The sequence below is a fragment of the Notechis scutatus genome, chromosome 2, assembly GCF_049901735.1.
Source record: "Notechis scutatus isolate UNSWTSFEM ecotype Mainland chromosome 2, rNotScu1.2, whole genome shotgun sequence".
NCBI lineage: Eukaryota > Metazoa > Chordata > Lepidosauria > Squamata > Elapidae > Notechis > Notechis scutatus.
In genome coordinates, this window is record NC_142010.1 from 20,237,999 (window position 1) to 20,447,076 (window position 209,078).

A 209,078-nucleotide genomic window follows, 5' to 3' on the forward strand; every position below is an offset into this window, starting at 1 on the left:
AACAAGGGTATGACCCCTTATAAGTGCCTTGAATATGACAAATGCTTCACCAGTTGGTGGTCCCTCACTTCCCACAAAAGGCTCCACACTGGTGAGAAACCATATGAATGCCGCATGTGTGGAAAGAGCTTCAATGAAAAAAAATGAAAATCATTCAGGTCAAACATTAACTGGAGTTCCTTTATTTATTTCATTTATTTATTTAATTTGTCAAGCATGTATTAGATAACAGATATAAGTATAATCATGATTATTAATATATGAAATGGATATGAGTAAAAGAGAACATTAGGACAGGGACGGTAGGCATGTTAGTGCGCTTATGCACACCTCTTAAAGACCTCTTAGGAATGGGGTGAGGTCAACAGTAGACAACAGTACTATTAATAGTACTATTAACAGTAACAGTACTGTTGAACAGAGGTCAACAATAGAGTCCTTTGTTGTTGTTTTTTCTTGAAAACATTTTGCTTCTCACCTAAGGAGCTTGTGAAGAAATGGACATCCACAACTTCTGGAGTTGTTGGAGCATCCACAACTTCTGGAGGTAAGTTGTTCCACTGATTCATTGTTCTAATTGTCAGGACATTTCTCCTTAGTTCTAAGTTGCTTCTCTCCTTGATTAGTTTCCACCCATTGCTTCTTGTCCTGCCCTCAGGTGCTTTGGGAGAATAGCTTGACTACCTCTTCTTTGGGGCAGCCCCTGAGATATTGGAAGACTGCTATAATGTCTCACCTAGTCCTTCTTTTCATTAGACTAGACATAGCCAGTTCCTGCAACCGTTCTTCATATGTTTCAGCCTCCAGTCCTCTATTCATCACCTTCCTTGATTTACAGTAAGAGTTGCATGAGTAATTCTCCACTGGCTCCAGCACATGGGTTCACACAGACCTTAAGATTTCACACAGGTCATGCTAAGCCTCACAATTATTAGAATGCCTGTGTTTTCTTCATTGCCTTCATGCCAAGGGATTCTTTCCCCCTCTGGAAACTGGCCTTGAAATAAACAACAGACTCAGGGGCAACATATAGTAATATTTACCAGCAGTAAAGTTAGTGCATAAATATATCTCGTGCCACTGGCACAAGTGGCAAGCTGGACTGAGCTTCCCAGCCAGCAGGTGTTGTGTTACTGTATTGACTCTGGTTCTACCACTGGGAAATCCTTGCTGGATTTCATATGACTTAGATAACCCACTGAAATGCAATCCTGTTTCACAAGACTCTGTGCTTCTCTTAAGGTGATATAATCCCTCAGATCAGGAATGGTCTGGCTGCTTCTGCTTCTCGTGCTGCTCTTCCTGTTGCCACAGGCTACTTGCAGGATACTCAGTGCCAAATGCCTCTTGACTATCAGGAGGGATGCAGTAAACCCAATCAATTATTACAAGGCAGGAGACCATCTCATTACCGGGATCTTCTCTGCCACCAATCTTGCTCAAATTCGGCCATTTAGTTTTAATGCGAGTCCTTCTACAAAATTTGATGGGTAAGTCATCCCACAGGTGATGGCGCTACATCACGGTCTGTGCTTTTTATCTGACCTTGGCACAGTACTATTTTATGCATTTATCAAGCTCGTACTGTGTGAAATTGCTTTTCTTTTTAAATCTCAATTGTTTACTAAACAATGTGGAACAGCTTCCCTTCAGAAGTTGTGGGTGCTTCATCACTGGAGCTTTATAAGAAGAGATTGGACAGTCACTTGTCTGAAATAGTATAGGATCTCCTGCTTGAGCAGGAAGTTGGGCTAGAAGATGTCCAAGCTCGCTTCCAGCTCTATTTTGATTATTTGACTTATTGGTTTTATTAGATTTGAGCACCACCCAACTCCAAAACAGCTCTGGGCAGTTCATAATATCAACAGAGACAAAACTGATAAAAACAGAATGTAAAACAAGATTGATGGAATAGATAAGCAAGATGACATCCAGTCACTTCATAAAATTCATAGACAAATGTGCAAAAGTGCATCCCACAAGGGACACTGAGTACATGAGTATTCTCAGGAAATCAAAGCGTGGAAATGCAAAGAAACATAGAAAGAGACCACAACCATTCATTTGAAGGTATACAAGAGCTAGTAATTCACCACAATTCTTCACATAGTTTCCTTCTTCACATGGCTTTTCTCCTGATCTGTCTCATACACACACATTCCCACACAAGCCATTCATACGTTCAATTATAAATTGCAAAGTTCCCAAGGAGTGACTGGACTGTGAGAAAACTGTTTCATAAGACCCAGGAAGGTAGAGAGATGCCTGATCAGTACCAGGAAGCATTTTGGGGCCAAGATAGTCTTTGATTTACAATTGTCCAGGTTGCTTCAGTTCTAACAGAATAACAGAGTTGAAGGAATCTTTGAAGTCTTCTAGTCTTCTAGAATGCTGACACTACTATTATGTCATCCCTAGCCCTATTTTTTATTAAACTAGACATACCCATTTCCAGCAACTGTTCGTTGTATGTTTTAGCCTCCACTCCCTTAATCATCTTGGTTGCTCTTCTCTGCATTCTTCCTAGAATCTTAGAGTCTAGAGTTTTGTTTTAATTCAGCAATGCAGAGAAGTAGAATTAGGCAGGGATCCTTAATTCAGGAACCTTACATTTCCTCAATGCAGAATGATGACACAATGTGCATATATTTTCAGGGAAGGAGATGTGATGTATTGGAAAATTCTGTCCTTCCTTTTTGCCATTCAGGAGATAAACAAAGATTCCCACCTCTTATCAACATCACTCTGGGATACAGTGTCCAAGACAACTTTAAAAACAGACGAATGACTATGGATGGTCTGTTGGACCTGCTGTCAACTGGAGAGGCCAATGTTCCCAACTACCACTGTGGAAGGAAGAAAAACATACTGGTTTTCCTGGAAGAGGTTGATTCTGACATATCCATCCACATTGCTGCTATATTGGGGATATACAAAATAGCACAGGTATTTGAGTGGAAGGATAGTTTATTGTTTTCTTCATATGAGACTTTTACTCGGAAATGTCTACAAATGCTGCATATTTATGGACTCGTATTCCTAAACAAGACATACATATAACAAAAGAGTTGGAAGGGACCTTGGAGGTCTTCTAGTCTAGCCACCTGCTCGAGCAGAAGACCCTATACCATTTCAGATAAATGGTTGTCCAGTCTCTTTTTGAAAGCCTCTAGTGATGGAGCACCCACAATTTCTGAAGGCAAACTGTTCTATAGGTTAATTGTTTAGGTTGCTAGAATCTTAGTTGCTTCTCTCCTTGGTTAGTTTCCATCCGTTGTTTGATTTCAGTCCATGGTTTGATGTTCATTGATTGATGGGTGGATTGATTGATTGCATGACTTTAAGTTTTTGTTTTGTTTTGTTTTCTCCTAATGACCACACATCTAAATTTTCTCAATGGCAATCTATTCCTAACCTGATCTGTTAGGTCTTCCAACAGTGCACTCATTGATGCTGCAACTGAGACCTTCCACCTTGTTGTCTTCTTCTCTTTCTTTCCACTCATCTTTCCCAGCATTAGAGTCCTAAAGAGACTGGTGGGAAGAGATGTAATGTCTGAGGAGTGAGCTGAGAATCAGTGTTCCTCAAGAGCAATCAACCAATGGAACAACTTGCCTTCAGAAGTTGTGGCTGCTCCATCACTTTCAAAAGAGACTGGACAATTATTTATTTGAAATGATTCCTTTAAAACCAAGGTCCCTAGTTTCACAGTAACAACTACCATGTTGAACCTAATACTCAGGCTGCCCTAAAGGCTAAAACAGAACCGTATTTTTATTTTACACCCAGAAAACAATACCTCTCAGGCACATTGAATGAGCAAATATAATGCAATACTACAGAATTTATATTTGGGCAGATCTCAAATTATTCATCTTGACATTCACTGTCACTTCTCATAGAAGAGGAGGTGCCTGGCACAAGATACCAGGAAGCGAAGCTATTCAAAAGACTACAAGTTTATTCCATGCTAACTCTCTATAAGAATCTGAACTACTAACAGTCAAGGCGAGTTGGCGGTAGACAAAAATTCAATGGAATTCCAGGAGGGATGAATTTACTGTAGATTGCTTGGGGGCATAAAGTAACTCATGCTTGACTCCTCCCTTGGGCTCAACCTGGTCATCTCCTACAAAAGTCTTGGATTTCCTCTCAATTTTAGCCTTCGTAATGTCCATTGATGAAATGCTTTTTTTTAAAGCCTCAGTGTTAGAGCATGCACAACTTTTGAAGACAATTTGTTCCACTGGTTTATTGTTCTCACTGTCAGGAAATGTCTCCTTACTTCTAGGTTGCTTCTCTCCTTGATTAGTTTCCATACATTGCTTCTTGTCTTGCCTTCAGGTGTTGCACTGTCCCATTGTGTCCATCAAGTTATCCAGTCATTTTCTTTTTTCTTTATTCATATGTAAACATTTTGAATACAGTGTATTGTCAGGGCATATCATTTACAAAAGAAAAGAGAAGAAGAAGAAAAGAAATTGTAACATAAATGCTAATAACAATAGTAGTGGTACAACAGAATGATTTCAACCAAACTTGTCTTTATGTTAGCTCATTTATAATCCTGTTGATTATATTGGCATACTTATAGTTATAAACCATCTTTATGGTGAATTTAAAACTAGATAGGAACTACAAAACCAAGGGGTGGACTTAGCTTGGTGGCCACACTTTGCAAATACAATCAAGATATAAGAAAGATGTGAAAACATGGGGTTTTACAAAGAGCCAATAGCACTTGATAAGATGTTATTAGGAACAGATGAAAAACTGATTTAAAAGATATATAATTACTATATTACATTATAAAATGGAAGAGGAACAAGTTAAAGAAACAATGATAGTATGGACAAAAACTTTGAGTATATTATAGAATTAGACAAATGGCAAAAACTTTGGGATAGGAACTACAAACTGACAATGGCTACTGCATGAAGGAAAATCTCTATAAAATGTTTATAGGTGGCATTTGTCACCGGCAAGACTAACAAAAAATGTTTAGCAATATGTCCACCAAGTGCTTGAAGTGTAATCAGACCTCAGGTACTTATTATCATATGTGGTGGACATATATGAAAGCAAGAAAATATTGGATGAAAATACATACATGGTTGGAAAAGATGGTTAAGCAACATATAGATTTGAAACTAAGAAATATTTTTATTAGGCATAATACCAGAAAGCTATGATAAAGGGACTATATCCTTAATTTTACATGTATCGACAGCAGCGAGAATTGTATTTGCACAATATTGGAAAAATGAGAACGCTCCATCAGATGAAGATATAATTTGGAAAATTTTGGACTATCAGAGATGGATAGACTGACAATAAAAATAGAAGACAAAGGAGATACAGAATATTACTTAACATTGAATAGATTTTATGAGTGGTTAGCGATAACAGGTAGAAATTAGATGAAGAAAGATAATTGCTATGTATGAATTAAACATCCAGTCATTTTGTTATGACTACTTTTTCACTACCATATCACTAAGCATCGTTCTTCGGTTTTCTATTTCAGATCAGCTACACTTTTACTTCACCATCCATGAGTGATAAAACTCCGTTTCCTTTTTCTTCCAGACCGTCCCCAAAGAAGGGGCCCAATACTTGGGCATTATTAAACTGCTCCAATACTTTTCGGTGGACATTCACAGGCCTCTTTGCCGCTGACACTGATAATGGAGAACATTTCATTAGGACATTCACTCCTGTGCTGGCACAGAATGGCATCTGTGTTGTTTTCGCACAACCCTTTTTAATGAATACCAAGAATTTCAACTATCTGTTTTCTGTTTTCCACAAATGGAGGCAAATCAATGTATTTGTTTACTATGCAGAGTTTACATCTTTCTTAAATGGAATATTTATTACCGATTATATATTTCAACGCTTGAGAAAACGTATTCTAGAGAAAGTTTGGATCACAACAGCTTTATGGGACCTCACTAAAGAGATAAAATATAGTGGTTTCCCTTTCAGATATACCCACAGTATTTTTCTTTTCTCATCAGACAAAAAAATGGACCAGTTATGATGGTTTTAAATATTTCTACCATCTTATGAGGAAGCTCACTCATAAACATTTTCACTGTTCATATGCAAAGCCTGCCTTGTCTGTGAAAGGCGGGCAAGGTGTTCAGAGAAAGAGAACCTGGAGATTCTGCCTCAAGAGAAAATTGAGAGGATCTTCTCGCTAGACAATTCCTTAATTTACAATGCCATATGGACAGTGGCCCATGCCTTAAATGCAGCCTATTCCTCCCTATCCCTGAGGACAATAATGGCAAGAAAAGATCGTTGGAAGTTCAAAAGCTTCAGCCGTGGCAGGTATTCCCTCCCCTGCCTTGTACAAAAGGTTGAACCCAGGGGTGGGCTTCAAAAATTTTAGCAAAAGGTTCTCTGCCCAGTTGCTGGTGGGCATGGTCATGGGGCAGTGGTGGGATTCAAAATTTTACTACCGGTTCTGTGGGCGTGGCTTGGTGGGCGTGGCAGGGGAAAGATACAGAGGTGGATCAGAGGTGGTATTTGCCAGTTCTCCAAACTACTCAAAATGTCCGCTGCGGTTCTCCAGAACTGGTCAGAACCTGCTGAATATCACCGTCATTGGTGTGTGCGGCCTAGTTGGCCTCCAGCACCATGGTGAGGGAGTTTTGCCTGTGAAATTCCAGCCAATAAGCCTTGCCTCTCAACCAATGCACTGCCCTATAGATTGATTATATCTACCCCAAATTCTGAAACCAAACACAAACATTCAAAACAAAACCATCCCTTTTGTACACAAAATGATTTGTAGGCACCATTAGAGATGCAGAATTTGTTGTAACTCACTTTTTTCAGTGCCACTGTAACTTCGAATGGTCAGTAAATGAAATGTTGTAAGTCAGGGACCCTCTGTACTGTGTAGAAGTAGTTTTTCTTCTGAACTTCAAATACTTTTAAATGGAGGGATTAAATATTTCCTCCCTCAGACCTTTTAAATAGTTTTTAAACAATTTTTTTACCTCAGACTTTTTAAACCATTAAATCATTAAATATTTCCTAGCTCAGATGTTTTCTTCCGCTTCAAAATGGAAGCTTTAGTGGGACTCTCTTATGGGATAAATAAATGGTTCTGCATTTATTGGGGACAGTATCAGAAAAAAGCAGGAAAAAATTCCCCTTTTACCTTTATTCTCCTCTTTTGGGGTAAGAAACTTTGGACTGAATTGTGGTTGTCTAATACATCTCAAAGTTGCCTTGCTCTCAGATGGGCCCCATGGACCCTTCAGACACAGGTTGTCCTCCACTTACAACCGCCGTTCTGTGCAAAATTTCCATTGCTAAGTGAGGCATTTGGTAAGTGAATTTTTGTGCCATTTGAGGATATTTCTTGCTGGGGTTGTTGCGGGAATCACCACAGTTGTTAAGTTAGTAACACAGTTGTTCAGTAAATCTGACTCCCCCATTTCTTGTCCAAAGGCCGCAAAAGATGATCCCATGACCTGGGGACACTGCAACTGTCATAAATGCGAGTCGGTTGCCAAGCGGCTGAATTTTGACCACGTGACCATGGGGATGCTGCCACTGGCCGCCTTGAGTGGGGAAAACCATCCTAAATCACTTTTTTCTGTGCCTTTGAACTAAACGGGCGGTTCTGAGTCCAGGACTGCTTGCAAAGGAGCAATGGAGTATTTGTTATTAAGGGAGAATCCTGATTGTCCATAGTTCTATGGAAATACGTTGTAAGTTAAGGACTCCCCTGTCAGAATAAGTGCATGCAGACAGACAATTGATCCGGACAACAGGAGGAGTTTTGAAGGAGGAGATGGGACAACCCTTTGCCTGTGATGGGTTTTCAGCCTGAGAAGGGGGTTGGACTAGAAGACCTCCCAGGCCCCTCCCAGCCCTGTTATTCTGTAATTCCCTCTTAACTTTGCTGCTCTGCATCCCCTTCCCTCCCCTCCTCCCGTCCCTCGGCGTCGTACCCTCCCTCTCCCCCTCTTTCTCTGACCGCCTCGGGAGAAGCAGCCCTGGACTCCCTGCCCGGCTGACCTTCCCAATGGGGACCGATTCCCCGGGCAGATGGAGGGGGGGCAGACAAAGGGAAGTCCCAAGTGGGCGGCGCCTTCGGCCCTTTCAAGAATGGAAGGAGCTGGACAGGGAGGGGAGGAAGTGTAAACATTTCCTGCTTGGGCTCTGCGAAGCCCTGGCTGGGGCCGCCCCGAGAAGGGGGATCCACGGGCGGGGGCGGGGAGGGACTTAGCGTGGCCGGCGGGGCTGCGAGGAAAGCGGATCGTGGATCTGTTCCTGCGCGCATCTCTTCGGGAGCGGAGTCCGTGAGAGGAACAGAGCCAACTGTTTCCTTTTGAGCGCCAGGTAAGAACCTCCCTCCTCCCTCCCCTTTTCCCACCTGGGTAAATGCCTGGACAGGTGAGCCTTCAAGGCAGCTTCTTGGGGCGCTGCTAAGATCGCTCCTGCCGTCCCCACTTTCTCCTGGGGGAGATGATTCTGCCGGCCCTTCCCGATGGTTTCCCGGCACTTTCTCTTTCCCCTCTGGGGCTGTTTCAGGTCCGGAAGGCTCGGGGTTGAATGGCTGCTAAAGCGGCCGGAGGGAAAGGGGGCGATCCCTCCCAGGAGCTGCTGTTTGGAGGGGGGGTTGCTCTGGAGGAGCCCCCTCCGGAGAGAGCATCGGGCAAAGGCTCCTTCTGACGCCTTTTAATCCTCAGGATGGACTTTGCCGGAGTTTCTTTCGTCCCTGAATTCCTTTTCACTGTTTCATTTCACTGTGTTTTTAAAGCCCTGTCTGCATTTAAAAAGGGGTCGCCCTTTTCCTGTGGGCCATTGTTTCTCAACCGTGGCAACTTTATGCCATGTGGACTTCCACTCCCAGAGTTCCTGAGCCAGCTGTGTCAGGAATTCTGGGAGTTGAAGTCCACCAGTCCTAAAAGGGGCCATACTTCCTCACTTCTGCTCTAGGCTATTCCAAAGGGAAAGTCCCAGCTGGGAAAAAAGAGTTTTTTGTCATCTTCCCTGATTATCTGATAAGGGAGGGTGGACATCTAGATTCTTCCACTGAAATGGCTGAAAGAAAGGAAATCTGTTCTGAGTGAAGGGAAGGGTGACAGAGGAACCACAACAGGCTTGCTAAAAGTACTTATTGGTGCAGGATGTTGGCATGGCTATTTTGGTACTTTCCTTAGTGTATCTCCTGTCAACCAACCAGCTGTATTTCCTGCTTAAATTACCCTCAAAACGATGCTACAGAGCACTGCGCAACAGAAGAACTAGACACAAGGACCGTTTTTTCCCAAACGCCATCACCCTGCTAAACAAACAATTCCCTCAACACTGTCCAACTATTTACTAATTTGCACGACTATTACTATTAATCTTGTCATCCTTCCTTTCACCCTTCTCCTCCCACTTATGAATGTATGAATGTAACTTCATTGCTTGCAACCTCACAATGTTCTGTTGAAAGGTGGCAAAATGCCTTTCCTTCGAGGATTCGATTTTCCCGCTGGGAGAGCTCCGGCGCAAGGATACGGACAACTGCTTGAAAGCTGGATCTTTTTATTTTTTCAGGAAGGCGGAGAACAGCAAGAAGTCTGCGTGCCTGGGCTAGCTGGCTTCATATGGTAAGTCCCTGGTTCTTTATACCCTGTTCTCCTTTTGTGTGTGAATGTTTGTATTTGTGTTTAATGTTTCAAATCCTGTCGGAATTTGTCTTTATTCCCACCGGAGGGCAAACTCCGTGGGGTGTGGGAGACAAACTCTGCGGGGTGGTTTGATTGAATTATTGGTTTTTCCTAATCTCTTTTAGCTTTACAGTGGTTTCTTATATTTGTTTTGTGGCAATCTCCTGTCTGTCTCTTTTGTAATTTATATATTTTTTGTGTCTTTTGTCTGTTAGTTTTGCTTATTTGGCATGTCCTGTGTTTGTAAGGGTTTCCTTTTCTTATTTGTGTAGTTTTCTTAATTACTTGGGCTTTTGTCTAAAAGGCTTCTAATACCTTTTATTTGATTCCTTTTCCTATGTAAGTTTGTTTTATGGCTGGCCTGATGTTCCCCTTGGGCTTTTCCTGCTTGAGTGACACCACTGTCTTCATGAAGTTCCCTTTCCACAGTTCATTGACTGTTTACTAGTATGATTTGATAGTCCCTAGCTTATTATTATGTTTCCTAGTATGATGTCATTGCTCATTTGTACCCTATGACTACTGCTAAGTATACTTATGATTCTTTTTTTTAAAAAAAAAAATTATTGGTTTTTTAAAAACAAACATAAACAAACAAAACATAAAAACATCAAGCTATCTTCCTTAAGTGTACATGCAGTGTGCCGGTTGGTTTACAAATTGTTTTGTGCTTCCATTTCGTAGTCTTGACATGTGTCTTTTCTTTTTATGAACACAGAGAGCATATGCACCAAAACAAATTCCTTTTAAGCCCAACCACACTTGACCAATAAAGAATTCTATTCTATTCTAAATTCTATTCTATTCTTTTTTTTTTTGAACAAACTTTATTAGTTTTTTTTAAGTACAATACATAAACAAACAGAACATAGGATGTAGTAACATAAAATATCTTTTCTAAAAGAAACGAATAAACCATCTTATTTAAAAAGAAGATAATCCCAAATTATCACATTTCTATAATTTAATATATATATTTATCTTATCTAATCAACTTCATATCTTTTCCAAACTTCTCTTTATTACTCCCTTATTTAATTATATTTCTTTTGCCTTAAAGTATATATACTCATTGAATATAATTTCATTAGTTCTCTTCCACATCCTGTCAAACTTAAACAAACATTACACAAAACATAAATACATAAAACTTCTTTTTGGAAAGCGGCTTACCCCGGGTTAACTCTTTTTATACAGACATCAATCAAAGTTCATACTCACTTAATATACTATCTCATATCTTATTTAACATTCTCTATTTTCCATATATTTTCTCTCTCCTACTCATTCTTTTAATTCTGTTTTATTTATTCCATCTCAGTTTAAATATTTATATTTGCATTTTGGTCCGTTTTCTTTCAATCACCTATTTATCCTTTCTATCTAATACAATATTTCTCCTGTAAACACTGATTGAAGTATGACAACTTTTTATCTTTCCCCTAAATAACACTTAAAATAATACATATTTTCCGTATTGATTCTGCTCCGTACATTCTAAGTATTACATTTCAAAATAATAAAACAAACAAATAATATTGAATTTAATAAGTAATAATAAAACTAAAAAAAATGAAAAGGAATATTAAATTTATAATATAATAAGAACAATGTTTCATAGGAAATTAGACTCTATTATTTCTTAATAAAAACAATATTTCATAAGAAATTAAACTCTATAATTAAATCATGGCTTCCCTTTAATACATTTTTAACTCATACGATATTTTAATTTTCTAACTCAGCTTCAAATACTAATATCTACAATACATTCTTATGTACTTTTGCAGAATTGTTTTTATAAAATTATCTTACCCCTTATCTCTGAAAAAAATTCATTTTTTAGCATCTTGTTTAAAGTCTTTATGACTTCTCTTTCCTTTTCCCCTTCCTTTCTTATCCATTCTAGCTTTTTGACCCCCACCATCTCTCAAATTTAACTCTCTTAGTCTTCCCTCTCTATTGTATTTCTCTTTTCTGTTGCTTTCTGACATCATATCGCTTTTTCATCTTATTTTTCTTTTTCTTGGTTGCTTTTTTAAGTTCTAAGTTCACCTTTTCCTTGCCCCCCTTTCGCTTTTCTTCCTCCACTAAGTGTATTTGTCCATTAAAGATGTCTTCTTCTCCTTCATCCCAGCCTTCCTGTCGTTGTCGTATTTCTTGATAGGTAGAGATTGCCATTTCTAAAAAGTGGAAAATAGATCCAGAAGAGCCCTTATCTTCTTCTTTCAGTCTTTGAAATTCCATTTGTAGTCCTTCAAAAGATAATGCCATTTTTCTTTCTTTCTTTTTTAAAACAACCCTGATGTCTTTAGTCCCTTTTAAAAAAAAAAAAAATTCACAGAAATCCCAAAGTCACAAAGCAAACCAAATCAGAGCAAACAGTTTCATTTAGCACTTTCTTCTTTCTATTCTTCTATTCTATTCTTAAGTAACTTAAATATAAAAGTGTGCTGAAATAATAATTAAGAGTCTTTCGTAGCCTTATGAAAGAACACAGTTTTCTCCAAATCTGAATATAGCTATAGTTGATTTACCAGCACACATAGGACCAAAATTTCTGATACTAAGCCAGGCAGTTGTTAAGTGAGTTTTGCCCCCTTTTACGACCTTACTTGCTCCAGTTGTTACGTGAACCTCTGCAGTTGTTGAGTTACTAACAGCTGTTGAGTTAATGATGGTGAAGGGAATCTGGCTTCTCTATTGACTTCGTTCGCCAGAAGGTGGCAACAGGTGACCACAGGATGCTGTGACCGTCATAAATAGGAATCAGTCGCCAACCACCTGAATTTTGATGGTGTGACTGTGGGGATTCTGCAACAGCTGTGTGAAAAGCAGTTATGTGTCCCTTTTTTCAGGATCTTTGTAACTTCAAATGGTCACTAAATGAAAGGTTGTAATTCGAGGACTACTAGTATATGTGTGACTCAGAGAGAATTGGACTCTGCCTCTTTTGTTGGTGCCAAGCCAGACCAAGTACTCCTGATTTACAACTCAGCACAACTCCCTGGATATGGGAAGAGGTCAAGATCTGTGGTCCTTTAATGCACACATTCACGGCTGAGATAATCTGCCTCTGAATCCAATCCCTGGTCCTTCCACACCTTTCAGTTTTCCTCTCACCCAGAATTAGCTTCTGTGTGTTGTTGCTGTGGCTGCAGAGGACTCACATAAAGGGGTTCCCTAGTTAGCCTAGAAATAGGCTAAAATCAGCCTTTTGCACTGGATGCTCAAGAATGTCCTGAGGATGTTTGATAGCCTATTATTCCTTTGCTGTTTGTTCCCCTCTCCTAGACCCCCTCGTGGCCATGGCTTCATCTCCCGGAACCCCAGTTCTTTGTAATGGAGGATCAACAGTGGCTGAGCTTCCAACCCAGGTAGGAGGATTCTCCCCTCCCCTCCCCAGATGTGCCAATCTCCCAATAACAGAATATCACAATTGGAAGGGATCTTGGATATCTTCTAGTCCCTCCCCCTGTTTCAAGCAGGAGACCCTATACCAGGGGTGGGCAAACTACGGCCCGCGGGCCACATCCGGCCCGTTGGTCTGTCCAATCCGGCCCGCCCCTGAAAAAAAATAGCTGGGCGTGGCGTATTGCCCTGCGCCGTGTGGCCCCCAAAGCTGCAAAACAGTGCGGAGCACTCTCAGGGTAGGAAAGAAAAGAAGAACTTTGCAAAGGCCTCGGCTGGGAGTTCGAAATTACCTTCGAGTGCGACCTCTCCGAAGGTGAGTCCCCGCTGATCCCTCCTTTTTTTCCGGGGCTTCCAGGCTTAAACTTTGCAAAGGCAAAGTCTGCAGGCGGGAGCGTCTTCCGGCCGAGGAGCGGGAAGGGTTCCGCCCGGCAGGCGGGCGGGCTGCTTGGAGCGGGCTGCTTGGAGCCATCTAAAGCTAGGCCGCTGCTGGTGGAGCCTTGCCCTGCCTTGGTGCCCCGTTTCCGGGCTCGGCGGTCCTGCTTGGGCGGCACTTTAAAAGCCTGCTCCCAGCACCCGAGCAACTTCCCAGCAACTTGCGGCTTCCTTTTTCCTCGCGGGCGTCGCCTGGCCCCGAGCCGCACGGCGGAGAAACCCGAACACCGCCGGTCGCCTCCTCCAAGCAGCCCGCCCGCCCGCCGGGCGGAACCCTTCCGCTCCTTGGCGGGAAGACGCTCCGCCTGCAAACTTTGCCTGTGCAAAGTTTAAGCCTGAAGCCCGGAAATCCGAGCAACTTCCCAGCAACTTTCGGCTTCCTTTTAACTCGCGGGCGCTCGCACCTGGCCCCGAGCCGCGCGGAGGGGAAGCCCAGTGGGCGGGCGGGCTGCTTGGAGGAGGCGACCTGGCGGTGCTCCGGCAGCAGCAACAGGCAGTTCCGCCCGGGCTCCGCTCAGGTGTCCGGCTGGGGCTGTCAGGAGTTGCTACCGCCGGCGCAGCTCGCGCGGCTCCAGTCCGCGTTGCCTTGGGAAGGAAAAGGCAAAACCAGGAGCCACTGAGCCTGAGCCTCCGGTGCCGCTGCTGCCGTTGCAAAGCACCGCCGCGGCTCTTCCTTTTTTCCTTTCCCTTCCCAAGGCAACGTGGGACTGGAGCCGCGCGAGCGGCGCCGGCGGTAGCAACTCCTGACTCAGGGGCCTCCGAGGGGGGGAAGGAGGAGAAAGGGGGGAAAGGGTGGGGGCGATTCCCAAAAAATCTTGTGCTGACCCGGCCCGTCTGTCAAATTTTAAAAGTCAATGCGGCCCCCGAGCCAAAAAGTTTGCCCACCCCTGCCCTATACCCTTTCAGACAAGTGGCTCTCTCCTTAAAAACCTAAGGTGAAAAGAAAAGTCCAATCTTGACTTTTGCACAGAAATGAAGTGTTGAACCCCACTTTCCTTGATTCGGCATGATTTATCGGGTCACTGCAGTGGGTAAAATTGGTGTTATTTACAAATTCCCTTTTATGGTCCTAGTTCCCAGGGGTTGTCTCTAGAGTAATTATCAATCTAGTTCATGGGATTACAAACATATACAGATAACAGATAATCAGAGTTGGAAGGGATCTTGTAGGTCATCTAGTCCAACCCCCCACCCAAGCAGGAGACCCTACACCATTTCTGACAAATGGCAGTCCAATCTCTTCTTGAAGGTCTCAAGTGATGGCGCTCCCACAACTTCCGAGGGCAAGCTGTTCCATTGGTTGATAGTTCTCACTGTCAGAAAGTTTCTCCTTATTCCCAGGTTAAATCTCTCCTTGTTCATTTTCCATCCGTTATTCCTTGTCTGGCCTACAGGCGCTTTAGAAAATAGCTTGACCCCTTCATCTCTGTTGGAGCCCCTCAAATATTGGAAGACTGCTATCATGTCTCCCCTGGTCCTTCTCTTTACTAGATTGGCCAAGCCCAGTTCCTGTAACTGTTCTTCATATGTTTTAGTCTCCAGTCCCCTAATCATCCTGGTTGCTCTTCTCTGTACTTTTTCTAGAGCCTCAACATCTTTTTTATAATGTGGTGAACAAAATTGGATGCAGTACTCTAGGTGTGGTCTTACTAAGGTTTTATAGAGTGGTATTATTACCTCACCTGATCTCGATTGTATCCCTCTGTTAATACAACTTAGGATTGCATTAGCTTTTTTGGCTGCTGCTGTGCACTGCTGGCTCCTATTTAGCTGGTTGTCCACTAAGACTCCAAGATCCCTCTCACACTTACTGCTATTGAGCCTGGTTTCACCCAGTCTGTATGTGTACTTTTGATTTTTCTTGCCTACGTGTAGGACTTTACTTTTCTCCACATTGAATTTCATTTTGTTGGATACCGCCCAGTGTTCTAGTCTGTCAAGATCCATTTGGATCTTGAGCCTATCTTCTTGGGTGTTAGCTATTACTGCCAGCTTAGTGTCCTCTGCAAATTTGCTAAGTGTCCCTTCTATTCCCTTATCTAAGTCATTAATGAAGATATTGAAGAGTACTGGGCCTAAGACAGAACCTTATGGCACCCCACAGCTTACTTCCCTCCATGTAAATTTAGACCCATTAAGGACTACTCGTTGAGTACGGTTTGTCAGCCAGTTGCAAGTCCATCTAGTGGTGGTGCTATCTATTCCACTTTTTTCTAGCTTACTAAGAAGTAGGTTGTGATCTACTTTGTCGAATGCCTTGCTGAAATCTAAATATATTATGTCCACAGTATTTTGCTGGTCTACTAATTTAGTCACTATGTTGAAGAATGAAATATGATTGGTTTGGCATGGTCTGTTTTTAACAAACCCGTGCTGACTGCTAGTTATTACTTTACTTGTTTCTAGATGTTGGCAGATCTGTTTTTTTATTATCTTTTCCAGTATCTTCCCAGTATTGATGTTAGGTTGATTGGTCTAGAGTTCCCTAGGTCTGTTTTTTTCCTTTTTTGAAGATGGGAACCACATCAGCTTTTTTCCAGTCTTCTGGTAGTTCCCAAGTGCTCCAAGAGTTTTGAAAGATATGGTGCAGTGGTTCTGTGCTGACCTCTGCTAGTCCCTTTAAAACTCTGGGATGTAATCCATCAGGTCCCAGTGGTTTGTGTTCATCAAGATCAGACAGGTGTTCTCTTACTATTTTTTTTGCTTATTTTAACTTTTTTTTTATTTCTGGTCTGTCTTTTACAGTTAAGTTTTTGGTGGGTTGAGCTATAGTTTCTTTTTGCGTGAAGACGGATGCAAAGAATGAGTTTCTTTCTGTTGCCTGTTACTTCCTTGCCGTCTTCTCTCTTTAGTGGACTGACTGTTTCCTTGATTTTTTTCTTCTTATCTATATGTTGGGAAAAAATTTTTTTATTATCTTTGACTTTTATTGCAAGTCTGATATTCTGCCTTAGTTGTATGTCCTTCTTCCCATTTTTTGTACTTGTCCTTTTTTTCTTTCAATCTGCCAGAAAGATCTTTGTGCAGCCATGCTGGTTTCTTCTTGGATTTCTTGTTTTTCTTTCAAAGTGGTATTGTGCTGGTCTGGGCTTCTATGATCATATAAGATACAATGTATTTTTTCACAGGGCAACATGTCTTTTTACAATTCTGTAAAAAAAAGAATACAACTCTGTTTCCCACATTAATACCAATATAGCACAATGTTTTGAACAAATGGGAGTTTGGAAGAAGTTTGATACTGTTCAAATAGAGCAATGGTGCTTGATCCCTTTTGCACTAAAATTTGTGTCAACTTTTTTTATTGTTGCAACCAGGTGACGGATGGGAGATGGAGGATTCGGGCCAAGAGGCAGCAGCACCTTTGCCAAAAGACAAAAAGGAAGTTGTAGGAAAGATGTATGGAAAGCAAAGTTTTGAGCAAAACCAGTTAACGGGGGAGCTGGAGAATTGCTCTGGTCTACCTTGTTCAGATATCAATGTCTTATTGGACCCAGATGATAGCCATGAAAAAGAAGTGTGTTCAAGGTGTGGGAAAATACTCCAAGATGAATCTGGATTATGTGACTGTTGCCAAAGCCCTGCTGGTGAGAAACAAGATGAAAGCAGGCAACACCCCAGAAGGGACCTTCCTCCTCCTTTACGTGAAAGAATAAAAAAAGGAGGGAAACCATACAAATGTACAGAGTGTGCAGAAAGCTTCGGTACAAGCCGCTCTCTTGCTTCACATAAAAAGATTCACAAAGCAGAGGAGCCACATAAATGTATGGATTGTGGAAGGACCTTCAGGCAGAAAAATCATCTTAATTCACATCAGAGGATGCACAAAGAGAAGAAGCAGCATCAAGGCATCCCCTGCGGAAAGACCATCAGAAGCAGCGCCTCCCTTACTTCCCATCAAAGCCTCCACAGACAGGAAAAGTTGCACCAACACAGGGAGGGTAGAACAAGGTTTACTCAGAGCAAGGAACCGAATTCCCAGAAAAAAAGCCCCACTGGGAAGAAATCATGTAAATGCCTGGAATGTGGGAAGAGCTTCAGCTCTGTAAGTGACCTCAGTTGCCATAATAGGACCCATACAGGGGAAAAGCCGTATCATTGTATGGTGTGTGGAAAAAGCTTTGCACAAAAGGGCAATTTCAATTTACATAAGAGGATCCACACTGGAGAGAAGCCATATAAATGCATAGAGTGTGGGAAATGCTTCAAAGCCTCCGGTGCCCTTACTCAGCATAAAAGGATCCACACAGGGGAGAAACCCTATAAATGCCTGGAGTGTGGGAAAAGCTTTAGCAGAAGCTGCACTCTAACCTTACATAATAAGATACATAAAGGGGAGAAACCTTATAAATGCCTGAACTGTGGAAAAAGCTTCAGTCAAAAAGTTCATCTTAAGTCACACGAGAGGATCCACACGGGGGAAAAACCCTTTCAATGCATGGAGTGTGGAAAGAGCTTTCATTTTTCAGCAAACCTTACTTCCCATCACAGAATCCACACGGGGGAAAAACCCTTTCAATGCATGGAGTGTGGAAAGAGCTTCCATTTTTCAGCAAACCTTAATGCCCATCACAGAATCCACACGGGGGAAAAACCATTTCAATGCATGGAGTGTGGAAAGAGCTTCCATTTTTCAGGAAACCTTACTGCCCATCACAGAATCCACACGGGGGAAAAACCCTTTCAATGCCTGCAGTGTGGAAAGCACTTTGCCAATTCTGGTAGCCTTCATGCCCACAAACGGACCCACACAGGGGAGAAACCGTACAAATGCCTGGAGTGTGGAAACAGCTTCCGTAAATCCAGTCACCTAACTTCCCATGGAAGAATCCACACTGGAGAGAAACCGTATCAATGCTCCGAATGTAAGAAGTGCTTCAGTAATCTACGTTATCTTACTGTCCATAAAAGGACCCACACGGGTGAAAAGCCTTATAAGTGCACTGAATGTGAAAAATGCTTCACTGATTCTGGAGCACTGAGGATCCATACAAGGATCCACACAGGGGAGAAACCCTTTAAGTGCATGGAGTGTGGCATGAGTTTCAGGACAAGTGGTTACCTTGGTAGCCACAAGAGAATCCACACTGGGGAGAAACCGTATACATGTCATGAGTGCGGAAAAAGCTTTAGTCAAAATCATTCACTCAGGAGCCATAGAAGGCTTCACTCAGGGGAGCAACCCTATAAATGCCTGGAGTGTGGAAAACGTTGTTGTGATAGTAGCGGTCTTACCTCCCACAATAGGATCCACACAGGGGAGAAACCGTTTAAATGCATCGACTGCGGAAAGAGTTTCAAAGACGGCGGGAATCTTAGGCGCCATAAAAGAATCCACACAGGGGAGAAACCCTATAAGTGCATGGAGTGTGGCAGGAGTTTCAGAAGAAGTAGTCACCTTGGCAGCCACAAGAGGATCCACACTGAGGAGAAAATGTATCAGTGTGTGGAGTGTGGAAAGAACTTCAGAACCAGAAGTGACTTTAATCAACATAAGAAGTTGCACAGCAGGAAAAGATGATGTGAATTGGTTTGTGTTGATTTGTTTTTGCAGGACATTCTGGAAAAATGCATGGAGTGTGGGAAGGGCTTCCAAAGCAGCAGAAATGTCTTGATCCATTACAAAGAAGAGTTCCTTTGTAGAACTAGGAGTTAAATTTTAGATATTAGATCTTTGTGCTAGAGTAGAATAGAATAAGATTAGAAACAATAAGAATAGAAATGGAAGAGAATATAGAAGTAGGAATGGGGGTGGGAAGGGAATTCTCTCATTGGCCAAGTGAGATTGGACATACAAGGCCTGTGTCTCCAATGTATACACTCTCATAACATGGAACAAATGGTCAGCTTTTTTCAATGCGAACAGCAAAGGGAGGGGGGATTTGGGAACTAACACATCCAGATGTCTATGAAGACTCTCAGTCATCCAGGCTGCGGTTTTCCCAAAAGCGCTTTTATCAAAAGTCAACTGGACTTTTTTATTTCCTTGGGGAGATTTCCCTTTCACATCCAAGAAGTTTCTTCAGTTCTGTTTTTTTTTTTTTTTTTTTTTTTTGAATGAGAAGCGAAATGTCTTCAAGGAAAAACAAAATCCAGTTGATTTTTGAAAAAAAAAACCACCTTTGGGATAACACCTTCAGGCAACATAAGGCTGCAGAAAGCTGTTTTAGAGTCTAGAGAAGATGCTGAAAGATTTCAAGAGGAAACATTGCAATCTAAGTGGTGAGGTCCAGACCTGGCGGTGTTGACTCCCAACATTTCCCTAAAATTGGAAGGAATCGAGCAGTGGATCTACTACACCCATGTGGAGAACGTCAGGCCAGAACAAAGAGAAGCAGGATCTCCAGTGAGCTCTTTACTGGGAAAAAGTGACGGAAGAGAATGAACTAATGAACCAATACGAGACTCGAGAGTTGTGTCAAAAGTAATAAATGGAGGGATGGCGCTGTGTGTCTGCACCACCTTTAACCTTGGTTGTGTTTAACTGATTTCTAGTCTGAGATACGATATTGATTGTGCTTCCTTTTTATGAATGCCCCAACTTATGCAGCAGCTTAAGGCTTAGATTTCACATCTCAAATACAGGCTCTTTTTGGAGGGTGAATTGGACAATTCAGGGAACCAGCTTCAGAAAATACAGGTGGCCCTTGACTTATGATCACAATTAAGCCCCAAATTTCCATGGCTAATCAAGACAGTTGTTAAGTGAGTTTTGTGCCATTTTACAAGTTTTGCTACAGTTTTTGGTTTCCCCATTGTCTTTCCTTGTCTGAAGGTCTGAAACGGTGATCCCATGACCCTGGGATACTCCAACTGTCAAAAATACAGGCCAGTTGCCAAGTGTCTCAATTTTTATCACATGACACAGGGATGCTGCAACGGTTGTGTGGAAAAATTCATAAATTATTTTTTTTAATGCCATTGTAACTTCACACGTTCACTGAAGAAATGACTGTAAGTTCAGGACTAATTGTAAAGCAGCAATTGATTATTTGTTACTAAGACAGTGAAGGAGTATATGAATCAAACTAATATAGGCTTTTTGCTTTTATTATGAATTGCTTATGCAATTCATAATAAATATATAATTGTTCCTGATTAAACCAATATTTATTTAATTTAATAAACAATTTATATAATTGTTCCTGATTATTATATAATTGTTCCTGATTAAACCAATATTTGATTTTGATACGATATACTTCTAGAAATCATTTGTTATGAATTGAGCTTTGTTATTGGCTCCTGCTAATATTATCGTATCCTGTCAGAAATTAATTGTTAGGAATTAATTCTAGTGTCAACTCAAAATATTTCTCTGGGTTTTTTCGAGTTGCCAGCAGAAAGGGAGTGGGGGAAGTAGTGCATTCCTAAAATGCTTTCATAGGTTAATGGCTAGGCCACCGAAGCTTCTGGCACGCAAGATTATTACCGGAGAGCATGATTGATGACTCTTGGCTATGGATGTGTCCCATTGGAGAATATACATCGGGGGGGGGGGAGACCAGGGTCAAGGGTCAAATGAATGATGTGTCTCAGACTCTGCTGCATCCAGGTAACACAGGCATCTTCACTCCTAATAAATCTTGGTGTGTTTTTTTCCCCTGAGAGATGCGACTAAAGACTCATGATTTGAATGGGGTGGATGCCAGAGCCCTGACATCTAGCTGAGTGAATTGTAGCCTTAATGAATGGTTAGCATTAGTACAAAGTTTCTTATCTTGTTTCTGTCTCTCACTTCTGTCCTTGGCTTCAAAGCTAGCCACATCCTTGAAAATATAGAAGAAACTGTTACCCAGGAATATCAGGAACCCGGATAAGGAGTTTCCTGCCTCATAGATTCTGAATCCTGAAACCATTTTCTGCTGAATAAACAACTTGGCCAGGGAGGGAAACCTCCCCTATAGGAACGCTCCATAGATAGGTGGGCAGAGACAGGGACGTGAACAAAGGACACTTTAAAGACCACATTGTCTCTCATTGGGTAAACTTTGATTCTGGGGTTATAATGTGCATAATACTCTGAGCCACCCTTGCAGGGTGTGGCTATTCCTTACATACATTTTGACTGTATTTTGTTTTGGATATAGTTTTGTCACACAGCTTTTGCTCTGGCCATAAATAAAAGCTGATATTTTTTGCAAACCTCGTCTCGAGTCTCACTCTCTTTGGCATCTCAGTGGCTCAGGGAAACATCTGGGACCTTACAGCATAATCATGAACATTAAGAAAGTTTTCTTTCAGTCTAACTGACCATTGTCAATTCATTGAAACCCACCTTGGAAAACATAAGGAGGGAATTTCTTCACATCAAATAGGTCAGGGCCTAGACCAGGGGGTCTCCAAACCTGGCGATTTAAAAGCTTGTGGACTTCAACTCCCAGAATTCCTCTGGCACATACGTTACCATACTGGTGGGGGAATTCTAGGAGTTGAAGTTAAAAGTTTCCAAGTTTGGAGACCCTTGGCCTAGACTTATAGAATTATGGTCTGTTGTTATTTATAGTGCCTTCCTGCTGTAAAGTATTTCAATGTCCAGCACATGGGAAATGGAGGAAAGAATTATGGTCCATATTTCCTTGCTTTTCCAAAAAAGGATTACAAGCATTACAAGACTCCTGAATCTTCTAAATAAAAACTTAAAAATTCAAAATGTACTATTGGAAAAGGCAAAAGGCCCAATTGGAGAGATTTGAACACCTTGAAAAAGAAGTAGGCTGTAAATTGGAAGAGTCAAGGAAAGCTATGCTATATTACTGCCAAAGCAACATTTACAAACGTGTTGGCGTTTCTCTGTGTACACATTAGGATATATTAAAAATAGCTTGGCTGAGCTATGTGTTACATAAATCGGTATGCAGGAAGGCTAAGATGTGAGTGTAAAACAGGCAGGAATTGCTGTAAAGGGAGATGAGAAAATTCCTTCTAACTCTGACTTGTAAACTGTGTGGCAAATGCCGTCTAAAGCCCTCCAGTGAGCATTGGTGGGGTACAAAGGCTTTGAGGGAGATTTCCTTGTGTTACTTTTTCTGCAGAATAAAGTTTTTGCTTCCAATCTTGTCTTCAACATCTTCAATTTGAGGCTGGGCACATCTGGCAAAGCACCTGGAGCAGGAAAGGTGAGGAAAACCAAAAGTGCCTTTGAGTTCAGAAGGATCTCTTCCCTTCTTTCAGTCACTCTAGAAATGCAATTCTTGAGGGGGAAATGGGGAATCCGCCAGGATCCTCTTCTCTGCAAACTGGAAGCAGCTTCATTAGGCTTGGAGCTGTTTTAACTGGGAGAAATATTTTGTAGAGGTAATTGACTTACAAGCACAATTGAAGCAACAACTTTTCTTGTTAAGTGAGACGTTTGGAAAAGTGAATTTTGCTCCATTTTGTGACCTTCCTTGCTACGTTTGTTAAGTGAATCTGGTTTCCCCATTGATGTTCCTTGTGGGAAGGTCGCAAGAGGACATCACGTGACTCCTGGACCCTACAAGGGTCATAAATGCGACTCAGTTCCCAGGTGCCTCAATTTGGATCACGTGACCAGGGGGATTTTGCAACAGTCTTTAGTGTGAGTGATGGACATAAGTCAATTGGGGGGGAGGCTGTTGCAGCTTCCAAGGGCCACTAAACGATGGTCATTAAGTCGAGGACTACTTGTGAGGCAGCTATTATTCGTTATTATGCCACAAATTGTGAATGTTCTTCATTTGAGGAGACCTGTTGTTAGTTGAGGACTGCCCTGTTAGTCTCAGTGGAGAAGACAGCCTCCTTTTCCTGCCTTTTCCACTTTCCTTTCAAAAGGGGGGATTCCTTCCTAGATGTGCTGCTCTCATCCTCTTCCCCTTCCCTCTTCCCGTCCCTGGGCTTCCTCCCCTCCCTCTCCCGCCTGTTTCTCCGATTGTCTGGGATGAAGAAGCAATGGACTCGCTGCCCAGCTCACCATCCCTCCCAGGACCTGGGAAGCGGGGAGCAAGCAGGGGGACCCCCGAGTGGGCGGCGCTCTCCGCCCTTTAGGAGAATGGGAGGAGCTGGACGGGAAGGGGAGGACCCATAAGTGCTTCCGGCTTGGCCTCTCCAAACTCCTGGCGGGACATCCACGTGCGTTGGCCTGGAAGGAAGGAAGCTTGGCCGGCGGGGCTGTCAGGAAAGCGGATCTTTTGCATCTCTTGGAAGGAGGAACAGGGCCGCCTTTCCTTGCGGGCGCCAGGTAAGAAGCTCCTCCCTCCCTCCCTCCTTCTTTCCTCCCTCCCCTTTTCCCACCTGGGGAAATGCCTGGACAGGTGAGCCTTCCAGGCAGCTTCTTGGGGCGCTGCTAAGATCGCGCCTGCAGTCCCCACTTTCTCTTGGGGGAGATGATTCTGCCGGCCCTTCCCGATCGTTTCCCGGCACTTTCTCTTTCCCCTCTGGGGCTGTTTCAGGTCCGGAAGGCTCGGGGTTGAATGGCTGCTAAAGCGGCCGGAGGGAAAGGGGGCGATCCCTTCCAGGAGCTGCTGTTTCGGGGAGTTGTTCTGGACGAGCCCCCTCCGGAGAGAGCATCGGGCAAAAGCTCCTTCCGATGCCCTTTCATCCTCAGGATGGACTTTGCCGGAGTTTCTTTCGCCCCTGAATTCCTTTTCACTGTTTCATTTCACTGTGTTTTTAAAGCCTTGTGTGCATTTAAGAAGCCTTGTGTGCATTTAAAAAGGGGTCGCCCTTTTCCTGTGGGCCATTGTTTCTCAACCGTGGCAACTTTATGCCATGTGGACTTCCACTCCCAGAGTTCCTGAGCCAGCTGTGTCAGGAATTCTGGGAGTTGAAATCCACCAGTCTTAAAAGGGGCCATACTTCCCCACTTCTGCTCTAGGCTATTCCAAAGGGAAAGTCCCAGCTGGGGAAAAAAGAGTTTTTGTCATCTTCCCTGATTATCTGATAAGGGAGGGTGGACATCTGGATTCTGATGACCAAGATTCTTCCATTGAAAGGGCTGAAAGAAAGGATATACTATGTCCTGAGTGAAGGGAAGGGTGACAGAGGAACCACAACAGGCTTGCTAAAAGTCCTTATTGCTACAGGATGTCAGCATGGCTATTTTGGTACTTTCCTTAGTGTATCTCCTGTCAACCAACCAACTGTATTTCCTGCTTAAATTACCCTCAAAACGATGCTACAGAGCACTGCGCAACAGAAGAACTAGACACAAGGACAGTTTTTTCCCAAACGCCATCACTCTGCTAAACAAACAATTCCCTCAACACTGTCCAACTATTTACTAATTTGCACGACTATTACTATTAATCTTGTCATCCTTCCTTTCACCCTTCTCCTCCCACTTATGAATGTATGAATGTAACTTCATTGCTTGCAACCTCACAATGTTCTGTTGAAAGGTGGCAAAATGCCTTTCCTTCGAGGATTCGATTTTCCCGCTGGGAGAGCTCCGGCACAAGGATACGGACAACTGCTTGAAAGCTGGATCTTTTTATTTTTTCAGGAAGGCGGAGAACAGCAAGAAGTCTGCGTGCCTGGGCTAGCTAGCTTCGTATGGTAAGTCCCTGGTTCTTTATACCCTTTTCTCCTTTTGTGTGTGAATGTTTGTATTTGTGTTTAATGTTTCAAATCCTGTCGGAATTTGTCTTTATTCCCGCCAGAGGGCAAACTCCGCGGGGTGCTGGAGGCAAACTCTGCGGGTGGTTTGATTGAATTATCGGTTTTTCCTAATCTCTTTTAGCTTTACAGTGGTTTCTTATATTTGTTTTGTGGCAATTTCCTGTCTGTCTCTTTTGTAATTTATATATTTTTTTGTGCCTTTTGTCTGTTTGTTTTGCTTATTTGACATGTCCTGTGTTTGTAAGGGTTTCCTTTTCTTATTTGTCTAGTTTTCTTAATTACTTGGGCTTTTGTCTAAAAGGCTTCTTTAATACCTTTTATTTGATTCCTTTTCCTATGTAAGTTTGTTTTATGGCTGGCCTGATGTTCCCCTTGGGCTTTTCCTGCTTGAGTGACACCACTGTCTTCATGAAGTTCCCTTTCCACAGTTCATTGACTGTTTACTAGTATGATTTGATAGTCCCTAGCTTATTATTATGTTTCCTAGTATGATGTCATTGCTCATTTGTACCCTATGACTACTGCTAAGTATACTTATGATTCTTTTTTAAAAAAAAAAAATTATTGGTTTTTTAAAAACAAACATAAACAAACAAAACATAAAAACATCAAGCTATCTTCCTTAAGTGTACATGCAGTGTGCCGGTTGGTTTACAAATTGTTTTGTGCTTCCATTTCGTAGTCTTGACATGTGTCTTTTCTTTTTATGAACACAGAGAGCATATGCACCAAAACAAATTCCTTTTAAGCCCAACCACACTTGACCAATAAAGAATTCTATTCTATTCTAAATTCTATTCTATTCTTTTTTTTTTTGAACAAACTTTATTAGTTTTTTTTAAGTACAATACATAAACAAACAGAACATAGGATGTAGTAACATAAAATATCTTTTCTAAAAGAAACGAATAAACCATCTTATTTAAAAAGAAGATAATCCCAAATTATCACATTTCTATAATTTAATATATATATTTATCTTATCTAATCAACTTCATATCTTTTCCAAACTTCTCTTTATTACTCCCTTATTTAATTATATTTCTTTTGCCTTAAAGTATATATACTCATTGAATATAATTTCATTAGTTCTCTTCCACATCCTGTCAAACTTAAACAAACATTACACAAAACATAAATACATAAAACTTCTTTTTGGAAAGCGGCTTACCCCGGGTTAACTCTTTTTATACAGACATCAATCAAAGTTCATACTCACTTAATATACTATCTCATATCTTATTTAACATTCTCTATTTTCCATATATTTTCTCTCTCCTACTCATTCTTTTAATTCTGTTTTATTTATTCCATCTCAGTTTAAATATTTATATTTGCATTTTGGTCCGTTTTCTTTCAATCACCTATTTATCCTTTCTATCTAATACAATATTTCTCCTGTAAACACTGATTGAAGTATGACAACTTTTTATCTTTCCCCTAAATAACACTTAAAATAATACATATTTTCCGTATTGATTCTGCTCCGTACATTCTAAGTATTACATTTCAAAATAATAAAACAAACAAATAATATTGAATTTAATAAGTAATAATAAAACTAAAAAAATGAAAAAGGAATATTAAATTTATAATATAATAAGAACAATGTTTCATAGGAAATTAGACTCTATTATTTCTTAATAAAAACAATATTTCATAAGAAATTAAACTCTATAATTAAATCATGGCTTCCCTTTAATACATTTTTAACTCATACGATATTTTAATTTTCTAACTCAGCTTCAAATACTAATATCTACAATACATTCTTATGTACTTTTGCAGAATCATTTTTATAAAATTATCTTACCCCTTATCTCTGAAAAAAATTCATTTTTTAGCATCTTGTTTAAAGTCTTTATGACTTCTCTTTCCTTTTCCCCTTCCTTTCTTATCCATTCTAGCTTTTTGACCCCACCCCCCCATCTCTCAAATTTAACTCTCTTAGTCTTCCCTCTCTGTTGTATTTCTCTTTTCTGTTGCTTTCTGACATCATATCGCTTTTTCATCTTATTTTTCTTTTTCTTGGTTGCTTTTTTAAGTTCTAAGTTCACCTTTTCCTTGCCCCCCTTTCGCTTTTCTTCCTCCACTAAGTGTATTTGTCCAGTAAAGATGGCTTCTTCTCCTTCATCCCAGCCTTCCTGTCGTTGTCGTATTTCTTGATAGGTAGAGATCGCCATTTCTAAAAAGTGGAAAATAGATCCAGAAGAGCCCTTATCTTCTTCTTTCAGTCTTTGAAATTCCATTTGTAGTCCTTCAAAAGATAATGCCATTTTTCTTTCTTTCTTTTTTAAAACAACCCTAATGTCTTTAGTCCCTTTTTTAAAAAAAATAATAATAATTCACAGAAATCCCAAAGTCACAAAGCAAACCAAATCAGAGCAAACAGTTTCATTTAGCACTTTCTTCTTTCTATTCTTCTATTCTATTCTTAAGTAACTTAAATATAAAAGTGTGCTGAAATAATAATTAAGAGTCTTTCGTAGCCTTATGAAAGAACACAGTTTTCTCCAAATCTGAATATAGCTATATAGTTGATTTACCAGCACACATAGGACCAAAATTTCTGATACTAAGCCAGGCAGTTGTTAAGTGAGTTTTGCCCCCTTTTACGACCTTACTTGCTCCAGTTGTTACGTGAACCTCTGCAGTTGTTGAGTTAGTAACATCTGTTGAGTTAGCGATGGTGAAGGGAATCTGGCTTCTCTATTGACTTCGTTCGTCAGAAGGTGGCAACAGGTGACCACAGGATGCTGTGACCGTCATAAATAGGAATCAGTTGCCAACCACCTGAATTTTGATGGTGTGACTGTGGGGACTCTGCAACAGCTGTGTGAAAAGCAGTCATGTGTCCCTTTTTTCAGGATCTTTGTAACTTCAAATGGTCACTAAATGAAAGGTTGTAATTCGAGGACTACTAGTATATGTGTGACTCAGAGAGAATTGGACTCTGCCTCTTTTGTTGGTGCCAAGCCAGACCAAGTACTCCTGATTTACAACTCAGCACAACTCCCTGGATATGGGAAGAGGTCAAGATCTGTGGTCCTTTAATGCAGTGATCCCCAACCTTTTTGACGCCACGGTCCTGTACCGGCATCAGCTGGGTGCCGCGGCCCGGTACCGGCATCAGCTGGGCGCCGCCATCTTTTTTTGATGAAAAAGTGCGTTTTCATCAAAAAAAGATGGCGGCGCCAGCGCTTCCGGTGAGCTTTTCCGCCATCTTTTTTGATGAAAACGTACTTCCGGTGAGCTTTCTACCGGAAAAGCTCACCGGAGCGCTGGCGCCGCCATCTTTTTTTGATGAAAACTTGCTTCCGGTGAGCTTTCTACCCGGAAAAGCTCACCGGAAGCACTTTTTCATGAAAAAAAGATGGCGGCGCCCAGCAAGCCGCGGCCCGTAGGAGTTGGGGACCCCTGCTTTAATGCACACATTCACATCTGAGATAATCTGCCTCTGAATCCAATCCCTGGTCCTTCCACACCTTTCAGTTTTCCTCTCACCCAGAATGAGCTTCTGTGTGTTGTTGCTGTGGCTCCAAAGGACTCACCTAAAGGGGTTCCCTAGTTAGCCTAGAAATAGGCTAAAATCAGCCTTTTGCACTGGATGCTCAAGAATATCCTGAGGATGTTTGATAGCCAATTATTCCTTTACTGTTTGTTCCCCTACTCCTAGACCCTCTCGTGGCCATGGCTTCATCTCCCGGAACCCCAGTTCTTTGTAATGGAGGATCAACAGCGGCTGAGCTTCCAACCCAGGTAGGAGGATTCTCCCCTCCCCTCCCCAGATGTGCCAATCTCCCAATAACAGAATATCACAATTGGAAGGGATCTTGGAGATCTTCTAGTCCCTCCCCCTGTTTCAAGCAGGAGACCCTATACCCTTTCAGACAAGTGGCTCTCTCCTTAAAAACCTAAGGTGAAAAGCCCAAGGTGAAAAGAAAAGTCCAATCTTGACTTTTGCACAGAAATGAAGTGTTGAAGACCACTTGTCTTGATTCGGCATGATTTATCGGGTCACAGCAGTGGATAAAATTGGTGTTATTTACAAATTTCCTTTTATGGTCCTAGTTCCCAGGGGTTGTCTCTAGAGTAATTATCAACCTAGTTCATGGGATTACAAACATATACAGATAACAGATAATCAGAGTTGGAAGGGATCTTGTAGGTCATCTAGTCCAACCCCCCACCCAAGCAGGAGACCCTACATCATTTCTGACAAATGGCAGTCCAATCTCTTCTTGAAGGTCTCAAGTGATGGCGCTCCCACAACTTCCGAGGGCAAGCTGTTCCATTGGTTGATAGTTCTCACTGTCAGAAAGTTTCTCCTTATTTCCAGGTTAAACCTCTCCTTGTTCAGTTTCCATCCATTATTCCTTGTCTGGCCTACAGACGCTTTAGAAAATAGCTTGACCCCTTCATCTCTGTTGGAGCCCCTCAAATATTGGAAGACTGCTATCATGTCTCCCCTGGTCCTTCTCTTTACTAGATTGGCCAAGCCCAGTTCCTGTAACTGTTCTTCATATGTTTTAGTCTCCAGTCCCCTAATCATCCTGGTTGCTCTTCTCTGTACTTTTTCTAGAGCCTCAACATCTTTTTTATAATGTGGTGAACAAAATTGGATGCAGTACTCTAGGTGTGGTCTTACTAAGGTTTTATAGAGTGGTATTATTACCTCACCTGATCTCGATTGTATCCCTCTGTTAATACAACTTAGGATTGCATTAGCTTTTTTGGCTGCTGCTGTGCACTGCTGGCTCCTATTTAGCTGGTTGTCCACTAAGACTCCAAGATCCCTCTCACAGTTACTGCTATTGAGCCTGGTTTCACCCAGTCTGTATGTGTACTATTGATTTTTCTTGCCTACGTGTAGGACTTTACTTTTCTCTACATTGAATTTCATTTTGTTAGATACCGCCCAGTGTTCTAGTCTGTCAAGATCCAGTTGGATCTTGAGCCTATCTTCTTGGGTGTTAGGTATTACTGCCAGCTTAGTCTTCTTCTTCTTCTTCTTTTTCTTCAGCGTTTATCTCGCGCTCTGGCGAGGTCCGCTAGTGTCCTTGAGTACTGCTTCCACGCTTCTCTGTCTGCCACGTATGTTGGGTCTGCCTTCGCGATCTCTAGATCGGCCTTGATCGTGTCCATCCAACGTTGCTTAGGTCTACCGCGCGGTCTCGCTCCTCCGGTAATCACCTTCATCGCGGATTTGATGATGGATTCTTCCTTGGCGCGACATGGCCAAACCATCGTAGCCGGGACTGCCTCATGACCGTGGGGATGGGCACGACGTTGAACCGTCTACGCACTTCTTCGTTTCTGACGCGATCGAGTAGGGTGACGCCTACCGACCATCGGAGCATTCGCATCTCCATTGTCTTAGTGTCATCTGCAAATTTGCTAAGTGTCCCTTCTATTCCCTTATCTAAGTCATTAATGAAGATATTGAAGAGTACTGGGCCTAAGACAGAACCTTGTGGCACCCCACAGCTTACTTCCCTCCATGTAGATTTAGACCCATTAAGGACTATTCATTGAGTACAGTTTGTCAGCCAGTTGCAAGTCCATCTAGTGGTGGTGCTATCTATTCCACTTTTTTCTAGCTTACTAAGAAGTAGGTTGTGATCTACTTTGTCGAATGCCTTGCTGAAATCTAAATATATTATGTCCACAGTATTTTGCTGGTCTACTAATTTAGTCACTATGTTGAAGAATGAAATATGATTGGTTTGGCATGGTCTGTTTTTAACAAAACTGTGCTGACTGCTAGTTATTACTTTACTTGTTTCTAGATGTTGGCAGATCTGTTTTTTTATTATCTTTTCCAGTATCTTCCCAGGTATTGATGTTAGGTTGATTGGTCTAGAGCAGTGATCCCCAACCTTTTTTTATGCCGCGGCCCGGTACCGACATCAGCTGGGCGCCGCGGCCCGGTACCGGGAAAAGCTCACCGGAAGCACTTTTTCATCAAAAAAAGATGGTGGCGCCCAGCAACTAGCGGCCCGGTAGGACTTGTTCCGCGGACAGGTACCGGTCCACGGACCGTTGGTTGGGGACCCCTGGTCTAGAGTTTCCTGGGTCTGTTTTTTTACTTTTTTGAAGATGGGAACCACATCAGCTCTTTTCCAGTCTTCTGGTAGTTCCCAAGTGCTCCAAGAGTTTTGAAAGATATGGTGCAGTGGTTCTGTGATGACATCTGCCAGCTCCTTTAAAACTCTGGGATGTAATCCATCAGGTCCCAGTGGTTTGTGTTCATCAAGATCAGACAGGTGTTCTCTTACTATTTTTTTTGCTTATTTTAACTTTTTTTTATTTCTGGTCTGTCTTTTACAGTTAAGTTTTTGGTGGGTTGAGCTATAGTTTCTTTTTGCGTGAAGACAGATGCAAAGAATGAGTTTCTTTCTGTTGCCTGTTACTTCCTTGCCGTCTTCTCTCTTTAGTGGACTGACTGTTTCCTTGATTTTTTTCTTCTTATCTATATGTTGGGGGAAATTTTTTTTTATTATCTTTGACTTTTGTTGCAAGTCTGATATTCTGCCTTAGTTGTATGTCCTTCTTCCCATTTTTTGTACTTGTCCGTTTTTTCTTTCAATCTGCCAGAAAGATCTTTGTGCAGCCATGCTGGTTTCTTCTTGGATTTCTTGTTTTTCTTTCAAAGTGGTATTGTGCTGGTCTGGGCTTCTATGATCATATAAGATACAATGTACTTTTTCACAGGGCAACATGTCTTTTTACAATTCTGTAAAAAAAAGAATACAACTCTGTTTCCCACATTAATACCAATATAGCACAATGTTTTGAACAAATGGGAGTTTGGAAGAAGTTTGATACTGTTCAAATAGAGCAATGGTGCTTGATCCCTTTTGCACTAAAATTTGTGTTAACTTTTCTTTTTTATTGTTGCAAGCAGGTGACGGATGGGAGATGGAGGATTCTGGCCAAGAGGCAGCAGCACCTTTGCCAAAAGACAAAAAGGAAGTTGTAGGAAAGATGTATGGAAAGCAAAGTTCTGAGCAAAACCAGTTAACGGGGGAGCTGGAGAATTGCTCTGGTCTACCTTGTTCAGATATCAATGTCTTATTGGACACAGATGATAGCCATGAAAAAGAAGTGTGTTCAAGGTGTGGGAAAATACTCCAAGATGAATCTGGATTATGTGACTGTTGCCACAGCCCTGCTGGTGAGAAACAAGATGAAAGCAGGCAACACCCCAGAAGGGACCTTCCTCCTCCTTTACGTGAAAGAATAAAAAAAGAAGGGAAACCATACAAATGTACAGAGTGTGCAGAAAGCTTCGGTACAAGCCGCTCTCTTGCTTCACATAAAAAGATTCACAAAGCAGAGGAGCCACATAAATGTATGGATTGTGGAAGGACCTTCAGGCAGAAAAACCATCTTAATTCACATCAGAGGATGCACAAAGAGAAGAAGCAGCATCAAGGCATCCCCTGTGGAAAGACCGTCGGAAGCAGCGCCTCCCTTACTTCCCATCAAAGCCTCCACAGACAGGAAAAGTTGCACCAACACAGGGAGGGTAGAACAAGGTTTACTCAGAGCAAGGAACCGAATTCCCGGAAGAAAAGCCCCACTGGGAAGAAATCATGTAAATGCCTGGAATGTGGGAAGAGCTTCAGCTCTGTAAGTGACCTCAGTTGCCATAATAGGATCCATACAGGGGAAAAGCCGTATCATTGCACAGTGTGTGGAAAAAGCTTTGCACAAAAGGGCAATTTCAATTTACATAAGAGGGTCCACACCGGAGAGAAGCCGTATAAATGCACAGAGTGTGGAAAATGCTTCGGTGCCTCAGGTACTCTTACTCAGCATAAAAGGATCCACACAGGGGAGAAACCCTATGAATGCCTGGAGTGTGGGAAAAGCTTTAGCAGAAGCTGCACTCTGACCTTACATAATAAGATGCATAAAGGGGAGAAACCTTATAAATGCCTGAACTGTGGAAAAAGCTTCAGTCAAAAAATTCATCTTAAGTCACACGAGAGGATCCACACGGGGGAAAAACCATTTCAATGCATGGAGTGTGGAAAGAGCTTCCATTTCTCAGCAAACCTTACTTCCCATAAAAGAATCCACACGGGGGAAAAACCCTTTCAATGCATGGAGTGTGGAAAGAGCTTCCATTTTTCAGCAAATCTTAATGCCCATCACAGAGTCCACACGCGGGAAAAACCCTTTCAATGCATGGAGTGTGGAAAGAGCTTCCATTATTCAGGAAACCTTACTGCCCATCACAGAATCCACACAGGGGAAAAACCCTTTCAATGCCTGCAGTGTGGAAAGCACTTTGCCAATCCTGGTAGCCTTCATGCCCACAACCGGACCCACACAGGGGAGAAACCGTACAAATGCCTGGAGTGTGGAAACAGCTTCCGTAAATCCAGTCACCTAACTTCCCATGGAAGAATCCACACTGGAGAGAAACCGTATCAATGCTCCGAATGTAAGAAGTGCTTCAGTAATCTACATTATCTTACTGTCCATAAAAGGACCCACACGGGTGAAAAGCCTTATAAGTGCACTGAATGTGAAAAATGCTTCACTGATTCTAGAGCACTGAGGATCCATAAAAGGATCCACACAGGGGAGAAACCCTATCAGTGCACGGAATGTGGCATGAGTTTCAGGACAAGTGGTTGCCTTGGTAGCCACAAGAGAATCCACACTGGGGAGAAACCGTATACATGTCATGAGTGCGGAAAAAGCTTTAGTCAAAATAATTCACTCAGGAGCCATAGAAGGCTTCACTCAGGGGAGCAACCCTATAAATGCCTGGAGTGTGGAAAACGTTGTTGTGATAGTAGCAGTCTTACCTCCCACAATAGGATCCACACAGGGGAGAAACCGTTTAAATGCATCGACTGCGGAAAGAGTTTCAAAGACAGCGGGAATCTTAGGCTCCATAAAAGAATCCACACAGGGGAGAAACCCTATAAGTGCATGGAGTGTGGCAGGAGTTTCAGAAGAAGTAGTCACCTTGGCAGCCACAAGAAGATCCACACTGAGGAGAAAATGTATCAGTGTGTGGAGTGTGGAAAGAACTTCAGAACCAGAAGTGACTTTAATCAACATAAGAAGTTGCACAGCAGGAAAAAATGATATGAATGTTGCTTCTCAAAATTTGCTTCATGCCCATAGACATTTTTGCAGGAGATTCTGGAGAAATGCATGGAGTGTGGGAAGGGCTTCCAAAGCAGCAGAAATGTCTTGATCCATTACAAAGAAGAGTTCCTTTGTAGAACTAGGAGTTAAATTTTAGATATTAGATCTTTGTGCTAGAGTAGAATAGAATAAGATTAGAAACGATAAGAATAGAAATGGAAGAGAATATAGAAGTAGGAATGGGGGTGGGAAGGGAATTCTCTCATTGGCCAAGTGAGATTGGACATACAAGGCCTGTGTCTCCAATGTATACACTCTCATAACATGCAACAAATGGTCAGCTTTTTTCAATGCGAACAGCAAAGGGAGGGGGGATTTGGGAACTAACACATCCAGATGTCTATGAAGACTCTCAGTCATCCAGGCTGCGGTTTTCCCAAAAGCGCTTTTATCAAAAGTCAACTGGACTTTTTTATTTCCTTGGGGAGATTTCCCTTTCACATCCAAGAAGTTTCTTCAGTTCTGTTTTTTCTTGAATGAGAAGCGAAATGTCTTCAAGGAAAAACAAAGTCCAGTTGATTTTTGAAAAAAACCACCTTTGGGATAACACCTTCAGGCAACATAAGGCTGCAGAAAGCTGTTTTAGAGTCTAGAGAAGATGCTGAAAGATTTCAAGAGCAAGCATTGCAATCTAAGTGGTGAGGTCCAGACCTGGCGGTGTTGACTCCCAACATTTCCCTAAAATTGGAAGGAATCGAGCAGTGGATCTACTACACCCATGTGGAGAACGTCAGGCCAGAACAAAGAGAAGCAGGATCTCCAGTGAGCTCTTTACTGGGAAAAAGTGACGGAAGAGAATGAAGTAATGAACCAATACGAGACTCGAGAGTTCTGTCAAAAGTTATAACTGGAGGGATGGCGCTGTGTCTGCACCACCTTTAACCTTGGTTGTGTTTAACTGATTTCTAGTCTGAGATACGATATTGATTGTGCTTCCTTTTTATGAATGCCCCAACTTATGCAGCAGCTTAAGGCTTAGATTTCACATCTCAAATACAGGCTCTTTTTGGAGGGTGAATTGGACAATTCAGGGAACCAGCTACAGAAAATACAGGTGGCCCTTGACTTATGACCACAATTAAGCCCCAAATTTCCATGGCTAATCAAGACAGTTGTTAAGTGAGTTTTGTGCCATTTTACAAGTTTTGCCACAGTTGTTGGTTTCCCCATTGTCTTTCCTTGTCTGAAGGTCTGAAACGGTGATCCCATGACCCTGGGATACTCCAACTGTCAAAAATACAGGCCAGTTGCCAAGTGTCTCAATTTTTATCACATGACACAGGGATGCTGCAACGGTTGTGTGGAAAAAATCATAAATTATTTTTTTTAGTGCCATTGTAACTTCACACGTTCACTGAAGAAATGACTGTAAGTTCAGGACTAATTGTAAAGCAGCAATTGATTATTTGTTACTAAGACAGTGAAGGAGTATATGAATCAAACTAATATAGGCTTTTTGCTTTTGTTATGAATTGCTTATGCAATTCATAATAAATATATAATTGTTCCTGATTAAACCAATATTTGCTTTTGATACGATATACTTCTAGAAATCATTTGTTATGAATTGAGCTTTGTTATTGGCTCCTGCTAATATTATCGTATCCTGTCAGAAATTAATTGTTAGGAATTAATTCTAGTGTCAACTCAAAATATTTCTCTGGGTTTTTTCGAGTTGCCAGCAGAAAGGGAGTGGGGGAAGTAGTGCATTCCTAAAATGCTTTCATAGGTTAATAGCTAGGCCACCGAAGCTTCTGGCACGCAAGATTATTACGGAGAGTATGATTGATGACTCTTGGCTATGGATGTGTCCCATGGAGAATATACATGGGGGGAGACCAGGGTCAAGGGTCAAATGAATGATGTGTCTCAGACTCTGCTGCATCCAGGTAACACAGGCATGTTCAATCCTAATAAATCTTGGTGTGTTTTTTTTCCCCTGAGAGATGTGACTAAAGACTCATGATTTGAATGGGGTGGATGCCAGAGCCCTGACATCTAGCTGAGTGAATTGTAGCCTTAATGAATGGTTAGCATTAGTACAAAGTTTCTTATCTTGTTTCTGTCTCTCACTTCTGTCCTTGGCTTCAAAGCTAGCCACATCCTTGAAAATATAGAAGAAACTGTTACCCAGGAATATCAGGAACCCGGATAAGGAGTTTCCTGCCTCATAGATTCTGAATCCTGAAACCATTTTCTGCTGAATAAACAACTTGGCCAGGGAGGGAAACCTCCCCTATAGGAACGCTCCATAGATAAGGTGGGCAGAGACAGGGACGTGAACAAAGGACGTTTTAAAGACCACATTGTCTCTCATTGGGTAAACTTTGATTCTAACGGGGTTATAATGTGCATAATACTCTGAGCCACCCTTGCAGGGTGTGGCTATTCCTTACATACATTTTGACTGTATTTTGTTTTGGATATAGTTTTGTCACCCAGCTTTTGCTTTGGCCATAAATAAAAGCTGATATTTTTTGCAAACCTCGTCTCGAGTCTTACTCTCTTTGGCATCTCAGTGGCTCTGGGAAACTTCTGGGACCTTACAGCAGAATTGTGAACGTTAAGAAAGTTTTGTTTCAGTCTAACTGACCATTGTCAATTAACTGAAACCCACCTTGGAAAACATAAGGAAGGAATTTCTACACATCAAATAGGTCAGGGCCTAGACTAGGGGGTCTTCCAAACCTGGCAATTTAAAAGCTTGTGGACTTCAACTCCCAGAATTCCTCTGGGACATATGTTACCATACTGGCTGGGGAATTCTAGGAGTTGAAATTAAAAGTTGCCAAGTTTGGAGACCCTTGGCTTAGACTTATAGAATTATGGCCTGTTGTTATTTATAGTTCCTTCCTGCTGTAAAGTATTTCAATGTCCAGCACATGGGAAATGGAGAAAAGAATTATGGTCCATATTTCCTTGCTTTTCCAAAAAAGGATTACAAGCATTATGAGACTCCTGAATCTTCTAAATAAAAACTTAAAAATTCAAAATGTACTATTGGAAAAGGCAACAGGCCCAAATAGGAGAGATTTGAACACCTTGAAAAAGAAGTAGGCTGTAAATTGGAAGAGTCAAGGAAAGCTATGCTATATTACTGCCAAAGCGACATTTACAAACGTGTTGGGGTTTCTCTGTGTACACATTAGGATATATTAAAAATAGCTTGGCTGAGCTCTGTGTTACATAAATCGATATGCAGGAAGGCTAAGATGTGAGTGTAAAACAGGCAGGAATTACTGTAAAGGGAGATGAGAAAATTCCTTCTAACTCTGACTTGTAAACTGTGTGGCAAATGCCGTCTAAAGCCCTCCAGTGAGCATTGGTGGGGTACAAAGGCTTTGAGGGAGATTTCCGTGTGTTACTTTTTCTGCAGAATAAAGTTTTTGCTTCCAATCTTGTCTTCAACATCTTCAATTTGAGGCTAGGCACATCTGGCAAAGCGCCTGGAGCAGGAAAGGTGAGGAAAACCAAAAGTGCCTTTGAGTTCAGAAGGATCTCTTCCCTTCTTTCAGTCACTCTAGAAATGCAATTCTTGAGGGGGAAATGGGGAATCCGCCAGGATCCTCTTCTCTGCAAACTGGAAGCAGCTTCATTAGGCTTGGAGCTGTTTTAACTGGGAGAAATATTTTGTAGAGGTAATTGACTTACAAGCACAATTGAAGCAACAACTTTTGTTGTTAAGTGAGACGTTTGGAAAAGTGGATTTTGCTCCATTTTGTGACCTTCCTTGCTAAGGTTGTTAAGTGAATCTGGTTTCCCCATCAACATTGCTTGTGGGAAGGTCGCAAGAGGACATCACGTGACTCCTGGACCCTACAAGGGTCATAAATGCGACTCAGTTCCCAGGTGCCTCAATTTGGATCACGTGACCAGGGGGATTTTGCAACACTTTAGTGTGAGTGATGGACATAAGTCAATTGGGGGGAGGCTGTTGCAGCTTCCAAGGGCCACTAAACGATGGTCATTAAGTTGAGGACTACTTGTGAGGCAGCCATTATTCATTATTATGCCACAAATTGTGAATGTTCTTCATTTGAGGAGACCTGTTGTTAGTTGAGGACTGCCCTGTTAGACTCAGTAGAGAAGGCAGCCTCCTTTTCCTGCCTACTCCACTTTCCTTCCAAAAGGGGGGATTCCTTCCTCGATGTGCTGCTCTCATCCTCTTCCCCTTCCCTCTTCCCGTCCCTGGGCTTCCTCCCCTCCCTCTCCCGCCTGTTTCTCCGACTGTCTGGGATGAAGAAGCAATGGACTCGCTGCCCAGCTCACCATCCCTCCCAGGACCTGGGAAGGGGGGAGCAGGCAGGGGGACCCCCTAGTTGGCGGCGCTCTCCGCCCTTTAGGAGAATGGGAGGAGCTGGACGGGAAGGGGAGGACCCATAAGTGCTTCCGGCTTGGGCTCTCCAAACTCCTGGCGGGACATCCACGTGCGTTGGCCGGGAAGGAAGGAAGCTTGGCCGGCGGGGCTGTCAGGAAAGCGGATCTTTTGCATCTCTTGGAAGGAGCAACAGAGCTGCCTTTCCTTGCGGGCGCCAGGTAAGAAGCTCCTCCCTCCCTCCCTTTTTCCTTCCTCACTCCCCTTTTCCCACCTGGGGAAATGCCTGGACAGGTGAGCCTTCCAGGCAGCTTCTTGGGGCGCTGCTAAGATCGCGCCTGCAGTCCCCACTTTCTCTTGGGGGAGATGATTCTGCCGGCCCTTCCCGATCGTTTCCCGGCACTTTCTCTTTCCCCTCTGGGGCTGTTTCAGGTCCGGAAGGCTCGGGGTTGAATGGCTGCTAAAGCGGCCGGAGGGAAAGGGGGCGATCCCTCCCAGGAGCTGCTGTTTGGGGTGGGGGGTTGCTCTGGAGGAGCCTCCTCCTCAGAGAGCATCGGGCAAAAGCTCCTTCCGATGCCCTTTCATCCTCAGGATGGACTTTGCCTGAGTTTCTTTCGTCCCTGAACTCCTTTTCACTGTTTCATTTAACTGTGTTTTTTAAGCCTTGTGTGCATTTAAAAAGGTGTTGCCCTTTGCCTGTAGACCAGCCTGTCCCAACCATGGCAACTATTAAGATATGTGGAGACTAACTACCAGAATTCCCCATGGGAGTTGAAGCCCAGATATCTTTGTGAGATTGCGATTCACACAAGACACGACACGGATCTTCAAACACGAGTTGATTTATTCGGTTCTGCAGAAGCGGGTTCGCATCCAAGGCAGCAGGATGGAAACTCGAGCATAGTTTGCTCAACATACTTATACCCTAGCCCCCGCCCCATCATATGATGGCTTGGTTCACAGATAGGAACACCCATTACTTATCAGTACTTTCCAGGCTACCAACTGACAGTAAGTGGTTTTGGCTATTTCCTCCGGAAAAGTACTGAAGCTTCCTTTTGAAACACACATACATATACAAAATGGATTCATATTGCTCTACTTCTTACATCTTCAAGCTGCCAAGGCTAAAGAAATATTGCTCTAGTCAAGGGGTGGGGAATGTGGGGCCTTTTTTTTCACTGCCTGACTTCCACTCCCAGAGATCCTGAGCCAGCTGTCTCAGGAGTCCTAAAAGGAGCCATACTTCCCACTTCTGCTCTAGGCTATTCCAAAGGGAAAGTCCCAGCTGGGAAAAAAGAGTTTTTGTCATCTTCCCTTATTCTCTGATAAGGGAGGGTGGACATCCGGATTCTTCCACTGAAATGGCTGAAAGAAAGGAAATCTGTCCTGAGTGTAGGGAAGGGTGACAGAGAAACCACAACAGGCTTGCTAAAAGTAAATATACAAATATTTGTTGGAGGTGCAAGAAAGAGGTTGGAACATATAAACATATGTGGTGGGATTGTGATAGTGTACACAAAATATGGGACATTGTGTTTAGAGCACTTTTGAATATAAATTTAGATATCTCACCGAGAATTGTATTACTGTTGGTGGAAAAACAGGATATAAATGAAACAAAAAAGGAATTGATTGTAAATTTGATAATGGCAGTTGGATTAGTGATGGCTAAATATTGGGGATGTAATTGGGATATTGAAAGAAATGGTATAATGAAATTTGGAGTATGGCCACAAATAATAACAACAGAAATTAAATTAAAAAGAGGGATGATTAAAGCAAACAATTATAATGAAATATGGGGTGATTTTTGTAAAAACAATGTTGGCAGAAGGCAAAGGGAATAAGCGTACTCGAGGTTATATGTTGTTTTGGGGGGGATAAGGGCACAATCGGAATATATTGTATATCTTTTAGTTATTATAGAAGAAGAAATATAAGGAAAAAAAATGCCTCTGTGGGTGGGGTTGCACTGTAATATTTGTATTCTTCATTTTACCTATCTGGCAAGGATGGAAGGCTGAGTCAACCTTGAGCCTGGTGGGATTTGAACTGCCAAATTGCAGGCAGCCTATTATCAGCAGAAGTGGCCTGCAGTACAGGACTCTAACCACTGCACCACAGAGGCTCTCCAGTTATGTGAATTTAGTAGCTGGAACAGTGGAGTTTGTAGGAGGAGTCAGAACACACATTACAGCCGATTGGTTGGAGGGAGCTTTCTCCTGCATGAGGCAATCTATGCTGTGATTGGTTAATGTGAGTGTAAAGGGGGAGTTTCCTTGTTTCCCGCCTTTTTTCCTCTGTGTTCTGTAATTTTACCTCAGGATGCTCAACTTAGCCCGATTATCTTGTTTATTGTAAATATTGATGTAAATATATCAATTTTACTGTAAACATTAATTTTACTGTAAATATATATATAGTGTGCATATACCATATATATATGTATTAATGTATAAAACATTGATTTATATAAAGTTTGTGTCAGTATCTCTGACTTCATTTGAGTACCTACTGAGCAGGTTTTTCCCCGTCTGAAATGGTGGTGGATGTGAGCAGCTCAGATAAAAGACTTAATTTGTTCGATGTATCAATAGGTAAAAGTGTCCTTCTCTACATTTCTACTCCTACTTAGTCTGATAAAATGGCCTAAAACCTCCACACTGCCTCCATGACTGTCTCCTATCCTAGCCTGTTTCTGATCCTGCCTCTCACACTTGTTTTTTAGAAGTTCCTTTCATTTTGTTGTTTTTTGGTCTATAATGATGACACTTAAGAGCCTGAGAAGAATCCACAGATTTATCAGAAGGATTTATATTCCTTGCAGTCATCTGAAATAAAACAGGACAAGACATCTGATGCATAGAAAACAATCTCATGTGCACCCTTTAGTTTATAATTTAGCTCATAGTATAGTTTCAGATAATAAGGCGGAGTTGGGAGGGCTTTTTAAGCGTGGTGTGCATTGTGCAGGGGGTATAAATGTATTAGTTTGAAAATAGGATTTTGTTCTCCTTGTGCTCAATCCACTTGGGAAGGGTCTTCGAGGCCGCGCTTGCAACCGCTTTCTTTTCTAAATGTTTGAAATTGTGAACCAGACAATTGTGAACCTTCATATTGTGTGTATAAATTTATCGGGGGTCTTACATCTCACACAGGCTTCTTAGAAACAAATAAAGTAATAACTAGCAGTCAGCACGGGTTTGTTAAAAACAGATCATGCCAAACCAATCTTATTTCATTCTTCAACATAGTGACAAAGTTAGTTGACCAGCGAAATACCATGGACATAATATATTTAGATTTCAGCAAGGCATTCAACAAAGTAGATCACAACCTACTTCTTAGTAAACTAGAAAAAAGTGGAATAGATAGCACCACCAGTAGATGGACTCGCAACTGGCTTACAAACCATACTCAACTAGTAGTCCTTAATGCAGAGGTGGGCAGCTATGGCCCCTTTATGACTTGTGGACTTCAACTCCCAAAATTCCTGAGCTAGCATGGCTTGCTCAGGAATTCTGGGAGTTGAAGTCCATAATTCATAAAAGGGCCATAGTTGCCCACCCCTGCCTTAATGGGTCTAAATCTACATGGAGGGAAGTAAGCTATGGGGTGCCACAAGGTTCTGTCTTAGGCCCAGTACTTTTCAATATCTTCATTAATGACTTAGATGAGGGAATAGAAGGGACACTTACCAAATTTGCAGATGATACTAAGCTGGCAGGAATAACTAATGCCCAAGAAGATAGGCTCAAGATCCAGATGGCTCTTGACAGACAAGAACACTGGGCGGTATCTAACAAAATGAAATTCAATGTAGAGAAAAGTAAAGTCCTACACGTAGGCAAGAAAAATCAAAAGTACACATACAGACTGGGTGAAACCAGGCTCAATAGCAGTAACTGTGAGAGGGATCTTGGAGTCTTAGTGGACAACCAGCTAAATAGGAGCCAGCAGTGTGCAGCAGCAGCCAAAAAAGCTAATGCAATCCTAAATTGTATTAACAGAGGGATACAATCAAGATCAAGGGAGGTAATACCACTCTATAAAGCCTTATTAAGACCACACCTAGAGTACTGCATCCAGTTTTGGTCACCACATTATAAAAAAAATGTTGAGGCTCTAGAAAAAGTGCAGAGAAGAGCAACCAGGATGATTAGGGGACAGGAGACTAAGGCATATGAAGAACGGTTGCAGGAACTGGGCTTGGCTAGTCTAGTGAAGAGAAGGACCAGGGGAGACATGATAGCAGTCTTCCAGTATTTGAGGGGCTGCCACAGAGCGGAAGGGGTCAAGCTATTTTCTAAAGCACCTGTAGGCCAGACAAGGAATAATGGATGGAAACTGAACAAGGAGAGATTTAACCTGGAAATAAGGGGAAACTTTCTAATAGATCAACCAATGGAACAGAAGTTGTCTTCGGAAGTTGTGGGAGCTCCATCAGTTGAGACTTTCAAGAAGAGATTGGACTGCCATTTGTCTGAAATGTTGTAGGGTCTCCCACTTGGGGGTGGGTTGGTTTAGATGACCTCTAAGGTCCCTCCGAACAATGTTATTCTGTTAAAGAGCTATTCCCTCCTAACTTTGGTGCTCCTCATCCCTTTCCTTCCCCTCCTCCCCTCCTTGGGCTCCGTCCCCTCCCTCTCTCCCGTTTCTCTGATTGCCTGGGGAGAAGCAGCCCTGGACTCCCTGCTCAACTGACTCTCCCACCCGTGACCGATTCCCCCGGGGCAGAAGGAAGGGGGCAGGCAGGGGGAGCCCCGAGTGGGCGGCGCTCCCCGCCCTGCGGAGAATGGGAGGAGCTATACGCGTTTCCGGCTTGGGCCCTGCAAATTTCTGGCTGGGGTCGTTCCGGGGAGGGGGATCCACTTGCGCGGCAGGGAAGGAAGGAAGCGTGTCCAGCGGTGATCGTGGATCCTTTCCTGCCCGCATCTCTAGGGGACCGGAGGCGAGGCGAGAAAGAGCCGCCTCATTCTTATCGAGAGCCAGGTAAAAAGCTTCTTCCTTCCCTCCTCCCTCCCTTTTCCTTCCTTCCTTCTGTTGTAGAGCGGCGGTTACAGAGAGAGACGGAGCCAGGCTAGGCTAACATACTTTATTCAATGAATAAAGGGTCGCCGCGGCTTCAAAGGCAATCTGACAGCCAGCTGGCGGCGACAGCTGATGCCGTTTGACAGCTCCCTTTTATAGCCCGCTCTCAAACGGCATCAGCCAATGGGAGCGATCGGCGCTCCCGCTCTGATGGCAGACCAGAAGGAGAACTGCTGGCAGGTTCTTAATACATAACACTCCTTCCCCCTGGCCGCGAGCATGCGTAGTCCTGCAGCCATAATGGCGGCCTTCGGTCGCGGTCTGATCTCCGCGGCTCTGGAGGCTTGGCGGCTGCTGCACAGTCCTTTTCCACTTCGGCGGTGCCAGGCGTCTGCGGAGGGTCGACGGCCATCCCAGACCTGCTATCTGGTGGCTGCTCGGGTGAGTCTTCATGCGGTGGACGGTTGGCTGGGAAGTCGGGCGGCTGGTAGACCGGGTAGTTCTGCGGCTGGTTGTCAGGGCCTTCAGCGGCAGGCGAGGTCCAGCGTCTCCTGAGTTGGTTTATATGCCTTCTCCAGATTCTCCCATCTTCCAGGAGGACTCTGTAAGATCTGGGTCCTGTAACAGAAACTATGTGCCCTGGCAGCCATAACGGGTGCCCTGCATAGTTCCTGGCATAAACCAGGTCTTGCAGGGCAAATTCCCTGGCATGGCTGTCAGATGCCAGGGGTGTGCTGGGGGTGTAGTGAGGGTGCAACCTGTCCAGGGTGGTCCTGAGTCGCCTGCCCATCAAAAGTTCAGCAGGTGACTTGTTGGTTGCGGGGCATGGCGTGGCATGTTGCGTGAGTAGGTAAGTGGACAGCTTGGAGTGCCAGTCTGCCTGGCCCAGCTTGGCCAAAACTTCCTTGACTGATCTAACAGCCCTCTCCGCCATCCCATTACTAGCGGGGTGAAAGGGGGCCGTGAGGGCGTGTCTGATGCCCAGGTTGGCAGTGAAGATGGCAAGTTCATTAGAGCTGAATTGGGGCCCGTTATCTGACACCAAGGTGTCTGGCAGTCCATGAGTAGCAAACAGTCTGGTTAAAACCCTTGTGATGGCTTGAGTTGTGGTGGAAGACAGCAAGGCCACTTCAGTCCATTTGGAAAATGAGTCTACAACCACCAAGAATGTCTTCCCCTGCATGGGGCCAGCTAGGTCAATATGTAGCCTGGCCCAGGGAGCCCCCGCATCCTCCCACCTGGTGGGTGGAGCTGTGGGTGGAGCTGCCCTTGTCGCCTGGCAGGCCTGGCATGCGTTGACCCAGCTGGCAATTTGGGCATCTAGTCCTGGCCACCAAACGTAGCTGCGGGCCAAGGCCTTCATCCTTACCATGCCCTGATGACCCTCATGCAGTGCCCTTAGGACTGGTTCTTGCAAGGTGGCAGGAATGACCACCCTAGTCCCCCATAACAGACAGCCCTGAATTGCAGACAACTCCTGCTTGCGGATCCTAAAGGGGATTAAATCCGGGGCAAATTGCATATCAGGCCACCCCCTTCCCACCCAGTCCAGGACCTGGGAAATCAATGGATCTTTTTTTGAGTGTGCAGCAACATCCCCGGCTGAAACCGGTAGGTCAAGTCCAGTGCACTCGAAGATTGCGTGGATGGGAGCTGGGTCCTCGACTGGTGTAGGCAGGGGGCACCTGCTGAGGGCATCTGCGTGGCTCAGATTTATTCCGGGGCGATGGATCAAGGTATATGAATAAGCGGCCAAAAAAAGAGTCCATCTGGTCATTCTCGGGGAAAGTACCTGTGGGGTTTGTTTGTCACCAGCTAACAGTCCTAAGAGAGGTTTGTGGTCTGTTACCAGTTCAAAAAAATGGCCATAGAGAAACTCATGGAACTTTTTTACAGCAGCAACAGCTGCCAAAGCCTCCTTATCCATCTGACTGTAATTCCTCTCAGCAGCAGGGAATGTCCTTGAAAAATAGGCAATGGGTGCCTCAGATCCATTTAAAAGTCTGTGGCTTAAAACTGCTCCTATCCCAAAAGGTGAGGCATCAGCGGCGAGTACTAGGGGCAAGTCCTTGTTAAATTGAACTAACACTGCGTTTGAAGTTAAAAGAGACTTCACTGCTTGGAAAGCGTTGGCTTCTTTTTGTCCCCAGTGCCAGGAGACCTTCTTGTCTAGGAGCCTATGTAGGGGCTCAGCTACAGAGGCTTTGTGGGGTAGGAAGGATGCATAAAAATTTAAGAGCCCTAAAAAGGCCTGTAATTCAGTTTTGTTAGAGGGAGTGGGTGCCTCGTGAATGGCTCTGACTTTACTTTCAATGGGGTGAATCCCAGAGGCATCAATTCGATAACCAAGGAAGTCTACTTGATTGGTAGCTATGGTGCATTTGTCTTTTTTCAATTTGAGCCCATTTAGTCTAAATCTGTCAAGAACAGACCTTACTCTGAGTAGCAGTTGTGCCTTGTTAGAGGCTGATACTAAAATGTCATCAAAGTATGGAACCACCCCGGGTAGGCCCTGGAGGATCCTTTCCATGAGTGATTAAAAAATGCCTGGGGCTACGCTGACCCCAAACTGTAAACGTTTACATCTGAAAGCGCCCCTGTGTGTTACTATGGTTTGAAGGTCAGCAGTGTGCTGATCCACAGGGAATTGTTGGTATGCCTGGGACATGTCCAATTTTGCAAAAATTATGCCTGGTTCAAATGAGTGAAGCAGGTGTTGAATAACAGGTACTGGGTATGCGCTAACTTGAAGGAAACGGTTGATGGGCGTCTTATAGTTCGCGCAAATTCTCACGCTACCATCCTTTTTTAAAGGGGTGACTATGGGTGTTTCCCACTTTGCAAAATCTACCTGTTCCAAAACTCCTTGATTAATGAGTTTGTCTAGTTCAGCATCTAATTTAGGCCTAATGGCGAAGGGAACCCTTCGAGGTTTCAAACGGATTGGGGTGGCTTGTGGACCCACATTGAAAGATATGGGAGTGCCCGAATAACAGCCCAGTTCACTGCTGAAGACATCAGCGTAGTCATTAAAAAGGGCATCAACTTCAGAGTTTGTAACAGAGTGAATCCCTGTAATGTTAAGACCTAGGGCAGGGAACCAATCTAGTCCTAGCAAGCTAGGCAGGGCACCATCAACAACTACCAATGGCAAGTAACCTCTAAAGTTTTGGAATTGAATAAGGAATCTTCCCTTACCCAGGACTGGGATGGTCTTCCCCTGGTAGTCCTGGAGATTCAGGTGGCAGGCGATCAGCTTCCTCCTTGAGAGCGAAGGCAGGATTTTCTTCAATGAGGACCACGCAATGATGGAGAGGGTGTCCACCTCCATGCGGTAGGGCTTACCTTCTATGAGAAGAGAAATGCTTATTTTGTTAGGGTTACTGGTGAAGCTGCCCTCGTGATAACAAGTGTAGCAGCTTTTTACTTGCCTTTGGGAGGAGGCAGAAACTTGAGATTTTTGAGAAGGGGCCTGCTCGGCTTGACATACTCTGGCCAAATGCCCTCTCCTCTGGCAGTTCAGGCAGATAAAGTTTCTGAACCTGCATGTGGTTCTAAGGTGGTTACCCCCGCAGCTCATACAAAAGGGTTGTTGTTTGGTGAACCGGCTGCCGTTTCTCCTTGGTGGGGCTAGAGATGCTCTGGGACGTGTGAGGCGGTTTATCTATAATGGTTCTTCTATGTCTTCCTGGGATACCTCATCATAGTGGACTGTAGCCTGCCCTTGTTTTGTGGTAGCTCCCTGAATCTCAGCTGCAGATACTTCTGATAGCTCAGCAGCCTGAGCTTCTTCAATGGCTAGGGATAAGGTTAGATCTTTCTTTGCTAATAGCCTTCTCTGAAGCTTCAAATCCCTAATTCCACCTACAATTTGGTCTAGTAGCATGTCCTCAAGGTAATCCCTGAACCCGCAGTGTATGGCAGCAGATCTTAGGGCTGTCATATATTGACTCACGGTTTCCCCTTCAGCTTGAACCCTTCTCCTAAAAGCTAGCCTCCTAGCTATCTGAGAGGGTTTGGGGGAATAGTGGTTGGACAAAATTTCTTTCAACTCTTCCCAGGGAATAGCCTTAATGGGTCGTGGGGACACTAGTGCTGAGGCAGTGTCGAAAACGGTAGCCCCACAGAAGCTTAAAAAATAAGACCTTTTCCTCAGGTCTGTAGCCCTGGACAAGTCTATGGCATTTAAAAAACATTCAAATCTGTTAATGTAAGATTCCCAAGTCTCTGTTCCCGGCTGGAAATGCGGGAAAGTCGGAGTAGATGCCATTGGAGTGGCAGAGTAGGTCTGCTAGGTGAGGAAAAATTAGAGGTCGCTTTTAGAAAAGCGTTTCTGGTAGCGCCTGTCAGCGGCGTTCGGCTCCTCAGCTGCGGAGCTTTGAAGTTCGCACTCTTTTGGAGAGCGCCGGCGGCGGTGATTTCAATCAGCCCTTAGTGGCTTCAGCTCTTTCTCGGTGTGACTTCGGCTCAATTGTTTCGCCTGGACGTCTTTACTGCATCCCGCCCTCGTCGCCAGTGTTGTAGAGTGGCGGTTACAGAGAGAGACGGAGCCAGGCTAGGCTAACATACTTTATTCAATGAATAAAGGGTCGCCGCGGCTTCAGAGGCAATCTGACAGCCAGCTGGCGGCGACAGCTGATGCCATTTGACAGCTCCCTTTTATAGCCGGCTGTCAAACGGCATCAGCCAATGGGAGCGATCAGCGCTCCTGCTCTGACGGCGCACCAGAAGGAGAACTGCTGGCAGGTTCTTAATACATAACACCCTCCAAATGCCGGGACAGGTGAGCCTTCCAGGCAGCTTCTTGGGGCGCTGCTAAGATCGCTGCTGCCGTCCCCACTTTCTCCTGGGGGAGATGATTCTTATTCTCCTTTCTTTTCTGCCGGCCCTTCCTGACCGTTTCCCGTCGCTTCCTTTGCTCTGGGGCCGTTTCACATCCAGGAGGCTCGGAGTTGAAGGGCTGCGAAACCGTCGGGGAGAAAAGGGGGCGATCCCTCCTGGAGCTGCTGTTTTGGGGAGCTGCTCAAGACGAGCCCCCTCCGGAGAGAGCATTGGCTCAAGGCTCCTCCGGACGCCCTTCCATCTCTTCGCCCGCCTTTCTTTCCTCGTTCCCATCGTTCAATTGAACTGCATTTTGGGTGCATTTAAAGAGGCGTCGCCCTTTTCCTGTGGGCCATTGTTTCTCAACCTGGGCAACCTTGTGATTTGTGGGCTTCCACTCCCAGAATTTCCCACGTGTGTTGAAGTCCACATATCTTAATAGCTCACAAGATTGAAAAACGTTGCTGTCATCCAGGGGTGAGGAAGTTATGGCTCTTTTATGACTGGTGGACTTCAAGTCCCAGAATTCCTCAGTCAGCTGGCTCAGGTATTCTGGGAGTTGAAGTCCAGCCGTCAACCCCCCCCCCCCAGTTCCCCCCTTCAAGTCCCAGCTGTAATAGAAGAGGTTTTTTTTAATTCTTCCTTGATTCATAAGGGAAGGTGAACATTATAGCAACATAGAATAACAGAGTTGGTGCTTTAATGCACACATTCATGGCTGAGATAATTTGCCTCTGAATCCAATTCCTGGTCCTTCTACACCTTTCAGTTTTCCTCTCACCCAGAATGAGCTTCTGTGTTTTGTTGCTGTGGCTGCAAAGGACTCCCGTGAAGGGGTTCCCTAGTTAGAAATAGGTTAAAATCAGCCTTTTGCACTGGATGTCAAGAATATCCTTAGAATGTTTGATAGCCAATTATTCCTTTGCTGTTTTTTTCCCACTTCTAGACCCTCTCGTGGCCATGGCTTCATCTCCTGGAACCTCAGTTCTTTGTATTGGAGGATCAACAGTGGCTGAGCTTCCAACGCAGGTAGGAGAATTCTCCCCTCCCCTCCCCTCATGTGCCAATCTCCCAATAACAGAATAACATAATTGGAAGGGATCTTGGAGATCTTCTAGTCCACCCCGTTTCAAGCAGGAGACCCTATACCCTTTCAGACAAGTGGGTGTCCAGTCTCTCCTTAAAAACCTCCAGCCCAAAACTTCTGAAAGCAAACCGTTTCATTAGTTCATTGTTCTCACTGTCATGAAGTTTCTCCTTAATTCCAGGTTGCCTTTCTCCTTGTTTAGTTTCCATCCATTGTTTCTTCTCTTGCCTTCTGGTGCTTTGGAAAATAAGTTGAGCCCCCTCTTGTTTGGGGCAGCCCCAGAAATACTGGAACTCTGCTATTGTGTCTCCCCTGGTCCTTCTTTTCTCTAGACTGGCCATATCCAGTTCCTGCAACTGTTTTTTGTGTCATTTACTCTCAAAGTCTTTAATCCTTGGTTGCTGTTTGCACTTTTCCCAAAGTCTCCACATTTCTTTTTGTGATGTGGTGACCAAAACTGAACTCTGTATTCCAGGTGTGGTTTATTTTTTTTTGTAAAAGTTTTATTTGGATTTTCACAAAACACAAAATATCTCTTTTGAGAGCAGCATGATTCCAGGTTATCACATCTCCATACAGACATACTCTCAATTACATATTCATCTTTATATTCTATTTCATATCTTGTCACTATTTTATCATTTTCTCAATAATTTTTCCCTTCCCTTACTTTCCTCAACCTTATTTCTGATTATCTCATTGCTTTCTCATTCAATTACATAGCTTTTTCTAAATTTCTATATCTTTCTAATGATTCTATTTCTACTTTTGTCTGTCCTGCTTATATTTTCATACATTCTTTTTCCATCATCATCCTGAAAGGGAAAAGACAACAAAACAATTCCCTCCCCTTCCAGGCATTAAAAAGCAAGGTTTCCCCTGTGATTACCAAATAGAGTGTATCACCTTTATATCTTATAGTTGTTATCCATTCAAATCTCATTTAACATTTAATTTATACATTATACAATTATAATTATATACTCTGGTTTTCTTTTAAAGCTGTGAGCATGAAAGCCCAAAGTAAAAAGTAAAGTCCAAGCTTGGCTTTTGTAGAGAGCACAGCAGCTGCCCAGATGAGGTTGGAGACACTGACAAAGATTTGTAGAGTTTTATATAAACATAAATATATTTAACATGGAAATTTACAGCAGTCTTTGCCACTATCCACAAAAGGAAGAACATAAGATAGTCAGAAAAACAGAGGAACATCATGAGGTAAATCTAAGCTTAGCATCATGCAGAACACAGAGAGGGAAAAACGGAGGGAAAAAGGGAAACGCCCCCTTTCTACTAACAAGCAACCAATCGTAGCATAGATTGCATCCTGCATGAGTCAGCACTCTAATGAATTACAATTGTGTTCTGGCCTATTGTAAACTTTACTCTTCCAGCTGCTAAATTCAATATCCTACATGCTCCTTTGCTTTATTTGGAAGCTGTGGAGGTTTTTCATTAAGAAGAAGAGGCACATGTAATTCATTGAAGTGTTCATAATTAATAATATTCATGGAATATTTTGTGTTTTTTCCCCGCTCTCTGTGTCAGGATTTGGTATCGTTTGAGGATGTAGCTGTGTTTTTCTCCGTGGAGGAGTGGGCTCTGCTGGATTCTGAGCAAAAAGCCTTATACCAAGAGGTCATGCTGGAAAACAAGAGGAACGTGGCCTCCTTAGGTAAGGGATTATGTTATGATACTGTAGTGCAATTATTATTCCTTTTTTGTTGCTGTATTCTTCTCTAAACTGCTGGTTTTCAAATTTTCAAACTATTTATCTGAGGTTTTCATGCTTTTCTATGAAGCCTGGCTTTTCTTCAGAAATGGACAGTAAGGAGAGTACTGGCCTTCACAATTCAGTCTCTCCCATTTGTTAAGAATCAGATTCAATCTTGCACATGCTATGCAGGAAGGGAACAAATAACCAAGTGGAACAGGTTAAACACAAAAACAGAGTATATAAACCACAGTTTAATACAGTACTGTAAATAAAAGACTGTCAAAGACTGTACACTATATTGCTGCTAGCAGCGACCATTGTTATGCTTTTGTCAAGGGAAAGAAATGGTCGACAGAGAAGGAAGACATATTATTGCCCTACAATGCTTCCTCCCTGAACCATAACATTGATCTTACTGAACAGCTCTGAGCCAGCCTCTCTCTCTCTCCAGGACAAGATACTGTCCTTTTCCATCAACTCTTTCTTATGCTAGAAGTGTCTTCTCACGGAAAGCAACCAAGCTCTACTCCGGCTCAACATGGAGGTAAGAAACAGGGGAAAAGTATCAAAATGAAAATAATTAAAGCCCATGAAGAGGGGAAGAAGGTAAAGACCATAGGAGAAGAAGGAGGACTGGCCTGGTCCACCATATGCACGATCCTTAAGGGTAAAGAAAAGATAAAAGAGGCGATTAAATCCGCTCCAGAAACTGATGCCATAATCACGAGAAATAGGACAGGCCTCCTTTCAAAAACAGAACAGCTTCTTGTGCTTTGGATTGACGATCAGATCCCCAAAAGAAGTCCCGTTAGTCTTAACCCGATTTAGGGAAGTGTTTTAATGCAGCGTTTTTGAAACGCTAAAGCGAGCAGCGGGTGAGGAGTACAATGACACCTTTGGAGCCAGTCGTGGCTGGTTTGCGCAATTCTGAAAATGATTTAATTACTGTAACTTACGAACAACAAGTAAAGCTGGGTGTGCTGATGAAGCTGCCCAACACTTTCCAGACCAACTGGATGAAATTTTACTGTAAATATATATTTACAGTGTCTGTGCATACATACATACATACATACATACATACATACATACATGTAACATTAATTTATATCAAGTTTGTGTCAGCATCTCTGATTTCATTTGGATACCTACTGAGCAATTCTCTGACAGATTTTCCCCCCCATGGTCTGAAGGGTTGTGGATGTGAGCAGCTCAGATAAAAGAATGTGTTTAATGTATGCAGTAGATAAGAATGTCCTTCTCAACATTTCTTCTCCTACTTAGTCTGATAAAATGGCCTTCAATTCCACAGTCTTCATGAAGTTTCCCATCCTAGTCTCTTTCCAATCTTGCCTGTCCCACTTTGTAGAGAGCTTTTTAGAAGTTGCTTTCATTTTGTTGTTTTTGGTCTATAATGATGACACTTGAGCCCGATAAGAATCCACAGGTTTATCAGAAGGATTTATACTCCTTGCAGTCACCTGGTCGGAAAGAATTCTTACGACCAAATGACTGCAAGGAATATCAATCCTTCCATCCTCCACCGTTCAATCAGAACTAAAGAAGCTTCTTGGATGAGAAGGGAGACATGTTCAAGGAAAAAAGAAAGTCCAGCTGCCTTTAGAAAAAGCCCCTTTAGGATAAAGAGGAATTAACACCCCAGAGTGAGAACCAATTTTTTTTTCCAAGGAAAAACCACTTCATGGAGATGAGGCTGAAGCTCATTTCCCAGGTCCAAGGACCTCAACTTTTCTACCTTCTCAGATTGAAATTAAACCAATAGGTTCTCCATCATCAAGTCTATTGTCTTTTACTTAGAACTGAGTATTTGTATTTGTACACTATTATTTATATTTATATTTTATTTTATTAAAAATATAATAAGGCATCAAGGGCAAGCTGGAGGCCAAAAAATTTAATAAATAAATGAACAAATGAATGAATGAAAGCCTATTTTAAGTGTCCCTTTTGCTTCCTTTGAGCTAAATCTGAAGCAGTAGAGCTAATGGTTGTCGCCCCATAAATTTTCAATGGTCATAGCGTTTTCATTTTGTACCACCGAGGACAAGAGAGAGCCAAAGGTAAAATCTTATATCAACTTAATCCCAAGCATAGTACCATGTGTCAGGGTTCGAAGTAACAGACCCAAAAGAATCAAAACTCTGAAGTTTGATGATTCCTCAAAGTATAGATTTATTAGGCAAGTCCTTTTGGCACAGCAAGTGAAAAGCCGACTCTGAAGGTACAGAAGTTTTTCCCCATCCAATTCAAAATTCAGAGTTTTCCCCCCAGTCCACTCATCCATCACATGGTCCAATCAGGTCACAGTTTGAGTCCAGCTGTTTTCCTCGTGCCTCACCAGGTGCTGATGAGAACGTCCTTGGTTCCCAGGGGAAAGAATTCTATTTTGGCTACACATGCCCAGCTATCTCTACTTTCCCCTCCCATTCCCACAGCTCTACCCAGCCTCGCTGTGCCAATCCTGAACACGATCCAAAATGGCTTTAGGATAAGTTCAAATACAGCAATGGTGCTTGATCCCTTTTGCACCTAAGTTTGTGTTAACTGTTCTTTTTTTATTGTTGCAAGCAGGTGACAGATGGGAGATGGAGGATTCTGGTCAAGAGGCAGGAGCACCTTTACCAAAAGACAAAAAGGAAGAAAAGATATATGGAAAGCAAAGTTTGGAGGAAAACCAGTTAACGGGGGAACTGGAGAATTGCTCTGGTTTACCTTGTCCAGATACCAATGTCTTATTGGACGCCGATGATTGCCATGAAAAAGAAGTGTGTTCAAGGTGTGGGAAAACACTCTGTGATGAATCTGGATTATGTGACTGTGGCGAAAGCCCTGCTGGCAAGAAACAAGATGAAAGCAGGCAACACACAAGAAGGAGCCTTCCTCCTCCTTTACATGAAAGAATACTAGAAGGGAAACCGTACAAATGTACAGAGTGTGCAGAAAGCTTCAGTACAAGCCGCTCTCTTGCTTCGCACAAAAAGATTCACAAAGCAAAGGAGCCACACAAATGTCTAGATTGTGGAAGGACCTTCAGGCAGAAAAATCATCTTAATTCACATAAGAAGGTCCATGAGGAGAGGAAGCAACATCTGTTCATTAATAGGGGAAACAGCTTTGGTAGCAGCCCCTCCCTTACTTCCCATCAAAGCCTCCACAGAGAGGAGAAGTTGCATAAACTCAGAGAGGATAGAACAAGGATTACTCAGAGCAAGGAACCAAATTCCCAGAAAAAAAGCCCCACTGGGAAGAAATATAAATGTCTGGAATGTGGGAAGAGCTTCCGCTATGCGAGTGAATTCACTTGCCATAATAGGATCCATACAGGGGAAAAGCCATATCATTGTATGGTGTGTGGAAAGAGCTTCGCACAAAAAAGCAATTTCAATTCACATAAGAGGATCCACACCAGAGAGAAGCCATATAAATGCACAGAGTGTGGAAAATGCTTTGGTGCCTCAGATAATCTTACTCAGCATAAAAGGATCCACACAGGGGAGAAACCCTATGAATGCCTGGAGTGTGGGAAAAGCTTTAGCAGAAGCTGTACTCTAACCTTACATAATAAGATGCATAAAGGGGAGAAACCTTATAAATGCCTGAACTGTGGAAAAAGCTTCAGTCAAAAAGTTCATCTTAAGTCACACGAGAGGATCCACACGGGGGAAAAACCATTTCAATGCATGGAGTGTGGAAAGAGCTTCCATTTCTCAGCAAACCTTACTTCCCATAACAGAATCCACACGGGGGAAAAACCCTTTCAATGCCTGCAGTGTGGAAAGCGCTTTGCCAGTTCTGGTAGCCTTCCTGCCCACAACCGGACCCACACAGGGGAGAAACCGTACAAATGCCTGGAGTGTGGAAACAGCTTCCGTAAATCCAGCCACCTAACTTCCCATGGAAGAATCCACACTGGAGAGAAACCGTATCAATGCTCCGAATGTAAGAAGTGCTTCAGTAATCTACGTAATCTTACTGTCCATAAAAGGACCCACACGGGTGAAAAGCCTTATAAGTGCACTGAATGTGAAAAATGCTTCACTGATTTGGGGGCCCTCACTCATCACAAAAGGCTCCACACTGGGGAGAAACCATTTGAATGCCACACGTGTGGAAAGAGCTTCAATGAAAAAAAAGGCTATATCATACATAGCAGGACCCACACTGGGGAGAAACCTTATCAATGCCAGGAGTGTAGAAAATGCTTCACTGATTCTGGAGCACTGAGGATCCATACAAGGATCCACACAGGGGAGAAACCCTTTAAGTGCATGGAGTGTGGCATGAGTTTCAGGACAAGTGGTTGCCTCGGTAAGCACAAGAGAATCCACACTGGGGAGAAACCGTATACATGTCATGAGTGCGGAAAAAGCTTTAGTCAAAATCATTCACTCAGGAGCCATAGAAGGCTTCACTCAGGGGAGCAACCCTATAAATGCCTGGAGTGTGGAAAACGTTATTGTGATAGTAGCGGTCTTACCTCCCACAATAGGATCCACACAGGGGAGAAACCGTTTAAATGCATTGACTGCGGAAAGAGTTTCAAAGACGGCAGGAATCTTAGGCTTCATAAAAGAATCCACACAGGGGAGAAGCCGTATCAGTGTGTGGAATGTGGAAAGAACTTCAGAACCAGAAGTGACTTTAATCGCCATAAGAAGACGCACAGCAGGAAAAAATGATATGAATACATTCATGTTGCTTCTCACAATTTGCTTCATGGCCATAGACGTTTTTGCAGGAGATTCTGGAGAAATGCATGGAGTGTGGGAAGGGCTTCCAAAGCAGCAGAAATGTCTTGATCCATTACAAAGAAGTGTTCCTTTGCAGAACTAGGAATTAACTTTTATATATTAGATCTTTGTGCTAGAGTAGAGTAGAATAAGATTAGAAACAATAAGAATAGAAATGGAAGAGAATATAGAAATAGAAAATGGGGATGGGAAGGGAATTGTCTCATTGGCCAAATGAGATTGGACATACAAGGCATGTGTCTCCAATGTATACACTCTCATAACATGGAACAAATGATCAGCTTTTGTCAATCCGAACAGCAAAGGGAGGGGGGGATTTGGGAACTAACACATCCAGATGTCTATGAAGATTCTCAGTCATCCAGGCTGCGGTTTTCCCAAAAGTGCTTTTATCAAAAGTCAACTGGACTTTTTTATTTCCTTGGGGAGATTTCCCTTTCACATCCAAGAAGTTTCTTCAGTTCTGTTTGTTTGTTTTTTGAATGAGAAGCGAAATGTCTTCAAGGAAAAACAAAGTCCAGTTGATTTTTGAAAAAAAACACCTTTGGGATAACACCTTCAGGCGACATAAGGCTGCAGAAAGCTGTTTTAGAGTCTAGAGAAGATGCTGAAAGATTTGAAGAGGAAACATTGCAATCTAAGTGGTGAGGTCCAGACCTGGCGGTGTTGACTCCCAACATTTCCCTAAAATTGGAAGGAATCGAGCAGTGGATCTACTACACCCATGTGGAGAACGTCAGGCCAGAACACAGAGAAGCAGGATCTCCAGTGAGCTCTTTACTGGGAAAAAGTGACGGAAGAGAATGAACTAATGAACCAATACGAGACTCGAGAGTTGTGTCAAAAGTAATAAATGGAGGGATGGCGCTGTGTGTCTGCACCACCTTTAACCTTGGTTGTGTTTAACTGATTTCTAGTCTGAGATACGATATTGATTGTGCTTCCTTTTTATGAATGCCCCAACTTATGCAGCAGCTTAAGGCTTAGATTTCACATCTCAAATACAGGCTCTTTTTGGAGGGTGAATTGGACAATTCAGGGAACCAGCTTCAGAAAATACAGGTGGCCCTTGACTTATGATCACAATTAAGCCCCAAATTTCCATGGCTAATCAAGACAGTTGTTAAGTGAGTTTTGTGCCATTTTACAAGTTTTGCCACAGTTGTTGGTTTCCCCATTGTCTTTCCTTGTCTGAAGGTCTGAAACGGTGATCCCATGACCCTGGGATACTCCAACTGTCAAAAATACAGGCCAGTTGCCAAGTGTCTCAATTTTTATCACATGACACAGGGATGCTGCAACGGTTGTGTGGAAAAAATCATAAATTATTTTTTTTAGTGCCATTGTAACTTCACACGTTCACTGAAGAAATGACTGTAAGTTCAGGACTAATTGTAAAGCAGCAATTGATTATTTGTTATTAAGACAGTGAAGGAGTATATGAATCAAACTAATATAGGCTTTTTGCTTTTATTATGAATTGCTTATGCAATTCATAATAAATATATAATAGTTCCTGATTAAACCAATATTTATTTAATTTAATAAACAATTTATATAATTGTTCCTGATTATAATATAATTGTTCCTGATTAAACCAATATTTGCTTCTGATACGATATACTTCTAGAAATCATTTGTTATGAATTGAGCTTTGTTATTGGCTCCTGCTAATATTATCGTATCCTGTCAGAAATTAATTGTTAGGAATTAATTCTAGTGTCAACTCAAAATATTTCTCTGGGTTTTTTAGAGTTGCCAGCAGAAAGGGAGTGGGGAAAGTAGTGCATTCCTAAAATGCTTTCATAGGTTAATAGCTAGGCCACCGAAGTTTCTGGCACGCAAGATTATTTCCGGAGAGCATGATTGATGACTCTTGGCTATGGATGTGTCCCATTGGAGAATATACATCTGGGGGGGGGGAGACCAGGGTCAAGGGTCAAATGAATGATGTGTCTCAGACTCTGCTGCATTCAGGTAACACAGGCATGTTCACTTCTAATAAATCTTGGTGTGTTTTTTTTCCCCTGAGAGATGCGACTAAAGACTCATGATCAGGCATGATATTTTTCCGATTAAAATCGGAATTCCGATTTTTTTCGGAATCGCCCGGGCGAGCGGTGGGCAGGGTGGTCGGGGCGGGTGGCGGCGCGTGGGTCGGGCGAGGGGCGGGCGCGGCGGCAGTCGGGCGAGCGGCGGGCGGGCGGGCGAGGCGGCGGGCGCCAGGCGGGCGGGCGATTTCTTGGCGCCCGATTTTTTTCTGAGGGGAATATCATGCCTGATGATTGGAATGGGGTGGATGCCAGAGCCCTGACATCTAGCTGAGTGAATTGTAGCCTTAATGAATGGTTAGCATTAGTACAAAGTTTATCTTGTTTCTCTCTCGCTTCTGTCCTTGGCTTCAAAGCTAGCCACATCCTTGAAAATAGAGAAGAAACTGTTTTTACCCAGGAATATCAGGAACCCAAATAGGGAGTTTCTGAATCCTGAAACCATTTTCTGCTGAATAAACAACTTGGCCAGGGAGGGAAACCTCCCCTATAGGAACGCTCCATAGATAAGGTGGGCAGAGACAGGGACATGAACAAAAGAAGCTTTAAAGACCACATTGCCTCTCATTGGGTAAACTCTGATTCTAATGGGGTTATAATGTGCATTTTGACTGTATGTTTTGGATATAGTTTTGTCACACAGCTTTTGCTTTAGCCATAAATAAAAGCTGATATTTTTTGCAAACCTCGTCTCGAGTCTTACTCTCTTTGGCATCTCAGTGGCTCTGGGAAACGTCTGGGACCTTACAGCAGAATTGTGAACGTTAAGAAAGTTTTGTTTCAGTCTAACTGACCATTGTCAATTCACTGAAACCCACCTTGGAAAACATAAGGAAGGAATTTCTTCACATCAAATAGGTCAGGGCCTAGACTAGGGGGTCTCCAAACCTGGCGATTTAAAAGCTTGTGGACTTCAACTCCCAGAATTCCTCTGGCACATACGTTACCATACTGGCGGGGGAATTCTAGGAGTTGAAGTTAAAAGTTTCCAAGTTTGGAGACCCTTGGCCTAGACTTATAGAATTATGGCCTGTTGTTATTTATAGTGCCTTCCTGCTGTAAAGTTTTTCAACGTCCAGCACATGGGAAATGGAGAAAAGAATTATGGTCCATCTTCAAGCTGCCAAGGCTAAAGAAATATTACTCTAGTCCAGGGGTGGGGAATGTGGGCCCTTTTTTATCACTGGCGGACTTCCACTCCCAGAGATCCTGAGCCAGCTGTCTCAGGAGTCCTAAAAGGAGCCATACTCCCCACTTCTGCTCTAGGCTATTCCAAAGGGAAAGTCCCAGCTGGGAAAAAAGAGTTTTTGTCATCTTCCCTGATTCTCTGATAAGGGAGGGTGGACATCCGGATTCTTCCACTGAAATGGCTGAAAGAAAGGAAATCTGTCCTGAGTGTAGGGAAGGGTGACAGAGAAACCACAACAGGCTTGCTAAAAGTAAGTATACAAATATTGGTTTTAGGTGCAAGAAAGAGGTTGGAACAAAAAAACATATGTGGGGGGATTGTGATAGTGCACAAAAAATATGGGACACTGTGTTTAGAGAAATTAGAGCATTTTTGAATATAAATTTAGATATCTCACCGAGAATTGTATTACTGTTGGTGGAAAAACAGGATATAAATGAAACAAAAAAGGAATTGATTGTAAATTTGATAATGGCAGTTGGATTAGTGATGGCTAAATATTGGGGATATAATTGGGATATTGAAAGAAATGGTATAATGAAATTTGGAGTATGGCCACAAATAATAACAACAGAAATTAAATTAAAAAGAGGGATGATTAAAGCAAACAATTATAATGAAATATGGGGTGATTTTTGTAAAAACAATGTTGGCAGACGGCAAAGGGAATAAGCGTACTCGAGGTTATATGTTGTTTTGGAGGGGATAAGGGCACAATTGGAATATATTGTATATCTTTTAGTTATTATAGAAGAAGAAATATAAGAAAAAAATGCCTCTGTGGGTGGGGTTGCACTGTAATATTTGTATTCTTCATTTTACCTATCTGGCAAGGATGGAAGGCTGAGTCAACCTTGAGCCTGGTGGGATTAGAAGTGCCAAATTGCAGGCAGCCTATTATCAGCAGAAGTGGCCTGCAGTACAGCACTCTAACCACTGCACCACAGAGGCTCTCAAGTTATGTGAATTTAGTAGCTGGAACAGTGGAGTTTGTAGGAGGAGTCAGAACACACATTACAGCCGATTGGTTGGAGGGAGCTTTCTCCTGCATGAGGCAATCTATGCTGTGATTGGTTAATGTGAGTGTAAAGGGGGAAGTTTCCTTGTTTCTCATTTTTTTTTCCTCTGTGTGTTCTGTAATTTTACCTCAGGATGCTCAACTTAGCCCGATTATCTTGTTTATTGTAAATATTGATGTAAACATATCAATTTTACTGTAAACATTAATTTTACTGTAAATATATATATAGTGTGCATACACCATATATATATATACATATATATTAATGTATAAAACATTGATTTATATAAAGTTTGTGTCAGTATCTCTGACTTCATTTGAGTACCTACTGAGCAGGTTTTTCCCCGTCTGAAATGGTGGTGGATGTGAGCAGCTCACATAAAAGACTTAATTTGTTCGATGTATCAATAGGTAAAAGTGTCCTTCTCTACATTTCTACTCCTACTTAGTCTGATAAAATGGCCTAAAACCTCCACACTGCCTCCATGACTGTCTCCCATCCTAGCCTGTTTCTGATCCTGCCTCTCACACTTGTTTTTTAGAAGTTCCTTTCATTTTGTTGTTTTTTGGTCTAGTCTATAATGATGACACTTAAGAGCCCGAGAAGAATCCACGGGTTTGTCAGAAGGATTTATATTCCTTGCAGTCATCTGAAATAAAACAAGACAAGACATCTGATGCATAGAAAACAATCTCATGTTCACCCTTTAGTTTATAGTTTAGCTCATAGTATAGTTTCAGATAATAAGGGGGAGTTGGGAGGGCTTTTTAAGCGTGGTGTGCATTGTGCAGGGGGTATAAATGTATTAGTTTGAAAATAGGATTTTGTTCTCCTTGTGCTCAATCCACTTGGGAAGGGTCTTCGAGGCCGCGCTTGCAACCGCTTTCTTTTCTAAATGTTTGAAATTGTAAACCAGACAATTGTGAACCTTCATATTGTGTGTATAAATTTATCGGGGGTCTTACAACTCACACAGGCTTCTTAGAAACAAATAAAGTAATAACTAGCAGTCAGCACGGGTTTGTTAAAAACAGATCATGCCAAACCAATCTTATTTCATTCTTCAACATAGTGACAAAGTTGACCAGCGAAATACCGTGGACATAATATATTTAGATTTCAGCAAGGCATTCAACAAAGTAGATCACAACCTACTTCTTAGTAAACTAGAAAAAAGTGGAATAGATAGCACCACCAGTAGATGTACTCGCAACTGGCTTACAAACCATACTCAACTAGTAGTCCTTAATGCAGAGGTGGGCAGCTATGGGCCCTTTATGACTTTTGGACTTCAACTCCCAGAATTCCTGAGCAAGTCAGGCATTCTGGGAGTTGAAGTCCATAATTCATAAAAGGGCCATAGTTGCCCACCCCTGCCTTAATGGGTCTAAATCTACATGGAGGGAAGTAAGCTGTGGGGTGCCACAAGGTTCTGTCTTAGGCCCAGTACTCTTCAATATCTTCATTAATGACTTAGATGAGGGAATAGAAGGGACACTTACCAAATTTGCAGATGATACTAAGCTGGCAGGAATAACTAATGCCCAAGAAGATAGGCTCAAGATCCAGATGGCTCTTGACAGACAAGAACACTGGGCGGTATCTAACAAAATGAAATTCAATGTAGAGAAAAGTAAAGTCCTACACGTAGGCAAGAAAAATCAAAAGTACACATACAGACTGGGTGAAACCAGGCTCAATAGCAGTAACTGTGAGAGGGATCTTGGAGTCTTAGTGGACAACCAGCTAAATAGGAGCCAGCAGTGTGCAGCAGCAGCCAAAAAAGCTAATGCAATCCTAAGTTGTATCAACAGAGGGATACAATCAAGATCAAGGGAGGTAATACCACTCTGTAAAGCCTTAGTAAGACCACACCTAGAGTACTGCATCCAGTTTTGGTCACCACATTATAAAAAAAATGTTGAGGCTCTAGAAAAAGTGCAGAGAAGAGCAACCAGGATGATTAGGGGACAGGAGACTAAGGCATATGAAGAACGGTTGCAGGAACTGGGCTTGGCTAGTCTAGTGAAGAGAAGGACCAGGGGAGACATGATAGCAGTCTTCCAGTATTTGAGGGGCTGCCACAGAGCGGAAGGGGTCAAGCTATTTTCTAAAGCACCTGTAGGCCAGACAAGGAATAATGGATGGAAACTGAACAAGGAGAGATTTAACCTGGAAATAAGGGGAAACTTTCTAATAGATCAACCAATGGAACAGAAGTTGTCTTCGGAAGTTGTGGGAGCTCCATCAGTTGAGACTTTCAAGAAGAGATTGGACTGCCATTTGTCTGAAATGTTGTAGGGTCTCCCACTTGGGGGTGGGTTGGATTAGATGACCTCTAAGGTCCCTCCGAACAATGCTATTCTGTTAAAGAGCTATTCCCTCCTAACTTTGGTGCTCCTCATCCCTTTCCTTCCCCTCCTGCCCTCCTTGGGCTCCGTCCCCTCCCTCTCTCCCGTTTCTCTGATTGCCTGGGGAGAAGCAGCCCTGGACTCCCTGCCCAACTGACTCTCCCACCCGGGACCGATTCCCCCGGGGCAGAAGGAAGGGGGCAGGCAGGGGGAGTCCCGAGTGGGCGGCGCTCCCCGCCCTGCGGAGAATGGGAGGAGCTATACGCGTTTCCGGCTTGGGCCCTGCAAATTTCTGGCTGGGGTCGTTCCGGGGAGGGGGATCCACTTGCGCGGCAGGGAAGCAAGGAAGCGTGGCCAGCGGCGATCGCGGATCCTTTCCTGCCCGCATCTCTAGGGGACCGGAGGCGAGGCGAGAAAGAGCCGCCTCATTCTTATCGAGAGCCAGGTAAAAAGCTTCTTCCTTCCCTCCTCCCTCCCTTTTCCTTCCTTCCTTCCAAATGCCGGGACAGGTGAGCCTTCCAGGCAGCTTCTTGGGGCGCTGCTAAGATCGCTGCTGCCGTCCCCACTTCCTCCTGGGGGAGATGATTCTTATTCTCCTTTCTTTTCTGCCGGCCCTTCCTGACCGTTTCCCGTCGCTTCCTTTGCTCTGGGGCCGTTTCACATCCAGGAGGCTCGGAGTTGAAGGGCTGCGAAACCGTCGGGGAGAAAAGGGGGAGATCCCTCCCAGGCGCTGCTGTTTCGGGGAGCTGCTCAAGACCAGCCCCCTCCGGAGAGAGCATCGGCTCAAGGTTCCTCCGGACGCCCTTCCATCTCTTCGCCCGCCTTTCTTTCCTCGTTCCCATCGTTCAATTGAACTGCATTTTGGGTGCATTTAAAGAGGCGTCGCCCTTTTCCTGTGGGGCATTGTTTCTCAACCTGGGCAACCTTGTGATTTGTGGGCTTCCACTCCCAGAATTTCCCACGTGTGTTGAAGTCCACATATCTTAATAGCTCACAAGATTGAAAAACGTTGCTGTCATCCAGGGGTGAGGAAGTTACGGCCCTTTTATGACTGGTGGACTTCAAGTCCCAGAATTCCTCAGTCAGTTGGCTCAGGTATTCTGGGAGTTGAAGTCCAGCCGTCAAACCCCCCACCCCCCCACCCTAGTTCCCCACTTCAAGTCCCAGCTGTAATAGAAGAGTTTTTTTTTTTATTCTTCCTTGATTCATAAGGGAAGGTGAACATTATAGCAACATAGAATAACAGAGTTGGTGCTTTAATGCACACATTCATGGCTGAGATAATTTGCCTCTGAATCCAATTCCTGGTCCTTCTACACCTTTCAGTTTTCCTCTCACCCAGAATGAGCTTTTGTGTTTTGTTGCTGTGGCTGCAAAGGACTCCCGTGAAGGGGTTCCCTAGTTAGAAATAGGTTAAAATCAGCCTTTTGCACTGGATGCTCAAGAATATCCTTAGAATGTTTGATAGCCAATTATTCCTTTGCTGTTTTTTCCCCACTTCTAGACCCTCTCGTGGCCATGGCTTCATCTCCTGGAACTTCAGTTCTTTGTATTGGAGGATCAACAGTGGCTGAGCTTCCAACGCAGGTAGGAGAATTCTCCCCTCCCCTCCCCTCATGTGCCAATCTCCCAATAACAGAATAACATAATTGGAAGGGATCTTGGAGATCTTCTAGTCCACCCCGTTTCAAGCAGGAGACCCTATACCCTTTCAGACAAGTGGGTGTCCAGTCTCTCCTTAAAAACCTCCAGCCCAAAACTTCTGAAAGCAAACCGTTTCATTAGTTAATTGTTCCCACTGTCATGAAGTTTCTCCTTATATTACAGGTTGCCTTTCTCCTTGTTTAGTTTCCATCCATTGTTTCTTCTCCTGCCTTCTGGTGCTTTGGAAAATAAGTTGAGCCCCCTCTTGTTTGGGGCAGCCCCAGAAATACTGGAACTCTGCTATTGTGTCTCCCCTGGTCCTTCTTTTCTCTAGACTGGCCATGTCCAGTTCCTGCAACTGTTTTTTGTGTCATTTAACCTCATAGCCTTTAATCCTTGGTTGGTCTTTACACTTTTCCCAAAGTTTCCACATTTCTTTTTGTAATGTGGTGACCAAAACTGAACTCTGTATTCCAGGTGTGGTCTTTACTCTGGGTTTTTTTTTTTTTTTTTTTTTTTGTAAAAGTTTTATTTGGATTTTCACAAAACACAAAATATCTCTTTTGAGAGCAGCATGATTCCAGGTTATCACATCTCCATACAGACATAATCTCAATTACATATTCATCTTTATATTCTATTTCATATCTTATCACTATTTTATCATTTTCTCAATAATTTTTCCCTTCCCTTACTTTCCTCAACCTTATTTCTGATTATCTCATTTGCTTTCTAATTCAATTACATAGCTTTTTCTAAATTTCTATATCTTTCTAATGATTCTATTTCTACTTTTGTCTGTCCTGCTTATAATTTCATACATTCTTTTTCCATCATCATCCTGAAAGGGAAAAGACAACAAAACAATTCCCTCCCCTTCCAGGCATTAAAAAGCAAGATTTCCCCTGTGATTACCAAATAGAGTGTATCACCTTTATATCTTATAGTTGTTATCCATTCAAATCTCATTTAACATTTAATTTATACATAATACAATTATAATTATATACTCTGGTTTTTTTTTAAAGCTGTGAGCATGAAAGCCCAAAGTAAAAAAGAAAAGTCCAAGCTTGGCTTTTGTAGAGAGCACAGCAGCTGCCCAGATGAGGTTGGAGACACTGACAAAGATTTGTAGAGTTTTATATAAACATAAATATATTTAACATGGAAATTTACAGCAGTCTTTGTCACTATCCACAAAAGGAAGAACATAAGATAGTCAGAAAAACAGAGGAACATCATGAGGTAAATCTAAGCTTAGCATCATGCAGAACACAGAGAGGGAAAAAAGGAGGGAAAAAGGGAAACGCCCCCTTTCTACTAACAAGCAACCAATCGTAGCATAGATTGCATCCTGCGTGAGTCAGCACTCTAATCAATTACAATTGTGTTCTGGCCTATTGTAAACTTTACTCTTCCAGCTGCTAAATTCAATATCCTACATGCTCCTCTGCTTTATTTGGAAGCTGTGGAGGTTTTTCATTAAGAAGAAGAGGCACATGTAATTCATTGAAGTGTTCATAATTAATAATATTCATGGAATATTTTGTGTTTTTTTCCCCGCTCTCTGTGTCAGGATTTGGTATCGTTTGAGGATGTAGCTGTGTTTTTCTCCATGGAGGAGTGGACTCTGCTGGATTCTGAGCAAAAAGCCTTATACCAAGAGGTCATGCTGGAAAACAAGAGGAACGTGGCCTCCTTAGGTAAGGGATTATGTTATGATACTGTAGTGCAATTATTATTCCTTTTTTGTTGCTGTATTCTTCTCTAAACTGCTGGTTTTCAAATTTTCAAACTATTTATTGGAGGTTTTCATGCTTTTCTATGAAGCCTGGCTTTTCTTCAGAAATGGACAGTAAGGAGAGTACTGGCCTTCACAATTCAGTCTCTCCCATTTGTTAAGAATCAGATTCAATCTTGCACATGCTATGCAGGAAGGGAACAAATAACCAAGTGGAACAGGTTAAACACAAAAACGGAGTATATAAACCACAGTTTAATACAGTACTGTAAATAAAAGACTGTCAAATACTGTACACTAAATTGCTGCTAGCAGCGACCATTGTTATGCTTTTGTCAAGGAAAAGAAATGGTCGACAGAGAAGGAAGACATATTATTGTCCTACAATGCTTCCTCCCTGAACCATAACATTGATCTTACTGAACAGCTCTGAGCCAGCCTCTCTCTCTCTCCAGGACAAGATACTGTCCTTTTCCATCAACTCTTTCTTATGCTAGAAGTGTCTTCTCAAGGAAAGCAACCAAGCTCTACTCCGGCTCAACATGGAGGTAAGAAACAGGGGAAAAGTATCAAAATGAAAATAATTAAAGCCCATGAAGAGGGGAAGAAGGTAAAGACCATAGGAGAAGAAGGAGGACTGGACTGGTCCACCATATGCATGATCCTTAAGGGTAAAGAAAATATAAAAGAGGCGATTAAATCCGCTCCAGAAACTGATGCCATAATCACGAGAAATAGGACAGGCCTCCTTTCAAAAACAGAACAGCTTCTTGTGCTTTGGATTGACGATCAGATCCCCAAAAGAAGTCCCGTTAGTCTTAACCCGATTTAGGGAAGTGTTTTAATGCAGCGTTTTTGAAACGCTAAAGCAAGCAGCGGGTGAGGAGTACAATGACACCTTTGGAGCCAGTCGTGGCTGGTTTGCGCAATTCCGAAAACGATTTAATTACTGTAACTTACGAACAACAAGTAAAGCTGGGTGTGCTGATGAAGCTGCCCAACACTTTCCAGACCAACTTGATGAAATTTTACTGTAAATATATATTTACAGTGTCTGTGCATACATACATACATACATACATACATACATACATACATACATGTAACATTAATTTATATCAAGTTTGTGTCAGCATCTCTGATTTCATTTGGATACCTACTGAGCAATTCTCTGACAGATTTTTCCCCCCCATGGTCTGAAAGGGTTGTGGATGTGAGCAGCTCAGATAAAAGAATGTGTTTGATGTATGCAGTAGATAAGAGTGTCCTTCTCAACATTTCTTCTCCTACTTAGTCTGATAAAATGGCCTTCAATTCCACAGTCTTCATGAAGTTTCCCATCCTAGTCTCTTTCCAATCTTGCCTGTCCCACTTTGTAGAGAGCTTTTTAGAAGTTGCTTTCGTTTTGTTGTTTTTGGTCTATAATGATGACACTTAAGAGCCCGATAAGAATCCACAGGTTTATCAGAAGGATTTATACTCCTTGCAGTCACCTGGTCGGAAAGAATTCTTACGACCAAATGACTGCAAGGAATATCAATCCTTCCATCCTCCACCGTCCAATCAGAACTGAAGAAGCTTCTTGGATGAGAAGGGAAACATGTTCAAGGAAAAAAGAAAGTCCAGCTGCCTTTAGAAAAAGCCCCTTTGGGATAAAGAGGAATGAACACCCCAGGGTAACTGAGAACCAGTTTTTTTTCAAGGAAAAACCACTTCATGGGGATGAGGCTGAAGCTCATTTCCCAGGTCCAAGGACCTCAACATTTCTACCTTCTCAGATTGAAATTAAACCAATAGGTTCTCCATCATCAATTCTATTGTCTTTTACTTAGAACTGAGTATTTGTATTTGTACACTATTGCTTATATAATTTTTATATTTTATTAAAAATATAATAAGGCATCAAGGGCAAGCTGGAGGCCAAAAAATTTAATAAATAAATGAACAAATGAATGAATGAAAGCCTATTTTAAGTGTCCCTTTTGCTTCCTTTGAGCTAAATCTGAAGCAGTAGAGCTGATGGTTCTCACCCCATAAAATTTAAATAACCTTAGCCAAGATTTTCACGTTTTCATTTTGTACCACCGAGGACAAGAGAGAGCCGAAGGTAAAATCTTATATCAACTTTATCCCAAGCATAGTACCATGTGTCAGGGTTCGAAGTAACAGACCCAAAAGAATCAAAACTCTGAAGTTTGATGATTCCTCAAAGTATAGATTTATTAGGCAAGTCCTTTTGGCACAGCTGGTGAAAAGCCGACTCTGAAGGTACAGAAGTTTTTCCCCATCCAATTCAAAATTCAGAGTTTTTCCCCCCAGTCCACTCATCCATCACATGGTCCAATCAGGTCACAGTTTGAGTCCAGCTGTTTTCCTCGTGCCTCACCAGGTGCTGATGAGAACGTCCTTGGTTCCCAGGGGAAAGAATTCTATTTTGGCTACACATGCCCAGCTATCTCTACTTTCCCCTCCCATTCCCACAGCTCTACCCAGCCTCGCTGTGCCAATCCTGAACACGATCCAAAATGGCTTTAGGATAAGTTCAAATACAGCAATGGTGCTTGATCCCTTTTGCACCTAACTTTGTGTTAACTGTTCTGTTTTTATTGTTGCAAGCAGGTGACAGATGGGAGATGGAGGATTCTGGTCAAGAGGCAGGAGCACCTTTACCAAAAGACAAAAAGGAAGAAAAGATATATGGAAAGCAAAGTTTGGAAGAAAACCAGTTAACGGGGGAACTGGAGAATTGCTCTGGTTTACCTTGTCCAGATACCAATGTCTTATTGGACGCCGATGATTGCCATGAAAAAGAAGTGTGTTCAAGGTGTGGGAAAACACTCTGTGATGAATCTGGATTATGTGACTGTGGCGAAAGCCCTGCTGGCAAGAAACAAGATGAAAGCAGGCAACACACAAGAAGGAGCCTTCCTCCTCCTTTACATGAAAGAATACTAGAAGGGAAACCGTACAAATGTACAGAGTGTGCAGAAAGCTTCAGTACAAGCCGCTCTCTTGCTTCGCACAAAAAGATTCACAAAGCAAAGGAGCCACACAAATGTCTAGATTGTGGAAGGACCTTCAGGCAGAAAAATCATCTTAATTCACATAAGAAGGTCCATGAGGAGAGGAAGCAACATCTGTTCATTAATAGGGGAAACAGCTTTGGTAGCAGCCCCTCCCTTACTTCCCATCAAAGCCTCCACAGAGAGGAGAAGTTGCATGAACTCAGAGAGGATAGAACAAGGATTACTCAGAGCAAGGAACCAAATTCCCAGAAAAAAAGCCCCACTGGGAAGAAATATAAATGTCTGGAATGTGGGAAGAGCTTCCGCTATGCGAGTGAATTCACTTGCCATAATAGGACCCATACAGGGGAAAAGCCGTATCATTGCATGGTGTGTAGAAAGAGCTTCACTCAAAAAGTTCATCTTAAGTCACACGAGAGGATCCACACGGGAGAAAAACCATTTCTATGCCTGGAGTGTGGAAACCGCTTCAGTCAAAAAGGTCAACTTAAGTCACATAAGAGGGTCCACACAGGGGAAAAACCATTTCAATGCATGGAGTGTGGAAAGAGCTTCCATTGCTCTTCAACCCTTACTTCCCATAACAGAATCCACACGGGCGAGAAACCCTTTCAATGCCTGCAGTGCGGAAAGAGCTTCAGTCAAAAAGCTGCTCTTAAGTCACATGAGAGGATCCACATGGGAGAAAAACCATTTCAATGCATGGAGTGTGGAAAAAGCTTCAATGCAAAAATTAGCTATATCGTACATAGCAGAATCCACACAGGAGAGAAACCCTTTCAATGTCTGCAGTGCGGAAAGAGCTTCACTCAAAAAGTTCATCTTAAGTCACACGAGAGGATCCACACGGGAGAAAAACCATTTCAATGCATGGAGTGTGGAAAGAGCTTTCATACAAAAAGTATCTACATCGTACATAGCAGAATCCACATGGAGGTGAAACCCTTTCAATGCCTGCAATGTGGAAAGCGCTTTTCCCGTTCTGATAGCTTTCATGTCCACAAACGGACCCACACAGGGGAGAAACCGTACAAATGCCTGGAGTGTGGAAAGAGCTTCTGTACATCCAGCATCTTAACTTCCCATCAAATTATGCACAGAGGAGGGAAACCAAACCAATGCACCGAGTGTGGGAAGTGCTTCAGTCAAAAAAGTCACCTTAATACCCATAAAAGAATCCACACAGGTGAAAAGCCCTATAAGTGCACCGAATGTGACAAATGCTTCACCAATTCATGGGGCCTCACTTGCCACAAAAGGCTCCATACTGGGGAGAAACCATATGAATGTTGCACGTGTGGAAAGAGCTTCAGTGCAAAACAAAGCTGTAACGTACATAGCAGAACCCACACTGGGGAGAAACCCTATGAATGCTTGGAGTGTGGAAAACCTTTCAGCAGACAAGGCGATTTAACCATACATAATAGGATCCATACAGGGGACAAGCCATATCATTGCACAGTGTGTGGAAAGAGCTTCGCACAAAAAGGACATTTCAGTTTACATAAGAGGATTCACACTGGAGAGAAGCCGTATAAATGCACACAGTGTGGGAAATGCTTCACGACATCCAATGCCCTTACTTCCCATAAGAGGATCCACACCGGGGAGAAACCCTATGAATGCTTGGAGTGTGGAAAAAGCTTTAGCAACACCTCTTCTCTAACCATACATAATAGGATGCATAAAGGGGAAAAACCTTATAAATGCCTGCACTGTGATAAGTGCTTCAGTGAAAAAGGTAATCTTAAATTACATGAGAGGATCCACACGGGAGAAAAACCATTTCAATGTATGGAGTGTGGAAAGAGCTTCTATAGCTCTTCATACCTTACTGCCCATCACAGAAGCCACACCGGGGAGAAGCCCTTTCAATGCCTGCAGTGTGGAAAGCGCTTTGCCAGTTCTGGTGGCTTTCATGCCCACAAACAGACCCACACAGGGGAGAAACCATACAAATGCCTGGAGTGTGGAAAGAGCTTCATTCAAAAAGTTCAGCTTAAGTCACACGAGAGGATCCACACGGGAGAAAAACCATTTCAATGCATGCAGTGTGGAAAGAGGTTCAGTGCAAAAAGTAGCTATATCGTACATAGCAGAATCCACACGGGGGAGAAACCATACAAATGCCTGCAGTGTGGAAAGAGCTTCAGTAAAAAAGGTCAACTTAAGTCACACGAAAGGATCCACACAGGAGAAAAACCATTTCAATGCATGGAGTGTGGAAAGAGGTTCAGTGCAAAAAGTAGCTATATCATACATAGCAGAATCCACACGGGGGAGAAACCCTTTCAATGTCTGCAGTGCGGAAAGAGCTTCAGTCAAAAAGCTCGTCTTAAGTCACACGAGAGAAACCACATGGAAGAAAAACCATTTCAATGCATGGAGTGTGGAAAGAGCTTCAGTGCAAAAAATAGCTATATCATACATGGCAGAATCCACATGGGGGAGAAACCCTTTCAATGCGTGCAGTGCGGAAAGAGCTTCAGTCAAAAAGGTCATCTTAAGTTACATGAGAGGATCCACACGGGAGAAAAACCATTTCAGTGCATGGAGTGTGGAAAGCGCTTTGCCCGTTCTGATAACTTTCGTGCCCACGCATGGACCCACACAGGGGACAAACCATACAAATGCCTGGAGTGTGGAAAGAGCTTTTGTACATCCAGCATCTTAACTTCCCATCAAAGTATCCACAGAGGAGGGAAACCTTATCAATGCACCGAGTGTGGGAAGTGCTTCAGTCAAAAAAGTCACCTTAATATCCATAAAAGAATCCACACAGGTGAAAAGCCCTATAAGTGTACCAAGTGTGACAAATGTTTCACCAATTCGTGGGGCCTCACTTGCCACAAAAGGCTCCATTCTAGGGAGAAACCTTATGAATGCCGCACATATGGAAAATGCAAAAAAAAGCTGTAACTTATATAGCAGAGTCCACACTGGGGAGAAACCCCATGAATGCTTGGAGTGTGGAAAAAGTTTCAGCAGAAGGGGCAGTTTAATCTTACATAATAGGATCCATACAGGGGGAAAGCCGTATCATTGCACAGTGTGCAGAAAGAGCTTCGCCCACAAAGGCAATTTCAGTTTACATGACAGGATCCACACCGGAGGGAAGCTATATAAATACCTAGAGTGTGGAAAATGTTACAGTGATAGTGGCAGTTTTACCTCCCAAAATATAATCCACACAGGGGAGAAACTATTTAAATGCATCGAGTGTGGAAAGAGTTTCAAAGATGGCATGAATCTTTTGCTGCATAAAAGAATCCACACAGGGGAGAAGCCCTATCGGTTTGTGGAGTGTGGAAAGAAATTCAGAACCGGGAGTAACTTTAATTGCCGTAAGAAGACGCACAGCAGGAAAAAAATAATGTGAATTGGTTCGTGTTGCTTCTCAAAATTTGCTTCATGCCCATAGACGGTTTTGCAGGAGATTCTGTAGAAATAAATGGAGTATGGGAAGGGCTTCCGAAGCAGCAGAAACGTCTTGATCCATTAAAAAGAAGAGTTCCTTTGTAGAACTAGGAGTTAACTTTTAGATATTAGATCTTTCTGATGGATTAGAGTAGAGTAGAATTAGATTAGAAACAATAAGAATAGAAATGGAATAGAATATAGAAATAGAAAGGGGGATGGGAAGGGAATTCTCTCATTGGCTAAGTGAGATTGGACATACAAGGCCTGTGTCTCCAATGCATACACTCTCATAACATGCAACAAATGATCAGCTTTTGTCAATTCGAACAGCAAAGGGAGGGAGGCAGTTGGGAACTAACACATCCAGATGTCTATGGAGATTCTCAGTCATGCAAGCTACAGTTCTCCCAAAGGTGCTTTTATCAAAAGGCAATTGGACTTTTGTTTCCCTTGAGGAGATTTCCCTTCTCATCCAAGAAATTTCGTCAGTTCTTCTTGAATGAGAAGTGAAATGTCTTCAAGGAGAAACAAAGTCCAGTTGACTTCTGGAAAAAACCACCTTTGGGATAACACCTTCAGGCAACATAAGGCTGAAGAAAGCTGTCTTTCACTCTAAAGATGCTGAAAGATTTCAAGAGGAAACATTGCAATCTAAGTGGTGAGATCCAGACCTGGTGTTGACTCCCCATATTTCCCTGATGTTGGAAGGAATCAAGCAATGGATCTACTAGACCCATATGGAGAAAGTGAGGCCAGAACAAAGAGAAGCAGGATCTCCAGTGAGCTCTTCACTGGGAGAAAGTGATGGAAGAGAATGAACTAATGAACCAATATAAGACTCGATAGTTTTGTCAAAAGTAATAACTGGAGGGATGGTGCTGTGTGTCTGCACCACCTTTAACCTTGTTCGTGTTTAATTGATTTCTAGTCTGAGATATGATATTGATTGTGCTAGATTTTTGAATGCCCTAAATTATGAAGCGGCTTAAGGCTTAGCTTTCGCATCTCAGATACAGGCTCTTTTTGGTGGGTAAATTGGACAATTCAGGGAACCAGCTTCAGAAAATACAGGTGGCCCTTGACTTATTACCACAATTAAGCCCCAAATTTCCATGGCCGAGCAAGACAGTTGTTAAGTAAGTTTTGTGCCATTTTACAAGTTTTGCCGCAGTAGTTTGGTTAGTAACATGGTTGTGAAGTGAATCTGGTTTCCCATTTGACTTTGCTTGTCTGAAGGTCTCAAACAGGGATCCCATAACCCTGGGATACTCCACCTATCAAAAATACAGACTAGTTGCCAACTGTCCGGATTTTGATCACATGACACAGGGATGCTGCAACGGTTGTGTGGAAAAATTCATAAATCATTTTTTTCAGTGCCGTTGAAACTTCGAATGGTGACTGAAGAAATGATTGTAAGCTAAGGACTAATTGTAAAGCAGCAATTGATTATTTGTTAGTAAGGTACAATCTTGAATGTTAAAAATGTGTTCAGTCTAACTGAAAATTGCCCATTCATTAAAACCGGTCTTGGAAAACATAGGAAAGGAATCTGGTAACATCAAAATCCATCAGCAACTTAGACTAGACATATTTTAAGACTTGTGGACATCACCTCCCAGAATTCCTCTGGCACACATTGTGCACAAACACACAAATAGGGAAGGATTTGCACCTGTACAATCCTAAAAAGCAGTATGTGGTTTGAAAAACAGGAAGTATCGTGGAAAGCTAAGCGACATTTATGGAAGTGTTGAGGTTTCCCTGTGATCATGTTAGGATAGCTTTAAATAGCTTGGCTGAGCTCTGTGTTACATATACCGGTATGCAATAAGACTAAGATGTGAGTGTAAAACAGGCAGGAATTGCTATAAAGGGAGATGAGAGAATATCTCATGACTCTGAAACGTGTAAACTGTGTGGCAAATGCAGTGTAAAGCCCTGCAGTGGGCGTTGGTGGTGTACAAAGGCCTTGAGGGAGATTTCCTTGTGTTACTTTTTCTGCGGAATAAAGTTTTTGCTTACAATCTTGTCTTCAGTGTGTTCAGTCTGAGACATTGGCATATCTGGCAAAGCGCCTGGAGCAGGAAAGGGGAGGAAAACCAAAAATGCCTTTGAGTTCAGAAGGATCTCTTCCCTTCTTTCAGCCATTTTGGAAGTGCAATTCTTGAGGGGGAAATGCACGAACCCCCTCTCGGCAAACTGGAAGCAGGCTTCATTAGGCTTAGAGCCGTTTGACTATAAGAGAAATATTTTGTAGAGGTAATAGACTTAAAAGCACAAGTCAGCCCCAAATTTTTGTTAAGTGAGACGTTAAGTCAATTTTGCTCCATTTTGTGACCTTTCTTGCCTCAGTTAAGTGAATCACCTGAGTTGTTAAATTAGGAACATGGTTATTAAGTGAATCTGGTTTTCCCTTTGGTGTTGCTTGTCGTAAGATCGCAAAAGGGGATCCCCTGACCCCGGGACACCACAATGGTGATAAATGTGAGTCAGTTGTCAAATGTCTGAATTTGGATCACATGACCATGGGGATGCTGCAACGGTCATAAGTGCAAAAAACAAACATTAAGTCTCTTTTTTCAATGCCGTTGTAACTTCGGTCACTAAACGAATGGTTGTAAGTCGAGGCTGCCTGTACGGTTTAGTAGTTTTTCGTCTGAGATTCATAGACTTTTAAATATTTCCAACCTCAGGCCTTTTAGATAGTTAAATATATTAAATATTTCTTGGCTCAGAGGTTTTCTTCAGCTTCAGAGGGAGAAAGTTAATGGGTCTCCCTTATGGATCATCAGGGGGTCCTTTGGTCCCGCATTTATTTTAGGATAATATTGGAAAAAAGCAGATTATGTGGGGATTTTTTCCCCTTTTCTCTTTATTCTCCTCTTTTGGGGCAAGGGAGTCATCTCTAAGTTGTGTCGCTCTTCGACATGCCCCATCGACCCTTCAAATACAGGCAATCCTCGACATGACTAGTTTAGTCTGTTGCTAAGTGAGACATTTGTGAAGTGAGTTTGGTCCCATTTTACGCTATTTCTTGCCGTGGTTGTTAAGCCAATCACTGTAGTTGTTACAGTCGTTGACCAAATCTGGCTCCCCCATTGACTTAGCTTGTCTGGAGCTTCCTGTGATCCTGGGACATGGCAAACGTCATAAATAGGAGTCAGGTGTCAAGTGGCTGGATTTGGATCACCTGACCATGGGGAGGCTGCACCAGTCTTGAAAGTCACTTTTTTCAGTGCCCATCCAGCCCAGGATGTGGGGAGGGAGAATTTGAAGGCAGGGAGACCCCTGAGTGGGCGGCGCTCTCCGCCCTGTAGAGAGTGGGAGGAGCTATAAGTGCTTCCGGCTTGGGCTTTGCAAACTCGTGGCGGTGGTCTTTGCGGGGAGGGGGTTCTACGTGTGTGTGGCCGGGAAGGAAGAAAGCAAGCATGGCCGGCCGAGGAAGAGAGCTGCCTCTTTCCTATTGAGTGCCAGGTAAAAACCGTCCTTCCTTCCTTCCAAATGCCAGGACAGGTGAGCCTTCAAGGCAGCTTCTTGGGGCGCTGCTAAGATCGCTGCTGCCGTCCCCACTTCTTTCTTTCTTTCTTTCCCCCCTTCCTTCCTTCCCTCCCGCCCTCCTTCCTGGGAAATGCCGGGACAGGTGAGCCTTCCATGCAGCTTCTTGGGGCGCTGCTAAGATCGCTGCTGCCGTCCCCACTTCTTTCTTTCTTTCTTTCCCCCTTCCTTCCTTCCTCCGCCCTCCTTCCTGGGAAATGCCGGGACAGGTGAGCCTTCCAGGCAGCTTCTTGGGGCGCTGCTAAGATCGCTGCTGCCGTCCCCACTTCCTCCTGGGGAGATGATTCTTATTCTCCTTTCTTTTCTGCCGGGCCTTCCTGGCCGTTTCCCGTCGCTTCCTTTGCTCTGGGGCCGTTTCACATCCAGGAGGCTCGGAGTTGAAGGGCTGCGAAACCGGCGGGGAGAAAGGGGGGGCGATCCCTCCCAGGCGCTGCTGTTTCGGGGAGCTGCTCAAGACGAGCCCCCTCCGGAGAGAGCATCGGCTCAAGGCTCCTCCGGACGCCCTTCCATCTCTTCGCCCGCCTTCCTTTCCTCGTTCCCATCGTTCAATTGAACTGCATTTACAAAGCCTTTTAGTGCATTTCAAAAGGCGTCGCTCTTTTCCTGTGGGCCATTGTTTCTCAACCTGGGCAACCTTGTGATTTGTGGGCTTCCACTCCCAGAATTTCCCACGTGTGTTCAAATCCACATATCTCAACAGCTGCCAAGTTTGAGAAACGTTGCTGTCATCCAGGGGTGAGGAAGTTATGGCCCTTTTATGACTGGTGGACTTCAAGTCCCAGAATTCTTCAGCCAGCTGGTTCACGTATTCTGGGAGTTGAAGTCCAGAGCTCATAAAAGGCTGGTAGTTCCCCACTTCAACTGCCAGCTGTGAAAAGAGTTTTTGTAGTCTTTTGTAGCTAAAATCAGCCTTTTGCACTGGATGTTCAAGAATATCCTTAGGATGTTTGATAGCCAATTATTCCTTTGCTGTTTGTTCCCCACTCCTAGACCCTCTCATGGCCATGGCTTCATCTCCTGGAACCCCAGTTCTTTGTAGTGGAGGATCAACAGTGGCTGACCTTCAAAGGCAGGTAAGAGGATTCTCCCCTCCTCTCCCCAGATGTGCCAATCTCCCAATAACAGAATATCACAATTGGAAGGGATCTTGGAGATCTTCTAGTCCATCCCTCTGTTTCAAGCAGGAGACCCTATAGCCTTTCAGACAAGTGGCTGTCCAGTCTCTCCTTAAAAACCTCCAGCCCAAAACTTCTGAAAGCAAACCGTTTCATTAGTTAATTGTTCTCACTGTCAGGAAGTTTCTCCTTAATTCCACCATTAGTGTCCATCCATTGTTTCTTCTCCTGCCTTCTGGTGCCTTGGAAAATAAGTTGAGCCCCTCTTGTTTGGGTCAGCCCCAGAAATACTAGAACACTGATATCACGTCTCCCCTGGTCCTTCTTTTCTCTGGACTGGCCATATCCAGTTCTTGCATAAGATAGTCAGGAACACAGGAACATCATGAGGTAAATCTAAAACATCTGTCAGTGTTCCAGAAAACCTCAACTCCAACAAATAACTCTCAGACAGACATCTTCTCAAAAGTTCCTTTTATTAGAGCAGTGATCCCCAACCTTTTTATGCCGTGGCCCGGTACTGGCATCAGCTGGGCGCCGCGGCACGGTGCCGGCATCAGCTGGGCGCCGCCATCTTTTTGATGAAAAAGTGCTCCGGTGAGCTTTCTACCGGAAAAGCTCACCGGAAGCACTTTTCATTAAAAAGATGGCAGCGCCCAGCAACCAGCGGCCCGGTAGGACTTGTTGGGGACCCCTGTATTAGAGTAGTAAAATGGTCCATCTGGGAAATCCCGAATGTGAAAATTCTGGGTTTCCCTGCAATAAGTAAAAAATTACAAATCTACCCCTTGTACCCCTCATGGCGTCAACATGCCCCAATCACCATCCATCCCAACTTCAGACATCCTCTCAATCACTCCTCAGCCAGATGCAGAAATAACATGACCTTGACTTAGAAGAAGAATGCTGTTGTGTCTAACCACATTCGCTCCAAGAAATTATCCCCTCCCATTTTCCCAGGCTCAAGAATGTGGCAGGGTGGAAGCGTCTGATGCTAATATGGCTTCCAAAGCTGACAGCATCATGCAGAACACAGAGAAGGGAACAAAGAGGGGAAAAGGGGGAAATGCCCCCTTTATACTTACAGCAACTAATCATAGTGTAGATTGCATCCAGCATGAGTCAGCACTCTAACTAATCAATTACAATTGTGTTCCGGCCTACTGTACACTTTACTTTTCCAGCTGCTAAATTCAATATCCTACATGCTCCTTTGCCCTACTTGGAAACTGTGGAGGATTTTCATTAAGAAGACGACTCGCATGTAATTCATTGAAGTGTTCATTGTTAGGAATATTCATGAAATACGTTGTGGTGTTGTTTTTTTTGCCCTCCCTATGTCAGAATTTGGTATCATTTGAGGATGTAGCTGTGTTTTTCTCCGTGGAGGAGTGGGCCCTGCTGGACTCTGAGCAAAAAGCCCTGTACCAAGAAGTCATGCTGGAAAACAAGAGGAACGTGGTCTCATTAGGTAAGGGATTCTGTTAAGGTATTTAAATTTAGTAGCCAAAGGTCAAATGTTCAAATATCATCTTAATAGCATGGATAGCATCATGTTTGGAACAAATGGGAGTTTGGAAGAAGTTTGATACCCTTCAAATACAGCATGGTGTTTGATTGCTTTCGCACTAAAGGTTGTGCTAACTTTTCTTTTTTTATTGTTGCAACCAGGGGACAGATGGGAGATGGAAGATTCTGGCCAAGAGGCAGCAACACCTTTGTCAAAAGACAAAAAGGAAGTTGCAGAAAAGAAGTATGGAAAGCAAAGTTCAGAGGAAAACCAGTTAACGAAGGAGCTGGAGAATTGCTCTGGTTTACCTTGTCCAGATATCAATGTCTTATTGGACACAGATGATAGCAATGAAAGAGAAGTGTGTTCAAGGTGTGGGAAAACACTCTGTGATGAATCTGGATTATGTGACTGTGGACAAAGCCCTGCTGGAGAGAAACAAGATGAAAGCAGGCAACACCCCAGAAGGAGCCTTCCTCCTCCTTTACATGAAAGAATAAAAGGAGGAGGGAAACTGTACAAATGTATGGAGTGTGCAGAAAGCTTCGGTACAAGCCACTCTCTTGCTTCACATAAAAAGATTCACAAAGCAGAGGATCCACACAAATGTCTTGATTGTGGAAGGACCTTCAGGCAGAAAAACCATCTTAATTCACATAAGAGGATCCATGAGAAGCAGCAGCATCAATGCATCCCTTGTGGAAAGACCTTCGGGAGCAGCCCCTCCCTTACTTCTCATCAAAGCCTCCACAGAGAGGAGAAGTTGGATCGATGCAGGGAGGGTAGAATGAGGTTTACTCAGAGCAAGGAACCGAATTCCCTGGAAAAAAGCCCCACTGGGAAGAAATCATATAAATGCCTAGAATGTGGGAAGAGCTTCCGCTATGCAAGTGACCTCGCTTACCATAATAGGACTCATACAGGGGAAAAGCCGTATCATTGCACAGTGTGTGGAAAGAGCTTCACCCGAAAAGGCAATTTAAATTTACATAAGAGGATCCACACTGGAGAGAAGCCGTATAAATGCACAGAGTGTGGAAAATACTTCAGTGCCCCTTGTACACTTTCTTCCCATAAGAGGATTCATACAGGGGAGAAACTTTTTCACTGCCTGCAGTGTGGAAAGCGCTTTGCCCGTTCTGGTGGCCTTCATGTCCACAAACAGATCCACACAGGGGAGAAACTGTACAAATGCCTGGAGTGTGGAAAGAGCTTCCATAACACCAGCCACCTAATTTCTCATAGAAGAATGCACACTGGAGAGAAACCGTATCAATGCACCGAGTGTGGGAAGCGTTTCAGTCAAGCAAGTAATCTTACTGTCCATAAAAGGACCCACACAGGTGAAAAGCCTTATAAATGTCCTGAATGTGACAAACGCTTCACTGATTTAGCAGCTCTCTCTCGTCACAAGAGGATCCACACTGGGGAGAAACCCTATAAGTGTCAGGAGTGTGGCATGAGTTTCAGTAGAAGTAGTGTCCTTGGCATCCATAAGAGGATTCACACAGGGGAGAAACCCTATAAGTGCATGGAGTGTGGCCTGAATTTCAGGACAAGTTATTATCTTGGTATCCACAAGAGGATCCACACAGGGGAGAAACTGTATACATGTCCCGAGTGCGGAAAAAGCTTTAAACATAATCATTCACTCAGGATCCATAGAAGGCTTCACTCAGGGGAGAAACCCTATAAATGCTTGGAGTGTGGAAAATGTTTTCCTGTGAGTGGCCAGCTTACCTCCCACAATAGGATCCACACAGGAGAGAAGCCGTTTAAATGCATCGAGTGTGGAAAGAGTTTTAAAGACGGCAAGAATCTTAGGGTCCATAAAAGAATCCACACAGGGGAGAAGCCGTATCAGTGTGTGGAGTGTGGAAAGAAATTCACAACCGGGGGTAACTTTAATTGCCATAAGAAGACACACAGCAGGAAAAAATGACCTAAGACGTAAAAATCAAGCTAGGGTGGGGAGGGGGTGGACCTGTCTCATGCACCCCTTACTCACTTATTTGTAGACTGCCACACTCAGACCTCCCATACCCCAACATCTGTTGCACTGCTGCCTTACTTTTAAAGCCGGTTGTGGCAGCTTGCATGCAAGATGCTGCGTGGCTCGTTGTGCCAGTGCCGCCACTCACAGCAGAACGCCATCTGATTCATCGCGCTAATGCCGCCACTCATGGCCAGACGCCATATTGCTCTGCACGCCTGTGCTGCCACTAACGGCAGAATGCCGCAAGGATCTTGTGCCGCTGCTGCTGCTCAAGCACACAATGGCACAATATACAATATAGAAGATGCTGAGTAGCAGCGTGATAGGTATTGGGGCGGAGGAGGCATGGCTGCAGTAGTCCTTAGGTAAGTGGGTAAGTCCTGGTGCAGAAAAGAATATAAGACTGGGTCTTATTTTTTGAGAAACATGGTATGTAAAACATTGATGTTATTACTGAACCAAAGGGTTAGGGTTAGGAAGCCATTGCCTTTTTTCTTTCCACATTTTCCCCTTTCTTTTCTCATAGAGATAGACATAGAGGTACAGAGAGAGGGGAGAGATTTCCTTGTGTTACTTTTGCTGCACAATAAAGTTTTTGCTTTCAACCTTCTCTTCCATGTGTTCCGTTTGAGTCCTTGGCATATCTGGTAACGGACTCAACGTTGGGGCAGGAAAGGTAACGAAAACCAAAAGGGCCTTTTTGTTCAGGACGATCTTTTTCCTTCTTTCAACCACGCTGGAAGTACAATTCTTGAGGAGGAAATGGCGAATATGCCAGAATCCCTGCAAAGGTGAAGCAGGATCTATATCAGGGGGGTGAAACTCATGGCGTCATGTGATGTAGTGGGACTTTCTTCCCCTCCGCTAAACCGGGGAGGGGCCGGTCTAGCACGCGATGTATCCAGCCTTCTCTTTATGGCTTGGAGTTAACTAGGAGAAATATTTTGTCCAGGTAGTCCTTGACTTACGACACAAGTGAGCCCCAAATCTTTGTTTTTGAGTGAGAGGTTTGTTAAGTAAAGTTTGCTCCATTTTGCAACCTCTCTTGCCACAGTTGTTCAGTGAATCCCCACAGTTGTTAAATAAGCAACACGGTTGTTAAGCGGATCTGGTTTTCCCATTGACGTTGCTTGTCAGAAGATTGCAAAAGGGGATCTCCTGACCCCAGGACATTGAAACTGTCATAAATGTGAGTCAGTTCAGAGGTGTGTCTGAATTTTGATCACGTGACTATGGGGATGCTTGAACGGTCGTAAGTGCGAAAACTGGTTGTAACTCACTTTTTTCAGTGCTGTTGTAACTTCGAACAGTCACTAAATGAAATGCTGTAAGTCAGGGACCATCTTTTTTGCGTAGAAGTAGTTTTTCTTCTGGTGTCCCTGGTTGGGCGCCATATGATGGGTTTCAAAGACCTGTCATTGTGCAGGGTGCCAAGATGTCTGACTGCCTGGGCAGCATTTATTCTTTTATGCCATTTTTACCAGCAAGGAAGAGTAACATAGATACAGCATTTGGATTAGAGAATAGATACCTTAATACATGGGTGAAACGTCCCAACCAATCCTTAATACTAGTGGTGATTTAGTTTACTTTATTGTCATCGCACCTCGTACAATGAAATCAAACACCATCTTCAGTGCACATCATGACCATGAAAATAAACACAAACACACATCCTTCACACTCCACACATTGAACCGGAAACCCCAGACGCTACACCAATGCTGCACTATACAACAGAATTCAAAAGAGCTACTGCCCTGGGATAGAAGCTGTTTTTCAGCCTATTTGTCCTTGTTTTTATTATTCTGTACCGTCTGCCAGATGGTAATAGTTCAAAAAAAGGATGCCCGGGATGAGATGGATCTTTGAGAATGTTTTGAACTTCCTTAAGGCAGCAGGAGCTATAAAGCTTTTCCAAAGAGGGGAGAGGGCAACCAAGGATCCTCTGGGCATGACATTAACCCTCTGGACTGCTGTCCTATCTGCCACTGTGCAATTGGCAAACCATACAGAGGTGCAGTATGTTAAAATGCTCTCTATGGTGCAGCGGTAGGTCACCAGCAGTTTTTCATTCAGTTGCTTTCTGAGAAGTCTCAGGTAGTATAATCTCTGCTGGGCCCTTTTGACCAGGGCTGCAAGGTGGCCACCCCAGGTCAGGTCCTCTTGTAGGGTAACACCCAGAAACTTAAAACTAACCACTTGCTCCACTTGGTCTCCATTGATAAGCAAGGGCTGGATGTCTATTCTGTTCCTTCTATAATCCACAGTAAGCTCCTTGGTGTTGAGGACCAAGTTATTGTCTCCACACCACGAAAGCAACCGGTCCACCTGAACTCAGTAGGCAGACTCATCCCCCCTCCCCTCCTGAGACAAGTCCCACTACTGTTGTATCTGCAAATTTCGCAATAGTATTACTAGCGTGAGTGGGAATGCAGTCATGCAATAAAGAGTATAGAGTAAGGGACTCAACATGCAACCCTGTGGTGCACCAGTGTTAAGAATAAGGGCTGAAGAGGTATGATTACCTAATCTGACCCTCTGTGAGTGGCCAGACAGGAAATTCATAATCCAAAGGCAGATTGAATTAGAAAGTCCAAGGTCCAGAAGTTTAGACACTAGTCTACGTGGAAGAATTGTGTTAAACGCAGAACTAAAATCCACAAAAAGCATCCTCACATAGCCCTCCTGCTGTTCTAGATGAGTCAGAGCAGTGTGAAGAGTGATGCCTATAGTGTCCTCTGTAGATCTATTTTTTCTGTATGCAAACTGGTGTTTATCAAATGTATGCGGAAGACCCGAAATGATGTGCCGGCAGACCACTTTCTCAAAGCACTTCATGATGATAGGAGTGAATGCCACTGGTCTGTAATCGTTGAGGTTATTGATAGGGAACTTCTTTGGCAGCGGAACAATGGTGGAAGCCTTCAAACAAGATGGAATAGTGGCCTGGGATAGAGACCGATTGAAGATCCTGGTAAAGACTCCGGCCAACTGATCAGCACAGTCTCTGAGCACCCGGCCAGAGATACCGTCAGGACCGGCAGCCTTTCTAGGGTCCACAGCCCTCAGAATGCTCCTCACCTCCTGTTCCTCCACAATGAGGTGGGGGCTACACTTGGCTGGTAGTTGTGTTTTATCTGTCTCTGATGTCTCCACTTCAAAGCGAGCAAAGAAATGATTCAGTTCCTCTGCCAATGAAACATCCCACTCAGCTGGGATGACATTGGTTGGTTGATGGTTTGTAATTTGTTGAATCCCTTGCCACACCTGCCTTATGTTATTGCTATAAAAATTATCCTCAATCTTCCTCTTATAATCAGTCCTGGCCTTCTGAATACCTTTCTTCAGATTAGCTCTGGCAGCACTGTATCTTGCCCCATCACCGGACCTAAAGGCCTTGGTCCTGTCATGCAAGAGGCGCTGGACTTCCTTGGTCATCCAAGGTTTCTGATTGGGATAGATCCTAATACGTTTTATCCACAGTGATAGTATCTGTGCAGTGTATCAACCTATAGCCATGTTTGATGTTGCTATATACAGTACTTTGTCCAATATGTTTGCTCCTCTAGTAGCACACTTAACATGCTATAGAATTTAGGGGACACTTCTTTTAAATCAGCTTGATTAAAGTTCCCCCACTATGATATGCACAGCATCAGGATACTTATTCTGCTGATTACTAACAATGTTATACAAGAATCCCAAAGCTATGGTAGTATTGGCATCAGGTGGGACATAGACTGCAGTAATCAAAACCACGCTGAATTCCCGCGGAAGATATATGGGTCTACATTTAAGAGTCATATACTCCAGATCCATGGAGCAGTGGCTGTCTACAGTCTTTGTACACCAGCTTTTGTTCACATAAAGGCTTAAACCCAGGGGTGGGATTCTACCGGTTCTGTCCGGTTCTTTAGAACTGGATGTTATGATTCTGTGCAGTTCGGAGAACCAGCAACTGGCACTCCTGGCTGGCCCCGCCCCTCCCCGTCGACCCTGCCCCTCCTTGCCCACACAAACAATTGACAGATGGCGGGGTGGGGAGCTAGTCCTGGAAGCCCAGATGCCGCCAGAATTGCTGCCATTGCGTTCCTTGGGCACCATTGCCGCCATTGCCCTCTCGCTGCTGCTTCATCCCGGCCCCCCAGGTATGGCAAGCCCTGGGACAGGGCTCAACAGCTTGCCTTTCCTCCCCCTGCTATGCTTCCCCCTTGGGGAAGCGAGGCTGGGAAGGCTGCTTGCAGCGAGGGAAATACGGGTGGGGGGAGCCGCGCTTCACAAATGTGGCGGCAACAGCGCTGAATCACCTCATTTGTAAAACGCGCGAAGTTTAAAGGTGCTGCGCAGCGCGAGCCCTGCTCACGGCAAGGAAAATATGGGGGGGAGGGGAACGCGCTGTGCAGCACCTTTAAACTTTGCACGCTTCACAAATGGCGCCTCCTCATTTGTGAAGCGCGCTAAATTTGGCGCTAAGTTTGGTGCTGCGTGAGGCTACTCAAGGCAAGATGTGTGTGTGTGGGGGGGGGTGGCGACTTTTCTCCCGAGACACTGCCTGACGCTGCTGCTCTTGCCATGGAGGAGAGAGATGAGAAACAGAGAGGGAGGGGGAGAAAGAAAGACAAAACGACCCTCCTGTAAGTATTGCAGAAGCAACATGCTCCCTTTCCAGTTTCCACAGCCCCAACCAACCAACCACGCAACAGGAGCAGAAATTTCATCCATGCAAAAAAGCTGCATGACAGGAACAGGAAATGAAGTCTTCAAGTTTCTAGCTGTCATTGAGCCTCAACAAACCAATCTTCTTCCCCTCGCCCCCCCCCCTTTGGGATAATTGTGTTATTCACCACATGCCTCACCTTCAAAGCATGCTATGAATCTTTTAAAGAGGGCATAAATAAAGGACATAACCAGGATTTTTAAAAGATAAAGAAAATCAAGAATTTTAAAAGGTAAAGAGCACACACCTCCCCAACTCTGTGTGTGTGTGTGTGTGTTTCTCTCTCTCTCTCTCTCTCTCTCTCCCTCCCTCCCTCCCTCCCTCCCTCCCTCAAATCCATGGCTGGGCCAAGCCAGCAAGCTCTCCTTCCTTGGTGCTCTTTGCTACTTCTTTCATTTCTTCGTTTTGGAATAACGATAGCCAGCCACAGCCGCCTGCCCCGCACCCGGTAGCCCCCGGTCACGAGAGAGGGAGGAGGAGGGTCCCTTGTAGGGATGCTTTCATGAACTTGCTGGCTTGGCCCAGTCGGCTTTGAGAGAGAGAGAAAAAGAGAGAGAGAGAGAGACAGAGAGTGGGGGGGGGGAAGATAGGGAGAGGGGCAGAGAGAGAGAGAGAGAGAGACAGAGACAGAGAGAGAGACAGAGAGAGAGACAGAGAGACAGAGACACACAGGGCAGAGAGAGACACACAGAGAGAGATACAGACACGTGAGAGAGAGCCATAGAGAGAGACAGAGAGAGATAGAAAGAGAGAGACAGAGACAGAGAGTGGGGGGAGAGAGGGGGAAGGTAGGGAGAGGGGCAGAGAGAGAGACACACACACAGAGAGAGAGAGAGATACAGAGGTGTGAGAGAGAGCCATAGAGAGACACAGAGAGAGATAGAGGGAGAGAGAGAGAGAAGAAAGAAAAGAAAGAGAAAGAAGGAAAAAGAGAAAGGAAAGGAAAGGAAAAAAAGGGATAGACAAAGAAAGGGAGAGATGGAAGGAAGGGACAAAGAAAGAAAAAGAGAGGGAGGGAGGAGAATGTGAATGAAAAATATGGATGGATAGACACACTGAGGGAGGGAGAGAGAGAAAAAGGAGAGGAAGGAAGGACAGACACAAACCCTGGCTTCAGAAGACTCTGAAACAGCACAGCAATCTAGGGCTGGAAGGGATCTCGGAGATCATCTAGTCCAATCCCCTGCTCCACCAGGAGATCTTTACAGAATCATAGAGGTGTGTGTGTGTGTGTGTATGTGTGTGTGAAAGAGAGAGAGAAGAAAGAAAGAAAGAAAGAAAGAAAGAAAGAAAGAAAGAAAGAAAGAAAGAAGAAAGGAAAGAAAGAAAGAAGAAAGGAAAGAAAGGAAAGAAAGAAAGAAATAGAAAGAAAGAAAGAAAGAAAGAAAGAAGAAAGAAAGAAAGAAAGAAAGAAAGAAAGAAAGAAAGAAAGAAAGAAAGAAAGAAAGAAAGAAAGAAAGAAAGAAAGAAAAGAAAAGAAAGAAATAGGAAAGAAGAAAGAAGGGGGGAGAGAAAACTCTGTGCTATTATTTTTAATTTTAATGGTTCCATTATTTATCATATATTAATATTTTACACTGTCCCTACACCTAGAGTGATTTTACTGCCTTTCTTTTGCCGAGGTATTTTTCAGGGTTTACATGTCTATAGCCCAGAGCATAAATACAGGTGTGTTTAACAGAGTTGAAAGGGATTTTGGAGGTCTTCTAGTCCAACCCCCTGCTCAGGCAGGAGAACTGAGGATGCCAAACTCTGAGTTGAGGTCCTGGGAAAGGTGTCAGAATAACAGAATAACACTTAGAAGGGACCTTGGGGGGAACCCTATACCATTTCAGAGAAATGGCTGTCCAGTCTCTTGTTAAAATTCTCCAGAACTTCTGGTGGCAAGCTGGTTAATTGTTCTCACTGTCAGGAAGTTTCTTCTTAGTCTTAGTCATTGCTTCTTGTTTGTCTTCTGGTGCTTTGGAAAATACATTGCCCTCCCCTTCTTACTGGCAGGCCTTGAAAGCCTGTTGCCTATCACCCTCTTGGGCAAAGCATGTGAGCCATTTCCTCCTTTCAGTGGTCCATGAAAGTACATCTATAGTACGTAGATAATAAAGTCAAAAAAAGGTGAACAACATTTTTATAGAACTATAGATAAGTTGAGGCTGGGGGTGACAAGAAATGGCTGGGAGGGGAGGGGCCAGGCGAGGCACCCCTTGACGTGACATATATACGTGCTATACACATACACACACACACACACACACAAACGAAATCATTGCCCATTTTGAATACATAGAGGAAAGGAAGAAAGAATATTGGATACATATACACAAATGTGTGTGAAAAAAACCTGCAAAGAAATAGGATTATAAAAAAACAGCTTCCAATCTTAGCAGTTGTACATGAGAGAGAGAAAGAGAAATGAGAAACAGAGGGAGAAAGAGAAAGAGAGATGAGGAAGAAAGAGAAAAAGATGACAGAGAGAGATGAGAAAGAGGGAGAAAGAAAGTCAGAGACAGAGATATCTGTTTAAAAGAAAATAGAAAAATGGCTCTTTGAGTGTTTAAGGTTGCAGACCCCTGGGTTAGGCAAGCACCATGGTCATTAAGTGAACCTTGTGGTCATTAAGCAAACAATGGTTGTTTAAAAAGTCCATTTTCCCCAATGGGCATTTTTAACCAGAAGCCAGAAGGAACTGTTGGAAACCGGCAAAAACATAGAAAACCTCAGTCACAAGACTGTGTGGGATGTTGTAACTGGTCACAAGTGTGTGTGTGTGTGTGTGGCTGTCAAAACACCAAAAACAGGACAAGTAACTCTGTGGAGGTCAGTCGTAAATTAGAACACTTGCTAAGCAACTGGCCATTAAGCAAGGACCTGGTCATTAAGCGAGGACCACTTACATTTGGATTGCCAGTCACATGGCAACCTGCCCAGGCCTTGCTCCCCAGGCCTTGGAAACTGGCAAAAAACACTTACTAAGCAACTGGCCATTAAGCGAGGACCTGGTCATTAAGCGAGGACCACTTACATTCGGTTTGCCAGTCACATGACCACCTGGCCACGCCCACTCCAGTCACATGACCCCCTAGGCACGCCCAGCCAGCAAGCCATGCCCACCCGTCACATGACCACCAAGCCACACCCACAAATTAGGCCACGCCCACAGGTCCGGTTGTTAAGAAATTTGAATCCCACCCTTGCTTAAACCTCCCCCTTTGATCTTGCCAGAATCTCTACTCCTGTCCTGCTGGTGAGTTATGTAGCCCAGTGGTCCCCAACCACCGGGCCCCGGACCGGTACTGGTCCGTGGATCATTTTTTACCGGGCCGCAAAGAAGTGGGCGCCGCCATCTTGTTTCAACGGCGCTTGAGAAAGTGCTTCCGGGTGAGCTTGTCAGTCGCGTTTGGGTGCTGGAGGAATCCTCACGCCTTAGTTTCATCAAGGGTGGGGGGGCGGCTTCGAACGAAGAGCCGTCCCGATGGCGGTGGAGTCTCGCGTTAGGAGGAGATTAAGAAAGAGCCCGAAAAGCCCATCGACAAAGGTACAAAGGAGGAGTTGAAGGTGGCGGGGAGAAGCGGGGGACGGCTGGCTGGCCGGTCGCTCGGCTCGCCTTGCCTTGGTCGTGCGTGCTGATGCCGGTACCGGTCCATGGATCATTTTGTGATGCCAGTACCGGTCCGTGGGACAAAAAAGGTTGGGGGCCACTGATGTAGCCTTCCAGCTCAACAGCTTCATCTGGAATAAGTGAATGAAGCCAAGTTTCTGTGATTAGCAAAACACAGCAGTTCTTGATGAATTTAGTCTTTGCAATCTGTAGCCTTAATTCATCCATTTTGTTAGTCAGAGATCTTGCATTGGTAAGAAATATACTTGGAATTGAAGGCTTGTGTGGAAACTTACTCAGCCTAAAGAAAACCCCAGCACGGCATCCTCTCTTCCTGTTCCTGTTCTTCTTTCTCCGCCTCTTCCTCCTTCCTACAGGGGTAGTGATCCATGGCTCCCCCAGGGGCCTAGCTGCCTCCTTCGCTATGTTATGAGAATGTATAAAATCATCTGTAATAGCCTTTTCACATTTCAGTCCAATTTGTAACATGGCATGCCGACTATAGATGCTCCTTGCCCCACAGGATTCAATCAATGAAAGGATCCAAAACACACAACAGAATCATACACAACATACATTGAAAGAAGGAGCGGTTAGCCGCAGCATCCATGTGCGCAGCCATCTTGAAAACCGTTAGTAAATTGTTAGTAAATGTTTACTGATGTTAGTAAAATGAGATCACGTGTAAGTCCAGAAAGTCTGGGATTTTCCAACCCAAGATAGAGAATGAGATCATGAAAAGAGGCCCCTGTATTAGACACTGCAGTTTGCTGCTAGCATCATCTACAGGATCTCAATTGCTACTACACTGCCATTTGATCCAAAATTTCCATTGCTAAGTGAGACATTTGATAAGTGAATTTTTGCGCCATTTGAGGATATTTCTTGCTGGGATTGTTGCGTGAATCACCACAGTTGTTCTGTAAATCTGACTCCCCCATTTCTTATCCGAAGGTTGCAAAAGACAATCCCATGACCCGCGGACACTACAACTGTCATAAATGCAAGTCGGTTGCCAAGCGGCTGAATTTTGACCAGGTGACCATGGGGATGCTGCCACTGGCCTTCTTGAGTGGGAAAAACCATCTAAATCACTTTTTTCTGTGCCTTTGAACTAAACAGACGGTTCTGAGTCGAGGACTACTTGCAAAGGAGCAATGGAGCATTTGCTGTTAAGGGAGAATCCTGATTGTTCATAGTTCTATGGAAATACGTTGTAAATTAAGGACTCCCTGGTCAGAATAAGCGCATGCAGACAGACTCCCTTTTCCTGACAAAAGGAGGAGTTTTGAAGGAGGAGATTGGACAACCCTTTGCCTGTGATGGTACTACAGGGTTTTCAGCCTGAGCAGGGGGTTGGACTAGAAGACCTCTAGGGTCCCCTCCCAGCCCTGTTATTCTGTAATTCCCTCCTAACTTTGCTGCTCCGCATCCCCCTCCCTTCCCTCCTCCCGTCCCTGGGCGTCGTTCCCTCCCCCCCAACCTTTCTCTGACCGCCTCGGGAGAAGCAGCCCTGGACTCCCTGCCCAGCTGACCCTCCCACTGGGGACCGATTCCCCGGGCAGGGGAGGTCCCGAGTGGGCGGCGCCTTCGGCCCTTTCGACAATGGGAGGAGCTGGACGGGGAGGGGAAAGAAGTGTAAACATTTCCTGCTTGGGCTCTGCGAAGTCCTGGCTGGGGCTCTCCCGGGAAGGAGGATCCACGGGCGGGGGGCGGGAAGGGAGGGAGGGAGGAAGCGTGGCCGGCAGGGCTGCGAGGAAAGCGGATCGTGGATCTGTTCCTGCGCGCATCTCTTCGGGAGCGGAGTCCGGGAGAGGAACAGAGCCGCCTGTTTCCTTTTGAGCGCCAGGTAAGAACCTCCTCCTTCCTTTCTCCCTCCCTTCCTTCCTCCCCTTTTCCCACCTGGGGAAATGCCTGGACAGGTGAGCCTTCAAGGCAGCTTCTTGGGGAGCCCCTAAGATCTCTCCTGCAGCCCCCACTTTCTCCTGGGGGAGATGATTCTGCCGGCCCTTCCCGATGGTTTCCCGGCACTTTCTCTTTCCCCTCTGGGGCTGTTTCAGGTCCGGAAGCCTCGGGGTTGAATGGCTGCTAAAGCGGCCGGAGGGAAAGGGGGCGATCCCTCCCAGGAGTTGCTGTTTCTGGAGAGAGCATCGCGCAAAGGCTCCTTCCGATGCCCTTTAATAGAATAGAGTGGAATGGAATGGAATGGAATAGAATAGAATAGAATAGAATAGAATAGAATAGAATAGAATAGAATAGAATAGAATAGAATTCTTTATTGACCAAGTGTGACTGGACACACAAGGGATTTTTCTTGGTGCAAATACTCTCAGTATACATAAAAGAAAAGATACATTCGTCCAGAATCATAAGATACAACACTTAGTGATAGTCATAGGGTACAATAAGCAATCAAATCATACTAGGAAACAGTCAATATAAATTGTAAGGATGCAAGTGACAAAGTTACAGTCATACAGGGAGGGGATGGGTGATAAGGAGTGATGAGAAGATTCACAGTAACAGTAGTGCAGACTCCTCAGGATTGTCTTTGCCCGAGTTTCTTTCATTCCTGAATTCCTTTTCACTGTTTAATTTAACTCTGTTTTTAAAGCCTTGTGTGCATTTAGACAGACATGTCATCCTTTTCCTATAGGCCAGCGAGTCTCAACCTTGGTGACTTTTAAGATATGTGGACTGCAACTCCCAGAATTCTCCAGCCAGCAGAGGATAGCTCTCTGGGGAATTCTGGGATTTGAAAACTGCTAAAGTTGAGAAACATTGCTGCAGGCTATTCCAAAGGGCAAATCCCACCTGTGAAAATAGTTTTTGTTTCTCCTGGGATGATCTGATGGGGAGGGTGAACATTATGCCGGTCAGCATTCTGGTGACCAAGAGTGCAGAGAAGAGCAACAAAGATGATTTGGGGACTAGAGGCTAAAACATATGAAGAACTGGCTATTTGCAGGAACTGGGTATTTCTAGTGTCAGGAGAAAAACCTCATTATGAGCATAGTGGCACTTGTAAGAAATTGAACAGACAAGCACACCATAAGGTATCTCACTTAAGGTCCTTTATTAAGGATAATAATTTATTAAGGATCCTAAGTGGTTTATTAAATTTCAAATTATAACAAACAAAAATCAGTTGTTGGCCCCAACTCACAAGCCATTATATACCACAAGGAACAAGACTCTCAAAATTCTGCCCTGTTGTCACAACAAATGAGGCAGTTTTCTCTTCCTTTAACCACAATGCCACAACATTGTTATTTTTACATGCATTACAAGCTGATAGCTCCTCTTTTCTCTCGATTTTGCCTCACCTCATCCTGCAAACTCAACTACAAACAGTATTAAGACATACTGTTTCAACATATTTACAGGTTAAACAAGTATGCTTTTTTAAATAAAAAATAGATTATATACTTATAAAAAGTATGCTACTTTTTTATAGGCACATTAGCATTGAACACCATGATTTTAAACAGATTACACAGATTAATACTGAGTGCAATAAACCTTGCCAAAGAAATATCAGGTTCAATAGGCAACTGATTCCCTAGTTAGCATCAAGTTATATAGAATCGCCCTTCTGCACTGTAGCTTCAAGAATATGGTTAGTGTTGAGATAATTCCCTGTTAGGAGAATGAGCGCACACAGGGAGACGTAGTGAGAGTAGTGAAGAATAACACACAACCAGCACACAGATACACTGTATAGTAAAATGTAGGTTTTTACTTCCTCTAAACGGTTAAGCCAAAGTTCAACAAACAGTCCAAGTCATTCACGGTTAAAGCAGTCAGTTTTCAGTCCAGGGATAATCCAAATCAAAGTCCAGTATCAAAAACAGTTCAGTAACAGACTTACATTAAATCCAAGAAGAACTATGATCAGCAACAGTCAATAGGGAAAAATTCAGGAACCAAAAACAACACTCTCAGCAACAACAGAACAGAACAACCCAGGTTTCTGGCTCCATCTTATGGCCGTTTGAGGAACCACACCCAATTACAATTTTAGCATTCCCTTAAAGAGACAGTATTAAAATGTCTCTTTGGTTTATATATTTTCCAACCCAACTGTTAGGTGACTTACATTCCTAACAGTTAGGATGGTTGATAACCAATTATTCCTTTGCTCTTCTTTACCCCCCCACTGCTAGACCTTTTCACTGTTTAATTTAACTGTGTTTTTAAAGCCTTGTGTGCATTTAAAAAGGTATCGCCCTTTGCTTGTGGGCCATTGTTTCTCAACTGTGGCAACTTTATGATATCTGGACTTCAACTCCCAGAGTTCCTGAGTCAGCTGTGTCAGCTGAAGTCCACCAGTCCTGAAAGGGGCCATACTTCCCCGCTTTTCCTGTAGGCTTTTCCAAATGGAAAATCCCAGCTGGGGAAAAAAAGAGTTATTGCCATCTTCCCTGATTATCTGATAAGGGAGGGTGGACATCTGGATTTTGAAAGGGCTGAAAGAAAGGAAATACTATGTCCTGAGTGTAGAGAAGGGTGACAGAGGAACCACAACAGGCTTGCTAAAAGTCCTTATTGGTGCAGGATGTTGGCATGGCTATTTTGGTACTTTCCTTAGTGTATCTCCTGTCAACAAACCAGCTATATTTCCTGCTTAAATTACCCTCAAAATGATGCTACAGAGCACTGCACAACAGAACAACTAGACACAAGGACAGTTTTTTTCCCTGAACAGCATCACTCTGCTAAACACTGTCCAACTATTTACTAATCTGCATTACTATTAATCTTCTCAACCTTCCTTTCACCCTTCTCCTCCCACTTATGGATGTATGAATGAAACTTTGTTGCTTGCAACCTTTACGATGCTTATTGACTGTTTACTAGTATGATTTGATAGTCCCTAGCTTATTATTGTGTTTCCTAGTATGATGTCATTGCTTATTTGTACCCTATGACTACTGCTAAGTTTTATACTTATGATTCTTGACATATGTGTCTTTTCTTTTTATGAACACAGACTGCATATGCACCAAAACAAATTCCTTGTATGTCCAATCACACTTGGCCAATAAAGAATTCTATTCTATTCTATTCTATTCTATTCTATTCTATTCTATTCTATTCTATTCTATTCTATTCTATTCTGTTCTGTTCTGTTCTGTTCTGTTCTGTTCTATTCTAAAGTACCTTAAATATAAAAGTGTGCTGAAGAAATAATTCAGGGTCTTTCCTAGCCTTATGAGAGAACCCAGTTTTATCCAAACCTGAATACTGGTATAGTTGATTTACCAGCACACGTAGGACCAAAATTTCTGTTACTAAGCGAGACAGTTGTTAAGTGAGTTTTGCCTCGTTTTACAACCTTACTTGCCCCAGTTGTTACATGAACCTCTGCAGTTGTTGAGTTAGTAACAGCTGTTAAGTTAGTGATGGTGAAGGGAATCTGACTGCTCTATTGACTTAGCTTGCCAAAAGGTGGCAACAGGTGATCACATGACCACAGGATGCTGTGACCGTTATAAATAGGAGTCAGTTGCCAAGCACCTGAATTTTGATAGCATGAGTATGGGGATGCTGCAATAGCTGTGTGAAAAGCAGTCATGAGTCACTTTTTTTCAGTGTCATCGTAACTTCAAAATGGTCACTAAATGAAAGGTTGTAATTCGAGGACTACCAGTATATGTTTGACCCAGAGAGAATTGGACTCTGCCTCTTTTGTTGGTGCCAAGCCAGACAAAGTACTCCTGATTAACAACTCAGCATAAATCCCTGGATATGGGAAGAGGTCAAGCTCTGTGGTCCTTTAATGCAGGGGTCCCCAACCACCGGGCCGCGGACCGGTACCGGTCAGTGGATCACTTTGTACCGGGCCGCAAAGAAAATAAAAAATAAAATAAAAATGGCGGCTTTCTTCGCCTTCGGTGAATGCTGCTGGGATCAAGGACACAAATGAAAGAAGGGGAGGGAGGAAGCAACCAAAGCCTGTCCTATTCTCCGGCTCAATGGCTTCGGTTTCCTCCCGCCTCATTCCTCTCTCAGTCGCTCTCTCACTCCTCCACCAGCCCAGGAAGAAACTGCTTCAAAGAAGCCGGCAGGGTGGCTTTTCCTGTCGACGCAGCTCTTCCGAAGCGCCCGTTCACCCCCACCCAGCTGCCCTCGGTTCAATCCAGTGCTCTGTTCTGCCTGCCTGCCTGCCTTCATTTCTGGTGGTTTCGGAGCAGCTTCGGCTGAGAATAATAACTATTCGCCTCTTTTACTCAGCCGAAGCTGCTCCGAAACAACCAGAAACGAAGGCAGGCAGGCAGAACGGAGCACTGGATTGAACCGAGCGCGGCGGGGTGGGGGTGAACGGGAGCTTCGGAAGAGCTGCGTCGACAGGAAAAGCCACCCTGCCGGCTTCTTTGAAGCAGTTTCTTCCTGGGCTAGTGGAGGAGCGAGGAGCGACTGAGAGAGGAACGAGGCAGACACCTGAGGGATGAGGCTGAGGGAGGGAGGGAGACACCTGAGGGATGGGGCTGAGGGAGGCAGGGCCGAGAGGCGGGGCTTCTCAGCCATCCTGCAGGGACTTGTCCTGAGCCGCAGAGACAGCCGTGGGCCGCCGCCGCCCAGCGCTCAGTTTTGAAGGCGCTCCTCAGCCCGGCGCAGTTCCTGAATCTGCAGCTGAAACCCTCCATTTTAAATGTCCCAATAGAAGAGAATATCTGTCGCTCAGGGTTGCAATGAGGAGGCATTGGCGCTCCTGAACTTGGTGGTTTGCTGGCAGACGTTTTATTACCCGACTAGGTAACAACATCAGATGTTACCTAGTCAGGCAATGAAACGTCTGCAAGCAAAACCACCAAACTCAGACTCCTCCCCGGTCCTTGAAAAAGTGTTTCTGCTTGAAACTGCTCTGTGGTACAAAAAGGATGGGGACCACTGCTTTAATGCACACATTCATGGCTGAGATAATCTGCCTCTGAATCCAATCCCTGGTCCTTCCACACCTTTCAGTTTTCCTTTCACCCAGGATGAGCTTCTGTGTGTTGTTGCTGTGGCTACAAAGGACTCACCTAACGAGAATAGAATAGAATAGAATAGAATAGAATAGAATAGAATAGAATAGAATAGAATAGAATAGAATAGAATAGAATAGAATTCTTTATTGGCCAAGTGTGATTGGACACACAAGGAATTTGTCTTGGTGTAAATACTCTCAGTATACATAAAAGAAAAGATACATTCATCAGGAGTCGAGAATCATAAGGTACAACACTTAATGATAGTCATAGGGTACAATAAGCAATCAATCATACTAGGAAACAGTCAATATAAATCATAAGTATACAAGCGACAAAGTTACAGTCATACAGTCACAAGTGGGAGGGGACGGGTGATAAGGAGTAGGTGACAAGATGTAACAGTAATAATAGTGTACACTTTGTGAATAGTTGAACAGTGTTGAGGGAATTATTTGTTTAGCAGAGTGATGGCTTTCGGGAAAAAACTGTTCTTGTGTCTAGTTGTTCTGGTGTGCAATGCTCTATAGCGTCGTTTTGAGGGAAGGAGTTGAAACAGTTTATGTCCAGGATGTGAGGGGTCTGTAAATATTTTCACAGCCCTCTTTTTGACTCGTGCAGGATACAGGTCCTTGATTGAAGGCAGGTTGATAGTAATTGTTTTTTCTGCAGTCCTAATTACTCTCTGAGGTCTGTGTCTGTCCTGTTGGGTTGCAGAACCAAACCAGACAGTTATAGAGGTGCAGATGACAGACTCAATCATTCCTCTGTAGAACTGGAATAGCAGCTCCTTGGGCAGTTTGAGCTTTCTGAGTTGGTGCAGAAAGAGCATTCTTTGTTGTGCTTTTTTGATGACGTTTTTGATGTTAGGTGTCCATTTTAAGTCATGTGATATAGAAGCTAGAAATTTGAAGGTCTCTACTGTTGATACTGTGTTGTCTAGTATTGTAAGAGGTGGTAGTATGGGAGGGTTGCTTCTAAAGTCTACCAGCATTTCTAAAGTTTTGAGTGTGTTCAGTTCCAGATTATTCCAGTTACATCATGAGGCAAGTTGTACAACCTCCTGTCTGTATGCGGATTCATTGTTGTCTCGAATGAGACCAATCACTGTTGTGTCATCTGCAAACTTCAGTATTTTAAAAGATGGATCGTTTGAGATGCAGTCATAGGTATATAGGGAGAAGTGGAGAAAGCACCCAGCCTTGGGGGGGGGGCTGTGCTGATTGTACAGGTATCGGATGTGATTCTGCCTAGCTTCACCTGCTGCTTCCTGTCTGTTAGGAAAGAGGTTCTCTAGTTAGCCTAGAAATAGGCTAAAATCAGCCTTCTGCACTGGATGTTCAAGAACATAATAGCAAATTATTTCTTCGCTGCTTTGTTTCCACTCCTAGACCCTCTCATGGCCATGGCTTCATCTCCTGGAACCTCAGTTCTTTGTAGTGGTGGATCAACAGTGGCTGAGCTTCCAATGCAGGTAGGAGGATTCTCCAGTCCTCTCGCCAGGTGTGCCAATCTCCCAATAACAGAATAACACAATTGGAAGGGATCTTGGAGATCTTCTAGTCCATCCCCCTGTTTCAAGCAGGAGACCCTATAGCCTTTCAGACAAGTGGCTGTCCAGTCTCTCCTTTAAAACCTCCAGCCCACAATTTCTGAAGGCAAACTGTTCCATTAGTTTTAATTGTTCTCACTGTCATGAAATTTCTCCTTAATTCCAGGTTGCCTTTCTCCACGATTAGATTCCATCCACTGTTTCTTCTCCTGCCTTCTGGTGCTTTGGAAAATAAGTTGAGCCCCCTCTTGTTTGGGGCAGCCCCAGAAATATTGGAACACTGCTATTGTGTCTCCCCTGGTCCTTCTTTTCTCTAGACTAGCCATATCCATTTCCTGCAACCGTTCTTCATATATTTTGTCTACAGGCCTTTAATTATCTTAGTTGCTCTTCTGTGCACTTCTTCCAAAATCTGAACATCTTTTTTGTAATGTGGTGACCAAATCTGAATGCAGTATTCCAGGTGTGGCCTTACTAAGGTTTTATAAAGCAACACTACTACCAAGCCCAAAGTGGAAAGAAAAGTCCAAGCTTTACATTTGTACAGAAATTAAGTGTTGAACCGCTCTTTCCTTGATTCGGCATGATTCATCGGGTCACCACAGTGGGTAAAATTGGTGTTGGGTTTGGCCAACTTACCCCAAGTCTAGCTCATCAGTGGAAAGCAAAGTAATTTGGGGTTGCTGCTCCTGTGGAATCAGCCAAACCAATAAAACATTAACTAGATGTATCTCTAGCCAGAGGCACTTTGTTTCTGTAAAAGTTCTCCAGAGGAGATGTCTGTCAAGGAAATTCTACAGCAGCTGTCAAGATGAAGTCAGAGACACGTAATCTGAACTTGTAGTCCTTTATATAAATATAAATATATTTAACCTACACATTTACAGCAGTCTTTGTTATCATCCAGAACAGGAAGAACATAAGATAGTCAGGAACACAGGAACATTGTGAGGTAAATCTAAAACATCATCATAGCATAGATTGCATCCTGCATGAGTCAGCTCTCTCTAATCAGTTACAATTGTGTTCCGGCCTATTGTAGACTTTACTCTTTCATCTACCAAATTCAATATCCTACATGTTCTTTGCCGTACTTGGAAGCTGTGGAGGTTTCTCATTAAGAAGAGTCACATGTAATCCATTGGAGTGTTCATTGTTAGGAATATTCATGGAATACATTGTGTTTTTTCCCTTCCCTTTGTCAGGATTTGGTATCGTTTGAGGATGTAGCTGTGTTTTTCTCCGTGGAGGAGTGGGCCCTGCTGGACTCTGAGCAAAAAGCCCTGTACCAAGAGGTCATGCTGGAAAACAAGAGGAATATCGCCTCATTAGGTGAGGGATACTGTTAAGATACTGACATTTGGTAGCCAAAGGTCAAATCTTATATCAACTTAATGTGGGATTTGTTGTCTAGTTTGGAAATAAACAATCACCAGCCAAAACTTCCAAGTAAAAACAATGGTAATTTTATTCTCTGTGCAAGGTGGGTGGAACACACACAGACACGCAGGTACACTGGATACTTTGCCTTATATTCTCTAGCACTGTTACCAATTTACCTCCCACCTCTTCTTCATTGGCTTAGTAACAATGATGTCACAACCTATCCAAAGTGTCTAAAGTGAATACATTATCTCCGCCCTTGATTACATCTCCCACGATTCTAATTCTATCTTCCCCTGTCCTTATTTACGAATTTCCTTTTATGGTCCTAGTTCCCAGGGGTTGTCTCTAGAGTAACTATCATATCAATGAAATCTGGTTATGGTCGGATTCCAGCATAGCAGAGGCCTCTAATCCTAGCTCCTACATACAATTCTCAAGCTTCAGCCTAGTTCATGAGAATTAGAAATATATACAATGTATTTTGTTCACAGGCCAACATGTCTTTTTACAATTCTGTAAAAACAATACAACTCTGTTTCCCACATTAATACCAATACAGCACAATGTTTTGAACAAATGAGAGTTTGGAAGAAGTTTGATACTGTTCAAATAGAGCAATGATGCTTAATCGCTTTCGCACTACAGTTTGTGTTAACTTTTCTTTTTTTATTATTGCAACCAGGTGACAGATGGGAGATGGAGGATTCTGGCCAAGAGGCAGCAGCACCTTTGCCAAAAGACAAAAATGAAGTTGCAGAAAAGATATATGGAAAGCAAAGTTCAGAGCAAAACCAGTTAACGGGGGTGCTGGAGAATTGCTCTCGTTTACCTTGTCTGGCTATCAATGTCTTATTGGACACAGATGATTGCCATGAAAAAGAAATGTGTTCAAGGTGTGGGAAAAGACTCTGCGATGAATCAGGATTATGTGACTGTGGCGAAAGCCCTGCTGGTGAGAAACAAGATGAAAGCAGGCAAAACCTCAGAGGGAGCCTTCCTCCTCCTTTACATGAAAGAATAAAAGAAGGAGGGAAATTGTTAAAATCTACGGAGTGTGCAGAAAGTTTCAGTACAAGCTGTTCCCTTGCATTGCATAAAAAGATTCACAAAGCAGAGGATCCGCACAAATGTCTGGATTGTGGAAGGACCTTCAGTCAGAAAAACCATCTTAATTCACATCAGAGGGTCCACAAAGAGAAGCAGCATCATGAATGCATTCCCTGTGGAAAGACCTTTGGAAGCAGCGCCTCCCTTACTTCCCATCAAAACCTCCACAGAGAGGAGAAGTTGCATCAACGCAGGGAGGGTAGAACAAGGTTTACTCAGAGCAAGGAACCAAATTCCCAGAAAAAAAGCCCCACTGGGAAGAAATCATGTAAATGCCTGGAGTGTGGAAAGAGCTTCGGCTCTGCAAGTGGCCTCACTCGCCATAGCAGGACCCATACAGGGGAAAAGCCGTATCATTGCATGGTGTGTGGAAAAAGCTTTGCACAAAAGGGCAATTTCAATTTACATAAGAGAATCCACACTGGAGAGAAGCCGTATAAATGCACAGAGTGTGGAAAATGCTTCAGTGCCTCAGGTGCCCTTACTTCCCATAAGAGGATCCACACAGGGGAGAAACCCTATGAATGCCTGGAGTGTGGAAAAAGCTTTAGCAACACCTCATCGCTAACCTTACATAATAGGATGCATAAAGGGGAGAAACCTTATAAATGCCTGCAATGTGGAAAAAGCTTCAGTCAAAAAGTTCACCTTAAGTCACATGAAAGAATCCACACAGGGGAGAAGCCCTTTAAATGCCTGCAGTGTGGAAAGCGCTTTGCCAATTCTGGTGGCCTTCGTGCCCACAAAGGGACCCACACAGGGGAGAAACCATACAAATGCTTGGAGTGTGGAAAGAGTTTCTGTAAATCCAGCCACCTAACTTCCCACAGAAGAATCCACAGTGGAGAGAAACCGTATCAATGCACCGAGTGTGGAAAGAGCTTCAGTCTAACAAGTCACCTTAATATCCATAAAAGGACCCACACAGGTGAAAAGCCTTATAAGTGTCCTGAATGCGACAAACGCTTCACTGATTTGGCGGCTCTCTCTCGTCATAAAAGGCTCCACACTGGGGAGAAACCCTATAGGTGCACCAAGTGTGGCATGAGTTTCAGGACAAGTGGTGTCCTTGGTATCCACAAGAGGATCCACACTGGGGAGAAACCGTATACATGTCATGAATGCGGAAAAAGCTTTAGTCAAAATAATTCACTCAGGAGTCATAGAAGGCTTCACTCAGGGGAGAAACCTTACAAATGCCTGGAGTGTGGGAAATGTTTTCCTGTGAGTGGCCAGCTTACCTCCCACAATAGGATCCACACAGGAGAGAAGCCGTTTAAATGCATCGAGTGTGGAAAGAGTTTCAAAGACGGCAGGAATCTTAGGCTCCATCAAAGAATCCACACAGGGGAGAAGCCGTATCAGTGTGTGGAGTGTGGAAAGAAATTCACAACCAGGAGTAACTTTAATTGCCATAAGAAGATGCACAGCAGGAAAAAATGATGTTAGGCCTAAAATTCAGTCTAAGGTGGGGGATGGATAGAGCTGCCCCACGCACTCCTTACCGACTTACCTGATGACTGCCACACTCAGACCTCCCATACCCTGACATCAGTTGCACTGCTGCCCAACTTTTGCAGCCATAAATCCAGCCACTTAACTTCCCACGAAAGAATCCACACTGGGGATAAACTGTATCAATGCACTGAGAGTGGAAAGAGCTTCAGTAATCCACGGAGTCTTACTCTCCATAAAAGGATCCACACAGGTGAAAAGCCTTGTAAGTGCACTTAATGTGACAAATGCTTCAACAATTTGGGGGCCCTCACTTTCACATAAGGCTCCACACTGGGGAGAAACCATACGAATGCCGCATGTGTGGAAACAGCTTCAGTGCAAAAAATAGCTATGTTGTACATAGCAGCATCCACACTGGGGTGAAACCCTATCAGGGCCAGGAGTGTGGAAAATGTTTCAGTGATTCTGGAGCACTGAGGATCCACAAGAGGATCCATGCTGGGGAGAAACCGTATACATGTCATGAGTGCGGAAAAAGCTTTAGTTGAAATCGTTCACTCAGGATCCATAGAAGAGTTCACTCAGGGGGAGAAACCCTATAAATGCTTGGAGTGTGGAAACTGTTTTCCTGGGAGTGGCCAGCTTACCTCCCACAATAGGATCCACACAGGAGAGAAACCGTTTAAATGCATCAAGTATGGAAAGAGTTTCAAAGACAGCAGGAATCTTAGGCTGCATAGAAGAATCCACACAGGGGAGAAGCCGTATCAGTGTGTGGAGTGTGGAAAGAAATGCACAACAGGGAGTAAGAAGACACACAGCAGGAAAAGATGACATAAGGTGCAAAAATCAAGCTAGGGTAGGGAGGGGGTGGAGCTGCCTCACACACCCCTTACCTGGGATGGGATTCAAATTTTTTAACAATCGCTTTTGTGGGCGTGGCTAGGTGGGTATGGCCATGTGCCTGGGTGGGTGTGGCTTTTTTCAGCAAACACCCCCCACCCACCCATTTTTTTGCCTTCTGAGGCTCAGGAAAGCCTCCCGTGGGGGCGTTTTTGCTCCCAGAAGGTTTCCATGGGGCCCAGGAAGGCAAAAAATGGAGCGCGTCCCTTTTTGCCTCCAGGCCAAAGCAGTGAGATAGCACCAAGGGGGATCCTGGCACAGCTGATCACAGCTGATCAGGAAGGGGGGAAAAAAAAAATACCTTAAGGAGTGACTGGGCAGGAAGAACGCAGTCAGTTATGTCAGACATGCGCGATAAGGACTGACTGGGCGGAGAGGGGTGTGGCCAGCCAGGGACATGGTTTCCCAGTTCTCCAACTGTGCAGAATCAGAAGAACCGGTCCTATAGAACCGGTCCGAACCGGTAGAATCCCATCCCTGCTCCTTCCCCACTTACCTGAGGGCAGCCACAGTCAGACCTCCCATATCCTGACACCTGTTGCACTGCTGCCTGACTTTTGCAGACGGTTGTGGCAGCTTGCAAGCAGAAGCGACATGGCTCGTTGTGCCGGTGCCGCCGCTCACAGCAGAATGCCATGTAACTCATCGCTCTGATGTCGCCACTCGTGGCCAGACGCCATATGGATCGTCGTGCATGTGCCGCCAACTAACAGCAGAACGCCACAAGGCTTGTCGTGCCGGTGCCGCCGCTTGTGGCCGAATGCCTTAAGGCTCATCGCAATGATGCCATCGCTCAAATGCGCAATGGCACAGTACAACGCAGAAGATGCCGAGTAGTAGCATGATAGGTGTTGGGGCGGGGGAGGCGTGGCTGCAGTAGTCGTTAGGTAAGTGGGTACATCCTGGTGCTTATTTTGGAGCGGAAAATAATATAAGACCGTGTCTTGTTTTTGGGGAAACATGGTATCTAAAACTAAAATGTTTTGCTTTGATGTTATTACTGATCCAAAGGGAGTCGGAAGCCGTTGCCTTTTTCCTTTCCACATCTTCCCCTTTCCTTTCTCATAGACAGAGAGGTACAGAGAAAGGGGGAGAGATTTCCTTAGGTTACTTTTTCTGCACAATAAAGTTTTTGCTTTCAACCTTCTCTTCCATGTGTTCCGTTTGAAGCCTTGACATATCTGGCAATGGACTCAGCATTGGGGCAGGAAAGATAACGAAAAGCAAAAGGGCCTTTTTGTTCAGGACGATCTTTTTCCTTCTTTCAACCACGCTAGAAGTGCAATTCTTGAGGAGGAAATGGCGAATATGCCAGAATCCCTGCAAACATGAAGCAGGCTCTATATTGTGTGGGGGGGGTAAAACTTGTGTCGTCATCTGACGTATCGGAACTTTCTTCCCTTCCACTAAACCGGGGAGGGGCCGGTCCAGCACGCAATGCATCCGGCCTGCTCCAAATGACTTGGAGCTGTTTAACTAGAAGAAATATTTTGCACATGTAGTCCTTGACTGACGACACAAATGAGCCCCAAATTTTAGTTGTTGAGTGAGAGATTTGTTAAGTGAAGTTTCCTCCATTTTGTGACCTCTATTGCCACAGTTGTTCAGTGAATCCCCACAGTTGTTAAATTAGGAACATGGTTGTTAAGCAGATCTGGTTTTCCTATTGACGTTGCTCATCGGAACGTGACCCCGGGACACTGCAACCGTCATAAATGCAAGTAAATTCCCAAGTGTCTGGATTTTGATCATGTTACCATAGGGATGCTTGAACAGTCGTAAGTGCGAAAAACACACTTTTTCAGTGCCGTTGTAACTTTGAACGGTCGCTAAATGAAATGATGTAAGTCAGGGACCATCTGTACTGCGCAGAAGTAGTTTTTCTTCTGAACTTCAAATATTTTTAAATGGAGGGATTAAATATTTCCTCCCTCAGACCTTTTAAATAGTTTTTAAACAATTTTTTACCTCAGTCCTTTTAAATCATTAAATATTTCCTAGCTCAGAGGTTTTCTTCCACTTCAAAATGGAAGGGTTAGTGACCTATTTCACTGCTGAACTCAGATTATAAAATTGTTGTTTCAATAATGGCATAAAGACTTAAAAGATACTTGAATAATTTTATACACTCTGATCAAAATGGATTTCTGCCAAAGAGACAAATTAAAGATAATATGAGAATAATTGTGGACACTTTGGAATACTATGAGGCACATTTGGAGAAGCAAATGGCTTTGATATTCCTAGATGCACAAAAAGCCTTTGATAATGTGAATTGGCGGTTTATGTTATTACAATTGGAGCAGATGGGCTTTGGTGGGAAATTTATTCAAACCATTGAAGCAATATTGGTAGGCAATCAGCAAAGGTAATGATAAATGGAGAATTAACAGAAAATATTGATATTAAGAAAGGAAGTAGGCAAGGTTGCCCGTTGTCACCTCTGTTGTTTGTGTTGACCTTGCAGGTACTAAATAAAAGTATTAGAGAGGTTAGGGAAATAAAAGGAATGAAAATCAAGAGGAAGAATATAAACTACAAGCATTTGTGGATGACCTGCTCTTTATCTTAGAAGATCCATGAGAAACAGTGCCCAAATTAATAGAAAAAATTAAGGCGTATGGATTGGTGGCTGGCTTCAAAATAAATAAAGATAAAACAAAGATTCTGACAAAGAACATAGTTGAAAAAAGAAAGAAAGAGTTGGCTGAGACTTTGAAGATTCAGGTCACAAACAAAGTTAAATATTTAGGAATATACTTAACAGCTAGATGTGGCACATTTAAAGAGGACAACTATTATAAACTCAAAACAACAGATTGTGACAGACTTGGCAAAATGGGAAAATTTGAATTATCTTTAATAGGGAGAATATCTACCCTGCTCCCCGCCTCCCAGGAGCCCCCTGTTTATAGCGAAGAATCCCCCCCCTAAGGCCTTTAAACGCAAGGGAGGCGGGGCCCAGGACTTTGTGCCCCGGAATGGCGCCTCTGACCCTGAAAGTCCCACCATGCCGGTCCCCCCCCCTGCCGGTCTGCGGCCTAGTGGGCTCAAAATAGCCCCTGGTACAATTAAGATTAATATATTACCAAGGATTTTATATTTGTTCCAGACAATTCCAATCAAGTTACGGAAAGATTATTTTGAAGATTTAAACAAAATAGTATAGAAATATATTTGGCAGGGAAAGAAGGCGAGAATTAAATTAAAATTACTACAAGATTCTAGAACAAGAGGAGATTTTGGCTTACCCAACTGGGAATTATATTATCAGACGACAACATTGATGTGGGTTAAGGAATGGATAACATTAAGGAATATTAGATTATTGACATTAGAAGGCCATGATTTGTTATTAGGATGGCATGCCTTCTTATGGTACAAGGGGACTAAAACGCATGGGTATTTTAGGAGGCACTACATATAAGAGGCTTTACTATTAATATGGGAGAAAATTAAAAGACAATATTACCTAAAAATACCAGTCTGGCTGTCAACTAGTGCAGCATTTGCATATCTAGTAATTTATAAAATGGAACAAACAGTCAGACATGGCAAAATATTAAATGAAAAGGGTGAACTTAAATCTATGCAAGAATTAGAACAAGAAATAAGAATGAATTGGTTTTCATATGTGCAAATATAATCTAGATATAATAAAGATCTTAAAACAGAAGGTTTTTATGATAAATTAACTGAGTTGGATAAAATTTTGACAGGTACTGATGAAAAGATAATTAAAAGATTATATGGACATTTATTAGAGGTTAAACTAGAAGAAGGACAAGTCAAAGAAATAATGATTGTTTGGGGAATTTTGGATATGGGATAGACTTAGAAAAATGGCAAAAATTATGGTCTCGAAATTATAAAATGACAATGACAACAGCATATAAAGAGAATTTCTATAAGATGTTTTACAGGTGGCATTTACCCCTGGCAAGAATAGCAAGAATGTTTAAGAACAAGTCAGAGAAATGTTGGAAGTATCATCAGATATCTGGATCTTACTATCATATGTGGTGGATGTGTGCAGAGGCTAAAAGATATTGGACTAAAATCCACACGTGGTTGGAAAAAATGACAAAAAAACATATAGATTTGAAACCAGAGATATTTTTATTGGGTATTATACCTGAAATATACAGCAGAGAATTGATATATTTGATTGTAAATGTATTAACATTGTATTTGTTAAAAACCGGAAAAATGAGAAAATTCCAATGGAAGATGAAGTTATTGAGAAAATAATGGAGCGCAGAAATGAGTAAATTGACACTTGAAATTAGAGAGCAAGAAGATAAACAATTTTATAAGATATGGGATTTATCAATGGTTAAAATAATAAAATAGGGAAATGAAATACTTTATAATACAAGTACAATAAAACTATAGAGACAAAGTAATGTAAGGATAGATTATTTTTGAATAGATTGGTGATGATGAAATGAATGTTATAAAAGGTTAAGTAAAAATGGGGATTTGCTCATATAAAATGATGGAATGTAGTAACAGTCTAATAAACAAATAATAATGATAATAATATAAATATATATAGTTGATTTATAATATGAGGACTAATTTGAATTAGAAGGGAATGACTGTAAAGATTGTGCACAAGAGATTTGTACCAACCGACACACTGTATGTAACTTGAAAGATGGTTTTATGTTTTTTGTTTGTTTTGTTTATGTTTGTCTAAAGAATAAAAAACTTTGAAAACAAAATGGAAGCGTTAGTTGGACTCTCTTACTGAGAAATAAATGGTTCTGCGTTTATTGGGGACAGTATCAGAAAAAAGCAGGGAGGAAAATCCCCCTTTTATCTTTATTCTACTCTTTTGGGGCAAGAAACTTTGGACTGAATTGTGGTTGTCTAATACATCTCAAAGTTGCCTTGCTCTCAGATGGGCCCCATTGACTCTTCAGACACAGGTGGTCCTCCACTTACAACCGCCGTTCTGTGCAAAATTTCCATTGCTAAGTGGGACATTTGGTAAGTGAATTTTTGTGGCATTTTAGGATATTTCTTGTTGGGGTTGTTTCGTGAATCACCACAGTTGTTAAGTTAGTAACACAGTTGTTCAGCAAATCTGGTTCCCCCATTTCTTGTCCGAAGGTCGCAAAAGACAATCCCATGACCCGGGGACAGTGCAACCGTCATAAATACAAGTCGGTTGCCAAGCAGCTGAATTTTGACCACATAACCATGGGGATGCTGCCACTGGCCTTCCTTGAGTGGGGAATGTTAGGAATATGGGTCACCTAACAGCTATTTGGGTTGGAATTATATATAAACCAGGATAAACATTTTAAAACTATCTTTAAGAAAATGCAAAACTGTAATTGGGTGTGGTTTCTCAAACAGCCATAAGATGGAGCCAGAAACCTGGGTTGTTTAGTCTGAGTCTCAGAAGAGAGTGTGAGTGTATCTCTGATTCCTTCTGTTGGAAAGTATTGCTCCATTTCTTCTAATTGACTGATATTACTGGATTTAATGTAAGTCTGATACTGAACTGTTTTTGACACTGGAATTTGATATTTGGATTATCCCTGGATTGAAAAACTGACTGATTTACCTGTGAATGACTTTTGGACTGTTTATCTTGAACTTTGCTTAAACTTTTCTGGAAGTAAAAACCTACATTTACTGTACAGTGTATCTGTGTACTGTGTGTGTATTATTCAAACACTTCTCTCAAATATGTCTCCCTGTATGCGCTCAGTCTCGTAACGGGGAATTACCTCAACAGGGAAAACCATCCTAAATCACTTTTCTCAGTGCCCTTTGGAACTTCGAACTAAACAGACGGTTCTGAGTCCAGGACTGCTTGCAAAGGAGCAATGGAGCATTTGCTGTTAAGGGAGAATCCTGATTGTTCATCGTTCTATGGAAATAGTTATAAGTTGAGGACTCCCCTGTCAGAATTAAGCGCATGCAGACAGACTCCCTTTTCCTGACAAAGGGGAGTTTTGAAGGAGGAGATCTGACAACCCTTTGCCTGTGATGGTACTACAGTGTTTCCAGCCTGAGCAGGGGGTTGGACTAGAAGACCTCCAGGGTCCCCTCCCAGCCCTGTTATTCTGTAATTCCCTCCTAACTGCTGTTCTGCATCCCCTTCCATCTCTGGGCGTCGTCCCCTCCCTCTCCCCCCCCCCCCCCGTTTCTCTGACCGCCTCGGGAGAAGCAGCCCTGGACTCCCTCCCCAGCTGACCCACTGGGGACCGCTTCCCCCGGGGCAGAAGGTGGGCGGGCAGGCAAGGGAAGTCCCGAATGAGCGGCGCCTTCGGCCCTTTCAACAATGGGAGGAGCTGGACGGGGAGGGGAGGGAACTGTAAACGTTTCCTGTTTGGGCTCTGCGAAGCCCTGGCTGGGGCCGCCCCGAGAACAGGGATCCACGGGCGGGGGCGGGGAGGGACGTACCGTGGCCGGCGGGGCTGCGAGGAAAGTGGATCGTGGGTCTGTTCCTGCGCGCAACTGTGGGGAAGCGGAGTCCGGACGAAGACTCCGAGCGCCACGTAAGAAGTTCCCTCCCTCCCTCCTTCCTTCACTCCTTTCCTTTCCTTTCCTTTCCTTTCCTTTCCTTTCCTTTCCTTTCCTTTCCTTTCCTTGGAAATGCCGGGACAGGAGAGCCTTCAAGGCAGCTTCTTAGGGCGCTGCTAAGATCGCTGCTGCCGTCCAAAACGATCCCTCCCAGGCGCTGCTGTTTCGGGGAGCAGCTCCAGACGAGCCCCCTCCGGAGAGAGCATCGGCTCAAGGCTCCTCCGGACGCCCTTGCATCTCTTCGCCCGCCTTCCTTTCCTCCCGGAATTCGTTTCCATCGTTCAATTGAACTGCATTCAAAAAGCCTTGTGTGCATTTAAAGAGGTATCGTCCTTTTCCTGTGGGCCATTATTTCTCAACCGTGGCAACTTGATGACATGTTCCTGAGTCAGCTGTGTCAGGAGTTCTGGGAGTTGAAGTCCACCAGTCCTAAAAGGGGCCATACTTCCCCACTTCTGCTCTAGGCTTTTCCAAAGAGAAAGTCCCAGCTGGGAAAAAAGAGTTTTTGTCATCTTCCCTGATTCTCTGATAAGGGAGGGTGGACATCTAGATTCTTCCACTGAAATGGCTGAAAGAAAGGAAATCTGTCCTGAGTGTAGGGAAGGGTGACAGAGGAACCACAACAGGCTTGCTAAAAGTCCTTATTGGTGCAGGATGTCAGCATGGCTATTTTTGGTACTTTCCTTAGTGTATCTCCTGTCTCCAGCTGTATTTCCTGCTTAAATTACTCTCAAAACACTACAGAGCACAGAACAACTAGACACAAGAACAGTTTTTTTCCCCAAACGCTGCTAAGTGTCAGGCTACAGAACTTTTCCCATTCACTCAACTAGAATGAACTTCTGAAAACGTATCCAAACGTATCACAGAGGAATTCTTTATTGAGATGAGACAATTCCTGTAGGAGTTCAAAGCAGCGTCTGAGGTCTCTCAGGCATACAGGGATACATAAGGGATTTTAGAACCCCTCCCCTTATCTCGATGTGTGTTTAGTGAAACAAAAGCCAGTATGTTAATTCCCCCCCACCCCTCTTGTTAGAACTAACTATTCAAGAGATTCCCAAAGTACAATCTCACTGTGGAATTTTTATGACCTTCTCATCTCCTGGTTGTGCCTCTCAGAGGTGATAGTTATGGCCATCTGGCTTTTCTCCCTCCATCGTATCATGTGTGGTATCATGTGTGTCATCCTGGTAGCTAGATGATGACGATATACACACACGCGCAGCAAAATGTAAAATCACCGAACTGGTAGTTACGCCGGTCGGATCCCACCCCTGGCATGATTTATCGGGTCACTGCAGTGGGTAAAATTGGTGTTGGGTTTGGCCAATTTAACCAAAGTCTAGCTCATCAGTGGAAAGCAAAATAATTTGGGGTTGCTGCTCCTGTGGAATCAGCCAAACCAATAAAACATTAACTAGATGTATCTCTAGCCAGAGGCACTTTGTTTCTGTAAAAGTTCTCCAGAGATGTTCTGTCAAGGAATTGCAAGCAGCTATCAAAATGAAGTCAGAGACATGCAATCTGGATTTGTAGTCCTTTATATAAATATAAATATATTTAACATGCAAATTTACAGCAGTCTTTGTCATCATCCACAAAAGGAAGAACATAAGATAGTCAGGAAAACAGAGGAACATTGTGAGGTAAATCTAAAGCATCATGCAGAACACAGAGGGAAAAAGGAGGGAAAAAAGGGAAACACCCCCTTTATACTTACAGCAACCAATCGTAGCATAGATTGTATCCTGCATGAGTCAGCACTCTCTAATCAGTTACAATTGTGTTCCGGCCTATTGCAGACTATACTGTTCCAGCTACTAAATTTAATATCCTACATGCTCCTTTGCCCTACTTGGAAGCTGTGGTGGTTTTTCATTAAGAAAAAGACTTGCATAGAATCCATTGAATTATTCATTGTTTGGAATGTTCATGGTATTTGTTGTGTTTTTTTCTTCCCTTCCTTTGTCAGGATTTGGTATAGTTTGAGGATGTAGCAGTGTTTTTCTCCGTGGAGGAGTGGGCCCTGCTGGACTCTGAGCAAAAAGCCTTATACCAAGACGTCATGCTGGAAAACAAGAGGAATGTGGCCTCTTTAGGTAAGGGATTCTATTAAGATATTGAATTTAGTAGCCCTTTGTCAAATCTTATATCAACTTAATGTGGGATTTGTTGTCTAGTTTGGAAATAAACAATCACCAGCCAAAACTTCCAAGAGGAAACAATGGTAATTTTATTCTCTTTGCAAGGTGGGTGGACCACACACACACGCAGGTACACTGGATACACCCTAACCATCAATATATTTGCCTTATATTCTCTTTTCATTTTTTAGTTTTAAAACAAACTTTATTTGCAAAAGATTAAAAAGATATAAACCTACGAGTATACAGAAATAAAAAATAGTAAACATACTAATAGGACAGTAAATGTATTTCTTTCTATTACATTTGATAATAGGTTTGATAGTTCATAATAAACAATAAATAGTAATTGGCAAGTACTCCTTGTCTCTTATAGATAACATATTAATTGATAAGTAACAAATGTTACTCTACTATTACTATTGGATTATAACTATTTTATTTAATCAATAGAACCTTCTTAACTGTTTATGTATTAGAGGAGAAGCTTGAAACCATTATTTTATGTATTCAGTATATACAACCATATACAATATGTTTCCTGGGTTCATTTATTATGTACATTCTTTTTCTTGCATTCTACCCTGTTGTACCATTTATCCCAGACCAAGTAGTACTCTGAATCATCCTTCACATTTAATTTGAGCGTAAGCCTCTCCATTTCGGCACATTCATAATTTTTTTTAATAATAATGTGTATTGGTGGTATGTTGGGCCTTTTCCAATATTGCGCCAAGGAAATTTGCGCCGCTGTTAGTAAGTGGATGATCAGGTATCTCACTTTGGGAGAATAGTCCCCTTTAATCATCCCCTGGAGGAACAGTTCCAGTTTCCACTCCAGTCTGCATTCAATCATTTCTTCTATCCATATTCTTATCCTTGTCCAATATTTTTTAATCTCAGGGCATGTCCACCAGAGGTGGAAATAGGTACTGAATTTCTCTTTACATTTCCAACAGCTTGGGTTTGCTATTGGATATGTTTTAGCTAATCTAGAGGGTGCCAGATGCCATCTATATATCATTTTATATAGATTTTCCTTGTATGGTATTGATTTTGTTAATGTAAGATTCCTTTGCCAGATTTCCTCCCTGTCGTCCATATCTATATTATAACCAAAGTTTTTTCCCAGGCTAGCATTGGTCCTTTCACAATTTCCTCAGCCACTTCATATTCTAGTAGATAATTATATAATTTAGATATCATATTTTTCTCCAGGCCCAGGAGTATTTTATCTAATTGAGTGTCTTTTATTTCAAATCCATAATCTTTTACATCCCTATTATATCTCATTTTTATTTGAAAGTAGGACCAATTGTCAATAATTATTTCTTGGGTTTCTAACTCCTGAATCGATTTAAGCTTTCCCTCATTGTCTAGTATTTGGTGGTATTTGAGCTTTTTGCTAATATCCATCGTGTTGGGATGGAACATCGCCTCCATTGTTGAAAGCCACCTCGGAACTTTAGTGTAATGGTTCCTTCTAATATCTGTCCAAATTTTAATCAGAGATTTATGTATAGTGTGTCTGGAGAAATATGAATGGCTTTTATTGTTTGGGTTCCACAAAAATGTGTGCCACCCTATTTGTAAATCATGGCCCTCAAGTGTTAAGATTCTTTTATTTCCCAATTTAATCCAGTCCTTTATCCACACTAGTGCCGCCGCTTTGTAATAGGTCTCCCAGGCGGGAAGTCCAAAGCCACCTCTGCTTTTATTATCTTGTAGATAGATTTTTTTTATTCTTGTTTTTTCCCCTGCCCAAATGAATTTCATAACAATTTTCATAAGAATTTTTTATCCAATAATATCAGAATAGTTTGAAATAAACACAAAATTTTGGGTAGTATATTCATCTTGATCGTTGCTATTCTACCTAATAATGAAATTTGCATTTTACTCCAATTTTCCAGATCCTTTCCAATTTGTTGCAATAATTTGATATAGTTGTCCTCCCTCAAGGTTGATGCTCTAGGTCTTAGCCAAATGCCTAAATATTTGATCTTATTCACAATTTGTAATCCCATCATTTCCTCTAATTCTTTTTGTTTACTGTTTGTTAAGTTTTTAACTAGCATTTTAGTATTTTCCTTGTTAATTTTTAATCCTGCCAATTTGCCAAATTTATTTATTTCATTTAATAATACCGGTCCCGAATCTATTGGTTCTTCTATGACAAAGACCATGTCATCCGCAAATGCTTGTAATTGGTACTCTCGACTTTTAATTTTTGTTCCCTTAATTTCTTTGTTCGATCTAATTTTGTCCAATAATGTTTCTAGAATTGTTATAAAAAGCAGAGGTGACAGTGAGCATCCCTGCCTGACACCCTTCTTTATCTCAAATGGTTTGGTAGCTTCTCCATTTATCAGTACATTTGCCTTTTGAATTTAGCATTTTTGCAAAATTACCACCAAATTTCATCAGACTAATTTGGTATTTCATGAAATCCCAATTAAGATTAACAAAGGCCTTTTATGCATCCAGGAAAACAAGAGCCACTTGGTTTCCTGGATACAGTTCGTAAAATTCTAATATATCTAATATCATTCTCATATTATATCTAATCTCTCTCATGGGAAGTAATCCGTTTTGATCAGGGTGAATTTTGTCATTGGGCACTTTCTTTAATCTTTCTGCCATTACAGTCATGAAAATTTTATAGTCTGAATTTAGAAGAGATATTGGTCTATAATTCTTTATTTGATTGGCATCTGCACCCTCTTTTGGAATTAATGTAATATAAGCTTCCTTCCATGATTCTGGAATTTTAGCTTCCAGTAATACCTCATTGCAGATCTCTAGCAACACATTTTCTAATACCTCTCCTATCTCTTTATATAACTCACTTGGAAAGCCATCTGGGCCTGGGGTTTTGTTGCTTTTTGTTTTTTAATCGCTTTTTTAAATTCACTTAAAGTTATTTCTTTATTAAATATCTACTTTTTGTCCTCTGGTAGCGGATGTAAAATTCCTTCTTTCAAATATTCTATTTTATTTAAATCAACTGTATCTTGCTTATATAAATTCTCAAAGTATTCTCTTACAATTACCTTTCCAAAATCAGTCTTTATTACTCCATTTTTGTCCACTAATTGGTATATTGTTCTTTTTTGGTTTTCTGTTTTCAGTTTGTACGCTAACCATCTACCAGGTTTATTTGCATGTTCAAAATAATTTTGTTTTATATACTGTAGCTTCTTGGTTAGTTTCTCCTGATCTAAAATGTTCATTTCATACTTAGATAGTGCCAGCTTATTTTTAATTTGTTCATCTCCCGGAGTTTCCATTTGTCTATTTTCCAAATCTTTTATTTTTTTGTGTTAGGATATTTCGTTTTTCCCATCTTTTTTTATTTCTATTTGCTATGTATGCTATAGATATTCCCCTTAAATACGCCTTCATTGTATCCCAGAGGTTCTGCAATGAGGTATCCTGTTTTTTATTAAATTTAAAGAAAACAATTCTTCCCTGATTTTTTGGATGTAGTCTTTTTCTTTCAATAGTTGCGAGTTAAGTGTCCATCTACTTTTCTTGTGGGTTGGGTCTTTCCAGATTATCTGCAACGGGTTGTGATCTGCCCAAGTGTTAGTTAAAATCTTTATGTCCTGAATCTCCTTAAGTAAGTCACTGTTTACCCATGCCATATCTAGTCTGGACCACGATTTATGCAGATTGGAGTAGAAAGTGAACTGAGTCACCCCTGGGTTCAGCTTCCTCAAAGCATCCACTAGTTCTAATTCTTCGGCCATCTCAAAAAAGCATTTGGGCAATATATTCCTTTTTTTGATATTTTTGTTCACATTCATAGTCTTGATTGTTATTTGTAATTGCATTATAGTCTCCAAATATACAAATTTTTGGGTTGCCAATTTCTATCAATTTCTCATATAAGATTTTATAGAATTCATTCTGATTTTTATTGGGGGCATATATCCCCACCAATAGAATGTTTTTATTTTGAATGACCACCTCTACCATTAATATTCTCCCAATTGTATCATTATAGATCAATTTTGAAGTTATTTCCTCTTTAATATATAGTACAACTCATCTTTTTTTTTTCTTCCCCAATTTTTTATTTTGTAAGTATCTCTGATCCTGCATTTTAATATGAACCTCTTGGAGACAAATTATATCATCTCTCTGTTTCTCTAATTTAAAAAATATTCTCTTCCTCTTAGATGGGTCATTTAGTCCATTAATGTTCATAGATATTAGTTTCAATCCTCTTTCCATTTACCCTTAGTCTAGTTTTTATCCCTCGTTAGGTCTGATGTTGTTTGACTCCTGGTTCTCACTCCTATCTCTTCTCGGGCAGCTATTTCTTCCCTTCTTTCCTTCTCTTTCTCCCTCTCCCTCCCTCTAGTTATAGGTTGTGATTCTTCTTGGCTTGAAGCCTTGGGCTCGCCTCTACTACTAAATTCTTCTTCTGATCCACCTATTTGTTCAAAAAAGTCTTGTGCCTTGGTTAAACTGTCTATTTTCACTCTCTTCTCTTTCCATGTTGCCAAAATACCCTCTGGAGTGATCCATCTAAAAGAGATTTTTTTTTTAATTAAGATAGTTAGTGAGGAATCGATAGTCTTTCCCCTGCTCCCGGACTCTTCTTGGCACTTGTTTCAGCACAATTACTTCTCTACCTTTATACTTTATTGTTTCTTCTCTTGAAATTCTGTAAATTATGTCCTTGCCTCCTAACGAACCTGATATGGACTTCCCGAGGGAGTCTGTGCCACCTCACGTAGCTTGTGTGAACTCTATACACATCATCCAATTCATTTACTATCTCGTTTTTATCTCTTTGTAGGAGTTCCGCTAGCATTTCGGCCATTACCAGTGCTAAGTTTTCTTCTTTATCTTCCTCCACATTTTGAAATCTAAGGTAGTTAGGAGGCTCTGTCCATCTCGAGACGGATTAAGGTCTCTTCTGTCTCTTTATTCTGGTCAGTAATTTTTTGACCAATATGGTCTAATTTCTTCTCCATTTGATTAGCTTGTCCTTCAATTATTCTGATTTTTTTCTTCATTTATCCTAATGGATTCCTGAATCTGGCCTATTTTTCCATCCAGGTTCCTAATTTCAACTTTCATTTCCCCTATTTCATTTTTCAATTCTGTTTTTATTGTTTCCCTATCAGCTCTACTTTCAGTGTGTTTTTTTTGACATCGACTCCTGTAGTGCTTATATCATTCCTTGAATTGCCACCAAGGTAGCTTGAACCGATTGGGTGCCAGTTGAGGTGTTTGATTTCTCCGGGGCCAACATCCCTTCGATCGTTTGTTGGGTCTATGTTGTGGGACTAGTTAGTGCTACTGTTGGTACAGATTTTCTCCCAGTTTTCATGATGGTGGTAGTGCTGCTAGTCATATCTTTAATAATTTTGTATTGTTCATCTACTTTTTTAGTTATATTATCCCAAATCATATTACCAATTACCATCAACTTTATCAATGGTTTAAGATTTTTAATTTTCCCTATTAATTAGAGATTTACATTGTTATTTAATTGATTAGATTAATTTTCTGTCTCCACTAGCTTTAAAAATGATCAGTTAATCCACGTTATAAATCTCTCGGAAGCAAATTGATCAATATTAGTCTAGCTTCTCTATTAGCAATAGGTTAAGGTATTAATAAATCTTAATGAATATAATCTAATATCAGGTCTCAGATTATCTGGTAGTTTATCAAGTTAATCAAATAAGCAAATGATCCATAGTATTATAGCCAAGGTTGTTATAGTATTTTGTCTATTGCTCTTCTGAACAATGTATAAAATTCAAAGTTCAAATTAACAGTTCTTAAGTCTTAGTAGTCCACAATATCAAACAAAGAGAGGGGAAAAGAAAGAGAAAGAAGGAGCAAATGTTTAAATTGTCATTATACTAAACAATATATTAAATTCATTAATCTACAATAGATCAGATATATATATATATATAAAAGGAAAAGAGGGGGGAATACAAATTAGAGAAATTAATTATCACTCTCCAAGCCAATTTCTATATAAAATAATCAATATTAATCTCTTATTATTTAAGTATATAAGATAAATATATATAAAATAAAGCTTTCCAAATCCAATAAATTCAAAAGAAGAATAGAAACTTCAGGAGGGAGACGGGTATAAGGTCTCTTAATATCTTACTATTACCTTAATATTCTAGTAATAAATAAATAAATCTATTCAAATATTAGATACAATTGTAGGAACAATATAATAAACATTTATCTGACTTATTTTGTATCAGTTTCGTTCCCTTCTCAATTCTATTAGTCACTTCCAGTTACGTTGATGCAATTTACCATAGTTTGCCACTCTCAATGGCCACCTCCAGAGTTTGCATTATCACTCTTCAAGGCTTTCTTAAAGTTCTGTCCAGATCCCTTTCTCAGACAGTGTAAATTCAGCGGTCTCACTTCAAACAGTTAATAACAGAAGGGTCTTTCCAGCAATGTCTACTTGCCTCTCTTTCTCAGTTTTCTTTTTAAAATAGTATTTCCACTGTTTTCCAGCGTTGGGGGTGGGAAGCTAGATTGATGCCGCCACTTTTCACCTCCACCCCTTCCACTCTGAATTTCAATGTTACAAGCAGTTCTTCTTCAAGCAGGACTCCAGTTGTAATCCACAAAACGTTTCTAATACCGGTAGCTTGCCAAATCTCAATTCACTATCTCCTCACTGCTTCTTTCTTTGATGACTCGTCGCGTCCTTAGGTCTGCCCGCAATGGGCTGACTTCTTTTGCGTTGGACTTCGGGCTCTCTTCTTTGCTGCTTCGGGATCGCAACTCCCAATTAGACTCCCAGAGTTCCTCCTCACTTTGGTGATCCCTCCGGGATCTGACCACACCACGGCTATCCAAAGGTAAAAAACCCGATGCAGGAGAGCAAAGTTCTCCTGCACCGCCATGACGTGACGTCACCAGAAACCCCTATATTTGCCTTATATTCTCTAGTACCATTACCAATTTATCTCCCACCTCTTCTTGGCTTAGTAATGATGTCACAACCTATGTCGCTTGTGTACTTTGTCACTTGTATACTTACAATTTATACTGACTGGTTCCTAGTATGATTCGATTGCTTATTGTACCCTATGACTATCATTAAGTGTCATACCTTATGATTCTCGACTCTTGACGAATGAATCTTTTCTTTTATATATACTGAGAGTATTTACACCAAGACAAATTCCTGGTGTGTCCAATCATACTTAGCCAATAAAGTATTCTATCTATTCTATCATCTATCTATCTATCATCTATCTATCTATCTATCTATCTATCTATCTATCTATCTATCTATCCATCCAAAGTGTCTAAAGTGAATACATTATCTCCGCCCCTGATTACATCTCCCACTACTCTTAATTCCATCTCCCACTACCCTTATTTATGAATTTTCTTTGATGGTCCTGGTTCCCAGGGATTGTCTCTAGAGTAACTATCATATCAATGAATTCTGGTTATGGCTGGATTCCAGCATAGCAGAGGCCTCTAATCCTAGGTCCTACGTACAAGCCTCAGCCTAGTTCATGAGATAAGAAACATATACAGTGTATTTTGTTCACAGGCCAACATGTCTTTTTACAATTCTGTAAAAACAAGACAACTCTGTTTCCCACATTAATACCAAGTATAGCATCATGTTTTGAACAAATGGGAGTTTGGAAGAAGTTTGATACTGTTCAAATAGAGCAATGGTGCTTGATCACTTTTGCACTAAAATTTGTGTTAACTTTTCTTTTTTTATTGTTGCAAGCAGGTGGCAGATGGGAGATGGAGGATTCTGGCCAAGAAGCAGAAGTACCTTTGCCAAAAGACAAAAAGGAAATTGGAGAAAAAATGTATGGAAAGCAAAGTTTGGAGGAAAATCAGATAACAGGGGAGCTGAAGAATTGTTCTAGTTTACAATGTGAAAATATCAATGTCTTGTTGGACACAGATGATTGCCACGAAAAAGAAATGTGTTCAAGGTGTGGGAAAATACTCCAAGATGAATCTGGATTATGTGACTGTGGTGAAAGCCCTGCTGGAGAGAAACAAGATGAAAGCAGACAACACTCAAGAAGAAGCCGTCCTCCTCCTTTACATGAAAGAATAGAAGAAGGAGGGAAACCATACAAATATACCGAATGTGCCGAAAGCTTCGGTACAAGCCACTCCCTTTCATTGCATAACAAGATTCACAAAGCAGAGGATCCACACATATGTCTGGATTGTGGAAGGACCTTCAGGCAGAAAAAACATCTTAATTCACATCAGAGTGTTCACAAAGAGAAGCAGCAGCATCAAAACATCCCCTGTGGAAAGACCTTCGGGAGCAGCACCTCCCTTACTTCCCATCAAAGCCTCCACAGAGAGGAGAGGTTGCATCAATGCAGGGAGGGCAAGGAACCGAATTCCCAGAAAAAAAGCCTCACTGAGAAGAAACCATATGTATGCCTAGAATGTGGGAACAGCTTCCGCTTTGCAAGTGGCCTCACTAGCCATAACAGGACCCATACAGGGGAAAAGCCGTATCATTGCACGGTGTGTGGAAAGAGCTTCGCTCAAAAAGGCCATTTCAATTCACATAAGAGGATCCACACTGGAGAAAAGCCATATAAATGCACAGAGTGTGGAAAATGCTTCAGTGCCTCAGGTACTCTTACTTCCCATAAGAGGATCCACACAGGGGAGAAACCCTATGAATGCCTGGAGTGTGGAAAAAGCTTTAGCAGAAGCAGTGCTCTAAACTTACATAATAGGAGGCATAAAGGGGAGAAACCTTATAAATGCCTGCAATGTGGAAAAAGCTTCAGTCAAAAAGTTTGTCTTAAGTCACATGAGATGATCCACACGGGAGAAAAACCATTTCAATGCATGGAGTGTGGAAAGAGCTTCCATTGCTCTGCACAACTTACTGCCCATCACAGAATCCACACAGGGGAGAAGCCATTTCAGTGCCTGCAGTGTGGAAAACGCTTTGCCCGTTCTGCTGGCCTTCATGTCCATGAACGGACCCACACAGGGGAGAAACCATACAAATGCCTGGAGTGTGGAAAGAGCTTCCATAAATATGACTTTCTAATTTCCCATAGAAGAATCCACACTGGAGAGAAACCGTATCAATGCACCGAGTGTGGGAAATGCTTCAGTACATCCTATAGTCTTACTGTCCATAAAAGGACCCACACAGGTGAAAAACCTTATAAATGCACTGAATGTGACAAAAACTTTACTAACTCGGCGGCCCTCACTTGTCACAAAAGGCTCCACACTGGGGAGAAACCATTTGAATGCCACACGTGTGGAAAGAGCTTCAGTGAAAAAAAAAGCTATGTCGTACATAGCAGGACCCACACTGGGGAGAAACCATATCAGTGCCAGGAGTGTGGAAAACGTTTCAGTGATTCTGGAGCACTGACAATCCATAAAAGGATTCACACAGGGGAGAAACCCTATAAGTGCACGGAGTGTGGCATGAGTTTCAGAAGAAGTGATTGCTTTGGTATCCACATGAGGATCCACACTGGGGAGAAACCGTATACATGTCATGAGTGCGGAAAAAGCTTTAGTCAAACTAGTTCACTCATGATCCATAGAAGAGTTCACTCAGGGGAGAAACCCTATAAATGCCTGGAGTGTGGAAAATGTTTTCGTATGAGTGTCCAGCTTACCTCCCACAATAGGATCCACACAGGAGAGAAACCGTTTAAATGCATCGAATGTGGAAAGAGTTTCAAAGACAGCAGGAATCTTGCGCTCCATAAAAGAATCCACACAGGGGAGAAGCCGTATACATGTCATGAGTGCGGAAAAAGCTTTAGTCAAAATAATTCACTCAGGAGCCATAGAAGGCTTCACTCGGGAGCAACCCTATAAATGCCTGGAGTATGGAAAACGTTATTGTGATAGTAGCGGTCTTACCTCCCACAATAGGATCCACACAGGGGAGAAACCGTTTAAATGCATCGACTGCGGAAAGAGTTTCAAAGACGGCAGGAATCTAAGGCTCCATAAAAGAATCCACACAGGGGAGAAACCGTATCAGTGTGTGGAATGTGGAAAGAGCTTCAGAACCAGGAGTGAGTTTAATCAACATAAGAAGTTGCATAGCAGGGAAAGATGATGTGAATTGGTTTGTGTTGATTTGCTTTATGTCCATAGAGGTTTTGCAGGAGATTCTGGAGAAATGCATGGAGTGTGGGAAGGGCTTCTGAAGCAGCAGAAATGTCTTGATCCATTAAAAAGAAGAGTTCCCTTGTAGAACTAGGAATTAACTTTTGGATAGTAGATCTTTGTGCTGGAGTAGAGTAGAAAAAAATTAGAAACAGTAAAAATAGAAATGGAATAGAATATAGAAATGAGAAATAAGAAGGGAATTATCTCATTGGCCAAGTGTCATTGGACATACAATGTGTGTGTCTCCAATGCATACGCTCTCAAGTGTACATAACATACAACAAATGATCAACTTTTGTCAATGCAAATAGCAAAGGGAGGGAGGGATTTGGGAACTAACACTTCCGGATGGCTATGGAGATTGTCAATCATCCAGGCTACGGTTTTCCCAAAGGTGCTTTTATCAAAAGGCAACTGGACTTTTTTATTTCCTTGAGGAGATTTCCCTTCTCATCCAAGAAGTTTCTTCAGTTCTCTTTCTTCTTGAATAAGAAGTGAAATGTCTTCAAGGAGAAAGAAAGTCCAGCTGACTTTTGAAGAAAAGCACCTTTGGGATAACACCTTCAGACAACGTAAGACTGCAGAAAGCTGGCTTAGAGTCTAGAGAAGATGCTGAAATATTTCAAGAGGGAACATTGCAATCTAAGTGGTGAGGTCTTCAAGGAGAAACCAAGTCCAGTAAAAAAACAGGAAGCGTCACGGAAAGCTAAGCGACATTTATGGAAGTGTTGCGGTTTCCCTGTGAACACGTTAGGATGACTTTAAATAGCTTGGCTGAGGTCTGGATGACATGTATGTAGGAAGGCGAAGATGTTAGTGTAAAGCAGTAAAGGGAGGTGAAGAAATTCCTTCTGACTCTGAAAAGTGTAAACTGGCAAATGCTGTGTAAAGCCCTCCAGTGGGTGTTGGTGGGGTACAAAGGCTTCCAGGGAGATTTCCTTGTGTTACTTTTTCTGTGGAATAAAGTTTTGCTTACAATCTTGTCTTCAGTGTTTTCAATTTGAGGCTGGGCACATGTGGCAAAGTGCCTGGAACAGGAAAGGTGAGGAAAACCAAAAGTGCCTTTGAGTTCAGAAGGATCTTATTCCCTTCTTTCAGCCACTCCTGAAGCTCAATTCTTGAGGGGGAAATGGGGAATCCGCCAGGATCCTCCTCTCTGCCAACTGGAAGCAGCTTCATTAGGCTTGGAGCTGCTGAACTAAAAGAAATATTTTGGAGAGGTAATTGACTTACAAGCACAAGTCAGCCACAAACTTTTGTTAAGTGAATCTGGTTTCCCCATTGACGTTGCTTGCGGGAGGGTCGCAAGAGGAGATCCTGTGACCCCTGGACTCTACAAGGGTCATGAATGTGATTCAGTTCTCAGGTGTCTCAATTTGGATCACATGACCAGGGGGAGTCTACAACGGTCTTTAGCGCGAGTGACGGACACAAGTCCATTTTTGGCGGGTGGTTGCAGCTTCCAAGGGCCACTAAATGATGGTCATTAACTTGAGGACTACTTGCTAAGCAGCCATTATTCGTTATTATGGCATAAATCGTGAACGTCATTTGAGGAGACGTGTTAGTTGACCGCTGCCCTGTTAGACTCAGTGGAGAAGGCAGCCTCCTTTTCCTACCTACTCCACTTTCCTTCCAAAAGGGGGATTCCCTTCTAACTTTAACGCTCCACATCCCCTTCCCTTCCCTCCTCCCGTCCCTGGGCCTCGTCCCCTCCCTCTCCCTGCTGTTTCTCCGGCTGCCTGGGCCAAAGAATCAACGGGACTCGCTGCCCAGCTGCCCATCCCACTCAGGACCGGCGTTGGGGGGGCGGGGTGGATAGGCAGGCAGGGAGACCCCGAGTGGGCGGCGCTCTCCGCCCTTTAGAGAATGGGAGGAGCTATAAGTGCTTCCGGTTTGGGCTCTGCAAACTCCTGGCGGGGGTCGTTCCGGGGAGGGAGATCCAAATGCGTGGCCGGCGGGGCTGCGAGGAAAGCGGATCTTTTGTATCTCTTGGACCGAGGAACAAAGCCGCCTTTCCCTGCGGGCGCCAGGTAACAAGCTCCTCCCTCCTTCCTCCCTTTTTCCCACCTGGGGAAATGCCTGGACAGGTGAGCCTTCAAGGCAGCTTCTTGGGGAGCCCCTAAGATCGCTCCTGCCGTCCCCGCTTTCTCCTGGGGGAGATGATTCTGCCGGCCCTTCCCGATCGTTTCCCGGCACTTTCTCTTTCCCCTCTGGGGCTGTTTCAGGTCCGGAAGGCTCGGGGTTCAATGGCTGCTAAAGCGGCCGGAGGGAAAGGGGGCGATCCCTCCCAGGTGCTGCTGTTTGGTGGTGGTGGTGGGTGCTCTGCACGAGCCCCTTCCGGAGAGAGCATCGGGCAAAAGCTCCTTCCGATGCCCTTTCATCCTCAGGATGGACTTTGCCTAAGTTGATTTCATTCCTGAATTCCTTTTCACTGTTTCATTTAACTGTGTTTTTAAAGCCTTGTCTGCATTTAAAGAGGTATCACCCTTTTCCTGTGGGCCATTGTTTCTCAACCGTGGCAACTTGATGACATGTTCCTGAGCCAGCTGTGTCAGGAGTTCTGGGAGTTGAAGTCCAGCAGTCCTAAAAGGGGCCATACTTCCCCACTTCTGCTCTAGGCTTTTCCAAAGAGAAAGTCCCAGCTGGGAAAAAAGAGGTGTTTTTTTTTCTGTAAAAAGGTTTTTTTTATTGATTTTAACAACAAACAAAAACACAAACAACATAAGACATGACATAAAAACATCATTATTCTTCTTCATATATTTACAGACAGTGCATCGGTTGGTTTATCACTCCTTTTTGTGCATCTATTTCATAACCATCATAATAGTTATATTACATAGTAACTCATATTATCAATCAACAATTGTATATCCTAATATTGTTATTAAACAATCATTTAACTAATTTTAATAATTCATACTTAAACGAGATAACTATAATTTATTTAGCTTATCTTATTACAAATCATAAAATCATACCAAGTCTATCGTAGTGAAATATTCTAAAAATGTTTTCAAAGCCAAGAAAAAAGAAAAAAGAAAAAAAAGAAATATATATAATCATTATTTCCTAAGTTTCTAAGTATTCTATTATTATATTGCATTATCTAACCATTGGTAAAAAAGATCCCAAATTTCATAAAATTGTTTATCTTCTTGCTCTCTAATTTCAAATGTCAATCTACTCATTTCAGCACAGTTCAATATTTTCTTAATAATTTCTTCCTCCATTGGTATTTTCTCACTTTTCCAATTTTTAGCAAATACAATCCTAGCCGCTGTTAATACATTTACAATCAGGTATTTTAAATTTTTATTAAATGTATCAGGTAAGATTCCCAATAAAAAAATCTCTGGTTTCAAATCTATATGTTCCTTTGTCATTTTTTCCAACCACATGCGAATTTTAGTCCAATATTTTTTTGCGTCCTCACAAGTCCACCACATGTGGTAATATGAGCCAGGAGTCTGATGACATTTCCAGCATTTTTCAGATTTGTTCTTGAACATTCTTGCTATTCTTGTTGGGGGAAAATGCCACCTGTAAAACATCTTATACAAGTTTTCTTTATATGCTACTGACATTGTCATTTTATAATTTTGAGACCACAATTTTTGCCATTTCTCCAAATCAATCCCATATCCAAAGTTTTTCCCCCAAGCAATCATTGTTTCTTTAACTTGTTCTTCCTCTAGTTTAATTTCCAACAAATGACTATATAGTTTTTTAATCACCTTTTCATCAGAACCTGTCAAAATCCTATCTAAATCAGTCAATTTATCATAAAATCCTTCTGTTTTAGAATCTTTAAGATACCTTGAGTGTATTTGCGCATATGAAAACCAACTCATCTTTATATCTTGTTCTTCTAACTTTTGCATCGCTTTTAAGTTCACCCTTTTCATCCAATATTTCCCCATATCTAACTGTTTGTTCCTTCTTATAAACTATAGGATAGGAAAATGCTTCGATAGTTGATAACCAAACTGGAATTTTCAAATAACATTGTTTCTTAATTTTCTCCCAATTCAACCATAACGATTCCTGTATATAGTGCCTTCTAAAATAGCCCTGGGATTTAGTTCCTTTATACCACAAAAAAGCATGCCAACCCAACAATAGGTCATGTCCTTCCAATGTCAATAATCTAGTCTTTCTTAATGTTATCCATTCTTTAGCCCACATTAAGTTTGCAGCTTGATAATACAACTCCCAGTTAGGAAGGCCAAATCCTCCTCTAATTCTAGCATCCTGTAAAAGTTTTAATTTTATTCTCGCTTTCTTACCTTGCCATATGTATTTCAACACAATTTTATTTAATTCTTCAAAATAGTCCTTACTTAGCTTGATTGGTATTGTTTGAAACAAATATAAAATTCTAGGTAGAATATTCATTTTAATTGTTGAAATTCTACCTATCAAAGACAATTGTAAATTTTCCCACTTTTTCAAGTCGGATGCTATCTGCTGTTTAAGTTTGATATAGTTACTCTCTTTCAATGTAATACATCTTGAAGTCAAAATTATCCCCAAATATTTAACTTTATTCATAACTTGAATTTTCAATAGGTCTGCCAACTCTTCTCTTTGTTTCAAACAATACCAATCAAGCTAAGTAAGGAAAAAAGAGTTTTTGTCATCTTTCCTGATTCTCTGATAAGGGAGGGTGGACATCTAGATTCTTCCACTGAAATGGCTGAAAGAAAGGAAATCTGTCCTGAGTGGGTGACAGAGAAACCACAACAAGCTTGCTAAAAGTCCTTATTGGTGCAGGATGTCAGCATGGCTATTTTGCTACTTTCCTTAGTGTATCTCCTGTCACCCAACCAGCTGTATTTCCTGCTTAAATTACCCTCAAAATGATGCTACAGAGCACTGCACAACAGAACAACTAGACACAAGGACAGATTTTCCCCCAACGCCATCACTCTGTTAAACAATTCCCTCAACACTGTCCAACTATTTACTAATCTGCATTACAATTAATCTTCTCATTCTTCCTTTCACCCTTCTCTTCCCACTTATAAATGTATGAATATAACTTTGTTGCTCGCAACCTTAAGATGCTCATTGACTGTTTACTAGTATGATTTGATAGTGCCTAGCTTATTATTATGTTTCCTAGTATGATGTCATTGCTTATTTGTACCCTATGACTACTGCTAAGTTTTATACTTACGATTCTTGAAATATGTGTCTTTTCTTTTTTTTGAACACAGAGAGCATATGCACCAAAACAAATTCCTTGTATGTCCAATCACACCTGGCCAATAAAGAATTCTATTCTATTCTATTTCTATTCTATTCTATTCTATTCTATTCTATTCTATTCTATTCTATTCTATTCTATTCTATTCTATTCTATTCAAGTAACTTCAATATAAAATATAAAAGCCTTATGAGAGAACTCAGCTTTCTCCAAACATGAATACAGGTTTGATTTACCAGCACACTTAGGACCAACATTTCTGATACTAAGCCAGGCAGTTGTTAAGTGAGTTTTGCTCCTTTTTTATGACCTTACTTGCCCCAGTTTGTACGTGAACCTCTGCAGTTGTTGAGTTAATGATTGTGAAGGGAATCTGGCTTCTCTATTGACTTTGCTTGCCAGATGGTGGCAACAGGTGATCACATGACCACAGGATGCTGTGACCTTCATAAACAGGAGTCACTCGCCAAGCACCTGAATTTTGATGGTGTGACTGTGGGGACTCTGCAACAGCTGTGTGAAAAGCAATCATGTGTCCCTTTTTTCAGGATCTTTGTAACTTCAAATGGTCACTAAATGAAAGGTTGTAATTCGAGGACTACTAGTATATGTGTGACTCAGAGAGAATTGGACTCTGCCTCTTTTGTTGGTGCCAAGCCAGACCAAGTACTCCTGATTTACAACTCAGCACAACTCCCTGGATATGGGAAGAGGTCAAGATCTGTGGTCCTTTAATGCATACATTCATGGCTGAGATAATCTGCCTCTGAATCCAATCCCTGGTCCTTCCACAGCTTTCAGTTTTCCTCTCATGCAGGATGATCTTTTATGAGTTCTAGCTATGGTTGCAAAGGACTCGCATGAACGGTTTCCTAGTTAGCCAAGAAATCAGCCTTTTGCACTGGATGTTCAAGAATATCCTTAGGATGTTTGATAGCCAATTATTCCTTTGCTGTTTGTTCCCCACTCCTAGACCCTCTCGTGGCCATGGCTTCATCTCCTGGAACCCCAGTTCTTTGTAGTAGAGGATCAACAGTGGCTGAGCTTCCAACGCAGGTAGGAGGATTCTCCCCTCCCCTCCCCAGATGTGCCAATCTTCCAGTAACAGAATAACACAATTGGAAGGGATCTTGGAGATCCTCTAGTCCCTCCCCCTGTTTCAAGCAGGAGACCCTATACCCTTTCAGACAAGTGGCCGTCCAGTCTCTCCTTAAAAACCTCCAGCCCACAATTTCTGAAAACAAACCGTTCCATTGGTTAATTGTTCTCACTGTCATGAAGTTTCTCCTTAATTCCAGGTTGCGTTTCTCCACGATTAGTTTCCATCCATTGTTTCTTCTCTTGCCTTTCAGTACTTTGGAAAATAAGTTGAGCCCCCTGTTCTTTGTGGAAACCCCTTAAATATTGAAACACTGTTATCATGTCTCCCCCGGTCCTTCTTTTCTCTAGACTAGCCATATCCATTTCCTGCAACCATTCTTCATATATTTTGTCTCCAGGCCTTTAATAATCTTAGTTGCTCTTCTTTGCACTTCTTCCAAAATCAGAACATCTTTTTTGTAATATAGTTATCAAATCTGAATGCAGTATTCCAGGTGTGGCCTTACAAAGGTTTTATAAAGCAGTGCTAATACTAAGCCCCAGGTGAAAAGAAAATTCCAATCTTGATTTTTGCACAGAAATTAAGTGTTGAACCCCACTTCCTTTGATTCATCATGATTCATTGGGTCACCGCAGTGGGTAAAATTGGTGTTGGATTTGGCCAATTTACCGAAAGTCTAGCTCATCAGTGGAAAGCAAAGTAATTTGGGGTTGCTGCTCCTGTGGAATCAGCCAAACCAATAAACCATTAACTAGAGGTATCTCTAGCCAGAGGCACTTTGTTTTTGTAAATGTTCTGTCTTTGCTGGCTGAATATAAAGACAAACAGGCAAACTCTACAAAGGCTTCCATACAAAGTTTCTTTATTGGGTCACATGGCATCCTCAAATATAACTCATGGTTACGTTGAGATCTATCTAATGTCCAATCTTTGCATAGTTGACTTCATAATGTAAAAATACAGTTATCTTCATCCCATAATGATGGAGCGAAGGGTGAGACACCAGCACGATGCTGGGGTCCAAGCAAGAGTAAAGGAAACTCTCCCAACCCAACCAAGGGTCAGTTAAGTGACCAATCAGGATTACAGATGTGACTACATGACATGAACTACATTTCCCATGATGCATTAACTACCGTATTTGCCGGCGTATAAGACGACTTTTTTGCCCTGAAAACATGCCTCCAAGTGGGGGGTCGCGTCTTATACGCCGGTAAATACGTTGTCACTCGGTGCAAGAGCGACGGGGCGGAGCTCCGCAACTCTGAAGCCCCTTCAAGCCCAGCCGGAGTCTCTCTTCCTCCTCCTCCCACCCACCCACCCACCCACCCTCCGCCCGGCTCAGGGCGCTATGCGAGGCCAATCTGGAGGTGGGGTGGGGGTGGAGCGGAGAGTCTCTGGCGGGGCTGCTTCGCCCAGCCAGCCCCGAGCCGCGTAATGGCCCAGGGAGTGGGGGGAGAAGGTGGTGGGGGTGGACTGTGGCACCTCCTTCTGGGCAGCGGGCGGGGGCGGCAATTTGCTCCTCCCGCTTCTCTTCTCCCTCTTTGAAAGACCGGGAGGGCTGTGCTTGGGGCGGGGGGTGTCCTCGGGAAGTTCCTGATGGGACCCCGCTGGGCAGGGCCACCCGGCTCCCGAGCTGCTTTCCAGGGTCCCCTTGGGAAGAAAAGGGTCCGGTGGGCGGTGGAAGAAGGCGAGCAACCTCCTCCCGCCCCTGTCCCGTCCCTCCTCTTGTCCCCTCCTCCTCCCCGCTTAAGAGAAAGATCCGCCTCCCCTGCACCGAGCTGCCACCCGCGCCGCGCGTCTCCGGCCAGCGCGCTGCGACTTGGGAACCGGCCAAGCAACTTTAAAACCGAGCGGAGGCCAGAGATAGCCGGAATTACCCTCCACACCACACACACACACACACACACAGAGAGAGAGAGAGAGAGAGAGAGAGTTGGCAGCTGTCCATCCCCCACCCTTGGAGTCCCGATGGCACGCACGCGGGGCTGTCACAAAGAAAGGGAGAGGAATTGAGTGCCAGCCTGAGAAAGGCGAAGCTGCCTCTCTAAAGCATTTTGGTGGCTTTGTAAGTTTGGGGGAAAGGGGCGGGGGTGTCAATCAAGAATTATATCCAGAATACCCCAAGTGTTACAACTTACCTTATTTGCCGGCGTATGAGATGACTTTTTGCCCTGAAAAGCATGCCTCCAAGTGGGGTGGGGGTCGTCTTATACGGCGAGTATATAACAAAAACTATATTTTGAGTGGAAATGTTGGGGCTCGCCTTATACGCCCAGTCGCCTTATACGCCGGCAAATACGGTACATTTACCATGAGCCATTCCCTTAAGGGGACAGCTCCCAATTCCTAACTAACTATATACTGTCTGGACAGCACAATATATGTTATCCAGAGAAGATGTTCTGACAAGGAATGGTGAAGCAGCTGACAAGATGAAGTTGGAGACATGTAATCTGGACTTCTAGTCCTTTATATAAATATAAATATATTTAACATGCAAATTTACAGCAGTCTGTCACCATCCACAAAAGGAAGAACATAAGATAGTCAGGAAAACAGAGGAACATCCTGAGGTAAATCTTTTTTTTTTATGAAAAACTTTATTAATTTTACCATTAAAAACAACACATCTACAAATTATATACAGAAGAGAAAGCAAACAGGCCTTGGCAGAGGCCGAGAGGGAAAGAGAGAAGGGCAAATGAGGGAGGTAAGGGAAGGGGGAGATAAAATGGGAAAAACAGTTAAAATGGAAATTTGTAGCAGTCTTTGTCGCCATCCAGAAAAGGAACAACGTAAGATAGTCAGGAAAACAGAGGAATCCTGAGGTAAATCTAAAGCATCATGCAGAACACAGAGAGGGAAAAAAGGAGGGAAAAAAGGGAAACGCCCCCGTTCTACTGACAGCAACCAATCATAGTGTAGATTGCATCCTGCATGAGTCAGCACTCTCTAACTAATCAGTTACAATTATGTTCCAGCCTATTGTAGAGACTTTACTGTTCCAGCTGCTAAATTTAATATCCTACAAGCTCCTTTGCCCTACTAGGAAGCTTTGGAGGTTTTTCATTAAGAAGAAGACTTGCATGTAATTCATTGAAGTGTTCATTGTTAGGAATATTCATGAAATACGTTGTGTTTTTTCCCCTCCCTGTGTCAGGATTTGGTATCATTTGAGGATGTAGCTGTGTTTTTCTCTGTGGAGGAGTGGGCCCTGCTGGACTCTGAGCAAAAAGCCTTATACCAAGAGGTCATGCTGGAAAACAAGAGGAATGTGGCCTCATTAGGTGAGGGATTCTATTAAGATACTGACATTTAGTAGCCAAAGGTCAAATATCAACTTAATGTGGGATTTGTTGTCTAGTTTGGAAATAAACAATCACCAGCCAAAACTTCCAAAGAAAACAATGGTAATTTTATTCTCTTTGCAAGGGGGTGGACCACACACACGCAGGTACACTGGATATATCCTAACCTTCAATACATTTGCCTTATATTCTCGAGCACCGTTACCAATTTATCTCCCACCTCTTCTTCATTGGGTTAATAATAATGATGTCACAACCTATCCAAAGTGTATAAAGCGAATACGTTATCTCTGCTTCTGATTACATCTCCCAGGACTCTAATTCTATCTCCCCCTGCCCTTATTTATGAATTTCCTTTTATGGTCCTAGTTCCCAGGGGTTGGCTCTAGAGTAACTATCAACCTATTTCATGAGATTAGAAACATATGCAATTAGAGGTGGTATTCAACCAGTTCGCACCTATTCAGGAGAACCGGTAGCGGTGATTTGGCGTGGTTCACAGAACTGGGGGCGACCCCTGGCTGGCCACGCCCCCAAACCGGGTCGCCCCGTCGCCCAGTCACCCGCTTGTCCTGGTTGCTCTCCTAGCTTTCCGTACCACATGATGGCCATGGCGCAGCTCAGGTGGATGTGCACATGTGCAGCAGCCCCGGGACATCCGCCTGCCTGCCCGCCCTCCCAGAGCATGTTTTTTTCCTTCTCCCAGCGGCAGACACTCCTCTTGCAGCCCAGGCCAGCCCGGCCAGCCAGCAGGTGGAAGGGCAGATATCCTGGGGCTTCTTGCCCCCCTTGTCACGAATGCCTGCAGTAGCCCCTCGGCTGGCTTAGCCGGGAGCCACCGTTCCCAGGTTTCTACTCGCCTGTGCTTGGTCGAAGCCTCTTCACTTTGCCTGAAGTGGCTGGTCCTGCCCCTCACCCTCCCCTCCCTCGCCTGGCCTGAGAAGCGGCCAGCCTCGGTGTTACTCGCTGAAAGTGGGGCGGGGGGAACACACACACAGAGCTGAACCAGCGGCAGTCTCAGTAGTAGTCCCAGTAGCAGCAGTGGTGATGGTGTCTGTGGCAGGACTCACCCCGCCCCCAGCCATCAGCCGCCCCAAGCTAAAGAAACTGGCTGCATCAGAGGGAGTCGACCAACTGAGCATGCAAAACAAGGCACCTCAGACTGCCCGTAGTTTTCCTTCCTCCTTTTCCCCGTCCTCTTTCAGGGGCTTCCCACCCGCCACTCTGCTTGCTCTGTGCGTGGGTCTGGCCGGCTGCCTCTTTCCTATGCTGCCTTCCCCTCAGTGATTCCGTTCAGCACTCACCCCCCTCTCAGCCCTCCACCCCCATACACACACCTGCTCAATCCCCCATTATGCCTCAGGTCATGACAAAGATGAGCGAAGGAAAAGGGGGTGGGACTGATGCTGCGGAAGACGCCACCCGCGAAGGCAGAAAAGGCCTGGGAAGAATGGAAGGAGCTTTTGCGTGCTCTCTCTTCTGAGCCCTACCGTCCACAAATCCCCCCTCCTCGCCTCTTCTCCTTCCCCCCAGCCCTGCCTGTGTAGTCTACAAATCCCCCCCTCCCCGCACCTTCCACTCCATGCTGCAAAGCTCGACAGCCCCCCAAATGCTGCAGAGCGCCACCCCGCGGCATATTGCAAAGCTCAACCTCTCTCTCTCCCTCCCGCTCACCCCGCCACCCGGAACACCATTGCTCGCTAGGCTCCGCACAACAACCAGCAGAAAGCAAGTCAATGCAGCTTTCCTCCTTCAGGTTAGGGAGAGAGAAGGAAACCTTCCACTTGGGTGGTCCGTGCCCTGTGGAAGCTCCTCTGTTCGCCGCTTGCATGAGTGACCACCAAGCTATTACATCTGACTCACCTATTGGAGGGCTATTCTGCCCGGGTTTCTGCGACTCTGTAGGTAGTTATTCAGCTATAAAATGCACTCTGCCCATGAATACAGGGGCTGTTTTTATTTATGCTGAGAATTTTCTATCTTGTCAGAGAAACATGTCCGCGTTTGTCTCTGTGAAAACTAAACCTCCAACCGCTCCGCTCTAATCTTCGTTTGCCAAAACCTCCTCGTTGATAAAATGTTCTCCCTCCTTTCCATTAAGCCCCACAGAAGCCCACTCCAATAATGCTGTTACTAATAACTCAGTTCTATGGAGCGGAACTATCACCCTCCCCGTGGCAACCTATTGCAATGTTGTTATCTCTGCTCTCTTCAAGTACCCATTCCTAAAGTGTAGATGCCCTGGGGTGAGAGAATAAGCGTGCACAGCAGATGTCAAAAAAGGCTCCTGGGTCCTCCCTTCACATTTCTCTTCCAATGTGTGCACGCCACCCTCCTCCCGGACCTGCCACGGCTGCCGGTTGCGAGAAGAGGAGGAGAAGGGTTGCCCGAAGGGACTGTGTCAACAAGGATCGCCAGCCGCACTGGAAGCGTCCCTTCAGGCGACCTTTCTCCTCCTCACATGTGAACAGCATCCTCCCGGACCCGCCATGGCCGCTGGTCGTGAGTGGAGGAGAAGGGTCACCCAAAGGGACTGGCTGAAGAAGGATTGCCAGCCACGCTGGAAGCGTCCCTTGAAAGTAGTGAAGAGCGCTTGGCCCAGTCGCGGCTTTGAGAGAGAGAGAGAGAGAGAGAGACACTGACACACACACACACACAGAGAGAGAGAGAGTAGGGAAGAGAGAGGGGAAGAAAAGGAGAGGGGCAGAGAGAGAGAGAGAGAGAGAGATACAGAGCAGGGGAGAGACCCATAGCGAGACACACAAAGGGGGGGAGGAGAGAGAGAGAAAGAGAGAAAGTAATGAGAGAGGAAGGGAGAGAGACAAGAAAGAAAAGAAAGAGAAAAGAGAAAGAAAGAAAAAAGAGAAAGGAAGCGAAAGGAAGAAAAGGGATAGACAAAGAAAGGGAGAGATGGAAGGAAGGGACAAAGAAAGAAAAAGAAAGAAAGAAAGGGAGGGAGGGAGGAACCCATGAATGAGATATATGGATGGGTAGATAAATACGTGGAAGGAGGGAGAGAGGAGGGAAGGAGAGAGAAACAAAAAGGAGAGGAAGGAAGGACACAAACCCTGGCTTCAGAAGACTCTTTGAAGCACACAGCAATCTTGGGCTAGCTTGCAAGGGATCTCAGAGGTCATCTAGTCCAACCCTCTCCTCCAGCAGGAGATCCTTACAGAATCATAGAATAGCAGGGTTAGAAGTAAGTAAGTGTGTGTGTATGTGTGTGTGTATGGCTGTCAAAACTCCAAAACAGGTCAAGTAGCTCTGGGGAGATCAGTCATAAATTAGAACACTTGCAAAGCAACCAGCCATTAAGCGAGGACCACTTGCATTTGGTTTGCTGGTCACATGGTCACCTGGCCACACCCACCCACATGGCCACAAACCCATGCCCATCTGGTCATGTGACCAAACCATGCCCACACAGTCACATGACCACCAAGCCACGTCCACCAATTAAGCCACACCCACAGAACCGGTTGTAAAAAAAATTGAATACCACCACTGTATACAGTGTATTTTGTTCACAGGGCAACATGTCTTTTTACAATTCTGTAAAAAGAAAAAATACAGTTCTGTTTCCCACATTAATACCAATACAGCACAATGTTTTGAACAAATGGGAGTTTGGAAGAAGTTTGATACTGTTCAAATACAGCAATGGTGCTTGATCGCTTTCGCACTAAAGTTTGTGTTAACTTATCTTTTTTTATTGTTGCAAGCAGGTAACGGATGGGAGATGGAGGATTCTGGCCAAGAGGCAGCAGCACCTTTGCCAAAAGACAAAAAGGAAGTTGCAGAAAAGATGTATGGAAAGCAAAGTTCAGAGGAAAACCAGCTAACGTGGGAGCTGGAGAATTGCTTTAGTTTACCTTGTCCAGATATCAATGTCTTATTGGACACAGATAATTGCCATGAAAAAGAAGTGTGTTCAAGGTGTGGGAAAACACTCTGTGATGAATCTGGATTATGTGACTGTGGACAAAGCCCTGCTGGAGAGAAACAAGATGAAAGCAGGCAACACCCCAGAAGGAGCGTTCCTCCTCCTTTACATGAAAGAATAAAAAAAGGAGGGAAACCGTACAAATGTACCGAGTGTGCAGAAAGCTTCGGTACAAGCCGCTGTCTTGCATTGCATAAAAAGATTCACAAAGCAGAGGATCCACACAAATGTCTGGATTGTGGAAAGACCTTCAGTCAGAAAAGTGATCTTAATTCACCTCAGAGGGTCCACGAAGAGAGGAAGCGACATCAGTATATAAATAGGGGAAAAAGCCTCGGAAACAGCACTCCCCTTACTTCCCATCAGAACCTCCACAGAGAGGAGAGGTTGCATCAACTCAGGGATGGTAGAACGAGGTTTACTCAGAGCAAGGAACCGAATTCCCGGAAAAAAAGCCCCACTGGGAAGAAATCATATGAATGCCTTGAATGTGGAAAGAGCTTCCGCTCTGCAAGTGACCTCACTTGCCATAACAGGACCCATACAGGGGAAAAGCCATATCATTGCACAGTGTGTGGAAAAAGCTTCAGGAAAAAAGATCATCTTAAGTCACACGAGAGGATCCACACGGGAGAGAAGCCGTATAAATGCACAGAGTGTGGGAAATGCTTCAGAACCTCCTTTGAGCTTACTTCCCATAAGAGGATCCACACAGGGGAGAAACCCTATGAATGCCTGGAATGTGGAAAAAGCTTTAGCCAACGCTGCACTCTAACCTTACATAATAGGATGCATAAAGGGGAGAAACCTTATAAATGCCTGCACTGTGGAAAAAGCTTTAGTCAAAAAAGTTATCTTAAGTCACACGAGAGGATCCACACGGGGGAAAACCCCTATAAGTGCACGGAGTGTGGCCTGTCTTTCAGGACAAGTGGTTGTCTTGGTAGCCACAAGAGGATCCACACAGCGGAGAAACCGTATATATGTCATGAGTGCGGAAAAAGCTTTAGACATAATAATTCACTCAAGAGCCATAGCAGGCTTCACTCAGGGGAGAGACCTTATAAATGCCTGGAGTGTGGGAAATGTTATAGTGAGAGTGGCCAGCTTACCTCACACAATAGGATCCACACAGGAGAGAAACCATTTAAATGCATCGAGTGTGGAAAGAGTTTCAAAGACGGCAGGAATCTTACGCTGCATAAAAGAATCCACACAGGGGAGAAGCCGTATCAGTGTGTGGAATGTGGAAAGAAATTCAGAACCGGGAGTCTTTTTAATCGCCATAAGAAGATGCACAGCATGAAAAAATGATGTGAATTTGTTGTGCTAGCGTAGAGTAGAATAAGATTACAAACAATAAGAATAGAAATGGAATAGAATATAGAAATAGAAAAGGGAAGGGAATTCTCTCATGGCCAAGTGTGATTGGAGATACAAGGCATGTGTCTCCAATGCATACACTCTCAAGTGTACACAACATACAACAAATGATCAACTTTTGTCAATGCGAACAGCAAAGGGAGGGAGGGATTTGAGAACTAACACATCCAGATGTCTATGGAGATTCTCAGTCATCCAGGCTGCGCTTCTCCCAAACGTACTTTTATCAAAAGGCAACTGGACTTTTTTATTTCCTTGAGGAGATTTCCCTTCTTACCCAAGAAGTGTCTTCAGTTCTCTTTCTTCTTGAATGAGAAGCAAAATGTCTTCAAGGAGAAAGAAAGTCCAGTTGACTTTTGGGGAAAAAAGCACCTTTGGGATAACATCTTCAGGCAACACAAGGCTGCAGAAAGCTGGCTTAGAGTCTAGAGAGGATGCTAAAAGATTTCAAGAGGAAACATTGCAATCTAAGTGGTGAGGTCCAGACCTGGTGGTGTTGACTCCCCATATTTCCCTAATGCTGGAAGGAATCAAGAAGTGGATCTACTACCCCCATGTGGAGAAAGTCTGTATCTGCACCACATTTACCCTTGGTTGTGTTTAACTGATTTCTAGTCTGAGATACGATATTGATTGTGCTTCCTTTTTATGAATGCCCCAACTTATGCAGCAGCTTAAGGCTTAGCTTTCACATCTCAAATATAGGCTCTTTTTGGAGGGTGAATTGGACAATTTAGGGAACCAGCTTCAGAAAATACAGGTGGCCGTTGACTTGTGACCACAATTAAGCCCCAAAATTTCCATGGCTAAGCAAGACAGTTGTTAAGTAAGTTTTGTTCCATTTTACCAGTTTTGCCACAGTTGTTGGTTTCCCCATTGTCTTTCCTTGTCTGAAGGTCTGAAACGGTGATCCCATGACCCTGGGATACTCCAAATACCAAAAATACAGGCCAGTTGCCAAGTGTCTCAATTTTTATCACATGACGCAGGGATGCTGCAATGGTTGTGTGGAAAAATTCATAAATCATGTTTTTCAGTGCTGTTGTAACTTCAAACGTTCACTGAAGAAATTTATTGTAAGTTGAGGACTAATTGTAAAGCAGCAATTGATTATTTCTTATTAAGGCAGTGAAGGAGTATATAAATCAAACTAATATTGGCTATTTGCTTTGATTATGAATTGCTTATACTACTATATAATTGTTCCTGATTCAACCAATATTTGCTGTTTGCTTCTGATACGATATACTGCTAGAAATCATTTGTTAATGAATTGAGCTTTGTTATTGGCTTCTGCTTATATTATCGTATCCTGTCAGAAATTGTTAGGAATTAATTCTAGTGTCAACTCAGAAACATTTCTCTGGTCTTTTAGAGTGGACAGCAGAAAGGGAGTGGGGGAAGTAGTGCATTCCTAAAATGCTTTCATAGATTAATGGCGAGGCCACAGAAGCTTCTGGCATGCAAGATTTTAACTGGAGAGCATGATTGATGACTCTTGGCTATGGGTGTGTCCCATTGGAGAATATACATGCAGGGGGTGGGGGGAAGACCAGGGTCAAGGGTGAAATGAATGATGCAGAGTCGGCTGCATCCAGGTAACACAGGCATATTCACTCCTAATAAATCTTGTTTGTTTGTTTTGACTCTGAGAGATGTGGCTAGAGACTCATGATTTGAATGGGGGTGGATGCCAGAGCCCTGACATCTAGCTGAGTGAATCGTAGCCTTAATGAATGGTTAGCATTAGTACAAAGTTTCTTATCTCGTTTCTCTCTCGCTTCTGTTCTTGGCTTCAAAGCTAGCCACATCCTTGAAAATATAGAAGAAACTGTTACCCAGGAATATCAGGAACCCGAATAGGGAGTTTCTGAATCCTGAAACCATTTTCTGCTGAATAAACAACTTGGCCAGGGAGGGAAACCTCCCCTATAGGAACGCTCCATAGATAAGGTGGGCAGAGACAGGGACGTGAACAAAGGACGCTTTAAAGACCCCATTGTCTCTCATTGGGTAAACTATGATTCTAACAGGGTTATAATGTGCATAATACTCTGAGCCACCCTTGCAGGGTATGGCTATTCCTTACATACATTTTGACTGTATTTTGTTTTGGATATAGTTTTGTCACCCAGCTTTTGCTTTGGCCATAAATAAAAGCTGATATTTTTTGCAAACCTCGTCTCTAGTCTCACTCTCTTTGGCATCTCAGTGGCTCTGGGAAACTTCTGGGACCTTACAGCAGAATTGTGAACGTTAAGAAAGTTTTGTTTCAGTCTAACTGACCATTGTCAGTTCACTGAAACCCACCTTGGAAAACATAAGGAAGGAATTTCTACACATCAAATAGGTCAGGGCCTAGACCAGGGGGTCTCCAAACCTGGCGATTTAAAAGCTTGTGGACTTCAACTCCCAGAATTCCTCTGGCACATATGTTACCATACTGGCAGGGGAATTCTAGGAGTTGAAGTTAAAAGTTGCCAAGTTTGGAGACCCTTGGCCTAGACTTATAGAATTATGGCCTGTTGTTATTTATAGTGCCTTCCTGCTGTAAAGTATTTCAACGTCCAGCACATGGGAAATGGAGAAAAGAATTATGGTCCATATTTCCTTGCTCTTCCAAAAAAGGATTACAAGCATTACGAGACTCCAGAATCTTCTAAATAAAAAGTTAAAAACTCAAAATGTACTATAGAAGAAGGCAAAAGGCCCAAATAGGAGAGATTTGAACATCTCGAAAAAGAAGTAGATTGTAAATAGGAAATATCATGGAAAGCTATGCTCTATTGCTACCAAAGCGACATTCACAAACTTATTGAGGTTTCTCTGTGCACATATTAGGATAGATTTAAATCGCTTGGTTGAGCTCTGTGTTACATATATCGGTATGCAGGAAGGCTGAAATGTGAGTGTAAAACAGGCAGGAATTGCTGTAAAGGGAGGTAAGAAAATTCCTTCTGACTTGTAAACTGTGTGGCAAATGCCGTCTAAAGCCCTCCAGTGGGCGTTGGTGGGGTGCAAAGGCTTTGAGGGAGATTTCCTTGTGTTACTTTTTCTGCGGAATAAAGTTTTTCCTTACAATCTTGTCTTCAATGTGTTCAGTTTGAGGCTGGGCACATGTGGCAAAGCGCCTGGAGCAGGAAAGGTGAGGAAAACCAGAAGTGCCTTTGAGTTCAGAAGGATCTTTTTCCTTCTTTCAACAACTTTGGAAGTGCAATTCTTGAGGGGGAAATGGGGAATCCGCCAGGAACCCCCTTCTCCGCAAACTGGAAGCAGCTTCATTAAGCTTGGAGCTGTTTTAAGTGGGAGATATATTTTGTAGAGTTAATTTGACTTATCAGCAAAGTGAGCCCCAAATTTTTGGTGTTAAGTGAGACGTTAAGTCAATTTTGCTCCATTTTGTGACCTTTCTTAACAGATTTAACAGATAATCAGAGTTGGAAGGGACCTTGTAGGTCATCTAGTGCAACCCCCCGCCCAAGTGGGAGACCCTACACCATTTCTGACAAATGGCAGCCCAATCTCTTCTTGCCTCAGTTGTTAAGTGAATCACCTCAGTTATTAAACTAGCAACTTGGTTGTTAAGTTAATGTGGTTTTCCCTTTGGTGTTGCTTGTCGTAAGGTCGCAAAAGGGGATCCCCTGACCCCGGAATACCACAACGGTCATAAATGTGAGTCAGTTCCCAGGTGTCTGAATTTGGATCGTGTGACCATGGGGATGCTGCAACGGTCGTTAAGTAGGAAAAATGGACATGTCACTTTTTTCAGTGCTGTTGTAACTTCAGTCACTGAACTGTAATTCTGTAAGTAAGGCTGTAAGGCTGTAAGTCGAGGCAGCCTGTATAGTTTTCTAGTTTTTCTTCAGAAATTCATTGACTTTAAATATTTCCCACCTAAATATTTCCCACCTTTTAGATAGTTAAGGATATTAAATATTTCTTGGCTCAGAGATTTTCTTCAGCTTCAGAGGGAGAAAGTTAATGGGTCTCCCTTATGGATCATCAGGGGGTCCTTTGGCTCCCCATTTATTAGGGGTAATATTGGAAAAAAGCAGATTCTGTGAGGATTTTTTCTCCCTTTCCTCTTTATTCTCTTTAGGGGCTAGGGAGTCATCTCTAAGTTGTGTCGCTCTTCAACATGCCCTATCGACCCTTCAAATACAGGCAATCCTCAACTTACAACCGCAATTCAGTCCAAAATTTCTGTTGCTAAGTGAGACATTTGTGAAGTGAATTTTTGTGCCATTTGAGGATATTTCTTGCTGGGGTTGTTGCGTGAATCACCACAGTTGTTAAGTTAGTAACACAGTTGTTCAGCAAATCTGGCTCCCCCATTTCTTGTCCGAAGGTCGCAAAAGACGATTCCATGACCCGGGGACAGTGCAACTGTCATAAATACGAGTCGGTTGCCAAGCGGCTGAATTTTGACCACCTGACTAAGGGGATGCTGCCACTGGCCTTCTTGAGTGGGAAAAACCATCTAAATCACTTTTTTTGATGCCCTTTGGAATTTCGAACTAAACAGACAGTTCTGAGTCCAGGACTGCTTGCAAAGGAGCAATGGAGCATTTGCTGTTAAGGGACAATCCTGATTGTTCATCGTTCTAAGGAAATACATTGTAAGTTGAGGACTCCGCTGTCAGAATAAGGCCTGCAGACAGACTCCCTTTTCCTGACAACAGGAGGAGTTTTGAAGGAGGAGATCGGACAACCCTTTGCCTGTGATGCTACTACAGGGTTTCCAGCCTGAGCAGGGGGTTGGACTAGAAGACCTCCCAGGTCTTCTAATCTATTCTACTATTGACCTCACCCCTTTCCTAAGAGGTCTGTAGGGGGCGTGGATAAGCACACCAAGGTGCCTACCGTCCCTGTCCTATTGTTTCTTTTATTTTTCTTATATGTACCCATTTCATGTATTCATAATGATGTATATACTTATACCTATTATTTTGTAAGCGATTGACAAATCAAATAAATAAAGGTCCCACCCAGCTCTGTTCTCTCCTAATTCCCTCCTAAATTTGCTGCTCCACATCCCCTTCCCTTCCCTTCCCTCCTCCCGTCCCTGGGCGTCGTCCCCTCCCTCTCCCTGCTGTTTCTCCGGCTGCCTGGGCCAAAGAAGCAACGGGACTCGCTGCCCAGCTGCCCATCCCACTCAGGACTGGCGTTGTGGGTGGGGGGGGATAGGCAGGCAGGGGGACCCCGAGTGGGCGGCGCTCTCCGCCCTGTAGAGAATGGGAGGAGCTATAAGTGCTTCCGGTTTGGGCTCTGCAAACTCCTGGCGGGGGTCGTTCCGGGGAGGGAGATCCAAATGCGTGGCCGGCGGGGCTGCGAGGAAAGCGGATCTTTTGTATCTCTTGCACCAAGTAACAAAGCCGCCTTTCCCTGCGGGCGCCAGGTAATAAACTCCTCCCTCCTTCCTCCCCTTTTCCCACCTGGGGAAATGCCTGGACAGGTGAGCCTTCAAGGCAGCTTCTTGGGGCGCTGCTAAGATCGCTGCTGCCGTCCCCGCTTTCTCCTGGGGGAGATGATTCTGCCGGCTCTTCCCGATCGTTTCCCGGCACTTTCTCTTTCCCCTCTGGGGCTGTTTCAGGTCCGGAAGGCTCGGGGTTGAATGGCTGCTAAAGCGGCCGGAGGGAAAGGGGGCGATCCCTCCCAGGAGCTGCTGTTTCGGGGAGTTGCTCTGGATGAGCCCCCTCCGGAGAGAGCATCGGGCAAAAGCTCCTTCCGATGCCCTTTCATCCTCAGGATGGACTTTGCCTGAGTTGATTTCATTCCTGAATTCCTTTTCACTGTTTCATTTAACTGTTTTTTTTTTTAAAGCCTTGTGTGCATTTAAAGAGGTGTCGCCCTTTGCCTGTAGACCAGCCTGTCCCAACCGTGGCAGCTTTTAAGATATGTGGAGACTAACTACCAGAATTCCCCATGGGAGTTGAAGCCCAGATATCTTCAAGCTGCCAAGGCTAAAGAAATATTGCTCTAGTCCAGGGGTGGGGAATGAGGGCCCCTTTTATCACTGGCGGACTTCCATTCCCAGAGATCCTGAGCCAGCTGTGTCAGGAGTCCTAAAAGGAGCCATACTTCCCACTTGGAAGCTGAGCTTCCAAGGCAGGTAGGAGGATTCTCCCCTCCCCTCCCCAGATGTGCCAATCTCCCAATAACAGAATATCACCATTGAAAGCATTAAAATAAAGCATTAACTACTGCAAATGTATCTCTAGACAGAGACATTTTCTTTTTAGAAATGTTCTCCAGAGAAGTTCTGTCAAGAAATTGCACAACAGCTGTCCACATGAAGTTGAAGTCACTGACAAAGATTTGTAGACTTTTATATAAACATAAATATATTTAAAATGGAAATTTACAGCAGTCTTTGTCGCCATCCAGTAAAGGAAGAACGTAAGATAGTCAGGAAAACAGAGGAACATCCTGAGGTAAATCTAAAGCATCATGCAGAACACAGAGAGGGAAAAAAGGAGGGAAAAAAGAGAAATGCCCCCTTTCTACTAACAAGCAACCAATCGTAGGGTAGATTGCATCCTATATAATCAATTACAATTGTGTTCTAGCCTATTGTCGACTTTACTGTTCCAGCTACTAAATTTAATATCCTACGTGCTCCTTTGCCCTACTTGGAAACTGTGGAGGTTTTTCATTAAGAAGAAGACTCGCATGTAATTCATTGAAGTGTTCATTGTTAGGAATGTTCATGGAATACGTTGTGTTTTTTCCCCCTCCCCTGTCAGAATAAGCGCATGCAGAAAGGCTCCCTTTTCCTGACAACAGGAGTTTTGAAGGAGGAGATTGGACAACCCTTTGCCTATGATGGTACTACAGGGTTTCCAGCCTGAGCAGGGGGTTGGACTAGAAGACCTTCAAGGTCCCCTCCCAGCCCTGTTATTCTGTAGTTCCCTCCTAACTTTGCTGCTCCGCATCCTCTCCCCCGCTTTCTCTGACCACCTCGGGAGAAGCAGCCCTGGACTCCCTGCCCAGCTGACCCTCCCACTGGGGACTGCTTCCCCAGGCAGATGGAGGGGGGGCAGACAGGGGAAGTCCCAAGTGGGCGGCACCTTCGGCCCTTTCAAGAATGGAAGGAGCTGGACGGGGAGGGGAAAGAAGTGTAAACATTTCCTGCTTGGGTTCTGCGAAGTCCTGGCTGGGGCCGCCCCAAGAAGGGGGATCCACGGGCGGGAAGGGAAGGAGGGAGGGAGCATGGCCGGCGGGGCTGCGAGGAAAGCAGATCGTGGATCTGTTCCTGCACGCATCTCTTGAGGAGCAGAGTCCGGGAGAGGAAAAGAGCCGCCTGTTTCCTTTTGAGCATGCAAGAACCTCCCTCCCTCCTTCCTTCCTTTCTTTCTCCTTCCCTCTCTCCCTCCCTCCTATTCTATTCTAGCATTCTATTCTATTCTAAATTCTGTTCTATTCTATTCTATTCTAAAGTAACTTCAATATAAAAGTGTGCTGAAGAAATAATTCAAGGTCTTTCCTAGCCTTATGAGAGAACTCAGCTTTCTCCAAACCTGAATACAGGTTTAGTTGATTTACCAGCACACTTAGGACCAACATTTCTGTTACTAAGCCAGGCAGTTGTTAAGTGAGTTTTGCCCCCTTTTGCGACCTTACTTGCTCCAGTTGTTACATGAACCTCTGCAGTTGTTGAGTTACTAACAGCTGTTGAGTTAGTGATGGTGAAGGGAATCTGGCTTTTCTATTGACTTCGCTTGCCAGATGGTGGCAACAGGTGATCACAGGATGCTGCGACCATCAAAAATAGGAGTCAGTAGGCAAGCACCAGAATTTTGATGGCGTGAGTGTGGGGATTGTGCAATAGCTGTGTGAAAAGCAGACATGAGTCACTTTTTCAGCATCGTTGTAACTTCAAAATGGTCACTAAATGAAAAGCTGTAATTTGAGGACTGCCAGTATATGTGTGACTCAGAGAGAATTGGACTCTGCCTCTTTTGTTGGTGCCAAGCCAGACCAAGAACTCCTGATTTACAACTCAGCATAAATCCCTGGATATGGGAGGAGGTCAAGCTCTGTGGTCCTTTAATGCACACATTCACGGCTGAGATAATCTGCCTCTGAATCCAATCCCTGGTCCTTCCACACCTTTCAGTTTTCCTCTCGTGCAGGATGAGCTTCTGTGTGTTGTTGCTGTGGCTGGGAAGGACTCACCTAAAGGGGTTCCCTAGTTAGCCTAGAAATAGGCTAAAATCAGCCTTTTGCACTGGATGTTCAAGAATATCCTTAGGATGTTTGATAGCCAATTATTCCTTTGCTGTTTTTTCCCTACTCCTAGACCCTCTCGTGGCCATGGCTTCATCTCCCGGAACCCCAGTTCTTTGTAGTGGAGGATCAACAGTGGCTGACCTTCAAAGGCAGGTAAGAGGATTCTCCCCTCCCCTCCCCAGATGTGCCAATCTCCCAATAACAGAATATCACAATTGGAAGGGATCTTGGAGATCTTCTAGTCCACCCCGTTTCAAGCAGGAGACCCTATACCCTTTCAGACAAGTGGGTGTCCAGTCTCTCCTTAAAAACCTCCAGCCTAAAACTTCTGAAAGCAAACCGTTTCATTAGTTAATTGTTCTCACTGTCATGAAGTTTCTCCTTAATTCCAGGTTGCCTTTCTCCTTGTTTAGTTTCCATCCATTGTTTCTTCTCTTGCCTTCTGGTGCTTTGGAAAATAAGTTGAGCCCCCTCTTGTTTGGGGCAGCCCCAGAAATACTGGAACTCTGCTATTGTGTCTCCCCTGGTCCTTCTTTTCTCTAGACTGGCCATATCCAGTTCCTGCAACTGTTTTTTGTGTCATTTAGTCTCAAAGTCTTTAATCCTTGGTTGCTGTTTGCACTTTTCCCAAAGTCTCCACATTTCTTTTTGTAATGTGGTGACCAAAACTGAACTCTGTATTCCAGGTGTGGTCTTTACTCTGGGTTTTTTTTTTTTTTTTTGTAAAAGTTTTATTTGGATTTTCACAAAACACAAATATCTCTTTTGAGAGCAGCATGATTCCAGGTTATCACATCTCCATACAGACATAATCTCAATTACATATTCATCTTTATATTCTATTTCATATCTTGTCACTATTTTATCATTTTCTCAATATTTTTTCCCTTCCCTTACTTTCCTCAACCTTATTTCTGATTATCTCATTGCTTTCTAATTCAATTACATAGCTTTTTCTAAATTTCTATATCTTTCTAATGATTCTATTTCTACTTTTGTCTGTCCTGCTTATAATTTCATACATTCTTTTTCCATCATCATCCTGAAAGGGAAAAGACAACAAAACAATTCCCTCCCCTTCCAGGCATTAAAAAGCAAGGTTTCCCCTGTGATTACCAAGTGTATCACCTTTATATCTTATAGTTGTTATCCATTCAAATCTCATTTAACATTTAATTTATACATAATACAATTATAATTATATACTCTGGGTTTTTTTTAAAGCTGTGAGCATGAAAGCCCAAAGTAAAAAGAAAAGTCCAAGCTTGGCTTTTGTAGAGAGCACAGCAGCTGCCCAGATGAGGTTGGAGACACTGACAAAGATTTGTAGAGTTTTATATAAACATAAATATATTTAACATGGAAATTTACAGCAGTCTTTGTCACTATCCACAAAAGGAAGAACATAAGATAGTCAGAAAAACAGAGGAACATCATGAGGTAAATCTAAGCTTAGCATCATGCAGAACACAGAGAGGGAAAAAAGGAGGGAAAAAGGGAAACGCCCCCTTTCTACTAACAAGCAACCAATCGTAGCATAGATTGCATCCTGCATGAGTCAGCACTCTAATCAATTACAATTGTGTTCTGGCCTATTGTATCTTCCAGTAACAGAATAACACAATTGGAAGGGATCTTGGAGATCCTCTAGTCCATCCCCCTGTTTCAAGCAGGAGACCCTATAACCTTTCAGACAAGTGGGTGTCCAGTCTCTCCTTAAAAACCTCCAGCCCACAACTTCTGAAGGCAAACCCTTCCATTAGTTAATTGTTCTCACTGTCATGAAGTTTCTCCTTAATTCCAGGATGCCTTTCTCCACCATTAGTTTCCATCAGGTGTTTCTTCTCCTGCCTTCTGGTGCTTTGGAAAATAAGTTGAGACCCCTCTTGTTTGTGGAAACCCCTCAAATATTGAAACACTGCTATGGTGTCTCCCCTGGTCCTTCTTTTCTCTAGACTGGCCATATCCAGTTCCTGCAACTGTTTTTTGTTTCATTTAGTCTCAAAGCCTTTAATCCTTGGTTGCACTTTTTCCAAATTCTCCCCATCTTTTTTTCTAATCAGGCATGATATTCCCCTCTGAAAAAAATCGGGCCGGCCAAAAGAGACCACCCACCGCGCGCCAAGAAATCGCCCGCCGCCCGCCCCTCGCACCGCCCGCCGCGCTCGCCCGCCGCTCGCCCGCCCGTCCCTCGCACCGCCCGCCGCTCGCCCGCCCGCCCTCGCACCGCCCGCCGCGCCCGCCCGCCCGCCCGCCCGCCCGCCGCTCGCACCGCCCGCCCGCCCGCCGCCGGGCTCCGCTCGCACCGCCCGGGCAATTCCCAAAAATCGGAATTCCGATTTTAATCGGAAAAATATCATGCCTGTCTAATGTGGTAACCAAAACTGAACTCGGTATTCCAGGTGTGGTCTTTACTCTGGGTTTTTTTAAAGCAGTGAACATGAAAGCCCAAAGTAAAAAGTAAAGTCCAAGCTTGGCTTTTGTAGAGAGCACAGCAGCTGCCCAGATGAAGATGGAGACACTGATATAGACTTGGAGACTTTTATATTATCATAAATATGTTTAATGTGCAAATTTACAACAATCTGTCATCATCCACAAAAGGAAGAATGTAGGATAGTCAGGAAAACAGAGGAACATCCTGAGGTAAATCTGAAGCATCATGCAGAACACAGAGAGGGGGGAAAAAGGAGGGAAAAAAGGGAAACACCCCCTTTCTACTTACAGCAACCAATCATAGCGTAGATTGCATCCTGCATGAGTCAGCACTCTAATCAATTACAGTTGTGTTCTGGCCTATTGTAGACTTTACTCTTCCAGATACTACATTTAATATCCTACATGCTCCTTTGCCCTACTTGGAAGCTGTGGAGGTTTTTCTTTAAGAAGAAGACTAGCATGTAATTCATTGAAGTGTTCATTGTTAGGAATATTCATGGAAATACGTTGTGGGTTTTTTCCCCCCTCCCTGTGTCAGGATTTGGTATCATTTGAGGATGTAGCTGTGTTTTTCTCTGTGGAGGAGTGGGCCCTGTTGGATTCTGAGCAAAAAGCCCTGTACCAAGAAGTCATGCTGGAAAACAAGAGGAACGTGGCCTCCTTAGGTAAGGGATTCTGTTATGATACAGTAGTGCAAAATATTTTTTTTAAATTAATGCATGTGAAGTCCTCCAGCATTTATTATTATTCCCTTTTTGTTGCTATATTCTTCTCTAAAGTGCTGATTTTCAAATTTGCAAGCTATTTGTCTCATGTTTTCATGCTTTTCTATGAAGCCTGGCTTTTCTTCAGAAATGGACAGTAAGGAGAGTACTGGCCTCCACAATTCAGTCTCTCCCATTTGCTAAGAATCAAATTCAATCTTGCACATGCTGTGCAGGAAGGGGACAAATAACCAAGTGGAACAGGTTAAACACAAAGATGGAGTATATAAACCACAGTTTAATACAGTACTGTAAATAAAAGACTGTCAAATACTGTACACTGTATTGCTGCAAGCAGCAACCGTTGCTATTCTTTTGTCAAGAAATGGTCGACAGAGAAGGAAGACATATTATTGCCCTACAATACTTCCTCCCTGAAGCATAACATTGATCTTACTGAACAGCTCTGAGCCAGCCTCTCTCTCTCTCTCTCACCAGGACAAGATACTATCCTTTTCCATCAACTCTTTCTTATGCTAGAAGTGTCTTCTCAAGGAAAGCAACCAAGCTCTACTCCGGCTCAATTTGGAGGTAAGAAACAGGGGAAAAGTATCAATTTGGACTTGAAAATGAAAATAATTAAAGCCCATGAGAGGGGAAGAAGGTAAAGACCTTAGAAAAAGGAGGAGGACTGGCTTGTTCCACCATATGCACGATCCTTAAGGGTAAAGAAAAGATAAAAGAGGTGATTAAATCAGTTCAAGGAGCCGATGCCATAATCACGAGAAATAGGACAGACCTCTTTTCAAAAACAGAACAGCTCCTTGTGCTTTGGATTGACGATCTAATCCCAAAAAGAAGTCCCGTTGGTCTTCATCCGATTTAGGGAAGCGTTTTAACGCAGCGTTTTTGAAACGCTAAAGCGAACAGCGGGTGAAGAGTACCATGACACCTTTGGAGCCAGTCATGGCTGGTTTGCGCGATCCTGAAAACGATAATTACTGTAACTTACGAACAACAAGTAAAGCTGGGTGTGCTGATGAAGCTGTCCAACACTTTCCAGACCAACTGGATGAAATTTTACTGTAAATATATATTTACAGTGTGTGGCAGGCATACATACATACATACATGTAACATTAATTTATATCAAGTTTGTGTCAGCATCTCTGACTTCATTTGGATACCTACTGACCAGTTCCCTGACAGGTTTCCCCTGGGTGGTGGACGTGAGCAGCTCAGATAAAATATTTAATTTGTCTGATGTATGCAATAGATTGGAGCATCCTTCTGTACATTTCTACTCCTACTTAGTCTGATAAAATGTCTTTCAATTCCACATGAAGTTTCCCATCCTAGCCTCTTTCCAATCCTGCCTGTCCCACTTTGTAGAAAGCTTTTTAGAAGTTGCTTTCATTTTGCTCTTTTTGGTCTATATGACACTTAAGAGCCCGATAAGAATCCACAGATTTAACACAAGGATTTATACTCCTTGCAGTCATCCAGTCGGAAGGAGTGCTTATGTCCAGATGACTGCAAGGAATATCAATCCTTCCATCCTCCATCGTTCAATCAGAACTGAAGTAGCTTCTTGGATAAGAAGGGAAACATGTTCAAGGAAAAAAGAAAGTCCAGTTGCCTTAAGAAAAAGCCCCTTTGGGATAAAGAGGAATGAACACCCCAGGGTAACTGAGAACCAGTTTTTTTCAAGGAAAAACCTCTTCATGGAGATGAGGCTGAAGCTCATTTCCCAGGTCCAAGGACGTCAACATTTCTACCTTCTCAGATTGAAATTTAACCAATAGGTTCTCCATCATCAAGTCTATTGTCTTTTACTTAGAACTGAGTATTTGTATTTGTACACTATTGTTTATATATATTTTTATCCTTTTAATATAATAAGGCATCAAGGGTTTCCCTATGGCAAGCTGGAGGCCAATAAATGTAATGAACAAATGAATGAATGAAGTTTTCTCTTTTAAGTGTCCCTTCTGCTTCCTTTGAGCTAAATCTGAAGCAGTAGAGCTGATGGTTCTCCCCCCATAAAATTTAAATGATCTTAGCCAAGATTTTCACGTTTTCATTTTGTACCACCGAGGACAAGAGAGAGCCGAAGGTAAAATCTTATATCAACTTAATCCTAAGCATCGCACCATGTGTCAGGGTTCGAAGTAACAGACCCAAAAGAATCAAAACTCTGAGGTTTGATGATTCCTCAAAGTATAGATTTATTAGGCAAGTCCTTTTGGCACAGCTGGTGAAAAGCTGACTCTGAAGGTCCAGCGGTCCCCCCAGTTCAAAGTTCTTCCACCCAGTCCACTCATCCATCACATGGTCCAAAGGTCACAGTCCGACTCCAGCTGTTTTCCTCATGTGCCTCACCAGGTGCTGATGAGAACATCCTTGTTTCCCAGGGGAAAGAATTCTATTTTGGCTACACATGCCCAACTATCTCTACACCCCCCTCCCATTCCCACAGCTCTGCCCAGCCTCGCTGAGCCAACCCTGAACACGATCCAAAATGGCTTTAGGAATGACACCATGTTTTGAACCAAAGTGATTTGGGTTGAAGTTTGGTACTGTTCAAATACAGCAGTGGTGCTTGATCCCTTTTGCACCTAAGTTTGTGTTAACTTTTCTTTTTCTATTGTTGCAAGCAGGTGACGGATGGGAGATGGAGGATTCTGGCCAAGAGGTAGCAGCACCTTTGCCAAAAGACAAAAAGGAAGTTGCAGAAAAGTTGTATGGAAAGCAAAGTTCAGAGGAAAACCAGTTAACGGAGGAGCTGGAGAATTGCTCTGGTTTACCATGTGCAGATATCAATGTCTTATTGGACACAGATGATTGTCATGAAAAAGAAATGTGTTCAAGGTATGGCAAAACACTCCAAGGTGAATCTGGATTAGGTGACTGTTGCCAAAGCCCTGCTGGAGAGAAACAAGATGAAAGCAGGCAATGCTCCGGAAGGAATTTTCCTCCTCCTTTACGTGAAAGAATAGTAGAAGGGAAACCATACAATTGTACAAAGTGTGCAGAAAGCTTCAGTACAAGCTGTTCTGTTGCATTGCATAAAAAGATTCACAAAGCAGAGGATCCACACAAATGTCTGGATTGTGGAAGGACCTTCAGTCGGAAAAGTGATCTTAATTCACATAAGAAGGGCCACGAAGAGAGGAAGCAACATCGGTATATTAATAGGGAAAAAAGCTTCGGAAGCAGCGCCTCCCTTACTTCTCATCAAAGCCTCCACAGAGAGGAGAGGTTGCATCAACTCAGGGAGGGTAGAATGAGGATTACTCAGAGCAAGGAACCGAATTCCCGGAAAAAAAGCCTCACTGGGAAGACATCATATAAATGCCTAGAATGTGGGAAGAGCTTCCACTATGCGAGTGACCTCACTTGCCATAATAGGACCCATACAGGGGAAAAGCCATATCACTGTATGGTGTGTGGAAAGAGATTCAGGCAAAAAGGTAATCTTAAGTCACATGAGAGGATCCACACGGGAGAAAAACCATTTCAATGCATGGAGTGTGGAAAGAGCTTCAATGCAAAAATTAGCTATATCATACATAGCAGAATCCACACGGGGGAGAAACCCTTTCAATGCCTGCAGTGCGGAAAGAGCTTCAGTCAAAAAGCTCCCCTTAAGTCACACGAGAGGATCCACACGGGAGAAAAACCATTTCAATGCATGGAGTGTGGAAAGAGCTTCAATGCAAAAATTAGCTATATCATACATAGCAGAATCCACACGGGGGAGAAACCCTTTCAATGCCTGCAGTGCGGAAAGAGCTTCAGTCAAAAAGCTTCTCTTAAGTCACATGAGAGGATCCACATGGAAGAAAAACCATTTCAATGCATGGAGTGTGGAAAGAGGTTCCATGCAAAAAGTAGCTATATCATACATAGCAGAATCCACACGGGGGAGAAACCCTTTCAATGCCTGCAGTGCGGAAAGAGCTTCAGGCAGAAAGATCACCTTAAGTCACATGAGAGGATCCACACGGGAGAAAAACCATTTCAATGCATGGAGTGTGGAAAGAGGTTCAATGCAAAAAGTAGCTGTATCGTACATAGCAGAATCCACACGGGGGAGAAACCCTTTCAGTGCCTGCAATGTGGAAAGCGCTTTTCCCGTTCTGATAACTTTCGTGCTCACAAACGGACCCACACAGGGGAGAAACCATACAAATGCCTAGAGTGTGGAAAGAGCTTCTGTACATCCAGCATCTTAACTTCCCATCAAAGTATGCATAGAGGAGGGAAACCAAATCAATGCACCGAGTGTGGGAAGTGCTTCAGTCAAAAAAGTCACCTTAATACCCATAAAAGAATCCACACAGGTGAAAAGCCCTATAAGTGCACCGAGTGTGACAAATGCTTCACCAATTTGTGGGGCCTCACTTGCCACAAAAGGCTCCATTCTGGGGAGAAACCATATGAATGCCACATGTGTGGAAAGAGATTCAGTGTAAAACAAAGCTGTATCGTACATAGCAGAACCCACACTGGGGAGAAACCCTATGAATGCTTGGAGTGTGGAAAAGCCTTTAGCAACACCTCTTCTCTAACCATACATAATAGGATGCATAAAGGGGAAAAACCTTATAAATGCCTCCACTGTGAAAAGAGCTTCAGTGATAAAGGTCCTCTTAAGTCACATGAGAGGATCCACACGGGAGAAAAACCATTTCAATGCATGGAGTGTGGAAAGAGCTTCTATAGCTCTTCAAACCTGACTGCGCATCACAGAATCCACACAGGGGAGAAGCCCTTTCAATGCCTACAGTGTGGAAAGGGCTTTGCCAGTTCTGGTGGCTTTCATGCCCACAAACAGACCCACACAGGGGAGAAACCCTTTCAATGCCTGGAGTGCAGAAAGAGCTTCAGTCAAAAAGGTCATCTTAAGTCACACGAGAGGGTCCACACGGGAGAAAAACCATTTCAATGCATGGAGTGTGGAAAGAGGTTCAGTGCAAAAAGTAGCTATATCGTACATAGCAGAATCCACACTGGGGAGAAACCATACAAATGCCTGGAGTGTGGAAAGAGCTTCAGTAAAAAAGGTCAACTTAAGCTACACGAGAGGATCCACACGGGAGAAAAACCATTTCAATGCATGGAGTGTGGAAAGAGCTTCCGTCGCTCTGCATCCCTTACTGACCATCACAGAATACACACAGGGGAGAAGCCCTTTCAATGCCTACAGTGTGGAAAGCGCTTTGCCAGCTCTGGTGGCCTTCGTGCCCACAAACAGACCCACACAGGGGAGAAACCCTTTCAATGCCTGGAGTGCAGAAAGAGCTTCAGTCAAAAAGGTCATCTTAAGTCACACGAGCGGATCCACACGGGAGAAAAACCCTTTCAATGCATGGAGTGTGGGAAGAGCTTCAATGCAAAAAATAGCTATATCGTACATAGCAGAATCCACACGGGGGAGAAACCCTTTCAGTGCCTGCAATGTGGAAAGCGCTTTTCCCGTTCTGATAGGTTTCGTGCCCACAAACGGACCCACACAGGGGAGAAACCGTAGAAATGCCTGGAGTGTGGAAAGAGCTTCTGTACATCCAACATCTTAACTTCCCATCAAGTATGCACAGAGGAGGGAAACCAAATCAATGCACCAAGTGTGGGAAGTGCTTCAGTCAAAAAAGTCATCTTAATACCCATAAAATAATCCACACAGGTGAAAAGCCCTATAAGTGCACCATGCGTGACAAATGTTTCACCAATTCATGGGGCCTCACTTGCCACAAAAGTCTCCATACTGGGGAGAAACCATATGAATGCCGCATGTGTGGAAAGAGCTTCAGTGCAAAAAAAAAAAAAAAAGCTGTAATGTACATAGCAGAATCCACACTGGGAGAAACCCCATGAATGCTTTGAGTATGGAAAAAGTTTCAGCAGAAGCAGCAATTTAAGCTTACATAATAGGATGCATACAGGGGAAGAGCCATATCATTGCAAGATGTGCAGAAAGAGCTTCACAGAAAAAGGCAATTTCAACTTCCCATAAGAGGATTCACACAGGGGAGAAACCCTATAAATGCCTAGAGTGTGGAAAATGTTATAATGATAGTGGCAGTCTTACCTCCTAAAATAGAATCCACACAGTGGAGAAACCATTTGAATACATCGAGTGTGGAAAGAGTTTAAAAGCCTCACTCGCCCCCCTCCTCCTGCCTCCACTTTTTTTTTAAAAAAAATACACTTTATTGATTTTACAATTAAAATAGACCAACAACACATACATAAATGTAAGAGAGAAAAAGAAAATAAGAAAAAAAAAGAATAGAAAGTAAAATATAGAAACAATTAAAAACATTTTTATCTTCAACAGTTTGTGAGACCTCCTTTTTATCCTTATTTTATGCCATATTCACAATTAATTGTTACATATATCTGTATATCACCACTACAATTCTATCATATCTTCTTTTGACTTTTAGTATGAAATCTATCTTTGGTCTATCCATTTGTACCAGCACTTCCAGCTGTCGTAATATATTGAAGTGTCTTTATCTTTTAATGCCAAGGTTAATTTGTCCATTTCTGCACAACTTGTAATTTTTTGAATAATCATCCCCTCTGGTGGAACATTAGGCTATTTCCAACATTGTGCAAAAGCCAATCTGGCCGCTGTCAAAATATATATTATATATTTCACTTTTTTGGGTAGTTGTTTATCAAAGATCCCTAATAGAAAGGACTCTGGTTTAAATTCGATCTTGTCATTTCCTCCAGCCAATTTCTAATTTTCTGCCAATATTTTTGAGTTTCTGTACAAGACCACCACATATGGAAGAAAGTTCCCTATAATCATTTTAGTAATATCCAGATTATTTGGGTGGATCATCGCCTCCCTTGTTGAGATCCAGATTGGTATCTTTAAGTAGTGTTTTTTCCATATTTTCTTCCAATTAGTCAATAATGAATCTCTCATTAGGTGTCTGTGAAAATATTTCTGGCTAGTTTTCCCAATATCCCATAAAAAAGCATTCCACACGCTCTGTAAGTCATGGCCTTCTAAGAGTAATAGTCTCTTATTGGTTAAATTCACCCATTCCTTCAACCATACGAAAGAGGCTGCACTATAATACAACTCCCAATTTGGGAGTGCCAGCCCTCCCCTGCTCTTCATTATCCTGCATTGCCTTTAAGTTTATTCTAGGTTTTTTCCCTTGCCAGATGAAATTTGCAATTATTTTTTTAAGTTCTTCAAAAAACTTTTTGTGTACTTTAATTGGAATCGTCTGAAATATATAGAGGAATTTTGGAAGAATATTCATTTTAATAGCAGCAATCTTGCCTAATAGTGACAGTTGCAGTTTGCCCCATGTTTCTAAATTCTTTACCCGTTGCATTAATTTGTCATAATTGTTTTCCTTTAGTGTCTTACAATGTGCTGTCAACCATATTCCTAAGTATTTCACTTTCTTTATCACTTGTAGTCCCATAACTTCTTCTAGTTCTAATTTCTGTTTTCCTGTTAAATTTTTAGTCATTAATTTTGTTTTCTTCCTATTAATTTTTAGTCCTGCTACTGCTCCAAATTGTTCTCATTCATTCATCAATTTTTGTCCTCTTTCTATTGGTTCTTCAATGAAAAAATCATCCACAAACCCTTGCAACTTATATTCTTCTTTCTTAACCTTTAATCCTTTTATGTCTGGGTTCTGTCTAATTCGCGTTAATAATGCTTCTAGCAATAATATGAAGAGCAGGGGTGAGAGTGGGCAGCCCTGTCTGACTCCTTTTTCTATTTTTATTGGGCGGGTATATTCCCCGTTTATTATAATATTCGCTTGTTGTGTATCATAAATGGTTGTTATAATGTTTTCAAATTTGGTGCCTAAATTCATATTGTAATTTTTTTGGATTAAAAATTGCCAATTTAAGTTATCGAAGGCCTTCTCTGCGTCTAAAAACATAAGTGCTATTTGTTTTTTGGGGTGGGCTTCGTAAAATTCTAAAACATCTAATACTATTCTTAAAGTATTCCTGATTTGTCTGGTCGGGAGAAATCCATTTTGGTCTTCATATATAAGCTCATTTAAAATTCTTTTTAGTCTACTTGCTATAATAGAAGTAAATATTTTGTAGTCAGTATTTAGCAAAGAAATCAGCCTATAATTTTGTATATATCGGGGGTCTGAATCCTCCTTCGGGATCAGCTAAATCAATGCCCCCTTCCATGAGTCCAGCATCCTGGCTGCCAATGTCATTAAAAACTTCCACCATTAGAGGTCCTATTTGTTCTGCTGTTGCCTTGTACGGCTCCCCTGGGATCCCATCTGGTCCTGGGGATTTGTTGTTTTTTCTGGTTCTCTATTGCTGATTTCAATTCGAAACAATTAATGTCTTTGTTTAATACTTCTTCCATTTCTTCCCCATTGCTTTATCCTTCATTGCATCTAAATAGTTTTTTATCCTATCTTCGTTCACTTCTTCCTTTTTATATAGCTCTTCAAAATATTTATGGGCAATTTCTTTTTTCTTTCTATCCCTTATTGTATATCCCCCTTTCCATCTATTAGCTGAGAAATCAATCTTTTTTCTTTCCTTTTTTGAAGTCTATATGATAACCATCTCCCTGGCTTATTGGCATGCTCAAAATGCGTTTGTCTAGTTGTATTCAGATTTATAATCAACATGTCACAATTACTTTATTTTGAACTGCAGCAGCCCCAATTGGGACTATACACAGGTAAAGGATATTTTGATTCAATTCAATCCTATTCAATTCTGTATGCAATTATACATTATTATACATAGGCATCTAAGTTCAATTCTGCACGCAATTATTATACATTATTATACATACACATCTAAGAAGTTTTATTGGAAATCACATCATAATAGAACAATAAACATTTTTTCTTCTCTTAGTTCTTTCTACCACACATAACAGCATAAATTAACCAGATCTTCTTTGAACAGCCCAATGTACTGTATGGAAGGGCTTCCCAACACGGATCTGTGTCTCATTCCATGCTCCTGAACAGCAGAGCTAACTGGACTATTGAAAGCAATACGGCATGCCTTCCACATCCAACTCTGCCATCCAGTGCATCAGAAGAGAGCAGTTGCCCGCATTCTAGTTAATACCCATTGTTCTATCTCCTTTTTTTTTTTAAACAAATTTTATTAGTTTTTGAAGACAAACAAAACATAAACCTTGTACACATTAAACCTCTTTCCCTTGTAAATTTTTACAAGGCAGATAATACAATATTTTATACAATGTGATTTTAATATATCCCATTTCTACTTAAATATCTTTTAACACTCTCATTTCTTCTCATTGAATTTAATCATCATATTCATATTTCCCTCTGTCTTGTTTGCAATTATTCTCCTCCCGCTTTCCTCCAAGGTTTTACTAAATCTCACATAGACATAGACACACAAAACACATAAAGTAAAACTTCTTTTTCAAAAAAGTAGCTTGGCCCCGGATTACCACTCTTTGTATGGACTTCAATTAAATTCATATTCATCTTATATGCCATTACCTATCTTAATTACCATTCTGTAATTTCTTTATAACTTCTCCCCACTTTCCTCTCTTCTTAATTCTATTTTGTTTATTAACTTAATTTAAATCATTATATTTCTATCCTTTGTCCATTGTTTTCCAATTGTCTATATATTTCATTCCCCATAGTAAGATAAAAGAATTTCTCCTGAAATCACAAATCAAAGTATGATGCCTCTCCATCGCACCCCTAAATTAACATTTAAGGTAACTCCAAATTCCCTATCTGATTCTGCTTAGTACATACTACTTACAAAAAAAAAATAGTGAATCCATAACATAATTAAATATGTCATTAAACATTAAATCTCATAACATTCCAATTATCTATTTCCAAAGCCAGTATTACAATAATATATTCATACTAACATCCACGCAATAGTCAATTAAACTCTATATTTAAACTAAATATTTTAGACCTTCCTTTTAATATTTTATTAAATCTTAAATTCTACCATTATTAAACCTTTAATATTTTAGTCTTTACTCAAATCTTATAAAGTTATAATTTTCTATTTCTAATACAAATACTCATATGTACCTTGCAGAATCCTTTTAAAACCAAATTATATTACCCTTTATCCCTAAAAAACCATTTCTTTTTCACATCTTGTTTGATAGCCTCGTAGCCTTTTTCCCCCTTCTTCCTCCCTGTCTTATCCCATCTGGTCTTTTTATCCCCCTTAACTTCCCCTCTCTGTTGTATTTCTCTTTCCTTTTGCTTTCTAACCTTATATTGATTTTGCATCTTATTTTCATCTCTCTTAAATATTTTTTTAAGTCTTATATCCCTTTTTCCCCCTTTCTTTCTTCTTCCTTTCTCAAGCACCTCTATGGGTTCATTAAAGATGGCTTCTTCTTCCGTCAATTGTTGTATTTGCTGATAAGTAGCAAGCGCCATTTCTAAAAAGCAAAAAAATTGTCCCACATCGTCTTTCTTTATTTTGCCATATTCCTCTCTCAGTTCATCAGCAGATAAAATCATTGTAAATCCTCTTCTTCTTCTTCTTAAAACAGCCAAAGATATTTCCAAGCTTAAAGCAAATCCCAAAGTCCCAAAGTCACCAAACAATCCAAACAAAGCACAAAGTTCTTCCCTTCTTCCTGGGTTAAAATCAGTTGCAAAGGGAGAAAAAGAAAACCAGTCTGTATTTTAAGTTCTTATTACAGTAACTTCCAATCTCTAAAATCTTCCAGGCATCTCCTTCAACAAAATCTTAGTATAAATTTTCCTTTTGTCCTCGCCCTTCCCATTTATAACCAGAAGCTTTAGATTTTTACCTTTTATAGAATAGTAGTATTTTCAGCATTCATTTGTTAATTCCATGTGGAAGGAGAGTAAACTTTCACTTGAAACACTTTCACTCGCCGCTTGCCAATCTCTTCTGAAAACAAAGTATCTTTTAAACAAAAAACCAAATCTTAGATTTCAGGGTATTAAATATATCTTCTAATCCCAGTTCAGCCAAAAAAACTTTCGCTTCAAAAATTTCTCCTCCTTCCTCCAGCACGATCTTGTCCGGTTGCTGGCTTCTTTGTGGCGGCCATTGCTGACCGCCGCTGGACCGACTTGAGAAAAGGAGGTTATGCCAGGTGGGGAAGGGGTCTGCGAACACCCCAACCCCTTGCCCGGATCCTCCCTGTCTTCGGTTGCCTCTACGGGGCAACCTTATCCTCCGGACCCGTCTGGGTCGGAGGAACCAAGCGCGGCTAGCGCGGCGGGATCGCAGAGATCGCGAAACCCCGCCGCCTCCGAAGCCGACAAACCGGAAGTGATTGTTCTATCTCCTTAAGTAGGCTGTAAATAGGAAACATCATGGAAAGCTATGCTATATTACTACCAAAGCGACATTGACAAACTTATTGAGGTTTCTCTGTGCACATATTAGGATAGATTTAAATCGCTTGGCGAAGCTCTGTGTTACATATACTGGTATGCAGGAAGGCTAAGATTTTAGTGTAAAACAGGCAAGGAATTGCTGTAAAGAGAGATGAGAGAATATCCCATGACTCTGAAACGTGTAAATTGTGTGGCAATCGCTGTGTAAAGCACTCCAGTGGGCGTTGGTGGAGTGCAAAGGCTTTGAGGGAGATTTCCTTGTGTTACTTTTTCTGCGGAATAAAGTTTTTCCTTACAATCTTGTCTTCAATGTGTTCAGCTTCAGGCTGGGCACATGTGGCAAAGCGCCTGGAGCAGGAAAGGTGAGGAAAACCAGAAGTGCCTTTGAGTTCAGAAGGATCTTTTTCCTTCTTTCAACAACTTTGGAAGTGCAATTCTTGAGGGGGAAATGGGGAATCCGCCAGGAACCCCCTTCTCCGCAAACTGGAAGCAGGCTTTGTTAGGCTTGGAGCTGTTTTAACTGGAAGAAATATTTTGTAGAGTAATTGATTTGCAACAAAAAGTGAAGCACCAACTTTTGTTAAGTGAAACATTTGGTAAAGTGAATTTTGCTCCATTTTATGACCTTTCTCGCTACAGTTGTTAAGTGAATCTGTTTTCCCCGTTCACTTTGCTTGTGGAAAGGTCGCAAGAGGAGATCACGTGACCTCTGGACACTGCAGAGGTCATAAATGCGATTCAGTTCCCTGATGCCTCAATTTGGATCACATGATCAGGGGAATTCTGCAAAGGTCTTTAGCGCAAATCACGGACTTAAGTCACTTTTGGGGGGGCCGTTGCAGCTTCCAAGGGACACTAAATGATGGTCATTAAGTCAAGAACTTAAGAGATCCACTTAACAGGGTAAACTTAGAATCAAGGCATAAGTGCTTCAGCTTGCTTCAGAACCTCAAATGTCCTATGGGACATGGCAAAATGCACAAATGGGGAGGCTGCACCCGTCTTTAGTGCAAAAAAGTCAGTATTTTCAATGCCGTTGTAGCTTCGACCACTACACCAATGACCATAAGTCAAGGACTACTTGTAAGGCAGCCATTGTTTGTTTGTTACTAGGGCACAATCATGACTGTTAGTCATTGAAGGGAGTAAGTTGTAAGTTGAGGACTATGCTAAGTGGATAAGAGAAGCTCCTTTTCCTGCCTACCTTTGTCCCCTCCCTCTCTCCCCTTTCTCTGACTGCCTGGGGGTTGGACTAGAAGACCTCCAAGGTCCCTCACACCTCGGTTATTGTGTTAAGGGCAACTCGCTCCTTCACTTTAATGCTCCGCATCCCCTTTCTGCTCCCGTCCCTGGGCCTCGTCCCCTCCCTCTCCCCCCTGGTTCTCTGGCTGCCTGGGGCGAAGCAGCCCTGGACTCCCTGCCCAGCTGAGCCTCCCACGCGGGACCGATTCCCCCCAGGGCAGAAGGTTGGGGGCAGACAAGGGGATCCCCGCTCTCCGCCCTGTAGAAAATGGGAGGAGCTATACACGTTTCCGGCTTGGGCTCTGCAAATTCCTGGCTGGGGTCGTTCCGGGGAGGGGGATCCACGTGCGTTGGCCGGGAAGGAAGGAAGCGTGGCCGGCGGCGATCGCGGATCCTTTCCTGCCCGCATCTCTTGGAGAGCGGATTCCAGTCGAGGAAGAAACCGCGCGTTTCCTATTGAGAGCCAAATAGAAAGCTCCTTCCTCCCTCCCTCCCTTTCTTTCTCTCCCTCCCGCCCTCCCTTCTTTCCTGGGAAATGCCAGGACAGGTGAGCCTTCAAGGCAGCTTCTTGGGGCGCTGCTAAGATCGCTGCTGCCGTCCCCACTTCCTCCTGGGGGGGATGATTCTTATTCTCCTTTCTTTTCTGCCGGCCCTTCCTGGCCGTTTCCCGTCGCTTCCTTTGCTCTGAGGCCGTTTCACATCCAGGAGGCTCGGAGTTGAAGGGCTGCGAAACCGGCGGGGAGAAAAGGGGGGCGATCCCTCCCTGGAGCTGCTGTTTCGGGGAGCTGCTCAAGACGAGCCCCTTCCGGAAAGAGCATCGGTTCAAGGCTCCTCCTGACTCCCTCCATCTCTTCGCCCGCCTTTCTTTCCTCGTTCCCATCGTTCAATTGAACTGCATTTTGGGTGCATTTAAAGAGGCGTCGCCCTTTTCCTGTGGGCCATTGTTTCTCAACCTGGGCAACCTTGTGATTTGTGGGCTTCCACTCCCAGAATTTCCCACGTGTGTTGAAGTCCACATATCTCAACAGCTCCGAAGATGTAACCCAGGGGTGAGGAAGTTATGGCTCTTTTATGACTGGTGGACTTCAAGTCCCAGAATTCCTCAGCCAGCTGGCTCAGGGACTCTGGGATTGAAGTCCAGCCGTCAAAAAAAGGCCAGTAGTTCCCCACTTCAAGTCCCAGCTGTGAAAAAAGAGATTTTGTCCTCTTCCTTGATTATCTCATAAGGGAAGGTGCACATTACAGCAACAGAGAATAACAGATTTCTGCCTTTAATGCACACATACATAGCTGAGATAATCTGCCTCTGAATCCAATCCCTGGTCCTTCCACACCTTTCCGTTTTCCTCTCACCCAGAATGAGCTTCTGTGTGTTGTTGCTGTGGCTGCAGAGGACTCACCTAAAGGGGGTTCCCTAGTTAACCTAGAAATAGGCTAAAATCAGCCTTTTGCACTGGATGTTCAAGAATATCCTTAGGATGTTTGATAGCCAATTATTCCTTTGCTGTTTTTTTCCCACTCCCAGACCCCCTCGTGGCCATGGCTTCATCTCCCGGAACCCCAGTTCTTTGTAATGGAGGATCAACAGTGGCTGAGCTTCCAAGGCAGGTAGGAGGATTCTCCTCTCCCCTCCCCTCATGTGCCAATCTCCCAATAACAGAATATCACAATTGGAAGGGATCTTGGAGATCTTCTAGTCCATCCCCTTGTTTCAAGCAGGAGACCCTATACCCTTTCAGAAAAGTGGGTGTCCAGTCTCTCCTTAAAAACCTCCAGGCCACAACTTCTGAAGGCAAACCCTTCCATTGGTTAACTGTTCTCATTGTCAGGAAGTTTCTCCTTAATTCCAGGTTGCCTTTATCCACCATTAGTTTCCATCCACTGTTTTTTCTCCTGCCTTCTGGTGCTTTGGAAAATAAGTTGAGCCCCCTCTTGTTTGGGGCACCCCAGAAATACTGGAAAACTGCTATTGTGTCTCCCCTGGTCCTTCTTTTCTCTGGACTGGCCATATCCAGTTCCTGCAACTGTTTTTTGTGTCATTTACTCTCAAAGCCTTTAATCCTTGGTTGCACTTTTTCCAAAGTCTCCCCATCTTTTTTTCTAATGTGGTAACCAAAACTGAACTCAGTATTCCAAGTGTGGTCTTTACTCTGGGTTTTTTTTAAAGCAGTGAGCATGAAAGCCCAAAGTAAAAAGTAAAGTCCAAGCTTGGCTTTTGTAGAGAGCACAGCAGCTGCCCAGATGAAGTTGGAGACACTGACATAGACTTGGAGACTTTTATATCATCATAAATATGTTTAATGTGCAAATTTACAACAATCTGTCATCATCCACAAAAGGAAGAATGTAAGATAGGAAAACAGAGGAACATCCTGAGGTAAATCTGAAGCATCACGCAGAACACAGAGAGGGGAAAAAAAGAGGGAAAAAAGGGAAACGCCCCCTTTCTACTTACAGCAACCAATCGTAGCGTAGATTGCATCCTGCATGAGTCAGCACTCTAATCAATTACAATTGTGTTCTGGCCTATTGTAGACTTTACTCTTCCAGATACTAAATTTAATATCCTACATGCTCCTTTGCCCTATTTGGAAGCTGTGGAGGTTTTTCTTTAAGAAGAAGAGTCGCATGTAATTCATTGAAGTGTTCATTGTTAGGAATATTCATGGAATACCTTGTCGTTTTTTTTTCCCCCTCCCTGTGTCAGGATTTGGTATCATTTGAGGATGTAGCTGTGTTTTTCTCTGTGGAGGAGTGGGCCCTGCTGGATTCTGAGCAAAAAGCCCTGTACCAAGAAGTCATGCTGGAAAACAAGAGGAACGTGGCCTCCTTAGGTAAATTTGATTTTCAAATTTGCAAGCTATTTGTCTCAGGTTTTCATGCTTTTCTATGAAGCCTGGCTTTTCTTCAGAAATGGACAGTAAGGAGAGTACTGGCCTTCACAATTCAGTCTCTCCCATTTGCTAAGAATCAAATTCAATCTTGCACATGCTGTGCAGGAAGGAAACAAATAACCAAGTGGAACAGGTTAAACACAAAGATGGAGTATATAAACCACAGTTTAATACAGTACTGTAAATAAAAGACTGTCAAATACTGTACACTGTATTGCTGCAAGCAGCAACCATTGCTATGCTTTTGTCAAGAAATGGTCGACAGAGAAGGAAGACATATTATTGCCCTACAGCACTTTCTCCCTGAAGCATAGCATTGATCTTACTGAACAGCTCTGAGCCAGCCTCTCTCTCTCTCTCCAGGACAAGATACTGTCCTTTTCCATCAACTCTTTCTTAGGCTAGAAGTGTCTTCCCAAGGAAAGCGATCAAGCTCTACTCCGGCTCAACATGGAGGTAAGAAACAAAGGAAAAGTATCAATTTGGACTTGAAAATGAAAATAATTAAAGCCCATGAGAGGGGAAGAAGGTAAAGACCTTAGAAAAAGGAGGAGGACTGGCTTGTTCCACCATATGCACGATCCTTAAGGGTAAAGAAAAGATAAAAGAGGCGATTAAATCAGCTCCAGGAACCATTGCCATAATCACAAGAAATAGGACAGACCTCTTTTCAAAAACAGAACAGCTCCTTGTGCTTTGGATTGACGATCCGATCCCAAAAAGAAGTCCCGTTAGTCTTCATCCGATTTAGGGAAGCATTTTAACGCAGCGTTTTTGAAACGCTAAAGCGAGCAGCGGGTGAAGAGTACCATGACACCTTTGGAGCCAGTCATGGCTGATAATTACTGTAAGTTACGAATAACAAGTAAAGCTGGGTGTGCTGATGAAGCTGTCCAACACTTTCCAGACCAACTGGATGAAATTTTACTGTAAATATATATTTACAGTGTGTGGCAGGCATACATACATACATACATGTAACATTAATTTATATCAAGTTTGTGTCAGCATCTCTGACTTCACCATACCTACTGACCAGTTCCCTGACAGGTTTCCCCTGGGTGGTGGATGTGAGCAGCTCAGATAAAATATTTAATTTGTTTGATGTATGCAATAGATTGGAGCATCCTTCTGTACATTTCTACTCCTACTTAGTCTGATAAAATGTCCTTCAATTCCACATGAAGTTTCCCATCCTAGCCTCTTTCCAATCCTGCCTGTCCCACTTTGTAGAAAGCTTTTTAGAAGTTGCTTTCATTTTGTTGTTTTTGGTCTATAATGACTATATGACACTTAAGAGCCCGATAAGAATCCACAGATTTAACACAAGGATTTATACTCCTTGCGGTCATCCAGTCGGAAAGAGGGCTTATGTCCAGATGACTGCAAGGAATATCAATCCTTCCATCCTCCATCGTTCAATCAGAACTGAAGAAGCTTCTTGGATGAGAAGGGAAACATGTTCAAGGAAAAAATAAAGTCCAGTTGCCTTAAGAAAAAGCCCCTTTGGGATAAAGAGGAATGAACACCCCAGCGTAACTGAGAACCAGTTTTTTTTCAAGGAAAAACCTCTTCATGGAGATGAGGCTGAAGCTCATTTCCCAGGTCCAAGGACGTCAACATTTCTACCTTCTCAGATTGAAATTTAACCAATAGGTTCTCCATCATCAAGTCTATTGACTTTTACTTAGAACTGAGTATTTGTATTTGTACACTATTGTTTATATATATTTTTATCCTTTTAATATAATAAGGCATCAAGGGTTTCCATATGGCAAGCTGGAGGCCAATAAATGCAATGAATAAATGAACAAATGAATGAATGAAAGCCTCTTTTAAGTGTCCCTTCTGCTTCCTTTGAGCTAAATCTGAAGCAGTAGAGCTGATGGTTCTCCCCCCATAAAATTTAAATGATCTTAGCCAAGATTTTCACGTTTTCATTTTGTACCACCGAGGACAAGAGAGAGCCGAAGGTAAAATCTTATATCAGCTTAATCCTAAGCATCGCACCATGTGTCAGGGTTCGAAGTAACAGACCCAAAAGAATCAAAACTCTGAGGTTTGATGATTCCTCAAAGTATAGATTTATTAGGCAAGTCCTTTTGGCACAGCTGGTGAAAAGCTGACTCTGAAGTTCCAGCGGTCCCCCCCCCCATTCAAAGTTCTTCACCCCAGTCCACTCATCCATCACATCGTCCAATTAGGTCACAATCCGAGTCCAGCTGTTTTCCTCATGTGCCTCACCAGGTGCTGATGAGAACATCCTTGGTTCCCAGGGGAAAGAATTCTATTTTGGCTACACATGCCCAGCTATCTCTACTCCCCCCTCCCATTCCCACAGCTCTGCCCAGCCTCGCTGTGCCAACCCTGAACACGATCCAAAATGGCTTTAGGAATGACACCATGTTTTGAACCAATGTGATTTGGGAGGAAGTTTGGTACTGTTCAAATACAGCAGTGGTGCTTGATCCCTTTTGCACCTAAGTTTGTGTTAACTTTTCTTTTTCTATTGTTGCAAGCAGGTGACGGATGGGAGATGGAGGATTTTGGCCAAGAGGTAGCAGCACCTTTGCCAAAAGACAAAAAGGAAGTTGCAGAAAAGTTGTATGGAAAGCAAAGTTCAGAGGAAAACCAGTTAACGGAGGAGCTGGAGAATTGCTCTGGTTTACCATGTGCAGATATCAATGTCTTATTGGACACAGATGATTGTCATGAAAAAGAAATGTGTTCAAGGTATGGCAAAACACTCCAAGGTGAATCTGGATTAGGTGACTGTTGCCAAAGCCCTGCTGGAGAGAAACAAGATGAAAGCAGGCAATGCTCCGGAAGGAATTTTCCTCCTCCTCACGTGAAAGAATAGTAGAAGGGAAACCATACAATTGTACAAAGTGTGCAGAAAGCTTCAGTACAAGCTGTTCCGTTGCATTGCATAAAAAGATTCACAAAGCAGAGGATCCACACAAATGTCTGGATTGTGGAAGGACCTTCAGTCGGAAAAGTGATCTTAATTCACATAAGAAGCGCCACGAAGAGAGGAAGCAACATTGGTATATTAATAGGGAAAAAAGCTTCGGAAGCAGCGCCTCCCTTACTTCTCATCAAAGCCTCCACAGAGAGGAGAGGTTGCATCAACTCAGGGAGGGTAGAATGAGGATTACTCAGAGCAAGGAACCGAATTCCCGGAAAAAAAGCCTCACTGGGAAGACATCATATAAATGCCTAGAATGTGGGAAGAGCTTCCACTATGCGAGTGACCTCACTTGCCATAATAGGACCCATACAGGGGAAAAGCCATATCACTGTATGGTGTGTGGAACGAGATTCGGGCAAAAAGGTAATCTTAAGTCACATGAGAGGATCCACACAGGAGAAAAACCATTTCAATGCATGGAGTGTGGGAAGAGCTTCAATGCAAAAATTAGCTATATCATACATAGCAGAATCCACACGGGGAGAAACCCTTTCAATGCCTGCAGTGCGGAAAGAGCTTCAGTCAAAAAGCTCCTCTTAAGTCACACGAGAGGATCCACACGGGAGAAAAACCATTTCAATGCATGGAGTGTGGAAAGAGCTTCAATGCAAAAATTAGCTATATCATACATAGCAGAATCCACACGGGGGAGAAACCCTTTCAATGCCTGCAGTGCAGAAAGAGCTTCAGTCAGAAAGCTTCTCTTAAGTCACATGAGAGAATCTACACGGGAGAAAAACCATTTCAATGCATGGAGTGTGGAAAGAGGTTCAATGCAAAAATTAGCTATATCATACATAGCAGAATCCACACGGGGGAGAAACCCTTTCAATGCCTGCAGTGCGGAAAGAGCTTCAGGCAGAAAGATCACCTTAAGTCACATGAGAGGATCCACACGGGAGAAAAACCATTTCAATGCATGGAGTGTGGAAAGAGCTTTCATACAAAAAGTATCTACATCGTACATAGCAGAATCCACACGGGGGAGAAACCCTTTCAGTGCCAGCAATGTGGAAAGCGCTTTTCCCGTTCTGATAACTTTCGTGCTCACAAACGGACCCACACAGGGGAGAAACCATACAAATGCCTGGAGTGTGGAAAGAGCTTCTGTACATCCAGCATCTTAACTTCCCATCAAAGTATGCACAGAGGAGGGAAACCAAATCAATGCAGCGAGTGTGGGAAGTGCTTCAGTCAAAAAAGTCACCTTAATAGACATAAAAGAATCCACACAGGTGAAAAGCCCTATAAGTGCACCGAGTGTGACAAATGCTTCACCAATTCATGGGGCCTCACTTGCCACAAAAGGCTCCATTCTGGGGAGAAACCATATGAATGCCACATGTGTGGAAAGAGATTCAGTGTAAAACAAAGCTGTATCATACATAGCAGAACCCACACTGGGGAGAAACCCTATGAATGCTTGGAGTGTGGAAAAACCTTTAGCAACACCTCTTCTCTAACCATACATAATAGGATGCATAAAGGGGAAAAACCTTATAAATGCCTGCACTGTGAAAAGAGCTTCAGTGATAAAGGTCCTCTTAAGTCACATGAGAGGATCCACACGGGAGAAAAACCATTTCAATGCATGGAGTGTGGAAAGAGCTTCTATAGCTCTTCAAACCTGACTGCACACAGGATCCACACGGAGAAACCATTTCAATGCCTAGTGTGGAAAGGCTTCGCAGTTCTGAATCCTTACTGCCCATCACAGAATCCACACAGGGGAGAAACCCTTTCAATGCCTACAGTGTGGAAAGAACTTCAGTTCAAAGGTGGCATCTTAAGTCACACAGAGGTCCACACAGGAGAAAAACCCTTTCAATGCTGGAGTGAGAAAGAGCTTCAGTCAAAAATACCATATAAGTACATAGCAGGATCCACACGGGAGAAAACCCTTTCAGTGCCTGCAATGTGGAAAGCGCTTTTCCCGTTCTGATAAGTTTCGTGCCCACAAACGGACCCACACAGGGGAGAAACCGTAGAAATGCCTGGAGTGTGGAAAGAGCTTCTGTACATCCAGCATCTTAACTTCCCATCAAGTATGCACAGAGGAGGGAAACCAAATCAATGCACCAAGTGTGGGAAGTGCTTCAGTCAAAAAAGTAACCTTAATACCCATAAAAGAATCCACACAGATGAAAAGCCCTATAAGTGCACCATGTGTGACAAATGTTTCACCAATTGTGGGGCCTCACTTGCCACAAAAGGCTCCATACTGGGGAGAAACCATATGAATGCCGCATGTGTGGAAAGAGATTCAGTGCAAAAAAAAAAAAAGCTGTAATGTACATAGAATCCACACTGGGGAGAAACCCTATGAATGCTTGGAGTGTGGAAAAACCTTTAGCAACATCTCTTCTCTAACCATACATAATAGGATGCATAAAGGGGAAAAACCTTATAAATGCCTGCACTGTGAAAAGAGCTTAAGTGGTAAAGGTCCTCTTAAGTCACACGAGAGGATCCACACAGGAGAAAAACCATTTCTATGCCTGGAGTGTGGAATCCGCTTCAGTCAAAAAGGTCAACTTAAGTCACACGAGAGGATCCACACGGGAGAAAAACCATTTCAATGCATGGAGTGTGGAAAGAGCTTCCGTCGCTCTGTATCCCTTACTGACCATCACAGAATCCACACGGGAGAAAAACCCTTTCCATGCCTGCAGTGCGGAAAGAGCTTCAGTCAAAAAGCTCTTCTTAAGTCACACGAGTGGATCCACATGGGAGAAAAACCATTTCAATGCATGGAGTGTGGGAAGAGCTTCCATGCAAAAAGTAGCTATATCGTACATAGCAGAATCCACACGGGGAGAAACCCTTTCAGTGCCTGCAATGTGGAAAGCGCTTTTCCCGTTCTGATAAGTTTCGTGCCCACAAACGGACCCACACAGGGGAGAAACCAGAGAAATGCCTGGAGTGTGGAAAGAGCTTCTGTACATCCAGCATCTTAACTTCCCATCAAAGTATGCACAGAGGAGGGAAACCAAATCAATGCAGCGAGTTTGGGAAGTGCTTCAGTCAAAAAAGTAACCGTAATACCCATAAAAGAATACACACAGGTGAAAAGCCCTATAAGTGCACCGAGTGTGACAAATGCTTCACCAATTTGGGGGGCCTCACTTGCCACAAAAGGCTCCATTCTGGGGAGAAACCATATGAATGCCACATGTGTGGAAAGAGATTCAGTGCAAAACAAAGCTGTATCATACATAGCAGAACCCACACTGGGGAGAAACCCTATGAATACTTGGACTGTGGAAAAGCCTTTAGCAACACCTCTTCTCTAACCATACATAATAGGATGCATAAAGGGGAAAAACCTTATAAATGCCTGCACTGTGAAAAGAGCTTCATTAATAAAGGTCATCTTAAGTCACACGAGAGGATCCACACGGGAGAAAAACTATTTCAATGCATGGAGTGTGGTAAGAGCTTCAGTCAAAAAGGTCATCTTAAGTCACACGAGAGGATCCACACAGGAGAAAAACCCTTTCAGTGCCTGCAATGTGGAAAGCGCTTTTCCCGTTCTGATAAGTTTCGTGCCCACAAACGGACCCACACAGGGGAGAAACCGTACAAATGCCTGGAGTGTGGAAAGAGCTTCTGTACATCCAGCATCTTAACTTCCCATCAAAGTATGCACAGAGGAGGGAAACCAAATCAATGTAGCGAGTGTGGGAAGTGCTTCAGTCAAAAAAGTCACCTTAATACCCATAAAAGAATCCACACAGGTGAAAAGCCCTATAAGTGCACCGAGTGTGACAAATGCTTCACCAGTTCGGGGGGGCTCACTTGCCACAAAAGGCTCCATTCTGGGGAGAAACCCTATGAATGCTTGGAGTGTGGAAAAACCTTTAGCAACACCTCTTCTCTAAGCATACATAATAGGATGCATAAAGGGGAAAAATCTTATAAATGCCTGCACTGTGGAAAGAGCTTCAGTCAAAAAGGTCATCTTAAGTCACACGAGAGGATCCACACGGAGAAAAACCATTTCAATGCATGGAGTGTGGAAAGAGCTTCCAGTCTCTGAATACCTTACTGACCATCACAGAATCCACACGGGGAGAAGCCCTTTCAATGCCTACAGTGTGGAAAGTGCTTTGCCAGTTCTGGTGGCTTTCATGCCCACAAACAGACCCACACGGGGAGAAACCCTTTCAATGCCTGGAGTGCAGAAAGAGCTTCAGTCAAAAATGTCATCTAAAGTCACACGAGCGGATCCACACGGGAGAAAAACCCTTTCAATGCACGGAGTGTGGGAAGAGCTTCAATGCAAAAAGTAGCTATATCGTACATTGCAGAATCCACACGGGGGAGAAACTCTTTCAATGACTGCAGTGTGGAAAGCGCTTTGTCCGTTCTTATAGCTTTTATGCCCACGAATGGACCCACATGTTTCACCAATTCGTGGGGCCTCGCCACAAAAGGCTCCATACTGGGGAGAAACCATATGAATGCCGCATGTGTAGAAAGAGCTTCAGTGCAAAAAAAAGCTGTAATGTACATAGCAGAATCCACACTGGGAGAAACCCCATGAATGCTTTGAGTATGGAAAAAGTTTCAGCAGAAGCAGCAATTTAAGCTTACATAATAGGATCCATACAGGGGAAGAGCCATATCATTGCAAGATGTGCAGAAAGAGCTTAACAGAAAAAGGCAATTTCAACTTACATAAGAGGATCCACACCGGAGAGAAGCCGTATAAATGTGCAGAGTGTGGAAAATGCTTCAGGATCTCTGATGCCCTTAACTTCCCATAAGAGGATTCACACAGGGGAGAAACCCTATAAATGCCTAGAGTGTGGAAAATGTTATAATGATAGTGGCAGTCTTACCTCCTAAAATAGAATCCACACAGTGGAGAAACCATTTGAATACATCGAGTGTGGAAAGAGTTTAAAAGCCTCACTCGCCCCCCTCCTCCTGCCTCCACTTTTTTTTTTAAAAAAATACACTTTATTGATTTTACAATTAAAATAGACCAACAACACATACATAAATGTAAGAGAGAAAAAGAAAATAAGAAAAAAAAGAATAGAAAGTAAAATATAGAAACAATTAAAAACATTTTCATCTTCAACAGTTTGTGAGACCTCCTTTTTATCCTTATTTTATGCCATATTCGCAATTAATTGTTACATATATCTGTATATCACCACTACAATTCTATCATATCTTCTTTTGACTTTTAGTGTGAAATCTATCTTTGGTCTATCCATTTGTACCAGCACTTCCAGCTGTCGAAATATATTGAAGTGTCTTTATCTTTTAATGCCAAGGTTAATTTGTCCATTTCTGCACAACTTGTAATTTTTTGAATAATCATCCCCTCTGGTGGAACATTAGGCTGTTTCCAACATTGTGCAAAAGCCAATCTGGCTGCTGTCAAAATATGTATTATTATATATTTCACTTTTTTGGGTAGTTGTTTATCAAAGATCCCTAATAGAAAGGACTCTGGTTTAAATTCGATCTGTTCTCTTGTCATTTCCTCCAGCCAATTTCTAATTTTCTGCCAATTTTTTTGAGTTTCTGTACAAGACCACCACATATGGAAGAAAGTTCCCTCTCTCTTTTTTTTTTTTTATTGCATTTCCAGCAGTTTGGACTCATATTGGGGTGCATCTTCACTAATCTCAAAGGAGGAAGGTGCCACCTGTAAAACATTTTATAGGAATTTTCTTTGTACGCTACCGATTTTGTGGTTTTGTTATTCCTACCCCAGACCTTTTCCCATTCTGTTAAGGTGATTACTATGTTCTATATTCCTACTCCAGGCTATCATGTTCCCTTTAACAATTTCTTCCTCTAATTCTAACTCTAATAAAGAATAATTATTATTTTTTTTGCCTGATCCTAATAAAATTTTATCTAATTGCTGGAGTTTATTATTAATTCCAAATTCTTTCTTGTCCTGTTTGTATCTACTTTGAATTTGAAGATATGCCCACCGGTCAATTTTTAATCCCTGATCCTGAAGGTCTTGCCACGATTTCAGATTTCCTTGCGTATCCAATAGGTCTTTACATTTAATCATTTTAGTAATATCCAGATTATTTGGGTGGATCATCGCCTCCCTTGTTGAGATCCAGATTGGTATCTTTAAGTAGTGTTTTTTCCATATTTTCTTCCAATTAGTCAATAATGAATCATTAGGTGTCTGTGAAAATATTTCTGGCTAGTTTTCCCAATATCCCATAAAAAAGCATGCCACACGCTCTGTAAGTCATGGCCTTCTAAGAGTAATAGTCTCTTATTGGTTAAATTCACCCATTCCTTCAACCATACAAAAGAGGCCGCACTATAATACAACTCCCAATTTGGGAGTGCCAGCCCTCCCCTGCTCTTCATATCCTGCATTGCCTTTAAGTTTATTCTAGGTTTTTTCCCTTGCCAGATGAATTTTGCAATTATTTTGTTAAGTTCTTCAAAAAACTTTTTGTGTACTTTAATTGGAATCGTCTGAAATATATAGAGGAATTTTGGAAGAATATTCATTTTAATAGCAGCAATCCTGCCTAATAGTGACAGTTGCAGTTTGCCCCATGTTTCTAAATCCTTCTTTACCCGTTGCATTAATTTGTCATAATTGTTTTCCTTTAGTGTCTTACAATGTGCTGTCAACCATATTCCTAAATATTTAACTTTCTTTATCACTTGTAGTCCCATAACTTCTTCTAGTTCTAATTTCTGTTTTCCTGTTAAATTTTTAGTCATTAATTTTGTTTTCTTCCTATTAATTTTTAGCCCTGCTAACTGCTCCAAATTTTTCTCATTCATTCATCAATTTTTGTCCTCTTTCTATTGGTTCTTCAATGAAAAAAATCATCCACAAACCCTTGCAACTTATATTCTTCTTTCTTAACCTTGAATCCTTTTATGTCTGGGTTCTGTCTAATTCGCGTTAAGAATGCTTCTAGCAATAATATGAAGAGCAGGGATGAGAGTGGGCAGCCCTGTCTGACTCCTTTTTCTATTTTTATTGGGCGGGTATATTCCCCGTTTATTATAATATTCGCTTGTTGTGTATCATAAATGGTTGTTATAATGTTTTCAAATTTGGTGCCTAAATTCATATTATAATTTTTTTGGATTAAAAATTGCCAATTTAAGTTATCGAAGGCCTTCTCTGCGTCTAAAAACATAAGTGCTATTTGTTTTTTGGGGTGGGCTTCGTAAAATTCTAAAACATCTAATACTATTCTTAAAGTATTCCTGATTTGTCTGGTCGGGAGAAATCCATTTTGGTCTTCATATATAAGCTCATTTAAAATTCTTTTTAGTCTACTTGCTATAATAGAAGTAAATATTTTGTAGAAAGTATTTAGCAAAGAAATCAGCCTATAATTTTGTATATATCGGGGGTCTGAATCCTCCTTCGGGATCAGCTAAATCAATGCCCCCTTCCATGAGTCCGGCATCCTGGCTGCCAATGTCATTAAAAACTTCCACCATAAGAGGTCCTATTTGTTCTGCTGTTGCCTTGTACGGCTCCCCTGGGATCCCATTTGGTCCTGGGGATTTGTTGTTTTTTCTGGTTCTCTATTGCTGATTTCAATTCGAAACAATTAATGTCTTTGTTTAATAATTCTTCCATTTCTTCCCCATTGCTTTATCCTTCATTGCATCTAAATAGTTTTTTATCCTATCTTCGTTCACTTCTTCCTTTTTATATAGCTCTTCAAAATATTTATGGGCAATTTCTTTTTTCTTTCTATCCCTTATTGTATATCCCCCTTTCCATCTATTAGCTGATAAATCAATCTTTTTTCTTTCCTTTTTTGAAGTCTATATGATAACCATCTCCCTGGCTTATTGGCATGCTCAAAATGCGTTTGTCTAGTTGTATTCAGATTTATAATCAACATGTCACAATTATTTATTTTGAACTGCAGCAGCCCCAATTGGGACTATACACAGGTAAAGGATATTTTGATTCAATTCAATCCTATTCAATTCTGCATGCAATTATTATACATACACATCTAAGAAGTTTTATTGGAAATCACATCATAAAAAGAACAATAAATATTTTTTCTTCTCTTAGTTCTTTCTACCACACATAACAGCATAAATTAACCAGATCTTCTTTGAACAGCCCAATGTACTATATGGAAGGGCTTCCCAACACGGATCTGTGTCTCATTCCATGCTCCTGAACAGCAGAGCTAACTGGACTATTGACATCAATACGGCATGCCTTCCACATCCAACTCTGCCATCCAGTGCATCAGAAGAGAGCAGTTGCCCGCATTCTAGTTAACACCGATTGTTCTATCTTCTTAAGCAGGCTGTAAATAGGAAACATCATGGAAAGCTATGCTATATTACTACCAAAGCGACATTTACAAACTTATTGAGGTTTCTCTGTGCACATATTAGGATAGATTTAAATCGCTTGGCAAAGCTCTGAGTAACATATACTGGTATGCAGGAAGGCTAAGATTTTAGTGTAAAACAGGCAAGGAATTGCTGTAAAGAGAGATGAGAGAATATCCCATGACTCTGAAACGTGTAAATTGTGTGGCAATCGCTGTGTAAAGCACTCCAGTGGGCGTTGGTGGAGTGCAAAGGCTTTGAGGAGATTTCCTTGTGTTACTTTTTCTGCGGAATAAAGTTTTTCCTTACAATCTTTTCTTCAGTGTGTTCAATTTGAGGCTGGGCACATGTGGCAAAGCGCCTGGAGCAGGAAAGGTGAGGAAAACCAGAAGTGCCTTTGAGTTCAGAAGGATCTTTTTCTTTCTTTCAACAACTTTGGAAGTACAATTCTTGTGGGGGAAATGGGGAATCCGCCAGGAACCCCCTTCTCCGCAAACTGGAAGCAAGTTTCGTTAGGATTGGAGCTGTTTTAACTGGGAGAAATATTTTGTAGAGTAATTGATTTGCAACAAAAAGTGAAGCACCAACTTTTGTTAAGTGAAACATTTGGTAAAGTGAATTTTGCTCCATTTTATGACCTTTCTCGCTACAGTTGTTAAGTGAATCTGTTTTCCCCGTTCACTTTGCTTGTGGAAAGGTCGCAAGAGGAGATCACGTGACCTCTGGACACTGCAGAGGTCATAAATGCGATTCAGTTCCCTGATGCCTCAATTTGGATCACATGACCAGGGGAATTCTGCAAAGGTCTTTAGCGCGAATCACGGACTTAAGTCACTTTTGGGGGGGCCGTTGCAGCTTCCAAGGGACACTAAATGATGGTCATTAAGTCGAGAACTATTTGCAAAGCAGCCATTATTCTTTATTATGGCACAAATCGTGAATGTCCGTCATTTGAGGAGACAAGTTAGTTGAGGACTGTCTTGTTAGACTCAGTGGAGAAGGCAGCCGCCTTTTCCTACCTACTCCAGTTTCCTTCCAAAGGGGGATTCCCTCCTAGATGTGTTGTTCTGCAACCCCTTCCCTTCTCTCCTCCCTTCCTTGGGTTTCCTCGCCTCTCTCCCACCTGATTCTCCAAATGCCTGGGCCAAAGAAGCGATGCACTCGCTGTCCAGCTGCCCATCCTACCCAGGAGGGGGGGGGAATGGGCAGGCAGGGGACCTCGGAGTGGGCGGCGTTCTCCACCCTTTAGGAGAATCGGGGGAGGGGAGGAGCTAAAGCGCTTTGCAAACTCCTGGCTGGGGTCGTTTCGGGGAGGGGGAATCCACGTGCGTGGCCGGGAAGGAAGGAAGCTGGCCGGAGGGGCTGCCAGGAAAGCGGATCTTTTGCATCTCTTGGACCGAGGAATAAAGCCGCCTTTCCCTGTGGGCGCCAGGTAATAAGTTCCTCCCTCCCTTCTTCCTTCTGTGGAAAGGGAACTTCATGAAGACAGTGGTGTCGCTCAAACAGGAAAAGCCCAAGGAGAACATCAGGCCAGCCATAAAACAAACTTACATAGGAAAAGGAATCAATAAAAGGTATTACAGAATCCCTATAGACAAAAGCCAAGTAATTAAGAAAACTAGACAAATAAGAAAAGGAAACCCTTACAAACACAGGACATACCAAATAAGCAAAACAAACAGACAAAAGACACACAGAAAAATATAAATTACAAAAGAGACAGACAGGAGATTCCCACAAAACAAATATGAAAAAAAACAAAACCATTATAAAGCTAAAAGAGAACCAGTAATACAATCTAACCACCCCCGCGCATTTTGACACCTTTCGACCCTTCCTTCCTCCCCTTTTCCCACCTGGGGAAATGCCTGGACAGGTGAGCCTTCAAGGCAGCTTCTTGGGGGCCCCTAAGATCGCTCCTGCCGTCCCCACTTTCTCCTGGGGAGATGATTCTGCCGGCCCTTCCCGATCGTTTCCCGGCACTTTCTCTTTCCCCTCTGGGGCTGTTTCAGGTCCGGAAGGCTCGGGGTTGAATGGCTGCTAAAGCGGCCGGAGGGAAAGAGGGCGATCCCTCCCAGGACCTGCTGTTTGGGGGGGTTGCTCTGGACGAGCCCCCTCCGGAGAGAGCATCGGGCCAAGGCTCCTTCCGATGCCCTTTCATCCTCAGGATGGGCTTTGCCGGAGTTTCTTTCATTCCTGAATTCCTTTTCACTGTTTCGTTTAACTGTGTTTTTAAAGCCTTGTCTGCATTTAAAGAGGTATCACCCTTTTCCTGTGGGCCATTGTTTCTCAACCGTGGCAACTTGATGACATGCTCCTGAGCCAGCTGTGTCAGGAGTTCTGGGAGTTGAAGTCCACCAGTCCTAAAAGGGGCCATACTTCCCCACTTCTGCTCTAGGCTATTTCAAAGGGAAAGTCCCAGCTGGGAAAAAGAGTTTTTGTCATCTTCCCTGATTCTCTGATAAGGGAGGGTGGACATCTGGATTCTTCCACTGAAATGGCTGAAAGAAAGGAAATCTGTCCTGAGTGTAGGGAAGGGTGACAGAGAAACCACAACAGGCTTGCTAAAAGCCTTTGGTTGAGGATGGTGCATGGCTATTTTGGTACTTTCCTTACTGTATCTCCTGTCAACCAACCAGCTGTATTTCCTGCTTAAATTAAGGCGCCCCATCCCTGGTCTAAATAGAAGGATCCCTGGAGATCTACTTAACAGGGTAAACTTAGAATCAAGGCATAAGTGCTTCAGCTTGATTCAGAACCTCAAATATCCTATGGGACATGACAAAATGCACAAATGGGGAGGCTGCACCCGTCTTTAGTGCAAAAAAGTCAGTATCTTCAATGCCGTTGTAGCTTCGACCACTACTCCAATGACCATAAGTCAAGGACTATTTGTAAGTCAGCCATTGATTGTTTGTTACTAGGGCACAATCATGACTGTTAGTCATTGAAGGGAGTAAGTTGTAAGTTGAGGACTACGCTAAGTGGATAAGAGAAGCTCCTTTTCCTGCCGATCTTTGTCTCCTCCCTCTATCCCCTTTCTCTGACTGCCTGGGGGTTGGACTAGAAGACCTGCAAGGTCCCTCACACACCTGTTATTCTGTTAAACGGCAACTCGCTCCTTCACTTTAATGCTCCGCATCCCCTTCTTGCTCCCGTCCCTGGGCCTCGTCCCCTCCCCCTCCCCCCTGGTTCACTGGCTGCCTGGGGCGAAGCAGCCCTGGACTCGCTGCCCAGCTGAGCCTCCCAAGCGGGACCGATTCCCCCTCCCCCCCCCGGGGCAGAAGGTTGGGGGCGGACAAGGGGATCCCCGCTCTCCGCCCTGTAGAAAATGGAAGGAGCTACACGCGTTTCCGGCTTGGGCTCTGCAAAATGCTTTTAGCTGGGGTCATTCCAGGGAGGGGGATCCACGTGCATTGGCCGGAAAGGAAGGAAGTGTTGCCTGCGGCGATCGCGGATCCTTTCCTGCCCGCATCTCTTGGAGAGTGATTCCAGTTGAGGAAGAAACCGCGTGTTTCCTATTGAGAGCCACGTAAAAAGCTCCCTCCTTCCTCCCTCCCTTTATTTCTATCTTCCCTCCATCCCTTCTTTCCTGGGAAATGCCGGGACAGGTGAGCCTTCAAGGCAGCTTCTTGGGGCACTGCTAAATCGCTGCTGCCGTCCCCACTTCCTCCTGGGGGAGATGACTCTTATTCTCCATTTCAATGCATGGAGTGTGGAAAGAGCTTCAATGCAAAAATTAGCTATCATACATAGCAGAATCCACACGGGGGAGAAACCCTTTCAATGCCTGCAGTGCGGAAAGAGCTTCAGTCAAAAAGGTCATCTTAAGTCACATGAGAGGATCCACACGGGAGAAAAACCATTTCAATGCATGGAGTGTGGAAAGAGCTTCTGTGCAAAAAGTAGCTATATCATACATAGCAGAATCCACACGGGGGAGAAACCCTTTCAATGCCTGCAATGTGGAAAGCGCTGTTCCCGTTCTGATAACTTTCATGTCCATAAACGGACCCACGCAGGGGAGAAACCGTACAAATGCCTGGAGTGTGGAAAGAGCTTCTGTACATCCAGCATCTTAACTTCCCATCAAAGTATGCACAGAGGAGGGAAACCAAACCAATGCACCGAGTGTGGGAAGTGCTTCAGTCAAAAAAGTTACCTTAATACCCATAAAAGAATCCACACAGGTGAAAAGCCCTATAAGTGCACCGAGTGTGACAAATGCTTCACCAATTTGGGGGGCCTCACTTGCCACAAAAGGCTCCATTCTGGGGAGAAACCATATGAATGCCACATGTGTGGAAAGAGATTCAGTGTAAAACAAAGCTGTATCGTGCATAGAAGAACCCACACTGGGGAGAAACCGTATGAATGCTTGGAGTGTGGAAAAACCTTTAGCAACACCTCTTCTCTAACCATACATAATAGGATGCATAAAGGGGAAAAACCTTATAAATGCCTGCACTGTGAAAAGAGCTTCAGTGATAAAGGTCATCTTAAGTCACACGAGAGGATCCACACGGGAGAAAAACCATTTCAATGCATGGAGTGTGGAAAGAGCTTCTATAGCTCTTCAAACCTGACTGCCCATCACAGAATCCACACAGGGGAGAAGCCCTTTCAATGCCTGCAGTATGGAAAGCACTTTTCCACTTCTGGTGGCCTTCATGTCCATGAACAGAGCCACACAGGGGAGAAACCGTACAAATGCTTGGAGTGTGGAAAGAGCTTCCGTAAATGCGATCATCTAACATCACACAGAAGAATCCACAGTGGAGAGAAACCGTATCAATGCACCAATTGTGGGAAGAGCTTCAGTAATCCATATAGTCTTACTGTCCATAAAAGGATCCACACAGGTGAAAAGCCTTATAAGTGCCCTGAATGTGACAAATGCTTCACTGATTTGCGGTCCGTTGCTCATCACAAAAGGCTCCACACTGGAGAGAAACCATACGAATGCCGCACGTGTGGAAACAGCTTCAGTGCAAAAAATAGCTATGCCATACATAGCAGGACCCACACTGGGGAGAAACCTTATCAGTGCCAGGAGTGTGGAAAATGCTTCAGTGATTCTGGAGCACTGAGGATCCATACAAGGATCCACACAGGGGAGAAACCCTTTAAGTGCATGGAGTGTGGCATGAGTTTCAGGACAAGTGGTTGCCTTGGTATCCACAAGAGGATCCACACTGGAGAGAAACCGTATACATGTCATGAGTGCGGAAAAACCTTTAGACATAATCGTTCACTCAGGTACCATAGAAGGCTTCACTCAGGGGAAAAACCCTATAAATGCCTGGAGTGTGGAAAATGTTATAATGATAGTGGCAGTCTTACCTACCACAATAGGATCCACACAGGAGAGAAACCGTTTAAATGCATCGAGTGTGGAGTTTCAAAGATGTTTGCAGTCTTACTGTCCATAACAGGACCCACACAGGTGAAAAGCCTTATAAGTGCACTGAATGTGACAAATGCTTCACCAATTCGGGGCCCCTCACTTGCCACAAAAGGGTCCACACTGGAGAGAAACCATACGAATGCCACACTTGTGGAAAGAGCTTCAGTGCAAAAAGTAGCTATATCGTACATAGCAGGACCCACACTGGGGAGAAACCATATCAGTTCCAGCAGTGTGGGAAACATTTCACTGATTCTAGAGCACTGAAGATCCATACAAGGATTCAAAGCTTCAGTGATAAAGGTCATCTTAAGTCACACGAGAGGATCCACACGGGAGAAAAACTATTTCAATGCATGGAGTGTGGAAAGAGCTTCAGTCAAAAAGGTCATCTTAAGTCACACGAGAGGATCCACACGGGAGAAAAACCATTTCAATGCATGGAGTGTAGAAAGAGCTTCCGTCGCTCTGAATCCCTTACTGCCCATCACAGAATCCACACAGGGGAGAAGCCCTTTCAATGCCTACAGTGTGGAAAGCGCTTTGCCAGTTCTGGTGGCTTTCATGCCCACAAACAGACCCACACAGGGGAGAAACCCTTTCAATGCCTGGAGTGCAGAAAGAGCTTCAGTCAAAAATGTCATCTAAAGTCACACGAGCGGATCCACACAGGAGAAAAAGTATTTCAATGCATGGAGTGTGGAAAGAGCTTCCATGCAAAAAGTAGCTATATCGTACATTGCAGAATCCACACGGGGGAGAAACCCTTTCAGTGCCTGCAATGTGGAAAGCGCTTTTACCGTTCTGATAAGTTTCGTGCCCACAAACGGACCCACACAGGGGAGAAACCGTACAAATGCCTGGAGTGTGGAAAGAGCTTCTGTACATCCAGCATCTTAACTTCCCATCAAAGTATGCACAGAGGAGGGAAACCAAATCAATGCAGCGAGTGTGGGAAGTGCTTCAGTCAAAAAAGTAACCTTAATACCCATAAAAGAATCCACACAGGTGAAAAGCCCTATAAGTGCACCGAGTGTGACAAATGCTTCAGCAATTTGTGGGGCCTCACTTGCCACAAAAGGCTCCATTCTGGGGAGAAACCATATGAATGCCACATGTGTGGAAAGAGATTCAGTGTAAAACAAAGCTGTATCGTACATAGTAGAACCCACACTGGGGAGAAACCCTATGAATGCTTGGAGTGTGGAAAAACCTTTAGCAACACCTCTTCTCTAACCATACATAATAGGATGCATAAAGGGGAAAAACCTTATAAATGCCTGCACTGTGAAAAGAGCTTCAGTGATAAAGGTCATCTTAAGTTACACGAGAGGATCCACACGGGAGAAAAACCATTTCTATGCCTGGAGTGTGGAATCCGCTTCAGTCAAAAAGGTCAACTTAAGTCACACGAGAGGATCCACACGGGAGAAAAACCATTTCAATGCATGGAGTGTGGAAAGAGCTTCCGTCGCTCTGTATCCCTTACTGACCATCACAGAATCCACACAGGGGAGAAGCCCTTTCAATGCCTACAGTGTGGAAAGAGCTTCAGTCAAAAAGGTCATCTTAAGTCACATGAGAGGATCCACACGGGAGAAAAACCATTTCAATGCATGGAGTGTGGGAAGAGCTTCCATGCAAAAAGTAGCTATATCGTACATAGCAGAATCCACACGGGGGAGAAACCCTTTCAGTGCCTGCAATGTGGAAAGCGCTTTTCCCGTTCTGATAAGTTTCGTGCCCACAAACGGACCCACACAGGGGAGAAACCGTAGAAATGCCTGGAGTGTGGAAAGAGCTTCTGTACATCCAGCATCTTAACTTCCCATCAAGTATGCACAGAGGAGGGAAACCAAATCAATGCACCAAGTGTGGGAAGTGCTTCAGTCAAAAAAGTAACCTTAATACCCATAAAAGAATCCACACAGATGAAAAGCCCTATAAGTGCACCATGTGTGACAAATGTTTCACCAATTCGTGGGGCCTCACTTGCCACAAAAGGCTCCATACTGGGGAGAAACCATATGAGTGCCGCATGTGTGGAAAGAGCATCAGTGCAAAAAAAAAAAAAAAGCTGTAATGTACACAGCAGAATCCACACTGGGAGAAACCCCATGAATGCTTTGAGTATGGAAAAAGTTTCAGCTTAAGCAGCAGTTTAAGCTTACATAATAGGATCCATACAGGGGAAGAGCCATATCATTGCAAGATGTGCAGAAAGAGCTTCACAGAAAAAGGCAATTTCAACTTACATAAGAGGATCCACACCGGAGAGAAGCCGTATAAATGTGCAGAGTGTGGAAAATTCTTCAGGATCTCCGATGCCCTTAACTTCCCATAAGAGGATTTACACAGGGGAGAAACCCTATAAATGCCTAGAGAGTGGAAAATGTTATAATGATAGGGGCAGTTTTACCTCCTAAAATAAAATCCACACAGTGGAGAAACCATTTGAATGCATCGAGTGTGGAAAAAGTTCAAAACCTCTCCTGCCTCTGCTTTTAAAAGGGAAAAAGTGAACAACCAGCGAGGACAAGATTGGGGGGGGGGGAATGTTTAAAATACTACACAGAAATCTCACCCCTTTTCTCCACTCAACATCCTTTCAACAAAATAATTCTCTCTCCAGTAAATCACACAAATTTCTCCATGGGACTTTTCTCATTTCCTTGGATACGCTACTTCTTCCTCTCCTTTTACTCTGGGATGGGGGTCAACCCACAAGACAATTACACCAACTTTTTACCATCATACTCACAAATTTGTACTGTAATCAGACTGCTTGCGTATTTACAATTCTTTTCTGGGAGCCAATGAGCTCCATTGTTTAAATAATTTTTTTTTACTATTATTAGAGGATCTCATCCCCCTGGTCCGGAAATGATTACACACAGACACATTCTCACACACAGCATTTCCAGACCTGGGGAGGTTTTGTCCCTTTAATTTTCCATGTTTTCTTCCTTTGTACAACTTGCAGTTCTCAGAGCAGCGAGATAACTCAAGGAGTGGTTCCAATCACAAATGCAATTGTGGGTCCGAACCACTCCCTACCTGCTTCCCACAGCTTTAAGTCCATTCCAAAAAGCCACTTTAATTCTCTGGCTGGCCAAACATGTCACAATTATTTTATTTTGAACTGCAGCCGCCCCAATTGGGACTATACACTGGTAAAGGATATTTTTCTTCAATTCAATCCTATTCAATTCTGTATGCAATTATACATTATTATACATACGCATCTAAGTTGAATTCATGCAATTCAGGCATATTCCCTTCAGAAAAAAAAATCGGGGCCGGCCAAAAGAGACCCCCCACCGCGCGCCAAGAAATCGCCCTCCTGACCGCCGCTCGCCCGGCCCTCGCCCCGACCGCCGCGCGCGCCCGCCACTCGCCCGGCCCTCGCACCGCTCGCCCCGACCGCCGCTCGCCCCGACCGCCGCGCACGCTCACCGCTTGCCCGGGCTCCGCTCGCACCGCCCGGGCGATTCCGAAAAAAATCGGAATTCCGATTTTAATCAGAAAAATATCATGCCTGGCAATTATTATACATTATTATACATACACATCTAAGAAGTTTTATTGGAAATCACATCATAAAAAGAACAATAAACATTTTTTCTTCTCTTAGTTCTTTCTACCACACATAACAGCATAAATTAACCAGATCTTCTTTGAACAGCCCAATGTACTGTATGGAAGGGCTTCCCAACACGGATCTGTGTCTCATTCCGTGCTCCTGAACAGCAGAGCTAACTGGACTATTGAAATCAATACAGCATGCCTTCCACATCCAACTCTGCCATCCAGTGCATCAGAAGAGAGCAGTTGCCCGCATTCTAGTTAACACCCATTGTTCTATCTCCTTAAGCAGGCTGTAAATAGGAAACATCATGGAAAGCTATGCTATATTACTACCAAAGCGACATTGACAAACTTATTGAGGTTTCTCTGTGCACATATTAGGATAGATTTAAATCGCTTGGCGAAGCTCTGTGTTACATATACTGGTATGCAGGAAGGCTAAGATTTTAGTGTAAAACAGACAAGGAATTGCTATAAAGAGAGATAAGAGAATATTCCATGACTCTGAAACGTGTAAATTGTGTTGCAATCGCTGTGTAAAGCACTCCAGTGGGCATTGGTGGGGTGCAAAGGCTTTGAGGGAGAATTCCTTGTGTTACTTTTTCTGCGGAATAAAGTTTTTCCTTACAATCTTGTCTTCAGTATGTTCAATTTGAGGCTGGGCACATGTGGCAAAGCGCCTGGAGCAGGAAAGGTGAGGAAAACCAGAAGTGCCTTTGAGTTCAGAAGGATCTTTTTCCTTCTTTCAACAACTTTGGAAGTGCAATTCTAGTGGGGGAAATGGGGAATCCGCCAGGAACCCCCTTCTCCGCAAACTGGAAGCAAGTTTCGTTAGGCTTGGAGCTGTTTTAACTGGGAGAAATATTTTGTAGAGTAATTGATTTGCAACAAAAAGTGAAGCACCAACTTTTGTTAAGTGAAACATTTGGTAAAGTGAATTTTGCTCCATTTTATGACCTTTCTCGCTACAGTTGTTAAGTGAATCAGGTTTCCCCATTCACTTTGCTTGTGGAAAGGTCACAAGAGGAGATCACGTGACCTCTGGACACTGCAGAGGTCATAAATGCGATTCAGTCCCCTGATGCCTCAGTTTGGATCATATGACCAGGGGAATTCTGCAAAGGTCTTTAGCGCGAATCACGGACTTAAGTCACTTTTGGGGGGGCCGTTGCAGCTTCCAAGGGACACTAAATGATGGTCATTAAGTCGAGAACTATTTGCAAAGCAGCCATTATTCTTTATTATGGCACAAATCGTGAATGTCCGTCATTTGAGGAGACAAGTTAGTTGAGGACTGTCTTGTTAGACTCAGTGGAGAAGGCAGCCGCCTTTTCCTCCCTACTCCAGTTTCCTTCCAAAAGGGGGATTCCCTCCTAGATGTGTTGTTCTGCAACCGCTTCCCTTCTCTCCTCCCTTCCTTGGGTTTCCTCCCCTCTCTCTCCCGCCTGATTCTCCAAATGCCTGGGCCAAAGAAGCAATGGACTCGCTGTCCAGCTGCCCATCCTACCCAGGATGTGGGGTGGGGGAAATGGGCAGGCAGGGGGACCTCGGAGTGGGCAGGTTCTCCACCCTTTAGGAGAATCAGGGGAGCTGGACGGGGAGGGGAGGAGCTAAAAGCGCTTTGCAAACTCCTGGCTGGGGTCGTTCGGGGAGGGGGAATCCACGTGTGTGGCCGGGAAGGAATGAAGCGTGGCCGGCGGGGCTGCGAGGAAAGCGGATCTTTTGCCTCTCTTGGACCAAGGAATAAAGCCGCCTTTCCCTGCGGGCACCAGGTAATAAGCTCCTCCCTCCCTCCCTCCCTTCTTCCTTCTGTGGAAAGGGAACTTCACGAAGACAGTAGTGTCACTCAAACAGGAAAAGCCCAAGGGGAACATCAGGCCAGCCATAAAACAAACTTACATAGGAAAAGGAATCAAATGAAAGGTATTACAGAATCCCTATAGACAAAAGCCTAAGTAATTAAGAAAACTAGACAAATAAGAAAAGGAAACCCTTACAAACACAGGACATACTAAATAAGCAAAACAAACAGACAAAAGACACAAAAATATATAAATTACAAAAGAGAGACATGAGATTGCCACAAAACAAATATGAAAAAAAAACAAAGCTAAAAGAACGGATATTACAATCGAACCACCCCACGGAGTTTGCCTTCCGCACCCTGCGGAGTTTGCCTTCCGCACCCTGCCTTGAAACCCTGACATTGAACTCTTCACAGATGGTTCCTCCTACATGCATGAGAACAAAAGAGTAACAGGAGCAGCTGTAGTCTCCCTACAAGAAATCATCTGGGCTTCCCCCCTTCCTCCCTCCCACAGCACCCAAGCAGCTGAGCTTATAGCTTTAACTAAAGCTTGCAAAGCTGCAAGGAACCAATCTACTAACATCTATACAGATTCCAAATACGCTTTTGGAGTCTGGCATGCAACAGGAGCTCTATGGAAACAACTGGGTTTTTTAACTTCAGTAGGACAACAGATAGTACATGCACCATTAGTAGCCAAACTACTAGAAGCCATCCAATTACCACAAGTGCTAGCAGTCATCCATTGTAAAGCCCACCAAACAGATGACTACAATAACAAAAGGAAACCAATATGAAGATGCAACAGCCAAATGGGTGGCAACCAAACCTCTACCTCACACCATCATGACACCAGCCTTAACAACGAAACCAGAACTACCATACAAACAATTTCTAGATAAAGAGGAATCTGAACAATGGGAAAAAAAAATTCAGCAGTTTTTGAGCAAGGATTTTGGAGAGTCCCAGATGGCAGACCTATAGCCCCACGACGTCTCCTTAGGTTAATTTGCCAAAGACTACATACAAAGGGACATTGTGGCACACAAGCTATGGTAGATGCCATCAGGAGGGTATGGTATGCACCTGGAGCCTATAGTGAGGCTACAAGAATAGCCACGACATGCCAAACCTGCCAAGCAAATAATACCACTCCAGAAAAACAATTCATGCAGGAGGAAGGCCCTGGGCACAGAAACCATTTGAAAAGATCCAAATGGATTATATACAGCTACCTAAGGCAAATGGGTATCAATATGCTCTTGTCTGCAAGGACCAACTAACCCACTGGGTAGAGGCCTTCCCATGCCACCATGCTACTGAATTAGAAACAGCCAGACATCTCCTCAAGGACATTGTGCCTAGGTTCGGGGTCCCCACCATTCTGGACATGGATAGGGGAAAACACTTCATAGCACAAGTCCTCACACATATATTCCAGGCTCTGGGCATTACCCAAAACCTCCATGTGCCCTATGTCTGACATCATCAGGGGCCGTGGAGAGAGCAAACAAAGAGGTGAAGACCCTACTGGGCAAACTCTGTCAGGAGACACACCTCTCCTGGCCACAAGTGCTCCCAATTGCTCTTTTTTATATCAGAACTAGACCAAGACAGGACATAGGTATTTCCCCCTTTGAGATCCTTTTGGGTCGCCCCCCCCACCCGATACCCTACAAGGCCTGGATCCTCATTCCCTTTTCTTAGATAGCAGGGATATGGCTCTCTCTTCTTATCTTACAGCCCTGCAAGAGAGACTACAGACCCTCTGGACCCAAACTCCACCACAATCAATCCCACCCATCAAACTCAATAAAAATCTGGACACAGATCAATGGACGTTTGCAGCATTCTTCAACACCATTGAACCACACAACTGTGAGGAACCAAGTGCAAACGTTGAATTACACAAAACTGGACTCCCAGGTGCTGAGTTATAAAACTCTATTTTTATTTTTATTTTTCTCTCTCCTTCTCCATTTTTTCTTGTTCCCTTTTTTCTTTGTATTTTTTTTTAACAAGGAAGAGACTTGAGCCATACCTTTCAATAATATTTGAGACTTGACCTATACCTTTTTTTACATTTTATTGTTACCTTTTTTTACATTTTTCAAAAAAAAAGGGGGGGGAGGGAAGAAAAGGAATCTAGCAATGGGAAACATGAAATGCAATATATACTATGTATTATTATTTGTAACAATTGTAACACTTGTAACACAAGCAACTGTGTTCCTGGAACCAAAGCTTATCCCAGAGAAAGGAAACGTATGGGAATATTTAGCAAGGGAAATACACAACACCACTAACTTTTGCTTAGCAGGGGGGAAATCAGTCAAGGACATCTTAACCACTTGCCTAATGGGAGTGGCAACTAGGCCACATAACATCATTAACTACACCACATTTAGAAACCTTCCTGACTCCTACAAAAGCATTTTTAGCTGGGACCACTCTACAAAAAACCAAAGACCACACCATGTACACCCTACACATTGCTGCAGTAACCACCTCTGAGAGATGCTTTAATGTCACTGGGTGCAGCACACCTATGGTTACAGAATGCACCAGCCTTAGCAACACAAACTAAAATGCAACTACACAGAGACCATATCATTCTCATATAGTTACCTGAAGCTCCCACCAGGGTGGTTTTTCCTTTGTGGCTTAAAAGACTACTCATACCTTCCTGCAAATGCCACCAATGGCCCCTGCACCTTGGGAAGGTTAACCATGCTTATGCCATCCTTACAGAGACAACACAGGAGAGCCTTCCAAACCCTAGACTCAGACTGTGACTCCAAAGTCTCCCTTCTCACCAAAACAGAATATGACTCATTGGCCGGCTATCAATGTCTTATTGGACACACAGGATTGCCAAGTAAAACAAGTGTGTTCAAGGTGTGGAAAAAGACTCTGTGATGAATCTGGATTATGTGACTGTGGCGAAAGCCCTACTTGAGAGAAACAAGATGAAAGCAGGCAACACTCCAGAAGGAGCCTTCCACCTCCTTTACATGAAAGAATACAACAAGGAGGGAAACAGTACAAATGTACAGAGTGTGCAGGAATCTTCAGTACAAGCTATTCCCTTTCATTGCATAAAAAGATTCACAAAACAGAGGATCCACACAAATGTCTGGATTGTGGAAGGACCTTCAGGCAGAAAAACCATCTTAATTCACATCAGAGGGTCCACAAAGAGAAGAAGCATCATGTATGCATTCCCTGTGGAAAGACCTTTGGAAGCAGTGCCTCCCTTACTTCCCATCAAAGCCTCCACAGAGAGGAGAGGTTGCATCAATGCAGGGAGGGTAGAACGAGGTTTACTCAGACCAAGGAACCAAATTCCCAGAAAAAAAGCCCCACTGGGAAGAAATCATGTAAATGCCTGGAATGTGGGAAGAGCTTCCGCTCTGCAAGTGACCTCAGTTGCCATAACAGGACCCATACAGGGGAAAAGCCGTATCATTGCATGGTGTGTGGAAAGAGCTTCGCACAAAAAAAAAACAATTTCAATTTACATAATAGGATCCATACCAGAGAAAAGCTGTATAAATGCACAGAGTATGGAAAATGCTTCAGTGCCTCAGGTACTCTTACTTCCCATAAGAGGATCCACACAGGGGAGAAACCCTATGAATGCCTGGAGTGTGGAAAAAGCTTCAATAGACGTGATACACTAATTTTACATGATAGGATGCATAAAGGGGAGAAACCTTATAAATGTCTGCATTGTGGAAAAAGCTTCCGTCAAAAAGTTCATCTTAAGTCACACAAGAGGATCCACACGGGAGAAAAACCATTTCAATGCATGGAGTGTGGAAAGAGCTTCCATTGTTCTTCAACCCTTACATCCCATCACAGAATCCACACGGGAGAAAAACCATTTCAATGCCTGCAGTGTGGAAAGCGCTTTTCCACTTCTGGTGGCCTTCATGTCCATGAACGGACCCACACAGGGGAGAAACCGTACAAATGCCTGGAGTGTGGAAAGACCTTCCATAAATGCGATCATCTAACGTCACACAGAAGAATCCACACTGGAGAGAAACCGTATGAATGCACCAGTGTGGGAAGTGTTTCAGTCAAACAAGTAATCTTACTGTCCATAAAAGGACTCACACAGGTGAAAAGCCTCATAAGTGCTCTGAATGTGACAAATGCTTCACTGGTTTGGGGGCTCTCTATCATCACAAAAGGTTCCACACTGGGGTGAAACCATACGAATGCCGCACGTGTGGTAAGAGTTTCAATGAAAAAAATAGGTATATCATACATAGCAGGACCCACACTGGGGAGAAACCTTATCAATGCCAGGAGTGTGGAAAACGTTTCAGTGATTCTTGAGAACTGACAATCCATAAAAGGATTCACACAGGGGAGAAACCCTATAAGTGCACGGAATGTGGAATGAGTTTCAAGAGAAGTGGTTTCCTTGGTATCCACAAGAGGACCCACCCTGGGGAGAAACCTATAAATGCCTGGAGTGTGGAAAAAGTTATAATGATTGGGTCAGTCTTACCTCCCACAATGGGATCCACACAGGGGAGAAACCGTTTAAATGCATCGAGTGTGGGAAGAGTTTCAAAGACAGCACAAGTCTTACACTCCATAAAAGAATCCACACAGGGGAGAAGCCCTATCAGTGTGTGGAGTGTGGAAAGAAATGCAGAACCAGGAGTGACCTTAATCGCCAGAAGAAGACACACAGCAGGAAAAAAATGATGTGAATTGGTTCATGTTGCTTCTCAAAATTTGCTTCATGCCTGTAGAAATTATGCAGGAGATTCTGGAAAAATGCATGGAGCATGGGAAGAGCTTCCGAAGCAGCAGAAATATCTTGATCCATTTAAAAGAAGAGTTCCCTTGTAGAACTAGGAATTAACTTTTGTTTATTTGATCTCTGCTAGAGTAGAGTAGAATAAGATTAGAAGCAATAGGAATAGAATATAGAAATAGAAATGGGGATGGGAAGGGAAGGGAATTCTGTCATTGGCCAAGTGAGGTTGGTCATGCAAGGCCTGTGTCTCCAATGCATATGCTCTCAGTGTACATAACATACAACAAATGATCAACTTTTGTCAATGAACAGCAAAGGGTGGGAGGGATTTGGAAACCAACACCTCCGGATGTCTGTGGAAATTCTCAGTCATCCAGCCCATGGTTCTCCCAAAGGTACTTTTATCAAAAGGCAACTGGACTTTTTTTTCCCCTTGAGGAGATTTCCCTTCTCACCCAAGAAGTTTCTTCAGTTCGCTTTCTTCTTGAATGAGAAGCGAAATGTCTTCAAGAAGAAACAAACTCCAGTTGACTTTTGAAAAAAAGCACCTTTGGGAGAACACCTTGAAGACAAGGTGGGGACCGCTACAATGTAAAAAAGATGTTGAGACTGCAGAAAAAGTGCAGAGAATAGCAACAAAGTGCATTAGGGGACTGGACGCTAAAGCAAATGGTTGCAAGAATGGTTGCAGGAAGTGGGTATGTCTAGGCTAATGAAAAGAAAGGGTAGGGGAGACAGGATAGCAGTGTTCCAGTATCTCAGGGTCTGCCACAAAGAAGAGGGAGTCAAGCTATTCTTTAAAGCACCTGAGGGGAGGACAAGAAGCAATGGGTGGAAACCAATCAAGGAGAGATGCAACTTAGAACTAAGGAGAAATTTCTTGCCACTTAGAACAATTAATCAGTGGAACAACTTGCCTCCAGAAGTTGTGAATGCTCCAACACTGGAAGAAGTTTTTAAGAAGATGTTGGATAACCATTTGTCTGAAGTAGTGTAGGGTTTCCTGCATAGGCAGGGGGTTGGACTAGAAGACCTCCAAGGTCCCTTCCAACTCTGTTCTATTCTATTCTACAACATCAAGGTGCAGAAAGCTGGCTTACAGTATAGAGAAGATGCTGTAATATTTCAAGAGGAAACGTTGCCATTGTTAGAGTGCAGTACTGCAGGCTACTTCTGTTGCCTGATGCCTGCCATCTGCCGACAATTTGGCAGTTCAAATCTCACCAGGCTCAAGGTTGACGCAACCTTCCATCCTTCCGAGGTGGATAAAATGAGGACCCAAATTGTTGGGGACAATATGCTGATTCTGGAAATTGCTTAGAGAGGGCTGTAAAGCACTGTAAAGAGGTATATAAGTCTATTGCTATTGCAATCTAAATGGTGGGGTCCAGACCTGGTGGTGTTGACTCCCCATATTTCCCTAATGTTGGAAGGAATCAAGCAGTGGATCTACTACACCCATGTGGAGAAAGTCAGGCCAGAACAAAGAGAAGCAGGATCTCCAGTGAGCTCTTCACTGGGAGAAAGTGACGGAAAAGAATGAACTATTGGATTAATAAGAGACTCGAGAGTTGTGTCAAAAGTGATAACTGGAGGGATGGCGCTGTGTGTCTGCACCACCTTTAACCTTGATTGTGTTTAACTGATTTCTAGTCTGAGATACGATATTGATTGTGCTTGATTTTTATGAATGCCCAAAATTAAGGCTTAAGGCTTAGCTGACACATCTCAGATACAGGCTCTTTTTGGTGTGTAAATTGGACAATTCAGAGAACCAGCTTCAGAAAATACAGGTGGCCCTTGACTTATGATCACAATTAAGCCCCACATTTCCATGGCTAAGCAAGACAGTTATTAAGTAAGTTTTGTGCCATTTTACAAGTTTTGCCACAGTTGTTTGGTTAGTAACATGGTTGTTAAGTGAATCTGGTTTCCCCATTGAGTTTGCTTGTCTGAAGGTCTGAAACAGGGATCCCCTGACCCTGGGATACTCCAACTATCAAGAAATACAGGCCAGTTGCCAAGTGTCTGGATTTTGGTCACATGACACAGGGATGCTGCAACGGTTGTGTGAAAAAAATTATAAATCAAGTTTTTCCGTGCTGTTGTAACTTCGAACTGAAGAAATGATTGTAGGTTGGAGACTAATTGTAAAGCAGCACTTGATTATTTCTGATTAAGGCAGTATCAAGAATGTGAAGAAACTTTTGTTTCAATCTAAATGACAATTGAAATTCATTGAAACCCATCTGGGAAAACAGGGAAGGAATTTCATAACATCAAAATTGGTCAGTGCCTAGACTAGGGATCTCCAAATGTATTTTAAGACTTGTGGACTTCAACTCCCAGAATTCCTCTGGCACACATGTTACTATGCTCACTGGGGTTGTGCTGTCCCAGCCAATCTATGGGAATTGGATAGTTACTTAGGAATTGTGAGCTGTCCCCTTAAGGGAATGCATCATGGTAAATGTAGTTAAAGGTATCCTGGGAAATGTAGTTCATCTCACGTGGCTACATCTGTAATCCTGATTGGTCACTGAATTGACCCTTGGTGGGTTAAGGCAGGGGTCCTCAACCACCGGGCCGTGGACCGGTACCGGGCCGTGGAGCACTCTCTACCGGGCTGCAAAGAAATTTTTTTTTAAAAAAAAAAAATGGTGGCTTTCATCGCCTTCGGTGAATGCTGCTGGGATCGGGGATCAAGGACACAAATGAAAGAAGGGGAGGGAGGAAGCAACCGAAGCCTGTCCTTCTCTCTGGCTCAGCTCTCTCAGTCGCTCTCTCGCTCCTCCACCAGCCCAGGAAGAAACTGCTTCAAAGAAGCCGGGGTGGTGGCTTTTCCTGTCACCGCAGCGCCTCCGAGCGCCGTTTCTCCCCACCCCCACCCGCCTGCCGCGCGCCGCGCTGGGGTTCAACCCAGTGCTCCGTTCTGCCTGCCTGCCTGCCTTCGTTAATGGTTGAATCAGAACAGCTTCGGCTGAGTAAAAGAGGCGAATAGTTATTATTCTCAGCCGAAGCTGCTCCCAAACAACCAGAAACTAAGGCAGGCAGGCAGGCAGGCAGAACGGGATACTGTGGATTTAAGTGGCGCGGGCGGGCGGGGTGGGGTGGGGGTGAAACGGGCGCCGGAGTAGCTGCGGCGACAGGAAAAGCCCCCGCTTCTTTGAAGCAGTTTCTTCCTGGGCTGGTGGAGCAGCGAGAGAATGAAGCCTCCTTCTCTCTCTCCTCCCCCGGTCCTTGAAAAAGTGTTTCTGCTTGAAACCGGTCCCTGGTACAAAGAAGGTTGGGGACCACTGGGTTAAGGGAGTTTTCCTCATTCTTTATCTGAACTCTCTACCTCATGGTATCTTCCTTCTATTGCTACGAGATGGGTTAGGACAGGGATCCCCAACCTTTTCGACGCCGCGGCCCGGTACTGGTATCAGCTGGGCGCCGCGGCCCGGTACCGGCATCAACTGGGCGCCGCCATCTTTTTTTGACGAAAAAGTGCTTCCGGTGACCTCACGAGCACTTCGTCAAAAGCGCGCCAGCTTTGGTGAGCTTTTTCGGGTAGAAATGGCTTTCTACCGGAAAAGCTCACGAGCGCAAGCGCCGCCATCTTTTTGACGAAAAAGTGCTTCCGGTGAGCTTTCTACCCGGAAAAGCTCACCGGAAGCACTTTTTTACCAAAAAGATGGCGGCGCCCAGCAACCAGCGGCCCGGTAAGACTTGTTCCGCGGCCCGGTACCGGTCCGCGGCCCGGTGGTTGGGGACCCCTGGGTTAGGAGATAACCATCTTTCATGTACAAGGCAGATATACGAAGGATTGCTCATTAAAGAAGAACTTTGTCATAAATGTGAGTTATGAAGATACCTGATGTACTAATAAATGCACTTTGTTATGGAAGCTTTGTTATCTATCTGCATCTGCACAGCTATAAATCCAGCTCTGTGCAAGAGGCAGAACAGGGGGATTCTGGGAGTTGAAGTCTATGAGTCTTAAAAGTTGCCAAGTTTGCAAACCCTGGCCTAGACTTATGGAATTATGGTCTTGTTTCTAGTGCCTTCTTGCTGTAAAGTATTTCAGTGTCCAATACATTGAAAATGGAGAAAGAATTATAGTCAATATTTCCTTGCTCTTCAAGAGAAGGATTACAAGCATTAAGAAACCCCTGAATCATCTAAATAAAAAGTTAAAAACTCAAAATGTACAATGGGAGAAGGCAAAAGGCACAAATAGGAGAGATTTGAACACCTCCAAAAAGGAGGAGGATGCTGGAAATAGGAAATATCATGGAAAGCTATGTAAAACAGGCAGGAATTGCTGTAAAGGGAGATGAGAAAATTCCTTCTGACTCTGAAAGGTGTAAACTGTTGTGGAAAGGGAACTTCACGAGGACAGTGGTGACACCCAAGCAGGAAAAGCCCGAGGGGAACATCAGGCCAGCCATAGAACAAACTTGCATAGGAAAAAAAATTTAATAAAAAAGTATTGAAAGAAGCCCCCTAGACAAAAGCCAAGTAATTAAGAAAGCTAGGGAAACAAGGAAAAGAAAACCCTTACAGGACATGCCAAATCAGCAAAACAAACAGACAAAAGACACAGAATAAATTACATAGGAAACAGACAGGAGATTGCCAGAAAACAAATAGAAAAACCCATTATAAAAGTAAAAGAGATTAAGAAAGAACCGATAAGGCAATCAAGCCGCCCCACAGAGTTTATTTTCCGCACCTGGCTAAGTATGCCTTCCGGCGAAAATTAAACTCCGACAGGATTTTAATATCTAAACATTAAACATTAAACACTAAGCGAACATTTACACACAAAGGGAGGAAAAAGGTATAAAGAGCCAGGGACTTACCATTCGAAGTTAGCTAGCTAGCCCCAGGAACGCAGCCGCACTGTCTCTTGCCTTCCTGACAATAAAAAGATCCGGCTTTCAAGCAGTTGTCTGAATCCTTGCGCCGGAACTCTCCCAGCGGGAAAATTCGAATCCTCAAAGAAAGGCACTTTGACAGCCTTTCAACACTGTGTGGCAAATGCTGTGTAAAGCCCTCCAGTGGGCGTTGGTGGGGTACAAAGGCTTTGAGGGAGATTTCCTTGTGTTACTTTTTCTGCCGAATAAAGTTTTTGCTTCCAATCTTGTCTTCAATGGGTTCAGTTTGAGACATTGGCATATCTGGCAAAGCGCCTGGAGCAGGAAAGGTGAGGAAAACCAAAAGTGCCTTTGAGTTCAGAAGGATCTCTTCCCTCCTTTCAGCCACTTTGGAAGCGCAATTCTTGAGTGGGAAATGGGGAATCCGCCAGGATCCTCCTCTCTGCAAACTGGAAGCAGGCTTCGTTAGGTTTGGAGCTGTTTTAAGTGGGAGAAATATTTTGCAGATGTAGTTGACTTACAAGCACAAGTGATGCATAAATTTTTGTTGTTAAGTGAGACATTAAGTCAATTTTGCTCCATTTTGTGACCTTTCTTGACTCTGTTGTTAAGTGAATCACCACAGTTGTTAAATTAGCAACATGGCTGTTAAGTGAATCTGGTTTTCCCTTTGGTGTTGTCGTAAGGTCGCAAAAGGGGATCCCCTGACCCCAGGACACCACAACGGTCATAAATGTGAGTCAGGTGTCAAGTGGCTGAATATGGATCGCATGACCATGAGGATGCTGCAACGGTCGTAAGTGTGAAAAATGGACATGTCACTTTTTTCAATGCCGTTGTAACTTCCGTCACTAAACAGATGGCTGTAAGTCGAGGCTGCCTGTACGCTTTAGTTGTTTTTCTTCTGAAATTCATAGACCTTTAAATATTTCCTGCCTCAGGCCTTTTACATAGTTAAATATATTAAATATTTCTTGGCTCCGAGGTTTTCTTCAGCTTCAGAGGGAGAAAGTTAATGGGTCTCCCTTATGGATCATCAGGGGGTTCTTTGGCTCCCCATTTATTAGGGATAATATTGGAAAAAAGCAGATTCTCTGGGGATTTTTTCCCCCTTTTCTCTTTATTCTCCTCTTTTGAGGCAAGGGAGCCACCTCTAAGTTGTGTCACTCTTCGACATGCCCCATCGACCCTTCAAATATAGGCAATCCTCAACTTACAACCACAATTCAGTCTGTTGCTAAGTGAGACATTCGTGAAGTGAGTTTCATCCCATTTTACGCTATTTCTTGCCATGGTTGTTAAGCAAATCACTGTAGTTGTTACAGTCATTGACCAAATCTGGCTCCCCCATTGACTTCGCTTGTCTGGAGCTTCCTGTGATCCTTGGGACATGGCAACCATCATAAATATGAGTCAGGTGTCAAGTGGCTGGATTTTGAAGACGTGCTGCACCCGTCTTGAGTGCGAAAATGTCACTTTTTTCAGTGCCTTTGTCTCTCCAGCCACTGATCCAATGGCCGTAAGTCAAGGACTACTTGTTAGGACTACTTGATTGTTATTCTGGCACAATCATGACTGTTAGTCATTGAAGGGAGTCAGTTGTAAGTTGAGGACTATGGATAAGTGGGTAAGAGAAGCTCCTTTTCCTGCCGAACTTTGCCCCCTCCCTCTCTCCCCTTTCTCTGACTGCCTGGGGGTTGGACTAGAAGACCTCTAAGGTCCCTCACACCTCTGTTATTCTGTTAAAGGGCAATTCGCTCCTTCACCTTAATGCTCCGCATCCCCTTCCCCTTCCTGCTCCCGTCCCTGGGCCTCGTCCCCTCCCTCTTCCCCCTGTTTTTCTAGCTGCATGAGCCAAAGAAGCAATGTACTCGCTGCCCAGCTGGCCATCCCGCCCAGGACCGGGGAGAGGGGGAATGGGCAGGCAGGGGGACCCCTGAATAGGCAGCGCTCCCTGCCCTGTACAGAATGGGAGGAGCTATGAGCGCTTCCGGCTTGGGCTCTGCAAACTCCTGGTGAGGGTCGTTCCGGGGAGGAGGATCCACATGCGTGGCCGGGAAGGAAGGAAGCCGAGTCCGGCCGAGGAAGAGAGCCGCGTCTTTCCTATTGCGTGCCAGGTAAAAACCTTCCTTCCTTCCTTCCTGGGAAATGCCGGGACAGGTGATCCTTCCATACAGCTTCTTGGGGCGCTGCTAAGATCGCTGCTGCCGTCCCCACTTTCTCCTGGGGGAGATGATTCTTATTCTCCTTTCTTTTCTGCCGGCCCTTCCTGGCCGTTTCCCGTCGCTTCCTTTGCTCTGGGGCCGTTTCACATCCAGGAGGCTCGGAGTTGAAGGGCTGCGAAACCGGCGGGGAGAAAAGGGGGCGATCCCTCCCTGGAGCTGCTGTTTCGGGGAGCTGCTCAAGACGAGCCCCCTCCGGAGAGAGCATCGGCTCAAGGCTCCTCCGGACGCCCTTCCATCTCTTCGCCCGCCTTCCTTTCCTCGTTCCCATCGTCCAATTGAACTGCATTTTGGGGTGCATTTAAAAAGGCGTCGCTCTTTCCTGTGGGCCATTGTTTCTCAACCTGGGCAACCTTGTGATTTGTGGGCTTCCACTCCCAGAATTTCCCACGTGTGTTGAAGTCCACATAGCTCAATAGCTGCCAAGATTGAGAAACGTGGCTGTCATCCAGGTGTGAGGAAGTTATGGCCCTTTTATGACTGGTGGACTTCAAATCCCATAATTCTTCAGCCAGCTGGCTCACGTAGTCTGGGAGTTGCAGTCCAGGCATTAAAAAAGGCCCTTAGTTCCCCACTTGTGTCCCAGCTGTGAAAATACAGTTTTTGTCCTCTTCCTTGATTCTCTCATAAGGGAAGGTGAACATTATAGCAACATAGAATAACAGAGTTGGTGCTTTAATGCACATGGCTGAGATAATCTGCCTCTGAATCCAATTCCTGGTCCTTCCACACCTTTCGGTTTTCCTCTCACCCAGAATGAGATTCTCTGTGTTGTTGCTATGGCTGCAAAGGACTCTATGTGAGGGGTTCCCTGGTTAGCTAAGAAATAGGCTAAAATCATAGGATGTTCAAGAATATCCTTAGGATGTTTGATAGCCAATTATTCCTTTGCTGTTTTTTCCCCACTCCTAGACCCTCTCGTGGCCATGGCTTCATCTCCCAGAAACTCAGTTCTTTGTAATGGAGGATCAACAGTGGCTGAGCTTCCAACCCAGGTAGGAGGATTCTCCCCTCCCCTCCCCAGATGTGCCAATCTCCCAATAACAGAATATCACAATTGGAAGGGATCTTGGAGATCTTCTAGTCCATCCCCCTGTCTCAAGCAGGAGACCCTATAACCTTTTAGACAAGTGGGTGTTCAGTCTCTCCTTAAAAACCTCCAGCCCACAACTTCTGAAGGCAAACCCTTCAATTAGTTAATTGTTCTCACTGTCAGGAAGTTTCTCCTTAAATCCAGGTTGCCTTTCTCCACTATCAGTTTCCATCCATTGTTTCTTCTCCTGCCTTCTGGTGCTTTGGAAAATAAGTTGAGCCCCCTCTTGTTTGTGGAAACCCCAGAAATATTGGAACACTGCTATTGTGTCTCCCCTGGTCCTTCTTTTCTCTAGACTGGCCATATCCAGTTCTTGCAACCGTTTTTTGTGTCATTTAATCTCAAAGCCTTTAATCCTTGGTTGCTCTCTTTGCACTTTTTCCAAAGTCTTCACATCTTGTTTTGTAATGTGGTAACCAAAACTGAACTCGGTATTCCAGGTGTGATCTTTACTCTGGGTTTTTTTAAAGCAGTGAACATGAAAGCCCAAAGTAAAAAGTAAAGTCCAAGCTTGGCTTTCGTAGAGAGCGGAGCAGCTGCCCATTTGAAATTGGAGACACTGACATAGACTTGGAGAGTTTTATGTAAACATAAATATATATATAACATGGAAATTGACAGCAGTCGTTGTCACCATCCAGAAAAGGAAGAACCTACAATAGTCAGGAAAACAGAGGAACATCATGAGGTAAATCTAAGCTTAGCATCATGCAGAACACAGAGAGGGAAAAAAGGAGGGAAAAAAGGGAAACGCCCCCTTTCTACTTACAGCAGCTAATCGTAGCGTAGATTGCATCCTGCATGAGTCAACATTCTCTAACTAATCCGCTACAATTGTAGACTTTACTGTTCCAGCTGCTAAATTCAATATCCTGCATGTTCGTTTCCCTACTTGGAAGCTGTGGAGGTTTTTCATTAAGAAGAGTTGCTTGTAATTCATTGAAGTGTTCATTGTTAGGAATGTTCATGGAAATACGTTGTGGTTTTTTTTCCCCCTCCCTGAGTCAGGATTTGGTGTCATTTGAGGATGTAGCTGTGTTTTTCTCCATGGAGGAGTGGGCCCTGCTGGATTCTGAGCAAAAAGCCCTGTACCGAGAAGTCATGCTGGAAAACAAGAGGAACGTGGCCTCCTTAGGTAAGGGATTCTGTTACTGTAGTGCAAAATATTTTTTTTAAACTTAATGCACGTCAACTCCTCCAGCACTATTACTTGTTTTTTGTTGCTGTATTCTTCTCTAAGGTGCTGATTTTCAAATTTGCAAGCTATTTATCTGAGGTTTTCATGCTTTTCTATGAAGCCTGGCTTTTCTTCACAAATGGACAGTATGGAGAGTACTGGCCTCCACAATTCACTCTCTCCCGTTTGTTAAGAATCAGATTCAATCTTGCAGATGCTGTGCAGGAAGGGAACAAATAACCAAGTGGAACAGGTTAAACACAGAGATAGAGTATATAAACCACAGTTTAATACAATACTGTGAATAAAAGACTTTCAAATACTGTGCACTATATTGCTGCTAGCAGCGACCATTGTTATGCTTTTGTCAAGGGAAAGAAATGGTCGACAGAGAAAGAAGACACATTATTGCCCTACAATACTTCCTCCCTGAACCATAACATTGATTTTACTAAACAGCTCTGAGCCAGCCTCTCTCTCTCTTTCTCCAGGACAAGATACTGTCCTTTTCTATCAACTCTTTCTTAGGCTAGAAGTGTCTTCCCAAGGAAAGCGACCAAGCTCTACTCCGGCTCAACATGGAGGTAAGAAACAAAGGAAAAGTATCAATTTGGACTTGAAAATGAAAATAATTAAAGCCCATGAGAGGGGAAGAAGGTAAAGACCTTAGAAAAAGGAGGAGGACTGGCTTGTTCCACCATATGCACAATCCTTAAGGGTAAAGAAAAGATAAAAGAGGCGATTAAATCAGTTCAAGGAACTGATGCCACAATCACGAGAAATAGGACAGGCCTCCTTTCAAAAACAGATCAGCTCCTTGTGCTTTGAATTGACGATCCGATCCCAAAAAGAAGTCCCGTTAGTCTTCATCCAATTCAGGGAAAGGCACGGAGCATTTTGGAAACACTAGAGCAAGCAGCAGGTGAGGAGTATAATGAGACCTTTGGAGGCAGTCGTGGCTGGTTTGTGCAATTCCGAAAACTATTTAATTACTGTAACTTACAAACAACAGGTAAAGCTGTGTGTGCTGGTCAAGCTGCCCAACACTTTCACCAACTGGATGAAATTTTACTCTAAATATATATTTACAGTGTGTGTATGTATGTAACATTAATTTATATCAAGTTTGTGTCGGGATATCTGACTTCATTTGGATGCCTACTGAGTTCCCTGACAGGTTTTTCCCCCCTGGTCTGAAAGGGTGTTGGACGTGAGCAGCTCAGATAAAAGAGTTAATTTATTCGATGTATGCAGTAGATAAGAGTTTCCTTCTCTACATTCGTACTCCTACCTAGTCTGATAAAATGGCCTTAAATCTCCACACTCTCTCCATGAAGTTTCCCATCCTAGCCTGTTTCCCATCCTGCCTCTCGCACTTGTTTTTTAGAAGTTGCTTTCATTTTGTTGTTTTTTGGTCTACAATGATGACACTTAAGAGCCCGATAAGAATCCACGGGTTTAACACAAGGATTTATACTCCTTGTAGTCATCTGGTCGGAAAGAATCAGAACTGAAGAAGCTTCTTGGATGAGAAGGGAAACATGTTCAAGGAAAAAAGAAAGTCCAGTTGCCTTAAGAAAAAGCCCCTTTGGGATAAGGAGGAATGAATACCCCAGAGTGAGAACCGCTTTTGTTCAGGCAAAAATCTCTTCATGGAGATGAGGCTGAAGCTCATTTCCCAGGTCCAAGGACGTCAACATTTCTACCTTCTCAGATTGAAATTAAACCAATAGGTTCTCCATCATCAAGTCTATTATGTTTAATTAGGATTCAGTATTTGTATTCTTATAATGTTTTATTTTATTGTGTATAGGTTTTATATAGTTTTAATATTGTGATCCTTTCAGGGTTTTCCCATGGCAAGCTAAGAGGCCGATAAATTTAAGGAACGAACGAACGAACGAACGAACGAATGAATGAATGAATGAATGAATGAATGAAAAAACATAAGCCACTTTAAAATATCCTGTCTGCTTCCTTGGAACTAAATCTGAAGCAGTAGAACTGAGAACCTCCACTTCCCCCCAATTTTAAATGATCTTATCCAACATGTTCAGCTTTTTATTCTGTACCGTTGAAGCCAAGAGAGTCCCAAAGGCCAAATCTTATATCAACTTAATACCAAGCATAACACAATGTTTTGAACAAATGGAAGTTTGGAGGAAGTTTCATACAGTCCAATGGTGCTTGATCCCTTTTGCACCTGTCTTAACTTTTCTTTTTCTGTTGCAAGCAGGTGATGGATGGGAGATGGAGGATTCTGGCCAAGAGACAGCAGCACCTTTGCCAAAAGACAAAAAGGAAGTTACAGAAAAACTGTATGTAAAGCAATGTTTGGAGCAAAACCAGTTAACAGGGGAGCTGGAGAATTGCTCTGGTTTACCTTGTCCAGATACCAATGTCTTATTGGACACAGATGATTGCCAAGAAAAACAAGTGTGTTCATGGTGTGGAAAAAGACTCTGTGATGAATCTGGAATAGGTGACTGTTGCAAAAGCCCAGCTGGAGAGAAACAAGATGAAAGCAGGCAACACCCCAGAAGGAGCCTTCCTCCTCCTTTACATGAAAAAATAAAAGAAGGAGGGAAACCGTACAAATGTACAGAGTGTTCAGAAAGCTTTGGTACAAGCCGCTCTCTTGCATTGCATAAAAAGATTCACAAAGCAGAGGATCCACACAAATGTCTGGATTCTGGAAGGACCTTCAGTCAAAAAAGTCATTCTAATTCACATAAGAGGGTCTATGAAGAGAGGAAGCAGCATCAATGCATTAATAGGGGAACCAACTTTGGAAGCAACGCATCCCTTACTTCCCATGAAAGCCTCCATAGAGAGGAGAGGTTACATCAACTCAGGGAGGGTAGAATGAGGTTTACTTGGAGCAAGGAACCGAATTCCCGGAAAAAAATCCCCACTGGAAAAAAAGCATATAAATGCCTAGAATGTGGGAAGAGCTTCCGCTTTGCAAGTGGCCTCACTTGCCATAACAGGACACATACAGGGGAAAAGCCATATCATTGTACGGTGTGTAGAAAGAGCTTCAGTCAAAAAGATCATCTTAAGTTACACAAGAAGATCCACACGGGAGAAAAACCATTTCAGTGCCTCCACTGTGGAAAGCACTTCCGTCAAAAAGATCATCTTAAGTCACACGAGAGGATCCACACGGGAGAAAAACCATTTCAATGCATGGAGTGCGGAAAGAGCTTCAATGCAAGAAATGGCTATATCGTACATAGCAGAATCCACACGGGGGAGAAACCCTTTCAGTGCCTGCAATGTGGAAAGCGCTTTTCCCGTTCTGATAGCTTTCGTGCCCACAAAGGGACCCACACAGGTGAGAAACCATACAAATGCCTGGAGTGTGGAAAGAGCTTCTGTAGATCCAACATCTTAACTTCCCATCAAAGTATCCACAGAGGAGGGAAACCAAATCAATGCACCGATTGTGGGAAGTGCTTCAGTCAAACAAGTCACCTTAATACCCATAAAAGAATCCACACAGGTGAAAAGCCCTATAAGTGCACTGAGTGTGACAAATGCTTCACCAATTCGGGGGGCCTCACTTGCCACAAAAGGCTGCATACTGGGGAGAAACCATATGAATGCTGCACGTGTGGAAAGAGCTTCAGTGCAAAACAAAGCTATATCGTACATAGTAGAACCCACACTGGGGAGAAACCCTATGAATGTTTGGAGTGTGGAAAAACTTTCAGCAGAAGATGCACTTTAACCTTACATAATAGGATCCATACAGGGGAAAAGCCATATCATTGCACAGTGTGCGGTAAGAGCTTCGCGCAAAAAGGCAATTTCAATTTACATAAGAGCATCCACACCGGAGAGAAGCCGTATAAATGCACAGAGTGTGGAAAATGCTTCAGGACCTCCTTTGAGCTTACTTCCCATAAGAGGATCCACACAGGGGAGAAACCCTATGAATGCTTGGAGTGTGGAAAAAGCTTTAGCAGCAGCTCTACTCTAACCGTACATAATAGGATGCATAAAGGGGAAAAACCTTATAAATGCCTGCACTGCGAAAAAAGCTTCAGTCAAAAAGGTCATCTTAAGTCACACAAGAGGATCCACACGGGGGAAAAACCATTTCAATGCATGGAGTGTGGAAAGAGGTTCCATTTCTCAGCAAACCTTACGGCCCATCACCTGCAATGTGGAAAGCGCTTTGCCCGTTCTGATAGCTTTCATTCCCGCGAACGGACCCACACATGAGAAACCGTACAAATGCCTGGAGTGTGGAAAGAGGTTCCGTAAATCCAGCCACCTAACGTCCCATAGAAGTATCCACAGTGCAGAGAAACCGTATCAATGCACCAATTGTGGGAGGTGCTTCAGTCAAACAAGTCAACTTAATATCCATAAAAGGACCCACACAGGTGAAAAGCCCTATAAGTGCACCAAGTGTGACAAATGCTTCACCGATTCGGGGGCCCTCACTTGCCATAAAAGGCTTCATACTGGGGATAATATGAATGCTGCAAGTGTGGAAAGAGCTTCAATGTAAAAAATAGCTATATTGTACATAGCAGAACTCACAGTGGATAGAAACCATATCAGTGTCAGTAGTATGTAAAACCCTTCAGTGAGTCTCCAGAACTGAAGATCCATAAAAGGATTCACACGGGGAGAAACCATATAAGTGTATGGAGTGTGGGATGAGTTTCAGAAGAAGTGGTTATTTGCATCCACAAGAGGATCCATATGGAAAGTCTTGCAACTCAGTTATAGGAGGAGTAGCTACCATAAAAATGAATATTTTACCAGGCCTAGTATATTTATTCCAAACAATTCCAATAAAATTGGGAGGAAATATTTTGAAGAATTAAATAAAATAATATTAAGATATATCTGGCTAGGGGGGAAAAAAGCAAGAATATGTTGCAAGACTCCAAAAATTGTACTACCAGGTCTCGGAACTTACATGGGTGAAAGAATGGATCAATTTGAGGTAGAAAAGACTATTAACTCTAGAAGGGCACAACCTTCAACTTGGTTGGCATGCTTTTTTTATGGTATGGGAAGAATAAGAGACATAGTTATTTTCAAAGTCATTATGTTAGAAATGCATTGTTATCAGTATGGCTTAAAATTAAAGAACAACACTACTTAAAAATACCAGTGTGGCTTTCCACAATGGAAGCATTTATACACCCTAGTGTTATTAATATGGAAAAAATTGTGTAAGATATAAAATATTTGAATGAAAAAGGGGAATTAAAAACTAAGCAGGAGCGTAGCACTCAAGGGATGTGTCAGCTTTGGAAGCCATATTGAGATCTGATGCTCCCACGCTGCCACATTTGAGCCTGGGAATGTGGGAGGGAGGAATTTATTGAAATATATCTAGTTAGACATAATAACATTCTTTTTCTGATTCAAGGTCAGGTCGTTGCATAAGAGAGAGGAAGTCTTAACTTGGGACGGATGGTGATTGGGCTATGTGATGTAATGATGGGTGCAGGGGATCGATTTTGTAGTTTTTACTTATTGTAAGGAAGCCCGGAGCTTTCAGATTTGGGATCCCCCAGTTGTGCCAGGTACTATCCAAATAAAAAGGAATCTTTGAGAAGATGTCTGTCTCGGAGTTATTGGAGGGTTGCTGGAACGCTGACAGGATGGACATCACATGGTGGCCACAAATGCAGACACAATCTTGATATGAGAAAGATGCTAAAATATATGGTTTTAATAAAGAATGAAGAGAATTGGACCAGATATTAACTGGAACTGATGAAAAACTGATAAAGAAAATATATTGCTACTTATTAGGTATTAAACTTGAAAGTGAGCAGGTAAAGGAAACAATGATGTTTGGCTGAAAAAATTTGGATATATAATAGAATTAGACAAATGGCAGAAATCATGGGATTGTTTTTTTTTAATTGCGAAGTCATGTCCGACCCATCGCAACCCCATGAACAATGTTCCTCCAGGCCTTCCTGTCCTCTACCATCTTCTGGAGTCCATTTAAGCTCACATCGACTGCTTCAGTGATTCCATCCAGCCACCTCATTCTCTGCCGTCCCCTTCTTTTGCCCTCAATCATTACCAGCATTAGGCTCTTCTCCAGTGAGTCCTTCTCATGAGGTGGCCAAAGTATTTGAGTTTCAGCTTCAGGATCTGGCCTTCTAAAGAGCAGTCAGGGTGGATCTCCTCTCAGACTGACCGGTTTGATCGCCTTGCAGTCCAAGGGACTTGCAGGAGTCTTCTCCAGCACCAGAGTTCAAAGGCCTCAATTCTTTGGCACTCAGCCTTTCTTATGGTCCAACTTTCACAGCCATACATTGCAAATGGGTAAGCCATAGCCTTGACTATACATACTTTTGTTGGCAGGGTGATGTCTCTGCTTTTTAGGATGCTGTCTAGATTTGCCATAGCTTTCCTCCCCAGGAGCAAGTGTCTTTTAATTTCTTGGCTGCAGTCCCCATCTGCGGTGATCTTGGAGCCCAGGAAAATAAAATCTGTCACTACCTCCATTTCTTCCCCATCCATTTGCCAGGAATTGAGAGGGCCAGATGCCATGATCTTAGTTTTCTTATTGTTGAGTTTCAAACCAACTTTTGCACTCTCTTTTCACCCGCATCAAGAGGTTCTTTAGTTCCGTGGTATGCTCTGCATATCTGAGATTGTTGATATTTCTCCCGGCAATCTTAATTCCAATTTTTGATACATCTGGCCCTGCCTTTCTCATATGCTCTGCATATCAGTTAAATAGGCAGAGCAACATTATACAGCCTTGCCAGATTCCTTTCCCAATTTTGAACCAATCAGTGGTTCTGTATCCAGTTCTTACTGTTGCTTCTTGACCCTCATACAGATTTCTCAAGAGACAAATAAGATGGTCTGGTACTCCCATTTCTTTAAGAACTTGCCACAATGTGTTGTGATCCACACAATCAAAAGCTTTAGCATCGTCAATGAAGTAGAAGTAGATGTTTTTCTGGAACTCCCTAGCTTTCTCCATGATCCAGCATATGTTGGCAATTTGATCTCTAGTTCTTCTGCCTATTCAAAATCCTGCCTGTACTTCTGGTAGTTCTTGATCCACATACTGCTGGAGTCTTAGCTTTTAGGATTTTAAGCATAACTTCACTAGCATGTGAAATGAGTGCAATAGTGTGATAGTTTAAACATTCTTTGGTATTGTCTTTCTTTGGAATTGTATCCATATTGCTTCAAGTTTGCAGAGATTCTGGCATATTCATCATTTCCTCCTCAAGAATTGCACTTCTAGTGTGGTTGAAAGAAGGAAAAAGATCGTTCTTGAACAAAAAGGCACTTTTGATTTTCATTATCTTTCCTACCCCAATGCTGAGTCCATTATCAGATATGCCAAGGCCTCAAACTGAACACATGGAAGAGAAGGTTGTAAGCAAAAACTTTATTGTGCAGAAGGAAATCAATGCAAGAAACACAAGGAAATCCCCCCTCTGTACCTCTGTGTATCTCTCTCTCTTCCCCTGTCTTGCCCCCCTCTCCTCTATCTTACCCTTTCCCTCTAACTTACCCTCTCTCCCTGTATCTATCTCTCCCTCTCCCTCCATATCTTCCCCTCTCCCCTTCTCTGAATCTATTTCTGTCTCCCCCTCTTATCTCCACCCCCTCTATCTCTATTTATCTACTTATCTACCTATCTATCTAAAAGAACTCTTCCAAATGCAAAACACAAGCAGAGTAGTTTCAGTTTTAGTTTCACAGCACCAAGCAGCTTTAGTACAGAACACTTGAGCTAAGCCATGCCCAGGCTCCTAGCTGTCTCCTTGCTCATACAGCAAATACTGTTTCACTTTCCAAACAGCCCTCAACTCTTTCACACTGACCTGGCAAGCTCTCCTTGGGGCTCTTCCCTTCTTTTCTTTCTTCTTGGCAACTTTTTGGAACTCCGGGCTGGCTGAGGAACGAGTTGCGGCAGAGGCTTCCCTGAAGACGGCCATCCTTCTCGCCATCCTTCTCCTCTTGGGACCCCCTGGCTGGCTGTGGCAGGGCCGGGAGAGCATGCATGAGCAGGGAGACCCTCCAACGAGTGGCTGGGCTCGGCCAAAGCACAGCACAGGTGGGTGAAGTTTGGTGGGGCCAGCCCTCTTTTTCCAGTGGCCTGAGCTTCTTAAAGCTGCAGTTGGGCACTGCGAGTCTGTCTCACTTTCCGTCATCCCCTCCTCCCAGATTCCATTCCCACCCTGCCAGCCTTCATGTTAGCAAGGCCAGCATCAGGCCAGTGTCTCAGGGCAGAGTGTAGGTTGCACATCACCCAAGCAACCAAGACATGCCCAGCATCAACAAGGGCCGGAAGAACCACCAGTAAGAGATGAGGCAATGGAGAATCCTCCCCGGCCACTTCTCTATCCTTCGCCATCGCCCTTGCCTTCTCAGGTCAGGCTGTGGTGATCAAAGACCAGTCATTGTGTAGGGTGCCAAGATGTCTGACTGCATGGGCAGCGTTTATTACATTTATAGGGTTTTTACAAGAAGACAAAAGCAACATATCTACAGCATCTGGATTGGAGAATAGATCCCACATGGGTGAAACCCCTCAGCCACATTGGTACAGCCTCCCAACCAATCCTTAAGACTAATGGTGATGTTAGTAAATAAGATCACCTATATATCTGGAAAGTTAGGGACTTTCCACCTTTACCAAAATATAGGGAATGAGATCATGCCAATAGCCAAGAGGCCCACATAGGGTTTCTAAATGGCAGTTTGCTGCTTAGCATTTAGCACCTTCTGTGGGATCTCAGTAGCTATCACATCAGGCAAGGAGTGACTGGGATGGAAGAAGGGCGGGGCCAGCTAGTGGTGGAATCACCTGACAGGGAGCCACAGCAGAGGACCGAAAGAGCTGCATGCGGCCCTGGAGCCATGGGTTGTCAACACTAGGCCCTGACCGATTTTGATGTTAAGAAATTCCTTCCCTATGTTTTCCAAGATGGGTTTCAGACTCACTTAACAACTGTCTTGCTTAGCAATGGAAATTTGGGGCTTTAATAGTGGTCATAAGTCAAGGGCTGCCTGTACCTTCTAAAGCTGGTTCCCTAAATTGTCCAATTTACTCACCAAAAACAGCCAATATCTGAAATGTATAAGCTAAGCCTACTGTATAAGTTAGGGCATTAATTTTTTAAAAACCCACAATATCTTATCAGACTAGAAATCAGTTAAACACAACCAAGGTTAGGTGGTGCAGACACACAGCACCATCCCTCCAGTTATTACTTTTGACAAAACACTTGAGTCTCGTATTGGTTCATTAGTTCATTCTCCAGTCACTTTTTCACAGTGAAGTGTTCACTGAAGATCACATTTGTCTTTGTTCTGGCCTGAATTTCTGCAGATGGGTGTAGTAGATCGATTGATTGATTCCTTTCAACATTAGGAAAATATGGACCGTCAACAATACAAGGTCTGGACCTCGCCACTTAGGTAGCCATGTTTCCTCTTGAAATATTTCACCATTTTCCCTATATGATGTCTAAGCCAGCTTTCTGCATCCTAACATTGTCTGAATGTCTTATCCCAAAGGTGCCTTTTTCAAAAGGCAATGTTTCGCTTCTCATCAGGATAGAACTGAAGAAACTTCTTGGACGAGAAGTGAAACATCTTCAAGGAAAAACAAAGAAAGTCCAATTGCCTTTTGATAAAAGTACCTTTGGGACAACCACAACCTGGATGACTGAGAATCTCCATAGACGTCTTTGATGTGTTAAGTTTTCAAATCCCTACCTACCTTTGGTGGTCGCATTAACAAAAGTTAATCACTTCTTTTTTTATGTTT

General features: G+C 43.2%; 8 protein-coding genes and 3 pseudogenes across 32 annotated transcripts; all 11 read left to right on the forward strand.

Moving 5' to 3' along the window:
- Positions 1-8,302: 8,302 nt before the first annotated feature.
- LOC148131886 (uncharacterized) lies at positions 8,303-21,677 on the forward strand. Of its 2 annotated transcripts, XM_087953645.1 has the most exons (3): positions 8,303-8,364; positions 9,574-9,626; positions 16,850-21,677. In XM_087953645.1, the coding sequence occupies exon 3, from the start codon at positions 16,864-16,866 to the stop codon at positions 19,051-19,053; it is 2,190 nt and encodes a 729-aa protein (XP_087809771.1). In that variant the 5' UTR covers positions 8,303-8,364; positions 9,574-9,626; positions 16,850-16,863; the 3' UTR covers positions 19,054-21,677. The 2 variants fall into 2 exon arrangements, with proteins under 2 accessions (XP_087809771.1, XP_087809772.1); XM_087953646.1 differs by lacking the exons at positions 8,303-8,364; positions 9,574-9,626 and adding an exon at positions 12,980-13,063.
- Positions 8,316-81,255, forward strand: LOC113427969 (uncharacterized). Of its 12 annotated transcripts, none has more exons than XM_087953635.1 (5): positions 8,331-8,364; positions 24,994-25,046; positions 77,022-77,104; positions 78,491-78,617; positions 78,818-81,255. In XM_087953635.1, exons 3-5 carry the CDS (start codon positions 77,030-77,032, stop codon positions 80,596-80,598), a joined length of 1,983 nt encoding a protein of 660 aa, XP_087809761.1. In that variant the 5' UTR covers positions 8,331-8,364; positions 24,994-25,046; positions 77,022-77,029; the 3' UTR covers positions 80,599-81,255. The 12 variants fall into 12 exon arrangements, with proteins under 12 accessions (XP_087809764.1, XP_087809761.1, XP_087809755.1 ...); XM_087953629.1 differs by lacking the exons at positions 8,331-8,364; positions 24,994-25,046; positions 77,022-77,104; positions 78,491-78,617; positions 78,818-81,255 and adding exons at positions 23,681-23,730; positions 49,400-49,482; positions 51,089-51,215; positions 51,709-51,801; positions 53,847-58,106; XM_087953630.1 differs by lacking the exons at positions 8,331-8,364; positions 24,994-25,046; positions 77,022-77,104; positions 78,491-78,617; positions 78,818-81,255 and adding exons at positions 38,723-38,819; positions 49,400-49,482; positions 51,089-51,215; positions 51,709-51,801; positions 53,847-58,106.
- Positions 23,648-74,500, forward strand: LOC113427968 (uncharacterized). 5 transcript variants are annotated; one of them, XM_087953587.1, is made up of 5 exons: positions 23,648-23,730; positions 64,147-64,229; positions 65,863-65,989; positions 66,483-66,575; positions 68,644-74,500. In XM_087953587.1, the coding sequence occupies exons 2-5, from the start codon at positions 64,161-64,163 to the stop codon at positions 71,970-71,972; spliced, it is 3,618 nt and encodes a 1,205-aa protein (XP_087809713.1). In that variant the 5' UTR covers positions 23,648-23,730; positions 64,147-64,160; the 3' UTR covers positions 71,973-74,500. The 5 variants fall into 5 exon arrangements, with proteins under 5 accessions (XP_087809713.1, XP_087809716.1, XP_087809712.1 ...); XM_087953586.1 differs by lacking the exon at positions 23,648-23,730 and adding an exon at positions 62,949-63,087; XM_087953588.1 differs by lacking the exon at positions 23,648-23,730 and adding an exon at positions 62,949-63,087 and having other exon boundaries at positions 68,647-74,500.
- LOC113432148 (uncharacterized) lies at positions 24,989-36,056 on the forward strand. 2 transcript variants are annotated; one of them, XM_087953644.1, is made up of 2 exons: positions 24,989-25,046; positions 32,017-36,056. In XM_087953644.1, exon 2 carries the CDS (start codon positions 32,031-32,033, stop codon positions 34,218-34,220), a length of 2,190 nt encoding a protein of 729 aa, XP_087809770.1. In that variant the 5' UTR covers positions 24,989-25,046; positions 32,017-32,030; the 3' UTR covers positions 34,221-36,056. The 2 variants fall into 2 exon arrangements, with proteins under 2 accessions (XP_087809770.1, XP_087809769.1); XM_087953643.1 differs by lacking the exon at positions 24,989-25,046 and adding an exon at positions 28,785-28,868.
- Positions 62,999-154,215, forward strand: LOC148131887 (uncharacterized). Its single transcript, XM_087953591.1, is given in 6 exon segments — positions 62,999-63,087; positions 144,464-144,546; positions 147,371-147,497; positions 148,035-148,127; positions 150,194-153,127; positions 153,130-154,215. Coding segments are annotated over 5 exon segments (3,510 nt in total). The 5' UTR covers positions 62,999-63,087; positions 144,464-144,477; the 3' UTR covers positions 153,417-154,215.
- LOC113427966 (uncharacterized) lies at positions 75,874-101,432 on the forward strand. Of its 3 annotated transcripts, none has more exons than XM_087953655.1 (4): positions 75,874-75,950; positions 97,333-97,415; positions 98,699-98,825; positions 99,562-101,432. In XM_087953655.1, the coding sequence occupies exons 2-4, from the start codon at positions 97,341-97,343 to the stop codon at positions 101,427-101,429; spliced, it is 2,070 nt and encodes a 689-aa protein (XP_087809781.1). In that variant the 5' UTR covers positions 75,874-75,950; positions 97,333-97,340; the 3' UTR covers positions 101,430-101,432. The 3 variants fall into 3 exon arrangements, with proteins under 3 accessions (XP_087809781.1, XP_087809780.1, XP_087809782.1); XM_087953654.1 differs by lacking the exon at positions 75,874-75,950 and adding an exon at positions 90,695-90,816; XM_087953656.1 differs by lacking the exons at positions 75,874-75,950; positions 97,333-97,415 and adding an exon at positions 90,714-90,816.
- Positions 108,520-136,138, forward strand: LOC113427971 (uncharacterized). 5 transcript variants are annotated; one of them, XM_087953676.1, is made up of 5 exons: positions 108,520-108,865; positions 110,866-110,992; positions 118,806-120,882; positions 120,965-121,135; positions 135,234-136,138. In XM_087953676.1, exons 2-5 carry the CDS (start codon positions 110,959-110,961, stop codon positions 136,090-136,092), a joined length of 3,141 nt encoding a protein of 1,046 aa, XP_087809802.1. In that variant the 5' UTR covers positions 108,520-108,865; positions 110,866-110,958; the 3' UTR covers positions 136,093-136,138. The 5 variants fall into 5 exon arrangements, with proteins under 5 accessions (XP_087809802.1, XP_087809798.1, XP_087809799.1 ...); XM_087953673.1 differs by lacking the exons at positions 108,520-108,865; positions 110,866-110,992; positions 118,806-120,882; positions 120,965-121,135 and adding exons at positions 123,077-123,240; positions 127,396-127,478; positions 130,688-130,814 and having other exon boundaries at positions 134,561-136,138; XM_087953672.1 differs by lacking the exons at positions 108,520-108,865; positions 110,866-110,992; positions 118,806-120,882; positions 120,965-121,135 and adding exons at positions 121,155-123,240; positions 130,688-130,814 and having other exon boundaries at positions 134,561-136,138.
- An 11,532-nt stretch (positions 154,216-165,747) lies between the features above and the next one.
- Positions 165,748-170,365, forward strand: LOC113432617 (uncharacterized). The gene is given in 7 exon segments (XM_087954149.1): positions 165,748-166,501; positions 166,504-167,802; positions 167,971-168,216; positions 168,219-168,317; positions 168,320-168,832; positions 168,835-170,037; positions 170,169-170,365. Coding segments are annotated over 7 exon segments (4,188 nt in total). The 5' UTR covers positions 165,748-165,870.
- Positions 170,366-178,051: 7,686 nt separating this feature from the next.
- Positions 178,052-183,019, forward strand: LOC148131888 (uncharacterized; annotated as a pseudogene).
- A 1,942-nt stretch (positions 183,020-184,961) lies between these two features.
- LOC113428023 (uncharacterized) lies at positions 184,962-204,877 on the forward strand (annotated as a pseudogene). The gene is made up of 4 exons (XR_015747178.1): positions 184,962-185,119; positions 199,120-199,246; positions 199,780-199,872; positions 201,525-204,877. The product of XR_015747178.1 is annotated as an uncharacterized LOC113428023 (transcript).
- Positions 187,982-189,501, forward strand: LOC113428026 (uncharacterized; annotated as a pseudogene).
- Positions 204,878-209,078: the final 4,201 nt, after the last annotated feature.

Bases quoted from the DNA above. Each gene is read 5' to 3' on its own strand.
- LOC148131886 (XM_087953645.1), top strand. From the start codon at position 16,864: ATGGAGGATTCGGGCCAAGAGGCAGCAGCACCTTTGCCAAAAGACAAA.
- LOC113432148 (XM_087953644.1), top strand. From the start codon at position 32,031: ATGGAGGATTCTGGCCAAGAGGCAGCAGCACCTTTGCCAAAAGACAAA.
- LOC113427969 (XM_087953629.1), top strand. From the start codon at position 49,414: ATGGCTTCATCTCCTGGAACCTCAGTTCTTTGTATTGGAGGATCAACA. The intron at 49,483-51,088 runs GTAGGAGAATTC...TCTCTGTGTCAG, and splicing joins TGGCTGAGCTTCCAACGCAG to GATTTGGTATCGTTTGAGGA. The intron at 51,802-53,846 runs GTAAGAAACAGG...TATTGTTGCAAG, and splicing joins TACTCCGGCTCAACATGGAG to CAGGTGACAGATGGGAGATG.
- LOC113427968 (XM_087953587.1), top strand. From the start codon at position 64,161: ATGGCTTCATCTCCTGGAACTTCAGTTCTTTGTATTGGAGGATCAACA. The intron at 64,230-65,862 runs GTAGGAGAATTC...TCTCTGTGTCAG, and splicing joins TGGCTGAGCTTCCAACGCAG to GATTTGGTATCGTTTGAGGA. The intron at 66,576-68,643 runs GTAAGAAACAGG...TATTGTTGCAAG, and splicing joins TACTCCGGCTCAACATGGAG to CAGGTGACAGATGGGAGATG.
- LOC113427966 (XM_087953655.1), top strand. From the start codon at position 97,341: ATGGCCATGGCTTCATCTCCTGGAACCTCAGTTCTTTGTAGTGGTGGA. The intron at 97,416-98,698 runs GTAGGAGGATTC...TCCCTTTGTCAG, and splicing joins TGGCTGAGCTTCCAATGCAG to GATTTGGTATCGTTTGAGGA. The intron at 98,826-99,561 runs GTGAGGGATACT...TATTGCAACCAG, and splicing joins GAGGAATATCGCCTCATTAG to GTGACAGATGGGAGATGGAG.
- LOC113427971 (XM_087953676.1), top strand. From the start codon at position 110,959: ATGCTGGAAAACAAGAGGAATGTGGCCTCTTTAG. The intron at 110,993-118,805 runs GTAAGGGATTCT...TGTTGCAAGCAG, and splicing joins GAGGAATGTGGCCTCTTTAG to GTGGCAGATGGGAGATGGAG. The intron at 121,136-135,233 runs GCATAGCAGGGA...CCGGAAAAAAAG, and splicing joins TTTAATCAACATAAGAAGTT to CCCCACTGGGAAGAAATCAT.